This window comes from Tetrao urogallus (genome assembly GCF_951394365.1).
Source record: "Tetrao urogallus genome assembly, chromosome: 11".
In the NCBI taxonomy this organism is placed as follows: domain Eukaryota; kingdom Metazoa; phylum Chordata; class Aves; order Galliformes; family Phasianidae; genus Tetrao; species Tetrao urogallus.
Genome location: NC_136824.1, coordinates 12,915,292 through 13,193,140, shown reverse-complemented (window position 1 = coordinate 13,193,140; position 277,849 = coordinate 12,915,292). Strand labels below are relative to the sequence as shown.

Genomic DNA, 277,849 nt, shown 5'->3' with positions numbered 1-277,849 from the left:
CAACATTAACTTAAACAGCTGGATTTACTGATCAACAAGCTCAGTAAAGACATCAGCTGAAGCAAGTTCAGAAGAACATAGAATTAAAGAACCAGGAAACATTGCTTTAGACACAGTGATTACTCCATGCAAGGTTTACACATACAACAAGAAAGTTTTAATTATATTTCCCAGAAAATTAATTTGAAGTTTAAGCAAAAGAGTCACTTCCAATGAAATAGCCCCTTGAAAATTGTTCAGAATACGTTGGTTTGACAAATGTTTTCCTTCACTTCAACACTGTGTTTTACCCACTGGTTTAAAACATCACAGCCCACAAAGCACAACCCCCAAGAGCAGCAGTTCTGGCACTGTTATCTCAGCTGTACAATCCCCTCGTTCTCCTCATGACAAAGCCAACAATCATGCATTACATAGGCACCCAGATCAGCTTTACTGAACTGGAAAAAAAAAAAAAAGAAAAAAGTTTTCTATTAGATCAGCAAGTAAGGCACTATGGAATGACGGGATCACCTACTCTGGCAGCAACGTGGCCTTGGAGCAGCTTAAGGCAATCACAAAATTCCAAACTCAATTTATAATTTATGTCTTAACTACATTTTCAGGGGACAGAAATATTTATAAACATTTCCGGGGACGGGGAGGAGAAACCAACAAAAATCAACCACAAAAAAATCCTCGATGGCACTGAGAGCTGGTCAGACCTTTCTTTTTAAAATAAGCCTTCTGAAGGGCTTTTGAACATTCATTTTAAGTAGCGGCCTCAAGTTGGCATGATAGTCATTGGTAGTTATACCATTACCAAGAAATGGTCACATTTTTCTTAACAATTTATTTTTGCCAAGAACAGAAAATATGACACAGGAGAGATTCTAATGTCTGAAAAGCCAATTACTTCACATTTTATTCTGCAGCAGTTTGTTCTACAGTGGTGATATGATACCTTGCTAAGTAATGCAGGAGTGAAACACAAGGTTTAACAGGTCAAAAACTTGCTTTTTTTAAATGCTCCCAGACATGTCCTTTCACAGCTAGTGCCACCTATTTTAATGCTAGCTACCATGAGTTACTTGAGACCAACCTTACAAACTAAAACCCATGTAATTTGGAACCCCTACAGCTCTTCCTGACGAAACGAGTAGAAAAGAGTGCCTTAGAGAAACATCCCCTGTGCCAGAGATGGCCATTTGCTTCAGCAGCTATGCAGCCTTCCTAACATTACAGCATGCAATTGTTTCCACTCATCCAGTTCAGTTCTTATTTAGCCAAGTCTTCAAGACAGATTTGTCCAAAATGGGGCTCCCCAGTCCAGCTAAATGCTACTCTCTGCGTACATACAAAGCTTGTTTTCTTGTCTCCTACACCCTCATTACTAAGCATGCCTCTAGCATATCTGTAATAAAGCACCTCACACTTTCTGCTTCTAGCATGCAGGCCAACTGGCTGCACTGGATAGTCAGAGCTCCTGGGAGACCACGCAGAGATGCTGACAGCCACGTGGGTGCACACTGTTACTAGGTCCCACCAGCCACAGAAAGCCATACAACCCTCATGGATTCTGTGTCAATACGTGTATTCTCCTCTTCCATTTATCTACTGAAGGAATGCGTAAAAATACAAGGGATCCAACTCTTCCACTTTTCCCAACTGTGTAGGATTCTCCCCTGGCTTTCTTGAGAACAGAAATACAGGAAATATCTCATATCCAATATCATAAGCCTGAGACTCCTAAAACTGAATTACCTGAATATTTTTCATTAAAGGAGGATGAGGGCATACCACTATCTTCTTTCTGGAAGAGTGAATTTAGATGAATGCTCTTGTCCTCAAGTTATTTGTCTTTTTACTAATTCTTGCTCTTGGAGTAAAGGAGAAGAATCTCCAAGCTGTTGAATGACTTCTGAAAAATTTAAACTGATATAGCTCTATCCATACCTCTTTTTTAACAATTAATGGATGCTTAGTCCAGATTTTTACACACACACACACACAAAAAGAAAAACGACTGGAAGGAACTGTCCTTCCACTTTACATAACATTTGCTCTCCAGCTGACTGTTCAGAAAGCACCAGCAACAGCAGACAAAGTGGGTGTCAGGTCATTAACAGAAGACAGTGCTATGAAAAAAAAAGAACAGGAAATAACTTTGGGAGAAAAAAAGGAAGGAAAACTTACATACTGTGAGGATACAGAAAAGGAAGCAGATAGGATAATTCATGGAAAGACCAAAACTGTAATGTTTTTACACTCGGTGGAACACAGTGTCATAAACAAGCCCAGAAAGCATTAGGGGAAACTAAATCACTGCCAATGTTACCTACAATTTCAGACTTTCTGCAAGAGGAAAACCGGCCTGGGCTGCGGTCTGTTCCCTTTAGCTAATGTAGAAGACAGGTCTGGGGTAGCCGAGCTCACTTGATCTGCTTACAGGAGAGTGGAAGTTAGAAAAATGAGATCTGAAAGCTATAGGGATGGAACTGTTAAAAGGAACCGTGAAACAAAGTTACAATGTCAACTGAAAATCTCCGGAAAACTTAACATCTTTTCTGACCTTAAGAGACAAAAAAAAAAAAACAAAAAAAAAAAAACAAAACTTCTGTTTATTTCACCCTCAAAACTTGGATCCGTAGGTATGGAACACAGGTGCGAGGTTTTTGTTTGGTTTTTAAATCAAGCCATGATTAAATATAGTAGCCCCTGAACCACAGACAAGTCAAACAGTAGGAATTGTTCAGCAATATATTTTAGCAGGGCAGTATTTCAAGATTTCTGAATCAATTACTTCCACTTCTATTCCATGAAAAATATCAGTCTCTGTTCAGATTTCAGACAGCAGTCTACAAATGCTGTCAGAATTTCCTATATGAGAAAGAATTCAAAGTAACACATTCTTCCATAGCTCTTAGCAAGAGCAAGCAGCTGTGGTTAGGCTAGCATGGATTATTAGTATTTCATACATTTCTCCTGAAAAGCAGTGGTTAAGTCTTAGATTTGCTGCTTTTAGAGATGTTTTCAGTTTCAGCTCTGTCCAAATATTAAACAACTTTATTCAGGCACTCAACTGGTAAAATACAATGTTAAGAGCCACCCCTTCAGGAACAGGAAAAGAGCTGTCTTTGAGAAAACTGAATAGAAAGAACAGCAGTAAGAGTAAAAGCTGGGCCTAACAATATTGCTCCCTTCCTTAGCTTATACTCCCTCTGGGTGAAAAATGTTGTGCGAGAGGAAGTCTAAATGTCTCACGTTTAAAACATTGATAGCTCCATGAAACTGTGCAACAGATTAGCTGAATGCTTGAGCCGTGTGACAACTAACAGGTTTTGTCTGTCTATTTATTTATTTATTTCAAAAGGAAAATCTGCTTCCATGGCTGTGAGTCAACAACAAGACATTTTGGCAGATCCTCAGGTCTCATAAACTGTCAACGTTTACTTGAAGAAAAGGATATCCCATTGAAGAATCCCATTTTCTGAAGTTACTGCGTATGAATTTAAATAAGTCATAATTTCACAGGATTTATCCGCAGAAGAAAAATTATATGACCTAATGACCCAGCTGTTTCAGTAGAAATGAAAGTCTTCATTTTTTATAATGATAAAAAGTGCTCCAAAAACCTCAACACTTACCACATTATTCTGAATTGTATTACCACTGCAATATAAGTGCCATAGCATTAACCCACGTGTTCATTTTCTTTATGAAATAATAATTTTCCAGATTCTCCCAAATCCTAAGAAGGAATTGATCAGAAACTGAAATGCATTAAAATACAAACACAGAAGACAGCCTACATGTAAAGTAGTTCATGTCTTCTGTCTCAGCTTATCCCTTCACACACACTCCAGTATTCAAAAATCTCTTTAGAAAGGCGGAACACTACACTTGTGGGGTTTTTTTTTAACAGTTGGTAGAAGCTTCACATAAGCACAAATACTGCCATAAGTGTACTCATATCACTGTACTGTTCTGTCTCCCACAGAAGCTAACATACACCTGCACAAGCTCTTTTTTTTTCCCCAGTACAACTGAATCCAACTTATTGGGGCTATCAGTTTGCACATCAAGTATCCAACACCACTGCAGTACAATTAACTTTTATAAACTAAAAAGCAAGCAAACAACAAAATTTTGTAAATACTTTTTTTTTTTAAATGACAAATTAAAAAAGAAAAGGTTAAAAAAAATAAGATATTTTTATCATATGTAGTTTAGTTGATCAAATTCTACAGTTTCATACCTATTGAAGAACTGACAGAAACAACAACTCAGTAACACAAAGACACAGATTCTAAAAACAGTCTGTGATTTCAAATACAATAGCTGGTTTGTATCCAAACATCTGATGTGATTATACTCACTCCACAAGAGGTTCTATGTTGTTTCACTACTTTTTCCTCCAATTGTCAGTCTTAGAAACTTTGTGTTTTGTTCCAAGGAAATTATCTTATTACATCCCAATGATACCGTTACCGTTTAAATAGAAGAGGGTGTATCCTGTTGATATTTCTACTCAGACAAAAAGTTTCTTAAAATGACAGTGTCTTTTAGAAAGCCCGTGTGAAAAAAGTAAAGCACAACCAGAATTACAGCAACCTTCATTAGTTTTGCTAGCGCTTTAAGAATATTATTTATAGCACTAGATTTTAAAAATATTCCCCTGCTCCAAAATTATTTTTTAGCTTTAGACATTACGTATCACTGGACTTTCTTCTCCGTATTTCCACACAAAACAACGTTGACTATATAAACTGCAGTTACAGCAATACCACTGACCCACACAGATGCAACCAGCATAACCTTCACTACATGCGTGTAGCTGATTCCTAAATTTGAGGAGCTAAACGAGTACAACTGCATACAGAGATCAAGGTGCATAACTAACCTATATGAGGACACACACAAAAAGGTAAATCTCTAAAGATATACTTGCAAGTATTTAAATACAAAAACTACACATAGAGGAGACTTCAGGAGTCAGACTTACACAGCCAACATATGGCCGTGGCTTCATGCATATTCAAGCTGGTTATGGCTCTCATTTTTCTATTATCATGCTTAGTTTTAACTACAGTGTATTCTTCAAACACTAGCCTCTTTCAGAGAACTCTACCATGGATTTTAGAACTTCAATACACAGTCTGAACTGTGGGCTCTCAGCCCAGCCACGAGACAACAAGATGATATCATGGTTCAGTCTGAGGGGACTTGAGCAGAGGATAGAGACTAAATAACTCCATGGAGGAAAGCGGCTTCATAGCGCTGGACCACTCCAGGAGATGCATCACTTGAAGGACTTGCAAAACCTAAGCTGACACAGCTGCACAGTGTTGGCCCTGCTTGTACACTTCGGCTGAACCAGTTCCCACAGGTCACCACTCTTCTCACCCTCAGACGGGAAGAGTAATTGCTGGGGGGAAGTGAGAGAGCTTCATTATGAGGCTACAAGCGTTTGAGGAACTGTATGTAACATTACATACCAACTGTTCTTGAAAATAAAGGCTGCTGCTGAACCAATTAGGGGAGCAAATACTAGACATTTGTTGAGTTGATGTAACAGCTAATGGTCTGCAAATGACTACATGAAGGCGTACCCCCGCCCAGTAACAGCTTCTGAAGGTCTAACAAAATAATCTGAACATGATTCACATCACTGAGAACATTTCCCTACATCTAGAGAAAAATTTTACCCACTTTTACCTTGTGTTTTATGTTAAAATAGATCACAAATCTTTACCCACTTTTGAGTGCTTTTACGTGCAGAAAATACATTTTCCTCTTCTATTAAACTTCAGCTGCTCAGAATTACTGAGTTTATGTATGCACACGTACACACATACAAAAAAGCCACAGGCACACATACACGAATGTGCATGCAAAGGGAGCCTAGCCAACAAGTCTCCTGTTCAGAGTACATTTACACATTAGCTACTAAAGAGTTATTAAGTTCCGCGAATTCCTGGAGTAAAACTCTTATCATGCTCAGACAGCTGAGAGTCATGCGGCCATTTGAATGGAAATGACTCCTAGCATGCCTGCATGACAGAGCACGGGGACCCTCACAAAAAGGGGCAGTTTTAGACAAACTGTAGGCATCCTCTAGTCTTAACAGACTTGCTGGTGCTTTTTGATGGTGTTTTTTTGATTGGTTGTTTTTTTTTTTTTTTTTTTTTTTTTCGGGGGGGGGGGGGGGGGGGGGGGAGTTTAGGAAAACGCTTTCCAAAACACCTCTTCATCTCTGTTTCTCATTGCTCTCCGATACTAAGCAGAATATGACAAAATTATTAGAGAATATTCATTATTACCGTCAATCTAGTTAATGGGTCCTGGAAATACAGGAGATGGATCAATTTAATTTAGAAAACAGAGTTCATGTTAGCAAAAAAACATACACGGAAAAATTAAACTAGATATTTAAAATGTTCAGCTATGAATTTCATCATTCATTCTATTTCTCATAAACCAAAAGGTTTTAAGGCTACACTTGGATGAACTCCTTCAAGAAGGCTGCCAGCTCTGCTGGCAGAGATGGTACAAGGTCACAGCAATACCCTGAACTCTAATCCCAAACAGTGGCGACTCCATGACTACCACTTCACTGGATCTTCAATACACACATTCCTAACGTTAATTTCTCAGGTTTAAGCATTAAATTGTTACGCTCACACATTCTGAAACATACTACTATTTAGATTTAACTCACTCCAAGAAACAAAGTCAGATCTCTGAAACTTGTTAATATTTCCAAGTGAACATGCCTGAAACAATACTCCACAAACACAAACAGCACCTTCCCTCATGCAACAGACTGGCAATTAAAACATTCTTCCACAAAAGGTATTCTCCATCCTTTTGTTAAGGAAGGTCTGAAACATCAAAAGTAGTAACTTATTTCAAGTACATACTACCAACACAGCTTTCAAGACTTACAAGACTTACGAACGGCCAAACCTAAGCTGAGGATGTCTCAAGACAGTTCCATCTTATCCAGTATGCAGTTGGTAGGAACAAACTGGAGAATTTCTATCTTCATTGCATCCTGCCTTTTCCAGACACTTAGTCGCTCATCCTTACACTGTAAAGTAGTTCTTTGTAAAGGCTAGCTCTGAATCACATCACTGAACTAATCAGGTAGAAGATAACTCCCTAATAATACTAAAAATGAAGAAGTGGGGCAGACAGGCAGAACAGAACAAGTACAAGTTTCCTAAGTCTGCTTCATCTGAATACATAGGCAGTAGCTCAATCACTGCTGCTAGTGTTCAGAGTTACACAGAGATGGGGAAAATGGCCCATTTTAGTGTTCGTTGTCATTTCTTGGAAATCTGCTAGCATCAGTGATCTTGTTCAGATATCTGCCATTTCCCCTCCATTAAGGCAGGCAGACACAACAAAAGGCTGAATGCCATTTTGGGCAATCGGGCTCAGGTGTTTGGTGTTTACAGACACATTTTTGTGTCTTCAACATAGTAAAAAGGTGAGATAACAACATCACTATTGACTATTTCTTCAAAAAAAGCAGAAATAGTAAAACACCGGGCTGACAATGAAACAATGCTGGACTACTCTGGGGTAATTTCTCACATCTGCAGAATTATTAGACCTCCAAATCCTTACGGTTGGTATTTTTACATAAGAATCTGCCCAGTGTAGTCCAGACTTACTAAACTACACGCAGCAAGGCTTTGCAAAAACATTTAACTCATGCTGCTCCACAACAATTTAAAAATTCAAGTGCGAGGTCATGCCACTCCATCTACACATTTCAGATTACACTGCAGACTCCAGTCAAACCAGTTTGACCAATACTCCCAGAAAGATCAACTTCCTATTACACAATGCAGAAGAAGAAACAGAGTATTGTCACAAACTCTTTGTTTCTGCCTTGTCATCTCTTTACTGTGGTGGAATTCCTCTCACATGACCCATCAATGCACCACACACCATTTTTACCATGAATTAAATTCCATATCTCCTGTATACACCTCACCAGAGGAAACTTAAGTGTATTCTCAAACGTTTTAATAGAGATAGTGAGAACCTAATACCGCAGTTAACAGAAACTGAAATAAGTTGGTTTGCTTGGAGGCAATTCAGGCAGCCTAAGACAATCTCTTAGGAATATTACCACAAATTCTGTAAGCAATCAGATTAGCAATGAATGCCCGTCCCTCTTCATGACTATCATAACATTAGGGACATTTGCAAAAATAATCCTTTGCAGTGGATTTAGAAACAATTTCATTTGCAATTCAACATCAACCAACTAGGACTTCGTTTTGTCTACCCATACATTTGCAAAACACCTCTATATTTTAAATAGATACTTATGTAACATATCCTGATATGTTAAAAGAACTCTCAGTGTTAACCTATAAAAAACATCGTCCTCCACTAATAATGATTACTTACTACGGAAAGATAATCCATCTTAACATCACATATGAATTTTAAATCAAAATTACAAAAACAGCTTTCTAATTTCGCACTGAGTTTTCCGTTTCAAGTTTGCAAAGAGGCACACAGATAAAAGCACATCTTTCAACCAGTGTATGTGCAAGTATAGTTGGCTGTGTGCCAAAGAAAGAATAACATACAATAAAAGTATGACAATTCCCAGTAATAACATGACACATTCCTTTATCTCCTTGGTATAAAGCAGTGCTTATCACACCACTAATGATACATCTCACTGCTCTATGTAAAGGTTTGCATGCACCTTTTTCCAAAACAAAAGACCTGAGTTTTTACTTGCACTCTAATTTCATTTTTAAAGCAACAACGAAATCTTATTAGCTGCATCGTACACCTCTTACATTATGCTGTGGTAACCAAACCTGGCTTAGCATACAGCGTGGATATATGGGAATTTACTCTGGGTAAGGAAAAAAAATCCATCACATAATGACATGTCTAGAAAATATAATTGTTAGCAAAACAAGTTCTCACAAACCACCTTGAAAAATTAATCAGTGTTTTGGTTTTGCCATTTTAATTGTATTTTTTATAAAAATTTTAAAGGTCTGTTAAAACTTGCTCTATAGAGAACCTTAACTGTTGAGTCTTGTGACAGTTTGTTGTCAGAATAAACATCAGACATTGAATGCCTCGGATTCATATGGATATCATCTGTAATGATACCACAAATAACCGTATCCTACGGGGTGTCTGATTCATCTACAGGATTCATCTCATGAATGCATGCAAATGAACGTTCAGATAAATAAAACCATCTTCGAGGACAGGTTTCCACTATTTTTACCTTCGTAATTATTCCAACTCCACTGCAGTGAACTACAAAAACTATTTTGCTTAAAAAAAAAAAAAAAAAAAAAAACAACAAAAAAAAAAAAAACCACAACCACAAAGAAATTCGACTCTAAACCAAACTTACAGGCAAAAGATAAAAGCCGTACAACTAATCTTTTGTCGACGGCAGATGCTAATCCAAATTCACCACAAAAGCCGTACGGCAGCGCTGATCAACGAAGTTGTCACCAGACGGCAGGGATATAAACCATACACCCGACGCAAAGTTAATCGGGCAGCACAAATGGCTGAAGCGAGAGCCTTTCCCACGATGCGAGCACACACAAGACAGACACACCCTTTCGTAAAAAAGACGCCAATTTGCGGAACAAGAGGGAGACGAGCACGTCGGAGAGGCCCCCGCCTCAGGAATGCGGGGAATCCCGGAGGAACGCGCGCGGGCACGGCGACCTGACGGCCTTCCGCGGCCTTCCGCGCAGCGCCCGCTCACCTGAGCGCGGGGAGCACAGCGGCACGGCCGGCAGAGGCACCGCACCGCCGCCCGGGCCAGAAGAGACCCCTCCCTTTCACGGCAGAAAAGTTCGGGGCTCGCTGGAGGCGGTTTTCCCGGCGGCTGCCGTCCCCGCGGCCCGCTGGCAGCGTGCCCGTCTCCGCCGCACCCGAAGCGCTGCCCCGAGGGGCGCCGGGGTGGGGAAGGCCCGGCGCTTCGCTGCCAGATGCGCGGCACGGCCGTGCGGAGAGCGGCTCCGTACCTTCCTCACGGCGCCCTCGGCCTTCGGAAAGCGCCGTGCTTAACGGAGCGATGAAGGGGAACGCCAGCGACCCGCGGGGAGCCCCATCCGCAGACCGGCCGCCCCGCTCCCCGGTGCCCGCTGCTCTCTGCTCGGGTCACGCGGCGGTCCTCCGCTCGTCTGCCCGCCCGCCCATCCCCACGAGGAGATCCATGCGGCGCCGTGCCGTCTCCCCTCGGTTCTCAGCGCCCCCGTCTCCACCCTTTTCTCACCGTTGCTCTCTCCAACAACTCGGAGCCACTCTCGCCGCCGCCCCGGGGCAGTCCCGCTCTCCGCCGGAGCCGAGCGCGGACTGCCCGCCCCTCCTGCGGGGGAGGGGGTGCCGGGGCCGCCGTGCTGGGCCGGGGAGGAGTCCGCGGCGGCGCTCCCTCAGGTGAGCGAGGGGCTGCCTCGTGCGCGCGCTGTGCTTTCCCGCCCATTGCCTGAGGCGAGCGCGGCGCGCGGGGGGCCGAGGAGGCGCCCACACGCCTATATACCCCTCCTACTTTGTTCTGCCTGAGGCAAACGGTGCCGGGCCGAAAAGGGGCGGCCGGAACGGTCCTCTGGTGCAGCAGCCCAGGCCCAGGTACCGTGAGCTCGAGGCCGCCTGTCAGCCGAGCGTTGTTTTGCCTGATGAGCGCGGCGCGGGGGCGGCGGGAATTGCTGAGGCAGCGCGGGGACGGGGCGAGCAGCGCGGGTCTGAACGCGTGCAGGTGAGCGGAGCACCGCGCAGCCAACAGGGCGGCACGGCCGTCCTCAGAGAACGAAGCCACCGGTGCCTCTGGGCACGCCCCAGCTGTCCTCAGCATTCTGAATGGTGCTTACAGTGTCTTCGGTTAGACTGGAAATACAACAGGTTGCAGATTCCTAGGATAGCCTCCTTATGTAATGAGACCTGAAGGGCTGCCACGCTGCAGCAAGGCTCCCTTCACCTGTGTGTGAAGAAAGGACACGTGCTGAGAAGCCAAGATTTGCGAGTATGTCATTAAAAAAAAAAAAAAAAAAAAAAAAAGACAAACAACAAGCACAACGGCAACTCCCTATAAGCATCTCGCAAGAACTGGGCCTCATTTATTTGTTCACACTGCCAGAACTTTGTTTCTTACCATACAACTTCTGTGCTAAGAAAGAAATGCTTATAGCAACTGTATGGGGGGGAAAAAAAGGTTTGTGTCTAGGGCATGGAGAGGAACATGCAGGGCAGTGAACAGAGAAGGAAGCAATCTGTATATAAACAACAAAAGCCACAGAGCTGTTCTGCTGGAAGCATGTGGATAAGCACACATCCTCTTTCAAATCCAGCTGCACCTGAGGTCACTGCTCCTCACATTCCCGCCAAAGCTGTTCTGCTACCTCTGATGTGTCTGCAAAAAAAAACCTTAGCTAGCAAACATCTACAACATAAGCTATAGAGAACTGCATTACTTGCTGTAGAGAATGCCCCTGTCTTAATTAGGATGTGTAAAAAGTTGTTCAACAGGAAAAGGAACTGCTCCCTACAACATCAATAATGCCATTTCTGGGACACCCTGCCCAATTTTAGGGCCTGTGTTGGAAAGATGTTAAAGTTCACACAAATCTGCACCAGGATAGAAAATTAAGTGTGTTCTGAGAATTTATAGAAACAAGCATATTCTATTGTACCAAGTGTATTGGTACTTGCAAGAAATTTTTTTTTTTTTTGTGATAATACACTATACTGGTGATTTATCCATAGAAATAATTATGAACTGTGTCAACTGGACAAATTCTAAATAGCTTTCTGAAGAGCCAGGTAGCAAGGTGTCGTCAGACATCTAATAAAGTTTTCCATTGCTGAGAGGACCTGTCATATTAAGGTGACAGACTATATAGACTTGTGGAAAAATGCATTTGTGCATGATGTACTAAATACATGATCTCACAAAACGTTTGTTGAAAAGAAAGCCATAGTTGAACTATTTTAGATTCTTCTGCTTCTACTTCACTAAGTTGGTCTGACATAAAATACTTACGATCCACAACAGCCAGAACTTTTTTTGCCATCTTGATTTTTTTAAATATATTTCCAGCATTCAAATCTTGTTTTTCGTACACGTTTTTTCACGTAAGCAGAGCCCATGTCTAATCATAAAACTATTTCAGTAAAGGCTTTACGTATTTTGCTTAGCTCCTTTCACTGAGGTTTTCAAAACATACCCAAGGTGTATCCCATCACCCCCCATCTGTAAAACTGAGAAAGAAGGTGTGGGAAAGAAACAAAAGTAATTAAACTGTTTTTCACAGTTACACGAACTATGCGACAGAGTTATTGGTCAGATACACATACACATGTCTGTTTTATTACAATTAAAATATGAAGAAATAAGCTGATAGTTTGTTCAGCTTCTTACTGTAGTTTTGTGAAGTTTGAAGGAATCAAACTTAATAAGCAACAAAATTCTTCAGTCAAGGGGTGTGTAATTATCAGGTTATTGTTACAGGTTAATTAAAGCATGTGTTCATCAACAGTTATACAGTGATGCATTTCCATTGCACTTAGAAGCAAACCAGAAGAAAAGCACAGAATATTCAGTTATTGCTAAAAAAAGAAAAAAAAGAAAAAAAGCTATGATGACTAAGCATCAGTATTATATAATTCCTAATTAGTTTTTTCTTGATGCATCACTATCAGGTAGCAGCTGAGGAGTCAGTGCAATGGAGTACATTCAGTATTAAACTGCTTAGGAAGGTTTTCTTCTGTTCTGCATTTCTCAGTTTCACAAATGTTATTTCATATGATTTTTGAACTGTATATATATACATATGAATACAAAATACTGATATTTTAATACATAGTACTTTAATAAAAATATTTGTTTTATTTTTTAAAAAATCAATGAGAAATAGATGGAACTCACACAGCTGCTAAAATTCTTCTTTAGACTGTGAGATTCCTGCATAGACTGAAAAGGAGACCTTTGGCTGGATTCCTGCTTTGTAAGCCTTTGTGGACATTTTAATCTGAACTTTTCATTTTTCATGAAAACTGTAGTTTCAGTCAAATATTTTCTTCAGATGATTTTGTATAGAACTTTGTCATAGTCTGAGCACGAGCACTGGGAGTACTTGGCATAATGATGCTACAAGCATTAAGCATGTAGTGTAGTCCAGCTGAAATTACTGCAAAGGCACAAGATTGTCCAGTAAGATAAGAATTTCTTGAAGAGATGCATATAAATGCAGTAATAAGATAAAATTACACTGAAGATAGAGTTAGGTCATTTACAGAACGTCACCTCAGCACAGGCTACCATTTTCTTTCTCACCCTCAACCACCAACTTTTCCTCTCTTTTCAATAAAAGCTTTGGTCCTTGTTTACAAAACTGGCTGAACACTATGATTAATGTCTCTGTCAGCCCAGGCAGTGTGTCATCAGGCAGTTGTGAAATACAATACTAAATGGAGTATGCAGCTAAAGCAAAAACAAACAGAAACGCTCTAGCTTGTGTTGTAGATTAATTCCAGCTGCTAGCTGTGCCAGCACACCTCCACAATTGCATAGCACTCACTAAATTCAGCTCTCCTTCCTCATTGAGTCAGACTGTAATGAAAGTTTGGTGTTAAAAGTGCCATGCTTGGCTTCCAGCAAGGTGCACCTCTGTCTGAGGTGCTTACGTATTAAACTCAATTATGACTTTTTATTATAGTCCCCTCGTTTCTTTGGAAAAAATCTAATAATCACACTGGAGAAAGGTATATAAGTACTTTGAAACACAGCTTCTGACCATCTTTTACAGTTACATATTGCATTTTTTCTCATTATTTTAAAAGTCTAGATGTCTGTTGCTTAAGAAATGGCAATTATCCCTGATATTACTGCATTCAGTAAGATGTTTAATAGATATTTTAACCAATTTCTTATTTAAGGAAGCACTGGCTTAAAAATTCTTCTAGTCTTAAAAATTCCTTCTAGTCTCTACCCTTATTTTCACTGTCTTGTTTTCTGAAAACATTTTCTCTTAAGCACGGTATTTACAGAGTTGTTTCTAAAATTATATCTGTATTTGTTCTCAGCCATTTAAACAAACTTTACAAGGCATTTTTGAGTTATATGAGCATGCAAATGGACCCTTTTGGAAAAATTAGACCACTTTGGTAGCATGAAACACTGAAAAGAAGCTGTATTTTAAATAATGAATTTACTTTGGTATAAATTTCTTTCCAGAAGAGCAATTGGGTTATTTGAGGAAAAATAATTTTATAGTTTTACCAAATGTTTTTTAATGTATGACTTCTGCTTCCTCCAAAGACAAATAACGCATGGCTCTTGTTTTTCCATCTTTCTTATTTTCTTCCTCTTCTCTCAGTGTTGAGCTGTTTGTTTTGGAGGATTGTTAGGTGTTGGGCTTTTTGTTTGTTTGTTTTGTTGGCTGGTTTTTGTTTTTTTGTCCTCATCTTTTACGTGTGTCATCTTTTAATCTCCCATATGCAGCTGTCGTGGTACTGCTGATACAACGCACAGCGCTCAGTTCCTCTGCTTCCAACCCACACTCACAGTGTGGAGAGGTGTGTAAAAATATTCTAAAAAAAGCCTGAATAATCTCATTCATTAGGGCAACTATCCAAGAACATATTTACATTCCAAGACTAACTTTTAATAGGACTGTAAAATGTAGTAAATAAAATGTCTAAAGTAATAGATTGAATTGTAGAGAAGGAAAGGAATATTTTCAGATGTCCTCAAGAGAGGAAAATGCAAATTTTTTTTAATCTATATTAGCTAATCCCTGGGAAGGAAAAAGTTAGTAAGGGAAAATTTAATCTGTAATTTGTCACTGTAAAATTACATTTCATTTTAATTAGCTGAAGTCTGTGAATACTCTTCCTACTGAGTATAAGACTATACAATTGTTAATCTTATGCACATAGAAATAAAGGGAGATAGAAAGGTGGAATGTCAGTGGAAAGTGAAAAAAAGACATTGCTGACAGGAAAATACAAAAAACTTTGCTGTGTATAACATGGTAGTTTCAATATTAAAACATAAACTAACATGTTATCTAGTAATTAAGTGAATAATTAGTACTTCTATGAACTTCAGTCGAAGATTGCGGACGCTTCTTCATTCAGCCATCATAAGACTTTTGGAACTCCTGTTCTTCTCCTTTGACAGCTTATGGCTACACTTGGCCTTCTTCCCTCTCTTTAATGATATGGTCTTGGACCCAACCTCATTCAGGTAATCCTTCCAAAGACAAAAAGTTTGTCCAAGAACATAGAAATCCTAGATACTACTGAGTGCATCTATATTAAAGTTCCAGAAGAACTGTAATGTTACCTGCATTTCTGTTGTCTATGTAGCTCTGCTTGGACAAGTCCAACCTCCTACTTTCTGGCGGTCAGCCACACCCACGGTACAGGAGCAGGCTGTGTTTTAGTGGGTAGCATAGACTGGCTCTCCATTTTACACGAATAGTTAAAGCTAGTAATCTAATGGCATTATCAGTGTATTTATTTGATTGTTTCAGTCGTCGCATTCATAAATGTTGGCTAATTTATCACAGAAATAGCATTACAGCATCTTAAATGGCTCCAATGCTCTTTGTGGATGTAGCTCTCAAGTACTGTTCCTCTTATCTATTTTATAATAATGCCCTCAGTATTAGGACATAGTAGAAGACTTTATTGAGCTCTGTACAGATACACATCCTTATTAAAAAATTAGTATCAATTTAAGTAGGTAAAATATTTAATCACGAAGAAATAGAGAATTTAACAGTTCTGTCCTTCATCCTGGAATAATATTACTGTGCATAACATCACAGAAATTTAATCATGTTTTATGTATTTGAAGTTTAGCCTGGCATAAACATTTGCAAAATTAAGTTATATATTTTTATGATTAGCATCCAAAATTACATTCTGGAGACTGAATATTGTCTGTGTTTCTCAGAAGAATAATCTCAAATCTTATCTGTATTTATTTAAGTAGTTTTATTTTGCTTACAGTTCATATAAGAGATTACCTTGTTTCAGGGTATGTGGGCAGTTTAAAACATATCTGGTGTACTAAAGAAATCCAAACATGAACAAAAACAATTCTCATATTTTAAAATGTAATGTTCATAGAGTAGGATGAAGTCCTTTTTAGCTTTATGTACCTATGAATCGTTCTGTAAGTCGTGTAAGGAGTTGCTATTCAGCTGCCCTGAAGATGTGTGTATGGCTTCGCTGTTAACTAAGAATGACATCCAGCAAAGACTACTAACTTCCACTGAAATGAAATTATTTCAATAGGGAAGTAAAATTGTAACTATATTCTTTGGGCTTAGAGCCTGGTAACAGAGATGGAATTGTCTCTATCCCATGCAAAAATACACTGTTAAAATAACTTTTTTTCCCCTATAGACATGCATGGATAACTTAATTATTTATTTTTCGTCTTTTGGACGAAAATAAGAAAAGATTTTCAAGCCCATGGAAGTCTAAAGCAGCATCTGATTCAACCTAAGGATTTTAGTACGTCGGCAAGTGTACTTTTATGATGTTGTACAATAGCACCACCTCGTGGTTGTAATCAGTTTAACAGCTCAGCTGCTTTGACATACACGCATATGATTAGCTTGGGAAAAAAATTATCTTTAATATTCTTGAAAATGTTTTTTATTTCTAGCTGCTCTTCTTAATCAGGTGAAGGAAGATAATGTAGGTAGTTTTGTGAAGCAATATTTTAGAGGAGATATCAACGTTTCAGAAATGTCCTATGTGAGAAACATTATGCATGTACTCACAACAAAGATATTAGTTCTGTTTTAGAGGTTACTAATCACTCCTGATTCTCACGTTCTTAATGTTCTTCGTTAATGCACTGAAGATGAAAAATATCAGCATCTTTGCATGTTTAGGTAAAACCCATAAGGACACGTTAGGAAAGGATTGGAATGTTCAGCCATCATAGCTTTGTCTTGTCAAGAGTGATGCAAAAAACTGCTTAAGCACGTGCTTAAATTAAATTGCCTTCTTCAATCTCACTCATTTCAATATGACATAAACATTCATATTTAAACATGGAAAATAAGTTCAGCATACCACTTGGAGACTGAACTGGGGAGAAATCCAGAGGTTTCCACGATGAAGTAGGATCTGTCTTTGGCACTCATACAAAATCTATTTGTCTTCAACAGGGCTCCAAGCACTCACAGAGATCTGTTTACAAAGATTTTATGCTATAGTGATAAACTTAATTAAACGCTAGTTTTCACTCAGTACTGTTTTCTGGATGTACAGTAGCTTTTCTTGGTTAGGTAGCATTTAGTGACTTGTAGAGGGTGCTCTTAAAGTAGTGGTAATGGTAGTATTTTACTGCAGTAGGTATTTCTAAAACTTATCAGTGTTAGGATGTTTATATTTAGCAAAAAAAAAAAATTGCTAAACAGCACTTCTGTTTCACTTTGGATGTGGGCAAGAGTTACTATCCACGTTTGTATCCAAATACATCCTTGAAAATTTTTCTGCAGTTGGTTTATTTTTGCAAGTATGTTTCTGCCAAACAATGATATTATCTTCTGAGAGAACTATTGATGCTGTCTAAAACAAGTTGAAAGAAATACTAAATTGAGCTTTTTTTTAGTCACAAGGCCATTCAATCCTGGATAAGAACTTGCTGTTCCAAAGAAGTCATTTAAATACTCACAAAACTTCTATATTGAAGTTGTTGCTCCCACATTATGCTTTCTGAAATACTGTTGGGAAATACTTTATTTTATTTTACTTTGGTTGGTGGATTTAATTTGTGGTTTGGTGGTTTGCTCCACCATTCTCCTAAGATATATGTTTTTTATACATCTTAAGCTGAATTATCAGCAAAATAGACTAAATCAAAGTTTGGCCTAATCTTCTTTCCTCCCCCCCCCCTCCTTTACCCATATAATTTAGATGTTTCTGGGTATTTTTATGTAGTTGGTGGATTTTTTAATATTAAAATCTAAGTTCCCTTTAGCACAGCCAACAGATGATCTAGTTCATTGTATATGCTTGAGAAACATTACCTCTTTCCCAAGAGGCAACCAGGGAGGGTTAACAGCTCTACGGCAAGCACAATTCAGAGCATGCAAGTCAGTGCAGCTTGTTTTGTCTAGGGAATCCCTCTAAGCTTTTCTGGATAACTTCAGCAGCATCTACTCTAGGGAGATTTTGCCAAGTTCACTCCATTAGGAAACCTTTCAAACACATATCAAACCTAACAGATGTTTGCTGGCATTTGATGAGAAGGACTTGGCCTGTTGCAATCCAGTTTCCACATGAAATTCATCATACTATCAACTGGTAGGTTAGTGCACACCCCTTAACTCGTTTGTGCATTATGTCATAGAAAGGGACTGTATGTTACCTAGGATTATGACTGCAGGCTTGCCATGAGAATGAAATTCTGTCTTTGTGAGAGCTGGCAGTATAAGTACTTCATGCATCAGGCAACCCTGTTCAGTACAGGAAATGACATTGCCTGAGGTGCTGTGGTGGAAAATACTTCTGATGCAAGTCATATAACAGCAGGGAATGCAAAGACAGGGAGTCTGTCTCAAAGAGCTTGTCTTCTTCAGGATTTAGTACTAAGTACTAGTTTAAAGAAAGTGAAATCTAGGCTTCCTCACCTTTAATGAATATACTACTAAGATAAATAATCATGCTTAATTCTCTTTCTATCACTTTTCTGGTCAGCAGTTTTTTCACTTCTGTAGGGAAAACTAGAATGGAATCCCCTAAGCATCCCAATGTACTGAGTTTCTCAAAATAGGAAGTTATAAAAGCAATTCTAACACCCTCAGAAAGATTCAGGTCTTGAACTCAAACTTTTTCTAATTGTTCATCTTCTAACCACTGAACTATTAGACATAATATTTGTGTGAGAAGGCTGGCAAATATTTCTAACTCTAGAAAAGAATTCAGAAATGTGTTTTGGAGATTTTTACATCTCTACAACTCACATTTAATAACCTAAATGTCAGCAACAGATGAAATTCAAGACCCATCACCCTTTCTTCTGTCTTCAGTGATGACCGGCCTGGATGTAACCTCCGTCTTGGTAACTGTCCCCTGTGTGAAAGAGGTGATGAACTTTATTGTGGGTTAGAGATTCTACTGTGCAGCAAAGCATAAAAATAGCGCAACCTCTGCTTACCTGACCTGTAGCAACTCACACAAGTTAGCCAACCATTGTAATTGAACCTGCCTTTACTGGCTCAGTTTTTTTTTTTTTAATGCAGTCTAAAATTCTTGAAAATCTTAAAAGTTCAGGAAAAAAAATGCATTGTATAGAACTTACATATTTTAAGCAGTGTAAGTTGTAAATTATGCACATGTTGGAACGAAAAAAAGACAAATGGAACCTCTCACTGGGAGAATGCAAACCAGAAGACGGATAGCTTGTTTTGCTTTGGGCAAGGCATGAATGCAAACATTTAGAATGGAGAACCTCCTCTTTCCTTCTGTGGCCTCTCTGAGACATAATTACTTGGAACTATTTACCCACTTCCCTTCATTTAGGCTCCAGGTGCAGATACTCTAGATATTGAAAATGATTTCCATTCTTTTCACTAGGATGAAAAAAATATACATTGAAATACTCATATTTTCCTTTCTGAAATCCAGGAATATGAAGTGATGTGACATTCAAATGTATATCTTGTGCCTACTTGTTTTTTAACAAAAGCTAATAAAATGTAAGAGTGGAGGGAGAGTCAGTGATGCTTTTCTTTCAGACTGCAACAAAAATATTTGTTTAGTTTTGTTGGAACAGCAGTGGCAGCTGGCAGTGCCTTCACATTTACGTGTTTTCTAACACTTTACTAAAGAAATACCTTTAATCTTTGAAGAAAGACAAGTAATCTAGTTCTGCAAATGTGCTGACCTGTGCTTATCATGTAGCAGCTCTGACAGCTTTCTTTTGTGATCAGAATGTTAGCCTATCTTTAAAACATGTCCTTGAAGTACAGCTAGGCAGATCTGGGCCTAGAGCTTGGCATGTGTGAAGCTAGAGAACTAATGGAGATGTTGTACAGTTAGAAAATGAAGTCACTCTAGAATTAAAAAAAAAGAAAAAGAAAAATCACAGCAGAGGCTCAAAACATCTCAGGAAAAAGGATCACTTTAGTAGCCAAACTATCTCAAAGCTCATGCTTAGTTTCCCTTCCAGTTTCTCTCAAGGAGGAAAAAATTGAATTACACCTCTTCTTCTGTTCTTACTGAGAAGTTATGCTATTGAATTTTTAAGAATACAAACAGAAAACTGTGGGACACTGTATAGATATATTTAGATAGTGATTAACAGAGTCCACAGCTATTTGCATAAATTGTATTCAACTTCTCCCTTCCCAGTAAGGGCCATCAGTCAATCCCAGAGTAGCCCAGGTTACTTAGGGGTGGCTACTGGGACTGGCTCCCTCTTGCACAGCTGCCAGGCAGTGGGCCCACTCTCAGCAACAGCCAGCTGGCTTTGCTGTGCATTTCAGCTTCCTTCAAGTTTCCATGTGGACCTGTAAAGCTGTTGAGTTTATTTTCTCTGATTAGCTTATTTGTTGTCGATCCAGAGACTTTCCCCACTGCCATGACTGCTGCTGATGCAATTAGTTTGCACTTGGAGTTTTTTCCATGACCTCTTTACTCTTTCATTTCCCCTGGTCTGCACTGCTCTTCACAAACTCAGATCTGTTTCATAAATTTTGTTAGGTTTCAGGTCAGTTCAGCATTTCTCTGTTCTGATCCTCTTGCTCGTCCAGATCCATATGTTTCTTTTTTCACTCTGCTGTCTTCATTAGAGCAACAATTGATCCCTAGCAGACTGACTTTCTCTAGATTCCTACTGCATACCTGCAAAACTATACAAGCAATTATAGGGTAATCTTTCTTTTAGATCTTTTTACAGCACAAGCGCTTGTATTCATCGCTGATAGCATATATAAAACTTTCTTTTAACTACAAATAAAGAACTTATGCATAGAACTGTGACCAATAACAAAGCAAATAAAAACAACTTATTCTCTGTTCATCTTCTGGTATCAAAAGAAAGGTGTAAGTAGCACCTGTTATAGAAAGGAAAATTAGAATTCTAGACTGTAAATCCAGACATTCAGATTTTCTGAAGCAATCTTAAAAGAATCTCACTGTTAAGGAGAGTATTCTTTGGTTGAAGAGAGAAATTCAGTTTACAGAATTACAGTTCTAGGAAATGACTGTTCTTTTTTTAAATTAAAAATAAGAGTGTGTGCCTAACACATATAGAAACTTTATATTCCCAACTAATAATTGTCTATTTTATTAGAAAGAAAGATATTTGGCATAGTGAACATAAGAAGATACTGTACTTTGTTTAAACTATTTAGTTATATATTTTTAAAATTAATCTAATGATGTATCATTAGATTAATTAATGTACCGTTGCATTTAGTTACATAGATGAGAGAAAAATATTTTTTAAAACCCTATTTTATTATCTTATCCTTTTTTACTGTATGTTGTCTTATTCAGTAGGGCAGTGCTAAAAGATATTTATAGTGACATTCAGTGCTTTATGTAGCCTCATAATCTTAGTTGCTTATAGTTAAAACATGATAGCACAACTTTTCACAGATCTTTGTATCAAAGCCTCTCCATGTTGTCTTTAATCACTCTCATCTTCTGGATTTTTTCTGTAATTGCAGTATCCTTACTGAGATGGAAATCTTAATGAGGAAAAATAGTCCATTCCCAGTGGAGATAAATTTAAGATCCTGTCATGCATCATTGGTGGCCTTTCTAAGCTGGGTTACGGGTAAGTGCAGAAGAGATCATTACTCCAGCTTCAGCCATTCTTTTCAGATTAAAACAATGGCATTCACAGGGATAGGAAAAGACATTCAGTTGTTTGAACAGCTGTTTCTGTTCTCTTCCGTAGAGGAGGAGTCATATCAGGTGCAGTCATGCTTACTGGTTATGTTGATATAACAGTCCCTTGACTATGGCCATCATAGCATCTTCACATTGCAGACTTCCTTGTGAAGACACTTATTAATTTCATTCAGATGCTATTCAAAGCTGCAGCAGTTAATAGTCATCTCATTCAGTGTGAATTATTTGGTATTCAGCTAGACTCAAATGTATCTGCTTCAATGGACACACAATTATTTATTTATACTCCATGCCTAAGTTACGCTTCCCAAATCTTGTTGTGGTTGTCAGGAGCTTCTTCAATGAGTGTAGTCCATGTCAGCAGTTAGCACACTAACATTTGTTGGTGGGTGAATTTATGATGACCGAAGCCTGGTCAGGCTGACTTCTGAGCTTGTGTCCAACTCAGGATTGTGCTTCAATCAGGATGTGCAGATTTGCTCGACATGTGAAGTTACTGGTACTGTTCCTGCATAAGTGCCTCCTTGAAAAGGGGCCTTCATCACCTACATGTGCGAGCAGTTATTGAGTTGGAAAAAAAAAAGTAAAAAAATCCTCTGATGTGGAAATTTGTTTACATTCCCTATTTGATGCCTAATACTCAACTAACTCAACCTATACTGCATGCAAATGTTCTAATTCCTGTAAAATAATGCCCTAAATTCTCATAGAATGGAAGTCTATAAAGCATGTATCACTGAAAAAGAGAAATAATTTTAAATACTAATATTTTACTTGAGAGTGATTACATTAAGCATGAAATCTGTGTAATTCCTGCTATTTCTGATTTTTGCTACAAATGAAATTGGGCTGATTGTGAAGAATGTTACTGAATTCTTCTGTACGTTAAAAAGGAAGTCAGGACTTCTGAGTGATGTAGAGTGTTATCACTGTCTCAGTATTTGAGAGAGGAGGGTCTCAACAGCTGAGAGATGCTTTCCAATATATGTGGACCTCTTCAGGCACAAATACTTGGTAAGAAACATTTCCTTCTAATTAGAAAAGTAATTTTAAGCAGTAAAAGATGTAAAAGCTTAAGGACTGTTCTTGTCAAAGAGAGATGTTTCTGAGAAGAATTAGGGCAATAGAGGATTATTGTTTTGTTAAGCCCTTGATTGAGATCTCAGACTTTCATCAGCTCTGTAACAATACAAGCAGGAGATCTGAGGCTCAAACACATCTTCAGAAAAAAGATTTTGGAGAAAGAAAATAAAAATAACCCCAGACTAGGATTTAGCTTTTGGTATTTATAACTCTTTGTTGAAAGCCAAGGAATTTTTTTCCCATGATCATCCCCATTGTTTCTAAAAAAGGATGGGAAGAAATGTTTGCTTATGATTTCTAAAATAAAATAAAATTCTTAAGTTATTTGAAAAATTCCAGAACAGAATATGAAAGATCTTTCCTTTAGAGAAAAATTCTGGAGTTGTCATTTGAAAGCTGCCCTGAGTATAATCAAGATTAGAGCCTTTAACGAAGGCAGAGCTCACTTATCTGATCTGATCCTAGCATAATAGTCTAGCATGTGATATTATTCAATATAAGTTACGTAACAGTTAATGTTTACGTGCACAATTTTCCTTCAGCAGCATTTTTAACCTGTGCAGATCCTTGAGAAATGCAAGCAGATTTGAGGGGGAAAAAGTTACGCATTAACAAAAGGGAAAAACAAAAGAAAAAATCTGACTTGGTTAAGATGAAAGCAAAACAGAAAACTAATAAAGAAGATCAGAGAACCTAGAAATAACTGTTGACAGGCTTATGTGCTGGCTGTTTAAAATCACATGCTATTAAGCATTAGCTTTCTGATGAAGTGTTTGCACACAAGATTGCCTTTCTCTAGTAAATGCTAAAGATTACCCTTGACTCATTCGTGTTTGTATGTTTTCCGTGAATATGTGTGGTTACATCCTACCGTTTATCAGCCACCATTTATGGAGGTCACAAGTCCCCTGCCTCATTAAAGGACAGTGAGCCAACTGAAGAACAACTCTCTTCTCCCTTGAGGCATCTGAACATATGGTGCAGGAGTAGTACGGTTAATTTTTAAAACAGTCAGATCTGGGAAGAGGCTAAGCAGTAAGTACACAAAAAGTGGGTAATATAGCAGGATATACAGAGAGCTAATTTCTGCCAGATTGTTTTCCTGTTTTGTGAGTAGAATTGGTAGACTAGATTTTCAAGCTTGCCATGGTTTCTTATGAACTGAGAAGTAAAGACAGACTACTATCATGACCTGGTTTCATACTAATGTCAGTAATGTAGAATGGATAGCAGCATTTTTCGATCAGCTTAATGCTACAAATTCAAACTTTCCATGGGGAATAGGCCAAAAGAGAATATTTAAACAGTACTTCAGAAAACTAACTTCTGTGTCAGAGAAGCTGATTACTTTGTTGTAATTTTTTTTTTTTCTTAATTAACAAGCAGTTTCAGAAACCTCTTCTTACTATACTTGCACAGAAAAAAACCACCGCCATCAACAAAAAACCATAAGGAAGTGTTTCTGCTGCTGGAGAAGAGAGGTGGGAGGGGGGAATAAGACCTTGGGGTAGAATAAATAGAATTAATTTTTTCCTCCACTTTCACCAGCTGTGCAGAGTGCTGGGAAGGAAAGAGTGTCACATACAGTTACTTCCTTCTTTCCACTACGCAACAAGAAGCAGAGTGCCTGATTTGTTGTCCAGCTCCAGAAACAGATGTGTTTTTAACTTCTATTCACAGGGGTATGAGTGCATACACAGATGTAGCTGTATGCGTATGTACTTTGCTTATTTCCACACACTCATAACTGATTGAGAAAACCTCCCCAAGACTTTGTCAGTCAACTGCAGCCTGCACTAATCCAGAGCCAGAGTTATGTTTTTCACCAGAATAAGAGTGGTATTAATGCTATCTAGATCAAATACCCGAGAAAGAAGCAAGGCAGCTGGGGTTTTTTGAGCCTGGCATCACTGAGTTGTACTGATGGAGTTGTGTACTGCAGTAGGGAAGACACCTGGAAGCCATTTCCTGCTTGTGAACTGATCTCCCTCCCCCTTCCTCTCTAAGATAAGTATATGCAATGTGGCTTTTGGCCACAGTGAGTTTTTTTGGATTTCTAATGTCAGGAAGGCTTGCTTTAAAGGCAGAAATCCAGTTCTTTCCTCAAATATAAAACTTCAAAAGACCATTTTTTTCTTCTGATGCTTTTTTCAAGTCTCTTTTGAATTCAGATTTTTACAACTCCGAAAAAGTCTTTACAATTTCATCTTGGAACTGGCAAATGAACCTTAACAGAATAAGACAGCTTAGGTACCAACCTGAGCTTTCACACTTTCAGTCCTAGAGCCACTGATTTTCTAGCCATACTTTACTGAAAGATAACAGGTTAAGACTTTTCCCCTATCCTCCCTCTTCCTTAACTGCTTGAAGTTTCTTTGGCTGAGCAAAGTGAGTACATATTTTGCTCATGAGAATGTTTTTGAGCAGCAACTTTTCTGATAGGTTTCTCTTGTGCATTGTTATTCTTGCCAGGAGACTTCTCCTAACTTTTTTTCCTCTGGAAATATTTCATTTGGCAGAATGGTCTTCCTGTTTTAGCTGTTGGGTAAGGTTTTGGCCCCCATGAAATTACCAGGAACCACTGAACTGAAAGATGCCAACATTTTTACCTTTTATCTTTCAAAACACTTTAGAATAGCAGCACACAGTGCCTTGTCAGCTTGTAAATGCTGAATATTTTCTTTGATGTCTTCTGTTGAACTGCTTGTCTTAGAAAAAATAAAGCAGAGGTGGAGGAGTTTTGCCTTTCTGACACAAATTTATAAACAACCACCAAATCATTAATCTGTCTTTTTTCTAAAAGTAGTCTCATTTCTTAACAGAAGTCTAGAAATTCTTAAAAACAAATGGTAAATAGAGAGCCAAGTACTGGGAAGACAGTTAAAATATTTGGGTTTTTTTCAAGATCTTACACAGAATTTCACTCTTAAATGTTCAAGATTTTTAAATTACATATTTTCTAAAGAAATGTTTTAATGTACAATTTGTCAGTATCATCACATTATCATACTTTTGCAGCAGTTATTTTAATAATTGCTTTTTATCCCTTCATTAGGGACCCATACTTGCTGTGTCTGAATCTAGGCCGAGCCTTTAAGTCTTTCTGAGGAAAATAGGAGCTCATAGGGAAGTCATGCTCTCACTCCATAGAAGTATAAATGATAATGTAAAGCTCAAATCGTCAGGGCACACTAAAAGATGGCACTTCCCTAAGAATCCAAACGAGACACAACAGCCAGCACAGCAGAAGCCTCATCAGCTAGGGCCCCATCCCACAGTAACAGCAAGAAAGCAGAGAAGGCTCCAGAGTGGCAGTAAGGGCTAATTAAAAGTTCAGATTTAAGTAAAGTTTGCAAAGGCAAGGCGGGTGTGATGTGAAAGCAGAAAATCAGTCTGCAGGTCAGGCTCAGCCCCATCATCACCAAGCAGGTCTACAGTGACAAGATGGAGCTGAGGAGAAGCTGGGAAGTCAGGTGAGGTCAGGGTCAGATCAGCAGGGTCTATGATGAAGCACAGATATAGACATTGCTAAACACAGGCACACATATAACATAGCTCAGGAAGGAACTGAAAGCCTAGGCCTAAGCTTAAATGAAGCCCCTGAGGCCACAGGCAGGAAGCTGTGGGGTGTAAGCCCCAGATGAAGCTGGTCGGGACCATTATGGCCTATAAGTGCGCTCAGAGACCTGACATAATTTGGTGGAATATCCACTCTCATATTTTCATGCATAAGCAGAAAAAGGGAGAATTATGATTGTGGTTTGACCTGCGCTGCATTTTCTGACCTCTGAGTGCCTGAATTCTCAACTATGACATTACAGTAATGCTATGTCTACCCAAAGTTTATATAAACACAGAGTATGTTAAACAACTGACTTATGATGTGATACTTTTGTTTCCACTGAATTCTAGACCATCTGTATACTAAAGAATTTCTAGACAGTTTTTTTACTAAGTGGTTACAGATATTCCTGGAGTATTTTCCAGTATATACTTTGATATTTATATTTTATTTCCCTTTTTTTGCAATTAAGCATGGACTCCAAGGCTCGGTTGATGTGTTTGTACTTTAAAATGCCTCTGTACATTTTAAACCTTCAGAAATCTCTATTTTTGCTGTTCAAATTAGGAAAAATAGTGCACATTTTTTTTCTCTAAATGGCTTAGAGTTGGTATAGTGAAGTTTCAAGTCACCTGATTTCTGAAGAACAGTTTGACCCATGCTTATTGATAAGAAATGTTTTATTTTTCATCTTTTCCAAGCTGTAGTGATATATATAGCTATCTCAGGTTCCGGAACACAGAGTAGTATGTCAGCAGCATTGCAACATAAAATTAAAACAGACACTGTACTTCCTGGAATAACTCCTACTCGCTGTGTAAAACGTCCAGTTAATGAACTGTATTCCCTTACTTTATAACTTAAAAAAATGGATGATTCTTCTTTCAGCAGTGAGAATATTCAAAACACTATCCATTTACACCAAGTTCTCACTGAGTAAATATGGGCAGAAAGGCTCCATTTCAGTCCCTCACAGGAAGGGATCCCAACAAATTGATTCACTATTGACTGAAGCACAGTCATTTTCTTCCCTAGTTCTGGCTGTTTCCAGTCTGACACTTTGCTTTGATTTTAATAACCTGGTGTGAATTAAAATTTCGGGTGCATAGCAACACCTTTTTAGAATAAGGAGTATCAGTAAGTATATCCAGGAGTAACACTGCTGATCCTCGGCTTTCCTCTCAACCCACACAATAAGTATGTGATGTAAAACAATTGACCACCTAGCTTCTGATTAAAAATTATGTATAAAACATGAACACACACACACACAAAGAAAGACAGATCAGAGAATCTGTGGGAGATCAGTAGGAAAAGTGGAAAGATTCAGTGTGGCTACTTAAATAGTATCACTTTACTCTTAATTTCTTAATTATAATGCTGACAACCTTGGAAAAACTGGACATGTCCTAAGAAAAGAATTATGATGGAAGGTTTAGATTAGATGTTGGGGAGAAGTTTTTTTACAGAGAGAGTGGTGAGGTGCTGGAACAGACTGCCCAGAGAGGCTATGGATGCCCCATCCCTGGAGGTGCTCAAGACCAGGTTGAATGGAGTCCTGGGCAGCCTGGACTACTAACAGATCTGGAGGTTAGTGGGGGGTTGGAACTTGATGATCCTTGGGGTCCCTTCCAACTCGGGCTGTTTTATGATTCTATGCCTCCAAAAGGAACAAAAAAGCTACAAAGAAAGAATCATAGCCAACATTAAATCAAATGAAAACTGTGGGCACAGACACAAGCAAATTGCAGCTCACATCTAATGGAAAACTGAGCTCTCATGGAATGCAAGGGTTAATGAAAGGATTATAACAACAACTCCAGGCACTCCAGTGGACTCAATTCCCTTAGATTGTTGGGACAACAAAAAAGCTGAACGTCTTTGTCTCCTGCAATTGCTTTGTTCATTACCCTCCTAAATCCTCCAAACAAACAGCAAACAACCCAAAGCCCTCCTGTCATGCAGACATAGTCTTGCTATTATGAAGGTTCCACTTGTAAAAAATGTTCTTGTCTATTTCTGTGCTTTTTAACATTTTATCCTCTTACCAGGTTGAAGGTCAGCAGAGCTCACAAAGAAAATATTGTAATTTGTTTTGCTAGCAAACAAGCAGTTTGCCAGAGACACGATGCTTTAGTGCAGGCTTTATGTTTAACCCAATACTGATTTAGGATTCTGAAAAGGCAGCTTGAGGCCAGTTGGAAATGTGTACTCTTTGAACTCATTTTAAGCATCATCTGCAGGGTCTCTGCTGCCTACAGATTTCAGTTTACTTTCAGTATTCGTTACCTTTTGTATTCTTGTACATCGTTTCATATACATTCTTGTGTACATTATTCCTGTAGGTTTTCTGTTACAACAGGCTCTATATATCCTTTAGTTTCCATTCCAGCTGTTGTGGCAAGCCTTGTGCACTCCACATTTTTCTCACACATTACCAAATAGTGCAAATCCTTTTGCATTCGTCTTCACAAGTCCAAAAGTGCTTTTGCTCCCCTCAGGCCTGCTGTGCAATCCTTTTCCCAGTCATTCACCAGTCTTTTCACCTTCATCCAGCTTCAGCTGAGGGAAAGACAATAAACTGGATATCACTTGACACCTGGTAAGCTGGCCCTCACTCCACCTTTTCCTCATTCCTTTTTTTTTTTTTTTTTTTTTTATGGTGCCTGAAATACAGACACCTTCCTCTAAGTACCATTTACCAGCCATTTCAGATATTAGTAGTCAAGCTCCTAGATTACCCTTTATTTTGTTTCAGGGAACCTTTTGCAACCCTAAAGATTGTCCTACAGACCCATTACAGTCATGGCAGGAAAGCAGAGTGATTGTCAGGACATGGAGCAGAACACAAGGAAGAAGTCAGTGTGGGTGCTAGTAGTCACTGGGACCTCCTTCTGGAGAGGTCAAGACTGCAAGTGGCAAGCTGTCAAACTAGTGTGTCAGGGGAGGTATCTCAAGTCCTTTTTGAGGATGAGATTGGAATTCAATCCATTCTCCATCAGCTTTAATATCTGCTATCAAATCAAAAAACAAGCTCAAGAAAGGAAGGAATGATTTGATGTCTAGAAAGAGCATTAATTAGGCTTGATAAAGCATAATTCTAGCACAAGAAGAATATGTAGAAGTATTTTTGCAATTATCTTAGTTAACTGGGACATAATATTAATTCTTTACATCACTAACATTTCTAATCTCTCCATGGCTTCCGTACCTGAACAATATTTCCTTTCTCTCATTCTGAATCATCAGACTGCACTTTCTGTTGGGAAACACCAGCAAAATGGCAGGGATTAAAGAGAAATCCAATCCAAATGACAGGATGAGAAGGATTTCTAGAAGCTGTTTGTTAAATACGTTTATTTAAATAGTGTTTTTTTAAAAATAGTAATTGATCTCAGATATGACTTGATGTTAGAAGCATAATTGCATTCATTCATAGCAAGGAAACAATTGCTTATGAGAACACTTTCCACAAAGTGGTAGTAAGATGTCTTGATCTAGTTTTAATTCAGTCCAAGCTGTTAGTAGGCTGCATTCTGCAGAAGAGTCTCTTAATCTAGTAAATTCAGATGCACTGCATTTGCATATTTTGCATGAGTAAACTTATGTATTTGAAGTCAGCGAGCTTAAACTGTGCAGCATAATTAGAGGAATGAGCCTCAGGTTGCTTTGTCAAAACATTTTTTAATTGCTGGATTTTAGGATTATTGGATTAGAAGATTAGATGGAATGCCTGGAAATCTTGATTTGGAGCATTAAGTAAGGCTTCTCATGAATGAGTATAATGGCTCTGTAAATCTGACTAGCTGCTGTATTAGTTGTAGATATTTTCATGCTAGGACAATGCAATTCTATGCTTTCTTTGTTCCTCCCTACCCTCTCTTTTTTAACATAATTTTTAATTTTAAGAAACCTTTTGACCTTCCTGTCTGAGAATCAATTACTGACTTTTGAGTAGCTGTGAGTGCTATAGTCCCTCTGGGCGTGGTCTTTGAATTACTAAGCTTCCTTGCCCATATGTTTCTAAAGGAGTCTTGACACCAGACATTCTCCCTTCAGTGGATGTTTATCACTTAATTACATTACAGTCAGTAAGCACAGGTACAGTTTTTATGGCATTCTTAGGTTTACAAGACACTGTCACCAGAGCATTCTCTGAATCCCAAAGATGGTAAACTACAAGTTTTCCTTTTTTTTTTTTCAATATGAAGGTAGATTCACTAGCAAGTGCAGAGTCTTCACACATGGCACACAGAAAACTGCTCTGACGTTCTAGTTTATCTCCCTTTGTTGGGAGACATAGTTCTTCACTCCTAAAGTTAGTGAAATAAAGATTTCTATAGCTGCTGGTACTCTCTCTGAACAGCCCAACATTTTGCAGACCACAGCTATAGCTATGAAGGACAAGCAAGATGTATATGCTGTGTGTACATGTGTGTGAATGAGCAGAAAAGTAATGGCATATTGATGTACAGATTGTTATACAGGGATGGAACTTTGGGTCCTGGTCCAAATCCTCTAAAGAAAAATGCAATGGAGTTGGTCATGTCAATTGAACAGAAATATCTGCTGACTTCTGCTGGGGTTCTCAACCTACAATTTCAGAGTCTAAATGTTTCAAATGGGACGTTTAATCTACTAATGTAGTGTTGCTCTTCCCTGAAATTATTTTTAAGTATTAGAAAGATGGCTTTAAATTACAGAATTTAAGAAGTTATTTAAAATAAACTGTCATAAATTTTGCAAGGCAAACAGAACAGGAATTGAATTCAGTAGCAATAAAGAGGCAACTGTGGTAGCCATATTCCCAAGCTATAGACAGAATAGTTTTTGGCACTTCAAAGTTCTGTACACCCTAATCACTTTGTATTTGGGCTGCTAAAGTGACTGCATCCAAAATAAAAGCCAAAATACTAGAAGTATCCCACTACAATGGAGATCATGGGTTGTCTGAGCAGCAGGATTAGTATGGGAAGTTGTAAATCATTATTTTGTTTTCTGGAGTAGAAGAAAAATACTCCAGTGAAAGTTCAGCATCTTTTTCATCAACTGGTATTTTTGTCACTGATTTCCACAAAGCCAGAATTTTGCCTTATGAGTCTGACAGTCTTCTCAGGATTTAACATACCTGAATTAGCAGAATTCTATGTATTGACAGTTTTCATATTTTCAAGTTGAAATTGTAGGAATAAAAGAGAAAGCAGTTTATTACTTCTGGTTTTGGTGACAGAGCTTCACCTAAACCAAGTGTTTTCAATAATTCCCCAATATTATCCCCAAATATCATAATAAGAACTGCACGTGATCTGTATGTCAGCAGCACCACCGCTATCTTTATGCCAATAGATTCTTTCTTTGTGTGCCACTGGCTTTAGAAAGCCAGTTGACTTTTTTTTTACTTACTTGTCTCTCAAAAGACATAAAAGACACCATTCCAAAGATTTTTCTATTCTTAGAGATTCACATAAAAAAGAAGTGTAGAAAAAGCCATAGTATATATCTGAACTCTGTCATTTAGGTTATAGAAGTATTTCATTAATCAAAAATATTCCTGCCGGAAACAGATTCAGACTTCTTTGGTATTTATAAATCCTTTGCTAAATAAAACAAAAATGAATTATAAAATCAAGTTTCTTTTGAGCCTATGTCCTTGCAGCTGCACTCCACTTTCAAGATTAACACATCAGTTATTAATTTAGAACGACACCAGTAAGCAGTCCCCAGCCTTTAATTAGTATCCTTTCAACAAGCACATAATCTTTGTTGTTAATAAAATCTCCCTTAAAGTAGTTTATCTGTGGTCTCACTTGCCATTGTAAGCAATTGGCATCAAATCTTGGGTAGTTTGTAGTGCTTTCTCTAAAAAGTCTTTTAAAAGTGGATAAACAGTTACATTTCACTGAATAGAAACAGCATTTAAAGAAAGTCACCCTCAATCCAATAGCAGAGGTGGAAGTAAAATCTAGTTTCCTGAATGGCTCTATTGTGCAGTCAGCTAAGCTATGATGGCTGTCTCCTGTCTCAGTATCTTGCAAGGAAAGGATTAAATTCTGATTCCTAGTTGTTATTTCTTCTTTCTGTCAATATCAAGATCTTAGATCTGAAAGTTGTAGTATAAGATTGTAACTATAATACCAAGAACAAAGGCAATCAAGATGACTGAGAAAGGTCAATGTTGCAGTGCAATTTAATTGAGAACCCAAGAAAGACCAGAAGTCATATCACATCACCAGAAGTCAGGAGTAAAAATAATGTCCCAAACACCACGGGTTGCTCTAGAACTTTCAAAAAGCATCAGCTTTTACCATGACCTAAGAGCATTAACCTTAGACATGAGCTATTTTAATTTGCTTCTTTGTTCTATGCTTTTTTTCTTCTAGTTAAGTCAACGCTGAAGAATTAAAGAAAAATCATGAGGCAGGTATTATCAGATAAGGAAAAATGTAAGAAAAATATATTTCAACCATCCTCAATAGAATTTCAGCATTATTTTCTTATATGCCTGCTGCCTACATGCCTGCAAGCTAAACTGGAGGTTTTATTGCTGTGACAATTCCTATGTTTCTGTGGCATTCCAGAAACCACAAATTAGAAAACAGTTTCTTACAATGTAATACCAAACAAAACACAACATGATCTTCCTTCTTTCTCATGCACGTTAACTGTAAAATGTTTCTTTGTTCAGAATGTGGCTCTGATTACATTTCTCTATCCAAAAATAAACACTGTGCAAAGAAGAAAGATGCAAGGAGAGGAGGAAAGCCTGTCAATGGGCCACCCTCAGGAAAACCTCACAAGATCTACTGTCTGTCTCTGCAAACCATGGAAGAGCTGAGGAAGTGATCCCAGCTTGGTGGTCTTATTTTTAATTAAAACAAATGAGGCTCTTTCAGCTGCTGCAGATAAATATTTGATGAAAAGAGACAAGGACAGATGTCAAAGACTGCAGTAAATAAAGAACAAGACCAGGAAAGCAAATGTTACAGCAGCATTTTATATACCAAAAAAAAAAAAAAAAAAAAAAAGTTTACAAATTTCTGTCAAATGTCTTCCCATCCAGGGCTTAATTTTACTATGAGTCTTTCCAAAAGCAGGAAAACGAATTGCTTGTGATCACTTTGATAAAATAGATTGAAAATACAAATGCACATAGCTAAAGAAAAACATAAAAATCACTTTGCTGCACAGCATTTAAAAATAGCTTGGTGATTATACAATGGTATAAGCCAAACCATGAAAGTGCAAATACTAGAGTTAAGAATGAAAATGTGAAATACTTACTTGATTGAAGATGGTTAAGAAGAAAAAGTAAAAAGTTGACTGCAGCGCATAAGGATCTACAAGCAGATGCCATAGAGATGTTTAGTTTAACAGTAGGAATAAGAGAAGGAAAAGCAACATCCAGTGACATTAAGCAACAGCCAACCGAATTCAGATAAGAGATGACAAATGCATTTTAAACACTGAGGGAAAGCAACCTTGTACTGCAGTGGGCTTTCCATAATTTGATGTACTAAAATCAATCTTGAGTTCTAACCACCCTGTTTTGGTTCCGCTGAAGTGGACTTCTGCAATAACTTTAAGAGGTACTTGCAGAAGGTAAAAATAAATTATCATTAATGTCTCTGCTGGCCAGAGTACTGAACTGTGGGTCATGTGAGATACCTGCTCATTCCCATTGGAAATGTCAGGAAAAAAATAAAAAAAGATAAACTCAGGTGCAAAGCAATCTAACCAGTAGATTTTAATTTGAGGAAAAAAAGTAGGTTCCCAGTAAACAATTAGATTTATGGTGTTCTGTTCCTGACAGTGGGTGAAAATCAAAGATTCATGGATATCTGTTCTTTTATTTATATACCATAAATCTTACATTTGGAAGATCCTTCACAACTCTGTGGCATGTCATGAGGAATGTTGGGCTCCTGCATTCTTCACATGGAGCAATATCTCAAACTGAGCTACTTGATGCCTAGAAACCCAAAACAAATGACCTAACTTCTTCCACTGAAAGAAGAGTTTTGGGAAAGGGATAAGGGACAGTAAAGTCCCCCTGATTGTCTAGCAGATCTTCCTCATACTTGCCTACTGTTTAGATCAGTTGATTAAAAATCATTATATTTTTCATTTAATTTAATAGAGTTAAGAAAGATAGACAATTTGATAGAAACAACTACATAAATGTTAAACCTGTGTGCAGTCACAGGTTTTTATTTAACATGAAGAGATTTTATTATAAATCCAAAATCTTTTGGAAGTGCAGAGATTTGTTAGTTACGTAACACTCTGGTTGCCAGAGTTTCCAAATTTGTTTTCCTTATCAAAACAAGTTATAAAATACAGGATAACATAGCAAACATAGCAAAGTATAATCAGAGGAATGAAAACTTCAGATAATCTAACCTGTTTAAAAGAAATCTTATTACAACAGTGTACAGATTTTCTCTCCTTCATCTGAATATGTGACACATACTCGTATCATAGAATCACAGAATAGCTTGGGTTAGAAGAGACTTCAAGCATCATCAAGCTCCAACCCCCCTCCTGCATACAGAGCCACCAACCTCCATATCTAATACTAGACTACTGATATCTTGTAATTAAAGCAACATAAAGAAAGGCCTCCAAATACAGATGGGCAAGGCCAGGCCAGGCAGAAGGAAGAAAAGTAAATATAACTTCTTGCTTCTGTTTAAAGCCATAGGATGAACCTGTGATTGCATCTAATCCTACACCCTTTCACATCCTGAACCCTAACCATAAATGTACGCTCTTCTTGGATGCATAATTTGAGGAGTTCATTATCTATATTTTATTATCATCTAGCTTTTGTGTTTGAAGCACCTTAGAGTTTTTAAAGAAAAAAAAAATCAGAATTTAGTACACTTGAAAAGACACCATCATATACTGCTACTACACCTAATTCATATATTCCCTGCAGTTTGGGAGGCTGTCTCTCCCCTCCCACTTCCTGTGCTAAATTAGCAGCTATATTTTGATGCCACTCTAACATTCACGTTTTTCCTGAGTCTATCCCTGCATGCATTCATCCATACATTCCCTACTCCCACATTAACTTTTTACAGTCTGATGATGCCTGCTTAGTTCCTGGATGCAGCAGGAAGTAAAATATCTGAAACTACATGAATGAAAAGCAGGAAGACTGGCCTGCAGTAATACCAAGAGCCAAGTACAAGAGGGCTAAATGTTCCCCTTCGTACTAGGATTGGCAGAGGAAGATAAACCACAATCTAAATTAGTAGCTGATTCCTAGTCAATAGCTGAATGGTTAACATGGCACTCAGTTACAGATGACCACTAGTGGCTGGTACTGGAATCATCATCAACTATGTATTTCATAACTGAATTCACACCAGAGTTCAGTACTGCCTTATATCTTATGTAGCAGGAGCTAAAGATGTTTAGAAGGGCGTAAGAGAGTTTTACATCTAATCCACGTCTTTTGCAAAGGGCAAATGCCTAATCCCACATCTCTTACCTACAAAGGAGTTAACGGGCAAGGAGTAAAGGAATTATTCAATAAGGAAAGGAGCAATATGATGGAAAGAAAAAGAAATCACCTAGGATCAAACATAAAGAATTCAATAGCAACCTCTCAGCATGAATTTACCTATGATCCGATGCAACCAACCTGACAAGCTCCCAGAGATAACAGTTTGTCAATTTCCCATTTCAAAGGCAGTGCGATAATTGAAAGCTGTCAGATATATCACATGGAAATCAAACTTTCAGCAAAAAACAAACTTTCTGATAAAGGCCTGAGCTTAATTCCATTGAATTCAATGACAAATCCCAGCAGCTTTCAATAGAAGCTGAGTGAAGCTCAAGGTGAAAAGCAGCTCTGAGAACAGTTACAATCAACTAAATCCCCAGCTAGGTCAGAAAAATTGTGAGAATATACTTCATGTAAGTGGAGCTTGGGTTGGGAATTCAGGACTGACTTGCAAGGATCTCTGACACTGAGCTCTTTAAGAGACACTTAGAGAAACCTACAATGTTCAGCAAGGTCAGCATGTCCCCAGTTTTCATTGTATTACCACATGCTGCTAAGAACTTTCATAGCACCTGACAGTTACCCACTTTATTTCATCTAAAGCAATCCACAGGCTGTCAACACAAGCTGCAGCCAAATTGTTGTACTGGAGTGTAAACACAGAGTTGGTTGATGAAGCAATAAATAACATGAACAGGGAGAAAGGGCAAGAACTTTTTCAAGAGCAAGGAACACAAAGAAATGTACAATGTCAAATTTAAGGACTATTCAGCCCAAGACATGAGAGAGGTATGGAATTGATGTGTATGCTACCCTTGTATGTCTCCAAAGCTGAACATGATTCTGCAGCTAGAATATGACTCAGCTTCAGATTAACAAAGAATGACAGGATCCACACACTGCAATTGCACACAAACACTCAAAATACTCTTAGGGCATTTCTGCACTACTGGAGCAGTGTCTAAAGGATTTTATTTTCATTTACACAGGAAGAAACAGAGAAACTTTTCTAAAGAAATTCCTTTCTATTTTTCAGAGTGCTAAGGAAATGGATGGGAGATGTGCTTGGTCTTTGTAATTGTCACTGATGTCTTTTATAGAGCTTCTACTTCTGCAAAGTCTTTTGAACTAGGTGAAATACAAGCAAGAGGAAAGAACAACTTATCTACAATTTCTTTAAAATAAACAAACAAACAAACAAAAAACCTGGAAGGAAGTATAATAATCATTCCCTTCTCTCTTTTACAGATGAAGTTAAGGCTGTCAGAAATTAAAGAACTTACTGAGGTTATAGAGCACTGTCAGAATTTGAACTCAGAGATTCTGAGCCCAACTTCAGTGCCTCAGCTACACATTAATTTTCTTCTTTGTATTCCCTCACAGTCTTAGGCCATGTGGCCACTATTGGTAAAAATGAAAAACAGGTGCAGATCCTTGAACAGATGGGAGACCAGCCCTGGCTGATCTCTGGAGGATAATACAGGGTTGCTTTCCGGCAAAGAGGATTCCAAAGAACTGCAGAGGCAACACCCCTGCCCTAAAAGTGAAGCTGTTCTGCTGCACAATAAACATTATCTCTACCAGCCCAGTAAGTGGGAGTATTGAGGCATGCACAGTCTGTAGTCTGTCAGCAAAGAACAGTGCCTTACTGACCTCTTAGAACTGTAGTACTGATACTTTGTTTTTCAGGCATGCCTGTAAAGACTGTAGAAGACTTAATTGCAATTCCATTCTTTGCAGTAACTGCAGCCAACATTTTGCAGTTGCTGAAACATGAAGTTTCTTCCCTGGAGTAGGCAACTTTGGAATGTCTGACCCTCCAAAAATGCCATTAGTCATATGTAAAAGCTGGAAAAATAACTAGTGGTATGAAACAAATAATCCAGGTAAGAATAATGGTGTATTTATTCTAGATCCGTAAGTACTGAGCCCCTTTTGGGTTCCCTGTTCATGAGGAACTGATAGCTTAGTCTGTAGTATATTGCTAAAGAAAGAACCTGAACTGCTGTCTCAGCAGGAGGGTGATAGAAAATGACTAACAGGGCAATTGTATAGTTCTAAACACAGGATGGATAGTGAAGATGCAAAGTAATTCCCTGCTTTGTGTGACCTACAGTTGTGATCTCTGTATGTTAAAAGATACGTTTTCCCTCTGTGTGTCACCTGCAGGTATACATCTGCCAAAAGGATTAGAGAAATCACAGCAATTCTCAATTTTCACAGATCCCCACAGCATGTATCAAACCCAAGAGGAGAGCTCTTGCAAGAAGACAGGATATTCTGTGCATTAGATGCTTCTGGTTCCAGCCTTTATTATAGGTTTCTCACTCTTTTAGTGCTGTGTCTGACAGAGGTTAGTTAATCTCACTAAAGCTGCTTATACAGCAAAAAGGCATATCCAAGGAACTCAAATAGGAACTGACCATTTCTTACATCTCTGTACAAACTGGGAATACCTGATCTGCAACTTCAGATCAAAAAAATACTGTTAATGTACATCTTTTTTGTTCATGCTAGACTGTAAATCAGAATAGCTGGGAAAAGTCTTTCCTACCCCACTTTCAATTAGGTTTTGAAGGAAACGATTTTTCACAGATGACACTAATAGAATTTAACAGTAAAGACCACCCAGGACACTGGGAATCTCAAACTCTTTGGCTTCAGGTTCTCTGATTAGTTCTTCTCAGCTTCACGTGTGCTTTTTGAGGGACAAAAAGAACGCTTACTTCATTCTGAACTTGGATTTCTCTTTCAGCTGAACATTTGTGAAAGCAGCCGTTCCCATTTGGAAACTTCCAAATCCCCTTTTGGAGCTGACGTACATTACTGAGTTAGTCATGACACCACCTTATAGAGAACAGACAATGAATTTTGGATTCTGTAAGTACCTTTCCTCCCTGTACAGAAGTGCCCTTCCCCCACTCTTTTGGAAACATCTGTCTGTTCTGGAAACAGAGGATATGATTTATTTTTATCACCATTCCTGTCAAACAGGCCAACAGCCCCAGTTTTCTGCTTTCAGATGTAGCATGAGGCAGGGGAATCAGAGTGAAGCACCATTTATGTCAGTGCCTCCTCCCTCCTCAGTTCTCTTATCTTATTTTCATGGCTACCTACTGTGCTATCTTATCACTCAACAGCCTTGCAAAACTCTGCAACTTGACCCCTCCACAGAGAGAGGTGACCTGCGTAGACCTCCCTGCTCTCTACTGCTGCTCCCTTTCTTGCAGAGCAAGTTGCCCCCTCCTTTGTTATTTTACAACTCCTTTCTCAGTGCCTGTCTTACCTCCTCATTCCTCCTTTTTTCTAGCTCATAATGTTTCTTCACTGAGCGTGCACTCAGCTGTGTGGCCTCCTTGGGGTATGCTTAATTTCTCACTGTCCAGCCTGCCCTTTGATGTCTGATATAGAGGGATACATCTTCTTTTCCATCTCTTCACATGTGCCTATTAATTACTCTCTTCAGAGAGGCTGTTTACTGACTATCACTGTGTTTACAATTGAATGCAGTTAAACATTTGTTCTTCACAGTTTCCTCTCTTTTACACCACCCACCCAGTTTCTCCATTTCTTCCCAATGGTTGCAAAATGGATGTCTCCAAATCACTTTATAAAGTCACAGATGCAGTGTACTTACTTTCCCACACCCACCCTGCTTTCAAGCACTACTTTTGCTTTACTCACAGAGAAGTAAAGTAGGTTTTTATATTGGAATTTCTACCTCCAATTGTCTAATAAAAAAGCAGCAGTGAGGCTTAATAATTTGACCTTCCAGTTGCACATAACCTTACCTTGTGAACTGGAGAATGCACAGACAGATCTGTAAGCTTCAGATTTCTGGCCTATGAAGAAATAATATGAACTAAGTACAAAATAGAGAAGCATGCCCACTGAAATGAGAAGGGCATAAACTGTGTATACGTCTTCCTGGGATTAAGGGCCCTTGGGCAGAGGGGATTTTAATGGGATGGGGTGCCTAAGAATTACTGTAGCAAACGTACAGAAGGAAAGAATAACATGGTTGTAGTGCAGCAACTCAGATCTGAGATGAAAATTCCTTCAGATGTCCTTCTTGTTGTTCCATATGGGGCTTAAGCATTACAAAAAAAAAAATGTGAAATAAATTTAAAACAAATGTGGGCTACATTATCTTATTCTTTTTCCCAGATTATTGCCAATCCTTTGCCATTTGTATTTGGGAAAAGGAAGGAAGCAGATACCTCAAAGAATATAGGAATTGATTTATGGCAGGGTGTATGAAGCTCACCATGTGTGAGCACGAGTAGGAAAGAGAGAGAGGACAGCTGACAGTAAGAGGGGCATACAGCTGCACAGTCCAACAGTGAAACAACCAGAATAACCCCAAATGACTTAATTTGTGTCTTGGCATAGCATCTGTACCTGTACCATTAGAGATGGGTACACGAGTTGCCTCTTGCTTTCCAGATGCAGCTTCTGCTTTTAGCACCTATTACAACACAGAATTTACACATGGGAACTGATCAGAATTTGGGCTGAAATCTTTTAAGTTTTGCAAGTAGCAGAGGCAGGTGCTTGGAACCTGAAAGTTTGAAGCTTTCTTGTAAGCAGTGTAGTTTGGAGGCTGCATCTCAGGCAATGGAAACTGGAGGGAGGCAGGGCAGGACAGACTGAACGAGAGTGGTGGTTCAGGAAGACCTACGGAAGTATGTAGTGAAAGCTCTGTTTGCACAGCCTTACAGTTAGAAGTCAGCTGTTACAGAAACGGCAGTATTAAAGCAGTTGCAGTTGTGGTTTTCATCAGTTGTCCTGGACATGTAAAATAGCCAAGCCAGAAAAACAGACAGTAAAGTGTAACAGATCCACCCTTATTTGTTTCATTGTTTCGCTGATACCCCCTGATGCTCCCACAAATACAGTATCTGTATTTACATCCAAAATAGTGAAAGCTTTATTGACATATTTGTTATACTTCTGTATACGGAACAACAAATCAATGGACATGTTTTTTAACATTACCCTTTTAAAGCTATAAACAGCCAACAGACTTTAAATGCAAACTGTGGGCACCTTCTTAATTAATTAGGTAGCGTTAAGGATTAATGTGCTCTCTTATATTCACTGCTAGATACATTAGCATTTATGTTTTTATCATGCAGAAGATCAGTTAAAATGTGAGCTCTCTTCTGCTAGGTGCTGTCCTAACACCTTTTACTCATACCTGCAAGACTTGCTTCCTTTCCTTGTCACCTTTAGAAGACAGTACTGTGATACACTTTTCAGCTTTTGCAGGTGTCCACTGACTGTTCCGATGACATTTCAAAATATGCTCCAAATTTTTTGAGATGAGGACTTTTTGTTCTTGCACACTAAGATTTTAGTCTGAGCGAATGGGGCCCACACAGTAAATATCAAGCCAACGAATGTCCTCAGGGAGTAATCTGATCTTGGAAGCAGGTTTTTTCAATATTCAGAGAATGATATTTGGGAGTACTTTGCCACACCTTGCAACAAACAAAATTAAGCCAATAGTAAGGGGACAAAATGTCTTTTTTTTTTTTTTTTTTTTTTTTGTGAAATTCATTTAAAATCTTTTTCAAATACAGAAAGAAGAAACCAAAGCTGGTAGTCAGGAAAGTAAAAGCATTTGAACAGCATCGAGTGGCACAGGACTAGTCTCACCAATGTTCATCTTTGAGATGCAGTTGATTGGAAGTCTGGATCGAAACAAACGACCAGTTATTGATCATTTTGGTTACTTGGTGCCTAAGAAACATACAAAATATGACCAGTGGTTGCTTCTGATAAGCTGGTGCTTCCAGTACTGTTTATCTGCTCATCTGTGGGTGCTGGGGAATAAAAGGCTGAGAAATGCTCTTTCACTGACATCTCAGTCCACAGATGAATTTATAATTTTGGTGTGGATAACTGATTTTTATGTTTACTACAGAGTCATTACTATTGATCAAATTTCTTTGGTCATATTTGAGTATTAAAGACTAAGCTACTTTTCTACCATCAATATTTCCTTTTCCTCTTTGCAAGCTGGATAGAGAAGATGTGCACTAGTGCACAATTATGTCTCAACTTCTACAAGCATAACAAACCACTGAACTTAATGAATGTACACAAGTAATCTAGACCAGTGTGTTCTGGCATTCCCCAAGTCTTCCTTAGCCATTAAAATATAGGAAGGGCAGACAGAAAGGGCCTCAGCAGGTAATAAGAGTTGTACCAAAAATCCACCTTATCAGGTTAGCAAGAAACTGATGAATTTGTTTTCCACACAGGTTTACTATCATGTCCATTTACTTTTTTTTTTTTTTTTAAGAGCTGGATTGTTGAGTTTTCCTAAACAAGTTTATCTTAATATTTCAGAGCGTTGAGTGGAAGATGAAAGGAGTAGAATTTGTTCCATCTGTGACCTGCATAGGTATGTCTTGTGCTTTTCCAGCTCTGCGTCTAATGTTGGTGAATGTAGAATTTTGAGCTATACTGCAAATTATTCTCTCATCTGTTCAATCACTTTTAGCAGCAGCTATCATTCCTACAGACGTAGCCTACATTATGTTCTTTTTGTCTCTATGCATTTAGGAGGCGCTGTTAAAAACAGAGTGGATCTCTCTAGAAAATGAAATGGCTTTGATGTTCTCATCTCTCCGGTTTACCTGAAATAACCAGAATGCCAAAATACTCAGCACAGCCACTGACTTTCTCACAGATGTGCCCTCCCGGATCAGTTCTGAGCAACATTTTCAGATTTCTATCAGATTTTATATTTGATATCACTTTTTTCTGACTTTTTTTTAATCAGTTCTTATTTAACAGATGCCGTCAAGCGCTTCAGAAAGTTTGAAAAGTTGAGATTAGGAGCATTGACAGAGATTCTCTTTACAACACAGATGACTGCAGTTATGGAGAGACTTAGGCCTGGTCTGTGCAGTTTATGTCCAATACAAACATTCCCAGGTGGCTGCAATCAAACATCTAACCAGCCGATGTCATTCTGACCACGCACATGGAGTTGCTTGGGATATCACTCCAAGGGTATATCATGTTTGCACAAGGGGATAAACTCGTATGATCTTGCTATGGCATCCATGTTGATGGGGGATTAACCATTCAGAAAAACAAATGTTGTAATGGTACAGAATGCTCCCTGCAAAAGGCACCTGACTGCTCTTCCACAGGGAAGAGAAAAAAGGATCGGTGCAGCCTCCTAACTGCACAACTTTCCCCCTTTCTGCCAGATCCCATTCTCTGCAGGCTGCAGTATCTCTTCACCAGCACTGTCCCACTGCACAGGACAGGTGGGCAGCAGAAGGCAGGGCTCCTCTCTGCAGGGTGGGCAGGTGGGCAGCAGAAGGCTCCTCTCTGCAGGGCAGCCCTCTGCAAAGGCAAACTTTGCTTTCCAGGATTTGAATTGTCTTTCAGAGACTGCTGCCACTTGTTTTGCACAATTAATGGGGGAAATTTTAACTCTTCCATAAAATATCCAGAATTGCCTTTTTAGATAGTATCTACCCAACGCTAGAGAAAGAAAGATGGCCTCCATTTTAAGATTGTCTCAATGCTTTCAGTTCATACAAAAATTTTCACACAGTATTTCAGGTGCTCAGAGTTTTCTAGCAGCAGAATGCTATCTGCTAAGGGTGTCCTATGCGCCTTTCCACAAAAAACAACAGCAAAATAGGAAAAAAGCAAGTAGTAAAACGGAGAAAAAAAGGAAACGTAGAACAAAACAAAACAAAGGAATGAAAGACTGGTGATCAGAAAGTGATGTGAACAGGACAGCAGAAGCGTGGAAAAGACAAAGGGGAAAATGCCGTTTTTCCTCTCTGAAGTACATTAAAACTTACAGGACTCATTCAAAAAGAGAACAAGAGTGATTGCACGCTCAAAGGCTGGATTTAAAATTAGTAATGAAGTAACTTAGAATTTAGAACTCTAGATTCAGCTGGGGAAGGCACCAAGGCACCACTTCCACAGCTCCTAACAGAGGTTAACAACTAAAACACGTACTTACATGGCTGAGTCTCACGTGGTCAGACCATGTTAGAAAGCTGTCTGTAGTAGCACTGCCACATCAGAAAACTCACCAGTAAAACCACGCTGACAAGCATAAACTAGAACTTAATCACTGCACAGGAACAGGCAGAACTAGGAGTTGGAAACAAGGCCGCACACAGCAGCCACACTGCGTGGCAAACACCACCTCACTGACATACATGGCATCGGTTTGCCTTTTTCGCTGCGTGCTTTTGCAGGGATATTTTCCTTAGAGGAGAGTTAAAGAAAACAGATTTGAAGTCTGCTTGTTTTGTGGGGCTTTTGGCTTAAGCAGTTATGAATTAGACGTGAAGACTTCACTGCTGCCTTAGTATGATTTGAAAACTGTGTACTCCCATTTTCTTTCATTCACACTTGCAAGAAGAAAAACTGCCCACGTTTTCAATTCAAGCTTAAGCCATGGACGTTGTTTTTCCACAAAACACGCACAGGTGCACCAGTTAATTCACAGTAACTCAGCACCATGAACTGCAGTACACAGGAGGAGCGGAGATGTTACAAGCGTGTCTTAGGGACAGCAAAGGAAAGGCGCAAGACGCAGCAGCAGGGCGGTGCCTATGGGGAGCGGCCTCTGCTCGACTGCTGCTGGCCTCTGCAATTCCTTCCGCATCCAGCAGGAGGGCAGACGAGGCGCTCCTCCTCAGCAGGGATTTCTGCACCGGCCCCTTGAGCCTGCTTTGACAATGTACGTTACATTCTGCTTGGAGAAAGGTAGAAGCTGTTTTGCCAGTGCTTTTCAAGCAACACAGTACCTACAAGAGAGAAATTTAAAAAACTCACTGATTTACCATGTTAAAAAAAGATGGCACATTTATTGCTACATAAATGTTATATACATAGTGTTTTCTGTTACATTGACAGAAAGTTTTTGAACTTCTCGCTGCTGGTTGGAAAGGTTTATCAGCAATACCTTGAAATTTGACACAGGGTACAAATCTGCAATAAACCAACAATGGAAACTGGAGAACAAGATGAGAAGCAATTCATCTCGGACAATTAGCTCTTACAATACTCCATAGGTACTACACGGTATGCTAGAACCCTACTATGGTCTTACAATGCTATTGTAAATTTCTGATATTAATGAACAGGTTATGGTAAATAACCCTACATTTTTACTACCTAATATAGTAAAATAAAGTAAGAAACTTTTTACTGAAAACTTTTTCGATTTCAAAAATCTAGAAAGAGTAATATTTAGAATTCAAGAAATTTTCTTACAAGATTATTGTATAAAAGACTAGCTACAGTGAAAAATAAGCCAAATGTTTTTTTCTTTCTATTTTATGAAGGAAAGCTTCTGGGCATACTGCAAAGTCTAATATAGCCAAAAAGACAACAAGCTTAGAAGGAAAAAGGCCAGGCAGTGGTACGTGATCACTTTCACACGTCATAAGCAACAAATTTGTTTAGCCAATAAACACTGAAATGAAGAACAAGGCCACAGATATAATCAGGTGTTATCTGATGGTATATGCAAATTAAAGTAACAGAAATGAATCCACTATTTTCACAAACTGTTCTGTTAGGAACCATTGAAAACGTGAGCTTAAATTCATTAGTTTATTTTAACAATCCAGCTTTTGTTCTTTCAAATTAAACGACTCCAGAAAAAGTACTGTTTTGTTCCTGTTTTGTATGGTGAACCAATTACCAGTAATGAAAGATGCACTATATAAACAATAGCTCAGACAACCTTGGCTTAGGAAGTTTCCTCCCATGGTCATTGCAGTGGAAGACAGTTTCCATGGGAGTTCAAAGGGATTTTAACCATTTCAACACATTTGTGACAAAGGAATACTTATGGACACTGTTCTGGTGGAGAAACATTTAATGGTTTAATGTTAATATGGCTTGGGAGGGGTCATTTGTTTGCATTTGATTCACACTGATTTTTCTCCACTGACAAGCCATACAAAAATGACAAGATAACTGATGTACACAGTAAGGAAAAACTGGTGACCATTGCTCTTATATTCCACTAGGTAAGTAAGCCCACCTTACTGGTGGCTATGTCATCACACTACCTGCCACGGTGAATTTAGGATTTTACCATTCACCAAAGATACAGCCTGAAAAAAATCTCCTTTGTATTTTAATGCATTTTGTGCTTACGTACAGCTAACACTTTACATGTACTATATGTAGTACTTACTGCTCGGAAAACAAAGCAACTCTAACAAAGTAGATTCTCCCCACCCAATTTACACTTCACGTTACAAGCTTTACTATGAAGCCTAGAAGCCTAAAAAGGTTTTGTTTATAATTAGAAAAAAAAACATTTGAGGAAAGTCTGAGGGAAAATAAAAATCAATTTTTAAATCTACGAAATGTTATGGTCACAGCACTGCTCCTGTGGAGCCTGCTCAGGAGGCCCCTCACCGGCCTGAAACACGGAGCTCAGTATGCAAGGGTAACTATGACCATAACTGTTCAGATTACCAGAGACCAAAAATAACATAAAAAAAGCTATACCAAGGAATACTTTCCTATTGCGTGGAAAACACTAGTCATATGGCAAAAGGAGAGGAAAGGACAACAAAAGACTTTTCCCTTCCTTTTTTAAGACACTAATAGGTATGCTGGGAATGCTACGGGTCGACGGTTGTCACTGCTTTGTTCTCTGAATGTGAACAGCTTTAATAAATGCTGGCATCCAGCTGAAATTGTATCAGCTTTTAACATGTTAACTTTTCCCTTTATATGTAGACCTTTACAGTTCCATAACAATAAATAAAATTTGTAGTTACAATGCATTTGTCAATTCAGTTTAGGCACAAGGCAACTTCCACAATGAGTGGAGAGATCACAACAGTCTCTGATTGTGCAGAAGCGACACACTGCTTGCAACAGAATGATATGTTCAGAGTATTTCACGGGCTGAAATTCTATCTGAAGATCCTCTATCTTCAATCCTGATGCAGGTGTTGACCAGTAGCTTTGATCATAAGATTGCATTTGGGTTTCTTGCTTCAAGTGTTTTCTCCTGTCAGGTTTGTGTCTTCATATAATGTTAGTTGTCTGTGTCCTTGTGAAGAAAGGTCACCTTCTGTGTATCCTACCAATAATTCTGGAATTTTAGCAAGAAATTTGGGAGGAGAAAAAGATATGAGGAAAAGAAACAGTAAGAAGCATAATATCAACATTACTGAACCGATCTGAACTGGAATTTATGGCATTTTCAGTCAGATATGAAGTGCGGAAGAGTATCAGACTGAGGGGTCCTGAAATCTTTTTTCCTGGAGCATATCCAGCACGGGCAGAAACTGCATAAAAACTAACAACATCCAACCTCCTAACAGGGAGGCAGGGCAGCTGCATCTCCATCCTGCTCAAACACCAGCATCTGTCTGCTATGAGCCAAATTTACATCAACAACTGAGTAGTTACTGAAATCTTCACCTGCTAGAAACAAGTATAGAAACAGGGCGTTATTTTCTCTTTTCTAATGCAAAGGCAGTTAAAAACAACCTTCACCATAGTTCTTCAGTTCAACAATTTATTTTGGTTTTAAAAATGTATGCAACTGCTGTAAAAAGTAATCAGGATGCCAAGACTAGCAAGAATTAAACATGTCCACAAATAAAAGCTTGACAATGGTCTGCCCTCTCGGGGTTAGTGGCATGGAACGGTTTAGTCTCAGGAAAAGACGTGTTTAGATTCTGGGTACAGAAGAAGCATTATCTGTGAAGCTGAGACCTAAGAAACTGCAATTCGATTTGACTTTGATCTGTGTATTCCTATTTCTAAAATAAGCAAGAGACAGTGTCTAATTTGATCACTGCTGCTACAGACGGGCACTACCAAACTCCTTAGGAGTCTGTACTGTTCCACATGAACTATCTTGTACTGCGCTGCTTGGAGCATTTGGAAACACTGGTTTGTCTTGCAAAGCTGCACGCACTGCTTTTTGAATCTTACCTATCTTCACTAACACAGACTGTGAATTAAGAGCTAGCAATCTCTGCTGGGCAGAAGATACAAGTTAAAACGAACAGCCTTAGGGCAGACAGCAAACCTCTGTGAGATGAGAAGCATCTCTAGCTGTTTTTACCAGCACTGGGAAGCAATACGTGGATTTTTAAATGAACAAAAGTGATATTTAGACCACTTAAGTATATATAATCAATCTCTATTATTCTTGGCTTATCTAGCAAGCTGCTAACTACTCCTCTGATGTCACGCCAAGAAGGCCACCTGAGCCAAGAGCTTTATCCATAAACAAAAACACATGCAAAAGAAGAAAATTTCACTCTAATCTCATTATTATTATCGAACTACACAAACCTGCATAATTTGCTTGTGCTCAGAAATACGAAAGTACTTGGCAACATCAAGAAGTTTATACTAGAGGCAGCACCACAGCTTAGAATAAGCGGATCATCTTCCAAATGTTAGCCAACAGAATGTAACAATCAGATCCAACGTCACCCCAGGCACCCCGCCCCAGACAAGAGACCTACCTGGCTGGTGTTCACATATGACCCATAGGGTTGGTAGTTTCACTCAGGCCAGGGTGGCTTCCTGGGTGTGGTGTTGGCGGCTCTGCCGATACGGCAGAAACTTTTTCTTCTTCCCTTCTCTTAAGGCAGGCTGCTTTAGGGTTTAGGTTTCGTTCTGCAATAGAAAATTAACATCCCATAGGCTGACCCCAAAGGCAGTATTGACGCTGCAATAAAAATAGCTATGCAGCATCCCTGAGTTCTTAAAGGTGTATGTTAAAGCACAGGTGCCTAAAGCTGCAGACAGGCTCTACTGAAAATCCAGCCCTGCAGCTCCTAAATTGATGTTTAAAAAAAGAGCTTACTTCCTGCCTACATACACCTTCAAAAACACTGCGAAAGAAGTGCCTCTCTGTCACAGAAAGTTGCTACAAATGCAAACCGAGGAAAACTTCCCGTAATTTGTAACAAATTGAAGAATTTTGAGCACCAACCCTTCTGACATCACACAGCTTTTAGTAACATTTCTGCTTCTTTCTTTACCTTCAGTATTAGCTTGCTCTGAGAGCAGGAGGTAGAATTTCTAAAGTCAGCAATGCTCTTTATACACCAAGTCTGTGAAATCATCCAGCACCCATCATCATATTCTTCAGATTTAGTCACAGAGAGCAAAAGGAATTTGTTACCCTATTTCCTGTCCCATTGTAAAGCCAGTACTTCGTAACTGCCAGCTGTGGGCTGTTGAAGCACTTGCAGCAGCACGCTTCTACTTCTCCACTCAGCTTCATAGATGGAGATGTGGATCTAGTTTTCAAATAATTGACAGGTTCTAAAACTCAACCATTTCTGTTCTTCAAAATGGCTTCTCATGCATTAGACTATAAGAGACAAATCTTAGTGGCCAGAAAGACAAAAGGTACGTAATATATTCTGTCAGCTGAAAGAAGTGTTTTTCTTCCCAGTACATACTGAATTTAATCGACATGCTGGGGCATTTTTCTAGCTATCAGCAACCCTATTTTGCACCTTAAGATTGCAGGTACAATTTTAACTGTGAAGAGACTGCCAAAACTGACCAGGCAACAGCAGCTCATTCAAAACCTCTATCCCTCCTCTTCACAAAGTCCCTCTGTTAGCCAGTGTGCTGACCCACGTCCATTTTACAGGGTGCTTCCCTAGCTAATGTGACAGGCAGTTCTGCACAGAGTTGCTAATTCTGTTTTCATCCAAACCATTATCAACAGCCTCCCGCTGGAACTCCTAAGGAACATCACTCCCACAGAGTCTGCCCAGAAACAAATGCTAACTTCTCTTAACTAGAGAACTAGAACCAGAGAACCTTTTCTGTAGGTTTCATGTAGGTTCAAATGTAGCTGGCCTTGAAGTTTTACGAAAGATTTAATTATGCAGAAACTTCAGAAGGAAGTTAATTTAGAGTCATTTAAGAAATGGAGATTAAAAAAACGCTAGCTTACAGTTATAAGCTTAACATGAAATGCATCATTTTGAATAGCACTGATCACAGAATGAGAAGATGCGTTACCAACAGAGAAGAAATGGTTGATGCCATTAGAGAACACAATGGTTAAAGCTCCTCTGGATGCCACACAAAGCTGTGGTCACTCAGTTTCAGGATACATAACGGAGACCAGAACGGTGCAAGGAAAAACAGGGTGAGATGAAGCAGGGAACACAGCCTTCCAATGCACAGCAAGTAGAGCACAAGGGGAGACGTATGCACGAGGAAGGGAAATTCCTCAGTTTAATCTGTCTGCAGGGTAAGTCCACATTAATTGCAAGTATGTTTAGGGAAAAGGTTTCTAACAGTGTTACATTGTGGAAGCAGCCTCTGACCAAAGCCAAAGTGATTTCCTTCATTTTCACACAGCCTGTTTGATGTTTTTTAACCACTAAAAGCCATTAATGTTCTTCTGACTTCATAACAGTCAATCTCATCTTGCAGAGACAGAAGAGCATTTTCAAAAAAACCCCGAGGTCGAAGTCTCAGAAATGCTAAGATTAGCTGCTATCTGATCTGCAGAGTAACACCAATTTCTGCATATGCCTTGCAAATATTCTGACTGGAGATACTGCATTTATTTCAAGATAGGTCAGCAGAGCTGTCCAAAAATCCTTTGCACATTATCCTTACATAAAAGCTTGCATTAGGTCACTCACTTTGTCACTCTGCACTGACTTTTAACAATTGCTTTGCTCCACTGCAAGCAGCTAATTTGGAAATAAAGTAAAAATAAGGTACACAAAAATAAGACATTGATGTCATTCAGTGACATCAGTGATTCAGAAATGTAGCACTTCAAGTAAATATGACCACTGACATCATCGACATCTGAAAGACACTCCCCATCTCAATGCACTTGCAGAGAGATACTGAAGATGGTTATTTAACAGCTCAAGGGAGCAAAGAAAGAGGATGCTCACCAGTTTAAGTGACAGCTTGTGAGTGGCAGAGGTGCCTCAGAATTTTATACACATCTTTGAAATTAGGTTTAAATTGAGATTAAAAGTCTTCAATAGCTTCTCTGACAGACAAGAATGCTACAGCTGAAAAACTAAATGCAATTCCTGGAGGAATCATCTCTCCTTAAAAGAAAGTTAACTGCAAAAAGAATTCTTCCTTCTGCAGCTATCAGTAAATGTATTTCTTACCTGGAAAAATCCAAAGGAACAGGGTACAGAAAATTCATGCAAAATGAACCCAGATTCAAATAACAGAGCTGCAGGTTTCCTCCTTCTCCCTACAATACGCTTAATGCAGAAACCTGAGGAAATGCAGTTAACTCACTATATTTACTATCTCAGCTGTGTGCGGTTCATCTTCAATGAGATCTTGTTTTGCTCCATCATCTGTACAACTGAACAAGCACTTGTCTGAACTGTAAAAGCAAGATGTGTCAACGGCTCAACTAATTCACCTAGAGCACGTGGTAACAAAACGCTGTGCGGCACAGGAAAGAACAAGATGGGAGCACACACCCAGCGCTCCCTTCCTCCCCCCGCCCCCTTTGTTTTTTTAAAAAGCCATTCCTTGTTTCTCCTAAAAAGCTCGTAACACAGCTGCAGAAGCCAAATGCTTTTGGCAACCGGTGCGCTGGGCTATCCCACACTGCTCCATACTGAGTGCCGCAGCACAGGGATGGGCTACTGACCTCTCACTTGCTGCTCCAGACTGAGGATGACTGCCACAGCCTGGTGAAGAATCAGCAGTTTTGTCTGTGGTTTCTCACTCTTCAGATGAAGCTGACACATCCGGCCAAGTTCTTTAAACGCCTCGTTAATGTCTCGTACACGCAAACGCTCTCTGGCATTATTTGCCATTCTTCTCTCCTTTTCTCTTTCTATTTTCTGCTCTGGGTTTAAATCCTCATCTTCATTAGTACTGCTGCAAGAAAGCATAAATAAAAGTATATCAAAATATCACTAATAATTCAAGCAAGTCACCCCACTAGTTCAGAAGTCTCACTCTCAGAAATTAAAACCTCTTCCTATTTACTGTATTTCATATTGAATGTATGAAATAATAATAAAAAAAGGTTAGATATTAATGCTTCAGTTCTCTCTCACACTTTTCTAAAAAAATCTTCAGTGGCTTTTGCCTAAGGAATATCCACAGAACACTGCCTACACACTGTCAGCAGTTCTAGGCAGAGCAGAGGAAATGCGCTGCCTTGGAAGCAAAAGGAACACTGACTGCTGCTCGACTCAGCTTCTGACACACCTTTCAACTGCCAGGACACTCAGCTGTCTCTTCAGATGAAGAATGAATCACTTTCAACAAATAGTTTTTGCTGGTTTCCAATGTATCAGCTTATAATATAAAGGCATTCCAACAAACTGCCATTAAAAGTGCTCATTACAGAAGGTTTACTGTTGCTAAAAGATTTGCCTGGTCAGTTCTAAAACTTTTTTTTTCCTCCCTTAATACCCAATTTAGAGCTAAACATATTTATGTTTATCATTGCTTTTATCATTTCACTTATAATTACTATACTAAGTTGATAACTTTTTTTTTCTTTCTGTATAAGACTGTCCAACTAAGCTTAAAACTCTGCAGAAACCTCTGCCCTACTGAAATTAATATGGTAAATATCATTAAGCGTGTTTTGGTACGATAGCACTGTCTGCAGTTAAAAATTCTGACTGTTTGCCGTTATCTCCAATTTCAGTACTCGTGTCAGACCCACCAGGCAGATCCAACAGCACTTCACCTGATTTTACTTCACTTCTTTTGCCCACGGTGAGGAAATGGCAGGGATGTAACATATTCACCGCAGGCCCTGGTTCACCAGGACACGGCTCTCCACCACTACTGGCTCCCACTTGAAGTACAAAGGTTGTGTCTCAAGCACTCTTTGGAACTTGATGATCCCTGAGGTCCCTTCCAACCCAAGCCATTCCATTCTAGTCTGTACGACAGCCATCTCTGGGCATCCCTGGGAATTCCAGGTGACTTTCCAGGAAAAAAAAATTTCTATCCTGGATATGAGTAGATACTAATACTGTAAACTGTCTTTGTATTTCAGCTGCCTATTGATGTATGCACTGAGGCAATGCAAAGGCTTTGAAATAAACTTACTAAACTTACAGAAAATCTCCAACTGATGGACAGCATTAATGAGGCACAAATTCTCGTTCATGTCAGCAACTCACCTTGTTCTTCCTCTAGATGAAACCTTGATATCCTTTTGGGAGGACTCATCATCTGATTTCATGTCATCCGATGAGGGAGGCTCATGTATATTTTCATCCTTCTCCTTATGCTCAGACTTGATTTCTGTTGGACCTATAGCCACAGACTGGCTCTGCAAGCCACCTGACAGTGCTGCGAACAAAAAGATCCGTGTGAGCATCGCGGGGCCAGGCACTACCTCTGTAACCTCACACAGACACTGCGATGGCAGGCCAGAGCACAGCCAGCACTCTGGGAAGCCAACACACAGAACTACATCTGCTAACAGGCTGAATACTTGGGAAAATTTCTTCTCAGAAAGAGCAGTGAGGCTCTGGAACGGGCTGCCCAGGGAGGTGTGGAGTCACTGTCCATGGAGGTGCTCAAGGACCGTGGAGATGCTGCGCTAAGGAACGCTGTCAGGGAGCACGGTCAGGGTCAGACTGCATGACCTGAGTGGTCTTAACCAGCTCTCATGATTCTGTGAGCAGCAACAAAAGATGAACCCCAATAATAATGCTGTACTTGGACACGTGTCATGGGGTTGTAAAGGGATCGTAATTGATCAAGAGCAGCCTAATCACCGAAAGACGCTGTACAAGATGGAAGGGCATTTTGCAAAGTACGAAAATTTGCACCTCAGGTCTGGGTTGCAAATCTGAGGGCAGATCTATAGCTGCGGTGACAGAGGGTTGGGCCTAGGCCAAACCTGCCATGCACAGCCCTACACGGCACAGGCACGCTGATGAACAAGTGGACTTCTGTTTCCTATAGCTTACTCCTTTGGACTGAAAATTAAAGGAACTGTAAATAACTGTGTGGAGACACCTCCTTTCATGGGCTTGACTGAAATGGGCATCAGCTCACTGCAGCCCTGGAGGTGCAGGTTACATCCACTGAAAGCAGAAGGCAGCAGCTACACGCAGGGCCTTCTATGGAAACCAGGCACCAAGCAGCAGGGCAGGGCTGACACGAGGATGTCCTCCAAATTACTGCAGTGATCCCTAACAGTGGTATTGTTACAGATCTAAAATTGAAGTTAATTTTCTTTTCTCTATCTTACTTATGTTCATATCCCCTCTACTGATGCACATTCACCACCATCTATAACCCTCATTGGCTCTGGATCATTTCAGACCCCATTCAGCATTCAGTACTGCTGAAAGTTACCTCGGTAGCTCTCTTGTGTTTTGTGATTTAGTTCTGTGCTCTGAGCAGAAACTGTACTGGGAAGAACTGCGTGGTTGCTGTTGAGGCTGACGCTTTCCTCCCGATGAGCCCCAACCTAAAGGAAAGCAAAGCAAATACTTCTGTCAGAGATGCAATTCAAAGAAAGTAGTCCAAAAACAGAACTTTAAAAGACAAGTTATTTGCTGGATTAGAGATCAGAGTTCAGGTTCTACCTCAGCAAGGGTTGGAAGATGCTGTTACAATATGCCACTTGATGACAGCACATTGGATTAAGCTGTGCTCCAAGCAATGACCAACACCTGTCTATAATAATGTCACAACCTCACCATTCTCTCCAATATTACCCCACAGAACAACATTTATTCTTCATTTATACCTGGGAAGGATAAGACTCGATTAATGTTAGATTGCTTTAAGGAGCTGCAACTGTCAACCGCAGGGCTTGTAACAATTTGATCCAGAAGGGAAAGTCATGGGGAGCAGTAATTTTCACTGCATGTGAGTAGTTTTTGTATATGCAATGGACAAAAGCATTATACATGGATATATGTACAAGCACACAGTTAAAAAACACAAAAACATCACATTTCTTAATCGCTGAAACAGGATTAGGAAAGAACTAGATCTAATTTCAGAATGTTATTTTATTCACTTCAATATTTTTCTCCCATTTCTCCTTTCTCAGCTACGTACATTTTACTAGTCCCATCACTGCATCTGATCATACCAAAGTAATCCAGGCATCCAGCAATTCTCACCATGCCTCTGCTGGTAACACGTCATTTCTTTCACAATACAACACACACTTCTAATAAGCACTGAGATGAAATACTAGAAAATAATTATTTTCAAAGTTCCCATTTCACACTTACTCGAGTAAGTTGATGTGAAATGACACTACTGCAATGTAACTATGCCTGCACGTACTCAGCTTTAACAGGTACATTTCTTAAAAAACAGCTCCTCAGTACTGATTAACATTGTCAGTGCAAACATAAACAAATAATATTCTTCAGTTTGCAAAAGAAAGACATAAGGATACACTGCCTGAACTTAAGTAATTTGGAATGTGGGCCGTGTAAAGCTTTTGATTCAAAGAGCACAAAAGTCTTTTAAATATTTATGATACAACCAACGTAATACAATTAAACAGTTAAAAATAAGAAGAACAAAGATGAGGGATTCCACTATTATTTGTATAGTTACAAGAACTGGCTACAGATGAAGCTTTTTACTGGAACAGTAGCAAACATGTCAACTAGAAGATTAAGCCTTTAATTAAATAGGTTTATTGCCTGGAGTTACACATGAGAACCACTGTTTTCCAATAAATCCTTCAATCCTAGTAAACTGCTGAGCTTTGAATCCCTCTTGAGTAATTAATGCAGCTTTTACCTTTCATGTCTTAGTATGGATTTTACCCGGAGAGAGATAAATACCCTTATGCAAGTTTATCCTTTGTTTAATATACACTCGTTCCTGTAAGCTAACACAGGAACAGAAACAGGAAGGGGGACCCCCCAACCTGCCATCGCATCGGGTCACTCCGGGCTGCAGAAAATCTCACAGACAGCACAATACCCACTGCTTTCTGAGGCACACTTCCATCTTCCACCTCACAGCTCTGCGAGGAGCTCCCTGAGGGCTGCAGCCAGCCCTGTTCCACTGCAGCCCGCAGGCAAACCCGTGCTGCACACAGCTCCAGAACTGAGCCGGCAAGGGACTGCCCTGCCCTGCTGTGGTGTTTTCCTTTCTCCTGGTCATGCTTAGTCCTAACACAGGAGGGTGCTTTTATTCAAGCTACAAACTATCCATCACCTTGAGGGCAGATTTTTTCCTGAACTTACTTCTTAAAGAAAGGCAAAAAACTCTTACAGCTGTGCCCAAAGCCAACAGCTGCCAGGAGCCTGGCAACTTTCAAACCTAGAGCGAACCCTGAGGAGCAACAGATTAACACATTTATTCTGATAAAGGCAAAAAACAGATTAGGAAAAAAAAAATCAAGACAATGCTTCAGTTCTTTGAACAGGTCTACAAACCCACAGCACGCCATTTAGATTTACGAGGTCTGTGCAGGACTCTCACGGGCTGCAATGCTGCAGAACTGACCGCAGTGTGTTTATCTGCTCTGTGGGGGATACCCAGAGGGGCCAACAGGAGCCCCAGAGCAACCCGTGCTGAAGCTGCTGCATCCCACACTGAGCCCAGGAGCTCCATCCGGTCCTACAGACCCCACGCACAGTGACGACTCACAGGTACCAGTCTGGAGCTCCTGTCTTTACACACCAGGTTGGTAGGTCAGTCTGCTTTTGGTTTTTTGCCCTCCACTCAGATTTCACAGGAAGATAAAAAGACTGCAGCGTTTATGTTTAAACGGAACACAACTTTTGAGCTTCGTTAACATCTTCTGAAAGACATTTCACACCACCACCACCAAGTCTTTCCCTTATTTCAGCACACAGCCGCAGCTGCACAGAGGGCCGGCATCGGCCTGCGCTGCCTGCCGGGCTGCTCTCCTCGGCTCTCCTCACGCTCAACCTGGGCCCCTCACTGCTGCTGCCGACAATGCCCCCATCACAGAAACGCCCACACAGTACCTCAAGGGCACACACAGACCGAGAGCTCTGCCGTTCAGAAGCGGTATCTGAATGCATTTGCACGCTTACCAGCCCCCTGCCTGCTCCTGCCTGCCAGAGGCGGAGGGGCGGCTGAAGCGTGCGATCTGGACTATTTCAGCATAATGACGTTAGCAGAGCTCTCTTTGTAACCCGATTCCTCCCACGAATGTTTCTCCTCCACTTCCTGGCGCACGCAGCTCTCCCAGCGCCCGCCATCCCCGCACAGTGCTGGGCCGGTGGCTGCAGGGCCGCTGTCGGCACACAGCTGAGCCGTGCCCAGCCCTGCACCGAGCGCCGCCGCAGGAGCACGGCAGCAGCACCGTGCCGGGCCGAGCCGCGGCTTCGTCCCACCTCGCAGCCGGCGGCGTGGAACGCGGGTCCCCGGGCAGTGCTTCTGATGTGGGCTATTAAAAGCCATCCGCTCCCATTGCGCTGTCCCACCAATAATGACTTGCAGCAGTCAGTTTTATAAGCAAACAGAGTTAATTCATCCTCTCGTGAGCTGATGTAGCCTGATTTTTGTGATCTCTCGCCAGTAAACCCTGAATGCTCCGTGCAGCATGGAAGCCACCAAAGAACTGGACGGCGCTCAGAAAGCTATAGCGTCAGGGGCAGGGCTGGAATGTTTTAGAAAAAATCTGAAAAGCGACCAGCCCAGAAATCGTGCCTCTTAAAAATACATGGCGATCACTCGCATGTTCACTGCAGTGCATTTTTTCTCTGTATAATTAAGATCTAATTAATAGTTAGGAGTCATAACAAGCCTAAGTTTTATCTCATCAGTAAAACCACAACCTGAGACAAGCATGTCCTATACGTACAACCGCCCCGCTGCTGTATTTATCTGTGTGAACAGACAGCCCACACACAATTGGACTTGAGATCAGGAGTGCAGAACCGAGCCCGGTCAATGCAGCAGCGAGGCCTGAGATCTAAACCACAGCACGGGGCTCCGAGCTTTGGACAGCAGCACCAAGCTGCGCAGCGCACGGCCGCGGATGGCACAGTGCTGCCTGCAGGACGCACTGATGGGGCGCAATGGAAACCTGCTGTTCATCACCAGCTCCGCAGCTCACGCTGCAGCGTGATTAAAAGCCTTCACTCATATTTCCCCTTGGACTTATCTAAGCGTATTGAGAAATATACGCACTGCTCAAGCCGCAGCAGCCGGTCACTTTGGCCACAGTCACTAGCATCATTTTAACTAGCGTGAATGTAATAAAGACAGAGAAAAGGACTTTGGAACGAGGCTTTTTACACGGCAGACAGCTCAAAGCCTGCAGATCCAGCAGGGCTTGGGCAAGAACAGAGCCTGGTGCTGGCGAAGCTGCCCAGGTGTCCTTTGGTGATTTTATGCGACAGCAGAGGGGAAGGTGAAGGGAAAGCAGCCATCTTCATAGACTCCTGCAGTACCTGGAAAAAGGCCTGCGACTGGGGATTGAGTTTCATCCTTAGCTGAGTTTCCAGGCCTTTTATTTATTTATTTTTAATCAATTCAGGCTGTTCTTTTTCCATTGTATTGCAATGACAAATAAAAAGCAGCTTGAATAAGAACAAAAAGACTATTACTTCTTAACTTTTCAATAATACATGAAATAAAATACAAATCAACTTCAAAGGCCACTTAGCAAATATTTGATGAGTTTGAGATATTAAAAATCTATTTGAATAAGTCTAATGGGCAGCCCAGCTGAAAAGAAAACAAGAACATTCAGAGCGAACAGGAAATGAAGTCAACCAGAGTTTTAAAATAAATCTGGCTCAAAAATTAAGCAAATGTTAAAATAAAACCATGTCTGGTTACACTAATTACATAAAAAGGAGTTAAATTACTCATTTCCTAGCTCCTTCTGCCAACATCATCTTCTTCAAGGGAAATTAAATTTATTTTTTTCCTTTTCCTTGCTACAGAACAAAACTGTTTTGTAGAAGATACTGCCGTCCCGCCCAACCCCCTCAAGGAAGTTTCATTTATTGGTGAATCCCACTGAATACTTTCTGACCAGAAAGCCCTACCAGCACATCAAACAAACAAAGGGAAACATGCTTAGTAACCATGCCATTTCTAGCTGCACTGTTAGCCAGTACTTACCATTTTCTTAACGTCTGCAGGATGTACTCTGAAACTAAGAGAAACGTCATTTCTGAGCAAATTCTACCTCTTAAAGCTCAGCTCTGTGCCATGCACTCTGCTCTTTCACATCCCTATTTCAGGAAAACAAATTCTACAACAAGCGCTCTTGGGGACGAGTAGGCAATGAACACTCCAAGCACTGCACCTCGTGCCCCTGCAGCATTACCGAAGCAGCCGCCGCTGCTGAACCCCTCCGTCCCCCCTGCAGCCACATGTGCCACCCTGTGCTCTGCGTGCAGCTCGGGATTCCATCCCAAGTCGTGTCGAGTTCCTGCAATTGCAAATGATGTCAAAGGGCACTCTTTGGGGACTGGGCAAGGCAGCAGCACGATGCTTTCTGCTGAAGCCAATTTTTCTGATGTAACTTTAATTTGTTAATCCAAAAAATTCTTTAGCTGACTTTTTTTAAAGCCAAAACTGATCTGCAAGTTTGTTTCACCATGTGAGGGGAAAATACAAAAGTGAATCTTTTTTTTTTTTTTTTTAAATTTCCTGACCTAAAGATATTCCTATCAGGCAGCAACCATCCTTCAAGTGAAACTGCAGAACGATCATCGTAAGATAAATCAAGTTTATATTACATTTAATTACACACTAACATTAAACTACAGCAGACCAAGGAAACTTCATTTGTTTTGGAGAGTCATTTTCTACTGTCACCCATTTTAATCAACACTGAGTTGATAAATGCAGCACAGCTCGGTCTCCACCAGAAGCAGACTTTGGTACATTCTGGCACGGCGTGCATCTGACTGAGCGGTGTCAGAAGGCTTCACAAGTTACAGAATAATTTTATCACTGCAATTTTGGTCACCCATTTTACCCTACACCATGAAGACCTATGAAAGAAGTTTCCTTTTGCATGACTGTACTACAATCTATTCTAGAACATGGTAAAACTTTCCCTCCAGCAGCATTCTTTAAATATTAACCATGAGGCAGTACTAGAAAAAATTCTGAAGTATTTATGTATCATTTCCTTCATTACTAAAAGCAACTGTGAACTTGTACAGAGATCTAAAGCTGGATATGCCATTGGAAAAGCAGCCCCCCCCAAAGCCCCCAAACACACGCAGCTTATAGAAAGTAACCAGTTCTTTTTGATGTTTACTGCAGCAGTTCTGAAATTAATATAACTGGATGTGTGACGTGCAAATGGGAGAGCCTGGAACTAATTCTGTTTTATAGAATACAAACCCTTCAGCAATCGGGGTACCTAATTATTTTGATGATAGGTGAAATTTCGCCTTGATCACACAGCACCCAGCTGCGAATCTGTTTTATAACAGAAAATTTCACAGCGTGTAACTGGTCTTTAAAGTTACACTGTAAACATGCAAACACATGGCACCGCTAAAATAAGCATGTTTTTAAAAAGCTTTTTCCCCCTCAGTATTTTTGAGAAGAGGCGAATGAAAAGAAAGAAAAAGGGAAGTGAGCAACTCCACAAATATATTTCATTTCCTACACAATGCCTTTAACGCGTTTCTGATCCCTGAAAAGCTTAACTACATTTTTCTTTCAGAATAGTTCACATTTTTAAAGAAACTAAAAGGGACGGATTGAATTATTTAACTCTTCTTGGGGATTAATCTAAAAGTTGTTTCCTCTTCATTGTTACTTACTCTACAGCTGTGCTCAAACTCCTTTTCATTTAGGGAAAAAAAAAGTTTAATTTTTGAGCCTGCACACACTATGGTTCCACATTCCAACAGCTTCCTCCCAGTCCTCTGCCAGCATCTGCTATTGAAGACTAGTTCCAATTTACAATAAACAGCTTTTCCAGACCAGAACACTTGAAATTCAGTCCTTCTCGACTGCTTTTCCCATTCAATCTCCCTATTCACCATTTCAAGGAGAAAACTGTTCTGCCAATTATTACACATCTGGAAAAAATGCATGTATAAGCTGAAACGCTCTCAGCAGAAAGTTTCAGCTTTCCGCATATGGTCACAGCGGGATTTTATGGGCCACTGACCAGGCCAAAGTCTAAGTTTTCCCATCTTTCTCCTCCCCCCTCATATCTGCCCACCCCACTCCAAACCCTCTAACTGGAAACCCATAGCAGGTGCAAGCTGCCTGCCATCTTCTTCTCTACAGTAACCTCCAGTAGTTTTTCCCTGATAAATACAAATCCTGGAGTCCCAGTGTCACTGCCCAGGCTCCACGATTACTCAGACACACCAGCTGTCATCGCTCTGCACAACTACACACACGATAAAAATACGATTACCATTGATGCTTGTCTGTTGGCTGTTACAAGGCTAGACGCTCCATAACTTGAGTTCAGGCTTCCAATTGGCCCGTTATGGGATGGTCCCAATAAACTATGTATGTCTCCATGGCCACCTGATAGGCTTGTTGAAGGCCCCACAGCATGATTTCGTAGTACGTGGATGGCATCATCGAGTCTGTCCAAGCGATCCTCCATACGAGACTGCTGTTGGATTTAAGAGGACCAGCAACAGTCATTACTGAGTAATTCTGCAGACTCTTTCTACTGTAACAGTTTCTACCTTGGAGACATTAAAGACAGAAGATGAAATATAGTATCAAAAGACTTCAAAAGCACCTACCAGCACTACAAACAAACAGAAAAAAGGAAAGATATCTGGAGATCTTGCTTAAGATAGCATTCATTCCACAAATAGGTGGCAGCTTTTAAAGTGAAGCTTATTATAAGGTTAATATTACTTAGCTTCCATTACATGGCATGAACAAGAAAAAAGGAAGTGCTACAAAATATGCTAATACTGGGCAAGAAAGAAGGATCACCAAATCAGCCTCAACACACTGGTAACAATTAAGAGAGGCAGTGGCTTTTTGAGAGCCAGTACCACAAAAAGACTGGACAAAAGTTACTTTCTAAAACTGATCTTTAACAGATATTTCAGAAACAAAAACAAGTTCCAAATGTTACTGCAGAACAGGTTTCTGCCTTAGATCTATTTTTTACTTCAGGAGACAAAAAAAATAAGAACAAACAAAAAAACCCCACCAGTTCTGACATTGCAGCTCTCTAGAAACTGAAAGAGCAGAATGTTGGAGTCAAAGGATGGGTCATGGGCTACACTCATTTAGTTTTTAATGGGGAATCCGAAGGAAGCATTAATTGAAACACAAAAAGGCACCATCTAAATTGAAATAGTACCTCACAGACATCCTTTAAGAAGGACATTGCATCTTGCAAATGCTCGTGAAGTTGCTGCTCAACTCGATTTTTCTGGCAAAGTCAAGACAGAACAGGAAGCAAAGCATAGGTTAAGATTAATTCAAAAAAGAGGTGAGGAAACAGCTGATGTGCATGTCAGCAATAAATTGTTAGTCAAGTTAATGCAACAGAAATCTGATTATACCAAGATAAGAAAAGGCTAATATTTAACACCGCCGTTATGTCAGGATTCTAAGGTGTACATATCAATTCAATATAACTGCAAAAATATTCAAGAGAAAAGTGATTTAAATTTATTCTTGCTAGACACAGGAGAAGAAGTTATCTCTGTGGAAACCAGAAATAGGCACAAGTATTCAAAACCCTTCTCAGTGTTCCCTCAAAAGTTTCCCCTTTCCTTCCCAATGCTGCATCAGAGATTTAGGGAGTCAATAACTTAAAGCTTTTGCTGAAGCTACAAGTCCACTTTAAGTTTACAACAGATCATTTAGCTTTTCTGTAATTAATATGAACTAATTAATAAATGAACATTCCCTAATAATAAACAATAATAAATAATAAATAATACTTTAATGACCGGGTAATGAAAACAAGGCCAAGGGATTACCATTTCAAGGCGAGAGGGGGAAGGACGAGTAAACGTGAAGGCATGAAGTCTTTATCTGTTCTGCAGACTGAACTTTAGATAAGAATTAGCCATGGATTTGTGAAAAGGTACCAGAATCTCATAACAGTGCTTTAGCACCAGCTGTCCTCAGCACAGAAGCCTGATGCCCAAGGAACAGATGGTGAAAGACACACCCTGCACGTCTTATATTGTTCAACTGAACAGGCCATTTGTTAGCAAAGAATTCATTTGTAATGCTATCCTACTGTTCCCGTTAATGATATGCAGGATTTACACAAAAACAAGCCTTCAACTCATAAGTAAAAAGTAGTATGTTGCTTTCAACAGCTCTTACCAAGGAGTGTAGAGAGTTTTCATAGTTTGGAGATGAGGGGGCTTGTCCTCCGCTCCTAGACCACTGACTGGCACCTGTCAAAATTGTCTAGGTTAGCTCACAGATTTATGCAGCACAAGCAGGAAACAGATGCTGTACTTCTTAACATAATTAAAACCAACATATTCTGCATAAAGGTAAGCCAACATATGGATTTACAAAGGAGGACAAATTCCTTCATTCTGTCTCACTGAGGGATAATTTTAATATCCTGATGTCTGTAGGGCTAGATGACAAAGCACTGACAGCTTCAAATTACTTCAACAATACAAAAATTCACCCAATAGTTACACACAGTACCTGAAATTCCTGCCCTGGGCAAGTCTGCATTAAAAAACAGCCTGTTTCTTTTTCCTTCAGATTACGTTCAGCAGATGTAAGCATGCCTTAAACAGCATGGAAGTTTACATCAAAAATATTTAAAGAAATCCAATGGACCATGAATTAATGATAACCATTTATTTATTATTTATTCTTATATTACATCTCTCTACTACAGAAGAAAATTTGAAGCAGGACCTAAAAGCTTTTTCTGCCTTGTGTACTTTGTAGCATTTTTATTTATTCATTCAAAAAATAAAATAAAATAAAATAAAATAAAATAAAATAAAATAAAATAAAATAAAATAAAATAAAATAAAATATCAGATCATAGCATGTTCCAAGTTTGGAAGAGTTTCCATTTATTTCAGATACACTCAAGGTAAACTGGAACAGATTTCAGTTCAGTTCAAGAATCACTCACCATGCAGCAAATCCACAGTTATGCCCATATTACCTATGTACTGCAAATTCAATACACACCAATTCTAATCTGAATAAATGCTCTTAATTATTATGTAAAATTTCGAAATAATGAGATGTGAAATGCAATAATTAATAAAGCAGTACTTTTAAAACAAAGTCTGAAGTTGTACAGCATGTATTGTCCTCAACAATAATGCATCTTTTATAAAGATACTACATGAAATTTTATGTCCATTAGAGACAGCTTCCTTTCAGCCATACAAATGTAATAATAAGGCAATTACATTAATAAATTATGGACATACAATCCAAAGCAGCTCATTAAAGGAAGAGCCTGTGGGCTTGTTCTTTCAATAACAGCCAGAGCTCTACGTCTGGAAAACTGGGAAAGGTTTAATAACATTACAGCTCCTTTGTTTGGGGAGCTGCAAGTAGTTACCTTTTAGAGAAAGAGTTTTATTTAAGAAAAGGACTATAGCTTTCACAGCTATTAAACTAGCCAAGTATTTTCTTGCTAACTGAAAAAAATCAAAATAAAACATCTCCAGTTTCATAACAGCTCAGAGCTCCTGTAACTGTGCTCTGGTTCTCTTTTAAGATACCACGGTATCACAGAGGAAGGTTATCATCACAAATTTTCACACTGGTACTCCAAGTCTGGACCTGTAGCTTCTCTCTGCATGACTGCCAGGAATAATGCCTAGAGTTTAAGTCATTTTTGCAAATATATTACTGAAGCAGCTTCAGAACGTGCGTGCTTGCTTTAATCTTTGAGTTTTTAAGAGGTCCAAATTTCATTTCTAGAGTCAAAACCATAATAAAGGCCTTAACAAGAGCTTGCTACTAACTAGCAGGACTGAGCGTGCTACCTCCTACAGCAAAGCAGCAGCTGAATATTGAGCAGAGAGGCAAACCGCTAAGAAAACACGTATCTCAACGCCCGCACATCCAGCGTGATCGCGTTCTTAAACGGAGAACAGTGCTATTTCCTTAATGAAAGCCTAGGACAAAACTAGGAGGGAAAACCAAAGCAAGGCAAAAACCCGTTCTCCTCTTGACCAAACACCCCAACTGGAACCTGCAGTGTCTAACAGCTCCTCTAGTAACGCTAGAGCGCTTTGGAAGCCCTGTGCGTTCTGCTCCTATGTCTGCAGGTTGCCAGATGGCACTGATTTCCTGCTTCCCTCATTCCACTCCCCCTCAGAGAAGTTTGTGCATGAAATCCACCAATTATGTTAAAAAGCATCCTGGCACCACAAGCCCTGCAATTAACAACTGCAGCTTTTAGTGCAGCACCAACACAGCAGCACGAAAAAACAAATAAGCCGGGCAAGTGCTGGGATTTACAGGGGTCATAGGCAGTAATCATGGTAGTATTGTTCCTCCCTCTGAATCTCCCCAGCACTAATCCCCTTGCTCCCCTTTCAAACAAACACACACCAGAGGGGGCCAAGGGCTGCTCCTGCATCCTCAGAGCTGCACAGCCATTCTGATGCCCCTGGGCCTGCGAGGAGGATTCTTAAAGCACCGAAGCTCCCACTGATCAGTTCTGTATGTAGATTTCACATACATGCATGCAATCGTAGAAGTAAAACATGTCTATGCACAATTAGAAATTAAATGAGGGTACTGGAGGGTTTTCACCACGTTGTCTTCAAAACTTCTACTTTAATTAAAAAATTGCTAATCCTTTATGCAAAGAAGAACTCGGCAACAAAACCATTTAATACTCCAACCTGGCTACATGTACTTTAGTGCCTCATGGAGTGACTACATCTCTACTTGACAACTGAGGGACAGGTGAACTATGCCTTACTCCAATCCCAAACAACAAGAAGCCTAGGTAAACAAACATCAACCTTTGCCACATTGCCACATTGGGAAAATCGTAATCGTGGCTAAAATGCTTTAAAATACATTATTTTAGTATAGTAAGACATTTGCTTTTATCTGCAGTAACTTTTTGGGTCAGGACAGAAAATGGCTACCAGGAGTATAAATAACAATAAATAGAGGAGTAATTACTTTACATTGTGCCTCACTGTATTCTTAGTGACTCATCTGGGAATAAAGATAAAAGTCCAGATTCATAAATGAAGGTAATTAACTACTGGAGCAATTTACCAAAGGCTTGATAAATTCTGTATCGCTGAAATTAAAGAGGGGGAGGGAGAGAGGGGGGAACAGAAGGAGGGAGCATGGATAACTGTAAAGCAGATGCTAAGTTTGTGGTTGAGTAGGACTTCAGTATTATCTGCATCTATCAACTGCTCTCTGAGTCACCAGAACCCGGAATAAAGAATGTCAATCAAAGCGCAAACTGAGGAGTTTTACACTTAGCAGACATCCCCACAAAGGCATGAGCAGTAAATACAAAATCCAAATTTTGGAGACCTGAAGCCTGCATTCTAAACGCAGCATCTAGACAGCTCTCTCCTGCTCAGGAAATATAGGTGTGGGATCTCATCAGGAAACTTACACTGGGTTCTTCTAAACTGCAAATACTCCAAAATGTCGGAACGTTTTTCTTCAGCCACGGAGCTATTTTCAGAATTTGCTTTCATGTTACGAAAGACAAGAGTAAGAACTTCCTGGTCTGGCCTGCCTTTTCAGCACGACACAGCTACACACGACTCTTTTGTCAACTGTAATCACTAAATCAAAAACTCCATTAATCCCATAATTACTCAATTTATCATGGATTTTTCAGTTCAGAACAGCTGTTCAGGTATGCCGTATCAGATACTCCCTAATCCATTAAGTCCACAGATAACCCAAACAGTGATCGTTAAACACTGGTGACGTATGAATGATTCACATTTTGTGAGTGACGTTACATACACAAACAGGCAAATTCACATCCACGTGTGTATGCCTGGACTTTACGTGCAGTGACTTGACTGACTGACTCACCTGCATTACCCAGTTTTCAGCTAAGCTCATTCTGTACATCTTTCTCTAGAAGCTAATTTTATTAAAAAACAAAAGGAAACAAAGCAACTCTGGCAAAAAATGTGACCATCAGCCAGGAATACGCAGGGGTGAGTTAAACAACTGAGAATGGGAAGTGTTTTACAAACTTTAAATAATTCAGCAAACTGCACTACAGGAAAGAACAGGGTTAAAGTTACATCATCTTGCTTGTAATTCTAGTTCTTTGTTAAACAACAAATTTAAGTCAATGGAGCTTTCACAGTCCTCTCTGTACAGAGAACAGCTGTTCAACTTTTACTAGACAGCTGAGGCCACAGTATCTGTGAAAGCTGCACTACCCACTAATAGCTGTAGGCAGCTGCCCATAGTTCATCTCCACACTGGAATGCTTCTTCCCACATTCACACCAGTAACACACAAAGCACAGGTGACAGAGGTGCCTGCAATACACAGCCTTTATTTTGAAAGAATGCCAGAAATTCTTCTCCCATAGAATGAAAGCATTCATGAAAGATATGAATGAAAAGCTACCCTGTGTAAAAAATGATCTCATAAACTACTGTATTTTCATTAGAGGGAACAAACACCTGCTGTGTGTCACTGAACGCTGCCACAGAATTTCTACATATAGCTTAAAACAACAAATACACAAATCACTCTTGCTTCCTTCTCTGCAACAGCACAGATCTGTACAGACATTTTTATAGTTGATTTAGTAGTAGCAGTATATGGTTAACCAATGTTTTCTAAGATCACTTTAGTAGAACTAATTTTCCATGTTAATTGTCAGGATTTAAGTGAATGCTCATAAAATATTTACAAATCCAGACTTATAAAACTAGGCTTAACGCAATGGAAAAATCAACAAAATATAGGATTAACCATGTAAGGAAGCTACTGCTGCTCCCACTGTGACTCCAAGTCAACAAACAAGTACTGGTAAACAGTATGCATACCTGTAAGTGGCGATGGTGATCCAACTGGTGTTGATGGATTTGATGGAAAACTACTGCTGGTATGATCAGGAGAATAAATCTAACAACAGACAAGAAGTTTTTATATCAATACATATAATACAAAGTAAAAGAACTACTAGGATTTCTTTGCATGCTTTTAATTGGCACTCTTGATGCTGGCTTGACAAAAAAAAAAAATCCAATAAAACCCAAACCATAGTTCTGCTTTTTACACTTTAAAATGTTCAGAGAACTTTGATTTTAAGGCAGTTATCAAAATAACCACAGCCCATATTTGATAGCGACACAAATATAACCATCGTCCTGCTACTTTAACAATAGAAACGTCAGTCTTTTTATCAATGAAGGCAAACGATGTATGCAACCCATATGTAACAGTGCACAGATAATCAAATCATTTCAGAAAAACATAGAGGAATAACAACTTCCAAGTCCTTAGCGAGAGAAGAGCTTTTATAAGCCAATGTATTATCTTCTAAAAATTAATTCATGAGAGAAAATTGGGAGAAAGCATTCAGCTCTCATTACTGTCCATACCCCCAACACAAAACCATGTGGAATTGTTGCTTTTAATACATACTGCCGCACATTCAGTTTTTCTTATTGTTGTATTCAATATTATTCAGTGTTTCTTATTGTTGTATCAGTTGCTCCCTTAAGATAAGAAATCTCCACTTGCAGTAAGTTAATCCTTGCTATTAATGTAATAAAACACCCCCATAAAAATAGAAGACATAATACCCAAAGCTCTAATGAGAACTTAAAATTTCAAGATTCTTCAAAAAGTCATTTTGTAAAAGGAATTGAACAGACTTAGAAGCTCACTACGGACTGGAGAACATATTTTGTACAGGTCATCAGTTCAAACCTGTTTTACTTGAGCAGAGACCAGGATTTGTTAGTCATCAGACAGCAGTTAGGAAAATCTTCCCTGGCAGAGTGGTTGATGTCTCTTCACGCAGACAATGACATTTCAACATTGAGCTGACAACTGAGACTTGGTTAAGCTGCATATTCTGTTTCGTGAACTGACAAAAGCAGGACCCAATAAACCAGACGCCCCTTCCCGGCCTGTCATACTTTCACATTAGAAAAGACTCTCACCTCCTTAACAGAAACACCTCACCCCTTTCACACACGCTACACAAAACATTCTGAGAAGAAAAGTAACATCACTACAAAATAAATCCTGGTCAGGGATCAGGCATCAGTACGAGAACTGCAAGGAGCTCCACAGACAGATAAAACACTGAAAAATAAAATTCTGCCAGGATAAAGGAGCTTCAGCTTTCTTTGAACTGTTTTCCAGCACTTCACCTGCTTATTTTATTTCACTGTATTTTCTAAGAAGAAAAAACAACAGCAGCAGCAGAAAGAGCCGCAAACAACCACAAAGCCAGAACTCATCCTGCATGCATCCCTGGCTGCTCTACTGTTAAATGACCAATGATGAACAACCCTGACACCTTCTGCCAGGCTTAAACGGTAACATGCCTCATTTTACAGCAACAAATGAGACTCCTCCTCCTATCAGTCATGGTCCATTCCGATCAGCAGGGTGCCAATATGCCAGGGCCTAATGAAAAGGCTCTCAGACAAAAGCCGCACAATTGAGAGCCCGCAGAGCCAAACCTCGGAGCTGTTAGTCCAATTTTTTAAACACTACAGTGTACATTTCAGTTAGGCTTTGTTATGCTAATGTTATTGAGTCTAAAGCAACAAAGAAACTTAATTCATGAATTACTTTTAGAAGTCAACTTCCCTACATTTTCTTTCCTTTTGTTAGGGGACCAGTGGCTATTTAACTACCAGATCCTACAAAGGGCTTTACCCCAGTTCTGAGGTAGGAATCAAAACATAAGTTATCACAAAGAGGTCTGATATAATCAGCAAAGTTAAACAGCCCTCCTGTTTGATCTCCTCTAAATTAAAGACCAAGTGTTTTGATTTGGCATTAGGCGATGAAATAAACCAGATGTTTCTCCTGCCATATAACCCTCCGTGGGCACAATCTTAAAGGGTTATTGTCTGGCAAATGTTCAGGGAAACACATTAGAAATGGCACGAATACCCAGATTTTCTTTTCTTTCTATCTATACTAGTTCATTATCCAAACTAATGCATAATCCACAGGGCTTTGGGAACTTTGTGTAAATACTTTCATGTACAATTCTCTTTCTTGCCTACCCTGAGATTAAGACCACAATTATCCAGGCTTAAACCTAAAATAAAAGAACCTTTGCAAATGTATTATCTGGCCTTACATGTTTAATCACATACTATTCTGTATGGTCTTTAATACCTAAACTGAAGAACAAATGTCGTATCCTCTGATGTTTCGCACATGAAAGGCCTATTGTGAGACGTACATCAACAGAATTCTGCAACTGGAAATTCCTCCCAACAGTTGGAGCGGTAGCGTTTAAAACCCTAACAGAGGCGGCCCGCCTTCTAAAAAAAAGTCGAGAGAGCTGCCGTGCTTACTGCAGCTTTGTCCACACGGACAGATTTCCACAGCCGTCTCTCCATCAGAACTCAGGCTCTACCTTCAGCAGCAAGGCAGCACTGAGGCCCAGCCGTGCCCCCGCTCAGCCCGGCGCTGCCGCCCCACTGCGCGCCCACAGCGCTGGGTGCGTGCGGCTCGGGGAGCAGATGGAGGAGGAGAGGGATTTTGAGTGTGCAGACTATGGCATGCGCTGATAGAGCAGATGGAATGCATCACCATCAGCTACGACAGAAATGATTTATGGAATGACCTGGCTGCTCCTGCCAAGCAGCAACATGGGATGACAGAAACAAGTTTCTATGACAACCAAAGCCCACCCACCAGTTAGATTAAACACTTCTGCCCCGACTTCCACTCCCAATATACTTAGAATTTTTCTCAAAGCGTCAGCCTCATTTTCTCAGCTAGTGATTTAGGCAAAAACACCCGAGGACCTTTCAAGCAGAAAAAAAAAGACAATATAATAATAATAATAATAATAATAATAATAATAATAATAATAATAATGAGAGTAATGGAAAACATCACCAAGTCCCCCAGATCTCACTGGACAGCACGTCAAACTTAGAACAGAAATCTGCTAGGGCTGCAGAACAACAGATACCCTGAAACATTCACAGAGTATGCAAGCACTGCTATTCCTAGCGCTGAGCTGATGTCAGTTCTCTTCTAACAGGTCCCAGCCAGACAAAAAGGAGAGTGTTAACTGCCCTCTGTACTTGTGAATTGTTGTCCTGTTGCTTTTGGGGATTCAGCAAGCAGATAACATTTTTCTCCCCAAAGCCAGCAGGTCAGAGTTCTCCTACCCAATATGGACATTACAAACATTATCAGATCTCGTAATCTTTTAACATATGACCCTTCCAAGGAAGCAGAGTAATAGGATCTGTGCAACTATGCACATTTGCATTTACTGATACAACTTTAGGGAAACAGTGTAACCCAGGAATGATCTTTAGGGGCTGCAAGGCAGTCATTTTTATCTAAAGAACCAGTCTGAATACTTGCTAAGCAAAAGTAGCAGTACAAGGAACACGAACAGGAGAGCATTCAAAAGCCTCAGTTTTACAGGGCCACTGAGAACACATTTTGAAACTTGATGCAAGACCTGCTCCATGAGTAAGATTAAAAATATGACTAACTAGAACGCTAGAAAAGAATACCTAAATTCTTTATGATTTCTGTTTACTTTGTATAAATAACTTCATTTTTCAGGTGCTCAAAAGTTTAGGACAAATGCAGTTCAAAAGAAGTCAAAACAAGTCTTCTGCAAATGAGAGCATCATTTTCCGCTTGTCTTTTTGTGGACATCAGTAGAGTTTCTTCACATATGAAATCCCAATTTGATATTATAAAATGAACAAAGTTAAATAAAGGAAGCAACGGTCAACATACATCATTAAGACCTGAGTATTTAACTTCTACTCACAGATGCCAATGCCTTCCCAAGCGCATCGCCTGTCTGTGAGCCTCCAGCACCATTTCCTCTGTTTCCTGCAAGGTGGAAAACAAACCCAATTCTTATTTTCAAAGCTGAGAACTTCCTTCCTTTTTAATATTTTATTCATCACAAAACAGTTGAGAAACCACTGGTTAAATGGATGTTCTGAGGAAGTCACTGTCAACAGAATCAGTTCGCATTATACTTAAAAATTTCATTAGAACAATTAGATTTAAATTTAGATGTTCTCCTCTTAAAAAAAAAAAAAAAAGACCAACAAGTAGTTAGAAAAAAATGACTAAAATGGTCGTCTCGGACCACAGACTAAAGACAAAAACAAAATACTAATCATATTACTGCAGCTTATTTCTAAACTATTATCATAAAAGTGCTGCAAATTTCCTAACTCTGAAAGCTGAATGCACTGAGCAGCTCCTTGTACACCTCCTTGCTCCCCTGCTCTAGCTCCTGATGCTGTACTCATTTTATTTTACAAAATCCCTGAAAAACTCTGAACCACAAAGCTTTCTGCTGCTCCTGACTTTGCTGTCCTGTTGCATGCAAGCATCTTAGTGTGCCCTTTTGTTCCGAACACCAAACCAAGAGGAAGCTTGGAGACCTGCCCATTAGAAGCACAAAAAGGACCTAAATTCTTTAAAGCATCTCATATTTTGGATAAAGCAGAATCTTTAAAAGACATTCTTTCCACAACTTATCAGCTTCCAGTCAAAAACCTTACTGTGAGCAAGACCCATTCAAACCTGAAATCCAAATCATCCAACCCCAATGTTGTTTTCGTGGCATTTTAGAAGCAGATTCATTAATTGAAATTCTGTTGAAGATGCGAGTTGAAAACATATTCCCAAATCAAAGCCAAGTGTCACTGCTTATTTAAAAGGAAGCCAAGTGCAAATCACATCAAACTGAAAAGGGTCATCTATAACCATTTAATTTCTATGTCTGTATCAGAAGAGACGTAGTGCATCATTACATCTATGATCTTCAGAAGAGGGGAAAACTAAAAAAGAGGCCAACTGTCAAAATAGGAAGCGCTTATTTCATCTGTGTTCTGATCAGAAGCTGATCAAAAGGATGACAAAGGAAACTGATCAGATCATGTCATATTTATCAAAGATGGACACGGAACAGATTGAATTATACTTTGTGCTTTCTAGGATAGCATGGAAGAGGCTAAAACCAGACGTGGCAGTGGCTACTCAGTCAGCCCCGAATCAGTTACAGGAGAAATTTACCATACAGTTCACAAACCTCCCTGAAGTCCAAAGAAACAGTCTTTCTGCTTTACTCCAGCACAATACATGGGGAATACAGGAGCTCTGAGCACTATTACACCAGACCTGCTTATGGGAATGTTCATCTATACAAAACTGTAGAGGGATAATTGCTATTAAATGAATGCAATTTCTTAAGTATACAAGTGACTGCAAAAAGCAAGCAAACCAGTAAATTGGTTGAAAAACAATGTGGCTCACCTCAGCCATACTGAGAGCAGAAATGTCACAGTGGTTTGATATTGCTGATCTACAAGCACACTATCAGTTAAATCTTAATGATTTGGTATATGGTGCAGCCTAAATATCATTTTCTTGTAAATAAAGAAAAAATGAAAAGGAAAAAAAGAAAGAAAAAAAAAGGACTTTTTACCCAGAATATTGTCTGATCCATTGACAGGTGGAGTGTGTGAGGCAGCTACGTAAGGTGAACTGCTGGTACTGCCACGATGGAAGCTAGACATTGGAGGAAGACTGGCATTTATATCCGTAGGTGAGACTGAATGCGGGGGATAGCTCTAAAAATAAGAAAAACAGACATAAGACATTAAATAGTCTTTAAATAAATGTCAATATTTTAAGATACTGAATATACAACACCAGCTCTTTATTAAAGAAAGCAACTTATCCACCCTTTGAACAGATCAATATACAGACACCTTTACATAGAAAATAAAAACACGTTAATTGACACAGTAAGTTTATGACTTCTGACAAGTGTTTTCTTTAACTGCCTACATGAGCAGTGAACAAGACACAAATTCCTGCAGGAGAGATTCCCCCCAGACAGGCACACGGCTGTGAGTCCACGCGGTACGTACCAAACGGTCGTGGGTGTGCAGGCTGCCGTAACTGCCGGACTGCGACATGTGGGAAGAGGAGCCTCCCAGCATTCCACCGTAGCCAGGCTGGCTCATGCCATTGGATGAACTCCAGAGGTCAGAAGAGTTATGGGTCCCATCTTTAATGAAATGTATATTCAATCATAAAGAAAAAAAAGGAAGACGTTGCATGAAGAAGAGTACTGAATTCTGCATTTACAGATTTATTTAAAAAGAATATATGGTTCAGCTACTCAACAGCAAGGAAATGGTGCCTAGTTTATACTGTGTCTCCTATGTTCCTTTCACCATGCTGCTGCTATATTTATTATTAAAAAAAAAAAAAAAAAGAGGCTTTGGAGCTGAAATGCAATCCTACCACAGCTGAGAAAATATCAAGTACTTCTGCTAATTACACAGACCTTCAGCAAGGCCAGATTTATATCAAGAGTGTTGATAAAAATTCCAGACTATAGAAATAATAAAAAAGGGAGCTGAAGGGAAAGAAGTTTGGCTAAGGAGAGCTCATCATAAACATACAGTAAAAAAAAAAAAAAAAAAAAAAAAAAAAAAAAAAAAAAAAAAAAAAAAGTCTATTAATCTACAACAAGCAATTTATAGTCTAAAATACCTCAGTACCATAAAAATATGAAAACATTTAATAATAGTAAATTCAAGCAACTGAAATTACTACGTTACATAAGCCTTAAACCCAAGCATATCAATGCAGCTTTCCTTCTGCAGTACAAACTGAAGTGCTCTGTAAACTGCCATACTTAGAGGCTACGCTTTCAATATGCTCCAAAAGCTCAGAGTGCAGCATGAGCTACTTGTATGACGTGAGGCCGTGGAAATGAATTCTGCTCTCGTTATGTTCAATTCAAAACTCCTTATTTTTGGCGTGCTGGATATACAAGCATTTAAGAATCTGGACTGTTAGTTGACATTGCACAGTCAAATTCCAGAACAGTCAAGAAGCCCTCACCTCATATTTCTCTATCACTCCAGTGTGCTGCTCTGAAGCCCCCACAAATCAAAGGATGAGGGATTCTGTCCATCTGGCCTGGTGTATAATCCCCTTAAATTTCAGTCAGCAATTAATGTCAGGAGAAAAACTTTAAATCAACGGACAGCTCCCTTCATCTAACTGTTTAAAAAGTATATACAGCACAACCATAAGATCTAGAACAATATGTCACTTGAAGCTTGCCCGCTGGTTCCACATAATAGTGGCTAACTTCAAATTCCTGCCTAGAGAACAAGTTGTATCACCCAGATAGAAAAGTGTTTTTTACTAACCTTGCATGAAGAAAGTGCTAGCAAACATACTGCTTGGTGGCTTAGGAGACGGGTAACTTGGAGATTCTCTGTTGAATTCATCAGAACTCGGAGATGGTGCATACACCTAAAGATTGGACAGTAATAAAAGCACTTAGTAGTAAAGTAATAAATAAAAGCAGCTAGTAACGTTTGAGCGTCACGCATTAAGAAAGCCTGAACAGCATACAGACACAGCAAACCAAATAAAAAAAGAACAGTGTAGCAAGCTGCAGCATTTGTTGCCCTTGTTTTATTTGCTTTTTAGCAAGTTGCCACAGTACAGTGGAACTACAGTAGAATGATCCCAACAACACGCTTTCTGGTGTGCCAACTCAGCCAGGTGGCCTGATAAAAGCTTGAATGCTGATTTTGCTTTCTAAGTGCACAACTCGTACAGACTTGTTGCTCAAGACTAAAAAAAAAAAAAGCAAGATAAAACAACTGGGCCCCGAACAAATTTTATTTTAAAACAATTGTATGCCTGTTTGAATACTTAACTAGCTGGCATCCCAACAATCAGAATGAAAAAGAACATCCAGTGACAAATGGAAGCACTTCAATGCAAGCGTTTTATCATCCATTCAGAAACTCGCACGCCTTTGTGAAGTTATCAAAAATAAACGTAACACAAGTCTTGTGGAATAATCTTCTAACTGCAACATCAACAAGTCGTGCTTTTTTCCCCATGCTGGCCTGGCATTAAAGAAAGCCAGCAATGTGCTTCTTTCAGTGTAACAGCACCCCAGAATGACCATTTTCAACTTGCAAAAGAACAATTTCCTTAAGGTAAAAATTATAAGAAGCCAAACAAACATAATGATTAGAAGGATTTCACTACAGCAGCTCTGGAAAAATAATAATAATAAAAATAAATATATATGCACATATCTGTATGCATACATATAGATATTATACATATGTGTATATATATACAAATATACATATACACACACACATACACGTAACATACACAAACACACAAAGCATATTAGGAATAAGTAACTCCGATCAAGAAAGCCATACTGAGTCTTGAAGGACTCTGCTCATAATGTAACCATGCAATTTCTTCATTGAGTCTTTGATTTGATACACACAGAATACTGCAACATGACTAATTTATACTGAAAAAAAATTAATACAGTGGTGAAGAATATCGAAGTGCAACACTGAAAACAAAGCCCATTTTTGCTACTAAGTGAAAAAAAAAAAAAAAAAAGGTATTTTTATTTTGAAATCGTTCACCTCACTTGTATATTCATAACGTTTCAGATAAAAGAAACACGTGAAGAATTATTTTAAAGCCTCAAAACCTACACAACGCAACTTCAGATGGTGCACTCTGCCCTAAAATTCTGAAGTGGATATTTTTAGCCATTTCTATGCAAACAGAGGCCCCGGGCGTACCTACAACTTTCGCATCTCCTCCACCCCTTTCATGGCGTGTTGTTTACCAATCAAGAGAAGGGACAGGAAAAACAAGGCAGCCAACAAAAAGCTTAGCCTGCTAAAAGAGAACTATTGTTCTCCGGAAGGTTGAATGTTCTGACACGGGTATTTAGAAAGCGAACTGGGTAAGTCCCTACCGTCATTTGCATCCCAATACCCCTCCTCCCAGCTCCCCGGCCTGCTGCTGTCAGCCAAATGGCCGGGCATGTGCCCGCAGACAGCGCCTTACCGCTCCGAGCCGGCTTACATCAACACAACCTCGGCAAAATCCACCGAGCTGCAGGATGACGGCATCAGCACCGGGACGCCGGCACGAAGCTGGGGCTCAGCCGCCGACAAAAGCACGTAATGAAACGGCTAGGGGACGGGAGAGCCGACAAAAGGGAGTCAAGTGCAAAACTTAGGGCTTTTAGCTGCGCGTTTCTTTCCGTAGTTTTGCAACAAAATAAAGGGAAAAGGCTATTTTAGGAAAGAAAGCCTTTCCGAGGCGCTTTTGTTCGGTATTTTACTTGCAAATTTTAGGTCTCGAATAAGTGTAAAATAGGGATGCTCATCAAAGCTGAGTGACAGAATGACAATATGTTATAAGCCACAGTAACAGTACATATGTATTTACTATATATGATGAATGCATGTATATTCCATGCCTCTGACATATTTTAACAGAAACGTCACTCTGTCAAATTGTAAATACTCCCAGTCCTAAGACTACAAACATATTAGGCAAAACTGGGCTTAATTTACAAGTTCCGCCGCGCAGAATAACGCAGCATATGCTAGAGCTGATGGACAATCTATCACTGTCACAGGACAGCAGGGGAAACAAAGCTTTATGACATTCAGCACTGACACGAAGATGTACACTGATTAATGTGCAATGATCTACAATGACGAACGACACTTTTAAACTGTAATGTTATCAATTAGATTGGTAAATACAAGCTTCAGATTACAATTTTGCCGTTTCGCGCAGTCTGACGATTTCTAAAAAGCAATTATCTCGAAAGGCAAAGTGAACTGAAAACCTCCTACAAATGTATCACTTGCAGATCCGTAAGTAGAAGCCATTTACATACTAAAAATGTCACGAATTACATCAATGTAAGAGAGGCCCCCTCGCACAGCTACATGAAAGCCCTCGCACAGACACGTAACTTGCTGTAGTTTCTGCTTGTTTTGGTATCTTAACTCTAGCTTGCAAAAACATAGCTGTGATGTTATGAAGCTGCACTTGTGCCAGTCTAGATTTTTCAGATCAAAGAGCTCTTGCGGCAAAACACAACTGATGTGGTCTCAAAGACTTCATTAACTCCAGATGTGGGGAAACGGCCAGCCAATTCCACAAAGGGAGCAAGTCTCTTTTAGTTACAATCAGAACTACCCACAAATTAAAACCAGGCCTCTGATGTCATCTGATCACCTGCAGATGAGCTCCAGGTTTTTTTCTGGTTAATGACCTAATCATAATTTTTATGTTGTGTTACTCCAAAAATATTTAAAAGAAAAGGGGAGGATTTGCTAAGATTAACCTGAAGTCCATCAGATGCGAAACAACAAAGGTTTTCAATCAAGAAGTCGATGATGAAAACCACAACGGGAAGCGGTGGATCAGCTCGGCCGGCTCGCCGCCCTCCCGGCCCCGCACTGAGCAGCCTGCCCAGCACAGCCTGGAGGCAGCGAGGCAGCCCGTGCCCCAGCCCCACAGCGTCCTCTTCTGCGACAGCTGAGCAAGGCAGTTAGAAACACGACGGGGCTGCTCGAGACGGTCTCTTTTAGCTGTCGAACACTGCCAATCCAGGAAGCATCGGACCAGTTTTTCCTGGCTGCCGTTCCCACTAAAAGGAGGAACGCGGTCAATAGGTCATCCTGCCAGCCACCTCCAAACCCTACAGAGCACCTCTCCCGGAGGCACAGGATGCGCCTCAGCCGACCAGCACAGCGCTGCCCTATGAATGGGAAATTCCCTTCCACAAACACGCCAGAAAGAGTTTTTCAACTGACTGATCGAGGGGAGGACTATTTTGGAGCTGTGCTAGAACACCCATTAATCCTAACGGTGCCCTGCTTCTGAGGGCTGGATGGCCTCAGAGGAGGGAAGTGGGACAAATGAGTTGCAAGGAACATCAAAGTAAACACCCACTTCTGTCTCCTCCGCACCCCAAACTGCTCCACATTTCTCCAGTGCAAACAGCAGGATGATGACGAAGACGGTTTGGGGGCGGGGAGCTGAGCTCCAGAACACAGAGCTGGGAAGACATTATCTGTATCCATCAGGTCTGAGCCAAACACACACATCATCCCCTTCTCAAATCCGCCATTGTTTTTAACATACTCAACAAACACTACCGTAAGGTTCAGCCCAAACCCCATCCATCAATCAAAGGATTATGAGATGTGCTTCTAACAGAAGTGCCAATAACGTGAACGTTTGGAGATTCGAGTTTTCCAAACTCAACTCTCAGTAAAACTTGCAAGTCTCACTCTATGAATGCATTTAATAAATACGACAGAGTCTTCCCCTTGGCATATTTCCTCTCAGCCACGTCTCCCCTAATCTGTTTCAAATTCTTAAATATTCATCAATGTTCAATATTAATGTTAAAAGCAGATTACAAAACAGTAATGAAGCAATCAGAGCTTACTTCTGATGAGCTCATGCCATCTCGAGGCCGAGTCTCCCATCATGTACACTATTTATGAAATTACAAATTACGTTACTCACTTAATTCCCAGTTATTAACAATTTTTGGAAGTCCAGGACAATTATTTAATGAGCTGCTGGAGACAGGCAATTTTTTGAACGCAGCAGAAACGGATAACCTTCCCTGCAGCTTGTAAGCTCTGCTAACTAGCCCAGCTACATTCCATCAGCATCAGTCATGCACTAACCAAGTGTGCACCGATGAATGATTTGTACATGTGGCAAAATTTTACAGCGTCTATCTGCAGGTTTTGTGGCAAAAGCTTATTCTGCTGAAAGGCAGCTCTGGGAAAAAGGAGACTTGTTTCCATGTTTATGATGATTCTGACAAAATCTTGTACTAAAACTTCAGGAACGTAAAAACCTCCCTGCTTTACAGCAAGGCAGAAATTGCCAAAAACAGAGGTACACTTCTGTTTAGTTGATATTTAAGCAAGATGATAAAATGAAGAGGAGCTCTAATATACAAGCAGATCCATATACCACATCCTAAACCCTATTTTTGTTTCTAGTACCAGATGTAAGGGTTCGAATGTTTCCAAAGCTCTTCTCACCACACAGAATGAAAATAAAACAATCCTCAAAGAGAGCAGAGCATCTGCCTTGCCTGCAAAGCCAAACAATTTTTAAGGATGGTATAAAATTTAAACTCCTTGAAGCAGCTAAACTGAATTCCATCTTAAGTAAACGTTTATGCAGTTTAGTTGTTCTGTATGTGCCCATTCACGTAGTTTTGAAATGCAGAACCCCACTGCCATCACACAAACACCTCCTAGCTTCTCCCCCCGACAGTGACAATTTTCAAGTCGTATTAAAATGTGATAAGTCAACTCATCAAAAAATCCCAAATTCAGTTTGTTCTTTTGACTTTCGAGTAGGGAGGAAAAGCACTAGAATTAAAGATGTATATGTAATATTTGAAGACTCTTTGTCCATTTTATTTGAAAAACAAATATTTCTCGCCATCCTTTCCAAACTACTCTGTTACTAAAGAAAGCAGACATCTAAGTATTCAAAATCCCCTAGTTAAAATCAGATTTTCAAACAAACAAAAAAATCTGTGAGAACTTGAACTGAATCAGCTCATTTCTTGATGTGCTCTCTCTCTAGATGTCGGAAGAAGCTATCACAGTTGTGTGAGGAATCCCCATCACACCAGTGACCACAAAGACAGATAAAGCACCAGAGATAAAACGCTATCTTTTGCATCTGGTGATCTTCTTTCCCCTGAACTCACTAGTGCTCTCCATTTCTGTGCTTCCAATAGCCTGCTGCATTTCTACAAACAGACTGCAATATGTGCACGTGATTATGAAAGCAATTCCTCCGAGCAAGTGGGTGTGCATTACTCTTTGGTGCTCACATTTTGAGAAATATAGATCTGTCCCATACAGCACCTGATCCCATCCCCAGCTGCTTTCATTTGCCCAAGGAAATGGACATAACCTTCGTTTTAAGGCATCAATAAAGCGTGCTGCAGACAAGACACCCTTCTGGCAGGGGACCGCTGCTCACTACATCGGCAGTTTAACCCCATGGAGTGGAGCAGAGAAAACTCTATAAGGCTGATGAGCTGGAACCTGCAGTACATTTTGGTGGTCTGGGGAGGGGAAAAGAGAAGAACGGTGAGAAACAGAAGAAATCCAGCTGACCAGTACTTCCTACCTCTCTTTATTCAATGTCCACAGCAGCGCACCCCAGAGATTCTCCAGACGATCTTCTATTTATCCTGACTTACAAATGTTAGCTTTGACCTTGTCTAAGTTGCTGCGAGCAGCACATGGTACAGAACACATTTAATTGTACTTTTCTCCCTGTAGCTAACTGGCCCAACGCTAACAAAAGCAGAACTGAGCCACTCTTCCTAGCACCTGGCTGCTCAAAAATTTACTAACTGAAAACATTTGGCATTGATGTTAAAAGACGCGGTACATTATTTACTGCATAACAGCTAAAAAAAGGCACGCTGTCAGGTCACCTAAGCATCAGACAGCAGTGTTAAATACCTTTAGCTGTGCTGTAACTCAGAGCAATGGCTGCAGGACAAGCATCTTCTGCACTGTAAGTATCCAACACGCACACACACATGCGCTCACACCTGGTGTTCTGAGTCACATACACACATGCCTGGCTATGTATGTATACACACGGACATGTTTACATGCAGCCTTTTACTCTCAAAATTCTCAGGAAAACCAGATGTTCTCTAAACATCTCAACACAGGCTCATTTACACGAAACAAAATCACCAAGCACCACCTATTTTCCAAAGTGATACCTTGTTATTTTTCTGTCTTTAAAAGGTACTGTGGAAATTTATTATGAATGATGCAGTAACTCAGTAAAGGGCTCGTTGGAATCCCAGCTTACGCTGAGCAGAAATGAATGCTATGCAATGATAAAACACAAATAGGTATAACACACCAACCATACAATGCACAAAACACAGCACGTAATATTCACAAATGAATTCCTACGTGAAATAGTAGCCATAGGTAATACTGTATCTTAAAGTGATTTATTTTAGCCATAACTGACATTGTTGCAATTTATTTTCAAGTATTTATACAACAGGATCACCAGATCTCTGTAAAATTAGTTAGAAAAAAATATTTCTTGGCTTGACGGTGAAGTGAAACAATGGGAAAACTCATTTCAGTCTTTATTTTATTCTTAATGCACACATAAGGTATAAAATATACATTCTCACTATTTTGAAACCATTCCATAAAATTTAAAAATATATATCAATGAATGAAAAAGTTTCCTTATTCACCAGTTAAAAAAACCCTCAAAGCTTCAAATAAAGTAGCATTTAAATTTGTGCTATTACTTTCCCTTAAACAGTTTTCCAGTTTTTTTTTTTTTTTTAGTATGTTTGTGTGTGTATATATATATATATATATATATATATATATATTTTTTTTTTTTTTTTGCTTCTCAGTCCACAGCACGGCTCTGGTAGAAATCCAAGGAGGGGGAAAAACAAAATGAAAGTAGAAATAAAGGCAATTTGTAGCCATAATTTTCACAATTTGTTAAAAAAAAAACCAACAAAACACACAACAAAATGGTGCCATCTTGGTAACAAATAAGAATAGTGCCCATTTATCAACAGGTGAAGGATGGAGGGAAGGGGGGAAGAAGAAACCCTACAACCAAGGCTGAATGTTCTAGTTCAGTGCAAGCGCTTTATTGTCCTTTATGAGGGGGATCGAGATCTTTTTAATACTTAATCTGATGGAGATTCTTAAAATGTGCTTTTAATTAAGCCTATAGCAGATAATGGTAAAACTTCACTCCTTTGCAAGGGATTTCTATGATAACGCCACTTTTAACTTCCATGTTTCCCTCCTCGAACACACAGAAGTTATAAAACCTGAACCTCTTCTAATAGTATAGAACAAAGAAGTTTTTAAAAAATGAGAATTAAAAAAATTGCAATTTAGGTGTAGCACACACAAGCACCTATTGTGGTGCTGAGTTAATTATTTTTTGGCTCAACATCAGGCTGCCTTCTGGCTTAGAAATTGAGAAGTTCTGAAACAACAAAATGTTCAACAAGAGTCTGAAATTCAGCACTTCTGCTGTGCGCTGCCTGTGAGTAAATCAGACCTTACGGACATCATAAAGTACAGAGGAACACTGGGATCCCAAACCCCATAGTTCACATAACCTCACACAAAGTTTATCAGTCCTAACTGATCAACACAGTGAAGAGCAGGAAGATGTAAAAACTGGGGTACATGTTGTTTTCTCATTAGAGAAAGCTCGATCTCCACGTTTGGCAGCCGCAGTAAGACGTGTGCTTAAAGGGACCAGTGCAGAAATCACTCCCCAACTTCACGTATCCTCCACCTATGTATTTAAATTAATAACTTACTCCAACTTGCAGAATTCCTGGGAGAGAACACGCTAAAAAAATAAATTAAAACTACTGTGGCCAACGTGATATAGGACCATCATATGATTTGTCATCTATTTACTAACTCCTCCAGCTCATAAAGGTCACCCCTGACCCGCACCAGGCACATGCTATCAATTTTCCAGCCACGCTCCCCTCCCTACAGTACCAGCGCTTCCATCCACTCTACGCCTGGAAATACTTAATAAGATCAAAGCTTTTCTTCCTGCTACAAGAACAAAGAGAAACGCTGTAATAGAGCGATCTGCGCTCTCCAAAGAACAAAATCGAAACTCCATGCGAGTTATATTCCCTTTGCTCCAGGGGTACCGTACAGTTCATTTTACTTAAGCCTCGTATATATCGCCACATAAAACTTCAAACGGATCGCCGCGGCCGAGGCGCAGACATGAAAGAGAAGCACGGCGGTGCGGCGGGCGGGCAGCTGGCAGCGGGACGCGAGGCGGGAGCGGGGCGGCAACGCTGCTCCCGCCGAGCCCGGGCAGCCGCCGCCTCCCAGCGCCGCGCGGGGCCTCGGAAGAAAAGTTAGCGGGCGAGGGCAGGGCTCGGCGAGCCGGGCGGAGGAGAAACGCCGCTTTCTCAATCGCGATCGATATCGGCGTCTCCCTACGCACTATTCGGGGCTATTCCGAGCGCAGCCGCGCACCGCCCGGGCCGGAGCACGCAGCGCGCCTCGATTCGCACACGCGAGAAGCGGCAGCCGCGCTCCCGCGCTCGCGAATGTTCCCCCGCCCGTCCCGAGGGCGCCGCCCGCTCCGCGCGGCTTCGAGCGGAACCCCGGCCCGGCCGCGCCGCCGCAACTTCGTTTCTCTCGGGCCCGGCCCCGCCACGCTCCTCACCGCGGACTTCCGAGCCGTCCCCGCGCAGCGCGCACGGCCCCTCTCTGAGACCGCGGCCCCCCGCCCGCCAACAGGTTGCCCCGGGCGGCGCGAGGCTCGCCGAAGGCTCGCGCTGCCCCGCCGCGGGGAACAAAGGCGGCCCCTTACCGTCTTGCCGTTATAGTAGTACATGAGGGAGCTGCTGCCCACGCCCGGCACGGGGTAGGCGCAGTACATGGCGAGGCGCCGGGCTGCAGCCCCACTGCGCCGCCTCCCGCCGCCACATCCGCCCGCCGCGCCGCCCGCGCGCGTCTCCGCGCCGCCGCGCGCCCCGCGCCGCTCAGAGGGCGCTACGCAAAGCGGGGCGGAACCATCGCGGGGCGGGGGCGGCCGGCGCGGGGCTCGGCGGGCCGGCCCGAAGGAAGGCGGCCGGGAGGCGGGGGGGAGAGGGGGAGGGGGGGGGGAGTTGGGCGCGTGGAGAGCCCGGGGCGCGCGGCCACGTCAGCCGCGGGCACGCAGCGGGACGGACGCGCGGACGCGGCCCGGGCGAGCGCGGGTGCCGCTTTCCGCTCCGAAGGAAGCGGCGCGGCTGCGTCGGCCGCCACAAGTTGCCTCCAAGTTCGGCACGCGGCGCCGGGCCCCGGCGGCCTGAAACAAAGGGCCGAGCACAAAGGGGAGCACGAGGTCCGGCCCGGCGGGCTGCAGCCGCGTCTGCTTTGCGCGCTCCTCCGCGCTTTACCTTACACAGCGCGACGGCGGGCTGAAAACGTGACCTCGCGCTCTCTTTACATTGCGTAACACATTCCTGTATGGAAAAATAAAATTTGCATGTCCACGTAAGAAAGAGAAGGGGAAAAAAAAAATCCAACAAAAAAATTTGGCACGTGTCACAGAACTGTGAGTTACACAATGCTTCAGACGGGCTGCAGCTTCCAGCCCCCACGTCCCTCAGTATTCACACAGGATCCGTGCCAGTTCGCTCTGGTTTTGCTTTCTTCACTCAGCAGCGGTACTAATTAACAGACTGGGACCAGGCAGAAGCGGGCGAAGGCACAGCATCGCCTCCTCACCTCCCGACAAAAGCAGGAAAACGCTTCGGGGCAGGGGAAACGGCAGAGCTCAGCACAGCACTGCAGGAGGGACCGAGGCTGCACAACCCGCCTCGGTCAGCCCAGCACCATGTGCGTGTCACAGCTCTGAGCTACGGAGATCTGCGTGGGGACAGACGGACTGCAGAGGAATACTACGATAGTCAAAAGCCTGAGGTCTGTTATGCACCCCTTATCTCGGCACGTAACCATGTAGCACCTGTGAACGCACAGTACAAAAAATAACTACACCTCAAGCTGCAATCCCTCTTCAGTGAACTCTACCAAGCAGTTGTGAGACGGCTGTGCTCGGCACACACATCCTGCAGCTCACATCTGCTGAAGCACTCTCACATTTTCCCCCAACTCCAACTCTACGCCCACAGCCGCCTCGCCCTGCAGCCAGGCCAGTGCCCCACAGCTCCCCTGCACAAAGGCGCAGCAGCAGCTGCAAAAAGGAACATCGCGCTACTTCAGACTATTAAGCGCCAGCCCCGCAGAGCGACTCGCAGCTTCCTTCTTCCCCCAGGGACCACAAGGACTCATTCTGGCCCCCAGAGAAGCTGTAAGAAGCTTTGATTTGCGACTCACAATGCCATTCCTTAAATCTCACTACCGTTCGGGACTCTAGAGATGAGATATGCTAAAAGATCTTTAGATCTTTGTGCGTGCTACTTCTCACAGCACACCGGACTTCAATCATTTAGACTCATGTAAAATGTGCTTTCAGCATTCAGGGGTTGGAAAAGAAAGCCTTTTTTTTTTTTTCCTCTCTCTTCTCCCTCTCCCTCTAAAATAAATCAAGCACACAAACTTTACTTTTAGATTCAGTTCTTTGAAGTAAAGGCTGTCCTCAACCTCTCTGAAATTGCTCCCATACCTCCACATATACACGCTCCATTTTCAGAGCAGTTGTATTTAAGATGAAATCCCCTCTTCAATGCTAAACATGATGCACTTGTACTAAAAATAACTGGGTAGATGTTACAACCTACAGTGGGAAAGCTAACTTTCCAGCATAGCACTGGGGTGTGGACATGTGCTCTTCACATTATCCTGTACCTATATAGAGCAATTGTGATGAAAAACGCCCAGGTAACATTAACTGGTAACATTTACTAACACAATTAACATTTATCTGTACAAGGACATCACTGGCACTGCTCATCAGCACATGGGTAAGACAAAAACAACAGCAGAACCAGTAAAGTTGGCTACTGCCACATCAAATACTGTCAGCTTGCAGACAAATTAGTTCAGTGAGTGGTACCTCCACAGCGATCCAAGAAACAGATTGGATCCTGGAATTATTCCCCCACAAATCAAACGTGATAATTTCATTTTACCAAAAAGGGAAGTACTTGTCCTACCCTTGGCTACGTCGACGCGAATAAAATCTGAATGCACAGTACTTGAAATTCATCGCTGTACTTGCTCTACATCTACCACACTATTATTTCTCACGGTACTTTTGTTATGCTGATTCACTTAACGGGATCAAATCATAATTCCATCAAGCATATCAAACTTTAACCCACAGATGTTTACTTACACAACAATAGATGAAAAATAGACTGAAAATGGAATAATTTGAAAAGGCGAACACAAAGCAGCGACATTGTTACCAATAACTCTGCATTTGTAAGTTAATGTTTTGTGGCTGCAATTTTTTTAATCCCCGTTTAAGCTAAGCGACAGCTGCTCTGAAATTTGTTTTCTTAAGAGAATCATGTTGCAGTGCAATGAATCAGAGCTGGATCAGTGATACTGTACTCAAGGCAGTTGTTTACCCAATTTTCCTTGGTGACAAGTCAGGGGTTAATCTTATGACTCAGCCTGACAAAACAAGTCAGCTGGAGACAGAGCCAATTTTTTAAACTTGATTTCAGACAGACATGCCGTCAGCAGAGGAGCACTGAACTGACATGCACTTTGTAGCCTGAATTGTTTCCACTCACGACCCTGTACTGTTTGTCAAAAACAACAAGCTGCCCTTACTTAAAGTATATAAAGAGATAACGGAATCTACTGCAAACTGAAATGCTGACCTAACAATAAACCAAACTACCTGTATAAGAATGCTTTTAAAGAACATTTTGACAGTAAGTTCAGTTGTGAATGAATTGTACGTTCTTGCTAAAACCAGCCTATGGCATGCACTACATTTCTGTCCAGAGCCACAAAGCAAACACACAATAAGCATATGTAACCCACCATCCAAATTCATTAAAAAAAAATAACAAAACAGCCATAATTCCTCTAGGTTGCTGAAAATTGTTCATCCTACCACAGAAAAGACAAATTTCTAAGTGTCTCAATGGACAAGAGCCACCCTCTGGTCAAACACATTCCATAACAAGTCTGAAGCGTCGTTATACTTTTAAAAGGCCTTTTACTCACAATTTTATTATTTTAAATGGGTGTGTTCAAACACAGCAAGCAGCAAAAACATTCATAATTATTTATATCCAACTGTAAGGTGTAAGTCATACGTTCCCTTGGTGAGAGCTGGCTTCAATCTTTCTGAAAAATGGCAACTGGATATAAGCCCAAACCTGCTACTCATGGGACAACCCATCCTGTTCTTCATTTCTGGCTGGTTTCTCTGGGGCTGGGTTCACTTGCTACCTTTGGAAACGGGGCTCACACAGCTGCTCTATGAGGCTCCCCTCATCCTCACCCTGCACAAGGCTGGAAGTTGTTATCAGTTTCAACCATGTTTGAAGATGGAGCAGAAGTTTCAGAAGTGATAAAGTTCTTATCAGCTCCAAAAAACTGGAAACTGATGCAGAGGAGAGCCCAAGTGACGCTGCACTGCAAGGAGGCAGTGGCAGCAGAAAGGTACACACATACATACATCTAAATTCACCTCCAGCAACTTCTCATTTGGAAGAGACAGAAAACATGTAACAAATACTAACTTAATTGATATTACACCTCATCCATTACTAGCCCATAGCAAAGGTACAAGTTTATTTTTGCGAGTTTCTTTGTTGCTTTTAGCAAAATACATTCCAGTTACCTACAGGGGTAAGGTAAAAAAACTAAAGTAAACGTTTGGTTTTAAATGAAAGTCACAGTTACAAAGCTCCTCTGAGGATTTCTCCACACAGTATCGAATTTCAGGATTTTTTAATACAAATACTTTACCAAAGTGGAAAGAATGAGGAAAAGGAGCTATATATCACATTCCTCAGAACCAAACGCGGACAGTGTATTTGAAGAGGTTTAAAAACTTGTTCGGAACACACGGCGGGTAATACCTTAACTCTGTTCGAACTCATCGCTTCGCTGGGAAGCCGCTCGCGCACGGACCCGCGTCCGGGCCGCCCCGCAGCTCACAGCGGCGCCTCACAGCCGCAGCTCACGGCCGGCCCGCAGCGCCCCCCCGCCCTGCTGCCGGCCGCGCCGCGCTCTGGAGGCGGAGGCGCGACGGACGGCGCCCCCTGCCGGCCGGCTTTGGAACCGCGCCCCGCCGCAGAGCGGGCGGCCGGGAACGCCGAGCCGCAGCGGGCTCAGAAGGCGGCCCGTCAAAATGTGGGCCGCAAGTTGGCCCCAGCCTCTATTTTCCCGCACTCGTCTCCCTTTCTTTTCTATTTCAGCTTGCTGAAATATAGGGTTTTTTTTGCAAATGGAGTTGCTCTATCAAACCCTAATGATGTCACTGCCTTTGTGCGGTCCTATGGAAAGGCAGAGTGCAAACCATCACCAGCAGCCCTGGATTTTCGCACCACTAAATCCCACAAACACATCTCCCAAACACTGCAACTTGCCTTCTTTATGCATCCTCACCCCCCAACAAGGAGGTGCCAAAGTGGGAAGGATCGGTCTTAAACGATCCTTTTTAGTCCTTATCTGTTGAGATAAAATACCACACTAATTTATGGTAATTAAAACATCTTCAGGTCAAGCAGGAGTTGTAGCAATTCCATGCAGCTCCTCCATGTAACGACACAAGCTGCAATTCAGGCATTACTTTCTCAGAAAGCAGCTTTACAACACTGCACGGGTTCGATTCTTCCACGAGGATACGTGCTCTAAATTTACAAGCATCTAATATGCTAATTTTTATGTGTTGTGAAAATGTAAAAAAATCTACAAATAAATCCAAACACAACAGAAGAATATCTGCACACTTACATATACATGCAAAGAATTTTCACAGGAGGTTTCTCAATAAAGCAACCTTAGATAATCTACCACAGTCCTGGAAACAGGATCTGACTGCAGCCAAAAAATGCTGCTAAGAGAGGGTTACATAAGTATCAGCACAAACCATCTGAACTCTCACAGCAGGACCTTGCAAAAGCTTGTTTAATGACAGCTAATTGCCTCTGACTTTATGTGCATAGCAAAGAACGGATGGGATGCAATAATCTGTGATCCGATCAATTTCAAGTCCCTCTCCTAAAAACATTATCCTTTGACTCAGATGGTAAAAGAATAAGCATAAAGCAGAAGAAAGACTGAACCATGAAGAAGCCACACGCTCTGCATTGGGTTATCCATAGGGGTTCGTTTGCTCACTTTTGTTACTGAAAAATGCCTTATACAACACCAGCAGCATCAGAGGCAGGGGTCAGGCTTACTGACGTCTTTGTGTGCATTAAGTACTGAAGACAAGAATGACAGCTGAATGCGTCACTCGACTGCACAAGGCAATTCACAACACTCCAAACCAACTCTAAATGCTACTTCTTACATTTTGGCACCACAGCATTCCGTGGGAACGAGTCAATTAAAACAGAGCACCGTCACTTCAGCAGTGTATCTACACAGGCTGCTCTGTGAGTTTTATTCAGTTGCACTTTTCAGAAAAGATCCGAAGACTTGGTAGAAACTACTCTAAGGAGGCTGCTTTACAACAGGCTACCTCAGTGCACACTCAGCTTGTTAGTAGTGAAGATAATTCTCTGAAGAAAGTCCACTTGCTATGTGCTGTATTTTTTTTCTGTATTACTTTTAATACAATTCTAACATTTAAGATCTCAAAAATTGGGTTTCAGTTAAACAGAGCAGTGAATCATTTCCACCTGTTTCAAAAACCCTCCTTTTAGCTCTGGGGAGGAACAGAAGTAAAACGAGCACAGAAGGAAGTAAAACCTATTTTTCTTCTAGCATCTTCAGCCACCATTAGTATCTCCATAACACAGCTCTTAAAATACGCTTCCCAAGCTCACTCGAGCATGCTAAAAAAAAAAAAAAAAAGACTGAAGTGTGTGGGAAGTAATTCTATGCATGCAAACCAAGTTTCCTCTCACTATACTTGATAAAGAATTCTTGCAGTGTATTAGTACACATGGACAGTGTGGCTGATATAAGGAACCTCTACAATCAACTTTATATCATACTGATTTTACTGAAAAACATCATGAGCTTAAATTTAGAAAGATCTATCGGAATATGGAAGAGGGTAGGTTTAGATACAAGGAAGAAATTATTCACTACTGAGGCAGTGAGGCGTTAGCGCAGGCTGCCCAGAGGAGCTGTGGGTGCCCCATGCCTGAATGTGCTCAAGGCCAGGCAGCGGATCTGGTGGGTGAAGTACATGTCCATAGCATGGGATGGTCTTTAAGGCCCATTCCAACCCATTCTGTGATCCTATGATATGGCTAAATAATACTGTGCTTTTGCTCATAGCACATCCACAATTAAATTACCATCCCCTGGTGCCTTTCCAAACAAGCCGTAATGTTCTCTCTACATACTGAGAAGTTCTTTGAAAACACTGGCTGGCTCTGTGCTCCTTCAAAGTGACCACCGATGAGTTACAGTTGGCTCAAGCCACGTGATGCTATTAAAATTTATCGACTTAGTTACAGTAACTCCTACAACAACAAAAACTCTCAAAATTTGGAATTTCAGAGGACAACCTGTCACTGAACATTTAAAAAAATCTCTTCCTGTAATATAAAGGGCAGAAAAATATCGGATCCTAGTTAATAGTTTAATGTAGGCATTTGCATGTCAACACAGAAAATGTTTTGGGGGCAATGACTTCATCACCACTTAGCTAACTTCAGATAGGAAAATTAAAAAATACATTTGCATGGTTACTTAGTTTTCACAGTCACAGTTCAGGGTCCAAGCTGCATCCTCAGAAGTAACTTAACAATTTATTACCACTTTTGTGCAACTGTTTTTACTTTAGGCCCCAAATGGAACACATGAAGAAAGGCAAGACTCAAAGCAAATAATTTCATAAAATACCACTTGTATCTCGAAGAAATAGAAACAAAGTAGATTTATAGAAATCGTTATTTCTTAAAATCTTGTTATTGGACAATTACCTAAGCATTATCTAAGAAATTAAATTACTAGAATATCCATTGACATGGTAGCCCCATACCAACACAAAAACACTGGAGAAAAATATCTCTAAGAAAATGAAATTTTTTAAAAATTCAGATCCTTACATTTTTTAAACATTAAATATGAACTATCTTTCCTGTGACTTTCCATGCCATAATCAGCACTACCTACTAGCTGAAACAACTTCATCTCTGCCACAATACACTGGCTTCTTACAAAGGCATGGCTAAAATAAGAACAGACAATAATCACAGAATTAGTAACTCAATTTAGATTTCCTACGATCATCAGTTAAATTTAGTTTTGTGTCATCTGCTAAATGAAATATCTCATCGCACTTTTTTTGGTAATCCATCATCTCATTGCAGCGCAGTACTCAGCACTGAAATGTTGAGGACCGGTGTCTGAAAAATGCAGCACAGCTATCTTTGATTATTCACAGTAACTGCACTTCACTGCTCAGATTGCTATCGTGTTAATATAAATAAAATCTAATCAGCATTTGGTTGTCTTCATTAAGAAGAAAAATAAAAACATCTGAAAAATACTGCTGCTTAAATTTAACGCCTAGTAAGAGAAATGAGATAAATTCTTCATTTGCTAAAGCGATCTCTTTACCTGGCTAATGCTACTAAATATTAAACATGCAAGTTTTATTACTTTTTGTGAATTACAGTAATAAATTACAAGGAAACTGCACTGCTATGTGTTTTAGCTTCTCTGAAATCTCAAATATATTTTTGTTAATCTAGCAGAAATCATCTGCTAGACTGTAAAGCCACCCTACATAACACAAAACTGTTAAAATGTAAATTGCCAAACTATTTTTAGCTGCTGCTGAAGGGCTGGGGTTGGGGGAGGGGAAAAAGAGAAGAAAAAAAGAAAGAAAAAAAAAAAAAAGGAAGAAAAAGAATATTCCTGGCCTCGGGAATAATGATTTGAGGCATTGTGTTCATTTTGTTTATCAAGCAGCTATTCAGCCTCTAGTGGGGCCCAAGTGCTTATGCAAGCAAAAGCTTTCAAGAGTGCCTGCAGCTGCAATCCTGGCTTCCAGGTAGGCTGCAGGTTCAGAGCACAGCTGCCCCAGGCTATCCCCGCTATCGCAGCTCCATCTGCAAGTACGGTTAAAATAGGATTTCGGATCCAGGATTCGGCACACATCACCGTGAGCTGGGGGAGGGAGAAGGAGAAGAGAGGGAGGAGAGGACCGGGGAGATGCGAGGACTGGAAGACTCCATCCATACTCCAGACTTCATGCAAAATAAAAAGATCGGCCTCATTTTGCTCCCGCTCTATTACTGTTGCCTGTGCAGTATGTGCTATTCAGCCTATCCGGCTTTGAGTTATGACTCATCCGAGTGCACCTGCGCCCATGTGTTAAGTACTGCCAAATAAAAGCCCAACACGCATTTACACAACAAAGAGATGTACCCCGCAAGGCAGCGCCGCTTCCCCCTCCCCTCCTGTTTGTTCTGAGCAGGAAGAAAAATAATTCTGCCCTTCACTTCACTGGGGATTTTTCACTTCACGTGGATCTTTAAATGCAGATTCATTTATAAACAAATTTTCTTCCTTTTAAGAATAAAGCATATTTAATACCGCAGAACACCCCTATAGCATTAGATTATCACAGCCATTAATGATTTTTCCACCAAAACCCTTCCAACCTTTTTCATCAAAGCCCTTTATTCTCGAAGGATAAATTTTCAAGCAAAGAGGGATCAACAAACTAGTTGCTTGAAAGCTTTCCTGATGCTAGGCTGAAGTTAGGAAAGGCTTAATGAAGGCTTTAAAATCCACCAGGGCTTCACAATGAACATCTGACTCGGTGATTTATGCATATTAATAACCTCAGTCCTACTGAGGCAAGCTGAGCTGTACATGTCCTCCGAATCTTAATGTCTTCAGCTCCACTGGGATTATTACAAATGTAAATTTCTAAGATTCTCAGCTATTAATCTCTGTCTGTCCTCCTGTTCAGCAACATAATGACTAATTAAACATCAAAAGACCTGTACAGGAGATCTTCTTTGACAGCTCCTGGCCCAGCTCTCCTCCCAAGAGAGGAATTCAGATGACAGGGACAAGTGGGTAGGAGCATATGAGCAAGCTACAAATCACTGCTATGAAATCTAAAAATTACACATCAAATGTGTATTTAGTCCTCAAAAAGCACTCCCAGTCGCCTAGCAGAGCTGTTCATGTCCAGTGGATAGCATTCCTAACGACAACTTAAGTAATTTGCATCTCAGCTAAACAGAGCCCAGCTTCAGCCCGCTTTACTTAATCTAAGTAAAAGAATTGGTACTTACAGAAGAAGGCAAACCAGGGGGCACCTTTCTTACTTTCTTTGTCTGTAGGGGATCTGTACAGAGAAACAACACATTTCAATCTCTACACTATAGATGGAGAAGAATAACTAGCCAAAGTTACAGTGCAATTCTTACTATTTTAATTCAGGTGCTTTTTAAAAATTATTTTGTACAAATGAAATTTGTCATCAATACAAGAGGTACTTAAATATGTAACATACACACGTTCTTTTCTGATTTAACACTTGATAAACAATTGCCATTCTTTCCACAAGGAAAGCAGCTACCCCTGAGAACACCAATGCTGCGTGGTATTGATGCCTCTGCACTCTTGAGAAAAATAAACTAACATTGTGAGATGTGTAATAAGAGAAGTGGACTGATCATCAACACATATTCTTTCCCTTTTCACATTTCTTAATAAAGACATAAATGTAGAAAACTGATATAAATTTCTATAGCATTAAGAATATACTGAGGTTGTAAATAATACCAAATCTAATGATGTAATTGTTTTTCTTAAGCAACAAATATAACTCAAATTTTCATCTAACAGAAGTTGGAAATATACCTGCTTCCTGCTATCAATAAGAATATTCATAAAACGAAAGTAGCCAGTGATTTCACTACCTAACTCTACAGTCTGAACCAGTCTAGTCACCTGCTAATAACACTAATCTGAATCGTATACATGCAAATTACAAGTTAACAGATGTTCTGAAAATGAATGTTACAATTTCTACAGCTGACCCACTGAGTCTTCAATTAAAACATAGGATTTCTATTTTTGTTTTCATTCAGAAGAGTATTACTACAATTTTAGCATAAGATACGACAAGATAAAAAATTACTCATTCCCAGGTGTAATAAATGCACAAAACTGCAGGTAAACATACTTGATGGATATATTTACTCTGATCATGCCATATGAGGTGTCTGAAAGGGAAGTGCTTTTTTGCAAGGTGTTTAAACTGCACACAGACTATGACCCAAAAGGGAACACTGGTTGATATCAATTAAGTTAAAGGAGCAAATTTAAAGAGAGTTTGTTGAAAACCCTGGATAAGCTGTAATTCAAATCTGCTTTATATTCTCAGACAGTAGTTTCATACCCTTTAACTAATCCATTAAAAAAAAAAACAAAAACCAACAAACCTAAAACAGCTATTTCACATGTACACTCTCAAGCCCACCAGAAAAGATTCAAGATCTATTTTTTTCCTGGGATTTTGAAAATGCACTTTCATAGATTTGTAACATCCATCTTCTCATGTCCCAGGTTCCAGTTGGGCAGATTTAGCCATAACAGACAGAGGAATATTATGCTGCTACAGTTTGAAAAGATTTATAGCCCTTGAGTTCCCCATTCAACAAGAAATATAAATAGGAGTACTACCCTGAAAACATTACACTTGCCTTCATTATGTTTAATTCAATGATATCTGGAGCTTAAATTCTGTACAGTTTGAACAATAATCTAATTAAGCTACATATTCAAGTATATAATAGAAATGTGACAATCTGGGCTAGGATTCTCCCTGTTATCGTTTCATACACCCCCCTCAACTTTCTGCAGATGTTACTGCCTCTGTCCAGCACCCAAAGTCATGCTGCAGCAGGCGCCCTGCTACCCACGGCCACAGCAGGTTACTGTTTTATTAACTTTTCACTGAACTGATGGGGGTAAACAGTGTGACAATAACACAAGTCTTTTCTAAGAAAAGAAACCAGCAAACTAAATATTTCACTGAAATTTCCTTAGATTGTTCTATCATAACAGATCTGAAGAGTGCCTGCATATGGTCTGCATGTACTAAGGAGCATGAATACTTCCAAAAATATTTGTAAAGAAAGGCAACCCCAGACTAAATGATGGCTGTCCTGACAACAGGTTAAATAAGCTGTATGAAAAAGCACAATATGTAGGTATAGGCAAAGTTCCAAAGTCACATTTTTATAACTAAAGGCTTAAAAAAAAGCCAACACGAAGCATGTTTAGGACTATTTCAATGCTTGCAGTTCGCAGTTTTTAGATAATACTAAAGTTATTTCAAGATTTGATGAAATGCCATTTTGGGTAAAGTATGTTTTAAGTTATATTGTTTCAGAAAGATACAATATAACTGTTTCAGAAAGAAAGAATGAGTTTCTGTGCTACAAAGAAGAAGCAGCATTCAAAAAATACACAGAACTAGAGCAATCAATGACATAAAATGCTAACATGGAAAATATGGTAGCTTTTAAACTAGAATATCAGGTTACAGGGGTGGGTTTTTTGGGTTTCTTCTTTTGTTTTAACTTGCATACTCAGCTATTTCGGATACTCCTGTAGTAGAAATGATAGAACAGCTGGCTCATTCTTGGTTCTCTAATGCAGCAGAAAGTCCTTAGAGCTATGAAATATTACCAGTGACTATGACTGAGGAAAAGTTCTATTTATCAGCAAGCATCTCTACAGTGTAAATGCTCTTAAAGTATTATAACTATTTCTAAGTAGGTTCTTTCCTGCCTGTTCTGCAAAGTAGCTTAACTTCAGGATAAACTACTAGTCTCCAATTGCTAGCAACTTTAAAGGCATGTTGAACCAATTACAATGAACTATGTATTTCCCTGAATAAAGTTACTTTTAGCATATAAAAGGATAATTGTTTCACTTTTGTGTCTTTCTCCTACTAAATAATGGTAATGACCTCAAGGTCAGGCATTTCCAGGAGTTAATGATGGCATGGGTTAAGGGCACTCAGCTGGTCATCAACTCCTATCCATCTGTCATTATTGCTTTTGCAATTAAGGGTTGTATTGTAGTTTCTTGTTTGTTTTATAAGCAACACCGATCAGTGTTGAATTCAAACTAGCACCTCAAAGAAAATTTTAATAATTCTGCTCTCTCTTACAGCGTTCTGTTGTAATTTCAAGTCCTCAGTATACAGCCATCTCCAGTACACAGGATGAGCTGCCAAAAAAAATCAAGTCTGCAGAGATGTGTCACAAATGAAAGTTGGTGTTACTCACCAAGAGCTGGCGAGTCATGAAGTGGTCTTCGGCGCTGATTTGTGCCAGAGAATGGGTAGTAGGTTGTCCCAGGCTTCCCCGAGGATGACAGCTGACCTGGACTTCCAAGTCCCATATCTGACCGGAGCAGGCTAGTCTGCAAAATATACAGAGGAGAAAAAAATTAAGCTCTGTAGCAATTAAGCTGTTAATACATCATGCTAACAAATTCTTAAATGCATACAATATGCTATGTAGGCATTTACTGGGTTTTCAGTGAAGGCCTTTGAGTTCAGAAAATATCACATAGCATAATTCAGAAAGGAAGAGAGAGTTTGGCTGTAAGCCTCCAAACAACAGAATCACTTCTTTAAAGGGTCTGAAAGAATAATCCACAGTTGAATTGTTACCAAAAATCATAATACATTGTTTAATTTTCCAAATAGCATCTATTATACATTATAAAGATAACTGAGAAAAACTGCTCAATTTACCGTGTGACATCAGGTTTTAGTACGCACTTAGAAATCCAGTAACATTACATTCATAAAAAAATGTAAGAAATATCCCCCAAAAAATCACTAAGGCAAAAGAGATAACAGATTAAATTAACACAGAATATAAAACTTCACCACATTTTAAAAGCTTCTCCATGTTATTCAAACATATTTTGTTTCCTTTTTCCTTTTCAACTTCTGTGACACTGAAGTGAACACTGGTGATTTATGAGATTATGTTTTTTCATGGGTGGTACCACGCTTAACTTTTAGTCCAACAATCCCCAAACACTGGGTTGAAACCCAAAGAAATCTTTTGTGAAGGAAACATAAACCAAGCAGTAAAAATGGACTCACTGGAGCTTTAACACTGAATGTTGCATATGGCTTTCCACTTGCACTAACATCCACAGCTAAATCTCTGTATTTTGCTTTTCATACACTCAGAATGCGAGTGCTTTAAGGTCACACAAACTATTTGATGTTCATTTCTTCGTTCTAGGTCATTACGCAGTCCAGTCCTCATACACAGAAGTAAAACATACGGCTGCTGGTTGGCAGGATAACAATCATGTCTGCCTACATTCAAACTGTGCTAGCATTTCAATCATCAGATGATGCAAGATAAAAACCACTGACTGGATTAACATTTACACCAAAACCAGCCTGAGCTGTCACCTACTAAAGTTTCCTCCTTTCAGCCCCACAGTTCCCAAGTTTTGTTTTCTTTCCTCCTCCACCCCATATGCTCCCAAAGCTGCAGCCAGGCTCTGCAGGCAGCACAGCTGCAGGCCCCACAATGGCAGCAACTGCTCAGCACTGCAGCTTCCCAGGCTGCAGCAGCTCAGCGTTGCATGCGCACACCATTGCTTCGTGTTCTCCTCACCTGCCACATTATGGCCCAAGTAGGAATCTTGGACAATACTTTGTGAAAAGCGCTTCTTCTAAACCATCACTGTCAAAAAATAAAGACTAATGCTGTAAATATGGTACTTATCTCAGGACTTCACGAAAAGTAAGATGATCTCCAGCCCAGGATTACCCAGAACTGAAGGAAAGTTTCCTCACAATAGCCCCCATGGAAGATGTGCTGTGATAGCTCTCTCATGTAGCAGAAGCAAGGCCCCAGTGACAGACCGGAGATGTTGAGGTTGGGAGGGACCTCTGCATTATGTATACAGACCAAGTAAATCCCAAACTGTGCAACCCGTTATTCAGAAGACTCCTAGCCTACACTGTGTTTGGTAAAGAGTTTTTATTCCTCTCAAGTACAACAAACAACAACCACAACAAACCAAAAAAAGCCAAACCAACCGACCAAAAAGCACCACCCAGAAACCAGAACCCTCTTTCGCCATTTCCACCATCAAATGAGGCATCTGTTTAAAATTTCGTAATTGTTCCCAAGTCTTCCCAAATAAAATAAAAATAGATGTCATTACTTCATCTTATTGATTTTTCTGCCTGTCTGAACCAATTGAGAAGCAATATTGATTAGGACTGATCCTTTCCTAAGGGCATCTGATAAAGAAAGGAATACAGAAATACCTCTGAGGATAGCAGAAAGGCTTTGTATTACCAGCACCGAGCTCCTCCTGCCTAGCTGCCCCCAGCCCCTGCACAGAGGCAGCTTGGTTACACAGAGTTTGCAGCATTCTCCATAGAGCATAGTCACTCTCAATCCGAACCTCATCTGCCAAGTACGAATCCAATTACTAAAGAATAATCAATGACTGGTTATTCTCCTGAACACTGCTGAGTTGGATTGCTCTTATAAATAAAAAGGCAGCGTCCTTAAAACTTTGCCTGTTTGGATTTTGTAAGGCATATTTCCAGCTTTGAAACAAACAGGAACTTATTTAAAACAGTATTCTCCCAAGGGAATGCGTGTTCAATAACTAATCTAAGAAAAACAAACCACACCCTAAAAAGACTTTTATTACAATTGACTAAGAATATAACAATCCCCATTCCAAAGATACTGGAAGAGAGAAAAGAGGTAAACATGCTGCTTTACTTTTCAAGATAATCTCTTTCAGAAAAAGCCGAAGTTTCGATAGCCTCAAGGCAAACTGCATGACCTGAGCCCAAAAATAAAGGCATATTTTAAAAAACAAAACTGAACAAGTACCAAGGGCTGCTATTTAGACAAACATTATACAGGGGTGCCTCTCCTGAAAGCTATTTTCAGAAAAATGAAATGCAACAAAGTCATGTACTCAACTGCTGAAATGGTGAGATGGAAGGAAGAGAATCGGATCTACATAGGAAGGATGAGCAGCAGTCTGGCAACATCTCTGTATCTTGAAGCATCTTTGCCACAGACAACAAGTAAGTTTGTACTGCAGCTGCATTTATCTCCAAGCAAAGCTAGTTTCCTTTCAAACCAAAAAATTAATCAACCATATGCTTATATCAAAATGGTATGCCTGAGAGTTCAAAAGAAAGAGCTCCTCACTCAACACATTTTAAATGGTTTTAAAACTGATTCCTTCAAAGATTCAAAGAGAATACAAATAAGAAACAATTTGACTATTTTGGAAGTTTTCTTTTACACAGTCTAACTGTTCCAGCCTCTACAATCCCAGTGGCACAATTTGATGCCAAAATACCACTGCCTTCAGTGAACTCTAAGGACACTGGCCAGCAGAGTTCTAATATGTTGGTAAACAACTCTTTGATTTCCTTGCTTTGACAGTAAAAAATTTCGACAAGTAAAAACCTACAGATGTCCTTATACAACACTCCTTGAGGGTCTCAAGCGTTTGGGTTATATGCAGATAGGAAAGCCAAGCTATGCTGAAATATATATGAGCATTTATTCATTTATTTTAAACAAATACTATCCACATGTTATCTTATTGCATATTAAGTTTTACCATTTCAAAAATCTGTTATATACAGTTGGCTTTGTGATTCATTCCAGGAATCAGCCTTTTTAGTGGTTCAAATCTTGCTTATGTTTACTTTTAAAATGCAAACCTATTAGCAAATACTTTAAGAACTAAGATTCCTGTAGCAGACAAAGCCAAATTATGAAACAGTATGATCCAAACACAACTACGTGCCTTCACATTATTCATTCTTTTCTATCAAAAGAATAGCATGGTTGAGAATAAAAAGCAATAGCCCCTTATACGCAACCAATTACGACAGGGCTATTGTGTTGGCATAAAAATGCATTCTGTTCTGGAAATGAGAGTTCACAGAATCATACAAAAACCCAAGCTGGGAGGGGCTCACAGGATGTGATGACACACGGATCCCGGCCCCACACAGGACCACCTGAAAAATCAAACCCTACGTCTGAGAGCAGTGCCCAAATGCTCCTGAACTCTGGCAGCTCGGGGCTGTGCCTTCTGCCCTGGGCAGCCTGTTCCATGCCCACCACCTTCTAAGTGAGCCTTTCCTTACTTCCCAGCCTGGTTCTCCCAACACAGCTCCATGCTGTTCCCTCAGGCCCTCTCACTGTCACCAGACAGCAGAGCTCAGCGCTGCCTTCCGCTCCCTGTGAGGAGCTGCCATAGGCCTCCCCTCAGTCTCCTCTGCTCTGGGCCAAGCAAACATGGAGACCTTGGCTACTCCTGGCACCTCAGACACTTACTTCACTGTCCCTGATGGCCTCCTCTGGAAACACTGCAATAGTTTAACATCCTTACACTGTGTCATCCAAACTGGCACACAGTGCTCAAGGTGAGGCTGTGCTAGCAGTGGGACAACGGCCCCAGGCACCCAGCTGCAGCCATCAGGCCTGGTGCACCCCTGCCCTGCTGCCAGCCATGCCCTTTTGGCTCACAGTGCACACTGATGACCAATGTGCAACTTGCGATACGGCAGAAACCCCAGATCCCTTTCCACAGGAAAGAGTTACTCCCCTCTCACCTCAATAAACTAGTCAACTAGTTTTTATTTTTCCAAGCTTTTGGAATTGGCTTCTTTTTCAAGAAGTTTATGCATTCGGTCCCAGTAGTGAGGCTCCTACTTAAGGGGGGCAAACAATCAAAGCACTTAAGTGTTTATATAGCAATTGGGGCTTAGATACATCATTTCACTACAGCAAAATAACTCAACAATACTCATCTCAATCCAATCCTCATTTTCTGACTAGCAGGCAGAAGGCAGCTGCACAAATTCCATGAAAGAGAGAAACTAGGACATACTTGGAGACAAACTCACTCAGCATTTCTCAGAATTATGCAGAACAGGCAGTAGAAGTGCAGCTCCTGTCTTACTGTAAGCCCGAAATACTGCAGTAACAGAGCAGAAGCATTTTGTTGCTTTGATTGAACAAGATGATGGATGAAGACTTCAAGTATGCATAAAGTGTCTCCTGATACTTTGTATGTCTTGCCTTATGAACACATCTGACAACATGCACACGCTAGTTTAAATGAATACAGCAAAATGGAGAAGTCAAACTCTGCTAAACTTGCAAGGTCCCCACTTAACTTGTGCATCTTGTTACTGCAACCTCAAAGGAAAAGCTAGCACAAAATTAAACACGAACAAATAATTGCTCTGTGAGATACTAGTGCAGCACAGAGGACTGGGACGCAAATAACCATTCACCTGAGTTCAACAGAATCCAGTTTAAGCCAAAAATACAATTAATACAGAAAATGTCCAATTTCACTTCATGTAAGTCCACAAACTTAGGCACCTCTAATGAACATGCACTCCAACATAGGAGGTGAATTTGGAAAAAATAACCAACACTGACGTAAATTCATTTCAAATTTAAATTCTAGAGATATGTTTGCAATTATGAGTACGTCGTTAAAGAATCTCATCCTCAGAATACCATCAAATTGTAATGTGAAATAGCGTTACCAGTCTGAGAACAAAGGGACCTTGAATGAGTAATCAATAGCAACTGGCAGAAAATGAGGCATTAATTATGATCCTCTCTAGCGTTTTGTCTCAAACAAGGTTTCATTAAATATATTGTGCTAACCTGTACTTCTTCAAGCCATTACCAATAGATTTGATCCATTTTTTCGTCTGTTTCAGGAGTAGAAACAAATCAGAATTAAAAAAGCAACAACAACAAAACGACTGAAGCGTTATATGATAACTTAAGTATTTTTTCTTGATCAATTTAAAGGAAATCAGGGGTTGCTAATAAAACACCTCAGGAGAGGGTCCTCTAACAACACACTGATAATTGCAAACATATTCCTCATTTTAAAAAAGATACTTAGATCTTATAATCTCAATGTAGTCTCTTGAAAATTTAATTATCATCTCCTATACCTAAAGTATCATGCAGGTTTGAGAAGATAATGACAGTCATCCATCAACTGCATCCTGCCAGTGTAATCAGGCTAATCTAGCTCACTGGAGTAAAAAACAGCTACCTAGGGTACTAAACACTAAAGTGATGCAACATCATAAACAAAACAACAGATATTTAGTTCTACTGTCTTCCTAATTAACATTAACTCTGAAAAATACCAAGGTATCAATATATTGCTTATTCCACGTATATGCACTGCTACGGATGATCTGTTCACGTGCATGCAGTATTACTGAGATGGAGCACAGGAACAGAGAACAGTGAAGAAAACACCACAGGAAGAAGTTTATGCACATTTTTTAAGCAGTGGGAGCAGTAAAGATTAAATGTGAAGGGAAAGAAACATTCTGCGTTTCCTCCACATCTAAACAACTTTAAAACACCCAATCAATACAACTATTTTAAATAAATACCTTCCTTCTCTTATGTGACAGTGGTTTCCCCACACCGATATCACATACTTGCAAGACTACAAATTCTGTCTTCCACTTCTAAAAGCAGCACCCTGCTGATGTCAGTGTCCAACCCTGAGGTTATGCTGGCTCAGCCTGTCTTTACTCATTCCCCCAGGCAAGGTATTTTTGCATTGCTCACTGCATTCTAGCAAGGCATTACTAAGCATTGTGATTACAGGTCAGGCTCCTTCCCTTTGCATCTTTTCGCTACGTTATGAAAACAATAATTTGAATGTCTTCCTTACTGTGACAACACAAAAGCAGGAGGTTTGGGGGGAGAACTGCAAAATGTCAGAAAAGAAACAGCTGAGGGTTTATTCTTTTTTTTTTTTTTTTTGTACAAGCCTTCTCCCTTCTCTCTCTGTTTACAATACACAAGCGTGATAAATCAATAATATAAAAGGCCTTCTGCTGAGTCTTATTTACAGAAGAGAGCTATAAAGGATATATAAGGTTCAAACTATCCTTGCACCTGCTTCTCTCTCTCCCTCTCTCTCCCTCTTCATTTTCAGCGAAATAATTTTAAAAATTTCACATGGTTTGTAGAATGCTTCATTTACATGGTGAGAAAGCTGTGTATCCCCTCTCCTACACAGTCAAGCACCAAGTTAGAAAATGTGTAAAATAATGAGGGTTCAAAAAAATACAGCAACTGTTGGGACTTAACATGCAAAACACGTATGTTTTCATATATGATCAAGTGAAAGGTAATCCCAACACAAGGCTAGTCAATGGAATGGCAAGCCCAGTGAACACTTATCTACAGATAAAGTAGTGCTGTCCCATCTACTCCCAGTGAATGTTGTTATTCTTCTCCTCCTTCTCTTCAGAAACCTGTGGCATTGGAAGCGCTATCATCTTGAAAAACACTCTGCTACACATTCAAAACCAATGCAAGATGGATAGCTTAGTTCCATGAAAGAGGAGTCAAAATGGAAAATCATCTTATTTCTTTCCATTCACTGACAATCTGTTCAAGCCCCACTCCTTGCCCATCTCAGGCAGTAACTGCTAAACAACAGGCTGCTTACGTTACTCTTAATTCTGCCTTCCCAGTTCCAGTTTTCATCTTGAAAGCAATAACCTCTGCAGGTGCAAAATCTGGGATGGAACATTCTCTGAAGAAAAGGAAAGAAAATGGCAGCTCAGCCTGTTAGAGTAGTCAGAAACATAAAGAATAAACATTGCAAGAAAATCCCAAGGGCAATCTACCCCATTAAATCCAGCTACAGTTAAAAAAAACTGAGCTTATCTTTCCCTTATTCTCCAATAATACTGTAAATATGTCACTGAAATGCACCCAACTCTGAGGCAGGAGGAACTACATTCAGCAAATAAATTAATAAATTTGAAATTCTGCATTCCACGGTGTAAAATGCTTCTTACTTCCCTATACAGCAAGGTTTAAAATATATCTACTGATTTATAGGACATCTGTAACCTTCAACATAATCAAACAATCAAAAATAAAAACAAGGCAAGGAAATCTGCTAATTCTAAATAGTGTGAGGGAAAGACAGGCAAGCACGAACACAAGTTACAGTTTGTCTGCTTCTTGTAGATAGTTAAAATGATTTCTCCCAAAGCTGCTTCTCCTTTATAAATAGCATCCCTCAACCCTGCTGACTAATTCCCAACACCTGCTACCCACTTTGTTCAAGGGGATGTCTTCCCTGATTAACTTCAGGTGGACACCTCGAGCTCTGGAAAAAGAAATTGAGTTTATGCCCAGTACTTTTTTTTAGAAAAAAAACTTTCTAAGAAGGTTCTGCCTGCAAGCAGCTCCCTATCTGCTGAGAGACAGATTTTCCCAGTAGCACAAGCAGTAATTTGCTTCTAATTAATCATAATCAAGAGAAAGTAACTTGATTTTACTTGAGAAGTAAAAGGAAGCAAAATAAAACTCATGCTTCTAAAATATACCTCTCTCAGCACCTCCTCCTTTTAAGAAAGTATCAGCTACAGCATCCAGGGTTGCTACTTTTGTTAACACTGTGTCAGCTTCCTTCAGAAGACGCATTTCTAACAGGCCCATAGCTCAGACTGGAAAATCTGCTTTGAGAGATTCTTGATGTCAAAGGTGTCAGAGAAGAAGAGATTAAAAAGAAAATTTACAAAATAAAATCAGTTTGTTGGCTTTTAAGTTATTTGGTACTAACTCTCCTCCCCCCTCCCATACTTAAATATGTATGTATATATATACTTCCGTAACTCAGTACTGGATATAAATAGGCATTAAGGCATCTCTACAGATCCTTAAAAGAGGCAGGAAGGACCCACTTGTAGCCTTTTCTAAGGCCACACAGATAAGAAAGGCCCAGAACACCATGTACTTTTCTGCCTCACTTGAAAAATCCATCTAAAACATCGAGGAGGAAAAGCTTTCTTGTTTAATAGACACTTCAGTTTTAAAAAAGAGAATGCATTTTGTTTCCACAGCTGATGCAATCTGACAGGTTTCATTAGCACTACAGTAAATTCTAATACATCTTCTTTATTTCATTACAAAATGGGAACCCCTCTGTGGCATATGTGCTTTTTTATAATTAGATTTACAGCCTACATTTTTTTTCCTTATTATATATAATATTTCCTTATACAATGAAATGTATATTCTGCATTTTTAAATCTAAAGCAACTACTAATTTATTCCACTACCAGCCATTTAGTAAGAGAAAAAAAAAAAAAAAAAAAAAAAAAAAAAGCCCAATGGGATTTGAAACACCCCAGCCATGTGCCTAACAGAGAGAATTACCCAACCTCTAGTGTCCCTTGTGCCGCACCATTGCACCATTACTTCCTGTTCTCAACTGTGGTCTAAAGGTGCCTATTTCTCACTCTTAGTATAACTATCTGAATTTTTGAATTAATCTGAAGCCTTTAATTAGTTGTTTGTTTGCCCCACAATACCACAGGAGCAGAAGGCACAGCCTCAGCCAGAGTAACTGTCTGATCACTTCTCCCAAGGAAGACAAGTAGGGTCAGAGCATTAGAGATGAGCAATTAAAAAGTTTCAGGTATGAACAGAATTCCCACAGAAAGAAATCAGAACTCCTGAAACTTCATAAACGTGCATAAGAGAAAAGTGCATTTCTCAAGTTTGCACATCAGGTTACCAGGAAGAAACTAAGAACTGATCATTAGAGCGATGGAGAAACATCCCATGTATTTGTTCTCAACAGCTGTCCAACATCTAGGGCCTACCATGCCTCGGCATACAAGGGCTGCTCCAAAAGTAACACCTCCTATTTTATTACACGGGCACATGACATCAGAGGCAGATGTTGGTGGTATGACAGCAGAGGCTGAACCTTCCCACCAATATGGAATATTCATTACATGTTGCTGCTGTCTAACAGATGGCAGCAGAGGGGCAGTCTGACAGAATGGTGTCTGACTGCAAGTGCACACGAAGCAAAGGCATAGAACTGAATTCCTTCGTGTGGAAAAAACTGCACCCGCTGACATACATCAATGCTTGCTGAACCTTTAAGGAGCCCAAGCAGTGGATGTCAGCACAGTAAAGTGTAAGTGGTGCATTTTAGTGGGTCACCTCTGCTGGTACATATTGTTAGCAACATACGCTGTTGTTCATTGCTGACAAAAATGCATAGCTAGTGGTGGTGACTCCACTGAGTTACCAGTCGAGAAAGAATGTTTTGTAGCTGAGAATTTGCTCTATCAAACAGTGTTATTGTGCTCTTTGTATATGTTGTAGTTTCCGTGGAAATAAATAGGAGGCATTACTTTCAGAGAGACCTATCCATAAAGCCGCGGTGAAGCATGATAGTGACATGGTGCAACAGCCCTTGTATTAGAGTAAGGGACCACTAGAAAGCTGGCTAAGCATTCCAGGAGCACCTGCAAAGACACATGCTGCTGTTCGAGGGCTACACTTGCAAATGGAGAACTTTGTTTGGAAACTTTCATACACATGTGAATAACAGCCACATTTTAAGCTGTGATTTGTGAAAAACACCCTTTTCTTCCTCGACTCGCATTTTAAGTAACATCTCAGCTGCCACATACCAGCAAAGCAATATTCTACCCTACTATTCACAATCACTCTTTTTTCCACCTTCAACTTTTTTGTTCTTAAAAAAAACATGCATTTTGAATTATATTTTTCATACTGTTTGCTTTTCCATTTGTCAGTAAATCTCATTTTTGCTTTGCATGTATTTTCATATATACTTATCTCCTAATGTACTCATGTCTGCATGCTTCTTCTTCCATCCTACTTGACACTTTACTTAAAAAAAGAAGAGTCAAATCTTCTGCATTCTACTTTACACATCTTACAGTTATGTAACTTAAATATATAAAAAATACTTTTTGAGTTTGTGCTATTCAGAATTCTATTCCCTTTTCCTTTTCCTCATGCAGCAAGCTAGTAACTACATCCTGCATTGGATACCTGCTTTCATTCTGCCTCACTGCTTTACCAGGAACACAAAGTCTGCCATTTTTGCCTACGCACATTATGAGCAAGTTTCTATGTTTCCTCTAGACAACTCAAATTTGTCATCAGAATAGCCAGGCAGCAAGCAGCAATGCTAGAAGTTTTTCAGTATGTGCCTTATTTTCAGTTGCAGTTGACATTATACAGTCTCCAGCTTGTGACTCATATACAGCCTTGTTCAAAGGTACTGCTTCCCATTAACTAGATTTTTTTAAAAAAGAAACAACCCTACTTACTTCATCTAGGGAGTCAGAATGAAATATTTACGTGCCAAAGGCAATTGCAGCAAATGGGGGGAAAAACGTGAGAACACACATTATCTGACTGTATTTTATTCTTTACGTTTTCACATTTTTATCTTGGTCAAAATTGCTCTCTGTATTAATTTCTGATAGACAATAATTTCACTTTCAAGAGTTGCTCTACTTTTATAACACTCCCTTGTGTGAGATGTTAGAGAGCCTTGTGAGATACTAATTTCTGTGGGATTGTAGTGAGTAAGGACTGCTCTTTAGGTTTTCATTCGATCAAATGACTTTAAAGTCTTTTCTGAATTTGAAAGAGGTTAAATTTGCCCCTGACTATGCAAAGGCCAAGAAACACGCACTTGCAAACATCTCTTTTGCCAAAGTCATCTGTTAAATTGTTCAAAAAATAGGTGCTAAGGACAGTGGTTTATTTCCAAGTTCTTGCAGTGCATCTGGTAAGACACACTTTCTATACACAAAGAACCTTTTTCTTTTTTTTTTCCCCAGCGTGTGAAGGATGTTAAGAACCATCAACTTATAATCATGAAAAACTGAATTTATTCTTCAACACATGGCTAAGTCTTGCAGACAAGATGCAACCTTTAAAGTCTCACATTCAGTTGCGATGAAAGTTATAATTAAATAAACAACCACAAAGGTCATGGTTTTTCAAAACCAAACAAAAACAGTATGAATTCCCACCGCTCAATACCTATACCACATTAAATTCTGCAGTATTTTTTCAGCACAAATGAGTCAAGCATACAGAGATTTAGCTCTGAGCAGTATGAAAATGACAAAACGCTCAATGTCGAATCAGAACAAAGATGGCAGATGGATGAGTTCATTCCAACTTAGATTCAAAGAGAAATCAGCTATTTATTTCTCCGAGGTACTGTTCAAGTAACAGCATATATTTAAAGTAATTCATGAAACACTAAACATGCCACTAAATCTGTCTTAACATTTGACTGAAGCTTGTATTTTGTTCCTGATAAACAAGAAATTGGGAAATCCTGAGAAGCAATCTGAAATTATGTCTTAATATGTTTACTTGAACTATATTCCCATAAGGAACACTAAGTATGGTGCTAATGTGCATAAAATGTTACTGTCATACTGCAAAATTCAGGCTAATTTAATAATGCTTGATGTGCCTTACATCATGTTCCAATGATGTAATAATGTGCTGCTAAATGAGTCACCTCACATTAACTTCACAGCAATAGCAGAGCTGACAGCTACTGAGGAAAGCAGAGTAGCAGTATTACTGGAAACACTGATGGACCATCTTTCTACTGGATTTTTTTTTTTTTTTTTTTTTTGCCCATCCAAAATACAAAGAATTTGAAGAATTACTGCCAATAGATGTAAAATGTATATATTAACAGCAGCCAGAATTGAGTTAGAAAAAAATAATCTACCAGTAGTGAATGAAATACGAAGCATAAATGCTTCATACACACTTTACTCAGTACTGTATATTTCACATTGCATGAAATAGATGTGTACATTTCATACAGAATATGTTTATAATCTTACTTCATAAATGAAATGCATTTAGCCAAATACAATTCACAGTTCTTTCCAACAATTACGTATTTTGCAGATTTATTCTTCATTAAGCTTTTTTCTAAATGGGTTTTCATAACACTTGAAATGCCTCATCACCATACAGAGCACACAGATCAGGGAGTTAAAAAATGAAGTTAAGATAAATCTGCCCATAAAAAGGTTATATTTTAAACAAAATCTAACGAATGCTGGTTCTTGAGTTCTCTGCTAACATCCACTGTCTTTAGCAATCATTTTTTTCCTCACACTGGATACTACACAGATTTGAAATCACTACGAAGGGATTACAAATGTTTTATTTCCACCTATCAGGAAATCCATACTGTCTATTATGCACAATGTCACGAATAATTTTCTATCTTCAGCTTAATTATGCTGACCACCTTACAGCTCCAATGCACGCAGTGGAGAAACTAAGGAAAGAAGGACAACTACAACCGCTGAAGACACAGCATAGCTGTTATAAAACAGCAGTTTGGAGCACACAACCAATGTGCTAATTCAGGCTTCTCAAGCAGACTATCAGCAACCAAACACGTTAGAGATTGGATGTTTGTTATGAAAAAGGCAAACACAAGATGGCAAACATTAACAGCATGGTGAGGAAGTCATAAGAAATGGTAAGGCCTTAGATGGGGTACTCCATCTAGTTTAGAGCACTGAAATTCCACTGGGATGCAAACCTACCAAGGAACATTCAAAACAGAGCATAAGCTTTTCTAGCAGCATTTCAGTGTGAGACACTGTTATGTATACTCTATTAAAATGACATAAAGAGATCTGATGTAAAATCAACTCCGTTTATGTTATGCTGTTAGATTTTCAAAGGGCTCCTCCATCATCTTAACCTCGGTTTACAACCTCTGCAGACTCGACTATGTGAGGATCTGGGACAATACAGTTGATCCTTTATTTGGATTGTCAGAACGACATTTTGGGATTGCTTTTGACCTTCATCCTTGTGGTCACTTTCCAACACCGTAAGCAAGAATAAGAGCTGCATACTGGGTACTGCCAGAGATTTATGATCACAGAATCATAGAATGGCCTGGGTTGAAAAGGACCACAATGGCCACCTAATTTCAAACCCCTGCTATGTGCAGGGTCAGCAACCACCAGACCAGCCTGCCCAGAGCCACATCCAGCCTGGCCTTGAATGCCTCCAGGGATGGGGCATCCACAGTGATGAATGGATATTATGACACACACAAATACACACACACATATATAGAGAAAAATAAAGAAGAGATCCTAAATCCAAGTTAGCAAATGATCTCAAACACTGCCAGATTTAACCGGTAAGACCAAAGTAAAATGTAATTTTAAATTGAATTAAAATCTAATTGAAAGTTAATTCTATTGACATTTTTAATTATCTTAACTATAAAAAATAGAAAGATTTACCCACAATAACTTTTTCCCCATATACTAAAGAATAAACTGTGGGATAAGTAGTACAAAGCATATCAAAGGAATACATACAAGTAAAAGGCACGTTAAGATTTTGGCACTGAAATAGCTATGTGTAAAAAACAATATTAAATGGTGATAGATAGAAGTAGCTAAGAGATATAGAAGCACTTTGCTCAGTGAGAAGCCAAACAACAGAAATTACTCATCACCACAATGCATAAGAGAATTTTATGCAAAGTTAACAAACCTGCTTTGTAATACAGAACATTAACTTAATGAAGGAGTAATGTGGAAATTAGTTTGCTTCCAAACTAATGTCGAGTTTAAATTATTATATTTAAGCATAGTACATAAGGAGTTATTTGAACAACTCTAATTACATTAATACAGTAATTCACGGTCTAGACTAGAAACAATGTCAAGTCCAAAACTTGAATCTGAAGTATACTGCTTTTCCTGATAATTTTGTTGAAAGCTCACCCCCATACAGTCTTTCTTTGTCACATGTGCTGTTGAAAAGCAGTAAAGGCTATGAGAATGATACTTTCTTAATAAAAGAAGAAACATTAGGACCCACATTGCCACATGGTGCTGCCCATTCAAGCTTCCCAAGCCACTCTTGAACCAACTCAAAAAAGGGAAATGTCCATTTACTCTTCAGAAGAATCATGTTCCTAAAAATATTAGTTGATGATTTGGAGTCATAAAAATAATTTTCTCTTAATTTAAAAGTGCATGAAAACCACAAAACAATATGATATAATATTAGATAATCTAATTATGAAAACTTGAAGGCCCAACAACGTTGCATTCCTTAAAAGGTGCACACAATCTCCAGTATAAGAGTTCCCTAGTGAACTATGTTCCCTATGATAGCAGTAAGAAAGCAAACTGCATACTGAAAAGCCATTCCTTGCACAAGAAGAACTGGCAGCATGGAAGGTATGACTTGGAAAGCAACACATAAAAATGCTAATCAAAAGAACTACTGATCCTAGTGGACAGTATGTAAGCTCTACCACTCCAGTGTATTCTGCACATACAGATCTCAGATCCCATGGCTGAGCAAAGAGATTCTCTTTTCTATGTTTAAGACATGATATTTTTCACTCTTTGCAAGTTGGAATATGTTGTTACAGCTTCTCACATCTCAGGGGCTACATTCAAGACAGCAAATAAAGCTGAAGGATGACTATTACTGTCACTTGCTGTACATGAGTGTCTCCTTCCATCTTAAAATTTAATTAAAAGGAATTTAGGCAGAGATATCACAACTGAAGGAACAATGAAAGAGCAGTGGCACCCCCATCACCAAGTGCAAGACCATCTTCCTCTTGTCTCTTCATAAAGTGCTGAAAAGGAACCAGTGTCTAACTTGTCAAGGCAGAACTGACTGCAATCCTCCACTACGTCAAAATAATTTAGGAAGAAAACAACATCTGCATAATTTTATTGCCAACAGTACCCAAATCAGTTAAATTCATGATGACAGCAGAGTCTAAAATACATTCATCTTTCTCTTTTCTTGTCTGTCTGGGACAATGAGCCTGGTAGATTTTTCATACCTCAGAGTCTAATGATGCACAAAAATCCATCAGGTGAAATTTAAAACCAAAATTACAACAAACAAAAACAAAACAAGGCGAGACTGAGATTCTCGAACTACTGATTCCAAACACTGATTTCTGGATGTGCTGTCCAAGCTGCTTGTAAATAATTTCAAGTGTTGACATCTTCCTTGTGATTCTAATTGTTCAAGTATAAAATCATTACATTCCAGCAAGCATCATACTTGGAAACAGACAGCAGAGTAGTAGCATGGTTTCCTGATTCTCCTTGTCTACTCCCCACAGGCCCATGCAACTGAAAAAGGAATTCTTTCTCTTACTGTTTGGATATGGAAACGAACATGTATGAAGCACTAGATTAGTAGATTTAACATTCACAGATGAAGAATGAGCTTTTATTCAAAAATTCATAAACAGAAGTAATGCAAGCTAAAATCAAAATGAGTAATTATTCAAAATCAGTCATCCTAGAAACTTTCTTCTTCCAGAGACAGGTGAAGAAATGAATGCCAAAAAAAAAAAAAAAGAAGAAACCAAACAACCCTCCACAAACCCATTAATGCAAAAAAGGACACCCAACAACATACCCTACAGAAAAGCTTTTCCCTTATGCAACTGATTTCTTGTCCCCCCGGCAAAATAGCAGTCTTTGTAACATATCTCTGATTATATCCAAAAAGGTTATAAGAGATCCTCTGTCAAAGAACCCAGAAAGAAAGAGAGACAGGCTCCTGTTACATTCCTGCTACGTTTCTATCAGAGATCACCTCTGGAAGCATCTCCAGAACTTCTCAGATTCACAAACATATTTATATTAAATTAAGACTCCTTCTTGTATCTAACTTACGAACACAATGCCTTGCTTCAACAAGAAAGACCCGTTGAATTAATGTAAGTAGTACATTATCAGATTTCAGTTGTAACAAGACAGAATGGCAGTTCACTGCTTTGAGATGCATTATCTGCAACATCCCTCTCCTAGTATTATCACACCTCCACGAGATTCTGACACTACGATGTTTGGAATCAGGCTAACTTCTGTTAACAGCAATGTCACATTCAAAAACCTAGATTCAAGACTGAAAAATACAAGGCTTGAACATCATTACGTGAGCTGGCAAAAACAAAACAAAACAGAAGGAAACGTGCTACGTGATCCAAAGAAAAGGTTCTGGGTACAAATGACTTCTTTCTTAACTCAGCAAAACAAGTCATGCTCTATCTAAAAAGCTGAGATTTGCTGACATTTGTGAAAAATCCAAGTATCCCAAACTCATCCTGATGTAAAATCCATATTGGTCTGCAGCTCTGTTGGTGGATATAGAGAGAGGAATAAAAAACTTCCAAGGGTAGAGAAAACTAATCTTGCAATGAAAAGAGTATGCACACAACTGAAACACAATGTACAAATTAGTAACAACTTCCCTTTTATTGAAAAGTAAGATTTCAGTGTCAAGAGCTATAGAACCAGTTCCACTCGCACGAAGAGTGAGAATCTCCTAAGTGGATTTAAGTGCAAGATTATTTGACAGCACAGAAACCAGAAAACTCATTCCACAGTTCATGGAATACATTCTTGTTTATGGTATCTGTGTGTCTCAATTTTAGTTCCAATTACTGTAATTGCATTGTATCATCACTATACTTACTTGACAGCCTGGCAATCCCGTGTCTCTACCATACAATGGAAATGGACCTCTATCTGAGGCTTTTCCTGTAAAAGAAAGAGAATTTAAATTAGATTATTTTAAAAGTTTGCTGAATTACCTGTGTCAGTTATGCATACACATACATATATATACACATATAGTACAGAAAATCTGTTAGCAACATAGTTAATTACAAAAATTAAGTTGCATGAATAAGAGTAGGCTTCTAGATACATCTGTGATTAGCATGCACAATCAACACTACTGTAACAGACAACGAATACTTTGTGGATTTCATTTCTTATACAGTCAATCAGAAAGAACGAACTACTGCAATCTTTTTCTAATTATTATAAAATACCCCCGTCACTATGTTGCAATTGTAAGGACAAAGGCTCAATGCAATTCTGTTTCTGTTATCAGCCAAACTAGCACACAGCCAGTGTCATCTTAGGTGACAAATACAATAAGCAGTAAAAAAACCCACCAAACTCACACACAAAAGAACAAAGCCAAATTCCAAACAAAAAAAACCAACACCAAACTTAAATAATGGCTGACTCATTCAGGTCTTCATACTCATCCCTCAAATCCTCAAAAATCCCTTGTTTTTCTGTGTAAATTCTAGTTGGAAAAGCAACAACAACAACAAAAAAACACACAGAAAACCACCCAAACAATAGAATTGGTCAAGACCACCAAGCAGACTCTTCTGTCTTATATGGAGTACTTGCCTGTCAGGAGCACGTACTGAACGCAGTACGTCATGCAGAGCAGCTGCCCTCTGATGCTGCTGCATTGTAAGACACTAGTAATAAGTTTGCAAGCTCCAGAAAAGCCACTTAGAGCCGTATTTGATGGTTGTGCCAACCAACCGAAATGCCTGTATATTAGAACAGAGTGAAAGCTCTCCAGTAACACTCAGAAGTTTATCAGTTCTGTGGATTTATTTTTAAACTCTCTGCTCAACCATGTCAGGAATCAGGCAGTCATCAAATACTGATGTAATAGAACATACCAGCTGAATATGACTTCCTTAATTATGACACAGAACTAAGTAACACCAATCCAGAGACTTATCCAAAAGATAAGCACTAATAAACCATGGTAGCCACCTATTCAAAACCATAAAATATTTCAGAGATTTGAAAATGAAAGCCATTGTAGCTAAGTAGGAATTTTCTTTTCTGAAGTACGTGTATACTGTCCAGTCTTCACAGGAAGAAAAGCTTTCCCTGCACGTCTGTTTTAGTGTTAAATTGCTCTATACTGGTGCAACTTAGTTCTAAAAAAGATCTTTGTTCTTTCTCGTTTTCTACCTTACTGGCAAAAATTTCATGGCAAGTGCCATTTCATATGAGGGAAGGCTATGTTTATTCTTCACTAAAAACCTACACCTCTTGTAAGTGAAGGGCAAGAATGAGATGGGCACTCTTGGAACAATATCTCTGCAAGATTATCATCTTGATAACTATACGTAGCCTGGTCAACAACAATTCATTTGAAAAATGGTCGTACTGCTGTAACAAAGAGGAAAGAAGTTAGCATTTTTTGCTGTAGCAATTTGCTTCTAAGAGCTACCAGGCACCAAACAAATAAAATACTTAGCATGCAAAATTTCATGAAGTAGCATGAATCATGCTGCTCATATTAACCAAACTCAGCACTTTCTTTCCAGAAAATGAGAATCTTAAAATCATATGATAAACAACTTCAGCTGAAATATGAAGCATTCCAGGCAGGTTTTAAAAGAAATGTTTGTATAAAAAGAGTCAGTTGCAGAAACTTGAAAAATCATGCTTTAAATTACAGTTTGTGCAACAAGCAAGAAACTGCTAGATAAGAACACAAAATCGTGGTATTTAAATGCTTATCACTTAAGAAGTTTGGCATTTTCTAAGGAGAAACTGAGTACAGTATCCCACTCTATATGAATTTGGCTCTAAATATTGGTCTCAATATTTATTGAGAAGTACTGCTACAGCAAGTCACCATTTAGCTTGTGCTCAAACAAACTTCTCGCAGGAAGGTTTGGATAGCAACGTAGGATCAGATACCAGATAGCATCCCAAACATTCCCAGCACAAGCACTCAGACACGACTCAAGTCTCCAATAGTTCCACGCCACCATTTTAGAGGCAAAATCTTCACCTTGCTACAAAGCAGCATCACAGTTAACTTTACTTCAGGCTTTGTATCAGTGACTCTGTAACCCTGAGCTTTGAGTTCCATCCAGGAACTCAAATTAATGAATTCTGAATGAAAGCAACAGACATTTAAAAATAATTTAGCCGGTTGTGTACACAAATCTTAAATCTGCAGAGGACAACTCAGGAGGCATGTGACTCTCAATGACCCCGAGTGAGTTTGCATTTTTATTTTTAGGAAGTTTCATGTGTTGTCAACAACAAAAACTTCGAGGTCCTAATCACTACCTAACAGGCTTACAGCTCGAGAGCTGCAGATTCAAACGAATACAAACTGAGAAATTCCCACTAAGCAGCTTGAATCACAAATGTTCCCTAACTTCATAAACTTCAAACCTTGGCACATTCCGTGCCAATTAAAAAGCATTATAAAGCATTTCTAAATAGTACTTTTTCTCCCACAATCACTTATCTGACACGCTCCCAGCTTCACAAAGCTTTTGATACTGCTCAAGGAATTGTATTCCATAAATCTATCTGTACAACAGCTGTGCAGCCTAAACGTTCTTATCACAGAACGAACTGAACCAGCAAGTCACAACGTGATGGTCAATGAAAGCAGCTCCACACTAACTCAGCTGAGGACTGCTTCCAGCCAACGCGTTACAAATGCCCACCGGTAGTACAAAAGCATTTACCCACCGTTTGTAGATATCACTTGGTTTATGAGAGGATGACAGAACATAACTGCAAAAAAAATACTTCAAGTCCCACATAATTAACTGTTTGCAGACTGAAGATTTTTCTATGCATTTCCCAAGAATTTATTTGCTCAGCAGTATGGGAAGCACTGGTGTTTTTCAAGCAAAGCAATGTCTGCCATCCAGCCTGAATGCATGCCACAGTGACCACAGCTGGCAGCTGCTGTCTGTCAGACATGAAGCATGCCTGCTCCTCGCACACAGAAGAATCTTGCAGCAATCTCTGAAATATCTTTTAAATCATGCTTCTTAACCATCCCTTCATCACTGATAACACAGAGCCCACTCCCAAATCACTTCATAACTGAACGTTCCGATGGGTGATGCAAAAAGCTCAGTGCAATATTTAAACATTTTTCTACACTTGGTATTACAACTCATTACAAAAGGAAAATGAAGGATGAAAAGTTTATGAATACCATCCTTGCTGCCTTGAGAACAGGTCTATTTTTGTTTTACTTTAAATTTTTGTTAACTTTAAAAAACATTCTTGTTCCACGTTTATTTCAGTAAGGTTATAAAAAGTAAATCTGATCAGAACACAGAAACGCAGCTCTGCTCTGAAACACAGTGTACTGCCTTCTTCTTAGAGCTAGCAGTGACTGACATTGCCCCCAGAACTGCTGGTGCCATTTCTTCACTATCTTCTGCTATGAGGATCTACTTGTTTACAGGATTTCAGTTCGTAGCTCTGTATTATGCCTACAATCTCTTGCCTAATAATTTAAATACACACATTGCACACACGTATATATAAAGATGTAACACACATTCTTCCTTAAATACTCGTGACCAAAACTCATTAAAATGAAACAGATCTGAAGCGACACAATTTGAAGAAAGTGCTTAAAACAAGCAGCCTCCTATTCTGGTCACAACGATTTGTTTTAAGTATTATGGGCTAAGGCGTGCCAAGCACGCTGCTGGCGACGCTGACGATGTTTAACAAGCCAGTGCCAGCAAGTGCAGCTGCTGGACTTGCAGCACCCTCCTCCTGTTCATCCCAAGCCAAATTACTCACTCGGCTATGAACAATGAAGCAGCAACACAGGAAAATGCCAAGTGCAAGTGAGATTAGTGATAAACTACAGGATCCCTACAGAGGTCAGTGATTAGCAGGTTCCCAGTCGTAATCACTTTCCTAACCTCGCTGTTATCTTATCATACGCTCCATCTTAGCTCAGTCTTCTTGTGACTGAAAGCAGCTTCCCAATCAATAATCCTCGAAGTCTTACAAACACATCCACAGTCTTACATTTAATAAGGCAATCCTACAAAATGTCAATTGCCTGAGAACTGTCAACAAAGAAATTACAGATTTGCCCCTTCCTTCTTTCTTTGGTCATAATTTTGGAGGACCATACAACTCCAATTTTCTGCAAGAAGATTACAATTTGGAATGAGATCATGGAGTTTAAATGTCCAGTCTCAGATTTGCCCAAAATTTCCTGGGATACACAATGCCGTAAGTTTTTCATTTGTAAGACAGCATCATACTTCTGCAATGAAATTCCATCTGGTTTTATTCGGATCAAGTATTTTCTACACCTAAATGATACCAAGTATGAAGAGGCTGAAGCTGGAGTCACCTGGAGTCAGCTCCCCATTATAACTGCTGTAATTCAGGAGCAGCGCCTCAGACAGCAAAAACTAAATTACTGCTTTCGTTGACATTTGGGCAGAACATTTTTTAATTGTGTTTTCCGAGGACTGGATAAGTTCAGAAGCTCTTTTATACTTACAGCTGAGGGCATCTGCAGTTGTCTTCCACTGTAAAAATTGTACTGATGGAACTGAGCAGGCAATAAATCTTAGAGTACATTTATCAAGACATTAAACACAGAAACCAAGGGATTTCTTGTAACTTCTTCAATGCAATATTTTAAAAAAGTAATAATGTCACTGTGTGAAGCGGTATTATAGAACCTGCTTCAGAAAGACACGCTTTTGACATTTTCATCCCATTGATTTGTAAGTACTCCTAAGAAAAGATGGAATAATTTATCAGTTTGAAAAGCACTGCACAGATCTTATGCTACAAAAACAATTTATTAATGCTCTTATGTATTTTAAATGCACAGGAGCTAAGGGTGGACTAAATTCCACACTATATTTGGGCTGACCCTATGAACTTGTAATTTATATGCTCACGTCAAACTGAGAATGTTTCTGTTCCATCAGTGGCTGATATATGAAGGTTCCTGGCTCACTACTACTCCCAGCCCTTCTTTTGCAAGGCTGATACTGTGCTAAATAACAAATCAAATGCTTGCAATGCTCTAAGGGGATGAAATCTCTGGCAATAAGATACATTAGTAATTCCAGGCAAGGGGAAAAGAGGAAGCACAGACCTCTTAAATGAAGAATGAACACTCTTCTCCCCTGAGCATATGAGCTATCTGTGAACCAAACAATTTTTGAATAGCTGTTCAATGTATTTAATTTCAATTCTTCAGCACCAGATCTACCCCAGGCCTTATCTGAATATGTGCTACACAGACAAATCATTCAGCGGGAGAAACATGCTAACAATTAATACACTAAGATTCTACACAAAATAAAGGAAAACATAGAACGTACAACTCCAGAAGACAACAAGCAAATAGTGCACAAATGTACATATATTCCTATTCCACATTAGTGGTGCAAAGGCACTTTAATCACCATCCACTCCATGTACTTCCAGAGTATCCCAGTTTCTGCACTCTGTCTGCTAAACATTTCTTCCTTTGTCATTTCCTCATCTCATTTCCCAGGAACCAAGTCAAAATTTGCAAGCAGTTAACAAAGTTACCACTCACAACTAACTAGAAAAACCTGCTCTCCTGGTATGGAGTTTGGCCCAGATTTAAGGACAAGAACTACTCAGCTTCCACCAGTGACTTTAAGATCAAGTACACTTTTAAGTCTAAAGTGCATTTTAAAAATTGGAAATGAGTTGAGAACCTACACTTGAAAACAGAATGCTGCACTTATTTCTGATAAGATAATTTCAGTGACACTGCTTGCTACAAATTGCTGAATTTCTTCTTTTTTTTATTTTATTTAAGAGTTACTTCTGGAGTTAGTTACAACTCATCTCAGCATCCAAGATCTACTCGTTCTCATTAAACAAATTGGCATCATCAGCAAAGAGACTCTCCATCTCTCTCTCTCGTAACAAGCATTCTTATTTCAGTACAAAACCAGTACTTAGAATAAGGGACTTCAGACTGTGCACAAGTCTAGGTCCTGAGACCTGAAACACGGAGATGACTGCATGATAAGATCACTGTTACAGAAAGGAAAATTAGTAATGGAGCTAAACAGAGAATTAACTTGTAACTACCTACAAATAAAACACTTGAATTGTGATCCCTGTAAATGATAGACCGCACACACAGACCGACTGCCTCATCTATAGACATCTTATCTACATTGATACCTGACTGCCAAGGAACCTGAGGGGTGAACGCTTTTATAAAGTCACGAAAAGTGACAAAGGAAAGCACGTGTCCACTGTTTACTCTGGGAGGTGAGTCAAGTGGCATTCTTGATAGAGAAGGAAAAAAAACTTCTTCATGAGAGATCATAACAGCCGTGGGAATGTGGCTGAAGAAACAGTAACAATAACAGTCCAGATCTACACACAGTCAAGGTGGGAGCAAGTCCCAGGCTTCAGAACACCGAGAAACCCTGCGCACTGCTCAGTGCAGTGAGCACAACTTCAAGTATCAGTGAGTGCTGTAGCACTGCTCGGCTATATACACTTTCCACAGGAATCACCGTGCTGCTTCAACCGACCTACAGCAGATAAGGAAAACACTTTCCCCAGCATGTTAAGAACAAAAGGAATACTCACGACGACACTGATAATTCATTTATAAGAATGATAACATGAATAAAAATGATGAACTACTTTCTATTTCAACAGCAAGGAAAATGTAAAAGCAAGTGCTAACATTCTGCACTTCCATAACAACAGGTCCAGATAACCTGGCTAAAAGAGGATTCAGAAAATAAAGTTTTGCAAATATAAACCAAGTAATTCTCTGAAATATTAACACTTTTCCACGGAGGCATGGAACATTACAAAGTGCAATATTTCTGGAAAAAAGCAAAGTTGTATAATATTTAAAGGGAGCAAAAAAGATGTAAAATTTATTGCCTTGCTAGAACACCATAAATAATGATATAACTAAAATGAAATCTAATTAATAAAGAATTAGGTGGATGAATGATAATTCTACTCCACTTGAATTGGTGCTAAAGTATCTTTTTACATTGATGGCAGACTCTGCCAGCTTACAATGTAGCAGATTTTTCATAAGGTTCCTGATTTGATACAATAAAACACTTAGACAAAAAGCCAGGATGATTTAAATTAATATATATATTTTATTATTTTAAAATAAGAGTGCATTAAGGGATTAAAAGTCAGACCAAGCTTCAGAATGCAATTGTAAGCAGATCACCATCACTAATTCAAAGCTTGTCAGCAGATGAAAACAACTGAAGATCAGTCACAAATACAGAGCATTCTGCTCTGCAGGTAAGGAAGCAAGCTGCATTTCTGTTTACTTAAACACAAAAAGATGCCCAGAGGACTGAGCCATCCAGTTTGTAGCTGGATTTATCTTGGGGAGAAGGGTGCTTATGAAATGTTCCTTCAACATTATCCTAAACTTCCCTGTTGCCAACCCTCAGCAGCCCTTCTAGAGGCACACTACCTACTGTAAGTCCCATTGGGAATCTGCTCAGGCACTGGATAGGAAAGCCCAGATGTTTAGGTTGCAATTAGGAATACAGGATAATGCTATCTCAAAGAGATGCAAAATGAAAGCCAGACTTACGGGATTAAAAGGTGAAATTAAGAATTCAATTTTTGCATCTTTTCATACATTTTAGCCCTGGCACTTAAATTCCCTAAGTTATAAAATGGAGACTGCTGACCCTCCATATTATTATAGAAAACTTTTACACACAGACTGTAATTATTTCCAAGACACCTTCCCATTCTGTATCTAGTCTCCTCCATCTCTGCTGTAAATTCTGAACTACACATTACTCCTTAATATTAAACATCTGTAAACACTTAGATAAAAGTCTTCTTTGTGTTCCCACTTCCTCTTGAGTCACTCATCCAAGCAGCAGTACTTCAAGCTTCTATTTAACTTGTTACGCAGCTCTCAACCTAAATTTACAAATTATCAAGCACCTTTCATCTGTAATGCTGTCACTACCAACTATGAATATGGGTCCTGCTTCGTGTCTTTATAGTGGCCTGGTGGAATAGCCAGAGTGCACCCTAAAGACTCTGCATCAAGCCCCATTTTAGGGGAAGCAGTTAGTACATTCAAAGGCAGGATCACCTCTCAGAGGGACACAGGCATTCCAGAGGAATGGGCCAACATGAAATGCAAAAAAGTCAACAGAAAAATTTCCACTGCCTTCACGTGGCCTCACATCCATTTTGTACATGATCTCATCCATTCCAGAGCCTTGATACTGAAGTCCTGCAGCAGGCAAATCCATCCCACTTCCTCTCACTTAAGTCAAATCACTTCAGCTCCTCCAATTCCTTCTCTCAGCTTCCTTTCACCCCCCCCCCCAGGCAGGGTAATGACTTTTTATTTCTGTTCCTGTGTTGGTTGCTCTTTACTTCAAATTCCGTATTTTTAACTCAACATCATAACGTAAGCAAAACAAATGAATTTAGGCTTTCCAAATAAATGGAATCCGTTATTCCTTATGACATACCCATGCTGACTCCACAAAAATGCTTGTGAACTACAAATAACTATTTATTCCAGAGCAAATCCCAGTCCTGTGTTTCCTTTTCTGCATGCAGTGAATTCTCCTGAACACCCTCTTCTCTGCAGTGAGTTTTATGGGTTTCGGTATGCTACATGAAACAGCAAATGATACTGAATGATGACCCAAACTCACAGCAAGGCACTTGAAAAAGAAAGGTAATAAATGGCATTACAACTGCTATTGAAATGTGCAGATCTCTCCATTTTCAGATTTGAAATTGCACTGTGAAATACTGAACTGATGAGAGTTCCACACTACCATTATATTTTAAAACTCTCACTACTTCTATGTTGATTCACATGCATATTCTAATAAAAAACAAAGCAGTACTGAGGTGATTTACATGGTTGCACTTTTACTTTCAGGGTCACATTCACAAAGTCTATTTTAAGGACCACTTTGGAAGCAAGTGCTATTTTACGCAGCGAACTGCTATTTTCCCAGATGAATAGAATATCCATTCTTTGGCTCACAGTTTCCATGACACTAAAAACAAAACATTCATCGGCCCCAGCTCCGTGTTTGATGGTAAATGCAGCTGCAGCTCACAGCAGCTCGCGGCGTACCTCAGCCCGCCTCTGGTGAACAGAGGCACCGTATTTCCCCAATGCAATTTCACTGCTTTACAGACAAGTCCCTTCTTGCCAAGCTCAAACATTTCAAACCCTGATGGTTGCTGTGTCTCAAAATGAAAGCCACTCGATTCAGTGAGCAATGCGAAATCTTCCAAATTGCCGAATAAAGCACAGAATCAGAATCAGCAACTTAGGCAGCAGTTGCAGCTGCCTGGCTATCAAGTTTCTAACCTAAGAATGTCAAACTGTTTGCCCATCGCTGCAATTCAAACTCACCTGCTGCAAGTGAAATTTTGAATAAAAACATCGAGGGACTGATGGTGTATGGAAAAAGTTATACGGCAGTTCAGAAACAAGGATCAGCACTCACCCTTCAGGCCTACCTCTTTCCCTTAACAGAGCACCGAGGTAGACAAATTTTTACAACAAAAAGCACCACGAGGAGACACTCTGCTCCTCTGTTAGCTAATAGCTGGATCCTGCCCCACATTGTACAGCGCTTCATCTGCTGCAGGTTCAGTTTAAGTACATTGTCACTCACCCTTTCAGACTGTTTAGCACAAACCTTGACTCAATCACAGCTCCGCAAAGCTGAAAAAAGGAGCTAAACAATTCTCTGCATTTACTGAAAGTATTTTTAGGCACCAATTCAGTGAAGCAATTAAGCACTTACGTACTTCCAAGTATATGAATGAACCAAATTCAGCAGGGACAGCTCGCACAACGTGAGCTGTGCACTTCAGAGCGCAGCGGGGGCTGCTGACTGATCCGAGCAACCGGTGACTCATCTCTCAGTCTACTCAAGGTGCTTAAAAAAATTCAACCTCGCACGTCAATGAGAACCATTTTACAACTTAAGGAAAGCCCTATTTTAAGAGGAAAAAGTGATTGCATTAGAATATACAGACGGAAATGCATTTCCATTTTTGCCATACAATACAGTAATAGCGTACGCTCCCCTCAAACAGTCGGATCGCAGCATGTGTGCACTCAAGGACGAGGAGGAGACGAGCCTTCCACGTTGAATGACCAGAACAGCATGAAGGGAACTCAGCAGGATGAGGCCCCCGGCCCTGCCCTCCCGGCTGACAGCCGTGCCGCGGGCTCCCCCTCCTGTCCCCACACGCTCCCACCACACTGCCATGCAGCAGCCCACGCAGAGCAGAGCACATCCATCCCCAGCACCATCAGCACTGCTCTCCCAGAAAGAAACAGATGGGAAATATAAGCTAAAGGCATTTCCTTCTGCCAAGAAGAAAGACTTCTCTTCCAACCAAGTTCCACAAAAACACATAATAGGACTGAAAACCATTAATTTGTATTATAATTGTAAGACTACAGCAACAGTTATTAATAAATTACACGAGCAAACCAAAAGTCAAAAATTCATTGCTCTTTACACCCAAACCTGGCTTCGAGGTGAGGTTGAGCTGTATTTACAAACCACAGAGCACCATTCACTGGATGCAGGGAGGCACTACTGCAGCCTGGAAGAATCACCATGCTATTTGGTACAGCTCTGCAGAAACTCCTCGGTGGGTAACAAATACCAACACTGAACACAAATGCTATCTTCAACATTTCAATTTTATTAAATATTTGCTGACTTTGACTTTTAGTTTCCTCATGAAGCCAAGAAGAAACAGTCAGCTCTCCTTACTGTTCCTGGAAAGAATTCTCTTATCTACAGATTTAAATTCATCAAACTGATTGCAACACTGGTGCACCTTTCCCTATCAGAGTGTTTTCTAGCTGGGGGGCCGTACATGAATAAGATCCACCAGCTCACTGGCACACCAGATATGATGTTATGCTTTCTTCTGCTTCAAATATGGAACAAGTATTCTCCTGTGGTTTTTGTTGCTGCTGTTAAACAACAGCATTGTAGGCATATCCTGTGTTTTCCTGATATTATCGTTTCACAACTGTAGCAGCAATAGAAAACAACGGACTTTTCTACAGTAAGAATGCAAGCAACAATTTCTGCAAGTCCACAGAAAATTCCCACCTGGCAGTGATTACCACGCACAGTGCCTGGCATGCAGGAGGAAGATGAATGAACCCAGTACAGCTTTTTAAAGTATAATTTGCAGCATGAAAACCTAAAAGAATCCTCACACCCTAAGCCAAGACAGTCTCTTCACAGGTCAATTGTTAATGCTTTTTTATTCCTCCCTTCCCAAAAGCAGACCCTTCTGGTGGCTTACCTTCTGAAACTCAGGATGATGATTCAAGATACTAAATTGGGATGTCATCGTATGAAGTCAGCAATGAGATGTAGACTGGACAGTCATACAGTACCTGTAATCACAACCAGCAACCCTCTTCCCCAGTCACAAACCAAGTCCTTTCCATCTGCTCAAGCACTTGCCTAAAAGCTAACCAAACAATTAACAAATTGATACCCATCTGACAGTGGTTTAGAGAAAAAAAAAAAACAAAAACCAGCAGCTATTTTGGATAAGGAAGGTCAACTACAAAAGATTTATAGGCTGGTGTTTAAATACATCTCCCAATCTAATATTCAGAAGATGCTTGTTTTTCAGGGACACCATTTTATTTGGAGTTTAAGTCAACCACAGGTATACAGGAATGCTGAAGCTATCCCACGCAGCTCTACTTGAAATTCTCAATCTGGATTTATGGTCCCGACCCTTCAAACAGCTACATACGTGCTTAATGGGATTACGCGTGCTTGAAGTCTCTTAGATGTACAAGTATTTATAAAATTAGGAAAAAAACCAGAAACTTGGGCATGCCAATCATTCAGTAGGAAGCATCAGATTTATAGTGATTTATGTTGCAGTAAGACATTAGAAAACTCCCATTTTACAAGACGACACTGACTGAAGTAAACGAAACTATTTTAGCAGTATTTTAATGCCTTGTGCCACAAAAGATGTAAGATTTTTTTTTTCTTTCTAGAAGAACATGGAGTACCATCAGAGCACTGCCAAAGAACCAGAATGCTGATCAGAGAAATGGTCATTTTGATTAAAACAAAAGTCACTATAATATATAAGAAAAATCAGAGCCTTGTTTCAAGTAACTTTTTTTCCCCCACGTTCTCCCACAGCCTCATGTATTTCTACAACTGGAGGTACACTGAAATATTTTGTAAAGTGAAGCCAGGTGAGATATTATTAGAAAAACCTTGCATATGTATGTATGTTTGTAAGCAACAACTCCACCTATGTTTCAGTATATCCAAAACATCACATAAACACACGGCTTCACTGAGATTCTTCCTGTCTATTTGAATAAGACCCATTCTCTGTTTACTACTTCTGATTTTTTTTTTTTTTTAATTTAATTTTTAAGTCCCTTTCTTCCCCAATTACAAGCAGGAAATAAAAAGAACTGCAACTCTTTTATGTAAAGCAAATCCATCTGGATGTTTGCTGCATCCTATATTATAAACTTGTGATCCCCAACCAGAATGAGTTATAGTGAAGCTGCAGGCAAAATTGTCTCCATATACCACAATCCATTATCCCTGTCAAGTTAATGTTCCATGTTGAGCCATATGGCGTGGGTACACACTCAACAAAGGAAATTCCTTAAACTTGTTATAATCAGCACTTACAGTCATCCAAAAAAACTGACATAAACAGCTTTATTGTGTTTTGTGCATTTCAGCTGATATCCATGACAAAAAGAGGAAGCTTCAGGAAAAAGAGGGAAGGGGGAGTAAAGTTGCAATCATCAGAGGGGAGGGAGGGAGCCCGTAACGTTTCATAATTACACAACATTTTCCTTAGCAAGTGATTTTCAATTACAATAAAGCTCAAGTCTCCCACCACTGATACTCTGCACCAGAGTGACAAGTGAAATAAGAAAACATAACCCTACCTCAACTCCTGATTTACAGAACAAGAAATCCTATAGTTTCAAAGTGCCTGACTCATGTGAAAGAGTCTCAGTTGTTTCGTTTCTTTAAAACCGTTTTTAGTTTTCCTGACTTTGGAGAAAAGATCTTCCTTCAGCTGCTGCATAATTACTACGGATCCAACAATCCTTCACCAACAATGCAGCCATTGAGCTGAAATCTCTCTCTGCATTAAGCGTAGGTCAGAGCCGAACTGGGGGCTCCCAGAAGCCTCTGCTACCTGGCACAGCCCATCACATCAAGCCCAAGTCAAGGTACAAGCAGAGCAGAACTTCATTCCAGCCCCCGCAGTGACAACAATAAAACGCTGAGAAAACACACTATCAAATACTGAACTCAGCATCAATTTCTGTTAATTACAGCCTTGTCAGCAACGTGATTATTCAAACAGCTCATGCAAATGTTAATGAGTCCTTATTTGCATATTTATTTTTTCCTTTGTTGAAATGTCATTGATTATTACATTCTACAATGATGAATGCTGCTGATGATGTGCTCTGATATGTAATTAGTCATTAAGTGGAATGAATAGATCAATTATGAAAAAGGAGTGAGATTAAGAAATATCAAACAAGACCGCCCAATGTAACTATAGAATTTCTTTTTTTTAAGGAACTAAAATAATTTCTTGGCATTTAAAGTGCAACATCAGTAGTTTTCAATAAATAAACCACTACTTTTCTGAGGTTAAATAAGATCTTCCACATGCACTGCTACTTTGGTAATCTAATTACAATACTGCAGCGCTTGCGTAAAGCAGTAAGAACTGCGCGTAGCAGCACAGGTTTGGGGGGCTGGGACCCCCTTGGCTTCTTTCCTTTCTTTTGTAGGCTTTTTTGGGGCGGTTTTTTTGTTCGCTTGTTTGTTTGCTTCCCCCTCACAAGCACAGGATGACCTATCTGGTCTTTTAGCTGAAATGAAAGGAACACGAGGACTCGCAGCAGCTCCACTTTGTTCTAAAGGCAAAGGCTCGGCTGCCTTTTGGGACCGCCTGCTCCAGCTCCTGCCAGTGTAGGCTATTTGCAGATGAAGGGGAAATAGGAGAGAAGAAGGAAGGAAAAAAAAAAATGTCAACAAAAAACCACATTACTGCAGACCAGATGGGAACATTCCACATGACCAAACCAATCAATCACCTCGGTGGGGCGCAGGTGCAGCACAGCCGTGGAGCAACACACCATTTCACAGTCTATCGGGCACAAACACATGGTCACCAATCAATGGCACCCCGAGGACCTGGGGGGGTTCTCCCGAGCCTTACTGGTCCATGCCTGATGACTTCATAATCACACATCATTTCATTCACTGGAGGATACGAACCCGCATCCTAATAACCTTCCCCGAAAGCCGCCACGCTGTGCATATTAATAGTGCCGAGCGCTGCGCCGCTGCCTGCCTGCCTGCCGCCTGCACCGGGCGGGCAGCAACCTGCAGCTCCTGCTGCCGGGCAGCAGCCAGGGCAACGCCGTGCCTCGTGCCCAACAACCGGCCTGGAACGCTCCTACCTGCCACAAAGCAGCTGCTCGGCAAGGGGAAGGGACAAAGCGGAGGAAAACCTTGGGAAGAACGTACTGTTGCATTTGGCAGTATGTCAGATTAAATGCTGCAACAAACAGAACTGCTATTAAAGAAAAAAAAAAAAAAAATCAAAGTTAAAGCTATAAAAAAACCCACAGGCAACCATGCTTTCTGAGGAGCCTAGTGAAAGGAGGAGTTTCGTTTCTTTTTGGAGCAAAAATTCCCAGCTTAGTTTTAAAACAATCAGACAAAGAGAGAGCTATTGGAGGTAACCAGGCCACACCAAGCCTTGAATCTAGCACCACTTTCAACGAGGTTTTGCAAAAAAAGGCCAGTTACGCACGTTCATTTGTATTCATGGTCCTGGTGACTTACAAGCATAATGTGCATTGCAGAGAAAAGGATATGGAGGCATTTTGGCCATTTACCACACTATACCACTAAGTACTCATGCCACTGAAAGATACACAGGAATGATGTGACACACTGCATCACCTCTTACAACCACACTATACTTTGGCACTAAGTCCTATGAGTTGGTATTGAAATACAACAATTTGAACCGTTAACATGCATGTTAACATGTTTTCATGTGCTGAATTGTGCAAGTGCCCAGGTAGGAAGGACTCTGCCACCAGACACCTAAGCTTAGCTTTACATTTATTCCAACCCATTCTACGATTCTACGAGTCTATGAACAGCAGAGACCTCTAAATTATGGAGATAGCTCATGGCAATCTCCCGAACCACTCTGACTCATGTTTTCAGTCTTAAATTGCAGAGAACTACTTGGAGAAATAAGCATGCACACTAAATAGTTGTCAGATTGTACTCCACACCACTACATGTTGCTTTAGGTCAACAGCAATTCCTTGTTCCTCATCTACAAGCCTATATGAAGAGACTACTGCACACTTCATTAATGCAAGGAGGAGAAAACACATAGTGGGAGCAAAAAGCGTATTTTTTTTAAATAGTTAGATCATTTGGAGTTTTGTACTGCTACAGGTCTTCCCACCATCCTTTTCTGCTTTCTTCCTTTCCTAACGTATCAGAAAAATGCACAAAAAGCATTTACATTTTGCTCTCAATTCAGTTCAGTTCAGTAACAAAGTTCTGTTAGAATTCACCTCTTCATAGGGCCAAACCGGAGTTCTATAACCCAAAAGCTACGCATGCCAAAAGGTGATGGACTGAGTGCTGTTGGACAGTGGAACACAAGGGTTAAGGAGCAAACACAGGTAGTACCAAAAGAATATTCTTATCTCTTTGCAGAATTACGCTGACTAACAGCAGTTCAGAAAATGTTCCCCCTCCTCAGAATACAAAAATCATTAATCAATAAATCATTAAATTAACAGCCTGACACCCAGTCCTATTCTGGGTACTTAAAGAATGCTAATTACAGAGTATCTGGGGAGCCTAGTGTTAAGACCAGAATATATTCTTTAATAAGACTGGTTTTAAATTAAATTCAACTTATTTTATTTTGAGAATCTATGAAGAAAAAGAAATGCCATATAATGAATTAAGTATTAATATGAGTCATGCTTCTGATGCAACATGGGGGCAAACTGATGGCTATGCTAAAGACATAACATTTCCACTTCAGAGGCACAAACCTAATAGCTGGAGACATAACAGAAAGGACTGGGAGATGTATAACAGAGAATCTCACCCCAAAAGAATAAAGCTCAGGAAAGCTGAAAGCTACCTGTCAACACTAAGCAAGATGGGAGCACAAGGAGACACTCAGCACAACTGCAGCACCCTTGCGCTTCATTGCTTTGGTGGCACTGCTAGGAAGCACACCCAGAGACTGCACCTCCTGCACCCACTGGACAAAACTCTGCCTCTTTTCTCATCTGCTACGTGGGGTTTAACTGGCTTGTGATGTTATACCTAGAAGTGCTAAGACAAAGTTCAGCTCAACACACAGAATTTTGTAAGTGAAACTTCAAAAGAAAGGGCTCTCCCAGATGGCAAAAGGTGGTAATACTTGCTCTAAAGGACATTTCTACAGAGACGGCATGAAATGCACCGGAAAGAAAAACTTAGTGAACTTCTGAACACAACCTTTAATTAAAGTACATGACACATGAGTCAGAGATCCAATGGTGCAGGAAATACAAATTATAACAAAGGTTTAAGGATATCTAGAGAACAATAACGGATTTTAATCAGTTTACTCAAATAAATTAGGGAGTCGGATTGGAATTTTGATGCGTAAACAAAACAATGCACAGTAACTGAGACATTTCCTAGAGCAAAGGGCTTCAGCAAAGATTCAGCTTACACCACGATTCTTACCCCCAAAATATACAGAAACAAAACACTAAAACATGATACAAAATTAACAATTATGCAGTATACAAATTACTAAGATCTACTTTGTAAGAAGTAGCTTTGATTTATACACTCAAAAATTAGGCAAGCACCACTGCAGAAAACAGAGCCAGAAGTTAATGAGCAAAACAGTCACGAGAAAGGTTTCATCATGTGAGTGGAATGGTGACTGGTTGTAAGGCTAAAATGAAATCGCTTGCTGTAGGAAGCCGTTGCTCGCAGTGCCACAAATCAGTATTTTAAATAGACGGAAACGTCTTGGAACTTATGACTGTTAACAGCTAAAACTGAGAGGATGCTATGGCTTCTGGAGCAAAAATCGTTCAGTGAGATGTTGTCAATGTAAATGTTACCATTACAAATGAAAGATAATATTTTAATATTTTTAAAAGCTTAACAACATTTATTCAAAACTTAAAATGGCAAAGATAAAAAAAAAAACAAAAAACAACATAGCTAAAATTATATATTATATGCCTACCATAGTAAACTCATTCTTTTAAGCATTTGAATCCAAAGAAAAGCTGTAGCACTGTTAGGAATGTTCTTTAAGTACTATAGAGCCAAAAAAGAATATCTGAATTTTACTCTTTGAAGTTTAGATACAAGCTACGAATTAATCAGAGCATTTTACCTAGCCATCTATACTGACATTACTCAGCTTTACCCACGGTCAATAAAAGCTATTCACTTTATGTTTTGCTTAAGTAGATACCTTTATCATCAGCTGTTAGCATCAATCTAATTTCCATTCAAGCTTCACAGCTGTACTCTTTAAAAAGAGAGTATTAAATCTCGGGCAGACATCACTGCCTCTGACATAAAAATAAGTATTTGTTATAGCTAATCATGCTATGCTTTCAGGTATTAAATAAAATTTTTGTTTCAATACAATTTCTTCAAAGTGACACAGATGGCATACATTCAGGTTTCCTGCAACCATCAAACTCGCAAATGTATACAAGTAACAAAACCAAAATGAGAAATAAGCATTCAAGAAAAGGACTAAGACTGTATCCCCCATCAGTAGAATCTCACTGCAAAGAACTGGAATTACGAGGGTTTTTTTGTTTGTTTGTCAGTTTTAAATGAAGGTATTCAGGGTGTTTTGTTGTTTGTTCTTACAATGTTTACTGGGCTGTTTATCATAAAAATTTGGACCTTTTACATTCTCAACAGAAAGAAGGACTTTCAAGTTATGGTATACATGGTGCCTAAGCTACTTAGAGCAGTTCTTGCTAATGAACAATTGTTCTTTCTTGGTGTTTTTCCATGTTTCTTTTTTTTTTTTTTTCCCATTTTCTTTTTTTTTTTTCTTTTTTCTTTTTTTTAAAAAACAATTGCAGAAAAAACAAACATGAGCATCCCTGAGAAAAAAATAGGGAGGAGAAAAGAGAAAATGCATGGAAATATATTTAGATTTGTCTTCCAAAGTTGAAAATAGCAGCTCTTCCAACGATGCTTATTTCAGCAAAAAATGGCAGGACAACAGGACAGAAAGGAGAAAAGCAGCTTAAGTAGAAAAGGCTATTCAAAAAGGGATGAAACACAGCCATCTAGCAACTCACAGTTACATTTTTATTCCCTTTTTACGTCACTGCAAACGTCTGGTCACAAAGAACAGAGGGGTTTTCTTAGAGGGAGAAGCAGAGAAGGCAAGCAGCTACCTGTTCCTCCAGAACCTAATGGCAGCAGGCCTTGAACAGGCTGCAAAGGGAGCGAGAGAGCTGCTCTGCCCTGAGCACAAGGGAACGGAAAATAACAAAGCAAAATGCTGGAATATGTATCGTCCACAGGACAGCAAAAAGGAAGGAAGGACAGGAATATAAATAGAACAATTAAGAAAAAAAGAAAAAGCTCAAAATCCACTTGCTATGCTTTGTCATTTCCTGTGTCTTACTGCTGACATATTGTTTTTATAAATTTGCAGCAATAGGAAAGATGCATCTTGCCATAACAAAATGTTCAATGCATACAGTGTTAGGCCACTGGACTTGAAAATGAGAGAGCTGGATATGAATTTAAAATTTACCTGCTACAGATTTTGATTTATTTGAAAAACACAAACTACATTAAACACTGAAACATCCAAATACAATTTAAAAAATCCTCCTAGTGTGGTCCTCAAGGCTCCCTACATCAAACCAATGGAACCAATAAAGGGCACTGCTGAACAGCTATCTGCGTAGCATCGTAAAACTTTGGCTTCAGGCTGCCACTAATCCTGTCTTACAGGCCAGTACAGTGAACGAACATCCAAATGGTGACAGCATCAAGAAAGCTATGAACACGCTTACACGTTGTTGGTTTAGTTTTGGGTTTTTTTGTTTGGTTGGTTTGATTTTTTTTCAATAAAGAAAAAAAGGCAGGAAAACAGTGGACAGAAGCCTGCAGCTACAAACACATCATATGGTTCTTGTAACAAATTAAGTAAAACAAAGACAAGAAAACAACAAGAAGTTCAAAAAGATGCTGTCTTTTAAAATCCAAACTGATTCTTATCATGCCTTATTTCTAATCGGGATTTTTGGTTAGGAGTGATATCCACATATATACTCATATGATAACAAAACATAGAAATGAAACATGAGAAAAGTTTGGATTTAGTACTTTCTAAACTGGTCACACAACAGTAAGCTCAGATGGCAAATCTAACCAAACATCCGTGGGGAGACAGAACCAGCCTTAAGGCTTCGAGAGCAGAAAATCTCCAGGCAAAGTGATTCATCATGTGTGGCAAGATGACTGTGACATCTACAGATTCTTGCCTTGAGCAGCATGGGTACATGCTACAAGGGATCAAACACATTCTGAAAAGCATCCACCACACATCTCAGAAGCTTTAGTAAAAAGGACACGCTTCCAATAACAGAATACTGGACACGAAAAAAGTCCACAAGAATTTGCAAGTTCCCCTTCATTGTACATGAACCTATGCTATTGTTATAACATAGAAATAAGCAAATTTTTACTCCTTTTGCATTTAAGCTTACTCTTTCAGAGCTAACCATTTTATGTTTCAATATTTGGCTCGTGTTTCCCCACGTTTATTAAGTCATAGTGTTTAAGTTTGTTCTGAAGTTGGCCTTCAAGAGATTATCATTTCTCCCACTTCAAGCTCTTCCTCCTACTGAATTTTATTGCTCCATTGTCCATTCTCCACAAATTATCCTTCTAATAAGCAATGCATTAGAACACCTTCACTGCAACATGACAACCAACTCTTTTGATCTTCTAGGCCAAGTCTGCAGTAAGCTGTCCTTTCAAGAAGGACACTTGGGGTAGCACCTCTGTTCAGAACATGTACCTAAAAAAATGCTTAGGAGACACTGCTTTTGAAAGCACAAGTGTACTGGAAACAAGCAAAGAAACCCATGCTAGAACAGAACCAAGACCCATCTAACACAAGTATCCCATCTACTAAGAGCAACATATTTGCAAAATATAAACAAAATGGCAGTTCTCAAAACATTCAGAAACAGAAGAAATGAAGAAAGCAAATGCAAGTACAGACAGGAAAAATCCCCAAGTGTAACTGACAGCAGGCATGATGGAACTGCTCAGATGGAACCAGCATACTGATCCGGACAGGTAGGTTGAAGGGACAAAAATTACAGGTTTAGCTGCACAGTAAAAGTACAGCAGAAATTATGTTCTATAGATTTGAGGACAGATGATTCTGTTGACTTCTGTGTAAGTTAAAGGCTGTATTATTTTCTACTTCTGGTGTTATGACATCTTAGAAGAAAAACTGGACCAACGACATACAGCTGTGTTGCACCAAGTGAGAAAGCAACATAAAAGCATCATTAAGAAAGCAAGAGAAACTGAATATAAGCGAAGAGGCAAGCCCAAGAATTAGCTTCCTGTTCAGTAGTTGTAATAAAATTGGTTATCAAGCAAATAATGATGTTTTAGAGCACAGGTAAAAAGAAAAAAAATGTAACCTGTGCTCGGATAAATAACAGATTCTGCTGATGAATCACTGCCTTTCAATTCAGTGTTCTATTGGCATTTGCACTGCTTCTCTATCATGAGAGCAAGCTGTGTCTCTGCTGGGGAAAGAGGGGGAGGCACAGAACAGCAGCAGGAGGAGTGTAATCAGCAGTGACGCTCGACTTCTTCATACTGCAGGATGCCCTGTTCCAACCAAATGCTGTAGATCCAGTTAAAAGCCAATATCCTGAGTTCAAGCCATTTGTGTTCCTAATTGTCTTCAACACAGATAATACACAATATCTACTGTGGTTTTCTCAAATTTTCTTTCTCTTTTCTTCTGTTCTAAATACACTGCTGGAAGCCCACTGTTTAGTGCACATGTAAGCAAACTATTGTATAGAAAATGATTAACAACTGCAGAAACAAGTGGGATTTTTCCCTCTGCCAACAAACCATATTCCTTTCCATATTTTGCAAATGTACCACAGAACCAATGAAAAACAGCAGTAATTCTCTCCCCAGCCCCTATCCCTTGCTCCAGAATAATGAAGGAATGGTTTATAATTATTGCATTTTTACTGCTTCACAAGGTTTGGTTGTTCGGGGATGTTTTTGTTATTTGTTTCTTAAACCATACATCTTTGGAACCACATTTTTAGGAAGACAGATTTCTAATGCAATTGTAAAAACATATACCAAATAAAGAATGCACACGTACACTGGACAAGAGTATTTATTACTACTGTGCATGTGGCTGAGTGCCAGGAAGCTGTCAAACAAAGGAACAACATCATACAGTTGTTTGGCACTCAAGGCTGAAATCATTGTGAAACATGTACTGTTTATAAATTGTCACTGATGAATAAAAGCAGAGAACAACAACAAAAAAAAAAAAAAAAAAAAAGAAACGCAGCCAAACACCACAAAGATGAGGCAATCATCTCTTCCCCTCCTACCACTCTCTCCATAATCAAATAAAATAACACCCCAAGCCCTCAGTACACCGGGCAGGTACAGCACAACGCTGCAAGAATTGAGCAACCAGGAGCTACTAATTTTCAGGTTGTGCTCCTGCAGCTCATAAAACTGAATGCAGAGAAGTGATACAGAATCAGATGACAAAAAAAAAAAGACCACCAAAAATGTGGAATGTGCACTTCTCAGCCTTGCTATTTATGAAATATTTTAAACAAGAGTAGTGCTGGTGATGTTTATCTTAAACTTAAAATCATCAGTTCCAGAAGACAAAGAAAAATGGTTTCAGTGATGATAAAATAATATTAACAGATTTCTCACCACACAACACAGCACTCCTAGAGAAAAACAACACCCTCTCCTATCACTGGGAAGAAAGATTTAGTTCGCTTCAGGGAGAAAAAATGACATTCCTAAGTACAAACACAGACAGAGCTCTAGCCCAGAAAAAAACCAAGAGCAGTTTCTGACCATGCATACCTGTATCAATTTCAGTGTCTTTCAAATGCAAAGCTGCATAATTATGCAACACAGTGACCTGGAAATAAAAGCTCCTCTAAAATTAAAAGGAAAACAAATAATGAAGGAAAACTTACAAATGTAAAAAAAAAAAATCTCCTGTTTTGACTGATAAGTAAAATATAAAGGTGTGTTAAACGCTTTCTATGGTCTAACAAGTACACGAGCTTCTGCTAATTCCTTTAAAGTATTAAGACAATGGGATCAGAATGCTCTCTATCATATTTCTTAAGGCAACGCTACTTCTATGACAGATGTGTATGATTTACCGCAGAAAAAAGCAAAGCAAAACTTTTCTTTGCTCCCAATATGCAGAGAAGTGTAGTACCACAAAAGAAGTGCACAAGTACGTTCTTTTCTATCTCTTCAGAACTTAAAAAAAAAAAAAAAAAAAAAAAAAAAAGCAGGATATTAATTTATTTATGCTGCAGTCATGCACTTCAGTGTGCAATGCAGACCCCAGGGAGTGGCCTTGATGCTTACAGCAGTGTTAACAAGTCATGCATTATTCTCCAGTCTCTTGCCTTCTATGTCTCATTATGTAGGAGGAGAGATGGAAAGATGCTTTATTTGTACTGCATTTGTGCCTAGAGTGCTAAGTTTATTACACAGGGCCCCATTAAAAAGCTGGAAAGCAAGCTAAAATTTTGTTACAGTTGTTGTGATGGCAGTACTTGTTCCGCACACGGTCTGCACAATCCTAGCTCCTCAGATGAGAGGCCCGACTAATCACAGAGCAAACTATTTGGGATTTTGAATGCAAGATTTGCTAGCAAAGTGAGAATGCATTTTCCTAGCTTCCTTTAGCTGGATCAAGGCCACTGGTGCCAGCTGTAATGCCACTGATATCAACTGAATGATACTATACACCAAAATTGGATTCACATCACTCCCAAGAGAGGAAAAAATGCCTCTTATGGACAAAATTAAGGAAAACCCGAAGGAGTAAAAAGCAAGACTCCACAAAGACAAGAAATTTCCAGGATACACTGGAGAACCAGGTTTGTCCTCCTCATCAGGTGAGCATAAGGAAATGAAAAGCTGAGGCACTACACTGCCAGAAGAGCTTTCCCTAGCAGAACATAAATTTGTGGTTCTCATTTGCCACTGCAATTGGAATTTGCAGATTAATAAGAACTTCCAGGGGAGACTTGTTTGCAGTACAAGATGATCTTGGAACACTTGGTTCTCAACTACCTTTAAGATTCATGAATAACTCATGAATAGAGATAAGCTATTTTAAAAAAAGCAGTAGAGTCCATCTCCTCTTGTTTCTATGTTAAGTGTTTCATTTCTTCCTCTATTCAATTTCAGTGAACCTTTATGATGAAATACAAAACTCAAGGCTATCTGTTTCTCTAGAAGAATCACAGCAGCAGTAATCCATCAGCTTCTTTCATTTCACATATTAACACATCATCAAACAAAACCCAAAGCAACCAAGCTTCGGCCCTCCTTCCACCAAATGCTATCCCAGTGAAGCTCCTACACATAAGGATAACAAGGTATCTATTTCTTGAAGTGACTGAATACCTGAGAAGTAAGTCCTCAGATCTCCTGGCTGTCCTCCTGACAGAAGCATCAGAGTGACAGAAGCTGAACTCTCATTTGAAAGCAACAGTGCTGTTTGGCCATGAGAAAAAGCAGAGAGAGGTACTGAAAAAGCCCCGCATATAAAGCATTGCCATTGCTTAGCAAAATGGGTTTGCTGTTTTTCGGTCTTGTGCATGTTTCTGTTACATGAAAGTCTCTCACCTGCTTTTCAGAAAGCAGATTTTTCATCCACTGAAGCAAAAGTGCCCAATTTGGAGTACTGCACACCTGCACCAAATGACAGCTCTACGGAAAAAGTACAGTGGTCACCCAGAAAACACCAACAATGGTAGTGCAGTCCAACACCACCCTGTACACAATGCGTACAGTCCTGTCTGTGGCAGGATGGCCGGTTCAGCTGCATCCCTTTTTTGCCTTTCCCTCCAAGGTATCAGTGCATCTATCAAGTCAAGTTTCCTGCAGCAACGAACTTCTGACTTGCCAAAACCATCACCATAAAACCCCATTAATGCAAAAAACATAATGCTCCAAAAATCAAAAAAAGCCACTTATCCAGGTACAAGCAGCCTGGTTACAACATTTTGGTTGTTCAGATCAGAATTTCATCACTGGACACAGGCTGCTAATTGGTTAAAAACTGGGCTGCTAGCAAATGACAGGCTACAGCTACATGCACACAGGAATGAAAAGAAATTAATGGAATGAAATCGAGATCAAGTAAGTGATTTTTATGCACCTGGCAATGAGCAAACATCTTTATTGCAAAACAAAGACAAGCCATGAAAAATTACAAAATTATCTTTTAATCACCTATGAGCTTTCTACAGTCCCCTATTTGAACAGGGTAATAGTTATTATGTAGATCCCTAAGCAACTGCCTCATGGGGAAGTTACATCACCAGTATGGGAAAGAATCCTCCCCTCCTCCCTTGTCCCTAGAAAGGAGCTTGGCGCCTTCAGACAGACTGAAATTTAAAATCCTACAGCTTCACCCAGCTGATCCCAGCCACTGGAACACATCTACAAGTGCCCAGGGATGGCAGGAACCACAGGAGAGAAATATGCCCTTTCAGCATTTCATGCACTGATGAGCCTTGTAACAGATAAACATACCCTGCAGCAGCTCAACTGACATGTTACAACAAAGAGGAAAAGCAGGACTTAAAAATTTCATCAGATTACTGTTTATTCCCATTTCAGAGTCTGAGTACACTGTGAATAAATCAACACTCAATGTATCAGACCGCGTTAGTGGAAAACAAAGGTTTTTGATATAAAATTTTATACAAAATAAAATAGTTTAACATTTAAAAAGCACAGATTGCACATTAAAATTCCTAGACTGGCAATTCAGAAGTGCTTAGCATTGACAAAAAATCTGGTTAGGGGTGTAAATGAAACATTTTTGAAGACAACAACACTTGGTCTGACATAGGTTACGCCAGGTCACACTGCTTCTCCTGGCACAGTGTCCTACAAGGAGGGCCACAGTCAGACTTGCAGGTGGGACAGGCTGGGCTGCGCAGGCTCCCACAGTTCTGCTATGGCACTTGCAACACTAGCAGCACCCAGAGAGCAGCTACCCCCAGCTATTCCTAGCACAATGGTGAACAGTGTGAAGGATTTTCAAGGATAGATTTCTTCATTTTCCAGAAAGAAAACATGCTTGTTTATTTCCCTTGAACCACAGCGTTGCAGACTAAGTTTGAAGATGACTCCCACACTGATTTAGAGACTTTTATAATCCTCTGAACTTGCACAATCCTAACCTCACTCACTAAGGACAAGCTGCCTCGGCACTCCACCATCACTGGCAGGGAGACAATTCTGCACCTGCTTGCTCCTTCACCTCCCTGCCCTGGAAGCTGCTGGAGGCAGCGGCTCCGGAGCAGCTGTGGCTGTGCAGCACGCACCTACCTGGCAGCTCCACCTGAGCACCTCCTGGGGAGGCTCACTGCCCGCTGCCACAGCTGCAAATCCCAGGGGGAGAGCACAGGTGACACCTGCTGCAGCCCAGCACCAAGGACACAGGCTCTGCTGCGTCTGGAGTGAGCCTTGAGGTATTCCTGTATTTAAATACGTGCTAGGAAAGTTATTTGATTGAAATATTACTGTAAACAGAAGGGAAAACTAAGCTATACGCATTCCTGTGAGCAAAAACCCAATGGTAAAAACGCCCTGCACTTGGCGCTGTCACTAAATGACTGTGTAATTTAATTTCCCAGAAACCCATTAGCTTTCACAAAAGGAAAATGAAGAGCGGATGAGAGCAATTCTTTAATGTGAGCGGAATTTATTTAATGTAATACCTGGAGGGGGAGGGAAACCATCTGAAACTGAAGCCAGAGCATCGCACTCTACCACGCATCAGAGCGCAGCAGCACAGGCTGCCTGCCCAGCAGCACACAGAGCGCAGATCCAAGCCCAGAGGAGCCTGGCTCATGGGGATCTGCTGCTGCCCAGCAGCACGGCCAAGGGCACAGCCCAGCTGCAAGCACAGCAACACAGCATGCACTGCTCCAGCAGCTCAAGGAAAGGAAAGAGAGAGCAAAAAATACACCTCTTCCCTCAATTAATGGAGAGTTTATGTATGAATGTAGGAATTAAATGATATGCATAATTATCTGGGAGAGAAGAAATCACTGAGATTTAACTGAAAGCATTAAGCTTCATCATAAACAACAAAATACTAGGAAATACACACCAGATTCTTAGCCAGCCTAGAATACTATATCAAAGCATCAATCAAGCAGTTAAGCACAGTGATGTACCTCCAAAATAAAACAAACATTCTTAGATGGAAAATTAAGCATAAGTCTCCTGCTTGCTAGATTACATGCAATCCTATGGACAAAAACTAATTAAAAAATCAAAACAAAACCCATGTCTACCTGAAGCAATAAAACAGGAGTTTCAGTGGAGTAAAGCAATGGTAACAAATACTTTGGGAAAAGTAGCAGTGATGTATTACATATAGACAAACTGGCCTAAAAAGAGCCTGCATGCAATTTTTTCACTGTTTTCTACATATCAGCCAAGGATGCTTACGTAAGCCAAGAACATAAGTGTGTTCAGTCCTGATATTTTTAGCTTCAATAATCAAAGCATTAAGTGATTTAATAAAATGTAAATGTAACGCTGTGAAACTGCCTGATGCGAGCTTCTGCAAAGTGAAATGTAAGGAATTTTTCCACTATGGGAAGTTTACACCCCATTGGTTTGTGGTGGACCTGTGCCATGCAGCAGAAGATCCATACTCTTAATTAATGCATCCATGGATGGCTCTGTCATGCATATATCTTCATAAAAAAAAAAAAAAAAAAGACATCAAGAAACTTCTTCTGAACTCTTGGCCAAAGCAGTATTCAACAGATAATTAAGCACTGTGAAGCTTATTAGCAGTCTTTTCCGTTGAACACACTGCCCTGCTCACATAAAACAGTATGAACTGATTCACAGAATGGTTTGAGTTGGAAGGGACCTTTAAGATCACCTAGTTCCAACCCCCTGCTATAGGCAGGGACACCTCCCACTAGCCCAGGTTCCTCACAGCCCCATCCAGCCTGGCTTTGGATGCTTCCAGAGAGGGGACATTCACTGGGCAACCTGTTCCAGTGTCTCACCAGCCTTACAGTAAAGAATTTCTTCCTAATATCTAGTCTAGATCTACCCTCTTCCAGTTTAAAACCACTCCCCTCATCCTGTCACTACATGCTGTTACAGGGACTCCCTCTTCCCCAGCTTTCCTGTAGGCTCTCTTTAGGTACTGCAAGGCTCTTATGAAGTCTTCTTGGAGCATTCTCTTCTCCAGGCTAATGAGCCCCAGCTCTCTCATTCTGTCCTCGTAGGAGAGGTGCTCCAGCCCTCTGACCATCTTTGTGGCCCTCCTCCGGACCTCCTATAACAGCTCCATGTCCTTCTTGTGTTCGGGGCTCCAGAACTGGATGTAGCAATTCTCATAATCTTTATCATATGCTTATTTTGTCATTTTCTTCTAATATTTGCCTCTCTCTTCCTAGTGAAGTCTGTTGATTACCAGATACTCCATTCTCCAAGTTAATGCTAGTGTAATAAGTTACTACTGGTGTGGATAAATTATTTCAAAGCAGTCTTGCTGTTACTCACATCTCCAGAGATCGTTTTCATTGTGATGTCTCCATGTGTTGAGTTAGTAACGACTACAGAAGGCAATTCAAGGAAGTCTGTTATTTTGGACAAATACACAGTGTGCCTGCTCAACACTCGCACCTGCCCTCTCCCTCCCTGAAAGGTAATTAAAGCAGCATGCTTAGCAAAGAACATAATGCCATAATTCTTAACATTTGCCATTTTAACAGCTATTCACCTTTGCTTGTTTTCCTTCAACTGAATTCACCATCATAAAATCATTTGGCTTTTGGCTCTCTCTGATCTCAAAATCCTTCTACTAATACACTACGGAGTTTAAAAAACAACAACCACCTAGCAGTTTTCCTGAAGATTAGTTAGATTCTTAAGTGACAAACAACTCAGATGCACATCTTTTAATTCTATCTCACAGCTAAAAACCCTCTCCTCTCTCAGCCTTTCCAAATTAAGATTTAAAAGACTTACACCACCTATTCAGAACAGTACCAGTCCTGGCAAGCTTACAGAAATTTCAGCTATTTACCTGATCTCTGTTTAAGAATGCTTGTCACTCCACCCAGCCAACGGGTCTGTTTACCTTGTAAGTGAAACAATAGAATTTACAGTGAAAATTAGGTGTAGTAATTTCACTCATTTGAAAGAAGCTGGGACAGAAATGCAGCCACTCTTATAAACCTACAGAATGAGGCAGTCAAGTTGATTAAGCGAGAAGCAATGCTGCAAACAGAACACAGCCAAACCCAGATACTAATCGCTCATATAATTAACCCACTAAATGAGTCTTCAGTTTCACAGCGACCCAAAAGACTGCCTTTGAAACCTTTGCGGAACTTGGCCTCACCCCAGCAAGCACCTCTCCATTGCTGCCACCCTTTGCAGGGCACTGTCTATCCACCATCCACCAACCACGTACCGCACTGATAAACGGCAACGAAGCATTAATAAAAGATAACATAAATGGTGCGCACATACATCGCTGTAGGTCCTGACTGTTTGGTAAATGACAAACCACCTGACTCACACATAGCAAAGTATAGCCAACATGAAGGGAAGATGCACTGAGTTAAAAAAAATGTACTACCCAGCTTCCATCTTTATTAGATAATACTCCATTCTGTTCTTCCACATTTATTTCAATCAGGACAAGAACCAGACTTTCTATTCACTGTACTCAATAGGTATAAGAAACTATTTTGATTACCAAATCTAAAGCATTTTTAACTCTAATAAGCTAATAAGAATCTATTAATAAGCTAGTAATTAGCTCCTACTCCCTCCCTAATAAACACTGCCTGATATGTCTTGATTTCCCTGCCTTGTCAGGTCATTCATACTCTTCAAGCTGCTCAACGAAAATACAGTGACCACAGAAAGCACAAAGCAGAATGCTATAAAGAGAAGCACGGCCATTAGGACACAAACATGATTTGAAGAACTAATACACTGCAACTCCTAGAGCTGGATCCACCAGCGTGAGTGAGTAGGTAAGGTCAGGAAGAGAGGTGTGATCGAAAGCTCTCTGTGCCATTCTCACACATTTACAGCTTCTGGTTATGGCAGTTTCCTGTTATCCCAGCTGACAGATCTTCAAACCCTGTGGCTAGCCTAGGAACACCCTGGGCTTTAAAATTTAATCAAATTAAACTGTAAAAACAGTAGATAAGTAACTGGAAAACAAGGAAATACACTTGAAAAAGAGATCGCTATCTTTTAAATGTAAGGGACTTGTTTCAGCATCTTATATTCAAGCTTATGTTCAGCAACCTTTCCACTTACCACGGATTAATTTTTTAATGACTTTTCATCACATACAAGCCTGTGGAACTGCTCAGCACACAGAAAATGAACACAGGGCACAGCATAGGAATGTTTTGCTTTTATCCTTTCTATCCCTTGTGGAAGGACACAAACACCCCAAACGAAGTTGCCCACTTCAAATTTTCAACTAACCAAAAAACCTTTACGCTATACACAGTAATGATCAGTTTCCTCTCTTCATGGTAAGCAGAAGTAGAAAAGCTCAGTACAATAAAGTTCAGGACAGTACAACAGAAGAGATAATACCGAACGCTTGAAGGGTCCCAGCAAAAACTGACCTTCAAGTACAGAGAACTAAAAGGCAGCATAATTACAGAGGGAATAATCTGGCATCTTCGTGAGTAGTTTTCTAGAATGTAATTAAAACAGAAAGTGTTGAATATGCAAAGATTATCAAATCTAGATGGAGCTGCAATACAACCAATATATCTTAGCCTGATTTTCTATGTATTGCTATGGATACTAAAAGACTGTGCTGCTGCCAAGAGGATTCGGTGGTTTCACTTAAAACACAGGCAACAGCCCTTCCTTTTTTATACTCACAAATCAACAGGATAATTCTGGAATTCATTAACGAATAACACTAACCAATCCAACATAATAGCTTTACTTCCTCTGCAAAACACTTCAAAAAAATATCTAAATGAATATGGAAATGCATCTTTCTGTGGCAAATTGTTCATTATTGAATCATTATCAACTCTTGTTAGACAAAATTCCTCTCTTTTGCAATGTACAAGATCATTAAAATGTTTGAGAGCTCCATCATGAAAGACAGTGGCACTTTATAATCCGCTATCTCTTCAGGCAAATATGCTTACGGCTGAACATAATACACAAAATAACAACATCCCCTTGACACACAATTCTTTCTTTTAATGGTGCTCTTAAGTGTTGACAGCAACGGTGAAATATGTTATTGCTAGATGGGCTTGTTGGTTTGTGGGTTTTTTTTACATATAGTTTTTAACTATTTCAGAGATGCATTTCAGTGCATCTGATGACAAAAGTTGAGGAGGAATGCCTCCCAGACCTTTTGCATGGAACCCTCTGCACTCCATCACTCCTATTAGCCCAGTAAGTTATTTCCTATCAGCTCATCAAGTTTATATCCTAAAATTCCAGCTCCTTTCAGCCTCTCAAGACTGCACAATAATCAATCAGTGCACTTATCAGTAGTGACCAACAAAATGGATGCTTTCACTTATTAATGGGAATGTGTCTACAACTTGATAGCAACTGTATAACTTCTTTTGTCTAACAAAGCTAACTAAAAAAGTTTATTTTTCTTTTCAATAGGAGAAAAAAAAAAATCAGATACAACTACTAAACAGAAAACTTTCTCCCCAAACTTCCAGACTCAACTCCAGGTATGTTGCAAAAATTAATGATGTGAGATACAATACACCAAGCTGCATCCCATACAATAACATAAAATCAACATCTTTTAGTTTAAAAAAAAAAAACCACAGGTGAAATACTTTTCAATTATCCTTTTAGAGATTTAGTTACACTTCTTAGATACATAGATATATAGATATATACCAAAAGTTTTCTACAGTTCTTTGCTGCAAATGGGGGGAAACGGGAAGAACTATTTCTTCAACAAAAGAAAACCCTGAAGAACTGTTAGCCAAAGCATTAGAAAACTATTTCAGTTCACAGCTGCTGTAGGCAAGCAATTGACATACACACATCTTACAGTGTATCAATTCTCTCTACAAAGCAATCTCAGTGGAGGCTTCTTTGCAAATCTGTAGGTAATGATGTAATTTTATTATGTTTAATGGAATCTCTTAGTCATCTCTTCTATAAAAAACTAGGAAGATACAGTTCCAATTTTTATATTTAAAGACATATATGGTTTAGAAATGACTCAGAACAGAAACATGAACAAATAGCAGAAACATGAAAAGTAGCTTAGTTTTGGTAATACAAAACAAACAAAAAAAAAAAATCAAATTTTGCTATGCGTGTTTGTAAAACAACATCAACATCAGCTACAAAAAAAAAAGCCTCACACATGCTACTGATCAAAATACCAGAGCAGCAACTGAGGTAACCTGCCTTTTTCGTCTACTTTAATTAGAAAGAAACAAAAGCAGGCAACATTTGAAAGAGTGCTGTCAGTGAGGGCAGGAAAGGAAGCTCTACTCTGCTTTATTAAAATAAAAAAGGGAAACTACATTCGAACTGCATTCTCTTCAGATATAGGCATCATTGATCAATTGATACAAACTCTGCGCATGGACTACAGAGCCAGTCACTCTAAAATTACGTCCTTTCAGTTCATACAGGAAGGTTTAAACAAGATTTTGGTTTTGGCAGTAGCTTTGCTTTGCCTTCATTTCAGAGAAAATTAAACCAGTAAACAAAGATTGAGCAAAGTAGAAAGATTTCCAAAAGAAATTGCAGACCACCAGGATTTGGATTTGGATAATCCACTTAGATTACCATGGCTATGTCTTAAAAGGACAATACTGAGATCACAAAATAGGTCATGTCTATGCAAAGCAGAATATACAAGTGAAACAATGTCTTGTTTGCAAATTTGGAATAAACATTCAGATTGATCTCTGTGTTTAGGATACAAGAAAAGGACTGCCCTAAGACAACATTTTTCCCAAACAGTACATATTTGGAAAACGACATTTTTATGTCCCAAGCTTAATGAGAGTTTCAGACAACGCCATCAGCACATTAAATAAGTTTCAGGTAACAGTGAAGTCCAGGAAAAGAAAAATAACATTCAATAGCTAAGCCAGCAATATAATATATTTTTTTTGTGGATATGTTTAACTTTTCAGTTTCAAAAGCAGAAAAAATGCTGGACACCCACAAGCCTGAAAGCAGTAATATTTTTTGCCTAACAAAATTGGTTTTTCCATCTACTTCTTAGAATTGATAGTGTTTCTAAGAAAACAAATATCAAATATATATGAAGATCAAAATCTAAAAAAAAAAAAAAAAAAACCCAACACAAAGAAAATCCTTAAGCAAACCAGTGTTTCAGGGATCTCAAATATTAGAAATTTGGATTTTTTCTTTCTTTTCTAAGTGCACAAACTAAAAACTGCTGCAGATACCTCCTCAACAAAAGCAAAGAAAATTTCAGCTTTGAAATTACTTAAGTTTTACAAGAAAAACCAAAAATCAAAATTAAACATATCAGCTTTCCGTATCAACTCAAATTCCTTCTGAAAAGTCATAGACAATGCCCTTTATAAGGAATTTGCCCAACACAGAAGTGTTTCAACAGGAAAGTCATTGTTGCTGTGAGTAACAAAGCAACTTCCAGATGCTTGATGTGTCAGGCCTGGACAAGGAGATGAAAAATGTCTCTTTCTGACCAAAGAGGCTTTGAGGGGATACTCGTAAAGAATTACCTACTTACCCATCAGATTTGAGTTCATGAAAGGTGTCGGGGACAATCCTTCATGGGGCCCTAATCGACTGTCATTCAAGTGATCACTGTAATGAGGACTGTCTGCAAAACCCTAGAGAAAAAAAGACCAGAGTATTAAACAGATTATTTGGCAGCCCTGCTAATTGAGTGTAATGACACTTTTCTAATTAAATGTGTGGAGTCGCAATTGGTCATTCATCACAAAAGTTGGCTTTGAGGTCTATCTCACAGAGAAAATCACTCTCTGCCCACATTTTATTTTTGTACCCCTTTCTCCACCAGCAAAAAATAAATAAATAAAAATCCATGATTTCTTAACAAGTTGTGTCCTCAGACAGTATTTCTAAAAATTGAGTAATACTGTAATACTCAGATATTTTGATATCTGAATCCTCTTAGTGTTACATCACTAATCACTGTGAGCAGAATTGGTCCGAAGAAGTCACAACTGATTTATTTGTTGTTTGCATTGAACAAACACTACAGTAAGGTCAAAGAGTCGTGACATTAGGAAAAAACACTGGTGCAAATGAGAATAAATTTCTATTCCCCTTGCAACCTACTATTAATATTACATATTAATAGGCATTTTGACACTATGAATTATAGCCCACTGACAACAAGTTTACTTTCAAATACTGATTAAAGAAACAATTTTTCTATTTGATTTTAAAGGAAGCATTCAAACTGAAATATCCTTTTTGCTTTTCTGATATTAGATAGCAAACTTACAAGTCTTGGAACAACCCTTACACAATCTGGAAACACCAGCTTATTGAAAGCTTGCTCCAAAGGCAGAGACAGACTGCAGAAGCCTAAGATGTATATATTTAATTAAACCAATCAAGTTTTTCTTTTGCACTGTACAAATTGTTTTCAGCTTTTCTGTATAAAGGTATGAATAAGGTATCTGCCATTCACAACCACTCAAATTGCATCCCAAATCACACTGAATCAAAACTTGACAAGACTTGGCACTCAGAACAGCACCTTCTTTGCAATTAAGTTTTGACCATTTTGTAAACCTTAGCATACAATTCCTGATCGCTTTCTTTAAGCCTCTTTAAAAGCTAAAGAGAAATCCAAAGCTGAGGCCTAATTAAGGGACAGGAAAATTGCTCAGGCTCAAAGCGACTAGAAACCAAGTCCCCTGGGACTATAAAATCAATCACTGAGCATTTATCATTTTTTCAGACCGCAGGCTCACACTCAAGACAACACTAATGGGGCTGAAACAGGCCTCACTATCTTTGCAGGCGTGCTGTCAGTTCAACCAAAGGGCCAGTAACTGAGGGCTAAATAACTGTCAAACCACTATAACTGCTTACGGATGCGTGTCACAACTCTTTCTGCTATTCTGCTTTAAAAGTAATCTTCTGGGAATCCCAGTTCCCAGATGAATCTTTGGCTGACTTTATCTGCTTCAGAATCAGTGATACACATGTGATAGGCACTCAGAAGCAATCCTAGTGACATTTACAACTCGGTTATGACCACGAGGGTGTCTCCTGGTAGCTGCGGCCCGGCCCCATCTATCAGGCAGAAGCTGCCCCCAAACTCGGTGGCTCCTAGCAAAGGTCATCACATACAGCTTGCTTTTACGTTGAAATGAAATAAAGAAGAAATTAAATCTGCCAAATAAAGGAACAAAAACATTTCCATACAGAGGACCTAAAAAAAACACAGCTTTTAACTGCTTGTTTTCCTGTTAGGGCCTTGGCTTGCACTGTTTCTTCTTGTCTTTTTAAAACCTTTCCAACCCACTCCACTCCCCACCCAAGACAATGCTCAAACTATATTTTTATGAAGTAATTTAAAATGTCCATGCCACTAGGGAGGACACTATTAGTGAGAGATAAAAGAGAACCCCTGAACCCTAGCATTCTTCAACTACTAGCATTCTTCAAGTTAATATCATATATTCCCCCTTGTTCCCTCCCCTCTCCCCCCAAGAACAGAGGAATTAAGAGAATCGGGTAGATGATTTACAGAGAAAGAAATGGTCATTCCCCTATGATCAGACTTCCTATAACCCTTCTCATCACGTTCTTCTCATATACCCTCTCAGTCACCATCAGAAAGATCCCCCGAGAGGTTCTTCACAGGACTAAAAGGCTACAGAAAACATGACAACGTGGACCATGTGAGGACAAAAATGTACTGATGCATATGCAGGCACTTTATTCCTTTTTACTCATTCCCTAACTGAAAAATAATTGTATCAGGCATTTCCTTCTTTGTCACACACAGCAGAGCTCACTGTGGTGCTAAGTGCCACTCCTTCTCAGCCCTCGTCTGTGGAGGTCTTAGCTTGGCTGCTATCCTGGCCACCAGTCACTCAGCAACGAGTTCCGGATTATCGGCTCAGGCAGCAGTTTTTTTGTTTGGGACCAGAAACCCTGGGTTGATTCCCACACATAACTCACTCAGACTACATGAATACAAAATAACCACAAACACACACAGCTTTGATTTCACAAACTTCTTTTCCACTTCACAAAAGCAAATTAAGCCAAATCAGAAGAGCGCTAAGTACAATGATTTAAATGAGAGTTATTTCAGAACATTCTTCACATTTAAGCTGTACTTCAAATTAAATTGCGTTCCTGATACCGTTCCTTGCTTTTACATTCGTGTCGTTAACTTACATAATGAACAGCATAATGTTCTACTGGAAAGAGTTTTAGTCAATCACAGATGAGAACTTCAGAAGCTTCTAAAAGATACTGGAAGCTTTTAGTAGTACAACTGAGGCATAAGAATGTATTTAACGAATATGATGGTGCAAATTGACAACATATATTTACTGCTTCAAGAAGAACATATTTGTGAGCTTTAAAAGGTCTGCTTGCTACAGCAACAGAAAGTGATTTACTAAGAGCTACACGCCACCTGTACGGCTAAGTTTCAGAGAAAACACTACACAGCTGACATCTGAGCTGATCTCTCATGGCAAAAGCAAGGTAGCAGCAGGGTGGAGTACACAAACTGCTACCAGAGTCCCTTTCAAATCTGTGTTTGAAAGACAATTTCGTAATATATACTGCCCAAGAGTGAAAAGACAACCATAGGAGGACATATTTCCATTTCATCCTTTCCTTCTGATACAGGAATAAATTCCACTGTATGGCAATTTTGAAGATTCTTGTACTTGCCTCCAGAAGAGTACTCAACTTGATCACAGCTAGTAATTGGTTATGCCAAATGGTCTTTGCTCTCTTGGGAAGCACTATTTCACTATTCATATTCTGACCTCATTCCTGAATAGGTTAATGATATCATGCTTTGGACCACAGGTGGGTTTCCAAAGTTCTCTGGAAAATTGCTGCCTACCAATCTACGTTGTTTGTTCCAACTTCTTATGTACTTAATATACAAGCAAGCTCTAACCTTCTCAAAAGACAACCAAACTCGTTCTTTCTGCACATTTACAGCCACAATTAAGCTTAATGGAAGCTAACTGTTCCCTTACAGCGTTTTGTAGCATTGTGACTGTCCATTTTGCACAGGCCTCGCCCCAGATTTCAGACTCACAGTATGTCTGTGTTCAGAAAGACAATAATCAGATATGTCTGCAAACAAAAGCGACAAGTATCATAAACTAATAATGCCCGGCATGAAATGCAGCTGGAGGACTACTGCTAATTAGAGCTGCAATTTTAACTGCAGAGTTCAGGCACTCTCAAGGTTGAATACTCTAACATTTTACTCATTTTTCAGACATTCTGCAGATTAGAGAGACATTTTCTAATCATTCCAGTAAATGAACTCCCTGTATATATATTAGCAGTTGCAAACTTTTCATTCTCACCTTCCTTGGGTAAGACTCTACAGGTGATTTAAGCATTGTTTCTAACAAAGTTTTCCATCGTGATGGTTGCTAGTATGGCAAAACCAACTAAAATTCTGAGACGAACTATAAATCTGCATGTAATATTATACAACACACCTGAAAATTATCTTACAGAATTAGCTCAGAAGCAGAAAACCACTGTCTGTTAAAAATCACACCAGGACTCATCTGTGCATCTGTCTACATGTGACACCAAGCTGAGTGGTGCAGTTGACACAACAGAAGAGAAGGACACCACCCAGAGGAACCTGGACAGGATTGAAAAGTTGGCCTAAGAGAACAAAATGAGGTTCAACAAGGCCAAGTGCAAGACGCTGCCCTGGAGTTGGGGCACTCCTAGATATGTTTACAGACTGGGAAAAGGATTCATTGAGAGAAGACCCATAGAGAAGGATTTAGGTGTCCAAAAACTGGACAAGATTCAGCAGTACATATCCTGGGCTGCATCAAAAGAGGAGTGGCCAGCAGGCAGAGGGAGGTGACTGTCCCCTTCTTCTCTATTCCTGTGAGGCCCCAACTGAAGTACTGCATCATCCAGGCTCTGGTCCACTAGCAAAGGAGGGATGTGTAGCTGTTGGAGCAGGTCCAGGGGGAGGCCACAAGGACAAGGAGAAGTCTAGAGCATCTCCCTTATGGTTAAAAAAAAAAAAAAAAAAAAAAAAAAAAAAAAAAAAAAAAGGCTGGGAGAGGTGGGCTTGTTTTAGATGGAGAAGAAAAAGCTCCAGGGAAACCTCACTGCAGCCTTCATGTGGAGCTTATAACCAAGAGTGGGACCAACTTTTCTTTACATGGTCTGATAGTGACAGTTTAAAGCCATTCCCCTTTATCCCTTATCCTAAGAGTCAGGTGTTAGCAAAAAAAAAAAAAGTACTTTACTCAGACAGTGATGAGGTACTGGAAGATGCTGCTCTATCTCTGGAGGCATTCAATGCCAGATTGGATGGAGCCCTGGGCAGCCTGATCCAGTGAGTGGCAACTCTGCTCACAGAAGGGGATTGAGACTACAGGATCTTTAAGGTCCCTTCCAACCTAATCCATCCTATGATAAGCAGAACCACACCACTGACTCCCACTCATGCTATGGGCTTGTTCATTGATATAATATAACACAATTATTAGAGAGCAGTCCCCCATATCATCTCAATTGTTAATGAAGATTAAACAGGACTGGACCCAGAAATGACCCCCATGGTACTCCACTCATTGCTGGCCTCCACCCAGACTTTGCACCACTGCCCACTGGGTCCCACCACTGTACCAGGTTTTCCATCCAATCCATACTTCAGCAGCTTTTCTAAGAGGCTCTTATGAGTGACAGCATCAAAGCCCTTCCTGAAGCCCAGGACAATATCCACTGCTCCCACCCATCCATCAGGCCGGCCGTTTCATTACAGCAGCTAATCAGGTTTGTCAGGCATAATTTCCCCTTGGTAAATGCATACACTAATCTGATAGGGTTGCCCACTTTTCCCAGAAACAAGGAGTTACACTAACTCTCACTATAAGCAAGTCTTCTCTGTTACAATATCCTTAAGAAAAACATAGTTTTATTTATTTCATTATACATTTTATATTTCAAGAGAAAGATCTCCAATACTCTTGTCACTTGCTACACAAGGGGAGAAGAAAAAGTAGCTGTCACTACCCTAGATCTCAGGCATTACTGGAAAAAGACAAGACAGTTTCACAACTACTACACAAGTGTCACCAAAAATTACATGCTTTGAAATATAGCTATCAAAATATCCATTAGCTTTTCCCATATATCAACTGAAACACATGAAAACGAAGTGACAATGAATGGAATACAAGAAGCAAACTCATTTTTTATTTTAAAAACCGCAGATAAAAACTGCAGAGTTTTGAAAAGGAAGAGTGCAGAAGGACAGAAGACTGAACAAGGAATCTATTTTATTAGCTCACTGATGCTGCAGTATCATCTCAGTCTGACAGTGGTACTTGGAAGAGTTCAACTCTACCTTCAAGTAGACTGAAGCTTGATTCCATGTTCAGTCAGGTCAAAATGTATACTTCATAGCTCTCATCACAATATAAATGCTTGAAGATACTCAAAGCTTCCACTGTAGAGATTTACAAAACAAAGCATCTCAGATAATTGATGCCAATTTTTAAGTTATGCGTATTAAGGAAAAAAAAAAAAAAAAAGCATAAGCAAACTAATCCAGCAAGGAAATGCCTAATGGAAAATATTGTTATTTGCTTCTTTTAGGAGACAGCAATCTAAACAGATGAAAAACTAATTTGATTTTTTTTTTTTTTTTTTTTTTTTTTTTTTTTTTTTGTTAAGACATGTTATAACAAAATCAAAACAACGAAAGAAAACCTCAAAGAGCATTACTATTCAAAACATACAAGCCACCATCATCTACACTGAAATAAAAACTATGGTACAAAAACTTTTAATCAAAAGATAACAGGAGTGGTTATCCCAAAGAAGTGATTATATCAACCTCTTGTTGAGGTTACCTAAATAAACAAGAATTTCCAAAAGAAGTAGAATAGCTGAAAGCGCAGGAGATCTCACAAGAGGACGATAAAACTTCCAAGAGCTACAGGCCAACATTCTACTGCATAAGAGCTGACTGCTATTTGGTTCAGTACCTCTGAGCTGCATTCACAGAGCTCAGTAGAGCAAGGCTCTCAAAAAGCTGCTTTACAAGTCCGCAACATACACTAAGAGACAGCTAGCCCTCCAATGCAAGGGATTACCAACACATGCAAACATCTCCGCTCTACATCACTCAGATAAGGGAAGGGCTTGCATACATTAATCAGAAGATAGTCACTGAGAAAAAAAAATTTGACACAGTTTGTACGTGAACTTCACTATAATCATTCAAGATTAAGGCAGAAATCAGCATGTTGTAGAATTTCACTGACCTGATAATTACCACTCCTCTAAAAACAAGGCTTTCCTACATTCTTTCTTATTTGCCACTACAGATCTGTTTTCAAGTGGTTCACCTTCTTAGCAAAACATGTGGTCTACACAAGAGATGTCACACACAGGTGTCACCAGTGTCTCAATTCATATCTTTTCACCAGTATAAGATCACCACAGTCAACTCTAAATGCACAAGTGCCCACTAATACTTCAGTGTTAGGATGGTATTTAACATTGCTAGGTACGGAAAAACAAGGTTTTTTCAATCTGCAGTGATTCTCAGACTTCAAAACACTACCTACATAGAAAATTTTAGCTTTTAATAAGGTATTACCAGACACTTTTAAAGTAAACTCGTCATGGGATAAGAGAAGGATTTTGAGTTAACTATTGATCAAAAGAGGAAAAATACAAATGCCCCACCCCAAACACAGAAATACATCATTTTCACAGTAAAAATAAAGTTACCCATGTATTTTCCCTATTTCCCCCAAAAAAGCTGTACTCAGACCAATGTTCAACAACTGCATCAATGTATCAAGAGGAGTAAACAAAGAGATGATAACATTTATTAACAAAAAATACTTTAAATCATTCTAACTAAACATTGGTGCACAATTGCAAAGCAAATTCTCTATGAAATTGGCAATAAAATAGCATGAAGTTTTGTCTGTACACTAAAGAAACATGCTTTACAATCAATTCCACGTTGAAACAATGTGGTAAATACTGTATAGCATATACAATAATACTAAGGTAATTCTTCTACTTTTGGAAGCAATATCACTTTGGAGTGAAAGTCAAAAGTTACAAGACTCACTTATGAGAAAGCAATGAACAGAAAATGAAAGTATCATTATATCATGCAGAAATTAATGCCATAGCTTTCATCTTCAGCATATGCAGCAGCAATCAACCCAGTTCAAAGTCATACAGAACAAGCAGAAATATTCAGAGTATCGCACCAAGTGCTACTAAGAAGTTACTACAGGAGGAGAGACACACAGATTATGATTGCTCATTTTGATAGAAGACACACATGTAGCTGGCATATAAAATAAAGATGTTCATTAAAAAATTATGAACTACACAGGTAACAACTAATTATTACTAATCAGGACAGAAGAACATGGTAGAAATCCGACAAATAACTTGTCAGCACACAAACATCCATATTTCTGCCACAAAATGTCCATTGTTTTGGCCAAAATTATAATTGAAGTTAGAAAAACTGACAGTACACTCAGAGAATAAACCAACAGCAGCTACAAGAACAACATTCCAAAGGTTGGCTCTGTCCAGAAAATCAGAACCCTAACAATGCTGGGCTTTGTTGAGAGAGAATAAATCAGTGAAGAAGGCAAAATATTTGCCCTGCGTTTATACTTTTTCCTTAATTGTTACTGCTGGACACAATCAGACCAGCTACACTAAGCTGAACAGAACTTCAGCAGGAAAAAGGGAAAGGAAAGGAAGATCTCCTTCAGCCAGTCTTTCGCCAACGTAACTCATCTGTAACAGGTATTTAACTACCATTAATTATGTCCATATTACAAAAAAATTGCTTTTATTTATGCACTTCTGGAAGTTAAATAATTTTGCCACTTATTTGAACTCTCATACAATTTCATTGCTGTATTATGACTTAAGGAAAAAAACCCCAGGCGTCAGCAGCAGGAAGATTAAACAAAGCATGTACCAAAATTGCACATGAGATAAAAAGAATAATTGGTACCTCTTGCGGTTTCAACTTTTCTATGTCTGTGGAGAGGTCTGAGCTTTTTCCATGAAGACTGCCGTTTTCCTGTAAATAAGCAATTAATGAGAACTGTTAGGACAAGATTAACTTTCCATACCAAAATTATGGAAAAAAAGCACTGGATTTTGAAGTATTAAAGCTGAACCGGAATTGTAGGACAATTCCAACTTAAACTTGAGATGTTAATCATCACGAGGCGTGATCTACTGACATCAAAGGCAAAGTGCACCATTTGCCATGCTATCACACAAAGTGATCCATATACCTACAGTACTGCCTCCCCCCTGTATTTTTAGCTCTTCCTCACAGTCATTTGATCTGGTTATCTACATGCCAAATTCTGAACCGGTAGCATCATTACCTCATTAGCTGAAAGACAACAGAAGAATAAAACACAATAAATCTTACCCAAAACATATGCCTGCAAACTTGCTTTAGTCTCATAAATGAAGGCTAGTATTTTTCCACTAATTTCAATACAATCGACAATTTCCTTTGTGCTTTGGGTTTCTTTCATTCATTCCTTTTGTATTTTTTTCTTCTTCAGAAGATTTATACCTCTGAACAATTACAACCTTATATGCAGACAGTACACATTCTTTTAAAAGGAATTCAGTTTTCTCTGCAAAAAAGCTGTTATTTAAATGACATCCCAGACAACCATTATTGTTTCATGTACGATGTAGGGCTCTACTAAAACTTGTTTTGTCCCCTCTCCTATAATCTAGTTCCTAGTGTACAGAAGGCCTAGACAAAAATCTATATTTATATTGGCCAAACCACCTGAATCCCTTTAAATGTACACCTCACATTGATTCTATAAGGTGATTATTCTGACCCTGCCGTCACAATTTAGGACTTCCCTCCCACCTCCACCAGAATTTCTGTTGCCTTTAATATTAAAAAGAATTTCCTGTGGAAGTGAAGGAAACTTTATTACCTCAACACTACTAGAGCAGGTGAACACAAACAGTTTAAGAAATAAACCATTTTATTCCCCTCTTGCTCCTCCCCAAATAATGAAAACTTGCTGAACGTTATTTTGGCAGAAGGAAGGAAGAGGCGAGCCTGATTACATCATTTTTACTTTATAAATCTAGAAAGGTTGTGTACAACTTCTGTGTGTGACTCTGTGCTAGATTTCATATGATGCACTCTAAAGTCATTACATTCTTCCACAAATACAAGAATGGAAATAAAATTATGTCACTAATTTCTAAGCGTCTACCTGAAAAAAACAGGACAATATTATCCTGTTAAAACTTTAAACCTTTATAACACAACACATTTAGCTTAAATTAGGAAAGATCTATTAAAACAACGTTCCAGTTCAAACAAAAATGAACATACAGATTTTTGCATTTATTTATCGATCGAACATCACAACTGTAAATAATTGGTGCCCCAGAATGAACCCTCAGTACAACCCCAAACTGCAGGCAGGAGAAATGTCCTGAGGACTTCGCCAGAATAGGAAGTACTTCAGAAACATTCTGGGGATGGAGTCCACCAATTCTTTATAATATATTTTTTTAGTTAGAGCCCAACTGTCTGTAGTTAGAATGGTCATATTATAAAGAATGATTCAGCAAGAACTGTTTGCTGGGGGGAGAAATACATTGCTTTTTTAATACACCATTTTAAGTCCAACATTAGAACTGCAGAGGGTAGGAAGATACCTGACAAGTATAAGGACTTGTTTATTTTTCTTCCCTCTTCTGAATCCTTGCACTTAAGATAAATTTATACTGACAGTTATTTTCCTATTCTTAATTATACAAGCAAATAGCACAGAAGTTTTCTTATACTCTAGTTTCTGGTATACCTCTTTTAGAGCTTTACCATTTGGCTTTATTATCAACTTCATGATATGATTCCTGGTGGTTTCACTCTTGGCCTATGTTTTAATTTTCTAGTTGTAAACTTGAATCAAATTCAAATTCTATAGTGAGGTCAGTTTGTCTTATGATTGATTCAAATTGATCAACAACTTCGTGAGTGTTAGAACACTGAACACTTTCAGTAAGAACACTGCATACTGAAAGATATCCTGTAAGATGACACTCCAGATGTGGAAAAGGCACATAAAGAACCTGAAGGCTGGTCTTTATGACTCAAGTTATATAGGATGTTTTATAAGGATATCTAATTTCTATGTTGCACAGAAACACTTGCGCATCCCACAGCATTTTTATATCCATTTATTCTAGCTATTTACTGAAGAACAATGGGAAAATTAAGATCTTATAGCAAGTCTTTCTAATGGTCTCTCCTCCAAAGACAGGTGCAGGTTTTAACATTATCTAATGAGCTGCACAAGCAGCCCACCCACTTCATTCCACAGCAAGAGAAAGCTATTAACAGCTCTCTGTCTCAACGGCACTGAAATCAGAACAGATGATTCAGACTGGGGCCATCAGCTACACACGGTATTTCTATTAATTAATTCATTAGATACTTATTGTCTCTTCAAAGAGTAGGCATTCATAAAAAGAAAACTGAGTAGATGAAAGGTAAAGATTTAATACAGAAAAGGCTTGCTTTTGACTAGTAAGCTGGATTTTTTAAAGTCTGTATTATTGTTAGATACCAGATGCTATCAAAAAAATTTTCAATCACATAGTGAGGTGGATGAAGTTACAACAGAAACAGGAGAAAAGCATTTAAAGAGTGAAGTTTCTCTTGACACAGCACATACTTAACTGATTAACATCAATGGAGAGGCTAGAGCTCCTTACACTTTGCCAGTACATTTGCTCCTCAATAAACAACATGAGTTTTATCTGTAATACTCTAACATGAGTATTTCTGACCACGAGGCAAATAAAATGCATGTTCATGATTGAAGTATAGAGCTATGTATTATTTTCATGAACACTAAAGCAATATTTTTTTAGCCTTAAATCTGAATTGCTATTGCAGCATGTCAAAGTCATTGGAATCTCTGAAAGATGCTAATCTGTTTATTTAAAAGAGCTTACCCCTTAAAATCATTGCCAAATCATCTGCAGATTTTCTCTGTACAGTTCCGTGACCTTTTATTATCAGTTATAACATGGGAACCTTACCCTTGAAGACTCATAGGAAGGACTTGGCTGACCACTTGTTCCCCAGGACGCAGCACCTGTTCGCTCATCCATACCTATCAATAAAAAGAGAAGAGACCTATAAGAAAAAACAGCAAAAGCATAATGTTCCCTGTTGCAACCTGAATGCAAATACAGTTTCTTCCATATCCTTAATGAGGATAAAAGCAAAAACTTAAGATGAACTTCCTTGATAACGAAGCTGGCTACAAAGCAACCTACTCATTCTGACAACTGCAGCTGCTGAAAATGGGTGTAGAAAAATTCAAGATTTGCCAGTCTGCAGTCAGCCTGACAAAACTCATATGAAGTTAGCTTGAGTAACAAAACAAGCACAACCACGCTAGCCTGGCTTTCTGCACAGCATGATTTATCCTGCAATTTAGGCACTGAACATTGCAGCACATACTGTGATAGTGTACTTGTTAACTACTCTTTGCTCTCACGTTTTGCTTGAGCATTGTAAAATCTGTGAAATTATTTTCCCTACTTGGTTTTCACATGCAAGCTATTTTAGCATAAGGGAGAAAAAGGCAACAGACTGTTTTATATTTCAATGGTTTACAAAGAAAAAAAAACCCTCACACAACCACCACCACAAAGATTCATGATGTCTGCTCTCCTAAAACAGGAATCTTCTAAAATTCTGTAACGGTTCTTTTAGAATCAGTTCCCTTTATGCAAATCAGGGTTACAGCTCAGAAGAGAAAGGGGAAGAAAAGAAGTAGGAATAGCTTTAAAGACCGTATCAGAGCATATCTCCCGTGTGATATCTGGCCAACAGTACATTGCCTGCACTTGCTTCAATTATTTTCTATTCAAAGTTAATTGGTTAAATCGCCTTATAGCCAATGCTACACAACTATCTGCCATGGTACATTACTGATATGGGATAATATCACTATTGCATTGACTGATACATACAGCAAGACTTCTTATTTTTCTTATTAGGGTGGAGGACAACTCCACCCTAGATGCACTTTGGCATTTTTATGCAAACACAATGAATTACTTTGTTTCTTCTCATCCAGACTTTTCTCACATACTGACACATAGCATGCATACTTTACATGACATGTGGTATAAATTGTAAAGCTTTACAGTGTCACAATCTAGAAATAAGAATTACGTGTCGCAATTAATAAATAAGACTTAAGTGCATGTTACTTCACACAAGCATCCTTAAATCCAAGCTTTATATTGCAAATAAACACTTTTCATGCATATACCTCAGACTGGCCACATTACAAAATAAAACACAAGAAAATACAAGCTGTTATGTAAATTGCTATCTATGGAGTAACAGTAATCATTATTTCTTTATGGAACATGTTTTATGAAGTTATAAACTACTGTTGCAACAAAGACAGCCTGCAGAAGGCATATTAAAGTACACCCAGACAAAAACTATAGACTCCTTTTGTGTATGTGGGAGTGATCCTCCAGGCTGGAGGAAAATCTTTGAAAATGCAAAAAAATCCACCCCTATAGCAAGCCACCAGTTTATAGAAATTCGCTGCATTTTGCAGCTGACAGCGTTGTTGTTGTTTTATTGTAATTGATCCAGGAGCTGAGTAAAAAGTCGTGGCTGGCACTGACAAAGGCAAAAGTAATCTTTTGGCACAACCCATTCCTTTCTGCCAGAAACAACAGCGCTCATAATCCACTGATTATCATAACAAGTCTTCCACTGCTTTCATTTCAAAAGAGATAGTAGGAGGGAAAAAAGAAAAATATCTTACTGTAAAGCAAAGCGTTTGTGAAAATTTAAAGGCTGTACATAATGATAACCTACATAAGAAACAGGTCAGTAAATAATGGTTACGCATGGAATGTTCAGACGTGTGACCCCGTATCAGTAAAACATGTTCCTCACTTAAAAATTGAAGTCAGTGGGACATAAGGATGCATGTTTAAGTTCTGCTAAATCAGCACATGTACAGCTAAAAGTCCGCGATTTTTATTTCATCGTTTGAATTATGCAAATTGTTTAAAGGAACAGCTCTAAAGCAAAATATGACATTTTGAGAGCAGGATGAAAACTAATTTCTAAACAGTTTGCAGTCCATTTAAATTAGAAAAAAGCTTGCATAGTTAACTTGAGGCATTTCATGCACGACACACAGAACACTTAACACTCTGACATGTGATGGTTTGGTTTCACTTGTAACGATACACCCCTGCTGCCACTTGGCCCCCCGACCAACACAGCACATAACAAATGAATTAAGAACTGATTAGTGTAGAATTCTCAACCAGGAAGTCAGATACAAAATCACGATGGCAGTGTTGAAGGAACCTGTTCTAGTTTTCACACTACTATTTTTTTTCCCCAATCAATAACAGACACACAAAAAAGGCTGCAAGATACAGAAACTCTAGCAGGCTGGGCACAGACCAGCAATGCATACTTTAATATAGACAAAGTCACTGTCCACATGAATGAACCAGGAGAGTAAGATAACACTTCCAGAGGTAAAGGGATTTAAAACAGGGAGTAGTAATCCTAAGAACACAAAAGTCATCTTGTTTATATACAAGGGCTGCCCTGAAAGTAATGCTTCCTATTTTGTTAAGTTGGCCCATGATACTAAAGGTGGATGTTGGTGGTACAGTAGTAGAGGCTGAACCTTCCCATCAATATCCCTTTACACTTTGGTGCTGTGTGGCACATGGCAGCAGAGGGGCAGTCTGACAAAATGGCATCTGACATGGATGTGAGGATGAACCAAAGATGTGGAACTGAATGCCTCCATATGGAAAAAATGGCCCCCACTGACTTTCATCGATGTTTGCTGAATATTTACAGAGACCAAACAGTGGGTGTGAGCACAGTAAGGTAGTAGATGGTGCATTTCAGGCGACATCAACAAAAAAGACAAGCCATGTTCCAAACATACATGCAGACTGTTTCAAGCACAACATGCAGGCTCTTGTTCATCACTGGCAGAAATGCATAGATAATGATAGTGACTGTGCTGAGAAAGCATTTTGTAGTCAAGAATTTTCTCTATCAAACAGTGTTGTTGTGCTCTTTGTATCTGTTGCAGTTTCCACGGAAACAGGCAAGAGGCATTACATTCAGAGCAACCTACGTACATTCAACAAGCCTTAAAGAAGTGTCTTTTGGAAGGGCTCAAGTATTTTCCTAACAGACACAAGACAGAGTGAACTGGAGGGCTCAGCAACTTCCTTGGCACAAGGAAATGCAATGTCTGGTACTCAGGATCTACTAATTCATCAGAGATGTTCAAGGGCACAGAAAAGCTTCAAGTATTAGCAGGGCACTGAACAACCCACCACAGGAACAGGCTCCAGTAACTCAACCTCTTTGCATAATCCGAAAAAAAGGGGAAAACAACACACGTAAAGGTCTAATATATAGATACACACAGTCAGATAGGTAGAAGAAGGTTCTATCCTTATCACCTTTTTTTTTTTGCCCCCTAAGTAAGCAGCAAGGAGAGCAAGGCTCTGAAGCAACTAATCAGTCCATTTCCTGATTGAAGTTTGTTACCTCTGAAGCAGATACACCACAGCTCAACCAACAAACAACTCGGCCATTTCTGCAGTTGCTTCAGATGAATCAGCCAGCAGCCCACGGCCAGGATCTGGCTTACAGCAATTCCCTGTCCCTGAGGAGGACAGGAACATCCCCTGCCCGTGGCCACACACAGGGGCAGCCCCGGCAGCACCAGAACCTGGCAGTGCGCCCTGCTGTGGGATCCAGGCTGGGCCACAGGCAAGGCCAAACATTCTCATTGGCCTCAGCTAAGGAGTCACAAGGGTGCTTTCTGGCTTTATAAACTGAATTCTGAAAGTACTTTAAGGTTTTGCTTTATGTCACTTGGTACTATGAGCATTTCAAGCTCTTCTAGAAAAGCTGATAAAATTGTTGCATTGCCACATCAACGTATGTATTCATACCAAAGATGTAGTTCCAAATGCTGATCTAATACAAAAAATTGGATTTTGCAATTAAACTTAAATGAAAGTTGCACTTTTTGCTGGTATAAGACAAAGATCATATTTAAAACTTATTTCAAGAGACTGAAGCTCTAATGTTTGTGTAAGCAAGTTGATATACTTTATAGGGTTACCATCTGCTATGATGCTGATCAAATAAATGTTTTGACCAAAAAAATCACATTCTATGTTGTTATATTAGGTACTCAAGGTATGAGTTTCTATCTTTTATAGCTTCTTTATCCAATTTTGCTTCAGAATAATGATATTCGTTCAGATCGGACTCAGCAACTGAAATCAATTGCAAAAATACCTAGAGCACAAACCGTAACAGCATTGATCGTATTTTGCATCTTAGACACCCAAGCAAATCAATCTACCATTAGACCCCATATTGCATACGCCTGTTGTGAAGTATGATACAGACCACAACCTAAAATATAATTTTAGACTCTCTGATAAGGCAACACAAAGAGAAACATGCTTTGAGAAAGAAAACTAATCTAAATTAAGTACTTGAAATTTCAGCATGTTGAGAGTACTTCTCTGCTTCCTGACCATTCCAAAACCTGGAAAGCTTTTCTCGTTTTATGGTAGCCTTGACATTATTAATAGACTGAAAATGATTTTATTCTGTTAATAGATTATTTAGACTTTCAAAGTCAGATTAGTAAGCAAAGAAAATGTATTTCCACATATTACCATAAAAATTACTTAAAACCAAAAGCTACTTTGACAATACATGTCATGTGGTGCTATTAAAATACACTAAGCTACAGTCATTAATCAAATTGAGAGGAGAAATGAAACCCAGGCAGGCTATGAACGGCATAGCCACTTAAGTGCCATTTCGATAAATTCCGATGCAGCACTAATTAGTTAGAAGACAAAACACTTTCATTTCAAACACTATAAATAGAGAGGTTTTTCGCTACCTCTGGCCTTGAAAACGAAATGCATGTGGAAGCATTTCAAGCATGAAAAATATTCATGAGAAACTTCAAATCTCAATCCATGATTTTTACAGAAGATACTGATTTTGCTATTCCACACAGATATGAAGTTTGGATCAGAAATGGAAATGATCTGGCAGGAACTGAGAACCAAAAAGAATACCCCAACTGGACCTAAGAACATATTTTCAGATTTTTATTTCTTGGCAAAAAAAAAACAACAAGACAAAGTCCCACCACAGGACAGTAGTTGAAGTCAGTGACTCTCTTCACAAAGAGCTTCAATCACTTCCAGCCTGCTGGGTCAGTGGGAGAGGTGCTCAAACAAGCCACACTCAGTGAGTAACAGAGCTAGATTTTGATCAACTTGTTTTGATCAAAGCGTGGCTTGCCTGATCAGGTCCTGCCATTTTCCATTCTCCCCATCTCTCTGAATCAAAATAATCACTGGTAACAGAACTGCCAGTATTTCTGCTTAGTAAAGCCCTCACAGGAAGAGCAGAGTACCCCCTTTTGTACCTTCTGCTCCAGAGAAGACTAACAGAAGTGGTAGTAAAAACTACTCTGAATCAAAATCTGGTCCTAACTCTAGACTCTACAGTTCCCTCTGGAAATTTCCTGTGTTAATTGTATTAAACTGCACGACCTCAGGGCATTGAGCCACAGAGCCCGAGACTGAACACCCATGCCTTAGTGGTCTAGAAGTAGGATTCTCCTACGCTTACCTGTCTCAGTATCCTCTCCTACCTGCCCAGGGTTAACCACCAGCCTTGTGTGGCACAACTCCAAAAGCACAACGAAGCAAACAAAGACCAACACCACCATGAACAGACATCGCTTACTTCATTTATTACTTACAATACTTTCATTTACGCGTATTACAAATATCTGTAAGATCAGTTTGTAATACTGCTGTTAATCTTCAGTGTTTGTAAGAAAATTCACCGCATTTTTAAAACACTGTTTATTCTGAGGAATCTTATGGTTACCTTACTCAGCAAAGAAAAAAACCCTGCTATACAAGTTACTGTGACAATAATTTTAAGAGTAAGTGCTAAAAAAAGCTACATCAAGTTATTTTCCATCCCCAGAATAAGCATTCAAAATTAAAACTTCAGGGGAACCAAACTTAACCAGATGAGAGTCCAGCAATTACCAAAACTTGGACCAAAAGTAGTACTGACAGATGTTAAAAATTAGTCATAGCTTAAGAAGTATCAGCAACTTGAATTCTCTTTATGGAAAGCTGTTTAAAAACTGTACCTTCATAGAGAGAATGATTTGCAAGAACAGCACATTCTCAGGTCTGAAGACAAAGTCAAGGTGTACACTTGAACTTTTGCTAACACAACAAAATACATGCACTGTATAAAGTCAGAAAAAAATAGGAAAAAAAAAATCATGCTGGTTCAGGAAAACCGGTTGAAAGCTTTCATTTATTTTAGCAGCGTTTATTAACTTCATAAGTCAGTACCAGCAACACAGCTCCTGCGTCAGTTATCAGGAATGTTTTACATTTTTTCACCCACTCAGTACCTAACATGATTTGGTTGGAAAGGGTGAGGGAGGCCATTATTACTTTTAACTTAATTTCACAAAAAAATCTAATAATTCCCTATAATAAGGCTATGCATCCTCTACAAAAAACGTCAAGCTCTTCCTGTAACAGCAGCACTCAGAAGTTCTCTACTTTTCTTCCTTCATATTCCATGCTTCCTAAACTCAAAAATCACATCACTAAACAAACCAAATGCCCTGACATGATCTGGACACTTCGAATACAATACAACCTGCTCAGCATTGGAACTGTCGGTTCCTATGCAGACTGTCCTATAACAGAAAATCACACACTGCTACGCTTATCTTGCCTAGCAAAAAAAAAAAAAGAAAAAGGCATCTGGTTCAGGTCAAAGAAGAGCATATTTACAATAAGGTACGTAATACGCAATAAGTAAAACATGCATTTGTGTTTATTCAAACATCACAAACATAAGATAATAGGAAAAGCTATAAACAATAGCATTTAAAGCAGTGAGCAATAAATGGAATTCCCTTACGAAGCCAGAGAGGTGCTCAGGGAACTGCAGTAAAGCCATTCTTCGTCCCTAAAGATCAATATCACCATTCACTCTACAGTACGTCTTTATATCATTCTTCCATTCAATTTCAGTTTAAAAACCTGAAAACAATTAAAACTCTAATCTTGACAGACTGTATCATGTAATATAATATTTACAAGTTTGTAAACACAGAGCATGCTTTGGAAATTCCCTGGCTACAAACGTGCATAGAGCAAACCAACACAGAGATCAAATCTTCAGTGGGGACAGAACCCAGAGCCGACATTCACATGCAAACACCCACAGTTACATCGCTATTACATGGCATCAGGCTGCTTATTCTCCTCCCATACCAAACCACAAAGTATCAGATGGAGCAGCTCTAATGGGCAAGTTTCAACCCTAAAATATTATCTATCATAATAATCCATTCTACTGGCAATTTTTCCTGTGGTTACTTCAGTTATGACTCAACAGCTTTATATAACCACACACCCTTTAAAATACATGTATTTATATATAAACCAAATCAAGACCAGTGTCACAAGACAGCACACACCAGGCCAAAAATATTCAAATAGTCTCACAGTTGACAGCTACTGTTACCAGTTGTGCTGCATTTCCCAAAACTGCCCATTGGCACAGCAGAACATAAAACAATCCGAGTTGCCCGGCGTGTAACTGAGATGTTAACTCCAAAGAGCAAAGAACACACTTCAAGTGCAACAGCTTTGTCTAGCCTGTCTAAAAAGGTTAAGTACTTGCAGTCAGTCACTGAAGCACACAGCATCCAGAAAACCTGGATCCTCTTGAAAACTTCCCAATTAATGGACACGGTCACAAACACAACAAGTAAAGCAGCCCTTCTTGCAGCAGTACATGCTCTGAGATCAATCTGAGGTCACTATTATTTCATAGCATAGATGGCTGTCACACATCTTGACAGAAATGCAATTAAAATATAATTTAAATTATCCAACTGCAACAAATTAGAAGTGCTTTGCTGATAATGAGAATGCCATTAATGAAATAACAATCCAGTCTTTGGACAAAAAAGATCTTCTAATAGAACAAACAATTTAAGAGTCAAAAAAAAAAAAAAAAAAAAAAAAAAAATCAAGCTGAAAAAATACTGACATTTGTAAGAAACATCATGCATTTTGAATTCATGTAGGGGAACCTAAGGAAAAATAAAGCATCAGATGAAAAAAACTGCATGCTACTGAGTCGAGATTTTGAGCTTTAAGTATAGCATATAGGATCAGAAAGGAGACGCCAAGTTTTCAAGAGGCATCCATTCGTGCATTTACAGACCTGCATTTCAGCTAAGGAAGTCAGCACTGCCCTACAGCATCAAAAATTTTTTCCAGTATGGATTTTGTCCTAGCACCTCCTCCTCTATAAGCTACCTGGAATGCAGTAAAACTCTTGCCAGATGTTCTCCTTCTGCAGAAGCCAAAGCCAGCAACTCAGTAATTCCATTACTTCCAGAAATCAGTCTGAATCCAGTGCGAACGAACTATGAATATCTGGCAACAGCCTGAGCTGCCAGCAGGGGCCTCAGACACCAACCAACCATAACAGCAACAACAACAACAACACTTTTTCTTTCCTCCACATGAAAAATTACTCTTCTTCCAACTACTTTTCAGACAGAAGTTTTTACTGCTATTCTGGAACATCATATAGCAAGTAAATGGGACTTTACCTGACAAAGGAGAGAAATCTGACTTCAAATTTCAGAGATATCATTGCATCTGCACAAGCAGACGCTGAACCCCACTCCTTGCTGCATAAACTGGACTTCTTCTTCATAAGCAACAGTCATTAACTTGCCTACTGACCGCTGCTGCATTTCAGTATCATTCCTATCTTAACATTTAAAAGCGACAATTTATAAATCTGGACAGATTACCTACAAAAATTATGCCTTCAGAGGCACAGAACACAGAACTAAGATTTCTAGAGCAGTCAGAACTCCTTGTTAAGCATTGTGGTATTTAAATGACAAAAAATAATTACATCAATTACACACTAACTACATAAATTAGCTATTTTCCTATTCCAGGAAATAACTCCAAAATCTCACAGGATCTGAATATGGTGATATGATTCCAGAAATAACTACATTTACTAGCAAAGAAGTTGAGATCTCTCCAACTTTATTCCTTATTCAGAAGAAAAATCTTTTTTCCCCTCCTCTCTAAAGACTTTACTGCTGCTCTCCCATTTCTCCTCGTAGCTTTTCATTCAATACTTCATAGATTGGCTGGACTGTACAGCATTTCTCCATTGTTTAAATCCTAAATATCACACTTCTTATGGAAACGTGAGTTTTCAATGCTTTTCTTGTAAAAAGTGTTATGTGAGCTAAAACACTGTTAATGAAATGCACAGCAGAAGTCAAACGCACACGTTTCAGAACTTCGATGGAAAAGTCAGACCTGGAATTTACACTCAGGTAACTCACCTCTAAATTGCCTTTCTTTCTAACTTTCTAACAGCACTACCACTGGAACTTTTTTTTTTTTTTTTTTTTTTCTTTTAAATGAGGACAAATTGCACTTTGAATGAACAAAAGTTTTGCTGCAGCTTCTCCAGCTATGCTGTTACAGCAGTTCTGGAGGTTATAGCTGCAAAATGCTGAAAGCCAATAAAATGCCATTGACAGTCTTTCTACAGGGAAATGCATCCTTATCTGGTAATTATCCTTCCTACTATAACAGCACAACATTAAACACTTCAAAATATTAACTTGAATATTTTCTAGTCAAAACACAGGTAGCAATCAATAACTAATTATTTTCTTAAATTCCTCTTGCCAGAATGTTTTAAAAGCCTTTCATTCTATACGGCCATAAATATTCCCATGACTTGATTTCTATAAAGCTTACACCTCAAAATTAATACCAGATTTCTAGGGATATTTAATGAGAACACAGAAACTAATGGCCTTACATTAAAATCAAGACAAATATTGCACAGTTTAATTTTACAGGTAAGAACGAGAATGGAGAGGATATTAAAAAACTGCAATTCCACAGCACTGCATAAAGCAAGTAACCAAAGACCTTCTAAGCACAGATCCCAACCAGACCTCTTAGCCAATGTGCAATTAATATTAATTAACATGCAACCTCCTCATGCAAAGTAAGCCTCCAAACAGTAACGTTTACCAACATCTCACAAGGGATTTTGATAGCACGACCATTGCCACAGTAGAGCTTATGAGTCAGGTCATGTGTATGCAAACAGCAGCCGGCCTACCAACAACTGAGGGCCCTGCAGCAAACCAGTTCAAGAAGCAGCTAGTAGAAAACAAAATCATAAAGAAAAGCCTTGCTGATTTCTGTCCAGATGAGCTCACAGATGCATCTCACCACAGGGCCGGAGGAACACCAGTGTTTGGCAGAAAGGAAGGGAAGAGAGCGCAGAAACGAGGCAAGGCCAAAGTCAGGGTTGCACAAAGGTCCAGGGAAACAAGCCCAGCACGTCCAGCATTTGCTAGCTATGAGTACAGCTACCTTGAGTTATTTAAAATCAGTGGTTTCTTGAGGTGGGAGGTGTGGGAAGACATCACTGTGGAGTGATGCACACATTTCTGTAGTCTGCTTCAGAATATTAGCTTTATATTGGACCACTCATACTATGCCAGAATGTCAGAAATTAACTAAGCGCATGCTTAAATTATATCAATTCTCTGTACCACCCAGAAAAACCTTAACAATATCAGAACTGCTTGTGTTAGGGTAGAAACATTATCATTAAGTTCAGCACAGCTATGTTCACCTGGCAGAATTTTAGCCAAAATTTAAAGGAAGTTTGGGGTAAAGGGCAACCAAAACTAAGAATTTTCCTTTCCTCACTTCTTCCATAATTAAAGACAAAAAGGCACTTCACTTAAAAATTTAAGTACATTTTTAATTTTAGTCAAAACACATCTTAGGCTCCATGTGCCAAATAAGTGGCATTTATAAATTACTGTAGCCCATTTTCTCTGTTGTGTTTTATGATCTAAGTATTGCCAAAACAAACCAATTTAAACAAATCACCTCTCCAGGTGGTGACTTCAAGTTTAAGTTTTCTTGGCCTTAAATTCCGCACTCAGTTCTCTTTATTTTATTGCTTTCACATTAGGCAACAGCTTTCAGACTTCACTTTTTCATTCTCCAGCACTCTACTGGATGAGATCTGTGCAAGTGTACAGCTTTTACTAAGTCACTGATGTCGCCATTTACAAGGATTATCAGATAATTTTAACACAGCACAAACTGATCACATTCTGTTAAATGCTCAGAATAGAAAAAAAAGAAAAAATATTTGTGCCCCCTTGAAAAAGACAGCCACAGCTTTGTGTATGGGAAATACATTACTACATGCTAATCACAAAGGCATTACTACCTTCCAATGGACTACCACTTAAAATTGTCCTGCAGCTCAGAGGGCAATAAAGCATCAAAAGTACAGTGTGGAGAGAGACATGAATGATTACTGAGAGAAATCCAGAAAATAGTGAGTTGCTCTCCCAGATACAAGACAGAATTCTGAAGATTCACTCACATAACAGATGATCCAAACAGCTACCATATATAGCTTCAAAAATAAAGCTTTCACATGAACTAAATCATGCAGAGCATAATCTTTAAAAAAAAAAAAAAAAAAAAAAGCAAAAAAAACCAACCAGGCACGCATTCTTTTAGGAAAATGAAGGGATATTTGTAAAATGAAGTGAACTCATAACTGAACACTCTTCATAGAACGGCCTGGGTTGAAAGGGACCATAATGACCATCTGGTTTCAACCCCCTGCTACGTGCAGGGTCACCAACCACCAGGACCAGGCTGCCCAGAGCCACATCCAGCCTGGCCTTGAATGCCTCCACGGATGGGGCATCCACAACCTCCTTGGGCAACCTGCTCCAGTGCTTCAGCACCCTCTGTGTGAAAAACTTCTTCCTAATATCCAACCTAATCCTCCCCTGTCTCAGTTTAAAACCATTTCCCCTTGTCCTGTCACTATCTACCCTTGTAAACAGCCATTCCCCCTCTTCACCTTAATGCACACAGACATGAAGTTGCTCACATAACTGAGGGTCTACAGTGGATGATGACTGTGTCCTTTCATGCCTTTCCACAGACCCACACAGGATTTCCCTCAGACAGCCACACCAACATGTCACAGGGACTTTAGAGTTTTCACAAGTGATATGAAAGCCCGATGAATTAAACATGTGCACTTTAAGACATCTTACAGTCTACACATTAAATAGATGGAAAAATTCAAGCACAAAAACTTTAGCAGCAATTTTACTCTACTTGATTACACACCTCTTAGGATGTAAAGCTTAAAGGGAAGGAAACATGTCTATACTCACTTGTGCATACACACATGCACAACTCATTCATTACAACATCAGCTTTAGTATTAGAAACTGCGTTAGAATACAGGCTATCTTCAGGATTTTATTCCTGGCATGGTTCCACTTAGAAAAGCAACAAGCACATTTTAAGTCACTTATGTTTACATTTTCAATTTTGGTGTTGAACTTTTAAATATTGCCACTTGATATCAACCAATCACCAAGAAATCATAACAGTGAGTATGCATCAGTCCCTAAGATCACACCTTAGCCCAGCCATCATTTTCCTGAAGGATTAAAAATATAATATTGTCTTATTAATGAATTCACAATGGGGAAAAAAAAAACGTGGAAAATACAAAATAAAAAATGCAATGAGATATTGTACTTAAAAGACTACGTAATAACATATAGAAGACAGCAGAGAGAAACAACCTATCCTTACTGTCTATTAAAGAGAGTTCAAAGTGAACTGAAACCTTACAAATGGCAGATCTCTTCAGATCTGTTTGCAGATCCAGAACTAGTCAGGGTTTTCAGACTTCTTCAAATTTGAAGAGTCTAGTATACCTGATCCCTACAGAATTTCAGTCAAACAAGACTTCTAAACTGCTGAATGCTGGCTCTACAGTGAAAGAGTTCAGAAAAGACCACAAGAATACAGTTGAAGCTAAGCCACTTCATCTTATCTTCCACTAGCAACAAAATACATTTGAAGCCCAAATTCCTTACTCAGTGATTGAACCCAGAATAATGCCACCTACAATGCTAGTCAGACGAGTAACAGAACACTCAGATGAGATGTCGTACCTCACATGATTTCAAGTAGTAGCTGACCCACATCCCTCATTCTAACACAATATTTACAAGAATTTTGCTAAATCCTATTTAATTTTCTGCTGAATAGAAGACAGAGAAACAAGAAGACAAGGAAACATCTGTATCCCAAACAAGTCTATCAAACTCAACATTTGGTCTAAGAAAACTCTTATTATTACAATTAGCACAGCGTTGTCTGCTTAAAATCAGCCATTTTTAAAATAGCTCCAAAATTAGTCTGCAACTGCAGCAATCTTAACACAGTTAAGCTTCCAGACTGCAGCCAGGACTGGTTAGCTCCACTGTTTACAGCAGCCTGGGAGCTGCAAAGCACCTAAATCACATCAAGCAACTCACAGCATAGGTAAGCACAGATATGAAAAAGAAGATGAATAATCTGCAGAACACAGGAGTTAACCAAAAAGCTGCAATACGTAGTACTGCATACAAAGCAGTAGCAAAAACGTAGCAACAAAAAGTCTGGAGAACAAATACAGAAATGAACTTCATAAACATTCTTAAATTACGGAATGCATTTGATTTAATTATTCTACTTGAAAGCAGTGATCACAAATACAGTTATAGCCCCAAGAACTGCTTGGGGTGGCAGGGAACATACATTGAGAGATTCAGGGAAAGAGAGAGCCAACAGCTCCAGCGAGCTGTTCACTCACTTTTTCTTCGTCTCTTGGTGGTACCAGCCTAATTTGAAAGGACGGTCTGCAGCACACACTGCATTTGAGAAGTAAATGAAATGAAAGTAATCCAAGGTCACCAGCAGACTAAAGAGGAAGAACAAACCACCTGCAGAGGTCAGTATTCTAAAAGTGTACCAGCAAAAATGAAACAGAATATGTCAAAGTTGCTATTTAGGACAAGCCACAACTTCATTATCTGTTGGAGAGACGATTAGACAAAGCATCTACACATTCACGGATTCTTCCCCATCCTTCTGACAAATAGCACAGAAATGATTTTGCTCTGATTATTATGACATGAAGGCACACGAAAATCTCTAAAACAAACATCAACAAACAAAAACCAACAATATTCATCAAAGGAGTAATATTTGAGTAAAACTAGCATAGAAATCATCTGCTACATGAAATCTTATTTGTTCCTTTTGCTTACATGCGTTTTTGCTGTGCTGACCCAGACATTTCAGATGTCATGGCTTCTTGAATCAAGAAGCAGACACTCAATTTTAAGTTATGAAACTGAAACTTCACTTTAGAATTTATAATAATATTATAGATTTATAATATTTATAAATCCCCTATAATTTATATATTTATATATATTTATATATATATAATTATATATATTATATAGAAATATATATATAATTATATATATATATTATATATATGTATATTTATATATATATATTTTATAATTTATATTATATCCCCTATAATTTATAAAGCCCCTATAATTAATAGAATTTAGAAAAGTGTTTTCAAAAATCAGTTAGGCATTAACACCATGCACTTCAGAAGGTAAAGATTTAATCTTGTCCACTAGATCACAACCAGATCACAAAGCTCAGACTTTGCTTCTTAGAGGAAACTACTGAACTGCTTGAAAAACCCAAGATACAAGCATCATCTAATAGCAAGTAAGAACTATAATCTTCCACTAAATAACACCCACAGCAGTGATCAGAACTAGTCCCTGGGGCTCCTTTACAAAGATGAGTACCTCTCTACCCTAGCAAGCGATACCCCAGCCTGGAAGATATGAGCAGCTCCTGATCTGTTAAAGCTCTGCCTGAAAAAGACATGTGAGGCATGTTCCTTTTGACTGAAGGGCAGACAATAAATCACCACACAGAGCTCAAGAGACTAAACAATTATGTGGATGTGGTACTGTCAACGGACATGTACACTGATATATGCTACTATCATTGCTTTTTGGATATTCACTGTAGCATTTTTGTTGGGAAACACAAATGAAAACATACGTAAGACAATAAAGATGGTCTTGACGATACTCGTGGATATAAGTTCACAAACTAAAGCTATCTGCACACTATCGATATCCCTGCCTCCTCCTTCCCCTCCAGCATCCCAGCCAGCACTCAGTGGTACGGTTCCAGTGGCACATTTGCCTCCACACAGCCCCAGCAGCCCCAGCACACAGAGCTCCTGCCAGCCCCCTGCCCACAGCTGTGCCACCAGGTGGGAAAAGTCAGCCTGCAGGCATTCCTGCCCAAGCAAGACTCCTTTTCTGGACAGCAAACAGAAGAGGTGGTCTATATTACTATCTTGAATAGATGTGGCCTTAAGAGAATAAAAAAAAAAAAATCAACTATGAAAATAGTTTTAAAAAAAAAAAAAACAAAAAAACCCACCTCACACACAACCTCAGCTTCTCTTTAAAATAAGAGCAGAAAAAGGAAAACTCCAGCAGACATTGGATAGAATTAAAGAGCTCAGGTAACAGCACCAAGCAACATCAGACCAAGAATTCCATAGCCATAAAGAAAGACGAGAAGTATTTAAGCATGACATTGACCTTGTAAGATTTAAGATACCAGTACTCAAGCAGAAGTCTATTTTTTCTTTTATAAGAAGCTAATAGATTAATGGTAAATGCTTGAATTTATGGATTATGTAGAAACTACATATTATATACAGAAATACATCAGACTAATTCTAATACATCTCAGAAAAGTTGCTGAAAAAGGGAAAAAAGAAAAAAAGAGATCAGCATTCTGTAAGTATCCCTGGGGGAAAGCAGCAGCCGATCATGGCACACATTACCTCTGCCCCTTGTTCATCCATCTGCTGCACCCCAAGGAATGCCACAGGGAAGGCAAACATGTGGAGCACAGCTAATAACAGCAATTCTGTCCATATTAGAAACTAATTATCATCCTTTCCTATCAGGATCAGTGCTTCTAGAATTATAAGCAATTTACCCCTCTAAACGCAGTACAAAATTTAACACTCAGTAACTCAGTAGCTTATTTTAAAAAAGAAACAAAAACGCTGTTTGGACCTGTATGCAGGCCCAAACCTAATGCCTTTCTCTTCAATATAGCCTGCTTTTTGACATCCAAAGCTTTCTTTGGTGAAGGAAGGAAGGGAAACAGCCCCATGTGTTTTTAACTCTCAGCTCAAAACAGCACAACAGATTAAGCCTATGTATATCCAGCTAAAACAAAAACACAGGCTTTGTATTGTATTAGCATCTTCTGGAAATGACAGCATGAAATCTCATCGCTGCTTCCTACTAAACATAATGCTTTTCATTAGATACACAGACCATAAAACTACAAACTGAGATGAAAAGCTGTGAATAGCATTTTATATACTGACCTTGCAAATAAAAATCAGTTTCTTCTTGGTCTACTTTCATTCCACCAAACTAAAAACTACTTAAATTATTACTGAGATTCCTTCACACTAGGCTGCTTTATAAAAGTAATAACTTCCTTCAAAATAATTAAGTTAACGTTGCTTTGTTTTAATTAATATCACCCACTCGAGACACCACATTTGCACAGAAGTGGTCCACACACCCTGCAGCACAGTCTAAGGAAGAAATGAGAAACAGGGAACACTAAGGAAGATTATGCTGAGGGCCAAAACCTGGATAAAGAACATCAGGCACAGATCAAAACAGCGCTTTTCTCCCCACCATCTTCATTTCTACTTGTTTTCTACCCAATCTTTGAGTCAAGAACTTCTTCAGCATTCATCATCCCACACTTGGTATCGCAGCCTATCAAGGCCAAACTACTCTCATCCAAATTCATCCACTGCCCCTCCTGGTTAGCCAGCAGGTGCTATTTCTTGAAGCGGACAAGGTCAACATTCCCCTAAGGATTTGAGCAAAATGCCTCCTCAAGCAAGCAGGCTGGGATTCGAACGCCGGGTCCACTTGTTTGAGATTGCACATGCTGGCTCCATGCCTTGAGGTTCCAATGTCAAGAACTGTTAGGGAAAGCTTTACAGAAAAGTCTCAAGTAAGTAAGTGAAAAGTAATCAAATGAAAACCGTAGTTAAACTTCTTTGTTTCTACCCTTGAAAATACTGATATTACTCTACAAAACATTTTTACATGAAAGTGAAACACTCCCCAGAATATTTAATTCAAAAGTAAATATAACTAAGAATAAGGTGCTGTAAATACATTGATTTGTGGACAACACCAAATACAAAAGCAGTATACTTTCAAAGCTTTTATAAAAATACAATATTTAGTTGCATCTTTATTTCTCTTAAAATCAATGTCATTTATGATCAGCTAGTCTGCAGTATGAAGGGAACCAAGGAACAAATCTAATGCAAAATACCACCAACTTGACCTAATAAGATTACAGTACATTACAAGGTACTTATAAGCATTTTCTATAAATGAAATGTAAAGCCTGATGACTACATACAATCCAGAAGACCAATCTAAGCTCATAATGAAGGCATTGTGACAAAGCTTAGCACCTGAAACACCAACAGAAGAGAGTATTTTTGACATATCAGAAAACTTCACACCAATTATAAGACGTTTTCAATTCACTAGTTTCAGGGGAGATCAGATCTGCAACTACGATCCGTGTAAAAGGTATACATCTAACATGTACAATACAAAGCTTATCAAGTAGCGAATATTATCTCTCCCTACATATCTTGCTTTTCAAAATGACAGCATATTACAGAGTATTATCATGCAGTTAGAATGTCATGTCAAATACTCTTAAAAAAATAATCAATAATATTATCTGCTCGTTAGACCCAGCACAAACTGGTTTATTTTCCTTGAAAGCAGTGAAAAAAAGAGGTATTATGATCTGTGGGAAAAGCAGGCTGGCAATATAAGGTAAAAAAGAACAGCACCCATTCATGTATTTAGTAATAGCAATTAAAAAAGGGGAAAAACTAAAACACACCATCCCTGCACTTCCACTACACAAGCTTCTTTACCAATATACGACAGTAAGTACTTGAGTGGATCAGTATCATGGAAACTGTTCCACGCTTTTTCTCACCATTCAGCATGCTTAGCCCACCCCTATCACAAATGTACTTACACTTTATCATCATTTGCATCCCTCCAAAAACAATCCTACAGAAGATAATGTAGACTAATAATGACTGCTATTCCTCACGACAGATTTGTCAGCAGCAAGGAGAAACAGCATATCAACTGTTCTACTGATATCCTACTTACTCATTACTGTTAGTGAGATTCAATAACTGAATTTACATTAAAATAGCTGTACTTCAGCATACAATAAATGCTGCTTTCCTCAATACCTCACCATGAATCATCTTCAGGCTTAAAGAAATGAAAATTACTTTGAAGATGTAAAACAAAGCCACCATCATCTAATTTCACATCTGGTTGCCCGTCCATTCAAAGCTTCGATTATGTTAACTTCAGTTAAGGACTCCAAATCCCAAACAATAAAAAACACTGAAAAAAATCCATTTTATTTAAAAGAGGTATCAGAGGTCACTACGCATGCGCTAGGTGCACAGAATGCTAAGGAGGATAAACTAAAATAGGGATAATGTTGCTCAAGCTATTACCCATTCTTACCACCGCCTCCATTTAAAATTGCTATAAATCCCCTCCACATAATCTGAAGTACTTTAAAGGCTTTTGGTTTATTCAGCTTAAAGAAAAAACTCAGCTGTGTAAAAAATGCTTTTTAAACTTGAATTCCAAAGACATGCAGCCCTTCCAGTAGTTCATGCAACTACAGCCAGGTGTCCATTGCCAGGAGCACCTGATAAGAAAAGGAAATTTTTGAGCACATGTGGTGGGTGAACACTCAGCCCAGGACAGAGGGGTTGGAGCTGAACGATCCTTAAGGTCCCTCCAACCTAAGCCATTCTATCATTCTATAAACTCTTTTTTGATGCAGGATTATTTTGTTCCTTCACACTCAGAATTTGTCCCAGGACATGATACAAAACCAAAGGCAACTTACTATACGTGAAGTACTTTCTCAGTCAGAACTAGCAACATCAAAAGAAAGTTATAACCACAGAACAGACATCCATTCAGCAACCTTCCACTTCACATTATCTGCATTTCCCAAAACACTTCCATCACTGCAGGACACCAAGTTCCCATGGCAATGATGTTTAAAGTTTCCCATTCCCAGCTCTGGTCGTGTTTTACATAAAATACTTCGAGACAAATAATCATTAAATTTTAACTTGAGACAAACCAATACAAGAGCCTTCCTAGGACTGTTTTCACTGTCTCTAATGCTAGGAAGCAAAAGAGCAAAGTAGTAAGGTAAAATAATAGTAAGGTAAAAAACAATAGTACAAAGTAGTAAGCCAAAAAAGAAAGGCCCAACAAACACCAGAAGTGCTACAGCCAGCACAGCAACTCTTGGAGCTGACACAGACAAAGACTCATGTCAGGTGTTTGACTTTTAACCATACAAACAGCATCACTGACATCTTCATTGGTCTGAATGCACTTCTTTTACTAAACTGATATAAAAACAGGTGAAACAAAGGAAGCATTAATTGGACAGAGAATCAGAGTTCAAGAACTGAAAATCTGCTTAAAGTTAATGTCAGATAGATGTGACCAGCGAGAAAAAAGCAAGCTTCTAAAAACAGCAAAAAGGATAAGGAGCTCTGATAAATGGGAGCAAGTTTACCTAGAAATGAAAATGCTCCCACCACACCACTCAGAAGTCTAAAAGTACTCAGAAGTTTCACAACCACAGTTGGCTTCAATGCTATTGAGACAGATTATCTAAGTGGAAAGTGACAAAGTTAACAAAAATGAGCAAGTTTCACTGAAGTAGTAAATGCTCACTGAAATTCCACATTTGGAGATAATCAAAACACAAGGACTGAAAATGTTTTGGATAAAGGAAAAAGAGGCATTCCTTCTCCTGAGAAAAGAGATTATATGAGAATTAAAGGTTCAGCAACCCATATCACAGCCTCAGGCCATCTGCATGCTAGGACAGAACAAGATCAAGGAGAAAAGGAGGCCAATACTTCAAACATGAATACAAACACGACAGAAGAGGCTTCTTCACTCACAGTCTGTTCATTACTACTACCACAGCCACAGAGCACATCACAGTATTTCAGAAGTGCAAGCATGCCTTGAATTACTGAGCTAAACTGAGGAAAGCAGAAGAAGAAATGCACAGTTGTGACACACCGATCGAGCAGATCCAGCTACCAAATAAATCTGCATTTCACTGCAAAGGTGCCCAGGATCTTCAAAGAAAATTTCTCAGAAGCCTGATACCTTCAGCCATTCTGTATCTTGGTTAAATCAAGTTCAACACAAAGTTCACTGCAACCAAGTGATACAGTATTCTCAAGTTCTTCAATTACCAAGTAGAAATGACCATGACCCAAACTTCCTCCGTATCACTTATAATAACATAATTCCAAACGCCAATAACTTCTATACCCTGTGTATTTCCAAGCTCCTTTCCACAAGGGATGGAATTTTCCCCTTCCTCCCACCCCAAAGATCTGCCTGCACTAAAATCAATCACTAGGCTTCAGAAGAAAAGAAGGCCTAAAAACAGATTCAAAAACTCATTTCAGCTGTGTAAGATCATAAGGCTCAAAAAAACACTAAACATTGCTGACAAATGATTTTTAAAAGGAAAAACAGGTTCAAAACCCCAAGACGTGATATGCAACAAATCTTTGTTTGAGTGATTCCGGAAGTACACACTGATGGAAAAAATGAATGCAAAAAATGCATAAGAACAGCCACTATTCATGATACTTATGTCCACACTACTGCACGTACTGTGTACTCCTATCTCGTCCAATCCACCACCAAACTAAGACGACACTTCTGTATGACACCACTGTAACAAACATTACAGCACTGGGAAAAGCAATGAAAGAGAAAGTTTCTGAATTGTCCCTGGGCATTTTGTCCATCAAGATGCGTTAGAAAGATTAACTGGAAGTGAAAACACAACACAGGATACAGTGTTCAGGACTGGCATTCATTTGGTTCATAGCGTACAAATGCCTGGAGGAATCACACGGTCCTAGGATTAGTTAACTACATTAATGACATGAATGGAAGCAAGGCTAGGACCGAAAAAAAATCAAAAATTATTCATCATCAGCTGAACATTCAGACAAATTCTAACTTACTTTATGCAAAGAAGTTAACTACCCCACATTTATTGCTTTATGCAACAGCAATTCTATTAAGAAAGTTTTAATATACCGTTAATACCTACTATTATACCTACTATTGGAAGCCTCACTGCATATAAACCATTAAGTTTAACCATCATTCCTTACAAATTTGTCTTTAATTTTTCCTCCAAAACAGGAATTAAATTCATATTAAGATTCATTCATTCAGAAATGAAGAAGTATTTCACATTAATACCAGCCTACCATTGGAGGCCAGAACCAGGATTTCCACAGCTACCAAAATCAGGTACTGAGCAGTAGCAAGTATGTGGGAATGGACATGGCCATCCTCATGGAGGACACAGAGGAGTACAGTTCTTAATCTCCATCCTCAGTTGACGACGCCACTTCATTTGTCAGTTGTTCATGCTTTCAAACGTTGTTGTAAGGTTTTTGATAACATAATCCTGTCCAAACAAACATGAAAGTTGCCTTCATGCTCAGTTTCATTACCACAGTAATATTCTGTGGTATTCTGAAATACATTCATGACTAAGTTGGAAAAGACATCTATCTACAACAACAAACCAGCACAGGACCCAGCATACACAATGCCTATCAGCAAAAGATATAGTGGTTAAGAATCCCTTGAAGCTTCTTGCATGTCAAGCAGGTGGAATGGTTAATAACTCCAGCATGATTCATCTGGACCAATATTTCAAGCTCTCCCATAAGATACTTCTACCTTTTAATTTCCCCCAGTTTTATGAACCTGTTCCAATAGCAGCTCAGTGCAAACCTCATCCTCACTGTAACCACTGTCACACTCAAATAAGCACTTCAAATCACTTGAGCTACAAAAGCAAGAGAAAGCAGACATTAAATTTTTTTTAAGTCCTACCTCAAAACAATCCCATTCAGATGTTGCCAAAACATATCCCATAAACTAAGGTGAACAGCTAATTCCCAGCTAATCCTAAAGCAGTGTTTCATCTATTAAATTCCTTCCCACTCTCTCCCTCAGCAGTGCCTTCCCAAAACACAGCTCCTAAGGGTTGCTCTGGAAATTCCTTTTGAAGTGAAAGAGAACAAAAGTTACAATTTTTGAAATGGTGTTTTTAATCTAATCTGCTGCATTTCATTGAATGGAGTGTACAGAACCTAAACCAGCCCTCCCAAAAAGCCAGAGCTAAATGCAAAGCAATACTCATAGCATGCTGCAGGCTGGCAAAACACACGAGTAAGTTCACGTTAAAGTGGGCTGTTGGAGGGTCAAGGCATTTTTCTGTTGTTAAAGGGTATTTACATTCAGTGCAGGTTTTACTAGTCACATGAAGCCCAGGTCAAAGCCCAGTGTTCAGCACACAGTAAAACAGCTGTTTGCAAAATATCTGCCGTTTTAAGCACCCCCTTTGACATACACTTCCTCATCAGTAACTTCTTAAGTTTCTCTTCATATACTAAGATTATGATACAGGAATTATGCATTTCACAAAAGGCTCTGCTTAACGGTATCCAGCTCTTTTTAAGACAGAAAAATAAACACGTTTAAAAGCCCATTAGGGAAAAGAGAAAATGTTTTTCAATTAGGTTAGATCAAATTTCTTTTGTAACTTTAAAACATGTTCTGCTGTAGCACAATCAGCTTTTCCATCTCTGCTGAAAGCACAGGTTCTGCTGCATCACAAAGGGTATTTATTAAGTATTCAGAATACAAGCACACAGCAAATGTAGTCACATTAACACAGCCTCATTTCTTGTTTCAGTCACAGTAGGTTTTGTCAAGGAAAACACTTGATTACTGAATCTTTTTAGACGACTTGTTACCATATCCATGATTATTAGATCATGGCCATAGGCTAGACACTGGTACATATATCCAGCTGTCAAAGCGAATTTAATCCATTAAATACACAGGATAGCTATGGACAGGGCTGTTTTCTGTTTTTGTATCAGGAAACCGTTCTAGGCTAGGAATTTTATTCCGTAAAGAAATTCAGGCAAACATATTTTTCCACGCTTTCTTTCTTAGATCAGCTTCAAGTGAAATTTACAAAAATTAGAAGCATATGTAATTTGTAAAGGTGTGCCGAAACAGTGCTGAAGTAACAAGAGTCCCTTTCTTTCAGAATGTTGGTAAGAGTCCTACACAGCAATTTGCATTTCCACATTTTTGAAGAACTGCACTTACTACATTTAAAAGGGGCATGCAGTAGATACAGTAAGAACTAAAATGAACAAGAAAAAACCCAGAATTTTGTCAACATAAATAAAAAGCTGAATTTAAAAAAGTAAAACCACAGAGATTACACACAAAAGGAAGGAGTGAAAATTAACACTGAAAATACATTCAAGTTACATTAGCATCACTTAAGTGATTTGAAATTATTCCTATTAATCTATCATACATAGCCTACCACTTCCCTGAAAGCTCCATCCTTTAAAACTCAAGATTATTCTCTTCTCATTATTTAATATTACTATCTTAGCAAATTATTTCTATGGAGATTGTCATGCTTGCTTTAGCTTATTTAAATGACAAAGACAACAGCAGTATTTAGCAATACTATTTCTGAGAATTTGCTAGAAATTTTTAGATAGGAATTTTCATGAAAAAAAGTCATCAAGGCAATAAAAGACATTCACAATTTGAGAAACTTGCATTTAGTTCATAACTCCAGTACTCCACGCTTCTATATTTCAAATGGTCTGATCAAACAGTACAGCTGGAAACAAAACCAGAGGATATTAAAAAGTACTGAATATCTTAAGACAGAAGCTTTCCACATGGATTACAGGAGCTGCTCATCTGGTTTTAGAATCAGTCAGCAAAGTGTAAAACCTTTTCTGAATTAGAATTTCAAGAGACAGATAACCTATCTTCTCACACACATTCTAAACATACTCTTCACTAAGCCTGATGAAATGAGACCAGTAGTGATTCATACTTAAATATTCAGAACAGAATCCGTTCACCTCAGTGTATTTCAGCAAACCTGTGCCACAAAATCAGGCACAGTACCTACTCAACTACCAACTGACTCGGAGCCTAAGAGCACACCAAGTAGAACTTTTGTTGGAGACCTGCAAGAGTTTTCCCCGAAGGTGACTTGAGATAAAATGGTGATAGTTGGAGGAAACTTGGGTTATTAATGTTGTGTTTGTTCCCAAGGATCGCCAGAGAGCTGCAGTAAGTGTCTGCTGATGCAGCGCTAAATTTGCTTAAAAAAGGGAAAACAAAATAAACAGATACCTTGCAGAGTTTAATTCCCTTGGTTCGCATTCTCAGCATAATCAATACTGACCTGTCCCTGGAACAGTATCTGGTCAGCCTGCCAAGGTCACTTCCTCTGCCGCTTGCCTATCCATGTTATGCCAACACATGTGAAAGCCCTAAGAAGCAAGCCATGTCTAAACTGCTTAGAGCAGCAACTCTGGGACGCTTCCTGAGGCCAAGCCAAACGAGCTGTGCTTCTTTCCTACTCTGAGAAAGGGGCAGGAGGGCAAGAATTAAAAACAAAAAGCAAGCTAAAGATCACAAATATGGCACGCACACATCTGCTACAGCAGACAAAAAGTCTTTTTCAAGTACAAGCATTAATTACTTCATTCTTCATTTTACTTGGAAAGAAAAAAGTGAGATGCTTGAGTCTTATCTATGTCTACTATTTCAGGGAAAATGATGAAGCTAAAAAACAGCTTACATTACAGAAAAAAAAAAAAAAGGAAAAAAGGCTTGAGCAAGCTACATGGGTAACCGAAATTCTTCTATTCTAGAGGTTCTTTCAGTAACAACTGAATTCAAGCACAAGAAATTCCAGTTTCTTGAGACAGTATATGAAAGTACACCACAAAGCATTTATCACAATTCTGTCTCTTATTTGAAAGTGCCAAATATTTTTTAAACCAAAGAATCTAAAGAAAAGGTGAAAAAGTTGTTTAAGTCTCCAGGAAACACTCAACTCCCAATAACACATAGAAATGAATGTTACTGCTGCCTAGAGTATCTGTGCTATGTTACTTGCCTCTGAGCTCCAAATGAGCACCTTCTCTTAATTCCATAGCATTACCGCAGTCCAAGGAAATACTTACAAAGATTCACCCATTAAAAAAAAAAAAAAAAGGATCCTGTGTAAGGTGCATTTTCCAAGTGAACAAAGAACTACACATTTCCAAAAGAGATTCCCCACCCCCAAATTAGTGCCACATTCAGTGTTTGACAATATAAATCAGACAGGAGCAAGGCAATCATTTCTCTTGGAAAACAGCAAGTTGGAAAGCGCTGTAAGTCAGGAAACAGATTTTCACAACAAAATTGATTACCAGTATCCAAAACCACAGAGGAAAAACTCTGAAAACCAGAAGGAGAAACACTGTAGAAAACTATGAAGTTACAGAATAGTACACTTATGCAGCAAATATCAGTTAGTTGTTATGGCATCTCAATCTAGATACACTCACTATACACAGCACTCAAGCTAAGAACACTGTAAGAATTGCTCACAGCACAAAGTTTTTAAAGCTGTAGCTTTCTGAACACGGGTTTAGCCAACAGTTAGTTACGACAAAGGAAACCCTATTCTTGCTGCTCTTTCCACCAGCTATGTGCTGAGACAGACCAGATACCTTCAGATGAACGCACCAAGCACCGCAGGAGATGCAATAGCACTGCCAAGAATTCTGCCTTCAAAAGGACTTGTATTGCTATGGCAACGGCATGTTCTTCAGTCCCCAGCCAGACACAACCTATGACACATATATGAGCGATGTCCAAACTCTGGCCGATTCCTCACCGCAACACAAGTCACATTATCATATACACACCAATTTTCACTTGCAGACACGTAAGGTATAAAGCTGTGGATTTTTGGATGGTAGTTCACAGGGCACTTACGTTCCCTAAAAATAAACAGCTGAATCTAGGAGAAAAAAAAATGCCATTTGCTTGGTGAAATTAATATAGGCTACCAAAAGGCCACAAGGAATATAACCATTATTAAATATAAACCATGTTACACAGCATCTTCCATAGCCAGGCCTTCACCGCCTCTGCGCTCCCAATTTCTGCTAACGAAATAAAGGAACACAGCAATCTTGGTGCATAGCGAATGAGCAGATGACTGAAGCTGTTGTTCACTATTCCACACGTATTGAAAAGAGAAGCAGATTTAATCCACATTAAGGACATACACATACATAAATTCTGGTTCTACTGTATCACTCTTAAAGACATCATTTCCTAGAACTGTTCATAACCTACCCTGAAATTACTTCAAGCACATACAGCCTCAACACAGCTTGAAATTTATTTACATAACATTTAGTTTTAAACAGGAAGACTATATTGCTCCAATATCAATTGCTCCAGAATTGCAGGCATTTGTATACTACTACATAGGGACAGTTACTCAAGACATAAAAAGGATAAGATAGAAATGTAAGTTACATATCCATTTCTGTACTTTTACCACAGATAGTTTTCATAAAGCAGACTAAAATCAGCACGCTGTTGCTCACCTAAGATGGACAGATACCCTTCTGCAATACAGTGAGAAGCACAACAATATGACCACATTCTCCACACTCCTGGCCACCCTAAAGGGTTGAGCAATCTTTAAGATCATGTCTGGTTGTGTAACACAGCACTCATCGTGAAGAATATTAGCTTCTTCCTGGGAAGAACCACAACTTTCCTTAAATTTTATTGGGAGAAAAAAAAGATTAAGTTAACTTCTATAAAAGCTGACTGCTTCCCACTTTATAGAAACTGACTTACAGGTCCCTTGTCCTGATTTATGAAGGCCTAAAAGACATTTGGCAGAATATGTTCTGGAAAGAGTAAGGTCTCACATCCTTTAAAGCCTCTCCCTACTTCCTTTTGAAATGCCAGGTCTCATTTAGTTTGCTTTACTAAAATAGTAGTAGTATAGGTTACTAAAAAGCATTTCCAAGTCAACTAAATGATAACTAAAAGGGAAAAAAAGATGGTATATTTTTTCTGCTTTGGGTTCTTGTTTGTTCGCTTTTTTTTTTTTTTTTTTAATTGCTTGTTAGTTTTTAAATTTAGCATCTAAAAGCACTTGTAGGAAAAATATCTGACTTGGACATTCCTGCCACAAGTGATATTGACAAAGTTACTGTTCCTTCTTTTGTGCACTTACCACTACCCTCTACTGAGTACAGCGAACACAGGACCAGATATAATCTCAAGGTTACCAAATAAAAAGTCAAAGTAAATACTAGAATAAAAACCTTACACATACCCAAGAATGCATTTCAGACACAACACACGTTTATACACATGAAGTGCATTCATTTTATAAATCAAACTGGGGGAGACGAGTCTTGATTTATGGCACCACTCAATCATCCTGGCATATAAGCATCACGAAAGCTAATCTCACAAAGCCACACTGTAGAACACAGCCATTGGAACTCTGCTGTAGTAAGCACCATGTTCGCTTACAGAAATACAGGAAAGCTTTCCACTACTCCAAAACTCGGTCATCTTCATTAAATTGCCCCCTTTTCATAAAAGCCTTAGCCTCATTTAGCATTCAGGAAGATGAAAGAGCAGCTACCCTCCTTATGGATTACTTCTCTATTACAAGCAAATCTTTTGCACGTCAAGAGCAAACATTAAAGGATTAAACGATATTGTCATTCCTGCTCTTGTTTATTTGCAGTGGGCAGCAAACAGAATCGCAAGGAAACAATCGGTGATTATTTTAAGCTGTGTTCTCCTGCAAGGATTATGACTCATGGAGCTGCTGCCTGAAGAAACTGGAACAGGTATAGGTGTCACACTGAAAATCATCACAACCTCACAACACAGGAGATGTCCAGCGAGCCAAGCTGTCTGCTTTCATTGCTTCACAGAGTAGCCGCACAGCCAATAGTATCTTGCACTCAAACAAAACAAAAAATATGAATATAAACACTGAATTTCATTTTCCCACAGAAAATTAAAAATACTTCAAACTTCTCTCAAGCCAATTTTCACGGCACCTCCTAACACTAATGCAACAAAGCAGAAAATTCAGGAGACACTTGATGACAAGACGTCTCTAGAATGTGAAATTCAGTCATTTCATCCTGGATTTATCTGCTTTAGGCTTAATCTTGTTTTTCGATAGAACTAAATGAAGCTAAGGTAGTAAAGCAATGTTATTTAAAATTAATTTATCTACATTCTGCTTACACATCAGATTCTAATAGGTACAAATCGTAGTAATGTTTATGTCTGGCTAGATCTTCTGTCTGCTTCATTCTGCATGCCTCATTCAAAGAAAAGAACAGTCATTTTGCACTTCTACACAGACCTTAGAAATGGAAGGAGTACACATAGAAACCACCAATCTGTGTGCATTTATTGCTTCAGGTAAGCCCTGGAAACAGTGCAATGAAGACTATAAAACCTGAACACAGAAGAAGATGAGAGAATTAAAACATGAAGACAATGATATTTAAATTAACAATATATTTTGGTCACAGTCTAAACTGAATAAAAACAGACACCTGGTAACATGACAGACCAAGCTGTTATCAAATTAAGTGTAAGCTTCCGTTTATGCTGCATTACATGCATCACACACAGAGCACACACACAATGATATTCACGAGCATTCCACGCACAAACTGTATGCAGCTAGTAACGACCAAAACTGGGCTTTGTTTTACTAGACATGTTCCCTTAACCATGTATCTTCATGTTTTAAAAGAGGCAAAATAGTCAAATACAATTCTCACAAAGCGTAAGGCTCAGAATGCACTCCTGTTTAACATTACTGCTTCAACCTTCTCAGCAGCAAAGAGACAAAACATGAATAAAATATTTCCTGTAGTTTTTCCCAAAGGAAAGTAAAACAATGAAAGCAAGTTCTCTGCATTAATGGAACTCTACACTATAATCCACCTAAAAAACAGAGAAATTTTGACTCGTGAGAGTTTTTGCACTTCTTACCTCCCTTTTTAAATGTAATTCTACATTTTTCTACCAGCATTCCTATCAACTGGGCTGTAAAGTAAACCCTTTTTTAATCGTGGCTCTTTCTCTTCCAAGAACCTCTGTAAAATACCAGCAAATCAGTTTCATCTGAACATTATCTTCCCATATTACATTGGTGAAAACATGAAGACTTGTATTTACAGGAATTTCAGCTCCTTCTTCCCAGAAAAAAAAAAAAAAATCCTCATCATATGAGAAGAATCCAACAAAGTCCTAAGGATGGGCTGGGTGATTTTAGCCCGATTATCCTCTGAAAACAGTAAGACATTATTAAATTTAACAAGAGCTGCTCTTTCTGGTCATTCTTGGTATTCAGTTAACATCTTCACAAAAAAGTATGTCCTTTATGTTTTTGAATGTTGTTTACAAACACAGCTTTGTTTTACAAATGAAAAAAAAATAAACAAGGCTTTCATTCAATACACTAAAAAAATTATCATTATCTCATCTCAGACATAACAGAAAAAAAACCTTCTCCCAACCACCATCAGAATAATGGATTGTAGCATTTCAGAAAGCCTGCAACTACTTTGGAATCATCAGGTTGAAGTATTCATTAAAACTAGCAACTTCTGGACTCCCTTACTAAGAAACAAAAATTTAGAAAGGCATTATGCCTTAAGATAGAAAAAATGATTTTCAACTACATTTCCTATCCTTAAAGTAACAATCTTACAGTGCTCAATTATCAAAAACAGTCATTAAGGCATATATACCATTTCATAATAATTAAGGGTACCCGGTAACAATCTTAACCAAATACTTCACACATGGCACCTTTTCTTCTTTATTTCTTATTTAAATTTAGTGACTCCAAAAGACAACACACAGAACTCACCTAATTTTGCTACTGACTTCTTCAGAAGTGTAAAAAAGTACTTCTGGCATAGTGACATGTTATGTTAAGTTAGATAATGCCTCCACAAATAAAGCTTTTCCAGAGAACATACTCTATTCAATAAAATTATTTCTTGAAATAATTCTCAAATTAAAAATCTAGTACTTATTTTGAAGGAACTTTAAGGCAAGAGGCTTATTTTTCTGTCACTTGGGTCACATCAGGCTCTACAGGTAATTTAAGACATTTTACAAAGCTTCCAAACATATTCAATTCTCATATCCCAAACAACATGATCCTTCAAAATTCCAGTAAAAAAAAACCAAAAAGTATTTTAGTAGTCCACAGAATTCAGCTTGAGAGATCTAGAAAACTACTACAATTCAGTCACACCTTCCAATTTTTAAAACAGTAAGCTTGGAGCTTGTGGAGACTGAGTACTAGATTCTTATATTAATGCCCTAAAGGTCTCTCTACTCATAAATCAATTTATGCAACTTTCAACTTAGGAAATTTTCACTACACTTCAGCAAGTTAAGAACACAGTTTCTGTTTCCCAGTTCAGTGTACTGCATACAGTACACCCAGTACATCAATGTAACGGTGTCCACAGACTCAAATGCGATCAAATGGAAGCACGGCAAACAGCTGTCATGCTGGTTTGATAGCAGAATTACTAAGGGGCTGAGTCCTCTGTGACAGCTGGAACAAAGTTAAGGGGAAGGGGATCTTTGTCATCTGATGTACGAATGACAAACATGAAATTCCCGTCAAACATTCCCAAGAACCACACCAAACTAACAAACAAAAATCCTTCAGCAAAAACTACACATGTACTGCAAGGTCCCTGGTAAACAAGGGACTGCGGACCGATTCAACAGCAAACACAGAGCACACAGACTTGTAGGAATGTCATCCACACCTCTCTTTGTGACATGCAATTTGCCCTCAGTCCCTTTGCAGGTTTCCTCTTCCACTTCACTCAAGCCTTTTGTCTTCACATTTACATTTATACCAACACTGCTGCCTGGGTAAATCCAAAAACAGAACTGCAACTTCAAATCAAATTCCTCACACCGTGTCACAAAGACAACTCTCCAAACCTCTGGACACTCCTCTGAAGGCACCCACAAATACCAATGCAGGCATCTTCCTTGTATTGCGACCCAAGAATGTTCACACCTGTAGCAGAGGTCAGATGCTAAGCTTGCTTACACAGTGCTCACATCACTGCTCCCTACTCAGGGAAAACTAACTGCTGGAAATACCAAATTAATTTTCCACAAGGTACTGATGAGTTCCTCATTGATGGGTTCAAGCATGTCCCTAAACAGAATGCCACAAAAGGCCACATTAAAAATCTAAGCTTAGCTATCTGGAAGACAGCAAGGAAATTGTGAGCAATCCACACCTCAGTATCTTTGCAACCACAGAGAGATGGATTTTGAGTTATTGGTTCTCTTAATTTGTCCCACTTATCTGCCCTCCTCCTTCTTCAGCAAGAATATGGAAGCAGTTCTTCAGCCACTCTGTGCTTTCAATGAGTGCTCAGGGAAAAAGACCCTGAGAAACTGTTTTTCCAAAGAAAGGAAGTAGAGGAAGAAGAGAAAGTGCAACAGTGAGCTGGAGACTGCTAACAGGCAAGCTGCAGTCACATATTTATTAGCACCGTATCACTTCCAAGTTTCTAAATGCAGTACATGAGGGACCCAAGCCAAAATATTCATCAAACTTGCACTTGGCCCATTTGAAGAGTGATCTGTGGGGGTCTCCTACAGACAACAAGAGGGGAATGAAGCTATACACACCCTCTCCTTTGAAACATGAGTCTCTCAGAACTCTCACCAATTTCCTCAGAAAGGAGGGAACTCAGTGCTCCTCGCACCCAAGTAGAAACTACCAGGTTACCATCTCTGCTGGACTGCTTCTCATGGAGCCAGTGGACAGAGGACACATTAAACATAAAGCACGACCCAGAATTTCCTTCATCAAGCCACCCTAGATCTCCAGCATATAACATAATGGAAGCTTATCTTCTTTTGAATAGCAAGCAAGAATATACAAGGTCACAACACTTTTTTTTAATGACAAAAACAGAAATATGGATCAAATTCCTCAACTGCAAACCTTCCTCTCGCTCTTTTTGAATAAAAAGATGTCACAGTCTAACACGTACATGACTGTAGGACTGTGACTACATGAGACCTCTTGCCAACGCCTTCATTCAAGAACTAGGAACGGGCACTGACAATTTTCTATATCTCAAAGGAAGACTGTACCAGAAATATATACCAGAATGCTATCAGAAAACTGATTCTTATTAGGAATTCATGCTCTGATAAAAGAAAATACTATGTATTGAAAGGTTGGAAGAACTAATTTTCACACTCACGCAGAAATATTTCTGTAGTTTTCTCTCAACTGCCATTTGACCATCACAGCTATGAGAGCCTGTTCTCTCCAACACTTGCTGTAGATTAATGAATGCAGCATTTAAAAGATTGCCATTGGGATAACTCCTAAGCTTTTGGTTTTGTTTGTTTGGATTATTATTTTTTTTTTTTTTTAGGAAGGAAATGCCGATGCAACACTAAAAACAAAATAACGGTTTAGAGAACTGATAAACAGCAACCAAGTCAAATTTCAATAATTTTCCTTGACAACATAACAGACCTGCTAAAGTACAACTGATACTGAGTGCAGCCTCTAGATACAGGGCCCTAATTTAAGGGCACTCACATTAATGGCAGGTTATCAGCTTGAAAAGTCTTTTTAAAAAGTCAGTAATTAGTGGACTATCCCAATACATTCCTTACTAAATGGGTAGATTAGCAGACACTTGTGGAAAGGGCAACCTAGTGAATTTGCAAACAAGGAGACAAAACTGATGCCATTAGTAGAATCAGTAAGCCACAGGATCGCAGGCCATAGATAACACTGTCTCACGTGTACTGCTGTTTAGCATCTATGAAGTCCTGTGAAGAAGTAAAATAGGTTTTATTTTAGTACCACACCTGAGATTGAAAAAAAAAATTAACCACTGGAAAAACTGAAATGTCAATCAGTCCTGTTGGTAAGCATCAGAAGATCGCAGCATTATCGCCTATGGCAGGCATCTAAACATTCTAACTGGATTTTAATTAAGAGCATTATAAATAAAGGCCAAAATGGCTGATCACCCACATTTGTACTAGTATACAGTTTTTGGTTTTGACAGAAACAAAATAAAGCAAGATTTCACTGTAAATTATACATGCTGCTACTACAGCAGCAACGTGGAAATATTTCATTTGAAATAAAATCTAAAAGTCTGATCAATTAACATGGAAGCCCAATTGAGAGTATCTCTGATCTCTGCCTTCTACTTTTACAATATCTAAGACAGAAACTGCCTTATCTTCCCAAGTTGGTTTCGTAGGAGGAAGAAATATCAAGTTCTGTTTTAAACAAGAGAATATTACAACAGCAGTGACAAGAAATATTCTGTAGCTTAAGTCAGACCTACATATCAGGTTGCTTTTCCAATATGTTTATTTTCACCACAAGTCTGACCAAGTTATTTGACTTTATCAGCAGCTTACATGACTTACTGTCATAAGATACTGTGATACATCAGATTAGCTCACTTATTTCATCTGCAGCTTTCATTCATAACTATTTGACCAGCAGCAAGCTTCCCCCGACACCAGACATTCCTGAAGACTCGAGCTAGCTTTCAGTCAAAATAGTGCTCACATATTCATTCCACTGCAGCACTTTCTTCGAAATTGCAGAAATCTGCACCACAAGCTGCTATGCAATCCAATTACACATATTACAGCGTGAACACGAAAATTTCTTTTAAACCACATCAAGCCTCTTTCTGCAGAATTAAGAGCGAACACCTTGGTATTCCCCAGACTTCACAAAGCCCTGACATACAACCAAGCAGAACTTAACCATCCTTCTATGGTAACTTTTAAACTGGGGGCCAAACGATTTGCACCCACTTAATGGGAGCCATTAAGCTGCCTCTCTAAGCAGCTTAGGTGAGAGGGCATTTCTGGGCATTTTTTTAAATTTTATCAAGTTGAAATGAGTAAAAAAAAGGAACTCTACAGTTACAGATCAGAAAGCAAGTCTTGCTTCAACTAAGAAAACATCTTCCTTTAGTCTGCTTGCAAAGACCCCAGGAAAAATAATAACCACCATCAAAAAATGGTGTTTAATGGGTAAGACAGCAAAGCGAGCTGCACAGCTCTCACTGTCATCAAAATCACAGGAAGTCTGTGTAAGAGGCAGCACTGTTCCTTATTCAAAGAAGAAACCTGTGCATACCGTACACTATTAATGACGGTTTTAACAAATACTATTTTTTTTTCCCAGAAAAAAAAAGCAAAATTTTAAACAAGAAGCAAATTTTTAAGGGGAAAGAAGTAAAAAGGAAATATTGAACAGCCTACAAGGTACAGAATACTTGAAATCAAACTGGGATGACAATTAAATCAGTGCTAGAAATGCCTGTAGCTGGTCAGCGAGCTCCTCAAGGTCTCTCTGTAACACTGAATGCTGACTCAGAGCACAACTCACATGGAAGTTGTTGGCCCCTTGTCACTCCTGCAGAGCAATCCCCCCAGCTCAAGGCTTTGGTTGTTGTAACGTTACAAGAATTAAAGCATATAATTCCATAAACTAGTAAATCTCTACAACTAAAAACATTTTGAACTAAAATCCATAGCTCTGTAACATTATCCGAGCCAAGGGGAATTCATTTGAGGTTGTAGATTGCCAGACAGCTGCACTGTACTGCTCGTGATCCTATCTATGTGATGATACACCATTATCAGTAAAGAAATTCAAGAAGACAGTAACACTGTTTCCCCCTAAAAAATCTCAGTACTTAGGTATTATTTTTTCCTAGGCCAGTCACAAAGAATGGGAAAAGAATTACCTACAAAGAGGGCAAACCACAGTAACTAAGATCTGCCCTAAGATCTAAACTAAAATTGAAAACTTCATTATTCAACAGTAAGTTATTCCACCTGTTCAGGAAAAGCAAGGCATAGGAGGGGGGAGAGGGATGGAAATCTTCAAATTGTGCTTCTTGAAACAAATCTTAGCTGTCTGGACCTCCTTCAAAACCAAGTTGAAAAACAACCATCTTGAATGTTTGTATGAAAAAGAAGATCAACTATGCTGCATACGGAATTGCCATCTCACCACTGCCAATAATTTCATTTACTCGTAAAGATAACTGGAAACTACTTACACATTTTAAGAAATAAAAGTAAAGGATTTCTTCAAACACTACTACATATTTTTATTAATTAAACATGGGAGATGGTCTCTCAAGAGTCACTAAAGTTTTAAAGTGTTTTTAATAACCAAAATTCTCACGTGTCACTAGGACTTCCACAGAGGGAGCTCTGACAATGCATTAAGTAAACAGCCAATGGCACTGCACAACTTCCATCAGCCACTTCACCCCTCTACTGGCATTCTAAACATTTGTTTTCATTAACCCTAACTAAAACCATATATATCACCTCCTCGTGTTCATAAAAACATCACAAAAAGAAAAGCTAAAAACCAAACCAACAAGAGGCACCAAGCCACTTCAGAAAGTTACTACTTGAGTAAGTAGATTCTGTTTAGGGATCATTAATAACTAAGCCCTGTTCAAGAACAACATCATACAAAGCATCTTTTTTAGAAAATTAAATTTCTGTTGTATTGGAGGCTTGACTTAAAACTTTCTGAAAGTAGGCATCAAGTGCACTGCAGTGAAAACAGCAGGCAACAAAACACTACAACATGTAATTACAATTATTCACTTTCATGATGTACAAAGATTCAATGTGAGAAAATATCTGTCCAAATTTGGACAGCTACACAGGGCCAGGAAACTGTGCATCTTGAACTGAACCTGGCTCTCAAGGGAGAGAGCAGAAGGGAACCAAAACAGACATTACACATTTTTAAAGTATCCATCTAAAACCATAGGCAATCACGGCTTCTACCTGTGCCAGTAAGCAACCTTTAGCAAATTACTCAAATAACATAGTGAAATAAATCCGATCTAATTCAGACCTCATAACTGTTAGCATCTTGGCAGTTACTTCTAAAATTCCAGGGCTTGAGCCGGGGGGAGCGTTAGATGGAGTTTTGTTGTTTTTGTTTTGCTCTTTGTTTGTTAGGAAATTAGTCACCACCTCATACATTTCCTTTGAATTCTAAAATAGATTCTTGAGTCAGAAGTATTCTGTTACTTGCTATTTCACTTCAAATACTTACTGCCCAGCTTAGTTTGATAAAATCAGACACAGAAGGCCTTCACTTCTGATGTGACAGATTGATGGACACACTGTGCCTCAGCACCACCAGACGTACCCAGCACCTCACCTCATCAGGAAAGCAGAGAGCAAAGCTGCGGTATTACCTTTTGCTCTGAACTGTAACAAAGCCAATACAAACCAGACACCTGTAATTCTTCTGAAAGTCTTATGAAAATCCATACAATGAAAGGCAACCGCTCAAACACGTGAGGACTGAGCTAAAAACACTGAGCCCTGATGACATGAATGTTACAGATCTCAGGTCCATTGCATCCTACCTGATCCTCCGAACTGGCTACTGCCCAGCGTGGTTGGCCTGGTCTTCCCACTGTTAACAGGTGGGGAAAACATCTGCAAAAGAAGAAGAGGTGTATAAGCCGGCTTTAAAGCCCTGAGCTGAATTATTAGCTCGGTCCATACAGTTAAGAGATAGCTATTGCAAAACAATTATTTTATTACCATTTCTGCTAGAGGATAAGCAGAGAGTAGGATGCCCGCTCAGAACCACAGACTCAGTAAGTTAGAATACTCCGGGCAGCTTCTAAGTGCCACAAAGCTGCTGGACGGGAACACAACTTACAACAAAAAAGCAATAAGGTCCAACGCTGCTGTTGTAGCTCAGAACTGCCACCCAGCTTACACCTGACTGCTCCAAGCACCTTCCTTACCAACCTCTGCAATTAAAGCCACCGGATACAGGCAGTCGCAGAAGGGCAGTTAGCTAGCTCTCATGCTCCTAAACCAAACACTTTTCCAAGGTCTGTTAAAACGAAAGTCCCATAAATAAAGCAGCTGTAACTTTCGGAGCCCAAGTTGCTGTTACTACAGCTCTTCCTTCGGGTCTGAAGAAGCACAAAACCAAAGCACAAAGAGAGGATCCCCAGTACTGGAGCCGCGGGGCCACTTCACATACGCTCACTACCAGACGAGGCCGACGGCCCTCGGGGCGATTCCGGCCACGTTAAACGCCCCGACCCCGCCAGCATCGCATCACGGCCCGCCCGGCCGCCCGAGCCCAGGTGCCCGCGCTCCGTACCGCGCTAAAGTCCAGCAGGTCGCTGAGCTCCTTGTCGGTGCCGATCGCCGCCATCCTCTGCTGCTGCGCGTTCATCGTCCCGCGCTCCGCTCGCGTCCTGCGGGCACAGAGCAGCTCTACTCAGCGGGCCGGGCCCGAAGGGGCGGGGGGGGGAAACGAGCCGCGGCGTTCCCCGCCGCCCGCCCAACTCCCCACAACTTTCCTCGGCCCGTCCTCCTCCCTCTCCCCGCCGCTCCCCCACCTCCCGCCACGCGCACCGCTCCACGACGGGGCCGCGAAGGAAGATCGGACCCATCGCACCCCCCTGACCCCCCGGGCGAAGGAAAGCAAACGAACGACCGAGAAGCGGCGAAGTCTGCGGAATTAGCGAGAGATTAAGCGACTCACCGCCCCGGCAACAATGGGGCCGCCGAGCGGGGCCGCCGCTCAGCACGGCCATGGCCGCCCGACCATGATCGCCGCCGCCGCCGCCCTCCCCGCGCTTCCCCCGCCCGCGGCCGCCGCCGCTCGCGCTCGGGACCGGAGACGCCCCCGCGCGCCGACGCCGGACGGGAGCGCGCGGGGAGAAGCGCGCGCCGAGAGGCGGGAGGAGGGGCGGCGGGGCCTGCGCCTCGTGCCCGGCGGCGCCGCGGGGGCGCTCGGCAGCGCCGCTCCCCGCCGAGTCGCGGGGCCGCCCGCCGGGCCGCGCTCCTTCGGGAGCGCCGGGAACCGAGCGCGCCCCCGCGCCGCCCGGCCCCGCCGCCGCCGCCCCTCAGGCCGCCCGCGGCGCTGCCTCCCGCCCGGCCCCGCCGCCCCTCTCCCGCCCCGCGGCCCCTGGCCCGGCCGCCGCCCCTCCGCTCCGGGCGCCCGCCCGCCGCTTCCCCCCCCGCGCCGCTCCGTCCCAACTTCTCCGTCCCCGCCGCTACCTGCTGCCCCCGCGCGCTCCGCGATCAGGGCCGGGCCGGCGGGCGGGCCGCGGTGGGTGGGAGGCGACGAGCCGGGCGCTCCCCCCCCGCTGGAAGGAACTTGTGGGTTTCCCTCAGGCGGACATTTTTTTGCTTACGGAGCCTCAGCACCACGTTCGCGGCTCCGGCTCCGTATCCCTCCGCGCAGAGCGCCGCCGCCGCCGCCTTAACCCCTGCCGCGCCGGGCGGCCGCGGGCGGGAAGGAAGGAGGGAGCTCCGCGCACGGCCCCGGCGGCGGCGGGGGGAGGGGGTACGAGCCGGTGGCGGGGCCGCGTGCAGCGCAGCCCCGCACAGCCGGGAACACGCGGCACTGCGGGGTGACCCCAAGCGACCCGCCGCATCCCGCACCTCAGAACGGCGTCGGGTACCAGCACACGCGTTCCGAAATATACGAAATACGCTCTCGTGCGCCCGAGCTACGCCGCCAGCGCAGGCGACCGCTGAGCTCCATCTCCCCGTCCCGCCACCAAGTTCGCTTCCCCATCTGCCCGCGGCTCGGCGGCAGCGGCCGCGCCGGGTCCCGCAGAGCCCCCGGGTGGCACCTGCGGGCATCGCCCCGCTCCCGGCCGCCCCGCGCTGCTCTGCTCGCAGAAAAGACCCGTTGGCACGCTGTGCCTTTGGAGCTGGGCGACTCGCACAATGGCAATGAAAAAGGATCCTTAAAACCGTGCGAGAACCTGAAATACCGCGGAGAGCTGCGCGCGGGGCAGCGGCACTGAGCTCCGTCAGCGTGTACTTTTCTCTTTGCTGTATGGATAATACTGCACAGAACAACAGGGCTAGCCCACAGCTCCCAGGGCCTCCAACACACACCAGTTCACAGGAAGACCCCTACACGTGTCGTGAAACTGCTATTTCTGCTAACAATCACCTGTAGTGACGTGTAATTGTCTTAAAATTATAACTTTATTCCAAAAAGTATCACTTTTTGTTTGCCCTCAGACTGCAGGCTGTGAGGCTCCCACTTGAAGGCCTCTGCATGCAGCCCTGGCACTGGTGTGGGAGACGAGATGCCCATACAGCCCACAACAGGTAGTGTACAGCCCTATAAACCCCCCAGGCAGCTCCAAAGCAGACTCTTGCAGGTAGGGATCTCACCTATTTCTGTACTGGGTGCAGAACACGTTGCATAGGTCAGATCTGGAACCTCTCTACTCAGTTTGTAACCCCTCCCTATTTCATGCTGACCAAACTAACATAACAAGGGCACTCAAGCACCAAGGCACAGTTCTCCGCATCCACGTGACATCATCTCTCACCTCTTCCCACAACCTCCAACCCCCTTCTGAAGCCGCTGCTTATCTCCTAGCCTTTCTCCTCTGCTACTCCCAATAAATTCCCCTTGTTCCCCACAAGGGACAGCAGGCTAAAATTAAGTAATGCACAATACATCCTCATCCTACCAGTCATATGCAGAAAATAAAACAGAAACCAATGTGGTCCACACAGCAAATAAATCAACTAAAGAAAAAAAAAAACAAAAAACAAAAAAAAAAAAAAAAACAAAAAACACCATACCTCTTCTTTGGGCTAATTACAGATTTTTTTGAGAGAAAGTATGGCCAAGGAGATCTCACTAACACTTCAAAACACTGAATGAAAAGCCATTGGAATCCTTCCAGATCAGACAACGACCACTCTCTGTCATTTGCAGCAATGAAAACGCCTCCAGTTCTGTTCCTGCTTCAGCCCCCAGCTGTGGTTCTCTTCTTGCAGCTGCACAAATGCGCCCAGCACACTGCAGAAATCACACCAAATGGAACACTTTCCAGCTCTGCTAAGAAAGCAAGGTACCTTCCTTGCTGCTGGAAGGTTGAAGTGCTACTGTCTTCTGCAACTGTTACATCGCTGTCATGGTTCTATGTTTTTTGGGTTTCAGTATTCCACATCAAAACATCATGTAGTGTACAGGGCATTTAACACTGTCACGGACATAGATTGATCTAGTCAACCCCATGACAATGGCTTTGCTTTCACTTCTCTGGAAATAAGGGGCTTGCAGCACCTATGGAGCAGTAGGATGGACAGCACAAAAGTGCAGGAGCAGTGATAGATGCCAATCATTGGCTGGGGACTTCACAAGAAGTCCTGCAGGCAGGGCTGAACTCCTGAAGATGCTTTCCCCACTGTATCAGTGAATTTTCTATTGCAAAGAACACAGTGTTTTTACAGACAAATACCCTCTCCTTGGAGAACTCTGAGGTCTGCCACAAAGCAATGCAAGGATCGGACACCTGAACCTGCTCACACAGAGCCATGAGCAAGCTCCAGGCTGGCAGCACAGCAGTCATTCTGCAGTACAGCCCTGGCAGCCGACGAACCAACACGGCCATGGTCAGCTCCAGCCACAGCAGCCGGGGAAGCAGCACTGCCAGATGGCGACAGCAGCGCTCTGCATGCGTCACCATGGTGGTGAAAGCGACAAAGAGTCACACACAGGACATAAAAAAAATTAAGAGGAATATAAAAACCAAATCACTTGAGCACAAAGCCCTGAACATAATCACACTCACACACTGCTTCCTCAGTCACTGTGAACTGCTTTCCATCCGCTCCATATAGTGCAAACACTCGATACAGCAGACAGCTGTTGTGCATTTGGGGATGTGAGAAAATGTACTCTGTATTACTATTTAATGTACCATGCCTGTGTGAGTAAAATCATTATGCTTGCATGTCTCCTTTTTGTCTTATTTATTCTTAGATGTACACACACAGAACTAATTCATCTCCACCACCCAGGCTGGGGGAACTCTCTGGGTGCTCCCCAGTTGAGCATTTGACCCAGGATGGGGTTTCTGCAGGAAAGGTTCCTTCAAACAAAGCACGCACCCATGCACTTCATCCATAGCAAACGCTATTGCTCAGCAAATAAATACAGAAGTAAGAAAATCTTTCCTGCTCCACAGACAAATTCCAGCCCTCACCCGAAGCACCGAGCCCTCTGCTGCCAACAGACCTCCCAGACCAGGCAGCAACGCCCATTGAGGTCAGTAGTAGGGACACAACTGCACGTTCTGCAGCTAATGTGGGCACAGCACTTCTTGGGAAACCCAATTCAGACCAACTACATTTAATGAAAGAATTTTGTCTTCAGGAGTGTTTCAGACAAAGCTCCTGGGGAGGCCCAGTGTTCCTCCTGCACCTCCTCCTCCAGCAGGCTTTGGGAAGGATCCCACCAATGAGCCAATGGGGCAGCAGCAACCCAGCCTTGCAACTGCAGCACTGATCAGTGCAGCTCATCTCACAGATAACTGAATTTGCTGCCTCCTACATTTGCTTCACAATAATTAAAATTATATAACATTTATTATATAACAGCCCTCAGGAGGAAGGATTCTGCGGGAAGCCTTGTGATGCAGCTGCTGCACAGGGCACAGAGGGCACACAGCTCCACGGCTGCCAACCAAGGCTGCTCCTGTGGGGCCGCGTTGACTAAAAGTCACCCACAGCTCCACCTGGCTACTGCGGTGCAGGCAAAAGCTTCAGCCCGCCCTACGGCAGATCTTCCGAGATGAAATCATTAAAAAAGCACAAAGTCGTCCGGGGTAAAAAGAACCAAAAACTAAGGGAATGCAAGGAGCACCCCAAGGAGGGCCCGGCAAGGCGGCCGTCCCGCAGCAGTTCGGCCCGTCCCCACGAGGGCGACCGCTGCGGACAGAGCCGCACCCGGCGCAGCGACGCCGTAGGGCCCCGCACCGCCCGAACCCGCGGGGCGCAGCCCGCCTCCAGCACCGCCCCGCACGCGCCGGACCGCGGCCCCGAGGAGCGGCGAGGAGCGGGGCGAAAGCGGAACGAGGCGTCCGCTCGAAGTCCGCCGTGCCCGCCCGGCGCCGCTCCCCGGGCTCGACCGGGCGCCCCTCGGCGCGGGCACCCCCAGCGGAAGGCGGCCCCGCTCCCCGCCGCGGCCACCGAAAGTTGCGCGGCCGAACAATGCGGGGAGGACTATTTGTCCTTCCGCCGGCCGGCAGCGGCGGGGCGGGGGAAGGGAGCGGCGGAGGGGGCGGTGCGGCCCCGCCGCTGAGCCGGCGGGAGGGGCCGGGCCGCGCCTCGGGCTACCGGGGCGGGGCGGCTAAGCCCGCCCCGGGGCCGGCCGTAAAGCGGAGGCCGCTCGGTCCGGCTGCGGCCCGTCCCGCAGCGAGTCTGGAGTGGGGTGACGCGCCGCGCGCTCCTCCTCCGCCGGGCAGAGCTGCTTCGTGGTGCCCCTGCTCTGCTGGGGCTCGTGTCCGCGCCTGCGAGTCTGGCTTCGTAGCTCCGGGCGCCGTTCTTTCGGCACTCGAAAGCGCCGCTTCCCCCGCAGAGGGCCCACGGGTTCCGGCCCTGCCCCGCTGCTGCCCGCCGCGAGCACGAGCTCTGCTGGTTGGCCCGCACAGACCGGGCGAGTTCTGATCCCGCTACCCATAGTTCGGGAAACGAGCCCAGACAACGTCAGGGGCAGCACAAAGAGCTCGCGTCGGAAAGCAAACGTGAAATCAGACGTGAGAGGAGATAGGGACTTAATTTGTTTAAATCAACGTGCTTGAAATTAGCTAAAAACAATTAAAAACAAGTTAAAGCTAAAAGCAACATATTTTCCGTTTTTACAGCACCTTCCTATCTAAAGTGTGGTCAGTGAACACAAGGTGATTCATGCTGCTTTGGTAACATTAAGCTAAGCTTGAATAAAATTAAACACCTAAATGCCCCTAAACAAAGCACTCTGGCAATAAAACAGCGTGCCATCACTACAGAAATTGGTTCCTCTTCTCACCCTCTGGCAACCCAGGGTAGGCACTGTTGCTGCGTTGCTCCCAAGCACCTCATTTTAAGAAAACTCAAAAGCCCAGAAGTTGCAGATCACAACAGAAATAAAGACTCGTGTCCTTGAGATGATAAAGACAGACTATGTGATCTATCCTTCACTACAGTCTGATGTTAGCTTGCATCATGCATTTCAGTGGGAGTTCAGAAATATCCCCAAGCTCAGGGTCACTGCTGAGGGCAAGTGGGGCAAAGCATCCTTCCCAGAAAGGCCTGTTACTCTGCAAGGCATTGGCTGGGCAGCTCAGAAGTTAACCTGCAGGCAGGATGAAATGTGAGTGTCCCAACTTCCAGCTCAGTTTTTGAATGAAATAGCATGCAGATGATACTGCCTGCATTCACACAGGTCAATGCATTTTCTCAGCAAATTATAATGAGCCATCAACAAGGAGATCTCATTCACACAGTAGGAAGGGAAACCAGGATTGGAGCAGAAAGAGAGCACCTTGTTTGTGCACCTATTAGTTGGAGAGATTTAGCACAAACTCAGACCTCCAGAGGATTCAGGCACCCAGCTGGGGCTTGTGGCCTCTGGCCCTTCACCATCCTGCAGAACAATTTCTGGTTCTCCCTGCCCCCGGGGGCTATAACCAGCAATCTATAACACCTTCCTGAATATTTCCTATTTCCTAAGTTTCATAGCAGCTACAAAATGACTCCTTTAATGGAGAAGCTAATCCAATATTTAAGACCCTTAGTTACGCAAGATCCACAAAATCTTGGTTTACTGCCTCAGAACAGAAGAAATAGTTCCAGAAATAGTAATAGGATAGGATTATGATGTGCAGCATATTGCTATTTACCAGATGTTATTTTCATGACAAAAATTCAAGGCCAAACACCTTCAGCAAAGGCACCCCTGTTTCTACTGTACTAGCATGCATTGTTTCTTCCAATCCCCTCTTTTATTGCACATAGGTGAGACATCTATGCATTCACATGGTTTTAGCACCATCATGCACAGACGTGTTACAACCACATAGCTTCTGGATGCTACTGAATAAATAGCACAGGATCTTATTCAGCACTGTCCAACAGAAACTTAATGAGCCTACGCTCAAACCAAAAACTGTAGCAATTAGACAGGTCAGTATGATAGGAAGGGCATTACACCAGAGGTCTAACAACAGAAAGGCTACCACAATAAAAAGACACTATAAAGAAAGGGAAGAGAATTGCTCACCAGTATCAGAAAATCCTAGGTTTGCAGGGGAAAGCTCAACCAAGGAGGTATCTCCAGCAAGAAACCCTTCCTCCTTGTAGTCAGACCTTAAATGAGGTCTAAGAGAGGTGCAGCCAGGCTCCCCCCCTTCTGGTCACACAGCTGAATTGCCTTCACCTGTGCTCCCAGGGCTGACCAGGTTCTTTCCCCAGATGCTCAATCAGGGGTTCAGGCCGTGACTCAACAGTTACCGTACACTGACATAGAAAATGATGCACATTATGCCACACAGAAGGTAGCTCCATACAGGTCTCATTAGTCCGGAGCTGAAGAATACACCACGCAAAATGAAATTTCTAGGCTTTAGGGTGTAGTTTTGCTCTTATTGTTCTTGTCTGTAGTGGAAATGCTAAGTCATGGCTTGAACCAGTGATTGGGCGCCTGGTGGGAAGGCAGGCCAACCCAGGGGGGCTCAGGTGCATGCAATGCAATGCAATGCAATGCAATGCAATGCAATGTAATGTAATGTAATGCCCCTGAGTGACCGGAGGGGATGGAGCCAGGATTCACCCTTTCCCAGATCTCATTTAAGGGTTGGCAGTGGAAGGAAGGCTGTTTTGTTACCTCTGCATACCTGAGGCATTCTGAAGGTAAAAAGATGCTTTTCTTTGTTTTTGTGCCCCCAGCTGTTGTATTTGAGCAAGTTCTCACTTGTTGTAGCCTAGGACCTTGCTGCCCTCCTGTTACTGCTGTGCTTTATGTTGTGTTAGCCTCTCCCACTCCCCATTTACTTTCTTAATAGTCTGTGTTTTCAGTCCTTTTCTATGTGTATAGTATCAGTTGAAGCTTTTAGAGTCATTGTAAATCTCAGGTAATCCTACTTTAGCTGCAGGTTCTGGAGACCTGGTCTGTGTCAGGCATAGGCTTCTGAATGGAATATCTCCTTTAATCAAATTTCAATAGCTTACAAGATCACGGAACATTAAAAAGGTCATGTTGCATGCATCTATCTTTTTCTTTGGACCATCTTTATTCAGTAGGCTATCTCCAAAATAACAACTCAGTACAGCATCTGCTCCTTCTAGTTTATGTCTTTCTTGTGTTCTCAGTGCAGTCACTTCAGTGGGTTTCTAGAGGGTGGAGAAGGCCCTGTGCCTTTTCTGTCTTGGCTTTGTTCATGGAGCGAAAGATAATAATCATTATGAGAAGCTAAGGGAATTAATGTGAGAGCCAGGCAGAGCACAGTCATGCTGGGCAGACCAAGCTGAATGGTTAGAAGTCAGGCTCACTCTGCATCTGCCTTAGAACTGATTTCCTTATTTTCAAAAATCGTGTGGGGATTTAGTATTTTTGAGACAAGTACTTTCTGTTAAATTGCATTAAAATTGGAAGATATATCTAAAAGTTGTTGGAGAGACAGAAAAGCAGGCAGATTAACTATATACACATAATTTTCATCAAGGAGAAATCAGAATGAAAGCAGTAATAAAATGTACGAAATGTACTTGCCATATTCTTGTTCTGATTGAAGTCTATGACATCAAAGTGGCATCAGAGGGAGACCGAAGTGCGGCTCTCCTACTTTTCCTTCTGTAACATTTTCAGCACAAGCATTGCATCCTGTCAAAAATATTTCATATTACACGAAGAAATTTTTCATTAAATTCTGTAAGAAAAAAATATTATTTCAAAGTTGCAAGATTTTTCATTCAAACATTGTTTTGCATTAATCCCCTTTTTTCAAGCTATTGAAAGAATTCAGATTAGTTCTATGGCTTGTGGCAATTCTTGAAGCTTGTATTTGTTGTTGATGGTGATTGAAGTGATGATGGGGACCTGACCAGTGGTGCTGCTATCAGGGCACTGGACCAAAACCAAGGAAGTTCAGCACACACTTTATCTGAGGCAAGAATTATGGTACAGTTTGGAAACTTTTTTTTCAGTGGTAGATTAGGATCAAACTTTTTAAAAGCTTTCAGTATTATGGCAAAGTAACAATAAATATTATGATCCCTCTTTTTATTTTTAATGTTAAGGAAAATATTTAGTAGCACAAATGCAAGGCTTGCAGCACCATCTCACTTTCCTGAATAACCTCAGGGTTTTATGTTTCCCTTCAGTGGAGCATGATTTTTTTCTGGGCTTTCAGCTTTGCTGATAATGACACATATACACTTAATTTTCTCAATTGCTTCATGTGCAAAATAAGAGCAGACAGTAACCTCTCTTGAAGGGCAACCACAAAAAGCACTGAAACTATAAGGTCTTCAAATCAAACGCACCTTAAAAACAAAAACAGGATTTCAGTAAATTTTAATCGCGAAGTGGGCAATACTCTGCATACCATCCAAGATGTTTTGACTTTGGATTACAGGATAGGTGTATGTACAAAAGTTTGAAATGATTCATAGAAGTTCCTGCTGGGGCTCAGTAACTTCACTTGGGAAAGCTATCCGTGTTCATCTCAAGAAGTAAAATAAATAAAAACACCAGTGACTCACTGTGATTTCATAAGCAATAAGTCAAGAGACACTGCCCTACAAATTCTTTAAATATCATTTTAAGCTTTATGGAAAATATTTTTCAAAATTACTATCTGTAGAGGTATTACCAGAATGTCTACATAGGACTTGCATTTCTTAAGTTGCTTTTAGGAACTTTACATCTGGCAAGGTTGTACTCTCTGCTCAGGCAATGACCTTTTTCTTTTTTTTGGATGAGGAGAGTAGAGCATAAGTTTAACTTCCTGCATAAAATTTCACTTAATTTCTCTGATCATTTATCTTGACAGGAAATGGTTTCTATGGTTCTAACTTCTATCTGGTATTATGAAAACTTTATAAAACATATGTTGCATCTCACAATCGGTGTAGCCTTTAAAATTCTCTTTGAGCCAATTAACAAAAGAGGAACTAATGGAGTGTCATTAGGTGGGGTCTTACCGGAGGAAGGCGTCGTTTGTTGGGTGTTTTTGTTTAATGCTGCAGTTGTTTGTGTACCACGTGGTGGTTAACTGGTTTATGGTAACACAAAGTGTGAGGTATCTATATCTAAAAATAAAAATGCTTTACTCAGTTTGTGAGACAAGGCTGCTTCTTGGATAGCTCTATTAATAAGACAAGATTTCTTTTATGGCTGTTTGGCAACTCGTAGCTTATGAATAAATAAAACAGCACAGATGTTTAGTATAAGTTATTACTTATCTGCACTTCGCATTTTCAGAATCTATTTTCCACCTCTTCGTTGAAGGATACACAATCATAGACCGTATAGTAGAGGGTCAGCAGGTCCAGAAGCGTGATGTCCAGAGTAGATGCAAGCCTAATAAGAAGGCCATAAGACAGCTAAAACTTAACTTTTAAGAAATAAGTCCCCAGCTTTTAATTTCCATAGGAGAGACTTTATTTTTATTGACAAGAACAGAGCTCAAGAAGCCTGCAAGAACTCTCTCAATGCAAGAGAGCTTTCCTGTGGGATTTCTTTTCAGGCTAGCAGTTAATGAAGAGCAGTAATATTATGATATGCTAACAGCCATGACAAAAGAGAGTACCAGGATGTTATTTGTGCACTATGATATTCGTGGTACTGGTCTTACAACGTGCTTAGTGTGACCTTCTTGGTCCGACTTAGCTCTGCCATACCTCACATAGCTGGTGATGCCCTTATATCACTGGGCTTGTTAACCATCAGAGGTCTGTTCTGATGTGACTTATCCTACAACACTGTGATCCTATGGTTCTTCGTATTAATTGGTTTAACATTTTTAAGCCCTTACACCAGCAGTGAGATTGTGCTTGAAAAACTGCTATAGGAACACAGAACTTTATCACAGAGGATGGTATCATGATGCCCCTTTAACCTACAGGCAATCTCTAGGAAGGTTAGCAGTAAGATAACAGTCTCTCAGATGTAGAAAAAATGAAACTGACTTGTTTAGAATGATGTAAAGCCAAATTAAAACTAGGGCAGAAAGCTTTTGGGGGAATTGACACAGTAAATAAAAGTGGCTGCTGCCACTGACACCCTGCAGGGCCCTGTGAGACATCATGGAAAGTGTCAATGTGATTTATTTTTACAGATTATTCCTATGGGCATTATATATGTATTTGGTGATGGAAAAAAACTTGTGTCTTTAGAGATACTACATTAAGATTCACCGTAATCTAGCTTAGTTTTTTTTTTTAAATACCACTTACTGAAGTTAAAGTGTAATAGAATATTGTATACAAATTGCATTGTGTCACAAAGCAGTCTGTTAGGCTAAGTATGTTTTTAAAAGTCAGTGAAGTTAGAAATGAAAGAGATGAGGCAATAAGCAAAAATATTTTTCAGTTTTCAGATAATATATTCAATACACTTCCTACACCGCAGTTTCATTTTCTTAATTGTATCAGATAACCCTCCAAGAACTTAGACAATGGAAGAGGGTAGATCTAGACTAGATATTAGGAAGAAGTTCTTTACTGTGAGGGGAGTGAGACACTGGAACAGGTTGGCCAGTGAGGTTGTGGATGTCTCCTCCCTGGAAGCATTCAAGGCCAGGCTGGATGGGGCTGTGAGCAACCTGGTACAGTGGGAGGTGTCCCTGCCTATAGCAGGGGGTTGGAACTAGTGACCTGAAAGGTCTCTTCCAAACCATTCTGTCATTCTATGATTTTATAAAGTGGTTCCCATTCTTGGTGTTTGTAGAGAACTATGGTTTATGTCCAAAGGCTGTTTCAGAATAATTAGGAATCTGGAGAATGGAAAGCATTTGTAAATGTTTTCCTGTTTCGTCTATGTGCATTCTCATTATGTTGCTAATGGTAAAAAACAACAACAAACAAAACAACAACAAAACTGTTGGCTTAGGAATCATGATATAAAAACTGTGTTCTGTGTGCCAGGGCCCTGAGTGTACTATTAAGCTTTAATGGGTCTGACTAACCTCATGTGAATGCATTCCACACAATTTGACTAAAGGCTCCATCTAAGTGCAGGTTAAGGCTTTTAGTCCCCTCTGGAACTATTTATTACTTGTGCCTGCCACTAAGCCTGTTCCTGAGGGCTGTGAGGCATTCCTTGATGCACCTTAGGCCCTGTGTGCCTGATGCTCTCTGGACCATACAGAGGACCTACTACCACCCTGCTCTGCCTGCCTGTCTCCAGTACCGTAGGACTGCATGAGGTCCTCTGGGCTCATTTTCCTTAAAGAATAACCCTGTTCTTCCTGTTCCCTGGTACTGTGTCTAAACTGCATTCCTAAGAGAAAAACTGTGGAAGAACTATGATAAAGCCAGAAGAGTGGGAAGTGTGTGGGTATGTAACTTCATTGTCTTGTGGTGAACTGCAGCGGGACCTGGGTGCTCTTTCTGGGTTTGCACTTTGTACTTGTTTCCCTGGAAACATGGGATAGCTTCGAAGTCTACACGGACCAATACCAGTGTACACAGGACATGATGACCCAGGAAGTTCCTGCTATAGTAAACAGCAAGAGACAGCTTATGCAGGATGACCATTATAGTGAACACATGGATTTTATAATATATAAGGATATGAGCAGTGTGGCAATTACTGTAAAGCAGTTAGTGCATGTGATGTTTCAAGACTAAGGCCCATTTTGACCATTAACAAAGTCTTAATCTTTTCTTTAAAATTTTATTGGGAGAGAAAAAAGCCATTGTGTTTTCTGATAAAACATGAAATTCTGTATTACCATTTAAAGATCTTTGAAGATGGCAGTTTATCTTGCATATCTACTGCTTAGTTTAATTTCTAGTATGTTAAAATGTGGAGTAATACTCAATTTTTTTGTCCAAGCAAAGTGAGTTTCACTGAGTCATTTATCAGTTAAGTGTTAGGGATGAGTCACATCTTTACATAGTGTCATCTTTCTATGGTAATGCGAGAGCGTGTCAAAAATATTGCCACTGCTGTTTATTCAGTCCGTTGAAAGCACTTTGTTCAAAGCAATGTTTGCTTTATCTAATATGGCTTCAAGTCCAAATTAAATGAGCTTTTTTGCCACCGTCAACAGAAGAAGCAAATTCTTTTGCTGCCTCAGCTCTCTGCCTCGAGCACTGATTGTGTCACCCTTCAATTATGCTGCAAACTTTAGTGTCTATGCCTTCAGCGACTGAGGAGTCGCTTTGCCACTGTACTCTCATCCCTAATGTGAGATTGATGACTGATGATTCCCTTTTCTAGAGGCCCCATTTCATTTGCTGTGCATTACAACTACTACATTCTCTTCCAGAGGCTGAGAGACTTAGACCTGATTTTCCAGACTCTTCCAGGTACATACACTTTGCACTGGGCAAATGAGCGCCCTGTCTCATATGTGCCAAGTTGCATATCAAATTACTTATTGAAGTGTTACCAAAACAAACAAAAATCAGCAGCTGACATTGAAATGAAAATGTGACCAACCTGTTGAATTTCAGTTCACTGCAGGATCTATGTATCAGTAAGATCCTACAGTATGCTTCAAACTCTTTCATCCAGAGAATAGCCTAAATAAGCAGTACAAGCATGCAAGGAGACTGATTTATTTAGGCGGTGGTAACACCATAAAGCATTCCTTCAGTTTCAAACTCATGCTCCAAAGTATACAAAGCTGGTGAAAGTGGTGATACAACCATGTGTTCGAAGGTTGGTTTGAAATTTTGCATTACACAGATCTGGAAGATCACAAGTCTGTATCTGGATATTATACATAACTGAAAGACTAGTCTTCTGCAGAACTCCCTTATCTGGTCAATGAGAATTAATATCAATTGTGCTTTCTAGAGAACAAGACTTCAGTATTTGACTCAAAATGTCATAAAACTACATAAAGCCATAAAACTACAGCAAGAAACTATGTGAGGAGGGGTCCAAGGCTAACATAGCAGGTGTTTTATAAGCCAGGATTGAAATCATTTGGCAGCGCTGCGTGGTGGAATCTTGCAAAGGCTCTTCAACCATTTGGTTTAAGCACAAACCTCATTTTCATGAATTTAAAATTCTCTTTTTTAATTGTGAGAATATTTTTCATTAGGTCTTTCTGTGGTTATAAAAACATAGCTGGGCTTCTTCATTGCTGAAGAAACGGATAAATTCTTGGATACAAGTGAGGATTCGTATATGTAGGTTGCTTTGAAAGTAATGTCCCATTCATTTCCCTCAAAACTACAACAAAGAGCACAATAACACCATTTGATAGAGCAGATTCTCAGCTAAAAATGCTTTCTTAACACAATCACCACCAGTAGCTGTGTGTTTTTATCAGCAATGAACAAAGGCCTGCGTGCTGCACTTGTAAAAATCTGCACCAGCAGAAGTGCCCCTCTCTCACTGTCGCTGCTACTGAAACGCAGCACCCACCACCTCACTGTGCTCACATCCACATCAACATCTGTTATAGCCAACTACAAAGGCTAACCACTTTAACTCCTCCAATTCCTACCACTTCCCAGAAACTTGCCACGTTGTATTGCTATTTTAACAATATTTCTTGCAGTTCCCAGCATCCTTGCTGAGTGTGACCATTTAGTCAATTCCTTATCCAGCATGTGGTCTGTCCGTCAGATCCATTTTTCTCCAATCTGGCTACCAGGATGTCATGCAGGGCAGTGTGAAACATTTTGCACAAGTCCAGGTGGATGATATCAGTTGCTCTTCCTTTTTTCACTGATGCTGTAACTCCATCATAAAAGACCACCAAGTTTGGCAGACATGACTTGCCCTTGGTGATTCCATGTTGGTTACCACTAATCACCTCATCTGTGATGTTATGCTTCCGAATGTGAGCAGAATATAAACGTTCTGCTGGCTTTTAAATATACTTATCTTATTCCTTCCAGTGGAAGGTTCTTAAAAAAAAAACAACAACAACAAAAAAAAAAAAAAAAAAAAAAAAAAAAAAAAAAAACCAAAAAAACCAAAAAAACTTTTAAGCAAATGATTGATTAGTAATTGATAATGTTATTCCATGACATTTGAATAAATTGTATATATTACCCATTTTAAATGATAGTCTTAACAAAAACTGAATATATATTTAGCCAGATACAAAAGTTCCAAGGCGTTAGTACACCAGGATCCTTTCCTGAGACAGCAGTCTGTTTTTGGCTGAGGAAAGAACAGTCACACCAAAGGACGAGTGGTGTGTGTCCAGAAGTAGAGATTATTGGCAATAGTTATTGTGCTTAGCAGACAATAGGAAGCACGGTTTTGACTGGCCATCTGGCCTGCACTCTATAGCTACAGCTGTGTTAGCTAGCTTTGAGGAGGAGCTGCAGCTGTGTAATGAATATATACAGTGTAGAAGGGTGTGATATTTATGGCAAAGATGAGGACTCATGAAAAACTAGGACTAGACAAGGGCAGCTTTAGGTTTAAGATTTTTGTTTTAAATCCCCGTCTATGATTAAATGCTGGACATTCATTTCAGATCTGAGTATGTTAAGGAAGAGATTTGATTCAAAGCTTTGCTGTAGTGTGCATAGATACAAACGTTAGGAATGAATGCACAAATGACCAGGTTCTATCTGTCCAAATAGAGTTACATCAGCACAGAATTTTTCTGCTAAGCAGAATGATCAGGAATCTTTGGTTTGATAGCTTAGCATCTAAGAGTTAAGAATTTATTTTAGACTGCGTGGAACTGTTAACACCTTGAGCACAATTCATGGTGGTGAATCAGACTCAATTAGAGTTAGTTTAGGTAGAGCAAACAGTTGTCATCAACATCAGAGCATTTGGTAGAAATTATAACTTCTTGATGTGTACACCCTTGTGGAAAAAAATGATTTCTAGCAGCACTTTATGTTCATATAAATATACAGTGGATGTTATAAACCTGTTATCCTACCTTCTACAGATATGATGAATAACTAATGTGAACAATACTGTTTAACGATATATTTTCCTTATTATTTAACTATCATGAGTAAAGTTATTTGAGATGGCTCTTATACCTACAGGGAAGCATTAACCTGCTCAGCAGTTATTAGTAGACAGGAGCTAACACGCCACTGCCGCACCACACAGTACCAGCAAGAGGGCAGCTTGTGAGTGGGTGAAAAAAGGATAGCCAGAAAGATTTCCTCATTGCCTTGTGAGAGAAATGTACCTCAGATGGTAGATACCGCCTTGGAAAATCATTCAGCTTAGAAGACTCTGAATGAGGAATTAGCAACAATCCTGGTTGCTATTCCAGCACCCGGGAGACATTTGTGACAAGTACAGACAAGTGTGAAAAGCTCTGATAATAAATCCAGAGATAGCATTCATCTGGAGATTCGATGTCCCTACAGCAAGGAAGGAAAGTGTTATTCACTGGCATTCCTTAAAACACTCCAAGTAAATGGCTATTAATCTGCCTACAATGATATTCTCAGAAATCTAATTCTATTAAGTGCTGGGGCCTTAAGAAGTACTACGAGAGTTAATGCCCTATGCTTGCAAGAAGCATTTGTTCTCAGTGGGAAAAAAAGGGCCACAGTAAGTCTGTAAGTGCAAATGCAGAGGTAAGTAGCTGGTATTTGTTTCTTAATTGCATTTATTTCACTGCAAATTTTAATGCATCCTTTCTGAATGAATATGGAACGCTTATTTGCTGATCTTTTGCATTAATGTGGTCAGTATAATTGGAGCTGAAATGTGCTGTTTGCCAGACTTTCTATCTGCTGCCAAGAAAAACTTGGGTGTCATTTTAGAAAAATCCATGGGCAGAAGAGGAGGAGATCATGACCATCTGTCTATGCATCAAAGGCAAAATCATTTTAGGGGAAAAATAACTTCTCTGTTATGTTTGGTGTCCATATTTGCCCTTCCAAGTAAGTTCAGTTAGTGACTTCCAAAGACAAATATTTTCAAAATTGCCTTGTGGCTCTAATGGTGCTTGGAAGGAGTTGGGGGAAAATTTAAAGGGCAAAACAGCACAGTTTGGAAGTGAATGGCGTAGCAGGAGGATAACATTAGAGGATCCCAAAGCAGTCGCTGTGGGATCTTCGTGAATGCTCTCTGTTGCACCCTTTTTAGGTCTGGGGCCATTGATGTAGTAAGGATATAGAGAGGAAGCACATAGTCTCCTACTTGTCTTGCAGACAGATTACAATATTCTATGTCCATAGCATTTTCAGACGTCTTGAATTAACATTTAACAAAGGGAACACAGACTTTGCCTTTGTCAAGAGTGACAGTAATTATGCACCTGGACCCACGTGAGCCTTAGAATCTCTTTGCAATTGGGATAAAAGTCTGAAAAGCAAACATCCTGCAAAAAAGCTGCATAAGAAGAGGAGGCATATCTGTAGTATAGCTAATGCTTTACTGTTTTTATTTGGTTGGTTTCTAATGGAATGTTCTTCAAAATTACAATCTTGGCATCATAGTGATGTGCGTCATAAAGAGTTAAACCATGAATGTCTGTTAAAAGCCATCAATCCTTCAAACCTGGAGTATTTTGGGAGCTCTGTGAGCTCCAGTGTCAGCAGTCAGCCCGGCATAAAGGTCTCTACGATGAGAGTGAAATAACAAATCGAAAATGCCAGTAACCATGGGAGTTCTGTTTAGACTGCCACTTTCAGCATTGCTACTGCTCTAGTTCAGCCTGCTATAGTAACCGCCTCAGTTCCCAGGAAGTCCCACCTTCCAGCATACTCTCAACAAATGATCGCCATTCTGCAGAATATGACACAGAAGTCCAGACGCTGTTATCTAAAAATATTGCTCTGGTTTCCCTGAGCAGGAATCTTTCATGGTGTCAGTCTTCAAAGGAAAGACTTACAGTTCTTATCAGGAGTTCAGGGTTTTCCTTTGTATTGAGGATCTGAATTCTCTCCTTTGAAGATAAGAAAACTCTGCTATCACAGAATTTATCTGAATACAAATGGCTCTCTGGATTTGATAAACTGTTTAGGACTACCAGGAGCAGATCCTAAAAATGTATACATAGAGAGTTCAAAAGGTGAATTAGTTTTCCTTCTCTTTGCTATTCTTGATTGCTGTCTTGCCTGGCAATAAATAGTAATATTTAAGAATGTCATTTTTAATATATGGTTTTTATGGAATTATACCATGATTCAACATTTAAAAATAAAAATAAATGTTTTACAGGCAGACCAGGGTGTGACTTTTGAAAAATTGTTGCTTGTTTTTAATAAATTTAAGACCAAGCACAGGTGATTCTTTAATATTTGATCAAATGTCAATACTGTGGCTCATGTGCTTGAAATAGAAGAAGAATTTTGATTTGCAGTACATTTTGAACAGAGTCATAGCGTTCCATCACATCTGGGAACAGTGAAGAGATGAACGTTACGAGCTTTTTTTCTAACACCAAACACAAAGTATTACCACAGCCTGAGATAAAACGCCACTATGAGAAATAAATGGAAAAACATAACTGCCTAACAAAGATTGTAAAGAGGCACTGACAATTCAGGTGAATCGGCCTTTTATATTAGCAAGGTTGAATGACATCTTGAAAAAAATCAATTTGCAAATTCTCTATTAAAAAAAAAAAAAAAATCAAAGCTAGGTTACAGTAATGATTTTAAGTTTGCCAGTATGTTTGCATGAGGTTTCTTGCTTGAATAATGTGCTAATTGCCTTTTTAAGCTTTTAGCCTTCAATTTTAAGTTAACAATGCAACTGAATTTGCGTACTTAAAAAAAAAAAAAAAAAAAAAAAAAAAAGAGTAAGATCTTGTAACTGAGAGTTCCTGTAACGTTTGCGTTGGTGCTGAAGAACTAATGTTTAATTACATACTGTTTCTGAACATTTTTTAAGTTTAAAAAAAAAACAAAAAACAAAAACCCACAGATGAGGTATGTTTGTGCCCCGTCACTGTGTAATACTGACTAGAAATAGTTGGCCATGAACAAATAGTTGGCCATGAGTAGTAAATTTTACTGTCTGAGCTGCATAATAGGATATCCTGTAAAACAGGAGAGTTAGAAATCTGCATGGAGGATTGAATTGGAAGGTTGCCAGAAGTTCAAGGGCCACATTTATTTTGCATAAAATGGAGCAGATGGTAGCTGACTTCATCTTTGATACTGTGGTACAGTCCGCAGAGATTATAAATCCCAGCGTGAAATGCTCCATTTTTTTGCTTACACTGAGCAAGTGATGAAGGAAGGCACAGCATATCTTGCAGATAGTTTCAAACACCTACTTTTATGTTAGGTTTGATGCTGCATTATTGTTTCTCATCTCGATTTTTTTCCAGCAGGAGTTCTGTTTAGCACCCCCAACTAAAAGTATGCGATTGATTTGTAACTACAGCTATTTGGCAGTTTCTTGGCAATATTGTTGGAGCTTAGCCTACACTGGCATAGAAATACACCCACTTTTTTTTTTGTTCCTTTACATAAACGTTTATAAATCGTCCATCGCTATTTGATTTTTCTGATGCCGTTCACATGCATAACCAGATCAACCAATAGATTAAAGGCCTAAAGTCAGCGTTTGAAATTCTTAGACACTCTCAAAAAGCCTATGGGATATTAACATATTGCTAAGGAGAGCATGTCTTAGATTGTCCCTGAGGACCTTCTCCTAATAGCTATTTAACATGCCACGAGTGTCCGAGATTAACAGCTTTTTTGGATGAGAGAATAAGAGATTTAGTGTTTAATTCAGCAAATCTTAAATGTAAAAATAGCTCCACTCATATTAAGCAAAACAAGCAAACATTGATCAAATGCTATAAAACCAAAGCTGTGTAACATCAAATTTCCAGGAAATCCACATCTATGTGTGCATGACTGAGAAAACATTATGGATAGTATTGGATCGGGCAGTATTTGTGAACATATCTGCTGTACCTGGTCACATATTATTAACTCACATATGATATCCAGGAGCTTAACTGTTTTTATTTCTATTGCTAAGGCTTAGATACAAACTGCTTATCTGATGAAAATACTGCTATTCCAGGTTCAAGGGGGCCAAACAGTGGATGTGAGCACAGTGAGGAAGTAGGTAGTGTGTTTTGGCAGTGGTGACAGATGTCAAAGACAAACCATGCTCTGAATGGCCATGCAGATTTTTATGAATGCTGCATGCAAGTTATTGCTCATTGCTGGAAAAAAAATGCATAGCTGATCATAGGGACTATTGAAAAATAGTATTTTGTAGCTGAGAACTTGCTCTATCAAATACTATTGTTGTGCTTATTGTATCTGTTGTAGTTTTGAAGTAGGAAGCATCAATTTCAGAGCAGCCTATGTACTTTGTAAGAATGCTGCTTAAATATGATTTCTGATAACTAGATCTGTTAGTAGAAAGATTATCTAAAAAGTAGCTACAATATGTAACTGCTAGTATTCCTGAATTTATTTCCTCGAGGGAAAAAAAGTAAGATGTTTTGACATCCAATGTTGCAATCAGTATTGTTTAATACTTGTGAGGCCCTGACTTAGCCTGTCTCCTTTGCTGTAACCTGGCTGCACAGAGCAAACAGAAATATGGAGGCTTAAATGGTGGAAATTTCTCTGCATGTCTTTCACGTCCTGCTCCCTGTATCCCATGTAGGTGTCCCTGTATCGCTTGTCTGGATCTCTGGCTCAATCTTTAAAAAAAGTTTAAGATCTGAGCAAAGTTCAGATAGGTTTTTGGAGGCTTTTTGGAGGCTCCTGGTGCTGTAGCTCTCACCTTTAGTACTATGCAATGCCATGAATACTTCTAATCTCATGATATAGTAACAGGTGCACAGCAAGAGCTGTATCATTGCTTCAGCTGGAACAGCATTGGAGCTGCCTGTGATCTGTGACAAGGTTTGACTTAGTGCAAAGCCTAGAGTGCATCACCAAAACCTATGGGCTAGTACTGACATGTATAACTTCCGCTAGAAACTGTGCCAAGCCAATATAACAGTCATATTGCAGCTTTATAGATGGACGTGAACAGTGTCAAATCATTTATTTTAGTATTACAGACAGCAGGATTTTTTTATTAATTCCTTTTAATGTCTAAAAGGGGGAGCTATAGGAAAGGAGAGACGCTCTTTAGCAGGGTCTGTTGCGATAGGAGTAGGGAAAAGGTTTCACACTAAAAGAGGGGAGATGTAGATTGGATATAAGAAAAAAGTTTTTTAATATAAAGGTAGTGAGGCACTGGCACAGGATGCCCAGAGATGTGGATGCCCCATCCCTGGAGACACCCAAGGTCAGGCTGGAGGGGCTCTGAGCACCTGAAGGAGCTGTAGGTATCCCTGATCAGTGCAGGAGAGTTGGGCTAAATGGCCTTCAAAAGTCCCTTCCAATTCAAACGGTGCCATGATTCAGGAATTACTGTTCTTGTCCTAATACTGCAACAGGAAAACAAAAAAAAAAAAAAGGGAGGGAAATATTTAGAAATGATTGCAACTGCATCTCTCCCTTTACTTGAGAATTCTGTTTTGAAACAACGGCTTCCTCTTACAGCTTTTAATACTTAATTAGTCATTTTAATCAGCATGGCGTTGTTCTAACTTGTTACTTCTGTCTTCTGATTATGAAATATGACAGTTCTAAATATTTAATGGGAACTGGTGTAATAGCCATGTGCTTTTGTTGTATGCTGTTGTTGTATGCAGTATTTCCTTCCTTAGTATCATCAAATATGTAATATACCTGTAGCAAAGAGACTCTATTAGAGAATACAGGTGGAACTGAATTTCTAAAGCAGTCGTAAGTTCACAAGCGCCGTTCCCAATGTCTCATATCTCATAAGCATCAGTGAAAAAGTTTCTCCATCTTCCTTTTGATGCAGTAAGTCCACATACTATTCAAAAATACACTGTTCGTTTAGAATTTATCTTTAAATATTCTTTGAAACAGGTATTATTCTGCCAAGAAATTATCTCCTAAAATGAGTTTATAGAGAAGTATTCTAATATGAAATAGAACTGTACAAAACATTATGATGTAGAAGTCTGAGAGTCATGTGGAGAGGTCTTTTGTTCATGTTTTAAGTCACTCAGTGAAGACTACTATAGGCAAAAACACACCTGGAAAGCCTCCTACATGTCTCATTGTTGGTTCTGAGAAGAGAATTCCATCCATAATCTTAACAGAAGCAGAACAAGCTGATAATATGAAAAAGAAGAACAAGCATTTTATGGCATCTAAGGTGAGATCTTCCTGCTGAAAGAGCTAATTTCAGGTTGGCTGCATATTTGCAGGCTGAAATAACTTTTGTGATCACTTCAAAAATGATGCAAATGAATATAGGATTTTGATATGTGCAAGCAATAAAAATAAAATAGGAGCCCCACTTTCACCAAAATCCAGAAAGCCTGCAATGCATTAAGGCTGTTACTGATCAAACTCTACTGATGCTAGGCCAGTAACGGGAAGGCAAAAATCATGCTGAAGTCAGAATTTCATTATAGAATAGCTGAAGAGACCAAACAAAGCTACTCATATATCCGAAATAATTAAGCAGCAACCATAGAGATAGACAGCACTAAGTATTTTTCTTAAGACAGTGGTCACAAGAGTGGGAAGTTATCTGTGAGTAGCTGCCAAATCAACAGTGAGCTCTGCATTCAGTTCACACTGCCAGTTCATCCTGACCACAGAGATCGCGGCAGTGGCAGCGTGTCAGGGACGAGTTGCTACTGTTTTCATTGCTCAGTTATTCACAACAGTCCATCTGGGACTGCTGCTGCAGAAGCTGATTTTCATTTCACCTGCATCTTTTCTCACCTCTGTTAAACTGCATCTGAGATTTGCTATGTGCTGTGCTCTAGCTCCCGTTCAGCCATCTCTGACTGCTGTATCTTGACCACTGCAGATACAAAGTACACCAAGGGCATTTTTAAAGCTTTTTCCTCATTAGCAGAGATGCTTCTTCCTGACTGTGTTCTCAGTGTCATTTTGAGGTTGTGTCTAGCTGACAGCCATATGGCATGTAAGCTTTCTACCAGTCCAAAGGAAACTGTACATCAAAGAGCGTTGTTTAGCATTCCAATTGTGTACGCTTTCCGAATAAACCTTGTAAGAAAAGCCCAACAAATGTGGTCAGAAATTGAGCATCGTGTTTGAAATTTGTGAAAAAAATCAAGTACTTCTCAAAAGGTGGGTGCGAATTCTAATGTGGAATCTGTGTTTTTCACTAAAACATGGAGCATTTGCAGGGTGTTCTCAGCACTGATTCTAACAACTGGGAATTAGGAGCCGGAGCTGAGCTGCAGTGTGCTACATAACAATTATTGAATTCTTTAGAATTGAAGCAAAAATAACTGGAGCATAAATGTTACAAAAATACCTGAGAATTTCTGAGAAATATTAGAAATAAAATAGCTACCCAGAAAAGAGCTAATTTGCTTTTTCCATTATGAACAAATTTTTGTATCAATATGGAATAGAAAACCATTACTCGGTACCAATATCATCAGAAATACTACAACTCCTCATGTCCAGTTGCTTCATTCATTCATTACACTCCTCTTCGGGCAGGATTTTAATTCATGGCATCTGACACCATTTTCTTGGTAAATAATACAATTCAAGTTGGAAGGGAAAATGAGGTTTCTGATTTGGAAAACAAAGACTTCTATGATTTATCACTAATAAGAGCACAAAGGTTTTATTTTTCCACATGGTCATTAATTGCAAGTATCAGGAATATGAATTTAAATCTGCGAATGTGTGACTTTTCAACTCACTGCTGGAGCAGCAGATAATGCAGAAGCAGGCAGTTTGTGCCTCAGTGTGAAAACATTCCAGCCAGGAACGTGTTTGTGGTATGAGGGTGAATAAACGTGGAGCGCTAGGCTGAGCACTGCCTTTATTCAATCAGATCAAGATTTGTTTAGAAAATATGATGATCAGATTCTTTATTAAGTATAGATTTTTATTAACACTATATGGTATTTAATTTTAGAATGCTTAAATTGCTGAAATAGTCATTACTAAAATAGAAGTTATCTGCCTTAATACATGTTTTTCTTTCTAAATGTTTTTTTCAGCCACCTGGAACTATAGAACTATATTCCAGTTATACTTCTGAGAAAAATCCGATTCTTATTTTAAATTGCTATGTCAGCCTCACTAGGTTAACTTCCAGGAGATATTTTACTCAAGAATTAACTTTTTGCCGATGCCAGTAGCCTAAATTGCAGCACAATGTGAAAGCCTTCCCTGGCAGAGTAATTCTGAACAGAAGGCTGCCTTTAAGCATCACTTCTCCATATATGCCACTGCTTCCTGATGTTTCATCCTTATCTTTCCTGAAAAGTAAAATATTAGCCTGTCTCAGACCTTCAAAGGGATGAGCTGTTTTCCACTGACTTGTACACAGCCTTTTAAAAAACTAATTTTGGGGATTGGCAGATCTGTGGAGTAATCCCAGCTCATTGTAAAGGATATGCACAGTGTGCACATTAGCTTAGAAAACATGAAAACATCTTTTTTTAAAGACTGTCACATGCAGATAGGCATCTGCTTATCGTTTACGTTTAATATCTGTACTCCACCTGTCTAAATAAAAGCAATAGCAGTTGACTGATTCATTGTTAATGTTTCCCAGTGAAGCCATATATTACAAGTGTTACACGAGAGAGAACTACCGGTCCAACATACACATTTTGTTTGTAACAATGAAATTAACTGCAAACCACCATTTGTTTAGGGCTTCAGTGTTTTGCTAGATATTTAATGTCTGGAAAAAGAATTATTTGCTGCACATAGACTTGTATTAGTGTATTAGCACAATTAAGAAAATCACCCTGCAAATATCTGCTGCAGGCACATTAAAGCAACAACAGACAAGCAAACAAACCACTTGATAGAAATCTGTGGGCTGCAGAACATCACGGTAGAGATTCTTTGCAGAATTCTGTGCAGTCTTTGCTTACCTTTGTTGTTTCATAGGATGGATTTTTATTTTCATAGCATTCTCGTTTGTGATTTAATACTGCCTGCTCATACAATTAATTGTTTTTTTATTATAATTGTGGCACCACAGTAGTATTTCTGTTGTTCGAGGCCACAGTAATGCAATACTATTAATCATAATGCTGTATGAAAATTCCATTTTCTCTCTGCACATCAGTTAAGCATCAAAAAAGTGTGCATTGAACTTCTCTCCTATACCTCTGTTGTTTACAGTTTGGTTCTACAACGCTACACTGCACTCCATTGCTAGCAGACCTTAGCGTGGGTCCACATTACAGAAGTATCTTTACTGCAGCTGACAGAAGGAGTAATGTTGGCTAGAGAGAATGTGAAGAAAGAAACTAGAGGATATTTTCACTACTTTTATGCACTTATGCAATGTGGGCACCTGGAATAATGTAACAGCAGAGCAAATCGAGAGGAGACAGAATGCTATGCGGGTTGGTGAAATAAGGAAGAAAATAAAGATAATCAAGGTGAGAAGTTAGCACAGAAATTATGTCTTCCCTCCCCCGCCAAACATTGTGTAAGGCAAAAAAGATGTAGGTTTCAGTTTTAAAAATGAGATGATTATTTTGATAAGAATGCCTGTAGTATGCAGAAACGTAATACCAAAAGTCAGCATAATAATTGTTTGTGATAAACAGCTAATAAGCGTTAGAGGTGACAGAATGACACAGGCTGTTACTCAGGCTCTGTTGTGCTTTGGGTGCCATCTCAGACACTCGGTGCTCAGATGCCATCCTTGCTTTCACAGCTGAATGATGGTGCTTCCCCATTGTTAACTCGGGGCTGTGAAAATCACAAGAAACTGAATCTGGCTCTTGTTTGCACACTCGCATGGAAGCCACAGTTGCGGCGTTTCTCCAATTTCTCTCCTGGATAGGATGAGCACCTATTCATTCTGAATCTTAGTACGAATACTGTCAACCTCACAGTTATTTTTATAAGTTTAAATTCCTTAATTACTTTAAAGATATCTACCATTTTATCAATTTTTTTCAAATCAGCCTATGTGCTCAAAACCTATTAAAGAAGCACGTGTGCTATGATAACATAAATCTCCTTTCCTTAGTAAACTGAGCTAAATACCTCTAAGAAGCCAAATGAAGGTTTAATCTTTAAGTAATGACATTTACAAAAAATCTGTTTCTTACAGATGGCCCTTCCGAATTTAATGTCAGTTTACTACTACTATTGAAAGGTACAGGAATAAATAAACTATATTCTTTGGAAGAATTTCTAACCCCTCCTCCACATTTCCTTGAAAAAAACATGATTTTCACACAAGCTGTTTAGAACACTTACACCTGAGATGTTACACAGCGAACAGTTACTTTGTCTGCTTCAGAGCTAAGTCAATATTAGCACTGATGAAGTATGCATTACCATGGTATTCAGATGGACTTTGCATTTTGATTAAAGTACAAACATATCAGGGATGCCAGACGTGCAGTCCAGGTAGGCAGCATGCTTTCTGTTTTGTAATGTGTCAGGGGATCCACAGACTGTCAAAATTTAGTCAGTGACCAAATACTCAACAATCTGGAGATGGTGGAGAGCCTAAAAATATTAATACCATTTCAGAGTTACAGCTTGCAACTTTATCTTTTTTTTTTTTTTTTTTCTTTTAAGGCACTGTGGCAATTCCTGTTAATAACACAGTATGTCCAACATGCAGGAACTTGAAGGAAAGGCAAACAAGTCAATTGCTGAATATTCAGGCAAAGAAATAGCTGTATAGATCTGAGGCCTGTTGGTCAATTTCAGTCTTCATAAATAGCAATTGGTGGATCAGTAAAAAATTCTTTATCATTTTTAAACATTTTAAACAACATTTTGTTTTTTTGTTTTTTTTTTTTTAATAATGATATAATTGTTCTAATTTACAGTGATCATTCAGATGCTACAGAGAAACTTTCTAGAACTCAGAAGAGAATCTTTGCCTTCTAGAGATTCTTGACAAAACATGGCAAAAAATATAGCTTAAAGGAAGGCTACAACACAGTATTAGTGTGAAAGAATGTTTTAGAGAGGCCAACTCTTTCTTTTGATATTTTCTGAACTTCATAGAGGAATGTAAATGCAAAATTCTAGGACATGGTAATTGAAGCAAGACACCCTCCTGCATCAACTGTCACCTGTGTGCTGGCCGCAGGGTGCATGGGGGCTGCTGCAGCCTTTTCCATCCCTTGGTACCACCTGCAGTGAGACGAGCAGGCACCTCTGTGGCCCTCCCTCCTTCCTCAACCCTCTGTGCTCAGTGCTGAGCAAAGGCTGTGCCAACAGCCTGCCAGGCTGCCAAGTGCCTGGGCCCCTCCCCAGCTCGGAGCCCTGGGCTGGGCCCTCATCCCACGGGGCAGTCATTGCCTCTGGGGAAAGCAGAGGGGACCCAGGAAGCCCAGGGCAGACTCCCAAGTACTAAAATTGAAGAGGCACTTACTGGTTTTGCTTTAGAAAAACAATTTAGTTTCTTATTATAATTATTATTTTGTATTGCATTTGTATTTAAAATTGTTTATTGTCCAGTTTTGAAACCAAAGTCCTAATAGAGCAACGGTCATGGACCTTCATGCTGAGCTTAAGTCCTTCTTCCTGTCCAAACCAAAGTCTTCTGCTTCTCCCAAGGAAAACTGAGGAAAACTGCCTCTGTACCTTCTCTGGTGCTGCCTGCAGGCCTCAGGGAGCTTGTTCTCTGGATTCTTCCTGGTCCTAACACAGCAACTGAGAATATGCCAGCCCAGTCCTGCCCTCTTCTTCAGTGCTTACCTGGAGGCCATGTGGAGCTTCGTGCCATCTGCTGGACTCCTCCTGTTGTCCCAGCATGATGGCTTAGAGGATGCAAGTCCCAGTCCTGCTTTCTTCTTCAGAACTTCCTCGAGGCTATAGGGAGCTCAGTGCCATCCACTGGACTCCTATTGGCCCAGCACAGCAGCTCAGAGGGCACTAGTCTCAGTCCTGCCTCCTTCAGAACTCACCTCAAGGCTGCAGGGCCCATCCATTGGACTCTTCTGGTCCTAATGCAGAAGCTTAGAAGATGCCAGTCCTGCCCTCTTCCTGAGGGCTCAGCTGGAGGTCACAGGGAGCTCAGGGCTGTCTGGTGGACTCCTCCCATTGTCCTGGTGCAGAAGTATAGAGGGCACCAGTCCCAATCCCTCCCTTCTCCTCAGAGCTCAGGAAAGGAGAGGTGAGAGGTCTTGGGGAAGAATGAGGATGGGGAAGAAGGGCTTCTAGAGGACAGCAGCTGGCCTAGGTACTTTCTGGCAGATGGTGACTGCTCAATGCTGAGATGGAAATCGAGAGCCCCTGTGCATCACCAACAGATGTAGCGACATCTCTGGGCAAGCATGGTGTCAGGCTTGATGGAGGTGGGTCTCCCTCCATTGGTTTATCCTCTGGAGGTGCGTCCACCTCCATGGTCTCAATGTTGCTCTCCAGTGGGTCTACATCCATTGGTTCAGCTTTGCTGATGCTCTATAGAAGACGAAGCTTCTTTGGTGGAGGAGGATCCATCCTTCTCCAGAAGGTTCCCACAATGGGAGGAAATGGTCTATCCAAGGAGCTCCTTGTCTCAGGTATATGCTTTCCGGACAGAAGTCGGTTAGCAACTGGAGTGGCTGAAGTCCCCAGGTTTGCTCAGTGCAGAGCAGGCTGATGGGAGGCCTATGGCAGCTGCAGCTCTTCACAAGGAGTGGAGGGCAGTGCTCTGTAGGGACAGCGATAGGGCCTGAGGGAATGGAATGGAGCTGTGTCAGGGGAGGGGCAGGTGGGGGTTAGGGACTGCACCAGATGGTGGTGGGCATGGCGTGGCAGTGGGCATGGCTCCATGCCTGACTTCAGCTGCAGCTGAAGGAGCATTTGCATGTGGGTGGTCCCTTTGTGGAGCAGGGGTTGGACTTGACGATCATTGTGGGTTCCTTCTAACTCGGGATATTGTATGTCCAACTGGTTTTGTAAGGGAAGGAAGCAATGCTCCTCTTCACCCAAAAGTCCAGATCAAGTTGCTTTCATTTAGAACACAGAAGACCTCTTTCTATTTCTTTCTACTGCTAGTGAAGATCCACTCACCCATGCCAGTAAGGATTTTGGAATCAGACATCTTTATTGCTGTTTCATAGAAGTGTTCACTGAGTAGGAACGACTCAAACCTGATGAGTAAATCGGGAACTGGGGTGATAAGAAAACAATCTCCATCCTCTTATACTTTGCTACTCTAATACCTTTTTCTCGTTTTGGTTTAGCAACCAACTTTGTTAAGAAAAAAATAATCAGGCTCAGATTTTCCCATAATTCATGAACATATTAGAGATGTGGTAACAGCGCCAAAAAAGCAGTTCCAGTACCAGTTTTATGAACAGAAACTGCCATGCAAATACAGTTCATTGTAAAGGATGTAAATTGATCTAACAATCTGAAATGGTGCCACTTTCTCCTCATTGTGATTTGCCCGCAGTTGGTGATATCGCAGCACAAATTCTGAATAATACTCTACTAAAGGAAAAATGGCTTTAACAGCTTTCCTTCTTTTATTTTTGTGTTATTAGTTCCTTTCTTTTGAGAAAATGAGAATATGAGAGAATACTTTTAACTTAGAACCAGAATGTTCATTTGTTTATTCTTCAGTTATTATTAAAATCTTCCCAAGAGTAATTCACTGTGATGTAACACGGTTATTTTATTATATCAAAGAAGGTGCATCATTTAACCCCTTCAGCATTATTGTTATTATCAGTAGTTTCAGAACTACCTTGTTGAAGTCATGCACAATATCTCTTCTTTTTCTCTGACCAGGATTGTGAGAGAAAGTGATATAGAGAGAAAAAAACAGATCAAGCAGTAGCATTCTCACATTTCATGTCAGAACAACCTGGCAATTGCTGTCACAAGACTTCAACAAATTCACATGAATTTCTGCCCCATTTTTTTTTCTTGAGTAAGTAGAAAATATGACTCCAAACTTTACTGAGTAGAGTCATTTTTCAACATAAATCTCTAGGACATACACTGAATCAGTATTAAGTCACTTCTCACACTACTGAAGACTTCTGCCAAGTATTACAACAGTGTCTGTCATCAACTCAGTGGAACAATGTTCTTTACTATTGAATTACTGAATTGCATAGTAATGGACAGAAAGCAAAACAGAACAGTTTTCCACGTGGATTTTCTTTACTGTGTGAAGTACAGACAGTAGCGAACATCTAGGATTCAATCTGTTCTTAGGTAAATGATAAAAATGAGTCGACAAGACAAGGCGTATGCCCTCTGTCACTGATGTAAGAACAGGACAACTAGTTGCAATAGATAATTCAGTATGCATAGTATTAACTTCTAAAATCAATTTCTTAAATGAGAAAAGAAAAGAATAAAAGGCTTATGCCATAATGTTGATCTACTAACTTTGTTTTGATGTAAGGTTACCATAAAAAACCATCTGGAAAGTGAACATTTTCTTTAAGATTATCTGTTAATAACAACTTAGACTTAGCAATGGCTCTGTTTGCAGCTATTTTCACTCTTGTAGAACCCATCTGATTCAAGCATTTCTTGTAATTTTAAATAGCTTTGAATGTGTTCTGGCCTGAGGAGTCTGAGTAATGTGAACAGTGCACAGTAATGTGCATTGAAGGGACACTGACTCCTTGATTATAAATATATACTTTTTATCTTGCATGATGGTATAGCGAATGTGTTTAAAAAAATAATTAATATTTGGGGTTAGTTCATTTTATTTCTTAATTTACGGAGGCATACCTTAACGTTTAAAAGACTGGAAGCTTGTGCTTTTCTTTAGGATTGCACATTAGACTTTTCCTATCATCTCAACAAGGAAAATGCAAACAAGTTGTATATGCCTAACACAAAATAATGGTAGAAACAGATAATCCCTTAGTGTTTATACTTGTGCCAAATTCCTAAGGTATGATACTGTAACAACAAACCACATCAGACTAAATGCAATGAATTTTACAAGCATACCTTATGGAATACTTGAGTAAACTATACATGTGTTGAATAGTGTTTGTTTTGCAGATGTTCCTGTTTGTGCATTCATAGTTACAGGCTTCCCATCTGAACTTACCCATTCCACTAAAATTTTTGCAGCAGCTCCAACGGCAATGTCACACAGATTGGTACTTGCTGTATGTGTGTAGTGCCTCTAAGAATAACAAATAATACTAAACAAACCTGTAACTACAATGCTAATGAGTAAGATTTCCTCACTTAGCTACATATTCTTTGCTGACATACAAAATTAGAACTAGCAATTGCACCCCAATTCCCAGGTTGCATTCAAACAGTGATCTGACACAAATGAAGTGCTACTCAGGAGGGTTAAAAAAACCACAACATTTAGGTATATTTTTAACAGTTGATAAGCAGCACTAAATCTAGAATGAAACAGTAGGTTGGCTTAGGATTTCATGATAAGAAGTAAGGTTGTTTATATGCCTTAAGAACAAATTCTGCTATTCTGGCACAGCAAGGTTTCTGGAGTATCAACTGATTTCCCAGTATCTGCACCTTCAGCCTTGATATGGGAATATGAAGCAGTTCAACCAAACTATCTGTGTTGCCCAAAACCCTGATGGACCCTATTTGCCTTTTAGCTACATATGGATGAGATGGCCGTGGTTAAGAATGTGAAAGGATCAACAAGCTAAATAGCATGGTGCCAGGGTGAGAAGAAATCAGCAAGCTTTTGCATACATTGATGCACTGTCTAAAGACATGACAATTGAAACAGTGTGAGGTTTTTTTCCTAACCCCAAGCTTTTTTTCCATAAAAGAAAAATGGATTACCATCTTGACAACTGTTATACCGGGCCTTCTGGCTACAGAAGTAAATGATAGTCATTTACTGTGCTAGTTCTTTTCCAGTCTCCATTAATTTTTTTTGTTACACTTGAGCAGAAGCAGCTGAATGCAACTGCCACCTTACTGAGAAATGCATGCCAGAGAAAAGCTCTATGCTTCTCAGTGACAATCCTCTAACTACTGTCTATGTTGTTCCCTTAAAACCATAATGTACAAGAAAATGCCTTCATATTCGTCCTGCTGAAACTTTACCTCAGTTCCATCCTGCAAGTTATCAGTAAACAATCTATTTATTAATTATCCCTCGATAAGGCATGCTTTGGGCTCCATTTGCTGCCTGTTCTACTCACTTTCCCATATCCCACTTAAAAAACCTCGTAGTTAGCTGACACCTCTTGCTCTGAAATGCCTGAACGTGACAAGTAAAATAAAAGCAATATGAACAAGTGCTGCTTGATGTGTGGAATAAAGTTGGTAATTGCATTCATCATTTCTAATTATCTACCTATTAAGCTTGTCCAAGACGCTCATCTGTCAACTAAGGGGCTCTTGGAAAGAAATCCTTTGTAATTATGGGGGTTTATTTACTAGCTTTCATTCATTTGTGAGTTGCAAAGTTGTGAATGATTATTAATCCCGCTCGGTAAACTTGTTTTGCTCCTATAGCTTTGTAGTATGGTGCAAAAATCAAATATGTTTGCTCAAGGACTCAGGTAATGGTCTTGCAGACCAGACTATGCAGTCGTGTACCTACAGAATGCACAAGGTTAATAAATCAAACACGTAAAGTTAATCTTAATTCTGTTGCAATCTTAATATTCTCTTTGTATTTATTTTGATTTAGATAGAACATAAACACCCACTTTTTTTTTTCACTACTTACATGTGTTGTTAAAAATGTGTTTCAAACAACTGGATTATCTCTCTTCCCCATCACTTCTTCCTAAATTAAGTTCCTATCTCTACTACTCCTTCTTCTTCTCAGTTTCCTGCCGAGTATCATGAGCCTTTCTTTATTTTTTGTACCCCACTTTGGCAGGACGGTATATTTTTTAGTTACTAAACTCAGTGATTTAGAGGCATAAATAATAAGTAGCAGTTATTTAATTACTAGACATTGTGTACGTTTTTCTTCACTTCTCCGAAGAGCCTTGGAAGCAAATCAAGGCCAAAGATGATGGTTCAGATGAAGAGAACATTTTCCAGGCTAAACACAGCAATTTGATCTTTAGAGCTTCAGTTTACAAAAATAAGGATCTTCATTTATTCTTCTGAAAAATACCTATATTTGAAACAGAATTTATGCTAAATAAATTGGGCAAGCCCGAAGGCTGCTGTGACACGTGCCACTAACAGGTGAGAGAAGCACGGGCAGATAAAGTTGAGTGATAAAGAATACATTTAGTTAAGAACTTTCCCATTATTTTTCCTTGCAATTCACCAGAAATAATTTCATATTTTACTAGAAGTACTGCACTTTTGTTTTTTAAATCATGGTAGAGGGGGCAGCAAAGTTGTGAGGAAGAAAATAAACTGGAATGCTCTCAGAGACACACAGGTCACTGTAACTAATATTTGAAGGAGAGGAAGTACTAGAGGCTAAAAGATAGGAGAAAAAAATGAACGTCTTGGTCACGTCGTGATTCAGCGATCTTCACATCAGCGAATAAAGGAGTGAAAAGGAGCAGCCCCCGCTGCGCTCCGGGGCAGGGCTCTGCCCGCCCACCGCCCCGCTAAGGGCTCGTCCCGCCGCTCGGCGACGTTCCATCGGAAGCACGGGCAGCGCTGTGCCGCTTTTGCACTCGGCCATCATGCAACCCGAGCGAAGTGCTGTGAAAAAACAGCGGAAAAACGGGCAGGCCGCAAACCCGCACCAGCCCCGCGTACTACATCTCGTTCTCGGGTGCTTTTGTTCCTACGCTCTCCGCTCAGGCGGTCGCGCTTCACGACTTCGCCTCAAACGCCCGATTCCCGCCTCTGAGGCCGGGCCGCCCAACGAGGCACAGGGATGCGAGGCGCGCGGCCGGGTGTGAGGCCCGGCACATGGCACGCGGCACATGGCGCCCGGCCCCGCCCCGCGCGGCCCCGGCCCGGCCCCGCCCCGCGGCGGCGGGAGAACAGGCGCCGCTGTGGGGCTGCCCCGCGCTACCCGTCAGGCGCCGCGCGGCCACCCACCCCCTCCCCGCGCGCCCGCCCTCCTTTCCCCGGCGGCGGCTGAGGTGGGGCGCCGCTATTCGGCGATGTGAGGCGGCTTCGCCAACGCGGCCGTTCCCATCCCCCCCGCCGGCCCGGCAGCCAGGAGCGGGGCGGCGCGCCGCGGCTCCTCCGGACGCGGAGCACGGTAAGCCGGCCCGCCCGCCGCTCTCGGCCTTCCCGCCTTCGGGCCGCGGGGAGCCTCGCCGCGCGGCGGGCGGGCGGGCCGCGGGGGGATTGTCGCCTGCGAGACCGACGCCATCTTAGGTCGGAGCGCGGCCTTGCGGCCTTGCGGCCTCCGGAGCGGGGCCCCGGGATGCGAGGGCTTCCTCGGGAGGCCCCGTTGGAAATCGAGGCGCTTTCCACTTTGGCCGTCTCCGCGAGGCTCTCCCAGGCCGGGCTCCTCCGTCTCGCGGCGCCGCAGCTGCCGGCGTTGTGCGCCGGGCCCGGGCCGGGCCTCCTGCCGCCTGCCGTGGCGCGCGGGCCTCGCCTGGAGCCCGACCCGCGGCCCTCGGCCGAGCTCTTCGGCGGGCTGCGGCGCTGCCGGCGTTCGCGCGGCCCTCGGCCCGCGGTGGGAGCGACGCGCCGCGGGCAGAGCGGCTCCAGGCCGCCTAGAGACCCGGCTGACTCCCGCCGCCTCGCGCCCATCGTGGCGCGGGGTGTGAACTCCTGACTTGTTTGCGGAGGCATTGCCCTTCCCTAGGCGGAGCTTACGGCATCGCAGGGCAGGGAGCGCAGCGTTGGTTGGGTTTGTTTAGGTTTTTTTTTTTTTTTTTTTTTTTCTTCTTTCTCCTGAGGGAAGCTCTTAACTTTTTAAAACTTTCAGATTTAGTTTTTGTTTCATTGTTGTTTCTTCGCTGCGGAAGAAAGCACGGCACCCAACAAAAATGTGGTTGCTCTTATTCCTCGGGAAGCTGCAGGTCTCCTGCTCTTTTGCACCTAACATGGCACCAAACTTGTGTGAACTTGTGTGAGAGGTTACCTGGAAGATTACGTGTAGGTGCTCATAATATCAGGTTGTGTTGCACATAAAATCATGATCCCTTTAATTTGAAGTGTGGCGATTAAACCAGAGAGTAATGTGAACAAAGGTTGGATAATTCCATGATAAGCAATATGGAGAGATGACAAACAGGGCTGGCCTGGAAGCTTTCTGACTAATCCAGACACTCTCACTCTTCAAGCACACCACCAATTCTAGGCTGGTCATTCAGTTTCAGGTGCTCTTAAAGCAGTCTGAAGAAATGTTGATTGTTGGAGCTTTGATAGTTGACCATAAGAGTGCAACAAGCATCTGAAGAAACGCAAGCTTCCCATAACTTTAAATCTTATTGCAGCTGTATTTGCCATGATTTTCTATAGTACTAATTTCTATACAGCTCTAACACCTGCTTCAGCAGATTGCCTTCTGGTGTTGCCTATGGTCTTATGGGTTTTTTTGGGGGTGGGGGAGGAGATGGGTGGGGGAATGTTAATTATGTATGTAAGCCTAATAAATTTCAATGACTCAATGACAATAGCCTTAGTTTTTGCTGGCCAGAGGCAAACAAACATCAGCTGTGCAATGGTGAGAACAGGAAGCTTTTTTTTTTTTTTTTAACGTTGCCTTTTTAAGCTGTATCTTTATGCATTCTAACATTATTTTAAAATGTTTTGAAGAACTTGTTCACAACTCTTGATGCTTTCTAAGTTAGAATGGAGTTTTAAATACTTTTATGACATATCTGGGATGTCATTGGAGTTATGGATCTTTCTGATCCATAGGCTGCTTTTGAGGAGATGTGTGTACAAATTCATGCTTGTTTTTGTACAGAGTAAAAAGAAAATAATAAACAATGCAGTGGAGACTACATCCACTGGCAGATATTGGTGGAGAGGGCAGAAGGAGTCACTGTTATTGTTGGCTTTGAGGGGAGCAACTAGCAGAATTCTTGACAGGCATGTTCTGCGTTTATGAAATTAAAGCTGAACACTTTGAAACAAACTGTGCACTAAAAACTGATGTAAATGTTTCTGTTGGCAGTGAAGACTATTTGAGCAGTTTCTGCAGATTTCCTGTAGTCAAACCTGTTCCCTTTTACTGCATTGTGATTCCTTAGCCCACTGGTTTTTGACCTTTCAGTCACACCAGGCTATTTTTAATGTGCACAGGTTTGTGTCCTAGTGCCTGAAAAGCTGTACTAACACAGCTGAAGGAGCTGCACAGGAGCAAGGTAGGAACTTGTTTGGCTGACTGTCGCCAAGGAAAATGTCAGAATAAAGCATGGCTTCCCTTCATGGCATTGCAGTGAATGATATGGAAAGAGCTGAAATAATTTGATACTTGCTTTTAAAAAGCACTGCTTCTTTTTGAGTCACCTCTTGAGAATTCTTTGAGGTGTATTGATTCATAAAATGGAATGGCTCATAAGCAGTGACACCAGTTGGTACAACCTTCTAAAAGTCCAGGCTTATGTTATCAAATTTACCTTAAAAAAAAAAAATCAGTCACATTATAGTGCAACTGAGGTTATCACATGCTAATTTAGTTTTTTTGTATCCTGTTTTTGTATAAACTATTTGTGCTCTCACATCCTCTGAGTATGTTTTATAACTGATTGCTTGATTGAGTGAAATAAAATTAATTTTCTTAAATAAAAATACCTTTTGTCTTCATATGTATGTGTTCAAGTACATGAGCAGTGGCTCTTAAAATGGTCTTTGCTTTTTGCCTTGAAGTTCGACGAACATCATCTCTCAGTAAGTAAAACAAAGGCCATCTGTAGAGGAAGAGTTGGCTTTGACTCTCTTTTAAAACCTGGCACATGGCCCCTCTTGTTTCTGTAACGTGGAAATAGGCTTCACGCTCTCTTTTTTCCTGTGACAAGAACCTGGACTCATGTCCTGTTTTCTTTAGCACCTTGTTGAACTCCAGCGGGTTAATCTGAAGAAGGAAGGAAGAGCATAGCTCTCCAGTGTTAGATTGTCTCCAAAACGTGGCATGCAACGTTAGCAGGCCCGTTCTTCATACTTCAGTGCAAATAGAGGCAGAATTTTGACTGCTTCTCTGTGATAAGCTGTCACAGACTTGCTGTCAGTCCATCACCCAATCTTGCAGTGCATTCCTCCTGTCCTGAAGTTGTCTCATCTTATTAGATGTTAGATGTTTTCTTACTGAATACGTGCAGAGTACTTTGGTTTCAAATGCTATTGAGAGATAGTGAGGAGGTATTCTTCAAGTCATTGTATTTTCAAAAAAGAAAGTTGTATCACTGTTTAATGTATATGTTGCTCTTGAAATACTTAGGGAAAAGAGAAGATCCTGGGAAACTACAAGGAAAATTCTTGAATAAACACCCTTTACACATTATAGGATTAATTGTTCAGTTTAAGAATATCAATTCATAAATGTAATCTTGATTTTGATCACCTTGTGTATAAGGCTTGATAGTCTTTAATGACATAATCATCCATAATCTTTATTTCTAAAACATCTGAGCTTGATTGAATGTGGGCAGTTGATAAATAGATAACAGAATTCAGACTTCAGGGGTTAAGTTGAATGTTAATATTTACTGAGGATTTTGGTGTCAGGGGTCTAGACAGTCAAGGTAAAAGATTAGAGTTTGTGATGTGTTTCCAAGATAATGCCTAAATGAATAGTTTTTACCTTCACATAATTCCAGCTGCTTCTGGGCAGAGATTAGCTTGCAAAAACTGCAAGGCTTTCAGTGAAGTGCTATGGGATCACAGACTGTAGGAGTTAGAAGGGACTGTGGAGATACCTAGTCCAGCCCCCTGCAAAAGCAGGCCGCACAGGAAAGCGTGCAGGTGGGTTCTGAGTATTTCCAGAGGAGACTCCACAACCTCTCCAAATGGTTTGTTCCAGTGCTGTGCCACCCTCAAAGTAGTTTTCTCATGTTTGTATGGAAATTCCTGTGTTCTAGTTTGTGCATGTTGCCTCTTGTCCTCTTGCTGGGCACCACTGAAAAGAGCTTGGCACCATCCGTTGACTCCCGCCCATTAGGTATTTATAAGCATTGATAAGAGTTCCTCTCAGTCTCCTCCAGCACGAACAGTTCCAGGACTCTCAGCCTTCTCTTGTATGGGAGGTGCTCCAGGCCCTTCATCATTGTGAGCCAGCACTCCAGATGTGGCCTCAGCAGAGCAGAGTAGTGGGAAGGGCTGCCTCCCTTCATCTTCTGGCCGTGTTCTCTTTAATGCTTCCCAGGACATTGTTGGTCGTTTTGGTCATAAGGGTGCACTGGTGGCTCATAGTCAATCTGTTGGCCATCAGAAAGCTCAGTCAGTCTCCACAGAGCTCATTTCCAGCAGATCAGCCCCGAAGCTGCACTGCTGCATTCAAGTTCACTGTTTTACTGTGAATCCTGATCCTGCTTATTGCAGAGGCAGCCCTTTGATTTTATGAAATGAAAACTAGTGTAATATTTTATTTCCTGTACTGCTCAGAAATGCTTTCAAGATTATGTAACAAGGGATGGGAAGCCCTGGTAAAATCTTAGTTTTTGCAAATGTGGTGAGTTTTGAGCTTTTGTATTTACATGTGTTGTGTTTTTTTGGCTTAATATTTTTTTAAATATGTGAGTAGAATACAGCTCCATCTGGCTTTAAGTTATTCACTTTGGCATGTATTTTACGTGTTTTGTCATGATAAGGGCATTCATGTGACTTAAGAGTAATATAACTGTAATAGAGGTGTTTTAAAGGATACCTTTTGCTGTAGTTTAGAAGCTTGCTCTTGTGGTTACTTACATATATGATTCAAAAACAGTTTAGATGATATGGGAAATGTCTTGGGAATTTTCTGACGTTTAATATTAAAGATGAGGATTCAGAATTATCAGAAATTAAATGAACTGTTGATCTTTGGAGATCACTTAGATCAGATCAGCTTGAACCTGTGTGGAATGTGGTGGGGAGGAGGCTATTCCGTGGGGATCATTGGCAAGTACAGTAATTTTTGTTACTGATCAGCTGTCTCACTAAGTACTGAATGTTCTATTGAATATTGTTTTTAAATTATTTACTGTCTAGTCTCAAGATGGCAGAGTTGTTCATGGAATGTGAGGAAGAGGAGCTAGAACCATGGCAAAAGAGAGTGAAAGAAGTGGAGGAGGATGATGATGATGATGAACCGATCTTCATTGGAGAAATCTCAAGCTCAAAGCCAGCCAGTACATGTAAGATAACGCTTTCCATAATTTGACAGATACTTTATAGTGCGAAACTTCAAACTTGCTTTGAAAATATGGAATTTGTAGTGTTACGATTTAAGGAGTTCTTCATTTTAGAGCTGTTCTTTAGTTTGTTGTCTTATACTGAAAGTTGGAAATTTTAGTTCCTAAAATATGGGTTATGTGTAGCTGTCTGTACCAGTGAGCTTAAATCTCTCAAGTAGAAGCAAAGACATTTGAGGATTTTAGTATGGTTAAAAGTCTAGTATAGACAATGCTGAAAGCACGCAATTGCTCTTAATAGAGTTGATATTTAAGTAGATACCTCACCTCTCCCTGCTAAAGTAAATGCATGAATTCTAGTCTTCATGCAGCAGTTCCTCTTATTTTCTCTGCTGCTTATTTTGTGTGTTTTGAAGTCAGTCTGAACGTGTGGCCATCATTCTGGTAACTGTCCAAGTGTGTGTTAATAAGGCATAATTGGGGAAAGCGTATCATGTGAAAATAGTGTGAGCCTCTCTGCTAAGTTGGAGGTTTCTACTAATAAACTCGTTCACTCCGTATAAGCTAAGAGATTTTTTCATCGAGTTTTGTAGTTTTCTCCGATTGCAGGCAGTACAGGGAATGAGTGTAGGTGGTTGTGGTGACGGCAGATGTGTAAGGATTCAGTGTTTGTCCTGTGCTTGATCTTTGGCAGGTAAGTGAAGGAGAATGCTTATTTTTGCTACTTCAACTGATTTTAGGAATGACCAATTTTGATCTTGTGTGTGGCTTGTAGTCAGTTGTTAAGAAGTTTTGCCTAAGCATTCTCTGGTTATCAAATACACAAGGTTGCCTGGTTTCATGCTGTCTGGTTACCTCATCTCTGCTGTGTTTTTATTTGAGATTGTCATAGGCATTTTTTGAAGGTATGTAGTTTATGGTAAAGAATCTCAAGGCAAGATGTTAAACCAGGCTCTTCCCCTCACTCCATTGTGTGGACTCTGGACTTACTGGCTGTTCTGTCATCTTAGATCGTATTACTTTCATCTTGCATCTGAGCTCTATTGGACTTTGTTTCTCACTCACTGGGAATTATCTTTAATTCTTTTTGCACTAGCTTAAAATTTTTGAAAATGATGTTTTAAGTATTAAAGAAGTTGATGTTAGAGCTCACCTAAAAATAGTTATTAAGGGTTAATGGTTTTGAATGCTTGAAAAATAGTCTAGATCCTCTTGAAAATTTTGAAGAATATTTGAAATTTAGTCTAAGAATCTGTCTGCAGTTATAAGCTTCCAGAAGGATAGAAAAAATACTCTTTACTGTAATCTTATGAGATCTGAGACCTCTGGGTTACTGTTGGTTGTTAGCACTAGATCATGGAATTGGGCGATTATTAATGTGCTAGACATACATTAGAGCAACAAATATGCCAAGTTTCATTGCATCATTCAAGTCTAAATGTTTTTTTCAAGTGGTAAAGTACAGAAATGCGTTGCAGGTGAGAACTGTAATTTTCATACAATTCAGCAACTTCAAGAACTTTGGGTGAAGTAGGCTTGCAGTGTATGCATCTTATTCTAGAGCTGTCCGTACTCAGTCCCGACACAAGTAAAATCACTTACAGTATAACTTCTTACTTTCTCTTTTCCTTCCCTTCCCCGATTTTTCTCCTTGTAATCTTCTACTTCACTATCAAAAACAGCTATGGAAGAATGACCTCAGTTCTTCTTTGGCTTGTAAGTAGTACTGCCTGCCTGTAGTCAGGCTTCGGTTTGCAGAATCTTTGTTGGTAATAGGCAAACCACAGCACTCAGCCTTCCTTACCACTGCTGTTTAGTTTCTACACAAGAAAACTCCTGCCTGGTCAGATGGCAAATGGAGGCTTGCCTATTATTCCTAATTTTTCTGAAAGGTATGTTTTCTGCAATACATGGCCATCTTTTTAACCTTCTGCCGACAGTGCAGTTATTAACTGTTAACTTGTAGGATTTTACAGTACTGTTTTTTTTTTTTTTTAATTTTCTTCATTCTGTTTTTGTTGTTGTCATTGGGGTTTTTTTGTGAGAATAAAAAGAGGCTTTTGTTGGACTGTGGAATTTAAATTTAAATTTAAATATGGATTTGCTAAGTGGAGAATATACGTTTTCAGGTGAATCCCAAATTCAGCTATTCCTTGCTCATAGATGATGTTGTTTGAAGTAAGAATAGTGTAATTTTTGCAGAAGTAAATTTATCATATCTTGAAAATGCAAGCTTGCTTGGATCTGTTGGCTGCAGCTGCTTTTTCATTAGTATTATCTATGTGAGGGTAACAGGTTGAGAGCTGTTCTGAGCTCTGCTGCCATTCAATTTATTTATCAGACTGAGTACTATGTGAACTTGTCTGTGAAAACAGCATTAAGGTGGTTAAGCGCGATCTATAGATGTTCTAAGATATCTTGCTTGAGATTGTGATGTAATTTGACCCTCGTTTGAGAGGGTGCTTTTGATCTTGTAGATTTGGAGCTTTAATATACGTGTGTTTTCACACGTTTGAGCAAGAAACCTGGCAACAACATGAAGTGAATTGAGAATCTGGTGGTAGAAGAGTATTTTGATTTGGTGAATATTATTTTAACATTCTAGAATTAACCTAAAACCCCATGTGAAGATGGAAATAGCTGAGGAATGTTGGTTAGGGAATAAGCATCAAATCTAAGAAACTTGTTTCCAAAAAATTAGAATTCTAGTAATAGACTGCTGTCTAGGATATGTTAGAAAATCAGTCCACTCCAGTATGACTCCTGTATCTTCTCTTTGATTTCCCTTGGTGCTGGAAACTGGAGTTTAGAAATTATTGAGAGAAAATGGTTCCTTTTCTCTGAAGCAGTTGTAGCATTTGGGGGACTTCTTACTGTGCATGCTACAAAGAGAAGTGAATAAATGCATTTCTTACAATCAGATGAGCTAAATATTAATGAAATGTTCATAGTTTGTTTGCACTCTTATTTGTATGTTCATCTATCTCCAAGAAAATAAAACTGAGATTCTTAGGTAAACTAGCCAGCTTAAGAGAAATAGAGTAGAACATATGTTAATTTGTACAAATGATGTTCTGTTTTGCCAGGTTAATTTAGAAGTAATATTATAAGTCAAATCCTAATTGGCTTAATTTGTGGTTATGAATACTTCTTTTAATTTGCAAAGAGATAAGGCTATTAATTTAACTGCAATTAAGTTAAATGTAACTTTTGACAGATATATTGAACAGAGTCAACTTCAGCTCATCACGAAGGCAGATACAGAATGGTGCACCCAGTAGAGGTATTATATTGTCCTGATATGGTAATGGAAAAAACGAACACGCACAAAACCACAACTCTTAATGTAATATCTGGCCACAAAAATTATATAATGTTAACTTCGGAATCCTTTGCAACAGGTACAGTTACTTCATTCAAGTCTGACAGTCACCGTTATGCAACACCTGCCTCCTGTCCCAGTACCATGCCTGTTTCATCAGTGTTTCAGTCTGTATCCAGATCTACTGCTAGCTCTGTAGCAGTTCAGCCATTGTCTAGACCAGTGAATGTTTCAGGAGCTTCACAGACACTGCAGAGACCAGTTGCTGGGTGTTTATCAGCACAGCAGGCGACCCGATCAAGTTCTGGAATATCACAGCCTGTTAGCAGACCTGTAACCATTCCAGTCACAACACAGCCGGTATCAAGAAATATCGCGGTTCCTCTAGTGGCCCAACCTGTATCCAGGCCAGTGACCTCTGTGACAACGCAGCCTATCATACTCAATCAGGTAAGTTTTTATTCCCTTAAAATACTCAGATGTGATCGTGAATAAATTGAGGAACATACTGATCACACAGTTAAATAATTTGAAGACCTTGAGTAGACATATAGAGTAGCATTACATAAACAGTAAAGATTTTAGAACCATGATCTTGTACTAGTTAATGAAAATATATATTGATAATACTTATTTTACAAGCTCTTTCTAAGTGTCAGATGTGCTGCTTGGCTTGAGAATGATAGCTTTAGTAACAGCAGTGTTACATTAAATGAAAATCTTAGCATTATATTAAATGAAATTGGTGGACAAAGGAAAGGCAACTGATGTCATCTATCAGGAATTCTGAAAGGTTTTTGACACTGTCCCCCACCACATCCTTACCTCTAAACTGAAGAGTTACATATTTGAAGGGTGAACTATTCATTGTGTAAGGAATCACTTGGAAGGTGGCAGGCAGAAGAGGCTTGTGGTCAACGTGTCCACATGGAGGCTGATGGAGGTCCATCCTGGGACCAGGCACTATTGACCAGGCACTTTCCTCAGCGTGAGCGAGATTCAGGTTTCACTTCCCCCAGTGAAATTTTGGTAGAGCAAAGGTCTGATACCATGCATCGTTCTAATTCTGTGTGGATTGGCTATTAACTAGCATGTTACTAATTAGCATGGTTCTGACAGTTAGGAAATCTAGCCGTGCACCTTAAGATTTAGTATTTGTACTAGTCTTCTGGAAAACTGAGTGGTGGCATCTAGTTGTGTGTGTTTTGTTTTTTGTTTTTTTTTTAACTTACCTGAGCGCTGGCAACATCATTTATAAGAATACCGGTCGTAGACTTTCTGCACATAAGTACACCTGCGCAGGTTGGATTTTTTTCACTGATCTGGTAAAGCTGTTCTGTTATTCAGAACGTTGTTTTCTGAAGCATGAGAAGATGTTTATTTTCACACACTTGGTTCTGTTGTTTTGCATATAAAAACAAAACATTTTAAACAAAAGGGGACATTTGGAGAATATTGTGACTGAATTTCCAGGATGTCAGCCTTTACTTCCTTCCTCCCCAGATGCAATCAGTACATAATAGGGAGATGCACGCATGCCATCAAAATTCCTGGTCTTTTGGAGAAATGGTAGCAGCTCTTCAAAAAAGAAAGCAAGCCCACACAAGGCAGTAAGAAGGGCACATTTTACTTTCATGCGTTGTGCTGATCGTGTTTAAAAGTGAAGATGGTTCTGCGAAGTCTTCCGTCCAGTCTAAGAGCTACCACAGGCTTACTAGCTGAAAAGAGGGGTTTACAGGATAAGCTGCTTTGCTTGTAATTTTGCTGTCTAGTACAAAGCCATCATGGATTCAGTTAAACCTGATGTGCTATGACCTGTGTAGTTTTTTTGTAAAAAGTATAGCAAAGATGTTTAACTATTAATGTTCTTAGCATTATTCTGACTTCCACAGCTGCACTTGAACATTTATGTTTGATTTGGTTACGTTGGATTAGATCACTTTCCAGAGAGAAAAAATGGGTCTTCATTATCACTAAGGTCCTATAGTGTCTTCATTTAAGAGTTATACAATAAAAAGAGGGGGATGGAGAGAAACACCTTTTGTTTAATTAAATTCTTTACTGGTACTTAGGAGTCCTAAAACAGGTTATCATACCTGAATGCTAGATGTGAATTTGTGTATTCCTTGAGACTTGTTTCCATCAGTGTAAGTGTGGTGGTAGTTAAAAACGTAGCAATTTAAATGTGAAAATAGCCTTTGCCTGCTTGCTTACTAGAGTGGGAAGCATTGTAAGGCAGTGATTTTTACTGCGTAAGATGTTGTGGTCTTTGTTTCATGAATACGTTGATGACAAAATGCACGTATCATAGAATCATGGAATGGGTTGGTTTGGAAGGGATGTGGAAGATCCTGTAGTTCTAGCCTCCTGCATAGGTGCTGGATAATCGTTTTTTATGTATGTGCATTGGGTTATCATTTTTTATTTTCAAAGGATGTGCAACTAATCCTTTCTAGTTTTGTTTCAAGTATAGTGTGATGAGGTGCAACTAATTGTGTTATTCTGAAGTAGAAAGGTCAAGTGTCAACATAAGTGCCATGCATACATTAATGTTGAAATTGAATGCAACTTTATCATAAGGTTTCTCTTAATGCATTACTACTATTAGTAAAAATATTTCATGTTCCAGATTTGGTCAGTATGAATGGCCTATTGAGATGTGAGCAGCACTGATGTATTTTGGGAAGTGTTTTTCACTGACTTTACCCTGTAGCTTTAAATATTTGTAAGGAGAAGTAATGTTCGTGGTTCTTTCATGGTTCTTTCGTGTTTCTTCGAGCAGTGCTTAGTAAGTAACCTTAGTAAGGTCGTGGAGGTTGTTCAGTTTCAGTAGATTTCAGTGTTGCAGCTGAGAAATGAAGACTATTTCATTTTTTTAAATAATGGGTCTTGCTAAAGGACAAACCTGTTAACTGAAGGGTGGAAAGGTATCTGTACTTGCAGGTGCTCAAAAGCCTCAAGATGCTGAGAAACATGAACCTACTTTTGCATTAGCTGTGCTTTGAAAATCGTCTTGGATTGTGTTATTCCAAAAAGCCCTTTTGAAATTATTCTGTTAAAGAAAAAGGCAAACCATAGATACCATGAATTTGAGTGCTGCTCACAGTCAGTGTGCTGTAGGTACACTGTGGCTTTCATTAAAGCTTGGTCGTGTGCAGAATTTGACCAATGTCATCTTTGAGAAACTTCTGACCCCAGCAAGTTTGTTCACCTGAGTTCTGATTTCAGGTCTTCTGAAATACAAGTAGCTATTACACAGGAGTGAAAGAGTTAAAAGATAATTCCCTGAGTTTGTGCTGAAGGAAGGAAGCTCTACAGTTTTCTTAGAAAAGTAGAGTACAATTTGAAATGTCGTAAGACTGGTACAAAAGCAGGTGCCATTAGCAATCTACATAGTTCGAGTTGTGTTTCAGAAGATGTTCTTTCTTGGGTCTTATGGCTATTTTTTGGAGATACAGCTATGAGTAACTTAACAAGCACTGGTAAGAACTGCATACTTAAAATGTCAAAATAACCTATTTTGGGGACACTGTTATTAACTTGATTTACAGATGAGTACTTATGAGTACTTGTAAGCAATCATATGTTTTTAAGAATAAACCCTTTAGAGCCTGAAATTTAGAAAATGTTAAACCTCAAATTTCTTTTCCTTCTTGGAAATATCTTACTAGGATTATATTATGGATTCTCCACCAGATGCACCAGATAACACATCTGGTATACTGTTCGGTGTGAGACAGAGCTCGGGAGTTCCACAGTACCAGACTGAGCCAACAGTGAGTCTAACAGGTGGGTATAACTGTGGTAGTTGATAGAAGAAAGAAACAGTAATGGCATTTAATTGTGGTGCAGATCTGTGGGTTGTAATTTTAAATGAAGTTTTTAGAATATAGAAGTCTAGAACTTTTTTCTTCCCCTATATATTACATTGTAACTATATAATGCTTTATGAAATAAACCTCAGAACTTTGTGTTATCAGACTTAACTTTTTATTGCTTTAGACTGAATTACTGTGTAATGTTCATTTGGATTAAAAAAAGAAAATACTGCCAGATCCACTGTAATCTTCTTGACAGATAAAGGCTCATTTTTTTAATATCAAACACTTTTCAGCTAACATGAACAGGAATGGCTGTTAGCAAGAGAGGGGCTGTGGAACAGCGCCAGAAGAACTTCCTGTGTCTGCTGAGTGGATTCCCAGTGATGATTATCTTGGTTTCCTGACTGCTATGTATAGCACTTTGAGTAATTGGGATCAAAAGGATCCTGTGTAGAAAGGGGAAAGGAAAGAATATTGTTTGGCAACACTTCTTTTTTTTAGCTAGCTAAGCTGAAAGTTCAGCAGGAACTATTTTACCTACTTAAAAAGACAACAAACCACTTTTTTGTCATAACAGATGGAAGCATGTAGTATTTTCAATTGTAAACACACTCTAATTTGAAATTTCCCCTTTATTTTTTTGTGAAGGATTGCACTTTTGTAATAACTGACCATAATCCTATCAGTAAATTATAGATTTAAAAAAAAATTCTGGTTTGCATTTAAGGTAATGGGCTGTGTAAAATGAATGGCCTAACAGTCGTAATAGAAGTAACATGAACCCAGTTTTAGATTGCTAGTCTCTTCTGCTTGATATGATAATTTTTTGTGTCTCTAGTTTAGGTATTCCCTGCAGCTACTCATCAGTGAAGGCAGTATATTTCTTTGCATGGGTCCAACTAATCTGTGTTCTGATTCTCCTCTTAGTGGAACAAACTGCTTTTTTTAAAGTAAGCAAGGGTTTTATTTATTGCACATGGTTTGGTTTTCACCTCCAGTTCTTCAAAGCACAGGTATTAGTATAATTTTCTAATTTAGGAAACTTGCATATTTAATAACTATGTATATTTGGCTCTTATCCAGAAAAATGAAGCACTTAAAGGCATCAAGGATTGTAGTTCATTGTGTCTTAAATATACCATACTTAGTGTATGTCTACTTCAGTAAGATACATACACAAAAAATAGAAAACTGAAAGGTTTATAATTCCTGTTTCAACCTTGATTGAATGTCTTATGCTCCTTTATGACACCCAAGGCTAATGTAACACATAGATACTTCTAGAGTTCACATTCAATGATACAATGTATATTGCAATAGTAAAGTGTTTCATAATGGCTACGAAACATTTAGGAAAGTTTTCAGCAGTAGCATGAAGTGAAGGTGTCTGACAGTTTCGGCTGTGTGGTCTGTTGCATTCAGCAAACTAGTCTGAAGCATCAGTGATGCCAGGGATTTCTGTTTCAATGTAGCAGACCAGAGCCACCTTAAGATGACAATGAAAACAAGACCTGTTTTATACCAGTTAGATACTAAATAATACTTAAAATAATTTTTGCTTATTTTTCAAAAATGCCTTAAAATAGAGGGTTTTTTAAATGAACAAACAGCAAAATTCAAATGCGAATGGGTCTGTGATCTCCTAGTATGGTTATAACTTCTTTGAAAGAGGGAATTTATTAGGTCAGAGGTGTATAAGTCAAGGTAAGAATGCTTACTTTATAGCTTCTATATAAAATAATCTTCAGAACATTTTAAGTGTCACAGATAGGTGAAGGTTTTGGGGTTTTTTTTTGTAATAGGAATTATTACTAATTTTGTTAACATGTAAGGATTTTTTTTCTTTAGAAATCAGGGTTTCTGTAGTAAACTGAAGTATTTTACTGAAGATTCTTGAAAAAGACCTTCTGTGTTATCCCTGCCCCTTACTACCTAGCTGTACATAATTAAATATGTAGCATTTATGAGCGATGTGGTTGGTGGCCTTGTGCTGAGGTGGATTCAGCAATGCAGAAGAGTGCAGAAGTTGTAACAGCTGTATGAAAGCTTTTTGTGGTCAAGTAAAGAAGAAATGGAAAAATATAACAAGTGAGTACATATGAGGCATAATGTGATAAATCTCCAGATGCTCAAACATCAGCCTTTCCTGCTGGGAATCTGCCTCACAGGACTGGACAGGGAGGCAGTTTGCTTGGTGTAGGTAGTTATCACTGAATAAACACAGCTTAGATGTGGAGCAGAGGGTTGTTTTCTTAAATACTGGAATACTTTTCTGCAACAAGTTATCTCTGATCATTGAGAAAGTTCTTAAGATAATAGTTCAGCTCCTAACTACAACCAGAGAAGTTATTGGAACAGTTGGACAGATGGAAGTGGAGATCAGTGTCTTGGACTAGTTTTCTGCAAGTGCATACCTTATCATGCATAGTGTTAAGGCTGTGTGCAGCCTGTGATTGTGGAATGCTGACAAATAAGACCTATGCTGTTACCTCAGATGTGCTGACATGGTGCTTCAGGTTTGCTTAGAGATTGATCACTGTATCAAGATAATGTCGGCTGGGTCCCCAGTCCAAGGATAATCTTACAGTAATGGAGGTGCTGGTTTCAGGACAACACGAAGTCAAATACTTAAGGGCCAGTTATTAGGCACTACATCTCTGCATTTTTAGAACTATTTTTAGGGACTTTTTTCTTAGAAATATTGCAAACAATCAGTGAATTGATTTATTTTCAGAAACGGGCAAATTGGCATAATGTGATCACTTGCTGGAAATAACACTATTTTAATCTTTGGTATTATTTTATGCACAGAATAAAATCTCAAGTGTTTTATAATTATTTAATATTTTATAAATCATACTTATGTTAAATGAGCTTGAACAGAAGCTGTTCATGAGAGACTTTTCTGTCAGAACAGCCTAAGTCATTCCAAATAGCAGGCAGTGCAGAAACCAGCTGGTTAGTTCTAACTTTATTGTGAACCTATCTGAAATTAGAGTGAGTGAGGATGTAAACAGCAGGCCAGAGAAGTTCAACTGAACATAGTATGGTCTGTGAACTCAAGGATGGGGCCATATATCTTGGCTTTTGTCCTTTTCTCAGCTGGTTTGAGAAAATTGAGTTGGATATCATTTTGTTCACTACTGTATGATTTATTATGTTTATTAATAATATATTTTTTAATGTATGTAATTTATTATTATGGGAGATCTTAACTGCTGTATTGCTTTGAGTGGGATGCAAGACAAGCACCTGTGTGCATTCCTCCTAAGTTCTGTGATCCTGCTACTTGGACTAACTATTGCCAAGTGTTTTTTGCAGTTTCCACCCTTCTTTTGCAATGATTTGTTTAAACAGTTTAAAATTCTAATAGAAAGGGAGGAGGAGAATTCAAGTTTCAGGTTGCTCTTGGAATGACTTTCCCTTTGAGAAAAGAGGTAGTCTGGCTGTTTCAGTATATTAATAATCAAGCATGTTTCCTTCTCAGCCAAAAAGTGCTTTCCAGCTGATCGTAAAAGATCAGGATTTATTCTCAACTTTGAGGTATTTCCATCTGTGTATTTTCTCCTGTAATACTAAAATGAGAAGCTACCTACAGAGTGATTCTATTGTATGGAATCATTTCATGTTTGTTTTTACATGTCTTGTTTGCAGCTGTTCTACTGTCAGACTCTTTCCCAGCAAACAGCAGAGAGTGGCTATAAGATGAAATATTGATGGAAATGTTTCCTCCTCCCTACGTTAGGTAAAACAGTGCATTGCAGCCTAAAATGTACAAAAGAGGTTCTTATCTGTATTCAGGAATGAAGAACTGCATCGTATTTACAGAGAATCTGATTTTTATGAGTTTGTCTCTAAGAAGTTCCATAATTGCATACAAATGTGACCTGCCTCAGTTCTGAGGCACTACAGAACACTAGGTTTGCTGTAGAACTTTCCAACTTAGTTTGCCCTCAGCAGACTTGTCAAAGTTTTACAAACTTAGTATTAAGGACCATAGCATCGCTGTTGTGCGATCTCTTGTGCATCTCTTGCACGGTCATCCACTCATGTGAAGGATTACCTGCTTAATTATGATTTTTAGCAGTAACGTTATGCTCTTGGAAAAATACTGCTTGATCCATATCTAGTGCGTGGACTGTGCAATATTATTTTTCTGACAAGATGTATAAGGCTGTTGTGTAATCATCTCTTACCCTGTACTTCTATCCTTGCTATAAGGTGAATGTAACTGTGTGTTTCATAGCCTTGCAGTGTACATCTGACCCTGAAGTTGAGATATTACTTGAAACTTTTTTTAGTTTAATCTGTTTTAACCTGCTTAGTTTGCACGGAGTCCTCCAGATCTGTGAATGACTTGTATATGCAAGAGAACTTCATCTGAAAAAGTAGCTCTCACTGGTGCTTTTTTGCACTTTGGAGAGGACTGGAAGATTGGGTTTACTCATTAGTGTTAAACATGAGACAGTTTTTGGTTTTATTTCTGTTTTAATTTGTGTGAAAGGTATTAATTTACTCTGATAAGAACACTATTCTTTACTTCCATCCATTCGTGGGAGTAGTTATTTAGAGGATTTGTTCTGTGAAGACACATTTGTTCAAAAGGAGTGATGCATCTGAATAGGCCTAGGTTACAGCTCCTGCCAGAGAGAAATAGGCTCATTATTGAGAACCAGGTGGTGAAATTACTTTCAAAAGCAGTTCTCTTATCCCTGTATGATGATGGCTAGGTCCTGGCATAAAAGTAGTTCTGTGTGCTTCTTCAAGAATTTAAATCTCTTAAAAACATCACAAAATCTGTCTCGTTTTGGGGGTAAGTGGGGAGGACAGAATTAATGCTTTGTCTCTATCGTGTTTCCTTTACCTCCCATTTTTCTGTGATTACTAAGATTTTTGTAAAAGTGTATGATGAACAGAACAAACTGAAGTTGATTTTGGGCTAAAGAATTTTAATTAGAAGGTGGTAGTAAAATGTTGCATATGGTCTCTCCTGTCACATCAGTTGCAGTTTCATTTCAAATAGTATGTTTTGCTAGAATAACAACTAGCAACTAACCTGTTATTCTGATTGCAAATTCTGACTTTTATATGTGTTTTACAGATACAAGTACTGCATCAAGCAACATTAAGAATGGAGGGCCATTTCCACGAGCTTGTCCAAAGTGCAATATTCATTTCAATCTTATGGATCCTTTAAAAAATCATATGAAGGTAAAATAATTTGAGGATGATGAACATTATAAACTGAAGTAGGCTTCTGGTCATGAAAAATGTTTCAGTTTGTACATAGTCTGGCTTCTGTCTTTGATTAGATGGGGCTAAATTATTGTGAAGTCAGAGAGATAAAGAATGAGAGCCCTAAGTCTTGTTACTTTGGGCATTATTTTTTTCAATGAAATGAGGCATATATGCTGCCTCTGTGAATTCTCTCTCACAGCTGTAGCTTTTGAACATTTGGCCAGATAACAAGAGAATTTGATGAAAGTAATTGTCTGTAGTAGCAATGCAAGTTGGCCCACTAGTACTGCTAGCAGCAGCCTGTTGACCCACATCTGTGGTAGGTGATTTCTAAGGCAAAAATAACCTTGTAAATTAAACTTTTTTTCCTTTATATATCATATGGGAACTTAAGAAGTCTTCTGAGGGAAAAACATTAATTTGTAACGCATACTTAAAGTGATAAACAAAGCTTTCATAAACTATGCATCTGTTACTCTTTATGAAGCCTACTTGTCATTGTTTCCAGAAACATTGTTTCCTGGAAAATGCTTTTTTTTATAATTTGGTAGAGATTAGCACAGTTCTCAGGGATCTATTCCATTTCAGAGAGAACAGAAATGTCTTTGCAAACAAGAATAAGTCATGTAAAAAACTGTACGAATTACTTTGGAACAGAATTTTTTGATGCTCTCAATTGCTGTTAACGCAAATTGTTGTAGTTTGAAGGATTTAAGATAAATTATAGCTAGTGTCCTATTTAGCTTCAAAACACAAGTAAGAAATGTACAATTCAGAAATGTTATCTTTCTCTAATCATTTTTTGTAAAGAATTGCTTTTGCACTTGGTACTTTAAATGAATGAAAGAGCCATGGATGACAAAAAACAACTTTTTTTTTTTTTAAATTCCTATTTACAAAAAGCGTGCTGTCTTCAATTTCTGCACTAGAGAATGAACAGCTTACCATTACAGAAGGTAGTCATGCACAGTAAGACCTGTTTCCCAGCGGGAGATGAGCATTCTGGTTTTGCTCATAGTTACTAACTTGATAGCATGAAGTATCTCATATAGGGTATGCTTTTAAAGCATTAAGCTTTGTTGTGCAGCTATTGGGTTAAGCATTCATTGTCTACTCTTTCATGTGAATACAAGTGACGTGTCTGCTGTGTGACCTAGAATTTCTAAATTTTTCAGTAAAGCTGAAAAAAAAAACTTGCAATTCTCAACAAATGTCCTCCCTAAGGAAGTAAAAAATTGCATGAAGTCCTCAATAAACTTGCGCTTGTCAGTAAACTACTGTATGAGAATTGCTTTTCTTTCTTGTTTTTAAATTTTAGGAAGTAGACATTTTTCTAATGAGTAAGGTACCACTATGCAACTCTGACATTCTGATTTGAACTGGAAACTTATTTACATGAAACCATGAAAATAGTTATTCAGTGTTAAAAATACTTTGTATTGTGTTACCTAAATGTTACTGAAAGATCAGTCCAGAGTTAAAAATGCGTATGTGAGCATGAGTTTGAGTCAGTGTGTCACAGAGTTGAGAAGCTTTGCATGTAGCCCTGATTAGCAGGCAGTTTCAGTTTTAAGATGCTGTTGTCATTGATGGAGTTTGTTAAGGGAGTCTTACACCTTTTGTCTCTGTTTCTTCTATCCCTTTCTGTCTAGTATTGTTGTCCAGATCTGGTTAATGACTTTTTTCTGGGCGTGGTCCAAACGGAATGTTCCACTACAACAAGCAAGACTACTGAATATGAGAAAGGAAAGTTGATTATGTTAGTTAACGATTTCTATTATGGGAAACATGAAGGTGATACCCAACAGGTACAACAAGAGCAGAAGACTCACACAACGTTTAAGTGCTTCAGCTGCCTGAAAGTTCTTAAAAATAATATAAGGTATTTGAACTCACTTCCTTAATGTTTTAATGATTTACAGCCCATATCAGTTAATGTCATGCATTTGAAACTTGTCTATTTGGAATAGAAAGGATTTGTTTTGTGTGTCTTGCAAACTATTAATGCTGGATTATTGGACAGAAATTGAATTAATTTTTAGTATGTGTGTTTATCTGTAGCTTTAACTTATTTACAGATTAGAGAACAAATCTTAGAGGTGTCTAATGGAAATAGTGTAGCTCTAATGAGAGCAATGGTAGCACTTAGAGGTTGGAAAAGGCGACAACGGAGTATTCTGCAATTTACCATCCTGATTGATGGTGTTGTCAGTAGATGTGAGTGTTGTTTCTCTTCAGGGATTCACAGTGACTAATAGTTGGTCGTTTGCTTATGTAACAACTGTTATTTTGATGGAGTAATTTTAGTTCCAAGTGCTACAAAAAGCTTCAGTAAGCTGTTTTAATAGGTAGACCAATCCATGTCATTGTTCATTTGGAAGTTAAGGTCATTCTGTTTTTTCACGTGCATTTTTTAGGGGAAGCTGAAGTAGCAGAACGTAAAACTGAAAAATGGACTATTCTTTCAAGGGCATAGTCTGCAAGTCCAACTGAACAGCCTTATGCTAACATCAAACCCATGTTTTTGAACAAAAGTTTCTTTAATTTCTGAACATTGAACTTGCTGTTAAGTATCTATATAAATGAAAGTGCCGATATTACATATTTAAGCAGAGTTTACTGTTCTCCATATGAAATATGTATTTTTGTTACTTAAGAATTTGTATTCCAAGGTAATTTCTATACTTCAAGCTATTTATTATGGTGGGCAAAATAAATACATATATTCTCTCTAATTCTACTGGAAATTTTTTGGACCTTTGTTCTTGAAATGAAACCCATTCAAAATAGAGCGATTTAGTCAGCAGTAGTGGGTTATGCAGCTAACCTGTTCTTGTGACAACTTACTGTTCCACAAATGACTGACCTGCCAACTTTGTGAGAAGTTCAGCTTAGACTTCTCAGCCATGATAGATCCTTCTACAGGCATATGGATGAGGAAAATACAAGGAAAATGCAGTGACTTTCGGCAGTGAACTACCACAAGTTTCTGATAACTTTTTGGTTGTTATTTGCACAGTGGAATTTCTTGAAAACTGTCTTTCATAAGTTATCTTCAGACCTAAATACTTACAAAAAAGAAAGCTCTTGAAATACTCTTGCTTTTGTATGGAGATGTTTGTAGATAAAGCTATGAATGTCCTATGTGAAGATATGGTCTTAGTACTTACTAGAGGTCTGAGTGGCTGGCATATCTTAAATGTTTACTCCTCAAATTTCTTCATATTCGAAAGTGCTCTCAGAATTGTTTCTAACGTTCCTTTGCATTTTGCGTGTGATACATAATGCATAATGACTGTGTACATCTTTTTTCACCTGTTTACTCTCATTTTAAGGTTTATGAACCACATGAAACATCATTTAGAGCTTGAGAAGCAAAGCAGTGAAAGCTGGGAAAGCCACACCACCTGCCAACACTGTTACCGTCAGTTTCCCACCCCATTCCAGCTGCAGTGCCACATTGAAAGTACACACACACCTTACGAGTCTTCTAGTAAGTTGGATTATATTGCACTGAATCTTTTTGTAACCTAGAATTTTAGATATTTTTTGACTTTTGCTGGTTAGTAACTTCGGAATGGAACCGTTGTACTTCAAGGGCAATAATTTGGAGGGTTGTAAGCAAAAGTTAGACAGTCATTCAGCTTCTGTCAGAGCAGTATCTGGAAAAACTTTTTTTTTTTTTTTAAGTTGGAGGGATTCCTGTTTTTTTTTTTTTTTTTTTTTTTTTTTTTTTTTATTGCAAACTTGATTTCAAGAGTTCATACTGTTGAAGAACCTCATATTCCTGAAGTTGTCAAGAGTTTTATCTGAAGAGCTGGAAGAAGATCATTAGATTGTTTCCCCTTTATGTATTTATATACAGTTCACATGTACGTATGTATTATAGTTGATTGCATTATGACCCCAAACTAATTTGTGTTTTTTTGCTTTTTCTAGCTATTTGTAAAATCTGTGAATTATCCTTTGAAACAGAACAGGTTCTTTTGCAACATATGAAGGACAATCATAAGCCAGGTGAAATGCCATATGTTTGCCAGGTATTTCAGAATTTGTTTTGTTTTGTATCTACATTACCTACCCCCTCTGCCCACCCCATAACGCACGCACCCCATCTGTTTTTACTTTTTATAGACTTTTAACAAGAAGCAAAATTTCTTATTTTAGGTATGCAACTACAGATCCTCAGCTTTTTCAGATGTAGAAACACATTTCAGAACAGTTCATGAAAATACAAAACATCTGCTATGTCCATTTTGCCTCAAAGTAATTAAAATTGGAGCACCGTATATGCATCATTACATGAGGCATCAGGTAAGCAGATGCTTTCTTAATTCTAGAAAAATGCTAAATATCAAGATTCTCTTCCTAAAAAAAAGTTTCTGAAAAAGTGTAACTGATTTGTATAGTGTTAATAGATAAAAATAGTCAATAAAATATGAAGACCTAGAGGTGCTTGTTGTGAGAAGTTTCAAAGCGAGTTGTCAGACTGTCATGTTTTATATGACAGGAGTTTCCTGCTTAAAAGTCTCTGGACACTGTGCATTACCATGTTGTCTTACCGTTTCCTTCTTGGTAGCAACACTGCTTTATGTCTGTACTGAGTGTCTTGACCTTGTGCAATATTAAGAGTTTGTCAGGTTGATCTTTACAAGTGGAATAGCCATTCTTTGAGAGAATAAGGTTAGAATTTTTTCTGTGACATCCTTACTTACTCTAGACTGGCTTCCTTTTTTTTCAAGAAAAAAGGAATATACCGTTGCACTAAGTGTAGACTGCAGTTTTTGACTTGCAAAGAAAAAATGGATCACAAGACTCAGCATCACCGAACATTTAGAAAGCCTAAACAGTTGGAAGGATTGCCTCCTGGAACAAAGGTAAGTGAAGAATAATGGAGCAAATGAAAAAAAAATGTATTGGAAGAAGAAAATGTTGAAATGGAAAGAGTACTTCTTTCTTTTCTGCAGCAAAGAAATTTTTATTGCCTCTAAAACAAAAAATTCATTTCCTCTTAAAGAAGGGCTAGCAACATTTCACAGCTTCCACTAGTTGGTCTGTGTCGTTGCCCTGTCCCATTCCATTCACACATGTGCTGGTAGTGCAATCAGTGATACTTTATTGAGCTCTCTGTTAATTTGTCCCTTTCCACTTATTATTTCTTGTGTTAGGAGAAAAGCAGGTAATGTGGATGTTGATCTGTAGTCATAATTTCTTATGTAAGACTTCCATTATGTGGAAGGTAGTAGCAAAATGCAGGTGCAATGCAAGATGATTTTCCATAGGCATTATGTGCTTACAACTGGGTGTACAAAGTCTTTTTATCTTCTGCATTTCAAGGGCTGAGGAGAAGAACCCAACAGTGTGTTGTGACGTAAACTTGGTTTTACGTCACTTAATATTTAGCATTAAGTCCATGTCTTGAGAAGGAACAACTTGCCTGTAGATTTCAGAACTTTCTTACAGCCTTTTAATGAATTGTGAAGATTTATTGTCTTTCACTTGAAGTGAATAAAAAAATGAACATCTTAATTACCTACTCACAGTCGATTTCCTCTAAAATACTGTCTTATATTTTGTAAGGGAAATTACTGAAGTTGAAGTTGTGTTGCTTGGTAGTGATTCTGGATTCTGTGATGTCACTTCAGTATTTTAGAAGATTCAGAGTATTTGTAATTAATAAAAGCTTAGCTTTGTGTTAAAGCTTTGGTGTTAGGAGAGCTTGACAGAGTGTAGAGAATAAAACTGAAGAGCCTGGAACAAGACTTAAAAGCTGAGCTGCTTCTAAGCTGTAAGTAGGGGCAAGAAGTGTAATTCAGAAGCCAGAATTTGTTTTGAAGGGTCTAGAATGAAGAGCAAAAATTATCTGAAGTACCTTTACTAATCATGAGGCAACAGTACACAGAGGTTTAGTTTAATCCAGGAACTGATTTGTTTGGTATTTTCTGAGCTGAGCTAATTGTTCTGACCCATCTGGCTCTTATCTACAACTACTTTTTCTTGGTTATTGGTTTTAAGAGTAGGATATAGGCAGTTGCAGGTCTGAATACAGAGTGGTGTTTTTTTGTCATAGCTAATTATTTCCACCAAAACAAGAGCTTTTTAATATCTAGCAGACTACTCTAGTCAACAGTAGTGCGTATTTTTCAAAGCTGTATTTACTGAGGAAGATTTTGTATGCTATGCAAGATAGTCACTTCTGTCTTGAAGTGACTAAAACTTTGAAGAACAGAAATGGGAACTTAAACAGCTTAAATCTAAATAGAAGAACTTCTGATTTTGTACTTGTAGGTTACTATTCGAGCATCTATTGGATCTCTTCAGTCAGGATCTTCAGTTAGCACAAGCACATCCACGTTTCAGTTATCACCCAAAGCGAAGAATACGACCGCTAGGAATCATAGCAGATCTAATTCAAATAAATCGAAAGCAAGATCAAAACCAACAACTGCACTGAAGAAGCAAAATGCATGGACCAACAGCAGCAGCAAAAAAAAAAAGGTTACAAATACAGCATTGCATAATCTAAGGTAAAATAGGAGCATTAAAATACACTGAAGTATGCTTTGAATATAAGTATCCAATCATTTAATTATTTTTCAATAACTTACGGTCCTGCAATATAGAATATTTGACAACTTAATTTTGCAGAAGATGACTCAGACTTTCCACATACTGTGATTATAACTCTGCGTTGTTTTTTTTTCATAATTTTGTTAGTAATGGACTTGATGATGGAAAAACAGATGCTCTGGCAAGTTTTCTATTCTAAATTTAGATTTTTTTTTTTTTTTTTTTCTGCGCAGAGCTCACAGTTATTGAAATATTGATGCACCAGGCATATTTATGTTGAAAAGTGACCTGAGAATGGACTCTGTTTTTTGCAAGCGTAATGGAGAGAAAAGTGCTTTCCTCCTTTCCTCCTTTAGTGCTAAAGTGCTATTTGAACCTGTTATTTGAAAGGTTAAAGGTCTGGTTACCACAATTTGGGGAACTATTGAAAGAGTCAATAAGATAAAAGCAAGCTGTGGGGAAATGGTCTCCTTACATTTACGATTTAATAGTTTTCACAATTCTTTAATAATTCCATGGGTCTTTTATGGACTAGAATATAATGTTGTTGGTTAACGTGCAGTAGCAATTCTCTGTCAAAGAGGTTATGGGTGTCTCCCTTTCAGTAAGGTGCTAGCACTCAGAATTTAGCTGTTTGAAACATCTAAAAATAACCAGCAAACTTAAATAAGAGCAGGATTATGATCTTCGTCTGTAGCTTTTCCAAAGGATGATGGGAAATCCATATTTTCTTGTGTTCACTGTGTGAATGAAATGTTTCTTTGAAATTCTTTTCAAGTAGAGAAAGACAACAGCAGCAGCTGAAACTGGAGAGTCTCATCTGCAGTATCTTGTTTCCAGAAATGCTCAGTAACTGATGACCTTAATAAAAAAAAAAAAAAAGTATAAGCTGTAATGACAGTAATTCAAGAAAAAAGAGTCTTATGTTTACTATTATAACCCATAATAAATATTTATCTGATTTATTTTTTTTTTTCCCTCCAATGTGGGCAAGCTTTTTACAGGTGTAAAGCAAAAGGTTTGGAATAGTTGTGTTGTCCTGAGGTACTGATGTTAACTATGAACTTTTCCATATTACGTTAGGTGTCGTTTGGGAGCTCACAAATGCATTGAATGTTACTCAGAGATTAAAGATTTTGCAAGTCATTTTCCTGCGTATGTCCATTGTAGCTTATGCAGATACAATACTAGCTGTAGCAAAGCCTATGTGAATCACATGATGAGGTAAGAATTCTGTACAATTTTTTTTGAATTATCACATACTTCTAAAGTTCATATAAGTTGTATGAAGTGTGTATTAACACGTTGTGACCTGGGTCTCATAGGGACACATGTATGTTGGATTTTCACTTCTAATGAGGACCTAAACCCAGTATTCTTCTTGTACCTTAAAAAGCTAGGAGTTCAGGCAGCTTTCTGTCTTACCTTCACAATTTCAGTGGGGTCTTTCATTGTCATTTCAGCCAGACTTAACAAATAATGGTTAATTGTTGCATATTCTCTGAGTTTCAGATTTAAGATCTCATCTGTTTTGCACAAGTGCTGAATATAAACCCACTGCTATCGCTAATGAAATCCATGCTCAGAATGCCGTGTAAAGAATGTCTCAAATAGCATAATCAAATGGATACCACTTTCATCATCTGTGAAAATAGCAACATCTGATCTTGTCTGAGGTTTGTTGCTGTAAGATAGTGTAGGATATTAGTGATGACAGATGTAAAAAAGACTTTTAAGAAAACAACATGCAAGTTTTCAGAGCAGTGGGAGTATCACACACAATGAGTGGACATAGATCTCTTGGCACTGAGGTTAAAAAATATTTTTGAAAACCTACTTGTTAATCCTGTGCCTTTGAAAGGTCAAATGTGTTGTGGCAGAAAGAAAAGAAAAAAAAAAAAAAAAAACAACAATGCAATTGTCTTTTTGAAGATTTATGTTTAAAATGCCTTGATGTTTTTGAAGTTGAGTATACTTAAAAGTATGACTCATACACTTTTTTGTGTATTTTTTGTGCATTGTCCTAGTCACATTAATGTCAATGTTCTTGTATGAAATAGCTTACAAAGTTCCATGCAGATAACCTGTGGGTTAACACAGGTTGCATGCTTAACAAATAATAAAAATTAATCTAACTAATTGTAATCATACAAGAAAAAAGTCAGAACAGAAGAAGGGAATCTACTGTAAACTATTCCTGGTGTTGTCCATGCTCTGGCTGTTGTCCAGTTCAACCATGCAGCAAAACAACTAGTCTTTTGTCCTTTATCTCCTCAGTGCTCTGTCTTGACTGTCGCACTACTTAGACCTCTTGCAGCTATCACCACCTAAGGAACAAGAAGTGGTGTGGAAGAAGGCTGTATGTTTTTGCTGTAGCAACATCTGTATTTGGTTGCTTGCTTTTTCTTTAATACTGGGAATATATTATGTTGGCACGTGCTTAACCTGCATGAGTGATAACTTGAAGTCAGTTTTTAGTGTCTCTTGAGGAACTTTATGTTGAGTAAAACTTCTTCACCCTATAGCTTTTACTGTGTAACTTAAGCACGGTGCTTCAAGACCTGAATTGCTGATGGAAGCAAGCTATGTTCGTGCAATACTGTGCCAAAAAAAAATTGAAGTCTTTCCCCTCCCAAGCTCCTTACTAGAGAGCTCGAAAGTAGAAATGCTTGGTGTTCCTGAGGTTGTTTGTTTCTTCTGCTCTTCAGCACAGCGATGTGGAGTTTTCTTTTACCAGTGTTTTGAATTGGAGATGAGATTCACAAGCATGTACAATTCCATCAAATCAGTTTTTTAGAATAATGCAGGTCAGTAGTTGAACATTGTGTTTTCTTGCCTTGTCAAAAGCAAATTTCAGTACCGTGTGTAGTATGTAGGGAATATATGGAGTAATATACTTAAGAGAGACAGATTAAATTATGGTGGTTTGCTTTTTGTTTTTTAGTTTTCACAGTGCTCGTCCAAGTAAAAGATTTTGGATATACAAGAAGCATTCAGAAGAGCTACGGTAATTCTGCTTTTATTCAGTTGTAGATCATCCTCTTTTGCTTTATGTTAGTGACTTGATTGTTCAAAATAAATTAGAGCCTCTTGAATTTCTAGGCTTCCACAAACAGCAGAGGTGAAAATGTTATGACTTCTACTAACAGTGTTCTCTTTTGTGACAGACTTTTATTGTCCACTTTTGTTGACTTTTCTCATGGCTTTTTTTAAAAATATTTCCATAGCTTGCTTTTCCAATTATTCATGATGTGCAAGGTCTGAAAGAGGGAGGTGGAAAAAACCAAGAAACTCAAATTCTGTCTGTAGTACTACAGTACTTTTTTTTAAAGTACTTTGTATCTCCGTGTCAGCATGGAGATATCCTAGACAGTGACTGGAATTTCCACATGAGGTGCTTCTGAGTCACTTCATATAAAACTGCAAAAGCAGGGTTGTTTTTTTCTCTCTAGTCTGTCCAGTAGCTGCAGGTTAAAGCTGTTTTCACAGCCATATTGTGTTTACACATACTTTTTACTTTCTCTCCTCTAGAGGTGTGACTGTAGTATGTCTTAACTGTGATTTTCTGACTGATGGTTCTGGCTTAGATAGGATGGCCACACATCTGAGCGAAAGCCATGCTCATGCTTGTCAAGTTATTATAGAGAATGGTGAGTATGTGTAGTTGTTTTCTTATATAGTACACGTACAAGTACTCACATGAGGGTGCCTGTCCCTTATGGTAGTCTTTTTTTCAATTACATTCTAATTTCTGTGCGTAGATTTGAAAGTGAGTACTTGTGTATTTCCACATTTTTTTAAAGTATTTTTAACTTGATCCTTTATTCTTATTTTCAGTTTCTGTAGATTTACCAACTGCTGAACAAGTATCTGAGTAAGTTTTGTTTTACCACTCAGTATTTCTTCTTTTCCTTTGAATTCAGCGACAGATGGTCAAGAATTGTACTTTGAACTTGGATTTCTTCCAAATTCATTAGAACCAAAAATGTATGGAATGTACACTTAATGTGTTTTTACTCTTGACTATGTCCAGAATTGCAAGAAGCGGGAGGTAAATTGCCTAGGTCATAAAACAACCAGTTCTTGCAGTATTAAAGTTTCTTGGTCCTAACTGCTAAGCCTAGGCCTAGAGCTACTGTTATTTCAAGTTGGTTTTAATATTAGCAATATTAAATGAGTGTTTAATGTTCTTTACACAATGTTGATATAAATACAAAAAGAAAGTAAAAAATTTTACTGGACATTGGATACATTATTTAGAAATTGTTTTCTAAGTAATGTCATTTATTTGACAAAAGGTATACTAATTAATGTCTAATTTTTTAAATGCAAAGAAAAATTTGAAAAGAAAATAATATGGAAATTTTGGCTTTTGGTTTAAAGATTTGAAAAAGATCCTGCAATATTGCAGAGGCCACGTTTATGGATTTGTTTTTTTTTTTTAAATATCAGAAGACTCAAATATGCTAAACCTTTCCCCATTTGTGCCAGAGCAGTATCTGAGACTTTACAGTGTAGTTTGTGAACCTACTTATGCCTTAACTGAAGGTTGTGAGGTATGCCAGTAGAAATAAACATTTGAGTTCTCTCATTTGAGCCTCATTTGAAGGCAGGAGTGAAGATGTCAATTATACTGCAAAGAAGGAAGTTTTCAGAAGGCAGAAGAACATAGTTTAACCCAGATTTGACAGCAGGGTGTCACTGAATCCGTATAACCTATAGTAGGATTCTAAAAGAGACTGGATATTCTCATGTATGATGAGGACTTCAGCAGAGAGAGAGCAGTCTTCGCTGGGCGTTGAAAGTATTCCCAATAGGTTATTTCTGATATAGTGAAAGGTGTCATGTTCATGCCAGGTAGGTTAGATGACCTTAAAAGGTCTTTTCCAACCCCAAGTGTTCTATGATTTCATTACTTCCTATTAATATTTATTACTTATATTGTTATATACTTGTCTATATAGTTGTCTTGTAACTTTAATTTTCTAATGAAGTGGCCAGTAAGAAGACATGCTGGAATAATCTCTCCACTGATCCAAACATGGAAATATATTTATTTGGTTACAAGTAATAATAGCACAGAAAGTATGCTGTGAACTTCAAACCTCTAATAGTAACTGCTTAGCATTTGAGCTAGTTGAATAGAACTTGTGAGTTGATAAGATGAATAACAGACATTGTTAAGAATAGAAGTTATTTTGTAAGGAGCAGATGGGAAAGAAGTTAATTTGGAAAACCATTCCAAAAAAATATTTATGAATGAAATTTCTCTTCCTGGAGTGCTGAATATTAAGATCTGACAAAATACTAGGAAAAGTCACTTAGAGTGAGCTGGGTATTCCCTTCATTAATCCAAGGTGGCTTGTGTTCTGCTTGGATTTCAGTGAAACTCAAACAATGGAAAAATAAATGTTGAGCTGTGATACAACTTTAGTAGCTGGATGTATGTGTTTGGAATTCATATCTGCTAGACTATATGTGAGGAAAGGTTACAGGTGTGTGGTGGGTACAGATGTATATTTGTGGCAGGCTGTTGTCAGTACTGCGGAAGTATCTTGTTATCTTGAAAATATTGCACAGATGTCATACAAAAATATTTTAAGAATGTTAGATATGCTAAATATCTCTTATGCAGAAACAGATGGGTAAGCACTGAAGAAGTAGATTTGAACTACAGTGAAGAATATGTATTCAGGTGTGCTTCCACAAGCTCTTAGTGTCTTAAATTAAGATAGATGGGTAGAGCCATTATTTCTGAGAGCCCTGATTTTGCTGTTAGGTTACTTACTGGTTCCACATGAGGTGGTATAAGCTGTTATTTAAAAAAGAAGAAAAGAAAAAAAATGACATTGATAGACCTGGTTAATCTCATGAATCTTGTCCTTTTCCATGTAATATTTTGCTGATAGTTGGGACAAGAATTTAATTGCTGAGTCTAATAGTGTAAGTTCATCTATGTAGCAGACCTTGTATTCATTATTTGCAGTACAGAGTACGCACAAATATTTATCCTCATCATGCTCTGTGTTTAGCTTTGCAAGAAGAGGTACCTGTAGACAGTGCTCACAACTTTCACTGTGTGGTTTCTCTGTGATATATGAATGTATCTTCTCATTCTTTGACCTGTAATTTGGTGAAGTGTGTGCTGCTTATGGATTTGTGCAACATTGGCCACAGTGACCCACAATTAGACTCTTGGATGGTTTTGGATCTTCTCTTGCACCTTTCAGACCTTGGTATCTTCTGTGGTCTATAAGAACGACTGCATGTGTTATAAAACATCTTTATTGCTAATGACCAGACATGTTCTACAAGCTCTGTTCAGTATTGATGAGACCTGTGTTAGGACCAAGATTCTGTCATTAGTAGTACAGATAATCTAGGTGGTATTCGAGCAGGATTTTCCTTTGAAATTGCTCCTTTACAAAGGTTGCCTTGTTTTATTGTTTGGTGATCCACCTTGTGCTGAGGGAATGAGCCTTGTTAACTATTCCACTACTCTTCTAATGCTCTACTCTCTGCTTTGCGCAACATTAACATATTTTTAAATGAACTGACAGTAGACATTTTTGTTGCAGGGGAGTTGAAAGTGAGCAGGTATCCTATGCTGCTTTGGCTCACTGATACATCATTGTGGAGCAGCAAATTGAACCCAGTCGAGCTTGGGATTATTTTGGTATGTAAGCGAACAAGCATCTGACCAGACCTTTTCTTATTTCTTCATGCATTGAAGCTGTGGGGTATTCTCTTTTTACATCTTTCAGGCAGCAGGTCTGGTCTTTTCTCCATTACTGTAGTCTGGCAAAGGCTCTTCTGTGTTTTTGTTCTCTGCTTTGCAGCATTAATTTACAGCTTTTGGGGGCTATAAAAATCCATGGAAAAGAGACGTATCAGTAATTTCGTTTATGTGATGTAGTGTTTCTTTGCTGCTCATTGTCTCCTCAAGTCTGTCAGTATCATTCAGAGTTAGAGTAGCGTATAAATGAGGGCATATACTTAATAGCACCAAAGCCCCTTTTGTTCTGAACTTGATCTTGGCTTTTGAAAGTCGAGGGATTTGTCATTCTCTTTGGGTATTCACTAAAACATACAAGTCTATCAGTTTAATAATAAAGTTGCGTTTTTATCTAGCAATGTCTTTACAGCATATAGTGGTAAATATGCTTTGGAAGACTCGTATCACATGTAACTACATAAACTGAATCTTGGCCAAAGGAATTTGTTAGCTGTACCTTAATGGCTAAGTTTCTCTTGGCTCCTAAATACTGTAGGAGGAAAGCATGTGATGGAAACAGATGTATTTGCTGAGCCTTGATTCTGAGAGTGCAGCAGCCACAGTTCATTCATACCTTGTTCTTTTGGTATCATCTCTCATCTTCCAAGATGCTCTCTCAAGCTGCTAAGACATCTGCCAATTTTTATGTCACTGCTTCTGATTTCATCTGTAGTTCTAGATAATCTGTGGCAAGTTCATCCATCAAGGAGATGTCTAAGTATATGATGAGTTTTAGTTTTGTCATGATGACATCTAGTGTTCCTCCAGACTCAACCTCCTGCTTACAGTGGATATATTTCTTGGTTGAACGTCGCATTTATCAGCTTCCAAGTAACTTAATAGATAATCTTACTCTGTGGTCAGTTGTTACCTCTTCCTGGTTATAAGAGATCTGATGAACAATCTGACAAACAAACTATTCTTGATTTGCAACTCTTGCTTTATCTGCATAACCAAATTCTCCAAAGTTAATCTGTTTTGGCTGATATTTTTGTCTATTCCCTTTTCATGTAGAACAGAAACAATTTTAACTGAGCTTTTGCAGCCACTGTGTTATTGCTAGTAACAGTGAAGATCATGTCATCCATTGTCTTTGATGCATATTTTTGAATGAGCAACCTACTCAGTCAGCACTCTTAAGTCTTGTTCTTTTTGCTCCTTTTTATTCTGACAGAGTGTGTTCTGTCTTGTATGCTGTTCAATTTCAATCATCATCAGCTATGTACTAAAGTTTTTCTTACAGGACTTCTGCTTTGACACAGTATTCAGTAAGTGGGATCGCTTTTTCATTATGAACATGCTTTTGTAATTCAGAGGAAGCTGAATCTGAGGTATTTCACTTGCATTCAGGTTTGTCAGCAGCCAAAATCAGAGTATGATTGCAGATTTTTATGGCTTTGAAAATTCTTCTCTAAGAATTTACTGCAAATTATACTGGATTGATGCTTTGCTTTGAAGTTAGATGATTTGGAAGATTATCATTTGGTTCTTTTACAGTTTTGCTCTGGAAATTAATTTTAAAAATGTCTAGTTAAAACACTTGTGAGTTACCTACAGATTTCTAGTCTTGTGTAAGCAAGGGTAGCAAAACAGTTTATGTAGAAACAAGTTGTATCATGGCATCCTATTTCCATTTACATGAAGTTTGGAGGAGTTACTTAAGTGAAAAACTTGCACTATAAAAACAGTACTAAATCATGTAGATAAACCTGCATGACTCATGCTTTACTATCCCTGATAGTCCTGATTGCTACCAGCTTACATGAATAATGCAGCATATTGGACTATGTCTGTAAAGACAAAGTGTGAGGGTCTGACAAGAAAGTGAAAGTTTGTTTTAGGCTTTAAGTGAAAATATTTGTGACTCCTCAACTTTGTATGTAATTACACTTATTTATTCATAATTATAGTAAGTTAATTTGTAGCTGTATCCATTGCTAACCTATCTTACAAGTGAGAAACTGGAGACTGTATCAAGAAAGATTAATGTTACCATCTTTCCTTTTTCATTCATTCATTAAATGTGTTAGCATGGAAATACCTTTTTATTCTAACTATGCATTCACTTGTACCACACCATAGTAACATTTCTTCAAAGTGAATTTTTTTGCATGGAGTGGTAAGGGAAAATTGAGCTTTACTGAATCCCTTGCCCTGTTTAAAGTTATTTAAAGTGTTTTCTACTAAGAAGTTTACGGGCTTTGTTTTTAGCTATTTAAATATACCCCAAAACAACAAAAACCAATATGGAGGCTCTTCTATTATTTGGTTGCAAACAACTTGTTCGTAGTTCTTGGGTATGGTTGAGCTGAGTAGCTGGAAGGTACCTTAAGCCAGTCAGTTCTGGCTTAAGATGTTAGCTGGAGCTAATTGTCCTAGACGAGGTTATTTCTGGGTAGGAATGGTCAGAAAATGGATGTTTGGTGAAACATTCCAGCTGTTTTCAGTACTGCTTAACCTAAATATGGTATGGGAGCAACTGTGTGGCTGTAGGGGTGACCTGGCAGATCCCTGGGAAGAGTTATTCATGATTTAAGCTGTGTGTATACACAAATGTATATACATTCCTTAATGTGAAGGCAAGCAAAGCTGTGACTGCATGAATTTCAGAAATAAGTCATCTGTGTTTGGACATCTAAATGTTTGCTTCTTTTGTTGACTCCAGATCTGTGTTCCATTAGCCCAACATGACTCGTTGTGTAGCAGACGAAGTTTCAGATCAACCTGAATTCCAATTTAAAGTATCTAAAGGAATGCTCTTAATAAGCCAGCTTTTATTCTGTAATCAAAGCCTGAGTCTCTTTGGTTTTGTGGCCAGTACTTCCTATTAAGTATGTCAGTCTGAAAATTTTTCTTCAGCTGTTACATTTTGTCTGAATTTTTATTTGATGGAAGACTGGCAATTAGGGGTTGCTTTTCACTGTTCTTAACTGGAAATTTATGTACAATAAAGAATCTTGTGGGAGCTGTAGAACGATTGCAAAATTGTGGACCAACAGGCTGTATTTACTAAAGAAGATCACAATTTTTGTGTTGTTTTCATAAGATGATGTGCAGAAGTACTGTAGATCCAGTTACATAAGAAAGTAATTTGCCTGCGTTGCTTTTTGAACATGTGAGTTGGAACTCTTTGGAAACTGAACTACGGGATCCAAAGATTTAAGGTTTCTTAGCATAAAAGTCAGGAATGTAACATCATGGAGTGACTGTCTTCTCTGGTTTTTGCTAATTATGAATTAGAGCTGCGTTCAAAAACCTATTCTGAAATAGAAATAAGGTTGAGAATATGTATCAGTAATCCAAGTTGATCTGTATTAACCAAGAGGTGGTTATAACAAAACCTTATCTTGTTTGCTTTCAAAACACTATAATCTATCCTGTATGTTTTTAAGATATTTAAAACAATAAATGGGTATTGGATTCAGATCATAGCTGGTAAATTTTTATGACAAAGCTTAGGTTTATTAATTCAACAACGTTTTATCCTTCAGTGTCTGATTTGTCTAGGTTGTTTTGCCCTTTCCAGAGTAATTACTGATTGGTTTTGGGCAAATGCGATTTTGAATGGATTTGTTTAAACTCTTGTATAGAAACGATTAAAACAGTGAAGTTAACCTAAATATCTTGTGCTGCATTATCTTCTACTGATATTGCTTCTCATGATTAAACACTTCAAAGTATTTTAAATCCCTAACCCCAAAAAAGTGTTATCATTTGATTTACCCTGACACTTTTTCTTCCTGTTACCTAGGTGAGCATTGCAACCATGGTGAAATACCAGTTATAAAAAATACGTATATATTTTCCTAGTTACCTCTGCCATGGTTTGTTCCAAATTAAGGTGTAATAATAAAAAATAAATAGTTGTTTACCTGCTAGAACATTAATTTTAATAGAAGGTGTACATGGTGTGCTGGAAGGGTGGGCTAAAGTTCTTAAAAATAAAAATTCTTGAAAGGGCCTGCTTTTAGCACCATTTTAAAAATTAATTTAGGAAAAAAGATGTGGGTGCATATCAACCTAGTATTAGTGTACTTTTTCATAAAATTTAATTTGATGAAGCTGTTTCTTTTGTCAAGTGTGCTGTACTCTGCAGACAGCCATTAAGGCTCAGTAAGATCATGAATCATTTAATTTATGATTAATAACATAATTCACGTAATAACAGACAGCGCCATACTCCAGCAGAATTAATTTGCTTTTAATGCAGCATCAACAAAGAAGATACAGATGTAAGCAATTTTAAGGTATTTGTGCAGGATTTTTATAGGACACTTTTGAAAGCTTAGCTTTTATATTAGAACAAGGGTTGTTAGCCTGGTTAAGATAGTTCTTGCTATCTCTACAGTAGCATTTTCTTTTCCAAATACAGAAAATCAATGTTAGTGATATTGTGATAAGCTGTTTAATTAATGTGGTTTGAAAAGTCAATAGATCTTAATAATTTATAGCTCATCTAATGCACTGACTGTGTTTTGAAGGAAGTATCTCCTCCAAGCTGTAGTTGGAGGTCAGTTGCAGTGTTTTACAGTTGCCCTCAAGTAAACCACAACTTTGTCCTGAGGAATTGGGTAATGGTAGATATTTAAAATAAATAAATATACGCTGTTGACCAGAGTATAGTTTTATGATCTCAGCAGATTTGTAATTTCAGGTCTTAAATACTTAAATCGTTATTTAAAAGGCCTTTATGGTAAGGGAACTATTCGTCTTGTAGTGCTAGAACTACCAGTAGCAGTCTGAAGACTGATTGCTGTTTTTCATGAGATTAAATTGCTGGAACAGGTTACGCAGAAGCAATTTATATCAGTTTCTGTACAACCAGTAACGTATTGTAGAATCCTTAAATGTTCTCTTAGAACCCTGAAGTACATTTAAGCTCAAAATTAAGTATAGACATTGAAAATTGATTTCAAAGTACCAAGTTACTTTCTTAGTTGCTGTAAATATCTTCATCTTTTGTCTCTGTTTTACTATACAGTATTGAAAATATTGAATCCTAATTCATTGTCCACTAGGTTAAAGACTGAAATCTCCATTAGAGTGAAAGAAGCTAAGTTGGAGGTAACGTCTTTTCTTCTCTCCACAAAATATAAAAAATATCTCTGAACTTCATAAATAATCTGAAGACATGATAGAGTTCTACTTTAAATATACATATCCTACTGTTTCAGTAGTTCAGAAGATACGCATAGTGCTAGGAAACAGCTTTCTGTGTTTTACTACAGCAGTGGTGGGACACTTTTATTAGGTCAGCCACGGAAACATTCCCAGTTTGTAGTCAGTCTGGCTGGTTGATTCGTAGGTCAGAAGCCAAGGAAGGAATGGTTTGGTTGTCTTACATATGTATCTTCATCTTCAGGGAACCTCAAAATCGACTTCAGATACAACCTGAGATTTGGCTATGGACTGATTTCAAACTCTTCTTTACTTATTTTGTGTTGTTTTTAAAGAGGAAAATCTTTGGAAATGCCTCATGAGGACTGAATGGCTTTCTTGCTAAGCATATGTACTATTTATGTAGCAATCTGACAGGCCTGTCTGTCTTCATTCAGTTGTGTTAAAGGTGAAAGGATTATGAAGCATAAACAGCAGAATCTTTTCTGTCCATAAATCCTATTACCACTTTAGGCATATTTGGTTTTTTTGTTTCTTTTACTTTTCCTTTTTTCATGCTTTAGAATGTTCAGAATGCATTTCCTACAATTTCAGTGGGGGGCCAGCTGTGTAAGAATTAGAAAAGACCTGGAATTTCTATATTTTGCTTCACAAAATGTTGTTTCATAATTTTGATTTTCATTTAAAATACAACAAAAAGAACAAAACCAGAGCCCTTATGACTGGAGAAGGTGGAGGATACAGACAAAATAGCTATGTTGGTTTTAGCTCTCAGTTGTTACTTGGAGTATAAGCAAGACTTGTCAGAACTGTGAGTTGCTTTTCACTGTGGTTTGGGCCACATCGAAGCTCTGGTTACTGGGTGCTGAACAACCAAAAATTAAAATGGTCGAATTCAGTTGTTTAAAAACATAGCATATGAGATCTAGAGAGATAAGACAAGAAATCTTCCATTCCATGTAGTTCCTCTGTTGAGTGGGGAAGGCTCAATGAGACCTGAGGAACATGATGGGTAGAAAAGAAGGTTCTGTAGTAGAGCAATGTAGATGCATACTTTACAGAATGTGGAGGTGGAGACATGAATTTGGAAGTGTTTCTTGTCATGGATTTTATGTCTATGGGAATAGTACGACAGAAATACAGCAAAGTGTGATAGAAATATAGCAGGGGCTCTTTTAGAAGATAGCATAAGCTTAGCCTGACCATACACCTTCAGGATATTTGCTGCATGATTTGGTCTCACTGAAGCAAAATATACCACCTCTGTGGAGACAAATATTAACAATATATAATACTGTTGATGCGGGTTTAAAATATCTTAAGAGTTTGTAATACAAGTGGTTGAGGTGCTTATATTTCTGTGTAAAAACCTCTTTTATTGTAAAACCAGAATTTACTTATTTGGACAAAAACTAGGTTTCTTAATTTTTTTTTTAAGCACGTATAGTTTTCTTAATAAGAGTAAGATAATATATGGACGAAATGCCCTGTGATATATGAGAAGCTTTTAGAAGACTGCTTTGACAGTTTTTCCACTGGCAATTTAAAAAAATAATTACTTTTTCTACTCTTCTTTAAAAAGAAAAATAAAAAAGAATCTGATCATGTTGTTCAGAGTTCAAAAATTACTTCATTGGGTGGATGCATTACGATAGACTCAGGCTTGTCCTGTGATGAGCTTTCTGCTAAGAATCTTCTTTATAATTAACTTAAAGACATCTGTAGGGCTAAAACACTGTAATGCTTTAGTGTGCTAACCTCAGTTTTTTCTTTCTTGTTTTTCTGTTGGTGTTTTAGCAAAACAGATTTGTCAGATTAGTTGTTCTGGGTTTTTTGTTTGTTTGCTTTTACCTTCCAAATAAAATGCTGTCAGGACATAGTTCATGAGATCCTATTCAGTAAGGGGTATTTACAATTGCATACATGAAAAAGGCTACAAGGATTGCTTTAAAGCTGTGTTGTTTTTTTCCCTTAACTTGCAAGATTTTGCTAACATCTGTATTAATACCCAGTCTCTGCTTCTTAGTAGATGTATGGGATGTCAGTGTGAATTTGTCTCTGCAACTTTATTGTAATCAACTGGTCATGGATAAAAAATAAAACATCCTTAATTATTACAGAAAATTTCAAGACCTAGTTTACCTGAAGGAAAAACAGAAACACCAACATATGAAAGAAAATACAATAATTAGCTGCATCTTGGAGTTCAGTTACATAAAATAATACATGCTGTTATTTCTCAGGTAATTGAATGAGAATATTTTAATTAGTATTTTCATAATGTGTTTTTCTGCGACAAAAACTTTTGAGTGGCAGTCAAAATGTACTCAAAAAGACACAAAGAATTTAGGTTCTAATTGTCAAAACAGTGCTTAACCTACAAATAAGTCAAAGTTTCTGATAAATTGTACACAGTGTTAAAAAGATTTTTTTGTATTATTGTGTATGAATTAACAGCATCGAAAGGGAAAATGGGGAAGAATTATACATTGTATAGTAGTAAATGTTAGTCCTTGGGAATTCATTTTGTTTTGTAGCTGTTACAACTACAGATCTAAGGAAAATAATAATTGTGGGTTTTTAATGTTTGTCTGGGAAAGTAGCTCAAATTGTACATGGCTTTGGGCACATAGTGTGGGCAGACTTAAATATATGTGTATGCATACATTATTACTCCACATCCCGTGGCCTGAAGTATCTTACTCCAATTAGTAGTCTTCAACAATTTTAATGCAAATTTAACCTTTAAAAGCTCAGTCAGAACACTGTTTCAGTCATTGTAAATACATTTGTAGTACCTCTTTTTAAATAGTAAATTAAAAAGTAAATTAAAAAGCAGTTGTGTGCTTTCAGTTTCTCTTTATAAGTTATTTTTCTTCTTAGAAAATGTTCTCCATTACCCTTCTTTAGTCGTATGCAGAGTACCAAATAGAATTTTATTTTCACTTCTAATACTTAGGAATTGAGACGAAGTGGTTCAGGTATGAGAAGCTAACTCCATCTTTAAACTACGGGTAAATCATTATAATTGAATGCTATGTACTGCGTTTTCCTATCTTTACATTTAATTAGGTAAAATTCACATCAATATATACACCTGCTCTTTGTTTCCTGTTGATGAGATTCTTGAGGACTCTGTTAGAAGTTTGAACTTGTTAGGTGCCTTCATGAATCGGAGCTTCTAGTTCAGTTTCCTCAAAAAGAAATTTAGTTTGCACACACCAGAACAGTTCTGTAAACTAAACCAGTGTGTGGGAACAGTTAGGAATTTGCCTCAAGCCTATGCTGTTGGGTCGCACCAAAGTAAATGCAGCTATAGTACTGATTTTGTTACCTGTAAGTACAGTCCACAAACTGAGGGTCTTCATGTGCATACCTTGCAGCTGTTGTGTATGCAGATACGTAAATGTCACCCGAAGCTGTGTGGTTTCTTTTCTTGCTGAATGGTTTTTTAGGGGCTTAATATGAAATAATAATGCTCTAAAGAACATTAAGTGAATGTCCATTGCAAAGGGCAACAAAGAAAACTTGAGCTAGTAGAGTTTAAAAACAAAACAAAAAACAACAATCAGAACCACCAAAACTGAAAAAGAGACAGAGCACAGCAAGTATGCAGAGCCGATCTTCCTTCAGCCTCACTTAGTTCCCAGATCTTACATTTTCTATACAATAAGGAAAAATTCCTTTTAATTTCCAAGATTCTCTAGTTTGCGGTATTTGTATGCTTTCATTTAGTAGATTTGTCTCTTGGACTCAAAATTGTCTTCTGCAAGTAGCCTTATTCAAAAGTTGGAGTTCATACAGACTGTACAGCGGCTGGTTCATTAATAGGTTCATTAATACAGCCCAGTTTTCACAGTCTGTAGCCATGGCTGGTGGCATGCTTTAGAAAATGAGTTTGTTATTTTATTAAACAATAGCCAGGTTTTATATTCTAACTTTTCGCCAAAATCCTTGATGTTTTCATTTTCCACATCTCCTTGGTCTCTTTATTTTTTTCTACAGCTCTTACACAGTACTGTCTGCATATAGACTGAAAGAGTCTTTCATTCCTAACATTACTTAGAAGTCTCTTTTTTTCTTTTTTCAGCTGCTGACTTACTATCAGAACGACTTTTTGAAATTCCGTATGTCATGGGTTTCTTTTTTATTGAGGGGTTGAGTGTGTCACAACTACTGAGTTTTTGCTTATTCATCAGCAGTTGTCAGCAGAGGTAAACTGTTCCATTGGAGGGTTGTTCAATATAAAGGACCTTACTGATGTGTTCAGCAGTACTAGATCACTATTTTCTGGATATTTGTTGTTGTGGTGGTTATTGCCTTACATAAGCTGAGCAGTTTTATTTTTAAACTCTGTTTTATTGGTATAAGACATTGGGGAGTTTTTTCTTCTGCGTGAGAAATGAATGTAGAAAGTTTTTCTTCCTTCCCATTCCACAGTTCTCGCACTTCACCAAAAATGATTTGATAGCAAAGAGGGCTGGATTTGGTCGAAGTTGGGGTTTGATTGTATGAAGATAAGGGAGATTGTGATGGATTTCCATTTTATGTTAAAGTAGGTTTGTCCTTTAAGAGTTCCTTGGTGTGAATGGTGTGTGAATGTAATCCATCTGCAGTGCCCTGTGTGGAACCATTGTTGTCACTGCTAATGAGGAATTAGTTATTGCTTTGTTTAAACCCATTTTTGCATACCTGTGTTCAAAAGTTGTCAAGTAAAGCGTATTATTTTGCTTGTTAACTCTCAACTTCAGTTCTCAAAGCTGCTTGTTGAAGAGTAGCAGCTAAAGGTAACATAAACAGTTTCATAGAGTTTATTGGATTTTCATATGAATGCAGTTGTAAGTATTTACTAGAATTTCTAAGGCTCTGTATAGCTAAAGTATTTTTCTGGAATAGGTGAGGTAATTAGGAGCAGATGTGGTAAGGCTAATTATCATCTGTAGCTGCTGGGTAGTGAGCCTGGCTCCTGTGCTGGAACTTTGTCTCAAGTTTTTTCTGAATCATTACATTTTCTTTTTATTTCTAGTAGTTTGAGTTGGAGGAGAATAATTCATAATAATAATAATAATTCATAATAATTCAAATTAGAATAGAAAAAAATGTACGTTGGGGAGTATTGTTTGTTGTGTTAGCCTAATAAGTGAAAAAAGCATGCATACTTGTCTGTCAGTAGTAGCTAATTCAAGTTGTAATTTGGCAGATAAGTTTATCTCCTGAGTTAATAACTGATTATGAATGAAGAAATGGTGTCACAGTGAAATTATTATTATGACTATCTCAGTAGGCAGTAAGAGTTCACCATTTAAGATTCTTTGTAGTCTCTTACCCCATTCAAAATATTCCTGTGTTGTAAACCTAGGTAGGAAGTTGAATATTCTGGAATTAGCTTCTTTGAGTGAAAGTAAAACTTAAAAACAAACTTCTGAGTGTTTGTAGCTTGTAGCACCTGGGCTAGACTTTTGCTGTGCAGTTCAGTATCACTTAGCGTGTAGGCGAATGACATTAACTTTTAGTTTGAAAATATACTGTAAAAATTTAATAGCAAGAATCTGGTTATTTCCTGTTCCTGGAACTGCCCATTGCTTAGCAAGTGGGTTTAGCCAGAAATGGTTTCAAGCATATTTAAAACTATTTGAAAAAAGCACAGATGCTATTTTGATGCATATAATACTTGATGATGGCATCTCTCTTGCATTTCTTATCTGCATATTACCGTTCAAATTCTATTTGCAACTTTTAGACTCAAACATTAAACTGGGATATGTATCTGCTCCAAATTTCATTTCCTATATAGAACTTTCATCTGAAATTCAGCTTGTTCTTCCATGCCCTCTGCCACTTTTCACTGTTTTGGGTTTGTTTTTTTTTTTTGTCTATTTAACATCACCATTTAGGGCAGTTAGAGCTACTTGTCATTCTGAAGAATCTTGAGTGGGTTTCCAACTATGTTTTTACCAACCCTAAATCTTCACAGCAAAAAAAATGAGCTTCCTCATTGAAATGATGAGAGAAGCCTGATGTTCCTATAACAAATGAAGAGAGATATCAGAAGGCAGGGTTTTGTCTGTTGGCATATGAATGTGAGCAGTTTGCATACAGCATGTGACTGTTTTTGTCAGTAAAGGTGGCATCTGAAATACAGTTGAATCTCTTTGGAGGATTCTCATCCCTCTCGCACTTCCCTTTCCTGATCACTTTACAAAACTGCATGTGGCTTTATTGAAATAATACAAAATTAAACAATAACTATTTTGTATAAATTTTTTGTTGTGTTTTCTGTGTTACTATATAATAAGATTCTCATTTTTCCTTGCATGTATCAACACTGTTCTTTCCTTTTATCTATCACCATGTGGTTTTACTCTGAAAAGTGACTAAAAATGCTCGTTCACCAATTTACTTGTTGAAATACTGCAAATTTCTAGTTGATGCTAAATTTTAGATTTGAATTAATTGTGGTTTCCAACAGCTAGCTTTTTTCTTTCTTTACACGTGTTAGCAGTGCAGATTCAGTTTATCAGTACAAAAGTATGAACTGGCTTATTTTTCTTGCACATCATCAACAGAAGTTTTGATTAGTTGTATCTGCATTTGCGTCAAAGAGCAGCTTAGTGCTGTATTTTTTAAAATTCCACACGAGAAGAAAGAAATAACCTTCATTTCTAGTGATGAAATGCAAGAATTAAAGAATACTAAAGCTGAATATATAAATGGGTAAGAAAAATGAATTTAAATTCACCCTGTCTTGCTATGAAAACTTTTAAGAAATAACAAATAGGAAATCTGCAATGCCATTTGGCTGTTACTTTGCAGAGTATAGCCACTTGTTGCTTTATTACAACTTTTAGAAAAATAACGTTTTGTTTTTTCAGCAAACAGGAGCTTGATTCTTCAGAGGAAACAAAAGAATGCAATAGAAACCAAAATGAAATTGCATCAGTTGAAAAGACTGAAGAAAATTCATCATTGTCAGATACAGAAAATGTTCCCAGTTTGGAACTCCATGATAACAGCACGAAGAAATCTTTGCATGAGAAAGGAACATGTTGTGATTCAGATCATAATAAACAATTGGTAGGCGAGAAACAAAAATGTATTCATGGAGAAAGTGAGTTGAAAGCTTCCCAAAGATCAGATGATGTTGTCTTGACTGATCAGACTAAAGTGCAAAACTTGGATAAAATTACACTTTCAGCGATGAATGCAAAGGACTTAAAGCTAACTTTGGGTGAAGATGTTAGTTTTGAGCAGTTCTTGAGAAAAAGAAATGAACCCGAATCAGTTAGTTCAGACATGAGTGAACAAGGCAGTATTCATTTGGAGCCTTTGACTCCGTCAGAGGTACTAGAGCACGAAGCAACTGAAATTCTTCAGAAAGGTAATGTTGCACCTTCATCGAAGCAAGCTGAACAACTCTCTGAACAAACAGACAAGACTTCTCAAGAAGGCAGTCCCAGCAGAATGGAAACAACTGTAAACAAAACAGATGAAAATGAAGCAAGCTGAAATTACATTCATTTCCTTGTGTGTTATATATAATGATAGGAACACCATGGACCATTCCTGATGAGTGTGCTCATTGATGCTAATGGTTTGGGGGTTTTTTGAAAGGGAAATTTGGCATATGGAGATAAAATATGTATGCACAACTGAATCAAGTAAATTTAGAAAAGGTAATGTCTTTTTAAGTTTCTCTGCTTGTTTCTTCTCTCGTATATATGAATAAACTGAGTTAAAAGGAGGAAAAAAATCTATTTTTTGTATCTGGAATAGATTACTTGCTAGCCAAGAGAAGATTTTAAAAACTCTGTTAATGAAGTGGAACTTAGTATGAATTTAGTTCTAATGCTGAAATGAAGCACACTTGTAGCAATGGTTGTTGGTCTGCTGATAGCTGGGTAAACACAAGCTTTGGATTTGGTATCACATTCCTTTCTGTAAAAGCATGTAAACAATTTTATGAATCTATGCACCTCTGTACAGGTGTAATCCTGCCAGACTGTAGACTTGACTTAAACTTTCAGTGAAAGTGGAAATATTACAATAAAATATATATATTTGTGGGGTTTTCAGTATGCAGACTGTGCAGAAATACCAGATGTAATTGTAAAAAGTAGGACATACTGCTAAAAGTACTGTAGCTTTTAGGCTTTTACCATTGTTTTAAATATTCTTAGTGGTAGACCCATAGGAATGGTCTGTAAGGCAAACCAAAGTATGGTTTAATGTAAAAATTGTTTTAAGCAAGAAGGAAAACCCCAAACTGGAAGTACCAGCTGGCATGCATTCTGCCATTTAACAGCTGCTACTTGCTGACTCTTAGAAAAAAGGACACGAGAGCATATACTGTGGGAATGTACAGTTCAATTTCACAAGTTTTTGTAGTCTAAGTTATATTCAAAAAGATAGCTGCTGGGTTTTTTTGTTTTTTTTTTTTTTTATAGTTAGCAGTTAGGTGTAGAAATGAATATGACAGTAGCTTGCTCTTACAACTTCCTTGCTCCATTGGAAACATTCAGAATGTGCTTTTGACCTGGTTTTGTTTTTAATGTGTTAAATGTTTTGAACAGCTGTTAAAGCACTGCTGTAAATTATTCCTTTTTTGAGTAAATATTTGCAACAAAATTTTGTCTTTGTGAATAATTTCACTGCTCAGCTTGAAACTTTGGGCATAATATTCCCACCTTTTTATAAAAGATTTGGTAGCAGTTTGCAGGAACAGTTTCATTTCAAAATTTTCATTTTAAAATTGTGAGTTGGATGCTTAAGTGATTTTTTTTTTTTTTTCTTTTTTGTTTTTAAGAATTAAATGAGCAAGTGCCTATGCATAAGAATATTTTTCTAGCTGTGTGTTGTGGTTAGATGTGCTGACTTTTCCAGATTACGTGGAAATATTTTTCTGGACCATCAGCATGCAATTGAAGTTCGCTTTGTCCTTCTATGTTGTCTAGACTTGGCTTCTAAATGAGTCTAATCAGCAACAGCATTAACCTGTAGAGACCATTCTGGTTGTTGTTGAAGCCTCTAAATAAACCACATCTCAAAATTGCTTAAGACTCTGAAGAGTCACATGAATTAAATTTTAAATTGCTCCTTAATTTTCATCCATGCAGGTGAAATCTATGCCTTTTTAAAAGAAAAGTGGAATGACTTACGTAGTCACAGCTCTTCTGCTTTAAGAATTCAAAAAAAAAATAAAAACAGACAAAAAAACTGAGAACAGTAAGTGGCAATATTCTTCTCTCCTTTAAAGTGATACTGAAATTGTTAATTTGAGGTGTTAATAACAAGTCTGTTGTCTTCATGCATGTAGACGTGAGGGAATATAAAATACAGCGTCCTAAGAAGGATAGTTCAGAGGAGTAAAACAGCTATGGAACCTCTTGTGTATGTTACTGAAGCAGCTCATGAGTGCATATGAACAAAGAGAAACCTATGATATTTTTAATCTGAATGTTGATTTTACGTGCTAATTAAATATTTTGAAAAATTCATACGTAGTGTTGGCGAAGATCAACTTCAAGTGGAACCAGTTCTATGATACTTGCTTGTAACTTCCTCACATTCGTCTTTTATGCAATTAAATTTTTAAAATATTTGCTATTTTAATGATATGAATTTGGATGAAAACCTAGTTTGAATGCCCCATGCTTTTGAAAATATGTGGAAAATGAAACTGAGACTGGAAAAACCTGAGTATTTGACAAAAACGTGAATTCTCAGACAATATGTAGAGGGTTGTTCATTTCAGTCTGTGTAGAGAATGCATATACATTACGAGAGTAATGTTAGGTCTAAAACCATCCAGATGTTGAACATCTGAAATAGCACCCCTTCCAAATGGAGCAAGAGAGTACTAGATAGTTTTTGTAGCAAGACCATCAGGCTGTTTAAACAGACCATTAAATTATGTAATGAAAGCAGTGGTATGCTGTTTTTGTGAAGAACGAAAAATGCATTTGTTTTTCCTATCTGAAGAAATCTGTTATCTTAACACTGCAGGAAATTGCATAATTATGAAAATTAATCCCTTTCCTGTATTCTGTTTGGTTCTTAGAGCAAAGCTAAATAGATGCCTTTGGCTTAAGTCAAAGATAATTTACACTGACTGCATTTGAGTTATTTGTATGTAACTGCACATAACTTACTTTTTTGTTTCTGTGTCGTGAAAGGTTTTTCTTATTTTGCAGCCATCATCAGTTCTTTCTCTGTGCCATCTTTCTCTTTGAACTTAGGAGAACATTTGAGCTCAAGTTTACATTGCCTTGCAAAAAAAATTAAATTCAATTTAATTCTCGGTGTCCATATTGGAATATATGTTTCACTTCTGCAGAGATTAACAATATTTACTTGAATTATAATTTCATATTGGATATGTAATTTACTATGTTTGAAAAAGATACATGCCATGTGCACATTAGCTTTGTTTCTGTTCAGTTGAAAACTACTGAAAATCAGTAGCTTATGGTCATTTGGTGCTTCCTCAAGTGCAGTGAATGCTTCAGTTTGTCTTGCACAGTTTAGGCAAAAAAAATACTGCTTTTTGACTAATTTTAGAGGATTGTAGACAAATTCCTATTGTTTGGGGGGTTGGAGGTTCATGATCTTTGAGGTTACTTCCAACCCTGGCCATTCTGTGATTCAGGGGGAGAAAGCGTTGCCAGAAGAACAGGCACGGAGTACCCAACAGCAGCAGGTTGTGAAGATATTGGATGTGAGTCTATTCACTTTTTATGGCTGGATCTCTAGAGATGTTACAGGTTCTGTATACTTCAATTAACTGTTGTCACCAAAGTTACAATTTTTAAGTATGGCCTTTGCATCTTTCAGTGTAAAGGCTTTAAAAGGTGTAATACAACTGACGCTATTTGCTTGCATGAAACATGTTTATAGCAGTAAGCAAATTCTCAGTATTTGGTTTATTGCATATTGCAGCATCTTACTGCAGAAGTTACAGAAGACTAATTCAAAATATGATTCTGAATTCAAATGTTTATTGCATAGGATTTCTGAAGATTAAAAACTTGTCTGCAACCCTGGAAAATGTTAATCTCTCACACTTTAATCTTTATTTACTTCATATATGAAATCTCATTACTACATAAATCTGAGACAGAATGGAGGGATGTGAAACATAGCTTTAAATAATTAGGAAAATTTCAGCCCCAAAGGAAACTTCTAGTAAAAACTGAAGCTGGTGGAAGGATAGGAAGTCGTAACCATGCCAAACCGTTACTGCATGTGTGCAAATTTTGCTTTGCACAAACATGCTTGCATTTATAGGCAACTATAGTGAAAACAACAGGGTTTCATTTTCCCTGATGTAGATGAAGAAGGAAAAAAGAAAGCTCTTTTTTTGATTGTTAAAAAGAAGGTAGGTTTCGGCAACAGTCCTTATACTCTTTAGAGCAAAAACTTTTGTACAGCATTGTAAAACTGCCACTGTACTCGATTTAGGTGTTCTGTTAATCTAAGCGTGCTCTTGGTAAGGTGA

At 39.2% G+C, this 277,849-nt stretch overlaps 2 protein-coding genes across 8 annotated transcripts; one reads left to right on the top strand and one right to left on the bottom strand.

Moving 5' to 3' along the window:
* Positions 1-48,561: 48,561 nt before the first annotated feature.
* On the bottom strand, positions 48,562-196,636 carry TCF12 (transcription factor 12; the record flags this gene model as incomplete). Of its 7 annotated transcripts, XM_079541151.1 has the most annotated exons (20): positions 48,562-48,704; positions 51,700-51,932; positions 53,201-53,363; positions 54,390-54,504; positions 61,396-61,602; positions 62,314-62,385; positions 63,297-63,370; positions 67,973-68,051; positions 71,929-71,993; positions 73,606-73,750; positions 74,054-74,193; positions 75,353-75,458; positions 93,976-94,028; positions 96,988-97,123; positions 114,130-114,194; positions 147,489-147,591; positions 155,994-156,062; positions 159,086-159,159; positions 195,804-195,876; positions 196,562-196,636. In XM_079541151.1, the coding sequence occupies 20 exons, from the start codon at positions 196,634-196,636 to the stop codon at positions 48,562-48,564; spliced, it is 2,190 nt and encodes a 729-aa protein (XP_079397277.1). The 7 variants fall into 7 exon arrangements, with proteins under 7 accessions (XP_079397277.1, XP_079397278.1, XP_079397280.1 ...); XM_079541152.1 differs by lacking the exon at positions 155,994-156,062; XM_079541154.1 differs by lacking the exon at positions 155,994-156,062 and having other exon boundaries at positions 51,700-51,929.
* A 38,730-nt stretch (positions 196,637-235,366) lies between these two features.
* On the top strand, positions 235,367-273,861 carry ZNF280D (zinc finger protein 280D; the record flags this gene model as incomplete). Its single annotated transcript, XM_079541167.1, has 18 exons — positions 235,367-235,514; positions 238,729-238,794; positions 238,913-239,283; positions 242,505-242,622; positions 247,756-247,865; positions 249,545-249,774; positions 251,228-251,385; positions 251,832-251,932; positions 252,060-252,206; positions 252,635-252,769; positions 254,181-254,419; positions 255,546-255,686; positions 257,407-257,469; positions 257,994-258,112; positions 258,300-258,336; positions 266,256-266,301; positions 268,476-268,531; positions 273,228-273,861. The coding sequence occupies exons 1-18, from the start codon at positions 235,376-235,378 to the stop codon at positions 273,859-273,861; spliced, it is 2,910 nt and encodes a 969-aa protein (XP_079397293.1). The 5' UTR covers positions 235,367-235,375.
* Positions 273,862-277,849: the final 3,988 nt, after the last annotated feature.